The sequence below is a fragment of the Sylvia atricapilla genome, chromosome 8 (assembly GCF_009819655.1).
Source record: "Sylvia atricapilla isolate bSylAtr1 chromosome 8, bSylAtr1.pri, whole genome shotgun sequence".
NCBI classification, from domain to species: Eukaryota; Metazoa; Chordata; class Aves; order Passeriformes; family Sylviidae; genus Sylvia; species Sylvia atricapilla.
In genome coordinates, this window is record NC_089147.1 from 19,811,349 (window position 1) to 20,037,075 (window position 225,727).

Genomic DNA, 225,727 nt, shown 5'->3' on the forward strand with positions numbered 1-225,727 from the left:
GGTGTCAGCGCCGGGGTGCACCGCCAAGGGAAGCAGTGCCTCTCCGCCGTGCTTCGCGAGTATTTCCCGACTTGTTCTACAGCCTCCTGCAGCTCCTCCGCTGAAACCGTTGGGAGATGATCCTCTGCAAGCGTTCAGTTGGCTCCTGAACACCTCCCTGTGTCATAGTTCTGCTGTTTCCCGTGAGTGAGCAGGAGAATGCAACTGAACAAAGCACAGAGTGCAGCTGCTACGAGACCGCGCCCGACAGCGCCCGGAGGAGCGCACGCCGCTTCTCCCTTCTCCGCAGTCCTGCTCCCCAGTAACTCTTCTCCAGCGTGAACACAACTTATTCTTTGCTCAAGTTGGGCTGTAAGCCACGTGCTGCAGCCTTAGTTCGTCCAGCCCAGCGATCCTGGCAGACAGAGGCCACCATGGAGTTTAACTGCTCTGTAAAGCCACTTTCTTGGCCCGCTCTTTGCAGCAAAACCAATCACAGCTTTGTTGCTATTACAGCGCTTGGCAAAATGAACTCTTGGTGCTGCTCCCACCTTCTCAAGTGCTATGTTTATGCTCCAGTAGCAATGCAGTGTGCCTTAAAGGCAGAAATTTGCAGGGGTCACTACTTGTTTACGCCTCTGCCCATTGAACTTGGGACAGAGGACAGAAGGTCCTTGCAGTTACCTTACAGTTGTACAGCTCTAGGATCTTCAGTCAGGTCAGCCTGGGGGTCGGTTGTGGCAGGTCTTAGAGTTGTCAAGGCAACAGCAACCCCAAAATCTTGCACTCTGTACGGAAAGCACAAATCACTGGAGCCAAGAGAAAGGTGCAAGGTCAAAAAGTATTCATTCACTTTTCATCACAACTTCATCTACCACAGTGTGGCTGAGGAAGGTTCTCTGACAAAGGCTCAAGGGAACATCCAACACGACTGTTCCCTGGCCAGCCAAACATATATATGAGGCTGACCCCAATGCCGCCCTAAAAACTGGCCAGGTATTATCACGTATCATTAGCTGTCAGACTGTTGCCTCATCGAGATTCAGCATTTCTTACTTTGAAACTGCCATTACCTCCCAGCTCTGACACCGCCAGGGGACCTTCTTTCTCTGGGCTTTGCCTGGCAGCATGTAGGAAGTCTTTGGGTTTGGAAATTTAAGCTGTAATTGCATTAAGCAGCCACATTCCCTAGAGGTGAAGCAAGAAAGAGCATGCCCCAGTGGTCTAGCCAAAGGCTCAGAAGCTAAGATGTATTTCTCCAGCCTCTGCTGCAGCCATGGTACATGCAGTTTATCTTGACTTTCTCAGCTATAAAACAGACGGTCAAATACTCACCGAGCCCAGATTTCATATGCCACCTAGGCAATGAGTGAAGGTTTGCAGAACAAGCAAATTAGTTGCTAGTGTTTTCTCCTTCCCTTTTGTCCCACTCTAGCAGATGCTAACAGCCTGGTGGTATTTGCCAGACATTTTGAAATCCACGGGAGTTCCTCTGCCACTCCATCCATCTGCTCCCTGCTCTGGAAAGGGGATTTCAGGTGCTGGCTGAGCCACTGTACACCTTGCAGCTCAGTCCACATTTGTCAAGCCTGCCTGACCTGCCAAGAAAGGGTCTGGACCCCCTTCCATTACTTCTTGCCCCTTCCAGTGCCCACTATGTAGCTCAGTCTCCCACCCAGTCAGATCTGGTGAACTGGACACTGCTAAGGTGTTATTTATGGAAGCCTGTCACGGAGCTTGAAACCAAGCCAGGCAAGAGCCTTCTGCCTAACCCAAATGCATCTTAGTGCATTAATAAAGAGCAAACATTGCAATGTGCTTTGCATTTTTACTTACAATCCAGCACTGCATTGTCTGGAGAGAAAAACAATGTGGTATGGCCCCACACTGCCTGGGGAGGAGAGTTCACTCACACGCACTACAGCACTGCGTTAGTCAGCCCTCAGACAGCCCAGCACCACCCTGGCTGCACAGAAAATCCTGCTGATGTGACAGTGTGGCACCAACATCCCCAGCTTGGCAGCAGTGAGGAAACCTGGATTGCCTGAACTGCATGATCCAGCAGTGTTTGAAGTGAGTGGTGCACAGCTATGAACACATGTGGGCAAGTGTGAGCACCAAAAGATCCAGGTGTAGGGCCAGGACACAGGATAATCCTTTGGAACTTTATTTCCAAGATAATGCGCCAGTTCTTATGCACAATGTGGTATAATGAAGCCAAAGATCAGACAAGCAGTCTGTGCAAATCCCCCAGGTTCCTGCTATCTGCTCAGGAAAGCTGGATTTTTTTCTTCACTGCAAAGATGCAGCTTTTCATCAGTTTCTGTCTTGAGTATTTCTCCTTAGCCCACAGGGAGCATATGGAAGGGCTGCAAACTCACCAAATTCACTGACAATTATCCCCTCAGGCCTTTCCCAGGTACCTGGTCAGCTCATCTGCTTCCATCTGAGACATCTGAGCAGCCAGCCCCTTGCAAAGAACAGTGTCTCCATGTCACACCAACTGCTTGCCTATGGTGAGACTGTCAGAAATCCACGCTGCCAACCACCTGTACCTCTGCAATCTGCACCAACCTTGTACAGTCCATTACTCTTGCTCAGGCACAAACAGTTCATGGTTATCTTCAGAGCCCAGATATAAGACCCATGGGCACTCGTAACACAAAAATTTTCCAGCAGATTAAGTAGTCTGAGAGAGATTAAACTTCTTCCCCTCCTCTTGGAGGCTTTTGCTGTTTCTCAGAGGCTTAGTAAGGTCTCTAAAAAAAGGGCAGAAAGATGGAGTTTCTCAGAAGGTACAAGCAGTTATCATGGCTAGAAACTATGTGCAGCCACTCTCCCCAGAGCTAAGCATCCCAAAACCAGTACTGAATGTGTGCAGCACACAGTGTTTCTAAGCAGTTGCTCCTTTCCAGAGCAAGCTCTGATGGAGATTAGCCCAAAGCCAGCTGATCTCCAAAGGAAAACTGACCTGTTGCATCTGACACAACTCGAATCCAAGTCAGGACCTACAACTGAAACAACAGAGCTGCTGTTGCAGAAACAATTAAAAGTATTAAAACACTTCTCTGGAAACTACACTAACTATTAAAAACTGTACAAACTATACCAAGTACAATATTACAGCTGCAGAGCAGACTCCTAAATCTAAAATACCCAGCCAGCTGTTCAACTTAGCCTGTGTCTCCAGAACACTCCTGCTCTTCGAGTGACATCAAACTCCCACAGTGAACTTCACAGTGTAATGTTTTCATTGTCTCTTCTTGGCCAGGGCAAGCCATGCCTTTTTGGCAAGAGCAAGCCAGGCTCAGTTAGTCATATCTTTGTCACTTCTTGGCTAGACTACAGCTACGTGATACACCTGGGCATGAAGCCCACAGTGATTGTCAAATGCCAAACAGAAGAGCATGCTGCAGTGGGAGCCCTGGCTGCCACAAGTGCATCAAACCTACCTCTGCTCTCTAGGCCACCTTTTTGGCATGAAAGCCAAGCCAAATTCAAGCTTGAGTCCTGATCTTTAAGGCATTTAATGGCATGGACCCAGCAGCTAAAAGATCATTTAAGACACAGAGATGGAAACTGTGATCATCAACAACTGCACCACTCTCAGTGGTGCAATGAACCCATCCAACAAGAGGACCACGTTTGTCTGGGGCAGAGACAGGGTCTTCTCTAAGGACAAACTCTTCCCAGCTTAGATACCCAGGAAGGGTATCTAAGATGCTGAGTAATTCTCTTCTTTTGTATATCCCATCTCTCTGCCAAGACATGAATCAGGGTCACTCTTGGTTTAGTTTGTTTTTGCATTTTTTTTCTATTTTATTTTATCTAAAATACATCAGTCTCCTGAACCCACGTGAAGCTCTTGGTCTCCTCCCCAGCAGTGAAGTATCCTGCTGCCAAGACAAGATGCACTATAGTCAGAAGTCCTGGCACTAACCAAAAAGCTCTACATTTACACGACAAGCACTAGAGCGCTCCCTCCCAAAGACACCCTTCAGGGGTCAGTCCAGCAGTTGAACTGAGGATACCTTGATGACAGACTCCTTCTGCAGGTCCCTGGATGGTCTAATCCAACCGTCTTTACACTGTGCTCTACAGGGAACCAACTTATGACATAGTCCCCAAGGGAAATAGCTAAAAATACATTTGTTTCATTATTACTTGTAAGTGTAAGCACAAACTGTATTTACTGCAGGCTACTGAGGGTGAAAGGTTTGGAGGGAGGCAACTGAAAATACGGTCCCTTCATTGCTGCAGACCTTATGCAGTTTTCTGCTTCCCTGTGGCATGTGTTGATAGACAGACTGACCTGTGGAAAGTGCTAGTGGTGTTACACTGTGTCTGCTTCTCTTAATGGAGACAAACCTATGTTGAGATGGATTAAAATCTGAGCTAGAAACAGATGTGGTCCAGCTTGCTGTCATTTTTGGCAGGCAAAAGAGCAGTAAGGCAAACACAAGCCCCAGATTACTACCATTAAAAAAAAGGTAATTTCTCACAAGTGTGTCAATGTTGTGATTCCTTTTAAATTCTCTGTGTTTCTACTGAATTAACATGTCAGTGCATGTTTTTGAACAATAATCCATAATGCCTGAGTCTGCTTAACCTCTTTTAACATCCTGTGTTGCTTTGTGTGCATTTGTCTTCCCATGTATCTTTATGTCATGTTATGCATTTATTAGGCTCCATAGGTATGGTTGGTAAATCATTCAGGGTTGAAATCCACTACAATTCTCACAACATTATTTCCTAATCTTTAAAATATGTCAGTGGAAGAGCTTGAGGGTGACCTTTGACATCATAAATTGGAGAGCAGGTTGACATGGGAATGGCCTCAAGAAAAGCAGACCGTAGAATCACATCGAGCTCCAGAAGAGCCTAACAGGGATAATAAACCTCTCCCCTGGGCTCCGGAGCAGGACAGAGAGGCTAAGCCCGGGTTCTACAAACTTCTCCCTGTAAGCACTGGGAGAGGGGACCTGTTTAGTTGGAATAAAATGTGTGTGCTAAAACATTCAAGGCTTGCTGTAGCAGGTACAAGCATACGGGAGTGATCCCACCCTACGCTCCTGCACCGGGATTTTGCTGTGAACTTCAGTAGAAGCCAGGCTGGAATCTAAACTACGAGCAGCATTTGGGCTCCAAAAGACCTATCAGCGGGCTGGAGCGCGGTGTTTTTCGCACAGCCGGTGAGGCTACCGTGTCCCGGTAGGAGCGGCACGGTATTGCCAGAGAAGCGCTTCCCGGTACCGCCTAGAGCCGCAACAGCGCGTGCAGTAACTAGACTGTGATTAAGCATCCCCTGCAACTGCTGCTCTATCGTGCAGCGGAACGCTTCCAACTGCTTCCAGCTGACTACGGGCTTGGTTCCCCCAAAAAACCTTCGTCTGGCTGGTAGCTCGAACTGCAAAACCCGAAGAGGGTGGCCGCGCCAGTTCCTAGAGGAGCGGCTGCTCAGCACTGGCTCCAGGGTACCGGATGGCCAAGCACTGAACCAGGCAGGCAGTATGTGCAGCGCCAAGAGCAGTGTATCAGGGCACATGCACCGGAGTACCGTGTCCGTGCAGAGCTGGCGCCGCACGGAGCCCCGCGCCCGGGACGTGCCCCCGCAGCCGCCCCGCCGCTCACCCTGCACGGCGCGCGGGACGGGGCGGGGCCAGGCGGGGGGGTGGGACCTGCCGCCCGTTCCGGCCAATCTGAGAGCAGGGCTGCTGCCGTATGTAAATGAGCCGCGGGGCGATTGGGCGGCGCGGGCCGGGGCGGTGCTGGGGCGGGCGGCGCTGGACGGGGCGGGCGGCGGCGGGCGCGCAGCTGGAATGGGGCGGGCGGGAGCGGGGCGCCCGGTGCAGCTGGCGGGGGGCGCCGGCCGCCCGCCATAAAGTGAATGGCCAGGGTGAATGGGAGGCAGTCGGCCGGCGCCCTCCGCCTCCGCCCTCCCCGTGAGCCGCGGGCCGGTAGGGACGCGCAAAGTGGCAGGGGAGCCGGGAGGATTTACTTTCTGACAGCGGCAGAGCAGCCCGGGGCGTGGGGCGGCGGTCAGCTTCGCCCCTCTCGCAGGATTAAGTCCGCTCAGCCGAACCCGCATCTGGAACTACTGTAAGTGCCTTTCCTTCCCCCGCCTTCCGGGAGAGCTTCTCCCCTCCTTTCTCTCTGAGCCCCTTCATACTAGCCCAGGCGGTGGTAATCTTTTCAATGCTGGCACAGGGCAAGAGCATCCCGGACGGGGTGGCTCGGTGTGCTCTGCTCGGCAGCACGGGGTCAGCCCCAGCGCCGCGCGAGGCCGGCTTTCCGTCGCCTCCCGTGGGTCAAGGGGCAGCAACCAAGTGAGAGCAGGCGGATAGAGCCCTGCCATCCAGAAGGGGTCCCGGGGCTGTGCGCGGCCGAACTGTCCCCCACCGCTGCCGGGAGCGCTGCCCACCTGGCAGCGGGGCGCGGCGCTTCCACTGCTCTGCCCTTGTAGGGCCCAGCGACCCCCACTCGCCGCCGTGGGGGTGCCGCAGCCCCGACCGTCCCCTCGGGGCCGACGCGGGCCTCTTCCCCACAAGCGCTGCTGTAGTCTCTCGCCGTTGCTAAACTTAGTCATTTTCCACTCGGGGGAGCGAGGCAGGGGCTGTTTAAATTAGCCGGGGTTCGCTGTAAATAACGGCGTTGCGGGCTGCGGCTCAGCTGTCTGCAGGGTCCGGGGCAGAAAGGCACAGGGAGCAGAGGCGGGGAGATGTCGCCGGGGAAAAGGAAGGCAGCCCGACGGCTTTTGGACAGTTGGATAAATGATATTTATGTAAGGGCTGGCTCCTGTTTACAGCAGAGCCGACCTCCCTGTAGCGCCGGGGAGAAGCGAGCCGGCCCCCGCGGACGGAGCGAATCTGCCCCTGGACGCCGCTGGCTGCGGCGCGCCGGTGGATGGGGTTCCGGGGACCCGTCCGGGAGTAACAGACCTGGTCGGGCCGCGTGGAGGGAGCGCCGACCCCGCGGCAGCTCTGCCGGAGGCATCGAGCCTCCCCGGCGGTGCGCGGCTGCCCGGCGCTGGGAGGCTGTGCACAGAACCGCCTGTCGGGCCTCCGGGCGCTTTCAGGGGCTCTCCAGCCTCCCCGGCGCCGGAGGCACAGTGCAGAGCGGTGTCCCTTCGTCCCGCTGAGTGCCCGGGAAGCCCGGTCAACTCTTGCGGGCTCCCGACGGAGCCCGGTACTGTTCGCTGCCCCGTCTATTCCCGGCTCAACGAGTGCGGCTCCGGGGAAAGAGCCAGCCCCGCCAGTGCGGCACCCCCTTGTCCTTTCCCCCGACCTCCTCCTCGGAGCTGGAGTAAGGAACGGGTGCGTCCCGGCTGGCCGCGGCTCCGGCAGGGGAGGGCGGCCGAGGCGGGGGCCGATGCCGGCGCTTCGCCGCAGCTGCTGGAGCGGGCTCAGGGAGGGGGGCGGCGGGCCCGGTGCCGCCGAGCGGGGCACACCTGTCGGCCGTTCACCCGGCGCCCCCGCGGCTGGACAGCTGAGGGGACAAGCGGGGAGGGGGCTGGATTCCCACCCCCGGCACCGCCGGGGCCCTGCAGAGGCGCTGACGGGGGTTGCCGCAGCCCCAGCCCCCTCGGTCCGCACCTCCTCGCTGAGGTTAGGCAGCTCGGGGCAGCAGTCCCTTGGTCGGAGCTCCCGGGGCTCCGCACCCTTCCCCGCCCGGCCCGCCGGGTTGCTGGGTACACAGCTCGGCTCCGCACAGGCGGCCGCAGGACGCCGGTGGCCCACAGAGTCTGGAGATGAGACCCCGGCCGCCGCACCCGTCTGATGCTGCGAGCTGCCAATGCAGAAATCAAAACTAATCTCTCATGTCCTTCCCGTTCTTTCACCTGGGAGACAAGCAGCCTCCCGACTAATAGGCCCACGATGCGTCCACTTTCTAAGTGCTGCAAACAAAGAGAGGAACTTGGCGTTCCCTGGACAAACTTGTGGGTCTTCCGCACATGGCCCGGGCCTGGCAGACAGGATGCTAGGGATGAAATGGCTCTCTCCCATCTGCAATTTTGGGAGATGCTAAAAGCAACTGCTCAGGAAGGTGTCTATCAGAGGTTCACATCTGTTCCTGTCCCGTCTTCCAAAGACGGGGAAAGGACCACCTTTTTGGTGATGGGATCAATGTCTCCCTGGCTCCTAGCACCACGTCCAAGCCCCTCAGCCTGCCGGTAAGCTGAAAGGGGTGGGTGTTTCTGCAGGCTTTGATGGTGCCTTGCTGTGAGGGACAAAAGGCTGCCTGCTGACTCCTGAAGGACTATCTGATCATGATAGCTGCTTTTAGTTTTCACAAATGTTTGCTGAAGAAGAGCAGAGTTTGATTTTAGTATTTTAAAAATTATTTTTCATTAGCAAATTTTCACCCCATGCCCAGTACTCTTCATAAGGAACCTCACAGAGAAATCTTTCCCTGCCAGCCTGGAGAGGGGTCTGGGCAAGGGCGGTGGTTTTCCTGCTGTTACTGTAGTTCCTGGGTTTTTGCCTGACCTGCAGCCCAGATTCTGCCCATGCAAGCCCACCTATATTCCTGTCCAAGGCACTAGTTTAAAAACCAATATTAATCTTTGTCAGAGGAACTGTTGCAAGCCTCAATTAATATCTGTTACATTTCTATAAGGGCTTAATTCAGGCAATTAATAGATCAGCAAATTGTGACTGGATTGCAAAAGTATTGGTTAATGTTCCCTGTGGAGAGCTGGCGAAAAAAAAAAAAAATTAAAAAAAAAAAAAAAAAAGTATCTTCTCTCTGTCAAATGCTACCCAAAAACTTGAGATTGAGAGGTGAGGCTGACTTTGGAGACTGCCAAAAAGAAAAAGCCAGAAACCTGATCTAGGAGACCGCTCCAAAAGGAAGATGAGATGAGCAGGGGACATGAGGTCTGTCTCGTGACCTGGCACATGTGCCCTGGCCTTGGGGACAAGGGAGGTACCTGGGTTTGGGAACAAAGTCCCAGATGAGGAGAACTGCTGGTTTCAAGCTGTGTACCCTGCATCAGGCATGCAACGGGATGAGACTGTGGTGCCATGGAGGGAGGAGGGTCTGAAACGGGAGGCTGTGGCGTCTTTGAGCAGGCTCAGTTATTTATCTGACAGTTTAAAAATGGGAGATTGCTATTTACTTAGGGCCTGATGGCAGAGGGGGCAAAGCTCCCCATCTTGCTGTGGGCCAATGGGGCTGAGGGCATTAGGCTGTGCCAAGGCTGGGCATTTGCTGTTGGCTGGGGAACAGTCTCTACCAGCTGGTATCAAAGTTCGTGCTGAGGCTCGAAAAACCCTCTATTGTCAACACCCAGCTGAAATAGTCTGAGGTTTCGGACGGCTGGAGAAGGAATATTTCTGAGGCCAATCCGCCACACTTCCTTTCCTCCTCTTTGTGTGCTGCTCCCCCTCACCAGCACCCCTGCCCTCCTCCCGCCTCACCTCTGAATATTAATGCCTCTGGCAGATTGGATAATAATGTGACTGGGAATTGAATGAAGCTGGTTATTAGCTCTGGGCTTCCTTGGGGCATTTAAGGGAGTCCACAGGCTGATCCTGGAAGCTTGGCAGCACAAGGGACCAGGGCCAGACTCAGCAAAGAGGGGGGTCACTTCTGTGGGAAAGGATTTGCTTGAATCCTCGTCTCCCTCTGACCCCAGAGGAGGACAGGTATGGCAGCCTAGCCAGAGCAATTCCTGTGGGGTGGTCAGCAATAGATCTGTTGGATTTTGAAAAAAAAAAAAAAAGAAGGTTTTCTTCAGGAAAGACCTAGGAGATCTAGCTGGGTAGAAGCTAAGAGACATTTTTGTTATTAGGCTTTAAAAAGATGTGGGGAGTGAGCAAGGGAGGTCCCTCTCTTCCTTTCTCATCAGTGTTAGAGTATTACCAAGCAGATTCAAGAAGAGAGCCAATCCTCTACTCCTGAACAGGAAATTTCCCACTGATTTGCAGGGTGTGGGTTCAGCTTTGGAACACTCGTTTCTGAAGAGCTGAACCTTATGATCTCTCTCCTCAGGAGCCTACTAGCTTTTCTATACGTGGATCTCTGGATGCTTTAGCATGAAGGGAAATATCCCTGTTGAGCAGAGGAGAAATTGAGCTCTGGCAGAATTACCTGATCTGAGTCAGAAATACAGCTACTGTCCCTTGACCCTTAGTCTGATGCTCTTTGCTATCTCCTAAACCACAGCTCCACCAGTAAATAAACATTTACACCCTTTTGAATAAAAGAGGAGGCAAACAAGAGCTGGATTTGCAGAAACTGATAATAATTTTGTTCCTCTGATTTTTCAACTATTCAAAATGTTCTACAGCATTAATGGGGCTGTAGTTACTGGGGATCTTAGCAGATCCCCAGCTTGGGGAAGCTGGGTCCTGTGTGCACTAAAGTAACCCCTAAAAATCACCATCAGAGCTACTGTGATTGAGACACCTGTTTGTAAACCCCTATCAAACAAGTTCACAGTTCCAAATCTGAGAGCCTAAGAAATTCTTCTGTAATACATATGCCACTCTGAATCACACAGCACTGATCCTATAGGCTATTCTTTTCAAATAAATACATTAAATTGCTGTTTGGGGAGCTTCAATGGTGTGGCACAAGCTGGAAGGATCAGCACCTGCTGAGCTCTCTGCAAAAACTGAAAAAGTACAAAGATGGAATAAAACAAATGACTAGAGATTCACAGTTACTTCCACCTCTCTTTCTCTTTTCTCTCTTTCCATTCATTCTTCCCTTCAACCTTATTTAAAACAGAAGCAGCCTTCCCACCACCCATTGCCTTTTCTCCTCTTTGCAATGCTGCCATTTATATGAGTATAATTTTCTTTTAAAAAAGCCGATTATAAATGACCATTGTGAAACATTAGGGTTTAACGGTAAATCAACTTGACCTGTCTACATGTGGACATTTTTATTTACTCCTTTTTTTGAAAAGCAAATAAACATAGAATCCCTCCCACATAAAGCAGCTCCCCACTTAGATTTGAACACAGTTTAAAAGAAATCTCTTTTGGTTTAGCCATTTTTATTTCCTGTTTGTTTCTGAGCTTAGACTTGACAATGAAAACCACATGAAATTCCCTTTTTGTTCCATCAGTTTTATTTTTGGTGCCACAATATCCTAACTTCCAGTTCTGTGAGTTGGGTTTGGGTTTTATTTGCTCGCATTTATTTGAAGGCAGTTTTTTTAAAAAAGAAAATGCATGGAGGTTTTCTTCCAAAATAAGGAAGAGGATTTAGAGGACTGGATGTACTAGGATAATTTTAAAAAATCATTACGGTAAATTAACTGCATACGGTCAGCCTCCATATGGATCCATACCTAAGCAGAGAGAAATACCAAAGCCATGAAAAATATGGACTTTCTTGTCCCATTTAAAAGGGTTTCACAGCTTACTTTGTGTTTGGTAGGTTTTAATAACAGTGCCCCAGCGCCTAAGCTCAGATGTGCCCGAGGTGCAGAGCAGGGTGGGGAGCTGGAAAGCCGTTCCCTGGCCCTGGAGCTGCAGCAGAGGTTGCTCTCAGGGTGACAGGGGCTGGGCGGGCAGAGGCATTTTTGGCGGTACAGCCCCGTCCCCGGAGCAGGCTGGCCTGTCGACGGGACGTGGTGTGACCCAGGCAGCAGCGTTGTGAGATGGCTCACATCCTTCTGCCCCATCCCTTTTCTCTCCGAGCCGCTTTGATGGGATCGCCCGAGGGCCAGACTGGCTGAGTAATTAGAGCTCTGCAGCTTCCTCCCCTACCCACCCAAACTGCCTACCTCCCAGGGCTCCGCATGGGATGCGGCCCCGAGTAGATGGAAAAACTGAGAATTTGGCGGATTTGGCGGAGCGGGGTGGGGGTGGGGGGGGAGGTGGAGTAGGGGTGGAGGGAGGAAAAAAAATGAGGCAGGCTTTGTACACAGTCCTTAGGCTGCACACTCCCACATTTCAGGATTCCCCAAGTCAAACCTCTTGGTTTTGCTTTTGCAATGACTGTTGTGCCCTGGATTTAGGGACGCGAGACATTTTGCCAAGGACTCGAGTGGGGCCTCTGGGCGAGAGGCTCCGGGAGAGGAGCTGCTAGTCCTCTCTGCTTACCCACCCGCCCTTCCTCCTCCTCGTCCCCGATGCGCACAAGGCTCGCGGCCGGTGCACGACAGGAAACCCTGGCGGCCCGCGGGCCCGATCCTGCCGGCACCGGCCGCGTGCGAGGCACGGCGGGATCGGCCCCGGCAGTGTTTGCTAATTGCCTCCCTGGGCCCCTTCAAACAGCGTCTGGGTAAACAGGCTGACCTTCAGGGCATGTTGCAAGGTCCATAAAGATGCAGTGCGGAGAGGGAGCGAGCTCCAGCATCCCTCCCGGAGTCACCCCCCTCCTGCCCCAGCCCTGCCCAGGTGCAGTATCGCAAGGAATAGGAGAGGGATACTGTGAGCTGAGATCATCCACTTGTTTTATTCACGGCAGTCTCCATTCTCCAAGGATCTTCCTGCCAGAGAGCTTAAAAAAATTTAAATACAAATTACTTGGGGGTGGGGGAAAAATACAAATCATCAGGAAACTTTACAGCCAAGCACAGCAGACATCGGCTCCCTCCAGCACTTCGGGTTTGCACTGAGACAACACATCCCCCGGGGCAAGCCAGCAGTTTCTGGGCTCTTGTTTCCTTAACCAACAGAGCTGCTCGTTGGCCATGGTGGTTGGTGGGCCCATCACAGACTCCTGGCAGTTACCTCTTTTCTCTTTGTGGCTCTGCAACCCACTGAGCTCTGACAAGTTGCTTTAAAAAAATTATCTAGTACCAACCTTCCCCCCCCAAAAGCTTCTTTCTAGCTGCTGGTTTTGCTGAGTTCTGTCATAGAACAATTTTTTGTGATCAAGTTGAAGTTCTCCAGAAAGGATTTTACAGAAGTGGTGATGGATGGCAGACACTGGCAGCTCTAGTGCACAGAGGTCAGAAAGCCATAGCGGTGTGACATGCTGGTGGCAAGGCACCCATCCTAACCTTCAACCTCCTGCATTACCCACTTGATGAAGAACTTTCTTGAGCATGTTTACTAATTGCGAGAATCACTTACATCCTCGATAACGTCTGATTCATCCATTGCCCTCCATCTGCATACAAATCTCCTAACAGCAGCTGGAGTCACAGAGCTATCTGAGCCTCCCTAAAATGAGCCAACTTTACAGCCACAGAGATACAGAAATGACCCTGCCCAGCTTCTGCAAGCACAGCCCCCATCGGAATCAGGCTAGTTTCCTTTGACTGCCAGAATAATTAGTCAAATTTATACAATCACCCAACTAAATACAGCAACACATACCGATCTGCTGATGCCAGGCCCTGGTGGCCTTTGCTGCTGCATGAGCAGCGCGTGTTCGGCTGAGCTGCAGACAGGCTGCCTGCACCTCTCATTCTTGCCCGGGATCCCGACTTGCTACTGTCTCGTCTTGCTCCTGGCTCCACAAAAGCAGATCGTGATCCCTTGTACATTGTGGCTGTGCAGCTATTTCTCTCATGCAGATGCAGGCAGATCCCTTGGTAGTGGCACAAGTTGCTTTGGAGCCAGACTGACAGGGCTGCAGGAGTGGGCAAGGGCAGGTGGGGATGAACAGAGTTAGTATGTTCTGGCCAAGCCAGTGCTGGAACTTTACTTTAGCAGATCCTTTATTTCAGTTGCAAGATTTTCCCAGGCAGAATTTCTAACTGAAATCAGTCTTTTTTCTCCCTTCCCCAAAACAAAAGGATTAATTTCCCTGAAGACTTTTCTCCCATAACTGCAGACCATGCTCTCACTCCTAGCACCCCTGCATGGTGAATCCATACCATGCCAGCAACTTTGTGTGATTGAAAGTTGTTTAGGCAAAACTGAGTTTTTGCTGATTTATTTTGTTCCAGATGCCTAATAAACAAAGGAAGCCATAACAAAGCATAGCCTTATTAATATAACTGCACAGTCTGTCAGAATGAAAATCCCAGTCCTGGTTGATAAATCCAAGGTGCCAAACACCCCACTGAGGCATAGCATCCAAAGGACACTGGAAACACAGCTGAACACAGTTGAGACCTGACGCACAGTGCTTACAAGAATGCAAGAACTATGAATGTTTAGTTTAGGGAAAAAAACAACTTTGCAGAAAGTCTGGAAGTACTAAAATTAGCAATTTGTTTCCAAAATTTGTGTGCTACTTCAGAAACTGTCCAGGTATGCTAAGGGTAGCACTGAGGTCCAAAGATACTATTGCAAAGAACTTGCTTTAAGCCAAGCCCAAGCACATTACCCTGCCTCTGCAGAACCCAGTGCTTCAGCCTGGCAGGGTCTGCACCAGTCTGGGGGACTGCAGACACACCTGTTGTGGGAAACAGTGCACTGTGTATGGGGCATGGTGACATCAGGGCGCTTCCACAGCACAGGGACACAGTGCGGCCCATCAAATAAGCGAACAGGACACATTCCATTGTGGGCTTTTTTTGCTGTGGACATGGGTATGGAGCTGTCAATCCTTGGGACATTTTCATTGTGATAATCCTCCGGAATACAGGCAGTTTATTAACCCTCTGCTGCCCAGAGCAGAGGTTTCAGCCATCATCTTCCTCTGCAGCTGGAGGTTCATATCAAAATTAAGAAAACGAGTGGCCTGGTCCCATCTTGCAGGCTGCCTCCATCCCCCAGGAAATGCATTAGGCAGCATCCAGCATGGTTGGGCATTTTCCTAGCACCTCTTATCTCAGGATCTGAAAACACTTAAAAGAATTTTGCTTTGAATGAAAAGAATTCATTCATTCATCCACCAGCTCAGATATGCTCATTTACATGATTTCTAAGATTAAGAATACAATCCTTAAACAGTCAAATAGTTTTACCTACATCATAAGACAAGTCAGTGGCGGCACCTTACCTCCTCACCCTCTTCCCACCTCACATTTTTGGGAACTTCTCCTTAGAGCCATGCACAAAAGGAGAAATAACCTGCACCCCCTCGTCAGAGAGCTGCCAGCTCTCAGGTCGTTGCTGCCAGCTGTGGCCAGGAAGCCTGGCAGCAAGGGCCTGGGCTACTGCAGTTCCATGCATGGCTCTCAGTGCTCTGCAGCCCAATCCATGTGTGGGGCAGTGCCAGACAACTTGCTCTGACAACAAAGCCACTAAATGCCTCAGGACACTTTGGCAGTTCCTACTGATGAGAGGAATAAAACCCCTAATCCGTGTTCCAGGTTTCAAAGCAGTACACACCACTACGAAGCCACCCTCAGGAGCTCAGGGGTTAGTGCCCAGCTGTAGGGACTAAATCGAGAAATAAAGTTTATTATAACCTGTGACTCAGCCCTTGCTGGAGGTCGATGATCCACTTCTGAGTGTGCACCCGAAACCACTGCTCAGGCAGCCTGAGGCTGTGCACAGCCTGATGTTTTTGGAGGCAGGCAGCTCTCCTGTCCCATAATGGCCCTGCGCTCCGGGTCACCAGTTGGCTGCTGCTGTTTATCTTCCAGTGATTAATGGTTGCTCTTGGTTCCTGCTGCAATTCCATTAAGATTGGAGATTTAAAGCTACACGGAGATGTTTAGCAGTGGGTGACCTTGGTCTCCCCATAGTTATATTGCTACAGTCCAAGGAGACAAATATTAAGTCATTTTGCACCCCATCCTTCTTGCTTTCTAGCAGTGGGGAAAGAGCCCCTCACAGGCAGCACTTGTGTTGGCCAGCAAAGAGAATCTGACTCTTGGTTGCTGCATGGTTCACGTGCTGTGCTGATATGTCACTTGTAATTCCAGCCCACAGGCACTCTGATGGCACCATGGCCTGAACGAACACATGTGTCCAGAGAACAAAATGCTGTTCTGCGAGGGAACAGGCACACTCTCAATCACTTCCTCCTTGACAAGGAGCAGAGGCAGAGGCTGTTCCACCTTACCTCAGCCCCTCACGGGGACCAAAGTACAGAGGCAGATCATCTTCCTGAGAATCTGCATTTAAATAGAGTCCCAAATGTTTGTCTCTCCTAAAAGTAAGCCGGCACACAGGGAACATGAGCATGGGAGGAGTGAAGCAATCAGCAGCAGTTTGACTTTTGCGATTGATGGAGCAGGAAGAGTCAGCTCTGACCCTAAGAATCTAGTGTAACATCATACCTTCACCTCAGGGGATGCAAGAATGAAAGGACACTTCCCCCCAGATGATTGTGGAGCACCTTTCAGCCTGAGGGGTAACCCTGAACTCTGTGGTGATCAGCAATTCCAAGCAGAACATTCAGCTCCTCTAGCCCTGGCTGGAGGCAGGGAGCTCACAGATCCACAGGGATGTGCTGATGTGCTCAGGAGAGGCCAGTTTAGGGCTTCCCTCCTATCCTTGGGTCATCAGTGATCATTGTACTGCTGATATCTTGGAACCTGAAGCACTTCAGGTCCTTGTTGAAGTACCCCTGCATGACCATGGGATGTGAAATAACATCAAAAAATACAAGAGACAGCTTTTCACTTCCAGATCAACCTGTCAAAGCAGGTCCAGCAGGAAGCCTGCTCCCTAATGGCAGTGCAGAGAGTCGAGCAGCACACACTAGTCAGTCTCTAGGCGGCTCTCAGCGGGCAAGACCCACATCACAAAAGCCACCCCTATATTAGACCTTACTTTGCTTGAAGTCAGCCTTTATGTTTCCTTCCCACCCCTTCAAAAGAAAAAAGAAAAAAAAAAAAAAAAAAAAAAAAACCAAACAAAAAAAAACCACCGAAAAACAAAACCCGAGCAACAGCCTCTTTGCTCCCAGGTGATGGAGCGGTGTGTTGCTTAGAACCAGGAGATGGGTCACAAGGACCCTTGTTTCTCTTTTCAGGTAGACAAGGTTGCCCTCCTCACAAAGGAGTGTCCTGCTTCAACTGCCTAAATGGCCCCGGCTTGGCAGTCGGGAACTGACACAGAAATAGAAAGGGGGTGCATTTGAAAAGAGAAAAGGCCTAGAGCAAGGACTGCTCTTCCCCTGCCCTCCACCATGCCCATGGAGCAGGGACAGCCATTCCCTGTCTGGCTGGAGGGTCTTGCACAGGTGATCACAGCATGTTCACATGAGCACCAAGGAGAGGATGCATATGGGCAGTGACTGGAAGAAGAAATGTGTTTGTTTGAGGTTTGCGAACCTTTATCCCGAGGTCATAACATGCATCAATGGAAGGAGGTACAGGTGCTGGAGCAGACTGAGAGCCATGGCTAGTTTTACCAAACTGAAGCCTCTGAGCAAGCCTGGCTGTGTGTTGCTAGTACAGGAGCTCTCACTAAAGAAACTGTTCCCTTATGCTAAAATAAAGTGAGATGAAGAGTCAAATGAAGATGGTACATTTGATTTTATCTAAAAATATTTCTGAGGTGCCAATTTCACTGATTTCTTGAGACTGGGCAAACAACTTACTAGAAATGCCATGAAGGTTTAGCGTTGACTTTCTTAATGTCTCTTCCTACAGCAAGATCTAGTCAACGTGGACAAAAGCTCCTTTTTTTAAATCCAAAAGTGCTGTATAATCTAGAAGAATACCTTACAGCCTTTTGTGTCAGAACCATGAGGTTGCCTTTCGGTAAATACGTTGGTACAGACCTCACGTGCTGTCACCATTGCACACTTTTCCTGCTTTTATGATCATGCTGAGCAGATCTCCCTCTCCTCTTGCTTTTGTTTCTCCATGACCTGCTCAGAGCAAACTGAGAAGGCATTCCTTGATGCCACCACATATGGCACATGCAATAGGTTATGCAATTACATATATACATACGACATCTCCTCTGAAATCCTCCTGCTTTTAAATTCAGTTCACAAAGCAAACTTGTGCTCAGCCACAAGTCCCAGTTTAAACTTGAAGACTGGCCACACTTCATAACCAGTTTTAATCTAAGTGTCCACTGTATCTCTGAGGCAGGCCAGCATGCTAGGTTGTGTCCAGCAGCTTAGATGAACTTTGCAACCACTGCATAGCTTGGCATGGGGCATAGATTTTCAATACCAGGGCTAGGTTCTCCTGGGCCTTGTACCTTGTGTTGTCATTTACACCTATGGAACCTTGCCTATGTAGGATACTCTCCCCTGGTTTTACTATCTTCACTCTAGTTTGTACAGATGAAACCAATGCAAGATGTGGAAAAACGAGCAAACAGGACCCTGCACAGGAGGACACTGTCCTTGAATTACAGCAAGGCAAGGATCTGAATTCCTCCTTAAATCGTCCAGTAGAGAGTCAAGCTCTAGAAGAGAGGAAATTGTGCTTGACAGATGCAATCATATGCAAATGGCTGTAGAAGAGGGGAAATTATCATCTACAAACATTGGGCAGAAATTCCATCTGCTGCAGACTCAAGAAGGGCTCTTAATAAATTCTGAGACAGCAAAGTGACACACATCTTAATCAAGACTTAATCCATGGAATTAATTCACTGCGCGTTTCTGCATAATTCTGAGAGTAATGCTAAAAGCCACGGCAATATCAGCAGCAGATGGACTCCCCTACTCCATGCAAAGGTATTAAAGAAAACACAGCCCCTGTCACATCACTTCATATATGTACACACAGCAAAATGCAACAGGGCTGTGCCGGGCTGCTGCCAGGAGCTTAACACAGCCAGCAGACATCAAAGGTCAGGCTTGCCACAAAGTGGAAATGGAAACCAGCCTCATGGCAAAGCCAGAGTCCTGCCACTTCTCTCCCACAGGAGAAGAGAAGCCCAGAGCAAGGCAAAGGTCTGGGAAACCAGAACCAGGTCCTGGTTCATTAGGTGCTGCTTCCAGAGAGCACTGACTGAGGTCGGTGTTGAGACTGCCCCAGCAGTCTGGGGGAGGCAGTGAATGGAGGTCAAGTGAAGTGAAGAGCAAGGAAAACTGCAGGGGTTTTGTGAGTGAGATCTGCTGCAGAAGCCAGCCAGATAACCATTAGAAATGGCACATTTCCCTCTCATCACAGACTGGAAAGCACACTACAGGTATGGGGATCAGCCCTGACAAGGGCCCTGGCAGCAGCCTTGTGCAAATTGACTAAAGGAGGCTTTAGACAGCTCTGAAAATACATCCTTAGTCACTGTCATCCTCCTCCAAATGAGGTGCAACAGCTATGTGATTAATCTCTTGTTTACATGTCTAAAAACTAACACAGTCCAGGCTGTATTCAGCACGTTCCCTCCCTGACACGCATGGATTTGAGGGGCTGGGCAATCCTTCACCACCCAGGATCCAGCCTTCACAACTGATCTCCACCTAAAGTCTGAAAGTCTCGAACACCTGGTGCAAACTTCCCTAAACCCAGGGGTCCCAGATCCTGGCACAGTGTATCAGCTGTTGTTTCTTAGATGAAAAGGACCCCTAGCTGAGAAGGTGAGGTAGCAGCTGGGAGTGGTCTAAGTTTTAGAAACTGCTGTGGTCCATTCAGAGTGATCCAGCCTTCATAAACTGTACACTGGTGGCAGTGGAACATGCTGCCTTTTGCTGGGTTATGATCCAAAATTCAGATTAGGGGCTAAACCAAGGCCAGCTCACCTTTCCAAGGGGATGTAGCCAGGCTTGGAACATTTACTGCCTCATGCCTGCCTCTTCATGAGCATCCAGTGTGGTCCAAACAAAGTGGTGCTCTCAGCTGAGCTCCTTTAGGCAATACAGGTGGAGGGTGCGGGGTCCATAAGGAAGTGAATGATGAAATGTCCCAAAATGATCAAATTATTTGAGACAGAAAGGTGTGGAAAGAGGTGGCAGAAGAGTCACAGTGGTTCCTGCTGTCATGGAGACCAGCACTGACAGCTTCCCAGTTGGGATGCTTTCAGCCAGGGAAAATGGCTCACCAGCACAAGCCAGTCTCTTGAGGGGTCATGGGGAGCCTAAAGTCAGCATAATCTAAGGCTGGAAGCAAGCTCCTGCTACAGCCAGGACCACTCATTCCCAGGCACCTAAGCATGTGAAATGTGATTTCCATGTTAATTCATGTTCCAGAGGTCCTTGTGTACCCCAAAGGAGTTGACTTGCACTGCCTGGATCTCTGCTTGTAGCAGTGGCTGTGCAGGCAGATGTGCCTTCTTATCAGTGACAGGCACAGGAATGCTTTTCTTTTGGGATGTGTGAATGTAGTACTCTCTAAACAGCTTCACTTAGGCTTGGCCAGCTCATGGAGAAGCAAGGGAGAAAGAGGAGGGAAGCTGGGCAGGGAGGATGGGAGAGGTGGGATGACTGGGGAAAGGTGCTAACAGCCCTTGGCTGGCCCAGAACCACTTCCTCAGATCTCCATTACACAGCATGCTCCCGGCGTTGCTATTTCAGTCTGAATGTCACCTATAAATTGGAGGCTCTTTCTCTGAAGGCTGCAAATAGAAGTGTCACTAGATGATCTTTGATTTATAGGGAAGCTCAGCTGAAAGCCCAGTATGTCCATTTTCCAGCCAAGAAACTCAAAGGTGTCCAAGGATCACACAGGGATCCTTTCCTTTTCCTAGACCTTTCCTCAAGGCAAGTCCCTGCTGGAGGCGGTGAAGAGAGGTCACACACATATTGATCTCTCTGATCACCCTGTGACTACTGTTTTTCAGATTCCTCCTTCTCCACCACCCATCCCTGCCCCATGGATTTCAACCTGCTGGCAGACACGGAGGCTCGCAGCCCAGCCTTGTCTCTCTCAGACTCTGGAACTCCTCAACACGAGCACAGCTGCAAAGGGCAGGACCACAGTGGTGAGTGCAAGGTTCAAGACACAAGAAAAACCCTGGCCCATCCTTGTGGGTGAAGCTGGGTGGCCAGTGGCTTGCAGGAGCTGGCTGCAATGCTCCCAGAGGAAGTTTCCTGTTGTACTGAGAGCCAACAAAATGCCATAGCAGCATGGCTGTGCCAACAAGCAGGGGAAAGGCATAAGGGTCCATATTGCAATGAGAGGTTGGGAAGCTATTGGGAGGTTGGGAACATCATCTCAGTGGTGGGGTCATCTGGCCCTGGCTGCAGGAAGCCTCTGCTCACAAGGGTACAGCTTGTGGCAGGCCAGAGCCAGGCAAGTCAGGTCACAGCCCAATCAAGATTTTATTGTATTTGCCTAAATAGAATCCCCAGAGCAGGAGAGCTCTTCCCACAACATAGGAAGTATCCAAGGCACAGAAGGTTACACCTAATTTTAAACTGCTCTTTTATTTTTTCACCTCTGTTTAAATTGTTTGGATTTAAACTTTCCACTGTAAAGGTAAACCTTAGGCTGAACTTTCCAGGTTCAGGCATTAAGATGCAAGGGAAGCACTGTCTTGTTCCTGCTTTAACTGAAAAAGTCTCCTCACCCGTGCCTTGGTGCACTGCGCTGTTGCTCTCCCACAGAGGTGCCTCTGACCATTCCCAAAGGCTGAACCATTCCCAAGCCTGCTGAATTCTTTAGCAGGCTCTGAATAAACAACATTACCGTTCACGCCTGTTCAGAAATCAGCTACCAAATTCTATGGTTTCCTCTGGATTTTACATCTGTCCAGTTACCACTCCATCCCTTGTTATTCTGGATGTGTCAGGACAATGCAAAGCTACTTCTGTCAGTGCCAGCATGAGGGAGTGAGGGCCGGGGACAGCTCGTTGCTCTCCGTGTAAAGCCTCCAGGCTCACCCACATACAAAAGCTAATAAGGATAATGATGCAGATTAAAATTCCCCAGAGAAAGTATCATGAAGGGAGTTACACTGGGATAACTAGAGTCAGAGAATCCACCTGACAAATTCCCCACTGCACACGTACCTTAGTTGGGCACATCCCCAAGCTCAGTGGCTCCTCATCAGCTGCTTTGGATGCATGGCAGTGTCTCCATTCAAGTGGCCTTCCCTATTGAGCCTGCCCTGGCATGCTGTAGAAGTGCCAATTTAGGCCCTGACTTTTCTTTCCATTAGGCATGAGCAGCTAATTCCAGTTATGGCCACAGTCATTTCACTGACTGGGTGAATGTGTACAAGATATATTCCACAACCTATTTGAGGGTGACAATAAAAGTTGGATGCCTGGCTACATCACTCCCACTGTCTTAAGCAGTCTAGAAATAAAATGGTTCTGGGAAGTGACTGTTTGTCAGCATTACCTGTGTGCAGATGCTGGCACCTTGTGCCTTTGCACCAGAGGCTGATGGCCTCTGCATCATGCACCAACAGTGTCAGGCAGAATAGAGCAGACTACCAAGAGCTGCTTGGGGCAGGGGCAGGGCTGCACTTCTAGCACTTCTTGACTCCCCTCAAGAGAGCAGCCTCCCTACTTCTCCTTGGCTCTGCTTCATTCCTCCACACAAGAAATAGATCCTGAGGAAGTGAACACCAACCTTGCTTGTCTGGGCTCAGCACTCCGGGAACTCAAGTGTCCTCCAGTTGTATGGCATGGTTTGTGACACCCCCTTCTGTTAGGTTTGATCAGGCAGCACACCTCAGGGGACAGCAACGATGAGGAGTGAGGCAGGAAAAGAACTGCACTACATCTCCCCATATGGTGCTCCTCAGCACAGATTCAAAGCATCCACATTCTTTTTGTGGGCTCCTTTCTTTCCCTGTATTGCCATATTTGGGTCCCCACTGTGATCAGTCAAAACTCTGCACCTTTTACAGAGGACACTTATTCCCTGCTGACAGAAGAACCAGAAAAGAGATGACACACAGAAAGAAACACAGATAGCAGATATGGAAACAAAGAGGACACCAAGATGAACCGCAGAGATTTTTCAAGGCTCAAAGTTGGGATTCCTACTTCTCCTTAGACTTAAGATTTATGGAAAGTAGGTATACCAGAGGGTGTTGAGAAGACAAATACCAAACAAGAAATATTGTGATCTCCTTCACCTAGATGTAGCCCATAAACCAGTGATACCTTCACTCCATTTTCTTTACCTCTTGGTGTAGTTTCTTCCTGAGTGAAGAAAGGCAGTCCTGGGCAGGAGTTCCTGATTAGGGCATAGCCTCCTGCTTCACAGCAGCCCCTTTGGAAATGAATATTTGTCAGGGACTTTGGTGAGAATACATCCCCTGTATGCATCAGGCTCGTAATTAACCCAGGCTCAGCAGATGAACAAACAAACCAAATGTTGTCTGTTCATCAGTGTTGAGCCATTCCTAATAACTATCTCAGATGGGTGGCATCATTCCCCATTTAATCTCTTCTGGAGATGAATAGTGCAGGAATCTCCTGCATCCAATACTGGTTTAGAGCACTGAGCTAGAGAAATCAGATTAATCTCCTTGGCAAGAACCACTATAAAAATCCGCATTAAGAGCATGCTTCCAAGAGTTCTGCTGAATATGGGATCCAGAAACAAAGATGCTCATGAAAATGAGAAGAGTAGCACAAGACCACAACCAAGCTCTTTCATTCTACTTTTCAGTTCCTATGGCTTTGTTTCAAGAGTGTGCTGGGAAAGTTCTGGTACAGGTACAGCCTGGATAGAAACACAAACTGGTCCTGATGCTGAGAATAGGACATAGCACCTTCCTGCTCAGAAGAACCAACTTATACCCTACTGCTGTGAGCAATGGCCATCTCACTGTCCTTGCATTCACATTCCTGCTGGTGGATAGCATCAGACATGCTACAGAAGCAGAGGTGGCTGGTGGGGAGCAAATCACTGACCATACCCAGGGCTCCCTCCCTGGACATCGAGCACCTCTCCTGCCAATGCTCTCTGCAACTCCAGCATTGCTCCCTTTGAAGAAAGGCAAGTTTTCAGGAACAGCAGGAAAACATTTCTGAATTAACAGGCTGTCATAGGAACAAGGCAGTGGCACCAGGTTCCTGAGACAGGAGCATCTTCCAGGTCTGGGGCCCACTAAAGCACCTGCTGTTGGCACAGCACTGCCCTGCAGCAGTCTCTGTGGGGGCTCAGATGCTTTTAGGCCTCTTGCATGCCCCATAAAACCTAAATGGAAAAGACAGAGCCTATTATTTCAAAGCACATCCATCTGACTTGTGGAATCCCTTTTTTCACTGACTCAGCTGTATTCTAGGCTGCTGTCTCCTTGCCCCCCTACTCATTATGGGGCTGTACCAGACACCTTCATGTAGAGATTTTTCTGGACTTTGAAGCCTTTTAAACTAGCTTCCACTCAAAGAACTGCAACCAAACAGAAATTTCAATTTTAGCAGAGTGATGCCAGGATTTTTTAAAAGGTTCTTCTCTCAAGTGGAACAGTTTGGAGCAATTTGCAAAAATTTCTATTTAGTTTAGCTGACTATTTCCCATTGTAAAAGAACACCTCCTCTCCCTGCTGAAGACCCGATTTTCATTTGGAAATGCTTCACCTGGCTTCTAGGTCAGAGGAAGGAGCTGAACATCAGAAATTATTTATTTTCACTGGAATATGTTTTCTTCTATGGTGACTTTTCTTGATTCTCAGCAGAATTAAACACAAAATATAGCTTTTTTCCATCGTAAAAGAAAGTGTCACATTTGAGCAGTTGGGCACTCTGTGGAGGACAACTAAACAGAAGATATTTGTATTTGCATTCTGCCCCTGTTTGCATTTTGCCTGGTTGTATTTGCACAGCCCCCAAAAAGGGCTGTGGCACATGCAAACAGCTGGCTGCCCACCTCCACCCACAGCAACCAAAAGCTCAGCATGCAGACAAAGACTTGATGCCCAGAAGGAGGCTGAGCTGTACATTTCAGCGAGATACCACTCTGAACACTGGAGAGTTTTGAGGTGTTCATTTAATGGGCAGTGAAATGAAAAACACTGCCTCTAGGAGAGGGATCTGTGAATCAGGAGGAGAGCAGGGGCAGAAAGACAGGGAGATGCTGGAGTGGTTCATGGTAAGGTCTAAGAGAGGCCTTTCCCTATTTTTTAAAAATCAAAACGTGCACCTAAGTAAGAATGTAAAGGAGCGAGAAGGGGAGTGAAAATTTGTGCTCCTCAGGTATAATTAATTGAAGAGCCTCAGCGTGCTATCAGTTTGCAATTTGTCTTTTCCCATCACTTGTCCATAGAAACATGACTGGATCTTTCACTGTGTTGTATCAATTTCTGTTCAGTTTTTCTAAAAGACACCTTAGGCAGAGAGTTTTAAGCAAATTTGGGTAGGTTCTGCTGCTATGCCCCATGTGAACTGTGGTAAATTAAACCCAAATATTGGAACTTTGGAAAATCTAAATCCAGTCACTTGGAAGCTAACATCTGTTATGGCAGTTAAACAAAGACAAGCTGTGCTGCATGAAGGGGGAATTGGTTTTGGTGCTGTGTGGATGCCTGCTTGCAAGGACATGGGAGGGACCTGGGACCACTCCTGGTGGCTGCAGTGGAAAGGGTCCTCACTGTGAATGCACTGGTTGCCCCAAGGTTAGGCTCCCCAACTGCATCCAAGCCCTCAAGTGAACTCAGGGGATCTCTCTCATCTTTCTGTTTCTCACACAGACACGGAGAAGTCCCAGCAAAACCAGACGGACGACTCCAACCCTGAAGACGGCTCGCTCAAAAAGAAGCAGCGGAGGCAGAGGACACACTTCACCAGCCAGCAGCTCCAAGAGCTGGAAGCCACTTTCCAGAGAAACCGTTATCCAGACATGAGCACCAGGGAGGAGATTGCAGTCTGGACCAACTTGACAGAGGCACGAGTCCGGGTAGGACTGCAGCCCTTCCGCATTCCTGGGCCTGAGCTTGTGGGGAAGAAGCCTGCTGTGATACATGACCAAGCTATCCCCAAACCAAGGAAGGAATTAGGAGTACTAGAAAATTTCCTTTTCTTGGAAACATCTCACCAGGGTCTGCACTTGAGATTTGGCACATCCTGCCACACACATATTCCATGCTGGTGGTGCCTTCCCCATCCAGGGCCACCTTGCAATTATACAGGTAGATACAAAGCCCAGGCTGTGCCCCACAGAGCCCCACCAGCTGGCTGCCTTGACCCAGCAGACCCCTTCCTTGCAGTACCATCACTCCCCAGCCTTACTCTTGCTGGAGGGCTCTCTTTTGGGTTCCCAAACCAATGTGTAGTCACAGGCATGGTGTGGCAGGGCTCCAGCTGGAGTGAGAGCTTCTCTCTGCTACTAGAAATATGAGTTAGCAGCACCATGAATAGCCTTCCAGCAGCTTCCATGCTCTAGGAAGTTATATTGTTTGAATCCCTCTAACACTAACAGTTTTTCCTTTTAGAAGACAGACTTACAACACCCCACTCCAAGCCAATCCTGACATAAAGTCAAAAGAAGTTATTTCCTTTGTTCAGCAGCTTTCAAGCCACATCCCCCAAATCCTTTGCTCTCAAGTCACACAACCCCAATCTCTCCTCCTAGCTGTGGTCACTTGGAAATACAGCAAATATTTCCCACTCTTTTTCTTCTGTAAAGGGCACCTGTTTGTTGAGTGAGGTGGGTTATTCTGTGTGTTGGGAAATGGCAGTGTTTTGGGTTTTTGTTTGTTGGCCAAGGACCACCTGGTGATTCCTGATGGGAGATGACCCTGAAGCCCAGACATCTTGCTGCAGCTCTTTCCTGATGCTCAGCCTCCCATCTCCCTGGGAGCTTTGTCAACCCTTCAACAGCTCTTGTCTTGCTGGGCAAAGAAACCAGGGCAAGGCCCCTTGAAAGGTCAGCCAGAGCAATTCCCATGCCCTCCCTCTCTCTCTCTTGCAGGTCTGGTTCAAAAACCGCAGAGCTAAGTGGAGGAAACGAGAGAGGAACCAACAGGCCGAATTGTGCAAGAACAGCTTCGGAGCCCAGTTCAATGGACTGATGCAGCCTTATGATGACATGTATTCCAGCTATTCCTACAACAACTGGGCCACCAAGGGGCTTGCCAGCAGTCCGCTCTCGGCCAAGAGCTTTCCATTCTTCAACTCCATGAACGTCAGTCCCCTCTCCTCCCAGCCCATGTTCTCCCCACCCAGCTCCATCACCTCAATGACCATGCCTTCATCCATGGTCCCTACTGCAGTGACCGGAGTACCAGCCCCTAGCCTCAACAACCTGGGAAACATCAATAATCTGAACAGCCCGAGCCTCAACTCTGCTGTCTCATCCAGTGCCTGTCCTTACGCCTCAACAGCCAGCCCCTACATGTACAGGGACACGTGCAACTCCAGCCTGGCCAGCCTGCGGCTGAAGGCCAAGCAGCACGCCAACTTCACCTACCCAGCAGTGCAGACGGCAGCTTCCAACCTGAGCCCTTGCCAGTACGCCGTGGACAGGCCTGTATGAAGGGCTGCCCTCTGCCAACCAGGGACTTGACCTTAGCTTGACAAAAGGAGACCTTTAGCCCTACAACAGTGTACAACCTGCAGAGAATGAGAGTGAACATGAGAGCATAAGACGGAGACAGGGAGAGAGAGAGAGAAAAAAGAACGAGCAGGCAGACGAACCTTTATGAAGATTTGTCTATTGTATGGTGAATTTTGACTGTCTTTCCCCTTCAAAACCCCTTCCCTTCTTGCCCACCAAACCTTCTCCTCCATGGTAAAATAAACCAAAAGAATCCACTGGAAGCCCCATGGGAAAATAGGAGCCCCAACATGCAGGGTGCCTGACCCACAGGCAACACAACCAAGTATGTTTCAATCTGCCCCTCCAAGCCCCACAGGAGTGAGCCCCCCAAAATTCCTGGGACAGCACAGGCAGCCTCACACCACCCTTGCAGGAAATAGCCAGAGACAGGACAGCTTGAATGGGGTTGCCAGTTGGTGCTTGGCTGAACCATATTCTCTGCACATGTGCAAGATTTCAAGGAAAGATATCTTACCCATTTATTTATCATACAGCCAGTAAGGAAGCCTTGTCTCAGTCAATTAGCATCTCTTTATAATGCATATATACACATGGCCCTTCAGACTTGAAGCCTTTAGGAGCTGGGGGTTGTAAAAATATAAAATATGTGTGTATATATATCTATCTTATATATATACAAATACACATAGAGACATTAAAATACGCTTTCTTGTTTTGTATGTGAAATAACCTACAAAGTAGACCTTAAAACCAAAATCCCTGTAAAGGAAACACATCCACCAAGGCAGTGTCCTGGCTGTCATGCTTTACTGCTTCAGTCATTTTGGTCAGACACACTGCTGCCAGCATACATCCCAAACATCCCCATCTGCAACAATCAGCTCCTCCTTGCACATCTCCTTCCCTTCCCCAAATCCCATTTCCAGAAAAGATAATAAAAGTTGGTACAAACCCTTTAAGCTTCTGCTTGTGTGGTTATTGAAAGCACAAACCTGTATCTGAAGATTCTGGAATCAAGTGCCAGCAGCCCAGGTAAAGGTAAGCGTCCTTAGAAGAACCAGCATGAGGCAGTCTGAGTTGGAACACGGGCTGAAATTTGGAAGAGTAGTCCATGTTTCTCACATATCGAACACCTGGCTCCTCAGAACAAAAAAATCCCACACACACAGTAGGAAGAGGTAAACAAGCCCCCTCCCCGTTTCCTGTCTACATGCACCCAGTGCAGCAGGAAGCTTCTGGCAGCTCACGCTTCCCCACTTAGCTGGATGGGGCCAGTGCCTTTGGCTTCCCACAGCCCAGGGCAGGAGAATCCCTCCAGGGCACTCTGGCTCCAAGCAGTGGTCCCCTGGGGAGACATCAGATGCAGCAACCTGCCCTGCTCAGTTTCTGTTGGGAAAGCTGTAAAAGAGAGGTGGCCCTCTCAAGCTATACAGGCACTTGGAAAAGCTGCTCCTTCAGCCAATGCAAAGGGAGGCAGCAGATCCCCCCCACCCCGAGGGCCCAAGGAAGCTCCACACACAGCAGGGGGGCAGGACAGCTCTACCCAGTGCAGTCACCTTTCCCTTCATGGAGCACAAGTTCCAAGGGAAAACACAACTCCAATATTTTACTTTCCTCTTTAGATAGAAAAAGAACATCCCTAAAATATCTTCACAACAAACTGTCCTACCAGGAAGAATAGGACAGGCAAATCTGACATAACCCATGTTCTGCAATATTGCCAGCATGCAGAGAGAAAGCAAGTTCTTTGCTAAGAATGGATCCCCACTAGGACAACAGTAAGAGGTCTCTCACAAACCAAGCATGTGAACTGCTCAGTCTTTGCCAAAGCCTCTTTCACAGGGAGCAGTTGCTTCTGATGGTATTCAAGAGCAGATATTGAAAGCAGTCACAGGTGTCATCCCGCCCTCACTGTAATAAATTATCCTTTGCTCTGAGTAATCCAAAATCTGGGAGCCAAGATATCCCGCACTGAAACAGCTAACAGTGGAAGGGTTCAAAGATCAAGTGTAAACATATAAAACAGAAACACTGTGCATCCTAGACCATATGTTTCATTGCAACCTGGATCCTAGCTAGCTGCTGGGCACCTGTGCTGTTGAAGTAGATTCAATGGTTAATCTCCATTCTGTGCTGGAGCTGCCATCCAGCAGCCTTTCCACCAAATACACACCTCATCTTGGTGCTACTGTGCTTAACTCCCTTCACTGACATGACTCTTCTGTCTATGGGAAGAAACAAGGGCCTGGGTTTCTCTCTAATACCCCGTCCTCCACTGAGCCCAACTCATAGCAGAGTCCACCTTTTCTCCCTGGTAGGCCAAGACAGTTGCTGCCACAATCCTCTCCTACTGCTTTGATGATCTCTTTAATCTTTTTACACACTTGGTCTTTCCCCTCCTCCTTTTCAACATACGCTGTGCCTCCACCCTGTGCTTGGTGGTTCTCTATGCTGCTCTGGTGCTTGTGAAGGTCCTCTACAGCAGCAGTACAAGACTTGGCTGCTGACTGTTGCAGGATTCAGTGGATAAAAGATATGTCCAACTATGCTGAGCAGAAGGCCAGCTCCAGCACATGGTTCTCATTATGTCCTCTGGGAGCCAGTGGGGAAAAGTAACGACCTAGTTTAGGTCCTGATTTTTCAGCCTGAGTTTTTTCATGAAGTCATTTAAATTAACATTACTCCAGACCACTGATTCTTGAGCAGGACAGACTCAGTACCCACAGGAGGTAACTGGTACAGTGACCAGTGGCTCTGCAGCCTGGCTAGTTGGCTCAAGTTTTTCCTTCCCTGCTGTATGGAGAAGATGGGGGGGGTCTGTTTCTGTAGTCAGAAGTATTGCACCATGTAGGATCCAGACCAGATGGCAAACCACACACCAGCTCTGAGCTGAAAGCACTTTGTAGAATGGTACCTAACAAGTGACACAACCATAGGAAAAACCTTAAAATCTACAGAAAAAAGAGACGGCCAACAGCAAATAACTAACTGAGCAAGCTGGCAGCAGAGTGCTCTGGGAGATGTCTCCTGTCTGACAAATGCCACCTGCCTTCCTGGTGAAGCTAAACCAGTTCAGCCTCTCACATTCAGCTTCTTCCCCACGGGGCCAGGACTTGGACACCATGCTCTCTGGTTCAGCACAGACACAGCAGGTGTTCTACAGACCTTACCCAGGACTTCTCACAAGCCCTCAGCACCTCCACAGATGTATTTTGTTGATACTGCAACCCCAAGCATGTGATTTTAGCAGGATCACACTTATTCTGGAGACCTGTTAGGCAAATAACTTTGCTGCTGGATACACCCATCTGCAAATTTAGCAAGTGCACATTTTCCTCCATCATCCAGATCATTAATGGAAGTGCTGAGCAAAGCCAGATCCACAACAGATGTCCCTGAATTTCACTCAACAGACCCCTTCCTTTTCAACAGTGAACTGTGGATAACTCTCTGGGTGTAATTATCCATTGTGTTTTGTACCTACCCAAAACCCATCTAGGACATCCTTAAAAGCCATTTGAATGGCAGTCAAAGGTCCCTGTCACCATGCCCTTACTCTGTCAGAGAGGAAAATTGGATTATTTTGACGAGATTCTGTTCTTGATGTGCCCACAGCTCCTGCTCATCTTCACTGCTTACACATAGGGAGATTATTTGAGCCAGCATATTTTTTGTTTTGCTTTGGGGGGTTTCTGGGTTTGTTTTGTTTTTGGTTTTTTTGGTCAGTTGGGGGTTTTTTTTTGTGCTTTGTGGTTTTGTTTATTTGTTTTGGTTTGTTTGTTTGGGATATTTTGTTTTGTGGGGCTTTTGTTGTTGTTGTAGGTTTGTTGTTTTGAGGTTTTGGGTGGTTTGTTGTTGTTGTTCTTAGTTTACTGTTTGTTTTGTGGGTTTTTCTGTGCAGTTTTTTGGTTTGGTTTGTGGTTTTTTTCGGGCGGATTTAACTGTGAGCAGCTCCTGGCTTTTGACCCCAGCCGCCATTTTGAAGAGGGGGAAATTCTGCGAGAATTCTCATAGATAACGATTACTAATTCTAGGATTGCTTTGTGTGAGGTTCACCACACCGAGAGGGTCTGGGGGAAAAAAAAAAAAAAATCCCGTTTATCTAAATACTCTCTTCCTTGCACTTTTCGTATTCAAGGCTAGACTTTATCCCCCATCACCAGCGCGGCTTGTGCTCTGCACTCCCCCGCAGCAGTGTCCGAAGGCGAGCACAGAGCGCGCCGCCCGGGTGTCCTCTCGCCGTCGGTGCTTCCTCGGCCGAGAGCAGCACGGCACCGCGCCCGCCACACCGCGGAGGACGTTCCGGCTCCTCTTGCCTGCTGCGTGCTGCCAATACAGCCCCGAAGCGCAGGGTGGGTGCGCGCCTCCGAGCCGCTACCGTACATGTTAAAGCTGGGCTCAGCCAGGTCCACAGCCGCGACAGGCGGCTCTAATTCCCGTCCCAGGCGCCGTTCGGTGCCCGGCGCCGTCGGGGCTGCGGCTCCGGCCCGACCCGGCCGGCAGCGCCCTCAGCGCGGGCGGCGGCGCCACCTAGCGGGGGGCTGCGGGGGCTGCCGCGCTCCCTCCTGCGGGGCCGATACCGCCTCAGGGAAAAGCGTGCCCGCCACCGGGATGGCCTCCGGGAAAAGCCTCCCCTACACCGGGACGGCCTCAGGGAAAAGCCTCCCCATCACCGTGATGGCCTCAGGGAAAAGCCTCCCCATCACCGTGATGCCTCAGGGAAAAGCCTCCCCACCACCCATACCGCCTCAGGGAAAAGCCTCCCCGCCACCGGGATGGCCTCAGGGAAAAGCCTCCCCACCACCCATACCGCCTCAGGGAAAAGCCTCCCCGCCACCGGGATGGCCTCCGGGAAAAGCCTCCCCACCACTGGGATGGCTTCAGGGAAAAGCCTCCCCACCACCGATACAGCCTCAGGGGAAAAACGTCCCCATCACCGTGACACCCATACAGCCTCCGGGAAACCCATCCCTCCCAACTATCGTGACACCGATACAGCCACCGGGAAAAACTGCCCCCCTCACTCCTGCCCACTCCCCAGCCCGGCTTCACCGGCTCTCCCAACCTGGAGCTCCGTCTACTCTCGCCCTGGCTCCATCTCCGTGCCTGCGGCACGTCCTCTCCCCGGCCCGTGCCAGAGCTGCAGGGCTGCTCCCCTGCATCCGGCACTCTCTACACATCCCGTCATCCGCCCCTAAGACAAGTTGTTCCAGCTGTTCAAGGGTCCTCGAAAAACCTTCAGAGGGGACCACGGCCTCCCCCTGAGCAATGATTCCTCCACGGGAGGCAACCGATTGCTCTCTATGCCCTCGAAGTAAAACAATCCCAACACAACAAAATAGACAAATCCTCAAGATACATGCCCTCCAAAGCAGGCCTGCTCTCTATTTCAGCTCACCAGCACACCTAAGAAGGACTTTTCTTCACAGAGTACCAGGAAGAGACATTTCTAGGAAGCTTCAGGGAAATAGCACTGACCTGGAGCAAGTCCCAGAAAGCACCACCACTTTCCTTACATCCACAGGTAAGCACTCCAGACAACTTGCCAAACAACAACAGCAATGCAAAATCTTTGCTTAGCTAGGTCTGGGAAGTTTATTGCTTTCTCTTCTTTTGCCAGAGAGAGCAGCAGAGCAAAGCTGTGGATGCTGGGCTAGCTGATGGTGTGCATTCCCTGGAGTAGGCACAGGGTGGGGTGGGGGGTGTGGGGCGGGTGGGGGGGGATAAGACAAGGCCTCCTGACAGCATTTGGAAAGGCGGTATCCTCATTTTGTGTGGAGGGATGTGATTATTTGAAAAGTTGCAATGGCTCTTGAAGGCGGGGAGAGAAGGTTCTGCAAACCCTCCTTCTACTGGGTTGATTCTTGCCCCTTGAAAGATACTTCCCACTACAGCAGCCTGCATGGATGGATCTACAAAGAGCTCTTAGAGACCTGAAGCCTTCTGGAGATGCCTCCAGAGCCCTGCTCTGCACTGCTGAGTGGGGGCAGCACCTGCAGAGCAAGGGGGATTGGGCAGCTCACATCCTCACACAGAACATCACCTCTGAAGCACCAAGGCTACATCAGGCAGTTTAGGTAGAAAAAGAGCAACTGTGAACACACCGTTTCTTCAATGTTTTGTGTCTGGCCAGGTCCAGAGAGTTGTGGTGAATGGAGATAAATCCAGGTGGTGGATGACTGCTAGTTGTGCTCCCTGAGGCTCTGTTCTGGGGCCAGTCCTAAAATCTTTATTGATGATCTAGACATGGGGATTGAGTACACCCTCAGTAAATTTGCAGATGACACTAAGTTGGGTGGGAGTATTAATCTCCTCGAGGGTAGGAAGGCTCTACAGAGACACTTGGACAGATTCAATCAGTTGGCTATGACTGATTGATGTTCAATAACTGACTGCAGGATGTTCAATAAGATGAAGTGCTGGGTCCTGCACTTGTGTTGCACCAACTCCAGATTCAGCTATAGGCTCGGGGAGGAGTGGCTGGTCAGAACAAAAGGACTTGGGTTTAATATAAGCCAGCAATGTGCCCAGGTGGCCAAAAAGGCCAATGGCATCCTGGCCTGCAGCAAGAATACTATGGCCAACAGGACCAGGGAAGGGATCGTGTCCCCGCACTTGGCACTGGTGAGGCCACAACTCAAGTACTGCTTTCAGTTCTGGCCCCCTCACTTCAGAAAGGACATTGAGGTGTTGGAGCATGTCCAAAAAGACTCATGAAAGATCTAGAAAACTTGTCTTATGATCAATGGTTGAGGCAGCTGCATTTCTTTAGTCTTAAGAAGAGGAGTGTCAAGGAGGACCTCATCACTCTCTACAACTGCCTGAAGGGAAGTCACAGTGAAGTGAGATCTGGTCTCTTCTACTCTGCCTACAGAGAGGACAAGAGAAAATGGCCTAATGATGAGATGGGAGATTGAGATTAAATATGAGAAAAAATTTCTTCACTGTTAGGGTGGTCAGGCATTGAAATAGGTTCCCCAGGACTGTGGTGGAATCACCACCCCAGAGGCATTAAAGAGGCATCAGGATCTGGTGCTGGGTGATGTGGTTTAGTGGTTACAGGGGTAGTGCTTGGGTGGATGGTTAGACTTGATGTTCTTAAAGGTCTCTTCCAACCTATGATTCTGTGGCACAGATGCCCAACACAGCTGAGGAAGCATGCCTGGGACAGCTGTAGACAGACAGGAGAGCTGGCATTTGCTTCACCAGGACCACAACTGTTAGAAAAAGTGCCCCAAATAGCACCATGCAGGAGAGAGAGCACCCCATTACTACCGTATGTTCACCACACCCTCTCTAAAGAGACTACCTAAATCTGGAAGCCAGTTTATTCCTATTCCCCAACACTTCGACTGCCTTTCCCACAGCTGAGGAAGGTGCTGTACACCACTACCCAACCCACTGCCCAATCTGAAGCAGAAGCCCTTGTCAGGGAACTGGACAGGGCACAGGCTGCTGCCATCTCCCAGCATTGAACGTGCAGCCACAGCTCTGTGGGAACTTTCCAGTCCACTGCCTTGAAAGGCTAAATCTCATTCATCAGGCAGGAGCCAACACCCACCCAGAGGCTCAGACCCTCAGAGTCAGGCTCTGAGGCACATCTTGGTTTTATGAAGCACAGTGACATGCTCATTTCAGATGGTAAAACAACAGCTTGATCTTTTTATCATCTCTCTCTCACTTCTTGCTCTCTGGTGATGAGCAAAGGCATTCAGGCAGCACGACCAGCTGATGACTGCAGAAGGAGTAAGCACAGAGGGCAAGCCTGCTGGACAGGTTGCTAACCCTCAGGAAGACACAGTTATATTGAGATAGAGAAGGCAGCACTCTTCTCACAGTTCTGTACAAAGATCAAGAATGAAAAAGGCATCAAAGAAATCAATCAATCAGTCCATACATGACAGTATTTATTGGTTGTTTTAACACATCACCCAGTGGCAGATGCACCCACAGATGAGTTGACTCTGGGACCTTTTGGCCCCAGCCCAAGAGACTGGCCATGGGCTGGGATCATTGGCAATGCCTGACATACTCTGTAGGACAGAGCTGGACCCTGCTCAACTTCTAGGGTTTGAGGTTGTAGCTACTCAAGTTAAATAGATTTTTTAATATTGTACAAGAGGCACACCACAGGTAACAGCCATTAAAATTCATGCAATTCAGTTCCTTGCATCACAGAGGAGAAGAGAGAGCCCAGGCAGATTGCCTCTCTATATAACCTTAAAAACAGCAGAAATCTTCCATTTCAGGGCTGTTCCAACCAGTAATCTATTAGGGCTTCCCTGCAGAATAGCAGCAGGTTTGGGCTCTGTTCTTCCCCAAAACTGGAGATCATGGAGAGGGCAGTGCAATTTTGAGAGGAATGTCCCTACCTTTTTTCTAAGGAGAGTCTTGGTGTATGCAGGATTATGTGTATGCAGGATTATATCAGTCCCCAGGAAGGAAATGAGGCACAAGGCAAACCCAAGTGATGCAAAGAAAGAAAAGCAGAATCACAACCCCAAAGTTTCCAGCCCTCAGCCTCTTCCCCTTTCTCCTGTTACCAGCCTGCCACAACCTGCACCTCACTCTGGCATGCCACCCCACTGCAAGACAGACACACCAAAGGCCAATGAGCAAGTTATTCTGAAGGCTGTTACCCGCAGTGATCTCTTCCTAAACCCCATCACATCCATCCCATCAGGCACTCAGGCTCCAGACAGAAGCAGAAAATTTCCCCTCTCCCTCTCTCCCCACTTCCATCCCAATCTCTTCTTCCATCCCTTGGTTTTAATTCCACTTTGATTTCTGGGTGCTACTCAGGTAAGTTCTCAGGAAGAAGTTGGAGAAGAGGGCCAACAAAGTGGTATACAAGAACGATGAAAGGAGAAGCAGTGGCCAGGTAGTTTGGCAGACCTTATCATTGTTCCAGAAGAAGACAAAGATGTTAATTATGAAAAATCCTGTCATCTGCACCATCTGTGCAGTGGTGATTAGCATGGCGATGGAGCGGGGTACTTGGATGCCCATGGCTGTCACAGTGTAGTAGGAATACGTCAAACAATGGATAACGAGGTTCAAGGCTGCATTCCACCCCATGCCAACTGCCATATTCTTATAGCCATACCAGGCTATAATCATTGTGAAAAAGTGGTGGTACCAGTGGACAAAGATGAGCTTCTTTTTTCGGAGAACAATGAAAAAAGTGTCACCTGGGGTTGATGGAGAGGCATATCATTAGTCAAGTGAAATCACAGCAGTTGCACCAGTTGTCACATGAAACAGACCAAGCAAGCTTCAATGCTGAAGCCATTATGTAGTTTGATCTCATCAAAACCTAGGTTCCCATTGAATAATCTGTATTGGAAAAGACTGTTTAGGCACCCTACCATCTGGCATGTTCGTAGTGTAAGAACCTTTTGCCCCGGGCTTGCTTTCCCAGACCTACCTGCTCTGCATTTCCAACTGGCTCTTCTTTACTTCTTTTTATGAAAACTGTGTGGAAAGCCAGCCCTCCCTGCCTGTCTGCTGCCCCCTCGCCACAGTCATTCCAGTGCAGAATTGCCTAGTCCAGGTACTGACCTGGGGATCAAACTAGAACAGTAACATCTGGCTGCAACCCCATGGAGTGTATCATTTTAGTTGAACAATAGAGAGCAAGAAAATGAGTGACACATGCAAAGCTAAGCAACCCTTTTCTCCAAGCAACATTTGGACAGTGATCTGTAAAAGAAAATCTGCTTGTGAAAGCAAAGCAGTTACAAACATACAGGATAAGGAGAAATTTCAGACTCACCCAATTCGACAAATTTGCTCAGTACAAATAGATACATCCAAAGCTTGGAAACAGGATGGACGTAGAAAGATTTACTACACACTGATTGCTTAAATCCCTTGGTGAGGAGGAGGAAGGCCATCTGCTTCCAGATCCTACAGGCTGCAATGAAACTGCAAGAAAACCAGAGGAGAGCTGAACACTGTGCCCAGGGCATCAACATAGCCTCTGACAGCTCTGCACCCATTCAGTTGACTCCATCTTGATGCTTGGGGCAATCTCAGAGACATTTAAACAAACTTTTGCCTTCTTAGACTTCCTAACAAGTTTTAGCCAGGATTTTAAACCTATTCCGGCAAGACAAAGCAGCATTAAAGAGTGCTCCCTCATTACACTCCCTGCTTCCACTGCTTCAAGATGCACTTGAGCAAAAGCTGCCCCATCTGATGAGAAATAGAGGACAATTTTCCTGATGTCCCACCTTTTGACAAGGGCCCACAGGACAGGCCCAGGGAGCACTTATAACCTCCTGTGGCAGGTAACTCCTACAGCTTATGAAAAGAAATACCACTTTTTCTTCATTATCAATCTTATTCACATATCACATATATATCAATGTTATTCACACAAGCTTGTCTCTGAACAGACCATGAACAGCTATCCCCTGACCTCCCCTCCCCCACAACCTGTGATTTTACAGACCACTGCCATACCCTGCCCCAACAGACAACAACCAGTGTCCCTCTGACCTTGTCAAAGTCAACTGGAGTTTCAGGGGCAATAGTCTAGTTTTTTTCTCTGTCCCACCAAACAGACAAAAGAAGTTGTGGAGATGAGGGGAATTTTCTAAAATTGACATCTATTTGTTTAAATACAGAGCACAGCCCAAAACATTTTCATGGCCACTGCAGGAAACTTTTACCATAAGACTGGACAGTTTGAAAACACATTTTAGATTAATCTTTTGTATTTCTGTGAGTGTAGCAGAATTTTCCCCTCCTCCTACACAACAGGATTAGAGAAATGGAGGAGGGGGGGCATGTAGAGTAAGGGAAGAGAAAGAAATTTAAATTTTAAAGAGAAATACACCTCAAATCAAACTTGCAATTGGCAGGTACCCTTTGAATGAGGGAAGATGTCTGATTTTGCAGGCTTCATGTTCAAATCTACCCACTAATGATTTTCAAGCACTCTCCCTAGCAATCCTTTTGCAACTCATTTGCCTTGCTGGAGTATTTCTGGTGAGAAATAAATGACTTATATAAGCATGTCACTCCCCTAGGTGGAAAGGGCCTTAAAGAGGAAAAATTTAATTTATTTCCCTAGTGATGTAGTGGATAACTAGAACTTTCCATCAGTCCAGTTCTGAGGGAAAGTCTACAGCCGTCTGCAGATTTAGGAAAGGCTCTTACCTGAACAAAGTCAGGCTGAAGGACCATAGGGTCAGTGGTGCACGCAGGTTGAAGGGCCTCCGTTCCTTCATGAAATGCTTGATTCCAAAGACCAGGATGAAATAAATAGCAGCAAAAATAATAGACTTTTGCCTACAAGTAGAGAAGAGGGAACAGTCAGGAGAAGACCCAAACTGACCCCTTTTTAGCCAGACTTCTGTAGCCTCAGCAAAGTACTCTCACCAAGAAACAAAAGATCTCCCATTCTCGTGTTAAGGTTGGGTTTGGTCACAAGAAAGCCTGCCCTGACAGTGAGCGAACAAGAACCCCGGGGACTGGACAAAAGAAAGCAAACTGCTACATCATAGATATTTCCACAAGACTTTGATGGGATGAGACAGGTTCAGGCAGCCTTTGAGCAGAATCCAAAGCAAACACATCAATACATCTTATCCCTTTACACATGAGACTCTACAGGCAGAGGATTTCTGTACAGGGTGTCTACAAAGGCCAGTTTCATGTAATCTAGAGCCTCAAGTGCTTTGTGTTACATCCCACACGTTCCAAGGCAGCACGGCAGGGTTGAGTGCCCTGTTTGCCAGTGCAAGGGCTGCAGTGGCCACCTGTGGGTGCTCTTCGCCCCCTTGCCACGTCACCATCTCCCTACAAGCTGCAGCACCACCTGGGACCACTGTTTGCTCTGCCACATGTACGGCTGCATCCCATCCTCCACAGCCTCAGGTGCGCAACTAGAGACCCCCGAGCTTCTCCTCCTCGGAACTGAAGAACCTCACACCTGTTCTGCAAAAAGCAGCAGAACCCGATAGAGGTACAAGGGTCCGGAATGCATCAGGTCAGCAACCTCCTTTCCTCTCCCTCTCCTCTCACCAATTCTCCTCCATCCATTTCATGGCTCCCAGGTGATTGAAGTTCTTCTCGAAGTCATACTCCCCCAGCGGCTGCAACTCCGACGGGTCAATGTTCACTTCCATATTCAGCATGCCCGGGAGCGATCCGAAACAAGCCACTCGCGCACGCTTCACGGGTGGATATAGTCCCGGGAATTCGCTCCTCCCCAACCTCACCCCGCGGCAGGGGCGGGACCGGGAGCCGCCCGGTCCGACGGGGAATCGGAGGTCGTCTCACTGCTTTTGCTGGGTAGGGAGGGGGCGGCTCTGGTCACCCAGTGAGGCTGAGCCTGAGGTCCTCCCATTCCCCATCCAGCCCAGCTCGTCCCTCAGCAGATGGGCAAGGTGATTATAACACTGTCACCAGCAGCAGGCAGAAATTCCTTTACCCTGACTGCGGTTAGCTGTTGCTCCTTCACCATAGACTGAAGTATTTCGCCGCTGCTGGACACTAGATGGGTTCTGAGTAATCTCCCACTTCTGTTCCTGCAGCTGAAAATGGCTCCAACACAGTCAAAGTCCCCTGAATACAGCATATCTCATTGCTCCCTCTGGTCACTTCATTCATCTTGGTGTCTCTCCCAAGTGCCATGTCTTTACACATGTGCAACAGCTGCACCCCACAAAGCTCACAGACTTGGGAGGGGTTTGCCTCATGCAGGCATCACTGCACCTGCACACAAGTCATCTGCTTAACTGCTGCCTCCTCAAACAGGTGAAGATTTGCCTGGGTGAGGTATTTCATAGGACTGTAGAATGCTTTGGGTTGAAAGGAACTCTAAAGATTATCTAGTTCCAGCCCCTCTGTCATGGGGAGGGACATCTTTCACCACACCAAGCTACCCAAAGCCTTATCCAGCCAGGTCTTGAACTCTTCTAGGGATTGTGCATCCACAATTTTCTCTGTATTTGACAATGCAGTAATTTGAGAAAAATCAGGAAATAATTTTACATGCAGGAATTAAAATCCCTTGGTTATTTTTGCACCACCCCTGATTTACACACCTCATTTTGCAGAGCACTTGCATGGGTCTGTGGAAAGTTCACCTTACACATAGCAGCAGCAGTGGTTGTACCATATCCCACACAGGGAAAACACCCTGTACATAGCATGAGCTCCCACTGTGCCTTGCACAGCTCTCACCTTAGTGTTTCCAGCTCCAAGGAAGTCCTTCCCTTTCTCGAGGACTGCAGGTCAGGGATTGTGCAGTCTCCATTCCTGGGTCACTTGTCTTTCATCTTTCATTGCCTGCTTTGGGCAGTATATCACCAGGCATAATATTCAGGTACATGCTGAAGGAAATTTTCATCTGTTGTAAGGGCTTCTGCACACCACAAGGCCAGGTGGCAAGAGCAGAGAAGAGGCAGCACAGTAACACAAATTTTTGCACTTCTAATGGATACAAGTCAATGTTCAGTCTCATTACTCAGCAGCAAAGCCATGCTGGGAACCATACAAATTTATTCCTCACCATTCCCTTGACAATGGTTTCACTGTTGCTGACTCCTTTACCTGCATATTGTCTGTGGATTTGCTGTTCTTAGACTGAGTACAGTTAGCTGTTTGAGGCACTACAAGTACAAAACGCCTGCTTGTTTCACCTATGCTTTAGCAACTGTTAAACAAGGCCTCCTTTACATAAGACACCACACAAGAAGAGGAAAAACATTTTAACTTGTTGAGAGATGCAAGGATGAGTTGGATCAGCTGAGTAGAAAACATATTTCTTGTACCTAATCTTGTTAAGACATAATTTCTTGTACCTAATCTTGTTATAGGTTCAGTAAAATTTTCATTTTGAAATGGTTTCATACCACATGAACAAGAACAATGCTTCTCCTAGGACAGGTCTGTCCATCCATCTCTTAGGTGGTGGCATGTACAGTTACAGGAGGAGCTCTTGACTGCAACTCTGGTACCATATGAGCAGGCATCTGGCAGCCCCTCCCCAAGTGTCTCCTTGGCAGATGGGAACAAGAACAACACATGTAAAGAACAGAAGCAGATAGAAGGGATGAGGCTCTTGGCATCCTCTGAGACACATTTCTTGCTTAATAAGGCAGGCTTTGTCACAGACTGAAAGCTCACCTGCACGATCCAGATGCAGTTGTGACATTCTTGTTATCCTCTTTTCTCCCCACCATCAAATACCTCTCTGCACTCTTGGATCTGGGTGGATTAGCATGCAGAGAGCTGCCAAATCCAGTGTCTGGCCACTGGCACTGCTCAGAGACACTGTTAGACTCAGAATGCTTTAGAAGCTGACATGCAATATAGACATCAGAGTGACTTGTAAATAAACAGATGAGCTTATTTTCATACATCACAGTGAATTCCACAGAGCTCAGCTGCTGCAGATGAGGAAGTAGAGCCCCAGCAACACTTCACACAGAGCAGGAACATCAGGGCTTCAGTCCTGAATTAATGGGAGGGGAGCACTTCTCTGTCCTCAAACTGAGTGAGAAGGAGACAAAGACTCTATGGAACAGAAGCCTCCATGTCTTTATTTTGAGCCCAAAATGGCTAGGACCCCAAAGAGAAAGGACAATTTCGTGAAGACTATGAAATAACATTGTGCATCCTTATGGTGAGCTAAGTCCCATCAGACTGCTTCTACAGCATTCCAGAAATAATTCTTTGAGGTAGCCCTAAATAGATTAAATTCTCACTTAAAGCTTAAATTGCTATTTTCAACAAGAGTTTCAGTTTTCTGTTAAGATTCACACATGGAGAGAGACCTAGTTTCTGATATGGTGACTGAGCATCACCTACACTTTTATTGGCATCTGGTCAAGAGTACAAGAAAATTGATTTTTTCACAAATATCACATTCTGTATCCTATGTCTTAAAATAAATTTCCTGTAACAACACAGTGAACAACAAATAGACTGCTTTGGTGGTAGATAGCACATTTGCCTTCTGTTAAGACTTGAGAGCATGAAGATATTTGTGAAAGACTCCAGGCACCATTCAGAATAAGTAACAACATGCCAAATTCTGGTACCATCCAAAGTTCAGGAAGTGGTTTCTAGAAAGACAGAGTGCTTAATCTCTTTTCTAAGAATCCTACAAATTAACAAAACCAAAACTTTGGGAAACACAAAGGGCAGCAAGCATTTACAGCTGCCTAGCCTCACAGATCAACCACTTCCACAGCAAGTGACACGAAAAAGACTACACAGAGAAGTCTGTAGGACTTACAACATAGGGGGTACATGGCAGGAGTCAAGAGAGCAGCTGTCATAACTAGAACAGGGCAGAACATTATAACTGTGTGCGCCAGAGGCAATGTGGCCACCAAGGTCTTCAACTGCCTATTGGCTACTGGCTGACACTGTACTGCCACCAACTACCTGCCTGATCCACACAGGTGGGGACAGGGAAACAAGAAGGCAGAGTTCTTGATTTAAAAAAGAAAAAAAAAATAGTTCCAGGTATAATATGCCAGCTCAGATTGTCCCTAAATATGAGACCCCTGACAGTTTGCGGGGAAGAGTACAATACAGAGTCAGTCTCACTCAAGCTGTGCCTTGCTGGTCTGGGTTACACTGCTACCCCCACCAGTGCAGAGGACAGAGAGCTTTTTTTCCCAGGAAACAAGGCTGTTGCACATAACCACCTCCAAATCAGCTTGTTGTACTGCCTGTGATCATTACTTGTGATTTACACATCAGAAAGGTGAAAGCCATGGAGGGATCTCCTTGCACAAACACTGTAAGTTTTCATCAAAGCTTAGGATAATGACCTGATTCCATAATGACCCTCTTGACTGCAGAGAATATGACTTCATATATGGGCCCTCTCAGAACAACTTTTTCACCAGACTGACCACACTGTGAAAACAAAGAACAATCTTTGTGTTCTTGATCAAAATACCTTTTAACTCCTTTGACACCAAAAGAAGTGGCATGGCAGAGAAGGCATGATTTTCCACGTATCACAGTTTTAATTAGGTTTAATAGGTAAGAAGAAGTGGTAAGGATAAGGAAACAAACCTTCTCTCCTGACAGCATATTGCAACAAAGAGCTTGACAGAAAATGCTGGAGGAGTTACCCTGAGCTGTTAGGCTTACACTCAGTTAACACAAAACTTATGCCCACACAAGTGGTGAAACAGTGAAACAAATTGCCTGGAGAGATGGTAGATGTCCTGTCTCTCAAAACATTTAAGGCTGAATGGGGCTCTCAAGAAGCTGACTTAGTTAAAGATGTACCTACTAATTTCAGGGGGGCTGGGACTGAATGATGTTTGGCTCTCTTCCAAATCAAACCATTCTATGACAACCCCTAAATACAAAAGCTGATGTAAGACGAGATATTATTTACATTTTCTGGCACTTTATACGTGGGTAGCTCTGAAGAGCTTTTGTTTAGAAAAGGCAACAGCAAGTAATGCAACACAATAAATAGCATAACTATTTGAAAACCAAAGCCTCGAACACAAGAGCACACACATTTTTGCATAGATTGATGCTTTATAACAACCAGTCTGCAGAAGATTATTAATAGCTGGCTTGGGTAAAACCCAGGCAGTGGGCATCATTTGTTCCAAGGAGAGGGAAGAGTTGCAGTGCAAGTGTCAGAGGCAAAGAGGTTCAGTCAGGAGGACTCAGGGAGTGCTACAGGATGACTAAGGCCTGTGCAGATTTACCAATTTGCCTTCACTGCCTTGCTTTGTCAAGTTTAGCTATAACCCTTTCTCCCAGCCACCACAGCGCAGGTGCATTCCTTTGGAGATGTAAGTGAATACAGGGGTAAACACCAGCAATCAGAGCTGCAGAAAAAGCTATGGGAGACTCCATCCCAGTGCTGGGTAATGGTGAACTTGCCTGGACCTGAGGCTCGATGCCTCACAGGTCTACTAGCACAGGGCACCCTCTGGCACCAGCCACCACAGCCTGTGACACTAAGGTCTCCCCCAAGGGGCTCTCAGATCTTTGGCCATTAGAGGGGAGCAAACACTGCAGAAGTGCAGGGAGGCCTTGCCTCCTGAACAGACACCAAAAGCAAGAGCAGGCAGGAGGTTTGCTGTGCTTCTTCCTGACTCTCTGGAGGTGTTAGCTGTCCTCCCCTGGAGAAACATGTCCTCAGGCCTAGGGGAAGAGAAGATCCCCTGCTGTTTGCAAGCAGTCTGTCTTCCTTCTGCTTCCTCAGTCTCAGATGAACTTCATTGCCTTGCAAGAGTCACCCAAGCAGGCTGGTACAAATAGTTTGGGGTTTAACAACCACACAGTATCAGAGGAAACAATCCTTCCTTGCAGCTCGCTGCATGATGTTTGACTAGAGGCCATTAAGAGACACTGCTCAGCAGTAGCATCTCTTTTTTCATTATGGCTGTATCCCTGGCAGGATACAGCCATAATCAGCAGCCCTTGTATCTGTATCAGACCCTCACTGTAGAGGGTTTGAGCATGATACTTCTCAAGGATGTGTGTGATGATCAAGAAATTTAGGCATTTGAGAACAATTTTACATAGAGCAAGACCAAGTATTGTCCCTTCACGCATACATACATACTTTTAAAGATGCCTTATGGGGAACACACTGGATGTATCTACCTTCCCTCTGCCATGCAAGACAGTGTTTTCCAAGCATGAAAAAACCCAAAGTAGATGCACTGAATGGGAATATGTGACCTCTCAGAAGGGACCACTAGGAGTCCTTTCTAGTGGCCAACTTATTTCTTGCTCTCTGACCTAGTTGCTCTTATCACTTTGAAAGATCTTTGAATAAAAAATAACAAAGGGACTAGGGATTAAACATCGTAAGGGTTAAATAAAATGGTGGCAATATTAGGAGCTATTAACCCAAAGATGTCAAAATCTGCAATGACCCTTCACAAGAACACTATCAACTCTAAGCTAAGGGTTGCAAATCTGATGTAAAACATCCATGATGCAAATCACCTCTAAGGAGCTCTTTTGTCGATACCCTATAATTTGCAAACCCTTTTGTTCTCTAAAGCCTATAAGAGGCCCCACTGGTGTTTGGAAACATTGATTAAAACAAGTACATTGAGTGGGCAGCTGGGCTTTTGCCTCGAGTTGCTATGTCTTCACACTTTGTTCAGAAAACAATAGTTGGATACACATACAGAATCCAGAAAACCTGAGATTAACATAGAATCTGCTAATTTAATTTGTCAGTGTCTGTTTTCACAGTTGAAAATTTAGAGGCAGAGATCAGTTTAACTAACAAGTTCTTGAACCAACACATGTACAAAAATCCCATTGAGGGACTTCTGATTAAGATCAAGAGTGTCTTTTGAACAATCCAATCAGCTACACTTTTATCACAGAAATCTCAAAGCTCAGGCTGAGTTTAAGAACACCTATAGGCATTCATGCACATACCTATTTGTGTTTTTGAAAGTTTTCATTAGAGAGAGACTTTGTACAAACATTCAGTGTTTCTCAACCAGAGCTGGTCCTATGCCTTAAATAAGACTAAAACAAACTACAGCACAATAACATTATTGCATTGACAAAATTGCCAATGTGAGCTGTTGCCTACGCTGGTGATGGTGTGTAAGAGCTCTCCACCCTGCATTCTCAAAAATACAAAGCACCTTCTGCTTTGCAATTTTTACTAAGCAAAATTGCCCCAGCATCATTCACAGCCAGACTTTGCAAATGTTTATGTTGGTCTTCAAGCCTTTGTTCAGAATTTGGTTTTTTTTCAACCTATTTGTTACAAAACTTACTGTAATGCAACTTCCCTGGTCAGACCCAACCTCTTCTTACAGCATGGGTGCTCACTCCTTTTGCTACTGGGCAGTCCCGACAAAAGGTGGAGGGGATGTAATCCAAACACCCAACTGTGAAAGGTTTCTCTATGCTGCCCAGAAGGTCTGCAGTTGTTTCTTCAGCTCCTCCCCACTTTGTAACCCAAACTACAAGCAGGGTTTTAACATCAGCTTTTACCAGTTTTGTCTTTTATTCTTGCCAAGACACTCAGCTTCTTACTTGTTTAGTTTTAATGAAAATTAACCATTCAACCCTCCTTCCAAATAAGTTCAGCTTTTTAAAAGACTGTTCTTATAGCAGTCCATGTAGATAATTGGTGGATTCAGGGCATAGCCTTTAATATTACCCTGCCTAGAGCCCAAAGTCCAGCATTTCCACTGTATGAACTGATAGATGATCTTACCCAAAGATTTGCAGGAAGGGCACTGAAGTTCAACTCCATCCAAAGCATCTGTTGAACTCTGTTGGCACTATAACACAGGGTTTACCATTTGCAGAATGTATGTTGTTTCTTTTTCTTTTTTTTTTTTCCCAGCAAGATACACGGGCTGATCTGTGTTGCTTTCAAGAATGCTTTGGATATTATTTTTCTGTTTATTGACATACTTTTCTAAAAGCAAACATTAGTTATGTGAGGCTGCTCTTGCCCTTGTGAAGCATACCATTCTGTTTTCAATAACTCCTCCAACGTTCCTTGTTCTCTTGGATTTCTCAAAATCAACTTCCTTTGAGCTACAGATATATAGTTATGCATATCACTGTAACTACACTTATGTCTTCACAATCAAGCAGGATCCCTCTGGTTTTCCAGGACTGCCAGAATCGAAGAAAATTCAACCCTGCAAAATCTTTGCTAAAATAGCTGAGTTTTACATCAGCACGTGGTTTGATCTTGGAAGAACTTACCTTATAGGAACTCTTATAACTGAATTCAAAGGAGACAGGATTAGGTTAGTCAACAACATCACTACTGTAGCACTAGTACACTTAAATAAGTCAAAAGTTTTCCTTAAAAACATTGCTACACAGCCGTTCCTACTATGGACACCCCAGAGAGTAGATGAAAGAACCTGAAAAATAACAGGTCTCAGCTGCATCCCACCCAGAGTCTTTTATAGCAAGTAGGTAGAGTGATCCTGATGTGGGTAAATGAGCTCAGCTGGAGAAGGAGAAGCATCTTAGCAGCAGTCCCTGAAAAAGAGGGAAGAGGTTGAGAGAGAAGGGAGGAGCTTTCTGTACCTGAGACATCTGTCAGTAATTTGGAGTGATTGGCTGCCCTCAACTGTCCTGAAGGGTATAGTGCCCAGGTCCTGGCTGGTGTGTAGTCTCTCCTTGGTGTCTGCAAGGATTTGGGAAGCCCTTCCAAAAGCACAGCTTGGGAGGGACCATGGGCATTTCAGGTTTTTGAGGTCATGCCTTTCCTGAGTACCTGGGAGAAAGCTGCTTTCCACTGCATTGCCTTCAAGACTTGCTGTGCAGTTCCATTTGCCATGACACAGCCCTAAGGAGGCCCTGGTGGGGACAGAGGGACTAGCCTGCTCCAACAGTGCTCTTAGTGGCAAAAGGCCACTGCTGCGGACTGGGGACTTGCAGAGTTTGGCTCGTTACCTTCCCCTGTGGAAAATACTTGTAAGCTTGTAACTGTAAGCATCAGAGAAAAGCATTTCCCACACTCTCGAGAGCATCAGAGAGCTGCGTGGGGCCACAGGCAGAGATGAGCCTGGGGCTGAGCCATGCGCAGGTAACGGGAAGGGGTTCCTGTCACAGAAGCGCTCTTTGCTTAGTGTCATTAAAGGCTGGGTAAGTAAAAATCATCGTCTTAAGGCTTTCCTCTGCCAGATGGAGCGATTTCACACTCACCTGCAGAGGGAGACGGCTCCTCTTTATTAGCCGAATTCTGTTGACACAGTTTCGTGCTGCTACCTTGCTAGGCTGGAAAAACCAGATACGGAATTGATGCGGCTATTCGGCAGCCCACAGTCAGATTCTCGCATGGAGATGCTGCCAGGGTGTGCGGGGACCCTTCCAAAGCCAACACTGGTGCTGGAGCCGCAGTAGTTTATGAGCTGGTTGCAGAGTCCTTCAGGGGGGCAGCCTTAGAGGCAGTGCCAGGCCCAGCTGCGTGCTCCAGCAATGCTGCAGCTGCTAGCACTGGGCTAAGGAGAGGGGTCGTAACAGGAGCCATAAGAGCCTGTGGCTTCTCCCTTTCCTTCCCCTACTCCCCACAAGGAGCTGCTCCCAGCAAAGGAGCTGCCCCCAGCCCAGGGTTTGGGCAGAGCTGCACAGCCATGACTTGGAAAACATTCATTTGCAAACCCAGGGTGTTTCCAAGCCAGGACGGCTCCCAATCACAGGGCTGCCGTACCTCACGCAGAGAACTTTTGTGAGGAGCTGTGGGGCCGGGTGAACCTGAAAAGCTGGCTCAAGCGTGCCCCGAACACCTCCCTGCCGCACTCCTAGCCCTTGCAGGGAGATCCGCACACAGCAGTGAGACTGGGGGTGTTGTTGCATCCTACCGGTGTTGCTGGATCCTGCTCACGATCCCCCTGCCCTGCCAGGAGCAAGACAGAGGGGCAGAAGGCAGCTTTGCCCTGTGCACAGCTCAGCTGGAGTGGCAGCTCTTGGGTGAGGCTTCTTTAGTCTTCTGAAAAGTACTGACTCATGTCCTACTTTTCCTTGAGGGGAAAAGAAAAAGGCAAAAGAAAAGCTTGCTGCCTCATAAACCCCAGTTTTAATTTTTTAATTTCCCAAGTTGCACCACAGCCCTGCGTGCCTGCCTCAGTACCTATGACAGGGAGGGCATTTAGTAACTGCAGGCACCGTGCCCAGAGATCAGGCACCAAGCTGAAGGCAGAGCTGCATGAAGGATAAAGCTCACCGACATCCCTTCCCCCCATCATGGCTTTAAAGTGTGTGACAGGCTACTCATTATTCCTAATTTTACTTAATAACTAGTTTAACGCCTTGTTATACTTTTCTGCTGTATTCAATACTGAAAGAATAACAAGGAGAAAATTAAAGAGAGAAAGCTATGTGTTTATTAGGAAAAGATTTACAGAGGACAGAAATAAAGCTGGAAAAGCTAGAGGAGCTGTCATCTTTGATGAGTGTATTCAAATACTTCTATAAAATCACCTTATAACTTATAGAATGGCTCCTGACAGTTTCTAAGCCAGTACACGGCTTTTCCTAGGGAAGTCTCTTTACTTCATGGGTGCTTTTTGAATGTCCACTTCTTACTCACAGGGTCCTTGCCCAGGTTAGTGCTTTACTCCAGTAGAAAGAGTTGTCACCAAATTGTGGAATTATTTTTTAATTGACTACATATATCTTGACTCTCTGAATAGGCTTCCTAACTCTGCAATACCTTTGGGAATGAAAGCAGCCATGAGAAGTTCAAGAAGTTAAGAGCATATCTGATAGGAGACAACCTGCTAATGCTGCATGTGTTTCTTGCTTGAACTTTCTGAAATTGTGACTAGCAAGGAGGAAGCATAGGAAAATAGTGTCACATTTTCGTTAGCCCACACTGGCTCTTGGGTTGCAAATATTTCTGTCTGCTCTTTTGCTTGCAAACAAAGCAATGTGTAGGTCTCTATCCTCATCAGGCTGTGGTGCCTGTGTTGGTGCACCATGCAAACATGGTGTGTTTGTCCTCTCTGTCTTTTTTCTTCAAGTTCAAAACAATCCACTGTTGTCACCAAGCCATAAGCTTGCCAATATTCTCTTGCTATATTCAGCCTAATCTGAACATCCAAACTCTTGCGTAGGCAGCAGTAATGATCTCTTTCTTCCACCTCAGAGATGACAAAATGCCCCACCTCCACCCCCTTGTCCAAACTCATCTGCTAGGAGATGACAACAAGGTCACTATGGTGCAACTGGAAACAGACAGGAAAGCTGAAAATTTGTGGCAATATATTTTATACCTAAAAAAACCCTCAAATCTCATCAATCTCTTAATTTCAACATGTAGACAGAAAGCTGCTGGGCAGACAGTATTCCTGTTACTTATCTACAATATCCATTTTCCCCCTAATATGTCCTAGCACCTTGCTCTGATATTTTCCTGCCATTAGGGTTTATGAGGGTCCATCCTCAGCTCAGAGGGCATGAAGCCACAAAGTGCTGCTACAGAGCACAGTTGATGTGTCATCCAAAGTCACCTGCACCTTAGCTTATCTGCAAGCTGAGGGTTGCAGAGGGAAGACAGTGCTGCCTGGCCTCATAAGAGCCCCCAAGTCAGAGCCAGGCATTATCTCAACCTAGAGCAGCCCAGGAGCCCAGTCAAACTATTATTTCACAGGTTGCAGTAGAAACATATCTTTCGTCTGGGAAAAAACCCTCATGGAACAGCAAGCAAAAGCAAAGCCTAGAAACCACCAGCAAGGGCAGCTGTGGCAGTGCAGTTACTCTTCATCTCCTGCCAGCACTGCAGTGGCCCCAGTGGGAGCATGGAGTAGAGCCCTTGAACCTCAGTGTGGGGCACTGGCAGTAGGACCATCGGACAGCTCTGTGGGCAGGTTGTGCAACTGCACCCCACTTAAGTTTGCCTTAGAGTCCAGGGTGAGTAAAACTACATTGGATATCACTCCATACCATGGCCCAAGTGGGGCAACAGTAGTGCCTGTTCACACTGAAATGAGCAGAGCTTGCTGCTTCTATAAATGTGGTATATGGCTTATTGCCTATGACCAGCTCTCTGAGCTATTGACTGTTGATCCTGTGGTCCTGGCACTTGCATCTGTTGCAGGTTTTTCTTTCATCACAGATTTGGAGATGCTATGGGCATGGGTGTGTGCCACATGAAGGCAGAAGAGGAAAGGCACTGCATGAAAGTATGCAGAAAGGCCAAAAAACTGCTGGTGGAGGTATGTGGAGACCATAGAAGCAGTAATAAGAAGGAAAAAGGACTTTAACCTTGATTGAATAATTTCCTGTTACAAGAATCCCAGGTTCACATTAAACCAAGACCAGAGAACTGCTACACAGGAGAAAGAATATAAGTTTATTTTAAAAATAATAATTTAGCTCAAACACAAACAGGATTGTAGAGTGTTGACTGAAACAGGAAGAACAGTATTTATCCACAGAACTTAAAACAGACCAATTTTTCTCTCTTGCAGATGATACTTTCTGTGCCCTTGTCCACAGCTCTGCTTCAGGTTCTCATCTGCACATAAATGTATCCTGACTCCTGGGGCTCTTAATAACAAGGCAGAGGAGAAATAGTGCCTGCTGCACATGAAATGCTGTTCCTACCTCCAGAACCTCCATGATCCAAAAAGCCAGAAGAGCAACACCAGCATCTAAACCAATGTGCAATACAAAGGGAACAACTTGCACTCCTCCCTGGAAATCTACCTACCTATGCCCCATTCCCAGCATCCTGGCCAAGTGCTCCCACCCACGCCTGAATTCACCCCCCCACCCACAGGTGCTGTACACAGAGGTGTAGACACAGGCCTTTGCAATACTCCTCCCTCCCCACTCTCTTCTCATCCAGACCTGCGGATCTTCCACCTCTCTCCATGCCCACATGCCATACATTTCTTGGCACAGCAGCAGTTCATTTCACAGTGATGGGATATGCCCTGGAACACGCCACTACTGCAGTTTTTTCTCATCTGTGAAGTGGCCTTTCATGCAATTACCATTCTGATACACAGGGCTGGCCCCCTTCCTTCTGCACCACACCACAGATTTGTAGAGAACAAATCCAATACCAGCCAGACACAGCAAGAGAAGAGCCAGTATGTCCAGGCAGAAGTACTCATAGAGGGAGAGGTCATAGACAGCCGGGCGAAGGTAGGGTGCCCCATCGTGCCGAAGGATGTACTCCAGCCAATACACTGTCCTGTTGAGAGCGTGCATTGGTCTGTCCAGGTGCAGAGCTGAGATGTGCTGGGCTGCTTTTTTGTAGCTGCAAGGGAAGATGACAAGACATTTACCTTTTGACAGAAACTTCATACCTGAGAATTGGCCTGAGACATCTAGTGATGCTTTAAAGTCCCAAAAATACCTTGAGAGAGGGGCAAATTTCTTTGATTTTTCTTCTGAAAGGCACTCTGATGGCACTTGCCAGCCATGAAGGGACAAGCCAGAGTGTATTTTACTTTGTGTTTTGTTAACAACACTGAGAGTTTGGCTTGCAAGTACCTGTTCAGTGAGTTCATGTGTATGGTACTTTCTGAGGGAAGTTTGCACTCTAACACCTCACCCAGCATGAAGCTAAAATTACACACTTAATGAGTGGCCAAACCCTTGCAGGTACCAAATTGCAACACCTCTTAATAGGTAAGAAATACAAAATATTTTAAAAATCAAGCTCTCAGAGAGCATTTCAAAAACCAGCAGTTGCACATGTCCCATTAGAAAACAGGAGCCCTGTGCCACTTTTCTGTTCCTCCTTCAGTTCTAGCAAAAAGCAGAGTATATGAGTGACAGAAGGTCACTTTTTGACACACTCGTCCCTACACACTCTTTGCAGCAAGGAAGAGCTTGATGCTTCCAGATGCCTCACCTGGGGTCAGAGATGACTGTGATGACAGCCTGGTAAAGCTCCTCTTCTTTTACTCTGCTCCAGTCCATGAGGATACCCATGCCTTTTGCCTGCACTCTGGTCATGATGTCAAACTGGTCCCCATAGAAAGGAAATCCCACCACTGGCACACCATGATAAATTGCCTCAAATACACCATTCATCCCACAGTGGCTGACAAAAGCTTTCACGTTGGGGTGGCCTGCAGGTAAAGAAATAGTAGCAAGTCAGTGCCTTCCATGTTGCAATAGGACTACCCAGGGGTTCCTCGACACACAATGTTAATGTACATCCAGGGAAAAACAGGCAATGGTGAGCAGAGAGGATGCTACTCTTTGGGAATACATCTGGCTTTTGGCAGCCCAAAATTGCTGAGTAGAGCCCGGAGGAGAAGCGAGATAGGAGCCAAGCAGCTTCGAGCAGGTGTTAGGCGAGGATCATGTTTTGTACAGTTCAGACACATAAGAAACTACAGACTTGGATTCACACAGGTGCTGCTAACCTTATATGCCTTTGCTGTGGTTTGGGCTAAAATCCAGGGGTGTTGCTAGTGTCACACACATACACAGAACCCAGCCTTACCTAGCAGGTCATTCTGGGGCAGCCACCCCATCATCAGTGTATTCTCACCCAGGTTTCTTGGCTTCTGACCAAAATATCTGTGGGAGGAGACAGAGGAAGGAAAAAAAGGAGAAGAGAAACACACAGAGAACAATAATAAATTCAATCAGATCAAGAGACAGAAAGCAGATTCCATGATTTGAAATGAATCACCCCTCAACATTGTTTTTTGTCCAACTCAAGTGAAAATGAGTCCCACTCCCTTTTCACCTCCACACCACCCTTTGTGGGAGGCGAGCAAATGCACCAGCCATCTTCTCCACCAAATCCCTTGGAAGAGCTCGGATCCCAATGCCAAAGGAGACAACAACGACACCCGCCTCTGCTGCTTCCACCCAGAGACGCAGACCCTGTGGGCAAAACACACAAAGCTGCCTTGAAGTATTGTTGCAGAAAGGCCCTTCCCACTCTTGCCTCTGTCAGTAGAAAGCTGGCCACAGAGAAGATGAAGCCAAATCAACCCAGAGCAAGCTACATGGTTTTTACCACACAATGAACTCTAAAACCACTGTGATTTTTGCACCCAGCCAGGGAAAAATTACTTGAGCACTTGCTGGTCTTGGTAGTTAGCAGGGAGGTGTCCAAAACCTGCATTTCATAGCATTATCTCCTGCACTGGAGGTAACACAATTACTCTATGACAAGAAAGGTTCTGGAAACAAAGGGGCATCACAGAGGAACAACCAGAGCAGAGAAGGAATTTGGAGTAAAAAGAGGAAGGCTATTTTTCCATTACTACTAAGTCAGGAGGCCTGTCAGGGTCTCTAGATGTAGGCTGATACAAGACACAAAACATCACACAGTCAGGAACAACTTCCTGGAGAGTTCCTACAAACTCTCCAATGTCAGAGGCTTCTGGAGGTGGCAGAAAGTCTTGCCATCTTGACAGGAGAGTTTACCTATCCTTGATAGCTACTTGCAGACAGCAGATTTAGTTTTTGATCTCTGGACAGAAAGATAGCTACAGATCAAGTAAAACCCACAGTTTTTTGTTCTTCATTTAGAGGCTACCTGTAATGCCACATAAACAGGTCTGTATCTGAAGAGAGTCTGTACTTTTTTTAACCAAAGCCAGAAGGTAGTAGGGAGAAGAAATCAGCAACCACAGCTGCTGTGAAGAAAACAAGGACTATTTCCTCTTATGCCAGCCTGATTGAGTCTGTTTCTCATCATGAATTCTGTCCTGCTTCAAATTTCTCATGTATCCCAATAAGGAGCATTTTAGAGATGTTCAATAAAAGTCTATCTTTGAATATAGATACTTCCTAAAACAATCATGTAGGAGAATTTAAAAAAATCTGAATTAATTAATTTTTTTCGTTTTAAAAATCCCATTATTAAAAGACAAAATGAAAGTGATTAATTCAGACTATTAATTGTAGTCTAGAAGTTAGGGGATCTGAGTACAAAAGAATTACACATCTTAGTGTTACTCTCCGGGGATATTTCTCCTTTGTTGAATGCTTCAGAGACTCAAGTCTATCTTTTCAGAAATGCTTAGAATGCCCTAAAACAGTCCAAGAATCAAAAAGCATACAAGAGAGATATTTTGCTTTGTCCATTCTTTTGAGTTTCACATCCTTTGAGCAGTGCAATCACTGAAACTGCTACAGAAGAGAAAGTGCTGGTTTTCCTTTTTTAAATAGAAGTACAACGACTCCTAAACCAGATGACTATGTTATCCATTACAATTGGGCCATAACATTTAACTGTCAGAAACGCATTGAAGTTGCCAGGGAAGTATGGTTGACCACCAAATGTTCTCACTTTCTCTCAAATACATATCTATATTTAACCAAGTCCTAATTAGAAGCAATCAAAATCATAGTGTTTAAAATAGGAGGAAATAAACAACTAGGTTTCAAATGGGACATTCTTTCTTTAAGGTACACATAGATCTACAGAGGCCCTCTCTTCTGCTGGCATCCCATCATGTGGACACAGACATGCCTACCTGCTAGCATGACAGCCACCACCTACTGCAGGGCTCTGGGCTTATCTCCATCATTCTTTCCTTAGGTGCCCTGGGATCTGTTCTGGAAGCTGTGAAGCACATGAGTAATGCTCTAGCAAACAACTCCCTTCTTTATAAGGCAGGTGTGTACGTGGCCAGGTTGGACCAAGCCAGAGTTTTGCAAGAGCTCTGTGAGGCAGCCACCCTCTGACACAGCTTTCGGAGCACCCTACGTGCGTTTCATTACCTGCAGGCCATGCCACGTGGGCAAGGCTCATGTGCAGTCAGACACATCTGGAGAGCTTCTTCTTAAGGCCCCTGATCTCAGTTTTGAACTGAAAAAATTGGCATCCACAGCATCAGTTAAATTTGCCGTCAGAGATCTTGACAGGCCTCCAATAATTTGAAAGTTAAAATCTTATCTTCATTTCTGACCCTTAGTCAGGACACCAGGACATCTTGACTGCCCAAGTTTTATTATCCGGGTTTATTTCCCCTCAATGATTGTAAAAGTGGTAAGACAAGCTCTACTCTGTTCCAATACTGTCTTCAGCCAGAGGCTCTAGGAGCTTGTCCCCTCTGAATTTATTCCTGGGATTAGTGAAGCACAGGCTGGAGGAAGCCTCAAGAGGAGTTTTCAGGACTGAACCTTGAGAAAAAGAGGATTCTACCCTTCAGTTTTCTCCATTTTGGGATTCTGCACTGAATTTAATGAAGGAATAAGAATAGCTCTCCCCTGTGGTTTCTTAAGACTACAAGCTCAAGGGCAGAAATGCTCTGTGATAAATAGGGTGAAGGAGGAAATTCTGGATTAACATATCAGTGATGAAACAAGGAAGATTAATTGTTCTTCCGATTTCCACTTTAGCATAGGAACAAACAAACTATTCATTATCAAGTGCCAGGGGCAACAACTTCCATCTTAGGAATTCCACACACCATTTTACATGGACAGTGAGGTCAAATCCCACTTCAGAGTGGACCACTTAATTCTACATCCTCTCTGCAGCCCGACAGCCTTCAGTGTTCTGTGTCTCACCAATGCAGCCACAAGCACCAAAACACAGCAGCTTTCCAGACACGTGGGGCTTCAGAACTTTGACAAGGTTCTTCCAAAGAAGATCTGTACTAAGTAGCTTCCCCAGTTGATGTGCAATCATAGATCAAAGCTTGCTTGCACTTACCACTGGAAGGGGCTTTGCAGGCTCAGCGAGGATTCCCCCTGTGAAAATGACATGGGGGAGCGTTGGACGGGGAAAGTCCAACACCACATCATTACAGAGGAAGAAAAGACTAGTTCCATGAACAAGGTCCAACATGGATGTCTTGGGCTCCACCCTATGCTTCTCCATGAGACGTTCGAACTTGGGCAGGATGACAAGTTTTGTAGCCACACGAGTGATTATGTAGACTAGGAGATTCCAAGTCCTACCAAAAAAGCCCATTCTGTCTGTCATCAGGGAGTTGAATTCAGGGACATAGGCAATGGGAGAGGTGGCACCAATCTCTGCTGGGAACCAGAAACCAGTGGAAATCACAGCATATTTGACGTGTAGGATGTGGGCCAGGATAAATCCACACATCTCATTTGGGTCCACCAAAAGCAGGTCAAAGTGCTCCCACTGGAGTTTTTGCAGAAGGGTAGAATTTCCCAGTACTAGGTCACAGTTTTCCAGGTACTTCTCCAAAAATGAAAACACTTCCAGAGAGGTCATCTTCCCTTGAAAGACACGCTTGATCTTCTCCTGCACCCAGGCATCTGCACTCTCTGTGCTGAAGGTACCCCAGTACCTCTGCACACGGAAGCCAGGCAGGGAGGTTTCCACATCCCGACCTTCATGAAGGAGCAGCACAGGATCATGGCCCCGGTCAGTCAGTGCCTCTGCCACCCGCATGAAGACTCGCAAGTGGCTGTCAAAGACTATGGTGGGCATGATCAGCACCTTGGCACAGTGAGATGGCTCCACAGTGAATGCAGTCACTAGGAAAAGAAGAGCAGCAGGGCATGGTAGCACCTTCATCATCTTCATCACTGCAAGGAGACAAACATGCCATTAATGCAATATCTCTGCCATGCACTCAGCAACTAACAGTTGCGATTGTAGCTGCAAGCCAGGACTCATGAGCTGGGAAACCAGAGCAGTCTGGAGTTCTTCACCGGGAAACATCCATCCCCATCTACTCTGCCTTGACCTAAACAAAACCAAAGCAGAAACAAACCCACAAAAATACTGCAACAACCAGTCAGATATCAGGGGAGTTTTACAGAAAACCTCTTCTCTGTGCTCCTAAGGCTCAAAAACTAGCAGACTGACTGCAGAGAGTTACCGAGGGTGAGTGGCTGGAGAAGCTATGCTGGGTCACAGCACCAGCAGGGACACTTGCTGCTCAGTCCCTGTTTACCGCTACAGAACCAGCTCAGCTGGATTTTATTTTTATTTCTGTCCAGCCAGAACAGCTGGTTCTCTATAAGCCCTTGATGTCTGTGCAAGCTCGGAGGGAGGCCTGCAGAGCTTGGTGGAAATGCCAAGAGGTGTGCTGTGGCTTTGGCCCTCACATGGCTGGCAAGCATCCTGCTCAGCACAAACGGGGCAGGAGCAAGTCCACGTCACAGCAGGACCCACTGAGAGGAACCACAGTCCCAGAGAGAACAGGAACAGTCTGGACAGAGCTGCTCCAGTATGGATCAGTCATGGGAGGCTCTGTGGAAAGGGCTGGGAAGGGAAAGCAGATGCGAGGATACCCATCCACTAGAAGAAGGCAAACCCAGAAAGCAATCTCAGAGATAACATGCAACACCTGTGGCACACTGACGCCCCTTAGTCACACTCCTAAAACCGTCATCCCCTCTTCAGTTTAGTGAAACACCCAAGATTTCTGTTGTGTAAGGGATGTTGCTACATCACTGGAAGCGAACGCACCTCACCCACACCTAGCATTATTTTGGGAGAAGAATTATGTGATAATTATTTGGGAATAGTCAGAAGCAGAGTGGTTTTCTGAGAACCCAGTTCAGACATGCTAGGAAGCAGCAGTGGGAAGAGGAAGAAGTTACAATGGGAACAAGTAGAAGTGGATTTTGGGTGGCCCCCACACACTAAGCCCTGGTGGGGCTGCAGGGATGCAGTGGAGTAGAATTTGGTAAAAGATTTTCTAACAGCCCCTCCCCTAGTGCTTGATCAATTAAGAGGTGGGAAAGAAAGTAGGACAAGATTCTGCTAAATACAGTCTTCAGACTACCCTCAGCAGATCTCTCTCCAGCCAAACTAAGCACATAAAGGTGCAGACACGAGAGAGTAAAACTGCCCTATTCTTCCTCCATTGCTTTCTTGTCCCATGTGGGGGTAGGACATGAGAAAGAAGCACAGCAGCTGCTGGTTGGAACCCTCCCCTGTTTCAAAGGCAATTCCTACTAGTGCTTGGTCGCCCACCATTCCCACCCTGTGTCAACTGTGTGGCTGTGCCTGCGCGAGTGATAAGAAACACAAGAAAAGCTAACAGATACCAAGAGGGTAGTTGAACCCACAGAACAAGAGCTCCATAAGAATGTAGACAAAGGTGATGGGCAGGAGAGAAGAAAGCATAAGCTCTGCAAGGAAAGTAAGGATCTGCCCAGCATCCTACCTCCCTAATAACAGCAAACAGGCTGGCCTGTGACAATGTGTTGGTTACAATAGAGCTACAGCCCACAAAGCTGGTCTAGTACTCAGATTACTTGAGACGCCCAAAGAGAACTTAACACCAGGGAAGGTAAAGCATTTGGATATGACATTCACAGCAGATCCAGGAGCACATGCTGTTTTCAGGAAGCAAGGGAAGAATGACAGCCACATACTCCTGATCTCCTCTGGTATGACAGGGAGTTAAGGACAGAAACAGGCACAGGCTTGTCCTGGGGCACTTAGTGGGTCATACATGCACACAAGCATGCCAAGAAGAGTAGAAGAGGTTTTATATGCGGGGTAGGGTGTTTTCTCATTGGGCAACAAGTACAAGATGAAGAAATGGTCCAGGCAAAGGTATAGTTATTTAAAGAAAAAAATTATCACCCATCTTCAGCAAGGACTGTATTCTGCCATGGACCTATGTGCCAGACATTGCTGAGACCCTCAGCTCAGCCAGGACCCTCTGGGGACTACCAAAATCCAAATGACAAGCTGGCAATCTTAGCCCTCGAGTCAGGAACAGATGCTGACACAGTGAGACTTGAAAACTGCTCTTGGTGGTTTCATCTCTTCCAAAATCAGGAGCAATCCCTAAAGGTGCTGGCTCAGGAATCTCTTCTCCCTGCGCAAGTAGCAAGGGAGGCTGTAAATCTTGCTGAGAGGTGAGAGGATGCCAGGCTGCAGGAAGAGACCTTTTTTCCTACTTCAGCTCAATACCACCAGAGATAATCTCTGCTCTGTCCATGCCCAGAGAGGTACCCTGGTCATAGCTCCAGCCCTAGAGCTGTGCTGGATACACCAGACATATCCCTGATTTTTAGTGCTATTGGGATATAATGATGGCTAACTACCAGCAAAAAGGCCACACAGGGCTCTCTGTCCATTGTTCAGCAACTAGGCATTGTTGCACTCTCAGATTGATAGCAAAGGGCAAGGAAGTCCCAGACCTAGACAAGGGCTAAATGCTCCAGTTGAGGGAAGGCTCAAAATCTACCTGCTCACCTTGCTGGTTTATCTCTTACTAACACTACACAAAAAAAGCTGCTCCATGAGCTCTGCAGCAGGATCTTCCAGCCTGCGCAGCTGCTATGAGCAGTGCAGCACAGGCTCGGCCCCATTCTCTGGCTATGGGAGCTCAGCTACTGCAGGCAGGTAGTCTTCAACAGAAACCTTCAAACACCTGGGCATGGGAATGTGATTCTCTGGGAAGGTAAATTCACAACTTTTGACTTGTCAGAGGTGCAAAATCCAGTAAATGACAAAAAGTAAATGAGAGATCCCACACTAGGCCTGAGAGCAGAGTAGACAGAGTCATCTCCTTGTTTGTGGTAGGAAGTCCTAGTAGCTACATCACATAAATACTCCAAAAATAACCCTGCCACTGCAAGGGGAAGGCTTGTAAAGAGAGAACAGACCCTCCCCTGTTTTCATGATAAGTGCTCGGCAGAGCCATGCCAGCTGGCTGATTTACAGAGAGCAATGCCCCTAACACCACAATTAACACTGGCATTCAGAGTAAGGGTTCAAGGGAAGGGTGGGGAAAGCCCATGCCACAAACGTTTTAAGTTTCACTGCTGCAGCATTCAGGGCAGAGCAGGCACCTCAGTAACAGCAGGACCTGGGAAAGCGAGACAGTCATTGCAAGCAGCAGCATCCCCCCCTACCCTACACTCCTGTCCACCTTCCACTGCTAATTGCTTTCACAGCCACAGCAATGCATTGATGCTGAGAAGTGAGGCAGCAGAAAGGGGGCAGAGAGAGCACAGCCCTCTGAAAGGCCCCTGAGAAACCTCCTACTGGGCTGAAATTTGTCCCACGATTTTGCCCTGTTTAACATGTTTGACAGGGTGTGGCTTTGGTATTGATGAAAAATTACACCAATCAACTTAAGTGAAATAACTGAACAGCTACAGCTCTGATTTAACTCAGGTGCCTTTTATTGGGCTGAAGTACTAAAACCTCTGACAGCTAGCAGTCTAGGCAAAGAACCCACAAAGAATGGGTTATGAACAGGCTCAAATGAAAGGACTGCTATTTATATCTCTCCCTCACTTTTTTGAATTACTTAGTTCCTGTCCGGGACCTGGAAGCCCATATACGTGGTACTGAATTATTTCCCCTCCTGCATCCTAGTCTCTATGCAGCTCTTGCACACAGTAAGAAATGCTTTCACTGCAAACTTCTCAGGAGTTAATAAAGCAACAGAAGTAATTGAAAACCAAAAGCAAAAGATAACTTCACCTGGATGCTCTAAACTCTTCTTGGATCAAGATATTGAAGTTCACCTGTTCTGTCGGGTATGCTCCAGAAAAACCAGGACCATCTGCTACTATCACGCTGATGACAGCCAGCCTAGCTGCAGCTAATTTAGGGAAGCTAAGACTCTGTGAAAGCAGCCAGGTATGCAGCTCCAAGAGCAACTTTATCACTGCAGGAGGATGTTGCACTACAAGCAGGGGCTGCCCAGTAGAATCCCAGTAAAAACTTAGAGGATACAATACTGTACAAAGCAAGCAAAGCATAGGTTGAAACAGGGAAGTTAAACCATCAATCATATCCAGCTCAGTGCTTGGTGGGCTTCTGCACTCTGGTTTTGGTTTATCACACACTGACTTAATCAGAGCGACCTAGGTAAATTACACTAACACTAAAGCATTAACATTAGCACTATAATATACTAACATCGCAGTACACAAGTACTAGCATTAGTATTTTAGTATAGAAAACAAGGATAAAGTAAAAAAAACCCTTCAGATAAAAGCATCCCCTGGCAGTCTACAACCCTGAGGGGTTTTTTAAATATTATTTGCACAAATACTGAATAGAACACAGATGGTCTGCTCAAAATAACAAACCTTTCTAGCATTTTTCTTTCTACGTATTCATGGCAGCCTACTAGAAGCACACAAAGCACGCAGAATGAAAGAAATCAAGATCCCCAAAGGACCAAAGGGAAAAATCACATTAGGTCAGCATCAGAATTATTTATACTTTTCACCACATTGGTGCTACTGCTGCCACAAAACACCAGAAGTGCTCTGGTTTATCTGTTTTGGACAAAGATTGATGTAGTCCCCAAACAATTCATAACTTTCGGCACTTTGGATCATCTTCAGCATCCTTCCTGTCTCATTAGAGTTATATGGAGGAAGTTCTACAGGCAAGGTGGGAATCTGTGGTCTAGCAGGAGGTTGCCAGATGATAGATCACAGCCAGGGAACCATGGCACTAAAGGAAATACTGGTCCATAACAACTGAGAAAAGAAATAAAGATCTGGATCTCAGCTTGTCTCAGTATTTGAGACTACAGGTATATTCAAGACCTTGAGCTGGGGGGATGGTGTCAGACACAACACATCCGCTTCCCCACGTGGCCTCTCATCATACATTAAATCTATCTAGGTAGTAAGTGAGATTTCCCCCATTCAATCTCCACAGGCTTCAGGTCTTCTGACAGGAACAGAGATGCTTTGTGACACCAGCATGCTCTGCAATAACAAGTTCTTCCAGACAGCCTCTTCCTCTCGCTTACAACACGATTGTAAGACAAAAGCAGCTGATGTGAGACTGTGCCACTTGTGAGTGGTCTGAGGTCTGCAGTGTGGAAGCAAGTTAGAACATTATTTGTTATCCCTGGATGAAAGAGAACAGCTTGGGGCCATTTCCAAATAGTCATGTGAGCCATAGACCTCAAAGTGAGAGCGCATGACAGGGCAGAGTATTATATGGTCTTCAGAAGAAATTGTGTTTGTGTGACACTCAAGTTAAATAAGCTCTTCAGACTACAGAGAAAACTGGGAAGATACAAGTGCACCAAACCGTAGAGAAGCAGTCAAGAGGAATGGGCAAGAAAAGAATCTTCCTATTTATTGCCTTGTCATTTTGGCTTCTTTCTGCAGAGAAGCACCACGTTTAAAGAAAAGTTATTAAACACCCCAGAAGGTTGTGAAATCTTGTGTAGAAAGCTGTGGGGACTGATAAAGTCCTGACAGACAAGTCTGATCACATTTGACAGAGTTACAAGAGTAGAGAAGCTAGGGGTGAGTCTTATCTTCAATGAAACAATTGACGCCCTCATGTAAAAGAAATCCACAACCAAACCAAAGAGCTTCTTGGCTCTGAGCACGCCAGAGGAATGAGACTTGGCTGAGCTGCCGTAAACAGGGGTTGAAGAGGGTTGCACAGGAAGAAGAGGCAGAACAGGAGATGGAAGATACTCCTGAGATGTAATCTTCTAAAGGAAGATGAAGCAAGTTACACAAAAGCGCTCTGAACGCGTGTCCGTGTGCCAAGGCTCTGGTCCTGCGCATTGAAGCAGATGCTGAACTCGCGCCCGACAGCAGCCTCTCTGGAGCAAGCCAGGCTGCACACACGCTTCCGGGCCAGAGCCGGGACCAGGCTGACAGCTGGGAATTCAGATCGAGTCCCTGTCCCCGTCTCTCCGGCCGCGCAGTGCTCAGGTGCCACCAGTCCAGCCCTACGGCGCTCACCCGGAGCGCAGCTGGCAGCCCCCGCCCGCGGTCACCCTGAGCCCCCGCCCGCGCATCCCACCGACGCCGCCACGCCGCAGGGCGAAAGGACCCTCCTTGCACGGCAGCCGGGCAGAACACGGCGACCGGCAGCGGCACAGCACCGCCGCTGCGGAGCCGAGAAGCCTCGCCGGTGGGACGGGCCGAGAAGCACCGGCCGCGGCTGCTGCCGAGCCGGCTCCTCCCGGGCCGCCCGCCCCGCCCCTCCGCCACGGTGCCGGCACCCACCTGCAGCGAGTCCCGGCCGAGCGCGGCCCGAGTGAGAGGCGCGGCGGTGCGGGAAGTGGGAGGGAAGAGAGAGAGAGGAAGGGAGGGATGCGGCCGCCACCCGCCCGCCTTCCCCTTTCAAGCCGGCAGGCGCAGGTGGGGCCGGGCTGCGCAGCCCCGGCCCACGGGCCGCACCCCGGGCAGAGCCGAGCCGAGCCGTGCCCGGGGCTCTGGCGTGAAGGCGGGGCCCAGAGAGCGTGGGGTGGGCACAGAGAGCCGCGCCTGCTGCCCCGGCAGGTCCACAGGCAGCGGGGCAGCGTCCATCAGCTGCAGCTTGTGCCTGCGGCCCGGCCAGTGCGTCTGAGCGCAATCAGGGCATCTCTCCAGTGAGCGCTGCCCGGACACCCCCAGGGCCAGAACCCCCTTGAGAGGAGGGAAATAGGAACACACATAGTGTGTGATAGTCAGGACAGCAAAAGGGAAAAGATGGTGCACAAGGGAATGGGGATGTGAGGGACAGTGCTCCAGCATACACCAGAGGGGGACGTCTTGTTGGTCCAGTTCCAGCACCAACAACAGCTGTAACTGCACCACTGTTGCACAGGGAAAAAAGGCCTCTACACCAGGACAGCAGTAAAGCAGAGATGTAGGCTAAGTATGTCTAGCAACTGCAAAATGCTGTGAGAGGACCGGGTTTTCCCAGGAGTGTCAAGCGTGCCACAAGCATGCCAGTCTCACAAAGCATTTCCCACCCCAACACTTGTTGCACTTGCTCAGTCAGGAGCTGATCTCCAGCAAGGCTAATGATTCTTTGCATCCTGTGCCGATATTTTAGACATTACATCTCCTGCAGCATCACATTCAAGATGGAACACTATGGCAGTGTTGGCCACTGAGCAACAGAGTCCAATGCACACAAGAGGATCATCCCACCCTTTCCAGAGAACCATAGTGCAAGGGGTAAAATTGAGCTTTTCAGCACTCAAAGAGCTCGATGAGGCCCTACCTATCAGAGAGTTTCTTCTCCTTGCACAGATAGAGGAAGAAATCTAAGGGGACACACAAATCAGTTATTTTAAAGTTAATCTATAGAAGGTTTTTCAGTTATGCCTATTCTTTCTTCTTCCTCTATGCTGGTGCTTATATGGCTAACTGCCATATAGCTGATTTGGCAGCAGTATTTGAGGAGACCTAATGAGATATTCTGAAGGGAAGGGCAGCCTCAGTTTTTGATACAAGCTTCTAGCATCTTACCCAGATTTCTCAGTCACTCACCAGCCAGCTGCACAGGCCACCTTTCACTTCTGAAGGTCTGTTACACATCCACAATCATGTAAGATGACAAGAAGTAGTTGTAGACAGATATACAGACAGTGCTGTTACCCCCAAGCACTGGTACACTACCTTTTCCCACCCACTATTCCATATCTTTAACTACCAGATCCACTCAGACTACAAAGGCAGCAATCTTTATTTTCTGACACATGAAATTCTCACATTTTATAGGCTTTTTTAAAAACTTCAAAGCGTAAAAGTATTTTAAAGAGTTTCAAATATAAGTTCCTGATAAACAGAAAAAAAGGGCAAATTACAAGACGATGTTCAAATCTCCATGCAGAAAATACTCTTCCCACCTTCCTTTGGCCTCTAACCTTTACTTTCTTGTAATAACCATGGTCTTCTGGGCCCCTCTGCACTGTAGCCTTGAATCCAGGCCTCAGTGATTGTGCAAGCCAGGGGAGAAGTCCTGAAAACTGCTCACTGGAAAAAGTTGCCACTCATGTACATGGGGGTGGTTCATCAAGTCTCATCCAACCCTCAATTAGATGACACTGCTTTGCACACAAACACAGCTTCCTGTAACAAGGCTCTTCTCATTGGCACCCTTTGGGGAGGGAATGGAAACATGGAAATCAGGTCCTGCACTAACTCTCAGTGGCTGGCAGTTTCATCACATGGGGTAAACATATCTCACAGCCCACTACTCCATTTCCCAAACATGCACTACCACTATTTGACTCACATTGGCTTATGGGCCCAACCCTACTGCCCCTCAAACTAGTTAACTTAACCCACCTAACAGAGGGCAAAGTATTTGTGGGCATATTTTCTACCAGATGCAAGCTGCACCTAAGTAAGGAAGCAGTGACACAACTGAGTGCAAGCCCACCTCTCAGTACACCATGATACTGGCAGTTGCTCATGAAATCTCAGTTTGGGCTGCAAGTTTCTCAACTTCTTTGTGGCTCCCCATACTGAACATACACTTGTAGCTGGTACTTTGATTATAGCACCAGGGTTTGCCTCAGTGCTAGGGGGAAATGGGCATTTTACTTCTAAAAAGGGATTTAACAGGTGGAAAACAGCTCAAAGACAAGTGAAATGATTCAACTCCGAAAAGAAATTTAAGGCATTAATGATACATTCATCTTGACTCCTAACAAGCTGCAGCTCACACTGCTGGCAGTAAATGTAAGCTGGCACATTTTATGTTCAGACAGAACAAGGAGTAATGCCACACTGCAGCCAGAGCCTCTGAAATAAAAACACTGCTTATCCACCTCTGCCTTTTGCTAAGAAGCCTCTATCTCCCCAGTCTCCTTCTTCCATCCCACCAAGTGAAACTTCACAGCCCCCATGCAGTCAAGTTTCTGCACAACTTCACTCTCCAGCTACACTAATGGAAGTGTTATCAAGAATGCCACAGCAGTACTACAGACCCTGGTCTTTCTGACAACAGCCCCCACCTTGCAACTGCAATCAATACTGTTATTCAATTACTAAACCATATTTAGAGACTGCTTTTCCAAGTACTTTAGTTAGTGGCCTCCACAGGAGTGCAAGGAAGAGGAAAGTAGGTATTTATTGCAAGGTGAAACCACAAAAAACAGAAAAGAAACCCTGTGATGCTACAAGGGTAAACTTGAAATGTCAGGTGGGGCTGGGGATTACAGCCAGAGTGCTCAAATCAGCTGTTGTTCTTACAGTAACTAGTCAGAAGCAAGTGACAATACTTGCCTTTTTAAAGGTATGAGAGTTAAACTGGCTGAAAAATAAATGGGAGGTTAAAATACAGGGCAATGATTTCTCTTTCTTCTACTAGATGGGCAGGAAACAAAGTAAAAATCACTGCCAGCCTTTTAAAATAAGACTGTAGAAAATATGTCTTTGCGGTCACCCTAGTGGTGCCAACAACACCAGCTTAAGGATGGTTTCAAATTAGGAGACTAAAACAAAATTAGAAATAACACAGGGAAACATCCAACCATTCTCCCACATCTCTACACTGGAGCTGCCTGCCCCACAAGGGGCTAGGGGAGGTAGCATTCCAGGCAGGCTTGACATCCATAATGCCCATATGCCCATCCAAGATGTTCTGGTGAGCAGATGGTTTATGAACTCCAATATTCTCAGTCACTTTCGAACTTGACAGAATTGACTTGGGTTGATATGGTGCCCCCACGGTAGCTGCCTCGTTTTTTCTTTGTTTTCTCATGACGGAAAGATTTGCCTTTAGTGTATTTCAGGATGTTGTTAGCTTTCTCACCCCAGTCACCAGCTGCTCCTTTCTGTGAGGGATGGAGGGGGAGAAAAAGGAATTCGAGTCAGTACCGAAGAGAGTGAAGGCAATGCTTTACACTTCACACCAGTACACTCACACAGGAGCTGGTACCACTCTCCCATGCGCCTCCTGGTGGAAGAAGTTCCCACCAAAACCACTCCCCAGAAGCACACCGAGGCTGCTCTGCAGACATGTACTTGGAGACCAATTGTTACCACTCTGGCACCACCTAGCCCCCCTACCTTTGCTTCAAATGAGTTATCGGCCACACGGGCATCCACCTCAATCTCTTCTTGCCTTACGCGGCGGAATGGAGAGGAGGCCTGTTGAAACAGAAAATGAGATGCAGAAACCACATACAAACACCATGTTCCTTTAGTAACAACCTCCTTCCTTGCCCTGCAAATACAGAACCCTGTTCACATCACCTTAATCTTAGAGTGTTTCTCAGATTCATCATTCTTTCCCTGCTATAGATCAGGCAGCCTCAGGAGTGCTCCTGTGCAAGTATATCCAATCAGCTTTGGCCAGAATAATACGGTTCTCCAGACAAGGTTAAAGTGCTTAAGGAGACAGTAAAAATACAAAGAATCCTGTGGGCCCACCGACCCAGAACAAACCCCAAACCAGCCTACTTGTTCAGAAGGCAGAGATGCCTCTTCAGCCAGGAGCCACAGTCCACCCCCACTCACCCGTTTCACCTTGGGAACAGTGTGTGGTGTTTTGGCTTTGATCTTTGCTTTTTTACTGTGTGGCGTTTCCAGCTCCTGAACATCTTCTCTCTTATGTTTCTTGCCAATTGTGCCTGTTAGAACAGCAGCAGAACTTTAAAGACAGCATTGGGAAAAGCAATAGCTTCTGTTTCTCAGAGAGCAAACCCAATGTTGACATAGGTGTGACAACTGGTGCCTGCATCACCTCACCCAGAAAACAGACTGCTGTACCAGACACTAACAAATTCTGAGTCAGCAAGGACTTCCCCATCCTATCCTAATGGATAATATTTTATGCACTAGGGTAGCTCTATATGAATGATTTTGCATACTTGAGAGAGTTCTGTTGGTCGAAATTTGCCAGATTTTGGATTCATACCATATGCACTTGCACATATCACTAGTGCATCACTAGCTGTTCTCCTCCTGGAGGGTTAAAGATTGAGACTGTATACCAGGGCATTAACTGTGGTGTCCCACTCCACACAGACAAGGTCCTCCAGCAGTCTGCTTTGCTGTCACTAAATCCTGTTCATGCACAGATGGCAACTGGCAACAACTACAGAAACATACTTCACATTACCACAAATTTCACTGCCAGCAGCTATGCAATACAGACAGAAAGATCCCACCAAATTCAAAACTAGCCCTTCCCTCTTACTACTGCACCAATGGCACAATCTATCAACACAGAGAGATTAGAATGAGTATTGTTTCAGAAAGTCTGCCATCCATGCTTAGCTCAGTAACTGCCTGACAGACCCACTTCCCAGACTGTTGCTAATACCTCCGTTGACTTTTCCAGTCTCTTCTTCAGAGCTACTTTCACTGCTACTACTGCTGCCACCAGCTGCCTTAGACTTCATGTTGTTTGCAGCTACTGCAGATGCTTTTGCTTTCTCTGTGGAGGCAGTGGCTTTAGAACCATTCTGCATCCCCTTCACTGCCTTTTTGGGCTTCCCATCCTCTTCACTGGAACTGTCTGATGAGCTGCTGCTACTACTAGAAGCAGCTGCTTTCTTCCCCACAGTTATTTTTGCTGCCCCTGCAGATTTTGAGGCTGGTTTCCCTGCTGGCTTTTCTTCTTCACTGTCTGAGCTATCAGAGTCAGATGTGTCTGCTTTGGGAGCTGCAGTAGAAGTCTTGGACAGTGGCTTAGCCACTTTGCCAGCTGGTTTAGCTGGAGGGCCTTTCTTCTTCTTCTCATCCTCAGAACTGCTGGAGCTGCTATCTGAATCAGAACTACTCTGTGCTTTCTTTGTAGCAGCTGGTGACTTCTTTGCTGCAGGGGTTGCTGCTTTAGCTGTGGGCTTCACAGGAGCTGCTTTCTTGTCAGAACTATCAGAATCTAGAATGGAAAGAAAACGAGCAATCAAGACTAAGCCCCGTTCCTTTAACACAAGGAACATTCAGATTCAGTGTTGATACACAGTATACTTCATCATTTGCTTGAAACAACACTGCAATGGGTATTCCTGTCCAGCCGCACCCTCAGACCCTGCCTAGAAACAGAAAGGTCTGAACAAGAACAACATGCACATAGAAATTCTCCTTCTCTCCCACCCCAATACCTGAGCTGTCTGAGGAAGAACTGGAGTCTTTCTTTGCTTGTCCAGGCTTGACAACTACTTTTGCTGGTTTGGAAGTATTCTTTATCACAGGTTGTTTAGCAGGGGGCTTATTCCCTACTTTCTTTTTATCATCTTCAGAGCTAGAATCTAAAAAAACCAAAAAAATGTTCTTCAAGTTATTAGGCTTCACGTGCCAAGTTACTTTAGTGGTAACATGTAGGTAATTTATGGGTAAATAAAAAGCAAAATGGCTCAAGGCTACGCCACTAGGAACTGGCAAGCATCTGATGAACACTTGAACGGTCAGGGGACAGCATTCATTTTTCCATGCATCCTCTTTGTGGGGAGAAAGTGGAAACAAACAGCTTAAGTTCTTCACTAATGCATGCACAAGGAAATAAATATTTGGAGAATAATGTACAAGAGGTACTGAATAAAGAACTTTAGAGAAAGTACCAGTATCATCAAACTTGGGGAGAAGAAACATTGAAAAAAGAATCTATGTGGTAAGGATAAAAAAAAAACCATACAAAAAATTAAGAGATAAAATTGACAGAGTATACAAAGTGAGGCAGCAACAGCACAGTATCTCATTTTAGCTACTTCCTCTACCAGATGAAAGAGTAGCAGTTTGAAAATCGAGACTCTTAAGTACAAATACACCTTGGCATTGTGCAACATGAATCTGGAATCCTAAACCTGTTCTAATCCAGTATTTCTGAACACTTTAGTAATAGCAATCAAAAATGTGACAATTTTGAGAGAAACTAGGTAACAGACCCAGAAAACACAGAACTGCTGACACTCACTGGAGCGTCACAGAAGCTAGTGCTAGGGCTTGCTGTCTGCAGACAGACTGGCAGCTGCCACTCAGTCCCTGCCATGGCACCTGAGATGCTACAGGAGCATCTTGAACTCACAGGGAAATTGTAGCACATAGGGAACCTACATGGGAAATACCAAATCTCAAACCCTGGTCGACAGGAGAGACAAAGTACACTACTCCCATTTCTAGGGTCACTTTAGGAGAAGGCAGGCATCCTCTAAGTCTATTTTAAACTTCATATATAGTGATTACATTTTTATTTCAGAAACTTCTCCAAACATAATGGAATAACAAACCCCAAAAACCTCAGGACACAGATGCTCTAGAGGAGTTTAGCCATTCAACTTCTGTGAGAAACCAAATCCACAACTGCCTGCCCTCTCCATCCAGCCATATGGGGACTTCTCTGCACTTGCCTATGATTGTCTCATGGTCACACTCCACCCTGAATAGTGGATTGCTGGTCTTCAATTTCACATCTTGCTAGCCATGGAGACTCTGAAGCTTTTAAGCTCATACACTAAGGCTCTTAGATACACCACGGTGAGCAACCTGACCAGTAAAAACATTAACACAAAAGAATCAGAACTTGATTTCTTGAATTACCTGAGTCACTGTCAGAACTGGATTCAGCCTTCTTGCTAGTCACAACTTTCTTCTGGGGGGCAGGGACTGTTTTAGCTACTACTGCTTTGCCTGCAAAAGCAAGTTTAAAAGTAACAGGCCACATCCGCACCAAACCTTTGTCCCAAGATCCAAAACTTAGCAGATGTGAAAAAGCTCCATTCGCAGTACACCAGCCACTCAGCCAGTCCATGGAAGCCATGCAAGAACTTGGCTTATTCCCACTAAACTGGATCCCAATGACTTTTCAAATCAGCATGTGCAAATTCAAACTGACCACAGTTCAGATCCACAAGCTGTACACAGTGCTGTTTGGGATGCCTTCAAATTAACCAGAAGCTTCTAGAAGAGCAAACAGCAACACAGAGCAAAGACAAATGGCTTTTTCAAGGAAGTCAAGACTTTGCAAAAACCTTGCTGGCACAATGAAGTACTTTTCCTGCAGACTCTCCTCCTCACAACGTACCTGCTTCTGCCTTTGAGGGCACCTGCTCTGCCTCATCACTACTGTCTGAAGAGTCACTGCTCTCAGCCTTTTTTGCAGGAGCCTTAGCAAGGCCCTTCTTTGTCTGTGTTCCCTGAGGAGGTGGTACAGCATTGTACGGACCTGTGAAGAGAAACACAGCATTCAGATACCTGCATGATAATGTGAGCAGCACAAGATGTTTGTTGTAGTTAGAATAAAGCACTTCTGCCATTCACTTCCATTTATTCTCTTCCTGTAGCCACAATCCAATACTGTCTTATACTAGCTTATAATTTGAAAGATTATACCCACCCCACTGCTACCTCCTTGTTTCTACTAACTCTCCTCTTGGGGCTCAGCTGACCCAACCATCTCTGCAGAATTTTTCTCTGCCCTTTTAGAAGAACAGGAGCTTGTCAGCAAACTTTTTCAGAAAAAAAAAAAAAAAACCCCAGATATGTAAACTTTTCATTGTTTTCATTTATTGCCTTCTCAAATCTTCTGGTTAGAGTCAGACTGACCTTGGATGATTGTCCCTCTACTCAGACCTGCTCTTTACTGGAATCCTAAAGACATTATGTCACACTGAACAGAAGCCCATTTAGCCCATCATCTGGACTGCAACTGAACAGCCCTGGACACTTCACAAAAAAACCCTATGTAGTATTTTTTACATACCAGACTTTGGCTTTTGTTTTGCAGGTGGCTTTTCATCATCTGAGCTGTCGGATGAGTCCTCACTACTGGAACTTTTCTTGGCACGTTTGGTTTTTCCTGGACATGCTTGAGTGGCTGCAGGTTTTGGCAGAGGTGTTTTCTTAGGAACAGCCTTATAAAAAGAAATGTGCATTAAAAAAGGAAATTGCAGAAGTCTTGTGGAGACAACTGGATGTGGATCTTGTCTAATTCCACAAGTTACTTAAGAGCAAATTCTCAAGACAAAGGGAAAAAGATCAATAGAGATTCTCAAATGCAAATTTTAAGAAACATATGAGCATCATTATCTTTCTAGCTCCTCTGCTATTTTCTGCTCCATGAACCCCTAATGAAAAGCTCCTCTGGACAAAAGGGCAGAGAACTGATCGAAATTTAGCAGCTGCCACATGATTAAAAAGAACTATGATTATTTTTGTGTTGCAAGAAACATTTTTAAACACTTGCTAGTGAAAAACTCAAACTCACAGACAGCTAAACATGAAAGAGTCAGACCAAAGTGACTTTATGTAATGGAGACACAGTATGGTTATGACACAACAAGATGTCTTCCTGGAAAGGAAGGAGCAGCGAAAGCAGTAACGAGATATTAGGGAAAAAAGCAGTACATGGAGAGATGCTAGAACACATAATATCACTGTATGATAGGAAGGAGAAGCAGGTTAAGAGTCATGTCAAGCACAGCATCTGTGTAGTCTGTGCCTGCAAGATGGTAACACCCAATCTTACTAGACCTGTACACTGTTTATGAAGTTTTTCATCGTCTAATTTACCTTTTTTGGTGCAGCCTTTTCCTCATCAGAATCTTCACTGCTGCTGCTGCTACTGCTTGCTGCTTTTCCATTGACAACTTTGGTGGTTGCCTGGGCAGCTTTGCTTCCTTTTGAGAGATGTAAAAAGGGAGATTGCAAAACATGCTATGGTAGATGAGGGATAATCACATTGAGCAGTGAATATCTTAGAGAGAAAAGAACCACAGAAGCCTATAGAGCAGATCAAAGTAGTACTGCAAAACTGTTGCCTTATCCTACTGCAACCTTAGAGAAAGCTTTCTGGAAACTGTGTCTTCTAGCTCATGGGAAGTTCCAAAACTAAAGGCTCAGTAAAGATCTTCCCTTCTTTTTGAGGGGAAGACAATGGTAAAAGCAAAACATAAACAGTTATTCAAACAATGTGGTGCTCAGGACCAGATGTTTTATTTGCATTCTGTTCTACACTTCTATATCAGAACAGATTAGACTAGAGTGCAAATGGCAGTGAAAGCAGATTTTCAGACTGCTGTGTTAATACATACGTCTTTGCATGTAGGTACAGTCCCCAGCACTCCTCCCCTGCTTTTTTGATTTTGCACTTTACTCATGATACACCTTAACAGGTACCTGATTTAGGTGTTGCCGGTTTTGGTGGTTGCTTCTTTGGTGCTTCTTCATCCGAGCTGCTTGAGTCAGAACTAGAACTCTCTGCTTTCTTCTGAGGCTGGATTTTGGTTCCAGCTGGCTTCACCACAGGTTTTGCACCTTTCTAAAGAACAGCAGGAAAATCTGATTAATCCTCAAAGTCATGAAAAGAAGACAAGGCTATTGAGATGGACACGTACAGAGTGTAGAAACAGCTGTCTTTCACGGAGGCCACCATCTAGATTTGAAAACACCGCTCTGCTAAGTGGCCAGGGTTCTGAAAATCCTCGGATAACAGGATTTGCTCTAGAACACTTTGCTCTAGAAATCTCTCAGAAATGCATTGGAAGCCTCCTTTGCACATTAGTCTTCAATTCTGACTGCTCAAAATAGGGCAGCTCTGAGGCTGGCACTTTTCTCTTCCTTCTACAGATCACACTAGCTTGAAGACTGAAAATACTAACTGGGCAACTCTAGCTGCTCTCCTCTAGTGTACAATGTTATCACTCTTCTTCCCCTGACATCATTCTTCCTTGCCCCCACTTGAAGACCACAACTGCAGCAATAAAAAGGAAAGAGAATATTCTCTTTTTACATAAACACACATACATATAAAAAGATCAAACTTATAGCAATTTTAAGTAGATCTTTCTTTGGAAAGGAAGCAAGCCCTGGCAGTCTTAGGATAAAAGCAATGACCAGAACTTGGATACAAAACAAACCGGCTGCAGGATGAAAAACTAATTGTGGCCAATCCAAATGGCGGTACAGAAATGTGTTTTTGCATTGTATCTGCAGCAGCCTGGGCACTTCATAGTTCAGGGCAAGTGAGCCCAACTTCACATGCAATTCTGTTGAATTTGCTATTATTCATCACTGTTAAATGCACATTGAAGATGCTGGAAAGAAAAGCCAACCTTTGCTGGCTTCTCCTCCTCCTCCGAGTCTGAATCATCACTGGAGTCCTCACTGCTGCTCTCTGCCATCTTGGCTGCAGGAACAGCTTTTGCTTTGGGCACAGCTGATGCTTTAGCTGCAAATAACGGACAGCATACAGTGATGACAAGTTAATTCACAATTTTCATGTACCTATATCCTGCACTTGTGGGTATCAGGGCAAAAAATATATTATGGGCATTAAACCATGACTGAAGTTCATAACACTGAGTTTGTTTCTTGAGCAGTGGATGGCAGATTGCTCCAAAATGGGTAATCAAAAACATAAAACCAGTTCTAGGTTTATCTTTGTCACACATAAATTTAAGTGCAGACTTCTACCACCAAAAAGGACAGTCCACAAAGAAAGAGCAACCTCCAAACTGAGATAATATTAGCTGGGTCTGCACACCTTCCAGCTTAAAGAAACCTGCTGAACAAGTACAGACTGGTGTTTGCAAAGAGAGCCACTGCAATGCCATCTTAAGTGTGCAGACACCTAAACGTGTTTTAGCCAAATCTACTTCCTGGTTACTGATTGCTTTTCAATAATGTGGAGCAAAATAAATAGTTTTCTCTCATGTTATTTTTACAGCTGTCCTTACCAAATAAAATCAGATCAAAGTTCAAATTCAGCTTTAAGATGGCTTAAGTTGAAGACATACTTTCTTTCTGTGCCTCTCCCTCTCCTCATTTATTCCTTCCCTCCTACAAATCAACTACTGAACACACAAAATCTTGTGTACACAATCTGTGTACAGTGATTAACAAAGACACAAGAATTGTTGCAGATCAAAAGGAAAAATACAGCTCACCACATGTGAGTGAAGTCAGTGCAGGGATGTATTTTTCGATAGCATTAGTACATGAACTTGAAAGACAAAAGAGTAGCAACCTCACACAAGCAGCCGGTGAATATGGATGCCTGGCATTTCTCTGGAATGGCCAAAGCCTTCTATGGGACACAAACTCTGCTACGCATGAATTATAACAAGATAAAAAGATCACCCTTAACTAAAATGAACGCATCTTTCATGTTATGGGCAAAAGACCTGCTAAAACCAAGATCAGGCAATACAAACCGAATCTCTGACAGCTGCTAAAAGATCTCAAAAGATCTACTGAAGTTGAGCTCTAAATGCACGTGAGAAGCCAATGCCAAACGCAACCCCGGTCTGCACTAGGGCCGCCCACAAACCTACCTGGCTTTTTGGCCGGGGGTTTCTCATCCTCCTCGCTGGAGCTGTCGCTGCTGCTGGCGGAGGGCTTCCTCTTCGCCTGGGCGCCGTTCGGGACCAGCTTTCTCTTCTTGGCCGCTGGAGACCTGCGGGCAGAAAGGCTGAGCGGGGCCCTGCGGGGCGCGGGCCGGGCAGAGGGGCACCCGCATCCCGAGGGGACTTACTGCAGCCAGTAGGTGAAGATGTCCAGGAGGGAGGCCGCGTTGGGGTCTTGCTCCTTCTAAAGCGAGAGAGGTCGCGTCAGCCAGTATCACTCAATGGGTCGGTCAATGAGCCCGAGCGCCCGCTCCCCCCTCCCCGCCGCTCCCCGCTGCCCCCTCCCCGCTCCCCGCTCCCCGCCCCCCGCTCACCGCCGCCGCCTCCCTAGCGAAGGCGCGCGCGGCGTTCTGGCAGCCGCTCTCGCGCAGGAACGCGAGCACATGGGGGAACAGGTCGCTGGGCACGGGACGCCGCTCCGCCATGATGCTCACACCGACACGTGCCGCGCGCGCATGCGCCAACGCCTGCGTGCATACGTGCGTGCGTGCGTGCGTGCGTGCGTGCGTCCGGCGACCCGCCCCTACCGCTGTCGCGTTGTCCGCGCTGCGCTGCTTTGGGGCTCGGTGGCGGCGCGGACAGGCCACCGCAGGGGGACGCTCCTGTCCTGAGGGGATGGGGAAGGGCCCCCTCAGTGTTGGTGCCTGCGGCAAGGCAACTGCGCGCAGTGCCGAACGGCTGCCTGTGGTGCAAAGGCAGTAGAGGGGCTTTCCAGCCTCGGGCGTGCCCACTCGACTCTGGAAGCGGGAGGACTTAAATATAAGTCCACTTAAAGCCTCGCCAGCTTACTCCTTCTTGTTATCCGTTTGAAATCACTGAAAGGAGAGTGCCGGGGAGCAGGAGTGAGGAGCTGGGGGAATGGTGGAGAGCAGGAGTTAGGTTGCTCTCGGGAGGAGAACAAGCTGTGGGCAGCCTCAGTGCGGCAGAGCCCCGCACGGCTGGACGCGGCAGGCGCAGAGCTACGTGCTGCCAACAGGATTCACCGGTAGTCTCAGGAAAGATCAGCTGTGAAGTAGCTGAACCCGTACAAGAACGTGCTGAATACTCATACTAAATCCATGCAGGAACAAAGGGAGTTGGTAAAAGTAACATCATGATCCTAAAGCAGCAACCTATAAGAGAAAGACAGAAAAGGAATTTGAGACAAGTATCTACAATATAGGCTGGAAGGGCTTCAAGCCTGGAGGTAGAGTATGAAACAGGTATGGCTCAAGTAAGTGCTAAAGACCTGGACCTGACCTTAAATGGAGCTTCTGGACCTATGGAAAAGGGTGGATGTGGAAGCCCCAGATGAGGCTGAGCAGGACATGCTTAGCATGTTAGTGTACTCAGAACCCTGATAAAGCTGAGATTTCATTCACCTCTTGTATATTGCTGTGGCTTTAGTTACTTTTCCAGGGAAGTTTTTTTTCTTGTAAAACGGAAGGTTTGCTCTGTTGGATGTAGCTCTCTATTCCTGCCTTTGTGATGAATGGTGCTTTTCTTGATTTCCTTAAATAGAGTGTACTATGAAGCTTGCTGAGGGCTAGTGAAGAAGATTCCTGTACTTAAAGTCTAGATTTAGGGCTGCCAGGGTAAAAAAAACAAACAGTGGTAGGTAGGCAGTGTTTTGATTTTCCGATTTCCTCTTCCTAGCCCTCTGCACTTACCTCTTTCCAAATATTGCTGTTGTGTGCTGTGCGGGTGTTCTGTGCCCTGGTGCCTCATGAACACACACAGCTGGGTGGGCTCTGTTCTCAGCAAAGCATGGCTGTTGCTGTTGGTGTTTCTGGAGGGCTCCATGTTCACACTCACGGGGAAGTAGAAGTCAACTCTTTTGATATTTTGTTCTGTAAGATTCTGTCATTTTGTACAGTTGCTGTAGCCTGTGTAGCAGGAAAGGGATGTTCAGCTAAAGCTTGCTTAGATATGTTTACTTGGTTTTGACATGTCCTATCCCTTTTATGTATGGAATAACATGGGGCTGTGTTGCAGAAAGGAAACGGTTTTCAGGAACTAATATTTCTTAGTTTTTGTAGTTTCCCTCTACAGTAACCTGCAGCTTGCAAGCTTCATCTGCAAAGCTCAGCAAACTTTTGTGCTTTTGCCTTCATTGGAAAGGAGAAGATGCAGCTTTTGCTGATAAACTATTGTTACTTTAAGCCTTGCTGTGTGAAGTAACGGCTGTGAGGAACTAGGGAAATTACTGACTGTGTTTGCTTTGCTGGCTCACTTTGCTTCTCCTCTGGTTAATAAGTATCTCCCTCTCCTGCCTGGCCTTTGCTAGTTAGGTCTGTTCCCTGTGCTGTGTGGCAGCTTCTCTTCAAAGGTGTGTGGCTCTCTATGTGTGTTCCCCTGTGTTGTGCCTGCAGCTGTCCAGATGACCTGACAGGGAAGACTGCTTTGTCCTTGTGTTCCCCAAGGCAGTAGTGGGAGATCCCGGGATCTAAAGAGCAAGAAAATACAACTGATTTATGTTAGTGCTTCCTTTGTTCCTCTCACCTACTCCTCATAAGTCTTTTCAGTCCTCCCTTTGGCTGCCATATATCCCTTTTGTTAGGGCTGCAGGGAGAGCTGTGCATGGGATGTTTTTAATTACACAGTGACTAAATTGCCCCCAGCACTCGAGGGGAGGTGCCCCCAGTGCAGAGCAGAGTGGGACAGTCCCCTCCTTTGCCTGGCTGGTGGTGCTGTCCCTGATGTCCCTGATGCTGTTGCGCTCCTGGCTGCCAGGGCACTGCTGGCTCATGTTTGACTTGCCATGGACCAGGACTCACAGGTCTGTTTCTGCAGCACTGCTTTCTAGCCCCTCATTTCCCAGCTCATCTCAGAAGAAGAGGACACTTCCATGAGAGGCGTCTGGCCTTTCCACTCTTTTCATGACCAAGAAAAAGTGAAGAGAGATAGCATGGGTATTCAAACACTTAATTCTTTACTTGTTACTGCTTGTAAGCAAAAAAAGCATTGGCTCCAGAAAGAGCAATCTAGTCCTTTTCTTTGTACAGGGATAAGACAGACCCTTGAGAATAATGCTACAAATGCAGTTGTGTTCGTATGCTGCAGGGAACTGAAGTGAGGAAAGACTTCTACAGTCAATTTTGGGCCAAGATAGAATGAAATGCTCCCTCTATATTTTTTTTTTTAATTTCTTTAGGAGATTTGTAAGAGTTTTTTAGCCTTCCTGCAGTTCTAGAGTGTGAAGGGGCTTTTGCCTCAATTTGTCATCTGAGTTTTTAGTTGGAGGTTGCTGATACAACACACTAGCAGTTATTTTACTTAAGCCTTTTTGTGGAGGCACATTAATTTCACTTTAGAGACTTGGGAAGTTTAAATGTTAAAGAGGTTTCCTGTGGGCTTTGCATTGATTAAATAAAATGCAGAGTATCCTAAGTGACTTGGAGAAACTCTGTGGGTTCTGTGGATGCTGACTCTGCTAACCCTTTCTATGATACTTCAAGGCTTTAAAGAGAGAGAATTTAAAAATTCATTTCATAAAAGCATGTTGAAATTCTCATTTAACATCAGAGAGCTGATAACTGTTATTAACTTTTTATGCTGGAAGTTAGAAGATGCACAGCTTAACAAGGGAAATAATGTGGAACAGTCATGAAGTCATACATATAGTTATCCATCTGTTCTAATAGTTCTTAATATATACTTGCTGCTCCATAATAGTAAAATAATTGGCTTAGATACTCTAGTTTCCAACTAGTTAACTTTTGTCTTTCATGTAAGTCCCAAGCTGGTTCTGCATTTGCACACTTGTCCACTGCCCGTGTGTTCTTTATCCTAGTGTGTATTTTTGGGATGGTTCAGAGGGGAAAGTTACGGTTTCTTCTTTGCATGCCTGGAGTTACTCATAAGGCTCTATCATCAGGAAGTGCTTTTTGTCCTAGTACTTCCCTGTTGAGAGAACAAACGCTTTGGTTTTGGAAGACAGACAGTGGCACACATTTTCTAAGCTTAAAGTAGGTTTTGAGTAAAAAAAGATTTGGAGGTAAAATGTTTGAGCAGATTCTAAGATCAGAGTTGATTAGTGGAAATCAGTTGGTTCCTTTGTGCTTGTAACCACCTCTGTTCTAACATTAGCAGTGACATTAAACTGCATACAGAATGTCCACTGACTGCTTGGGAATGACTGCCTTGACTGGGAAGCCAGATTGTAAGGGATCTATCTGCTTTTGCTGTGCTGAAGTGCATCAATGAAAGATCTCAGCGGTACAAGTGTTTTTTCTAAGCTTGCAAAAGAATAGGCTGAATAATTTAGGCAGAATCTGTTACTTTGTCTTCAGTGGCAAAATTAGCAAATTGAGTCCCACTCTCTGAACAATAACAGTGTCCTGCTGCTGCTTATTGTCTCTACTCAAACATGAGCACAGTCTTAGAAAAACTGGTAAATCTCATTTGAAAGACAGCATCTTCTAGATGAAAACACAGAACATCAACCTACTTCATTCTGTAGGGAATAACTTGGCTTCCTCCTGGAGTTTTCCTTGCTCGTAGAAGACATGTCAAAACCTAAGGTAGGGATGAGTATAAAGCAGGTATCGCTTGTTCTTTTAACAACTGTTGCTCCAGGTTTCTCGAGTCCACTGTAACACTGTAACACAACTTTTCCGCGTTGTAGCGCTGTTTCCTCGGCCACCTGTGGCATGTATGGTTGGAGCCAGCGGGAAAAGGCAGTTTCCCTCCTCAGGGAAGAGTCCCGCCGAGTACCGGGAGGGCGACGCACGGCCGGGCGGGAGCAGCCCCGTGCCCGGCTCTGCAGGGGGCGCCGCGGGCGGGAGGCGGAGCCGGGAGGAGCCCGGTGCCGTGTCCTGTGCCGTGTCCTGTGCCGTGTCCTGTGCCGTGTCCGGTGCCGTGGGCGAGGGAGCGGCCGCGGGGGATGCACCACGTTGCTGCGCCGCCGACGTGAGGGAAGGGGAGCGGCCCCTTCCCCGCCAGCCCCGGACCATGGCGGCTCCCGGTAGGTGCCGCGGCTTTCGTCCCGGGACCCGCGGGGAAGCGGCGGGGCTTCTCCGCTCGGCCGTGCTGCGCGGCGGCGCCGCTGTGCTCCGGGGGCCGGGCGCTCCGCAGCTGCCCTCGCCGAGGCGGCGGCCAGCGGAGCGTGGCGGAGCCCTGCCCGCTCCCCCGCGGGGCGGTGCCGCTGCGCGGCTCTGCGCGCCCCTGGCGCTCCGCTGCTGGGGAAAGGGGGCTCCGCTCTCCGAGGTCAGGGAACCCTGGCGCTCTTCAGAGCAGCTCTATCAGGCTCCTTTGCTCGTAGCCGGGCTACAGCGCTTTCCAGGTCTTTACTTGTCTGGAGTTCAGGACAGCTGCTGGCAGAGCTTTCCTCTGTATTAAGTGCATTTCGGCTTGGCAGATCAGCGAACTCTGAGGGAGGGTGTTCTGTAATTTGCCCCTGCCCGCCTTTATCACTTGCATGTTTTTCTGTGATGTTTTATAGAGAAGTCAGTTTTTCCTAAATACGGCTTTATCCTTCAGCATCACTTCCTTTTGGTGGTATGACTTGGTGCCCCTTCTCACCGTGGCACAGGATCACAAGCTAAACTTGTTTGCTGTAATTGAAAATGTTTTGGCTAACTGTTTATAAAGGTAAGACTACCTAGAACAGAGCTGCAAACTCAAGGGGAGAATGGTTTAGCCTTTATTGTGTAAGTCTTGCTAATGCCCAGTTTGCAAGTTCCTCTCCTTGCAGCGAAGCATATGGGTTTTATCTAAAAAAGGAAAAAACGTGCCACTCTCAGGGTGTGAAGTAACATTTGAGTTTCATTGACGCATATCTCCTTGTGAGGTAAAAATAAGCTAAACGGAGACCTCAGGAGACTTGTGGGCAAAACTACTTTTCTCCTTGTAAACAGAAGGTGATTTCAGAGACCCTTAAAAATAGAACAACTTTAGATTAACATATCGTAATGCAAATCACTTGTTCCTCTCTGAAGTTTGGTTTGCAGAAATTTTATCTGGTTTGATTCTATTTCCTCTTGCTTGTTTGCAGCATTTTATTTAAAGTGAAGATTTTCTATTCCAGTTGAGGTAAGAAGTCTCACTAGGATGTTAATAATTATTGCATGTGATCACTATTACTGTGCTTTCCATGCATGCAGAGAATGCATTTATTTCATCAGACATCACTTAAATACACACACTTCACATACTGAAATGTGGAAGGTGCTGAGGAGTTCTCTTAATGGTCCACTAGCAATTTTTATCACCTCCTGGGAGTGCTCTCTCTTCAGAATTTGAATATTAAGACGCTTGAGTTGTGTTTCCTTTATACCACAGACAATTATCTTCCATGAAGAGTGAATTTCCATCCTTCAAGGATTGTTAGTTTGGACAGCAGTATTTCTGTATCCTCCATACTCATGAATTACAAAACACACTGGAACAGATTGCATAATGCCTTTCTTATGTAGTCAGAATTGGAGATGGATTTTTTTCCTAGCACATGAAAATAAATTGTTTGCCACTGCTTATGACCCTCTGAGTTGGAGTGAATAATTTAGTCTCAGTTTTTTACATGATCTGTGGACAATGAGAAATCATGATCTACTTATGAGAGGCACGTGAAAGATGACACAGAAAAGTTGTGTGTTACTACAAGCCCTGAATATTCTTTATGGGGCCCACAAGTACAATGGAAAACTTTATGATCTGTAAATTGAAAAATGGTCAAACCTTTTGGCTTATGGAATGAAATAATAGATAACAACACTTGATAATGTAAGGTGTAGTGTTACCCTGAGCTGATATGCCAGCTTCCCAGAGTATTGTTTAGTTATTTCAGTGGTGATCACAACCTTATGATATGGCATGAACGACTACTGCATGTTTGGGCTGAACCTGAGGATCATCACCTTACTGCTTGCAGATATAGTTTGGAGGTGAGCCTGATTTGCTTGCCTCTCAAAGACAGACTGTGAAGATATGACATGGTCTTGTATGCTTCTATTATCTTGCCATGAGGGTATGTGATTTTTACTGAATTGTTTCATCCTCTTCCATTCTGTGTGCAGTTTGTAAGCTAGGGAAAGCTTTGTGTCATGTTTGTGCTGTTCAGTTTGTGGGGCTTGCCTTCAATTATAGGTCTTGGGCATTTCTATGGTTCTGGTTTGTAATCTTATCAGTCTGTGATCGTTGCTATATACTGAAGTGTGCAGCTAAACACTGAAGGGGCAGTTACAGCTGGAAAGCAATCCAAAAGTTGTGGTTTATCATTGCAAACTGCAACAGAACTGCACCTTCGTGATCTATGAAATAAATGAACATGCTCTGCAGTATTGTTAATAGTGCTGACATTTTGTAAACAGAGGCAAAAGTATTTTTAATACTCTAAGCTTAGGACTCCATTAACAAAAAAATTTAAAATTTAAACTAGATCTCACACTTGAGAGTGTGAAAAGATAGACTTGTACCAGCCAACCATTTTTCTTCATCCTTGCTATTGTATATTGTGTTCATACATTTCTTCCTTTAATTGAAAACTTTTCCAAAAGCAGCATGTCAAAAGCGTTATTAAACCATCCATCTAAGGGCAGGATTTATGAAAATAAAATGTTTGGTGTTTAGCAAAGGATTTCCCTATATGTCTACAATTGGCAAAGTATACATTATGTTTTGAACTGTGCTCTGTAAGTTTTTCTGATGTTTGAAGAATTGTGAAAAGCTTCCCTGGTATGTTCTGTATTCTTATGACACCGTTCCCTGATAACTGGACAGTAGTTAGTGCTGCAAAGGCAGCTATTTGGTTAGACAAATAGCATGATCCAGGAAAGAGAGTCCTGTGTCATGCTTTTAAAGGAGAATGTTGCAATTGAAATTATTTCTAGATTTTTTTTTTTTTAAACAGTCCCAATGCTGACTTAAGCTTATTTAGCTCTGCAAGACCCACTTCCAGTATTTTTGCTTATGAACATCAAGCATTACTTTGGCTCTACAAGTGGAGTCAGCAATTTTTTCTCAGTTCTCGTTTTAGGAGCATTGTTCCTCAGTTTATTGTGCATGTATAAAAGGCTGTAGGAACTCAGGTAAGAAGGCCTGAGGAGAGGTGGTGCAGCTCTGTTAAGGGGAATTATGCTCCTGTAGAATAGTGCTAGCTAGGAAATCAATACCTTTCCTAAACACCAGAGGAGGTTTCTTCCTGCTGGATGCAAAGGTCGGAGTGCTCTGGCAGGGAATTTGCAGTGAGTCTGTCAAGTTTGCACCCTTTATCTGCATAATGGAAAAGGGAGGGATTCTTGGATACTTTGTGCCCCTGCAGTGGCACGTTTGAAAGTCAATGGCTCTTCCACTCTGTCTCCAAGCACAGCTGCTTACTTTCATTGAAAGCCTGGAGGAGGGCAGGCTCACAAGTAGAGTGTGGAAGCTATGTGCTTCCTAGAAGTGAATGAGAAGATGAGTTGTTCCATTTTACAGAATGTTTAAGTGTCCAACAGGCCACTACTAATTTTTCCAGAGACCAGAGGTGGGGCAGCTGCCACAGAGTGTCAGAGTAGGGCTTTAAGAGCTTTGGGCACAGCTCAGAGAGTCATTGTGTAGTCTCCCCATCTGTTGTAAGTCAGGGTCAGCTGGCCATGGTGCAATGCGTGGGCCCCATTCTCAGTAGACAGTTGTGCTGAACTTTCCCACTGTACTGCATGTAAATCAGCCCAGGGCAGTGGAAGCAGAAGTCTGTGGTACATCTCGCTTTCTAGAACAAAACTTGAGTTCTGCTTGCTTTTCATGGTTTTGCTCATGTAATTCTGTTGTCTTTGCCAGATGATGTTCAGCCACCATCAGTGATATTTTGTCAATGGTGGTGTGCTCACTGGTGTTAAAGCCATCTTTTTTCACGGCAGTTCTGCACTCTTAGCTTAAAGGTCCCAAGATTTTGAGTCCTGAGGACTCTGCTTTATGATTTTGCTGGATCCTCTTCTTTGGGAATGCTGTCTCATACGAGCCTCCATCTGTGGTTCAGGAGCTGTATCCACTCACAAACATGCAGCTATCCTAGTGAACATATCAGCACTGCACTTTCCATGTTCTCAGTAGCTGGGATATCATCCTTTCACTGCTAGAGACTTCCTTATTTATGCAGGTAATCGTAACATTATTGGTCAAGCACTGAGCACATCTCCATTCTTATCAATTGTATCACTTCTGCTGAACTGTAGGAGAAGGGAATACAAGTGACCTTGCCCCTGATAAGTAGCAGCTGTGTTAATTACCCAATATAGCTTCACCCCGTGAGTCACAGCTATATCCAGTAAAGATAAGTGTGATAAAAGGAAGTGGGTTAGCTGCTGAGGGGAGTCATGAAGGAAGAGAAGCCTTGAGGAAGAGGGAATGAGAGAATCATGAATAAAGATCCTGGGGAGAGAGAATCACTGCTGTGGGGTCAGTCTGGGTCTGCAGTTGGAACTTGCAGTCACAGTCTAGCCAGGTAAAAGCCTGCATTCAGAGTCTACGAACTAATGTATGCAGTCAGAGTTTAGCAGGAAATAACCAGCAGTCAGAGGCTGCAAGGGAAACCTACAGCAGGAGCTTGCTGCAGCCAGAGTCAGTGAATCGTTGGAGTCAGGATGGCTGAGCTGTAAAGAGGAATAAACCAGGACCCTTTTCATGCTGTGATCAACAAGAAGTCTGTGTCTCCGGTCATTTCTGCCCCTTTAACATGAGGACTGCTGCAACACTGAATTACAGTTCAAAGCTGTATTTAATTTAGGGCTGGGGTCTCTCAGCCTAGAGGTTGTTTCAACCTTAATTTCTTAATGAAGGTTCTGAGGAAGGTGATAGAATAAAGTCTTTGGAGGCTGTGAAATTTTGGTTGACTTTTTCTAAGGTGACTGCAAAACTGTAATCTTCAATTCTGGCAAATTCACTCTGCAGATCCTCTTTTTGGCTGCCAAATTTTAGGCATTGCTTTAATGGGAAAAATTTACCTTTGCTTGCTTCATGATGGAGATGGGTCGAAAATGTTGACATTTCTAAAGAGTCAAACTGGAATTAGATGACAATTTGTTAACAAGATTTTAAATGCTCAGCTCTGAAATTTACTAGGGACCTGAGCTGTAAACCTCAATTTTGAATAAGCTTCTTCACAAGTAAATGGAAAAATTAAATTTAGACTTAAAAGTTTCCTTGAGATTGGTGGGAGAGCACTGCATCGTGTCACACGGGTTCAATTTGCATCTACTTTTAGCAAGCTGTTAACATTTTTAAGTGCTTTTGTGCCAGAGCACTGACATGCATGAGTCTGTAGGTAGAAGTTGTCTCTAGAGAATTACGGAAGAAATAAACTTTGGTGAGCATATTTTGGGCTGTCTTATGGCTGGCACTATTGCATTAGTTCTTTCCCTCTGAGGAGAGTGTCATTCCAAAAGTTGTTGGGAAAACTTTTTATGACAGTTTTGAGGAAGGACTCCTAACATGGCCTTGCAAAATGTCTGAAGCCTGAATGACAGAGTGGCTGTGGTGCAAGTGCTGGGGCTCACGTTCCCTTAGTTGCATGCATACTTTGTAGGCAGTTTGCTTTCTGCTAATGAGAGCAAATACCTAACACCACGGGGGCCATAGTGACTTCCTGTAAGCGTTGTGTGACCTCATTTAAATAAAGGACTTTGTTATTTTAGGTGCGCTGTTCGATGTATGCAGTTGTGTTGCAGAGACCCTATAATTGCCTGAAATTATTTTAACTTTTCATGTGAGAGTGAACACCCCATTTCAAGCTAGTTTGTTTTGAAGGTCTGGTTTTTGTGGCTTTTTTTTTTCCCCATGTCAAAATGCTTTAAATCTGTAAATCTCTGTGTGTAGTTTATTTATCTTGAAACTATGAAGGAAATGCTCTTCTTTATAGGAAGAGCATTTTAATTTTTTCATTTTTAAGAATGAAAAAACTACTTAAATTTAGTGGAGTAGCTGTAGGTAGGAGTTCATTCACCCTTAGAACTGCTTTGTGGCTGTGAACACCTCATTTTGGATTGAACTACTGTTCTTTCGAAATGCTTTGTAGTTTCTGACAGGAATTAGAGACAGTGCTGTGGGAGTTTTTGTTGCAAAGCTGTGGGCTAGTTCACAGTTTGAATTTAATCCTTTTTCCTGTGATCATCTTGCACCTGTACAGGAGCCCCTGGAGAATATGACGTGCTGATTGTGTATGCAAGTGACGCTGCTGAATGGTGTCAGTACCTCCAGAACCTCTTCCTCTTTACTTGGCATGTGCGAAGGCATCGGATTCTGAGCTACCAGCTGGAAGACGACTCTGCCATCTCCCATCAGGAGCTGGACCTGTTCAGCAGAAGTCGGAGTATCATCCTTTTGCTTTCTGCTGAGCTAGTGCAGAGTTTTTACGTTCCTCACATCCTGCAGACCCTTCAGGAAGCTTTATGGCCCCCGTCCAAAGTAGTCAAGCTGTTCTGTGGTGTTACGGACTGTGACGACTATGTGACCTTCTTCAAGGACTGGTCTCAGTGGCAAGAACTCACAAATGACGATGAGCCTGATGCTTACCTTGCAGCTGTTGAGAAGGCCATTTCAGAAGGTAAGACCATAGCTAGGAGCTGGGCTTTCTGGTTGGAGGAGGGAGGTGCATGGTATTGTTTATTCTTATTTTAACCCTGGTAATGTGGTTTACTTAATGAGCAAACGAAAGCAAATTGTCCAACCCCTGTAAACTAGAAAGTTATGCAAGCAAATTTTTCTGTGCCTGGTCAGTTGTTTGCTAATTCAGGGGAAACTACGAGCAACTCACAGAGAGCTTCTGAATTTGAGGTTGTCTTGGGTGCCTGCTTTTGAAGCAAATTGAAAATGAAAACTTTCTGTATTTAAAATTCTGCCTGTAAATATTGTACTCTGCAGTTTATTGAACCCAATCAATGGAAAAATTGTCATTTATTTAGTTTAAGGAAAAGAATTTTCTTTTCCTTCAGGCTTGTTTCTGTCATATCAGAACCAAAATCAAGTCTCTTGTGTATTCTCTAGCACTGGGCCTAAAATAAAAGATGTAACCATACTGGCAACAGATCACTTTGTTACTTATGCTGAAAAAGCAGAGATTAATTAAAGAATTGCACTGATGGCCTTAAAAATAGCCCAACCAGTCTGAAAGTGATCATCTTGTAACTAGTGCAGAGAACTTACTAGCAGAGAAGTATTAAGAGCTGGATACTGCACAAGCCCAGTGTACTGAGTTTTAATTGATTCCAAACTTTCCTAAACTCTAAAAGAGTGTGTAGAATTCCTTTCTCATGGTTTCTGTTGAAATGAAGGTAGAGAGCTCTGCGCAGTTGTGCTGGTCTGGGGATTTTTATGACATTGCCACAGGTAGGGTTATAGTATCCTTTGTCAGCCTCAGCAGGGCTGAAATCCTGCAGTTGCATCTTGGCTTAAGATTTAGCTCTATTCCATGGCATGAATGAGGCAGTGTGTCTAGTGTTGTGTACATAAATATGCTTTATGCCAGGATAACAACTGCAGTAATTATGATGACAAATTTATCACAGTAAAAATAAATTTTGAAAGTCATGATCTTGGCCAAAACGGTTCCCCTGAAAAACGATTATTTAGGGATTATGCTGAAGATGTCATTCTCAGATAACCAGGTCACAGCAGATACTTCTTAGTACGTTTTGAAAATCTTCATAAACTGAAAATTTGCATCTCCATTTCACATACCTCTAAAACATTTCATTTTCCCAATGCTAGATAGAGCTAAACCAAACCTCAAGCTCAAGTAGTCTGGTTCCTTTGCTTTCAGTCTGGAAGAAGACAGAAAACAGTGGCTGAACTTTCATGCTCTGAAAAATAGAACTGAGCAGAGATTAAATTAACCTTTCTGACGCTTTCTGTCAAAAGCAAAATTGAGGTACTGTTTTCCTCCAAACTTGGGTCTAGAACACAGAACCAATGTTTTGTTGATTTTAAATATGCAGTTCAAAACCAGGGAGATTTATTAGTGTTAGTGGTGTTCCTAAACATACCCAAGGACTGTCAAAGCTATTTCAGGCTGGACTAGGAGTAAGTTCTAGTATAGTTGAAGAGTGTGTGAGAATACAAAGGGATGCTGATTCTGAAGTCTTTCCCCAGAGGCAGTTCTTGCCAGTCCTGCTGCCAAGCTTGCTGCATTCTGAGCAGCAATTTAGTGGGCTGCCTGGCTCTTTAGCTGGCTGGCTGCCAGACATCTATTGCAGAACTTCTTAGGGTAAGGCTCTAGATTTGACTTCTGACAGTTGGATGTAAAGTTCTTCTCCATCTGGGCTGCAATTTAGCATGTGCTGAAATAAACTGTGCTTTGGCTTTATGTAGGTAGTGTTTTGAAAGGGAGTTTGTGCTTTAGATTTTTGTTGCTGTCTCTACATAACAAAAAAAAATCTTGCTTATTTTCTGTTTTCTCACTTTAATACATTGATACATTGATCTCAATGTATCTAGTGTATCTAGACAAAACTTGACTGAGAGAAAAAATGAGGTAAAACTAAACTTATTTGCTATGAAGTCTGCTGTAACATGTTCTGGATAGTTTGGTAAACAAAGATTTAGAAGTCAGGACTTCTGTTACTGTTATGGCAGTCATAGCTGATGTGGTTGTCACCTGCATGTCATGTCAGGTTTTTGGTTTGTGCACATCAGAACAGTTGCAAAGGTGAGCCATCTGCTGTCATTCTTGTTCTTTTAAAGGAAGAACCTATTTAATATGGGCTGCTTTCATGGCCGAAGTATTTGGATGAACGTATCAGATCCTACTTCTGTGTGGGGAAAAAATGACTCTGTGACCTCTTCTATTGTATGATTCTACACATTTTGTGAATGGCCTCAAATGCAAATGTTCTGATGTTTCCCCTGAAGACAGATCCAGGTGTACATAGTTCCTTTTTTGGGTGAAACTGTGAAAACTTTCTTCTTGACTGGTTAAAAAAAAATCTGCTGTATGGTTTGGTTGCAGCATGAGTAACTTAAAATGTTTGTGAACAGCAGACCTCTCCCACAGAGAAACACAGCTTCTGCTCTGGTCTTAGTTGAGTTTGAAATTTTCCTGATTAAGGCAGCCCTTAATTCTTACAGCACTTAGCAGAGAAAGTTCATGACCGTAATTGAAATCGTTTGGGTCTGGGTGTCTTCCTCTGTGAGGTACCTCTCTTCACATGCACTCACCTGTACTTCTAACAGCAGTGTCAAAAATAGGCCTGATGCTAAAATGATTCAGCTTCCTAACTGCTGAATCCTGAGCTAGTGGGGCATGGTACAGGGGTAAAGGATATAGTTAGGGCAAATTCTTCTCTACAGGCTGCACACTGACCCTGTGAGGCAGTGCAGTTGCCTCTAGCACAGCTGTTGGCTGTGGTTTGTTCAGGGCATCATGGGAACATGACACCCCCAGACATCACATGCTGAAACCTATTTTAATTTTTATTAGTTTAGCATGAATTCAGAAATGAGGAAACATTCATTTAGCCTTGTTGGCAACTCTGTGCTGATGCTGACTTGCTGTCTCGTAGATGTGGTGTTTTTACTTCTAAAGTTTCTCAATTCTGGCAAACTACAGAGCACATGAAGATTTGTGTTTGCAGGTACTCCTGTTATCTGTGGGGAACTTTTTGAAACTATGCAATAATTGTGCTAAGGGGATGGAAGTCAGAGAATTATTACATCTGGACAAGATCTTCAAGATGAAGTCCAACTACTTACCTAACAGGGTTAAGTCTATCACTAAACCATGTCCTTCAATACAACATCTACAATTTTTTTTTTTTAACAGTTCTGGGAATGGTGATCCCACCACTTGCCTAGGCAGATTGTTCTGATGCTTGACCACCCTTTCAGTGAAGAAATTTTTTATAGTATCCAGTCTAAGCCTCCCTTGAAGCAACTTGAAGCTCTGTCATCTTGTCCTATTGCATGTTGCCTGGAAGAAGAGTGTCTGTAGCCTCCTCTCTGGTAGTTGTAGAAAGCAGTAAATTCCTCCCAAGTCTCCTTTTCTCTAGATTAAACAATATTGCTCAGGATGTCTCTGTACACACCAGCTCAGGTCCAGCAGGGTATAGTCGCTAGCCAGGGTACAGTGACCAGACTGCTGCTTAACCCCTCTTGCCTGGCTTGTGATAGCTCTTGTGTGTGCACTGAGCGGCTGGGAGTCAGAGCCACACAGGTCAGTGGCCTTCCTCTTCCTTATGTGTTCTCAAAGCTCACTTTGAGTTTCAGTTGCTCCAGTTTATTTGTCCCTACCTACATTGTTAAGAAACATTTCGAATTTCCCACTTTGAAAGCTGATGTTTCCAAAGCATTTACTAATTAATCAGTGGGTTTGAGCTTTCTGTATCTAAGCCATCTCTTTTGGGTAAAAGTACGGGGAAGTCCACATATGCCTGAGATTGCTGAGGTGATAACTGAGTATGACAGCAGCTGTGAACTGTGCTGCTGAAGGACAAGTGCAGCCTCGGCTTAGCAGAGCTCTTGTGCACTGGAACAGACAAGAATGAGCCATGAGTACCAACAAGCTTTTTGTGACATAAGAGAGTCAGAAGTCAGTGTAAAGAATCATACTGGGAAGGTACAGAGCCTTTGACAGCTAGAAGGAATATGAGAACTTTTTTGGGGCTTTGTAGATCAGGAAGAGTGAATGTTACTCCACTTACTGAGGGGCTCATTGAGAGATGCCAGAGACCAAGGCAGTAAGCATTTTTGAGAGAGAAATGGCATAAGAAGAACCACATAAGCTGTATAATTCTCCCTCCTGTTCATGTCAAGGAATTGAATTAAATTCCTGGCTTTCTTCTGTTGCACTGATAAGACTTGAGAGCATATCATTCAGGCTGGGAGGGACCTCTTGAGATCATCTAAACTTTCAGCTCAAGCACAGTTAGATAAAGCAGGTTGCCCAAGACCATTCCCAGTTGGCTTTTGAATGTCTCTGCAGGTGAAGATTCTGCAGGACTTCACAGCCTCTCTGAGCACCTATTCCAGTGTTTGACCACCCTCAAGAGTAACAAAATGTTTTCTTGTATTCTGATGGAACTTGATCCATTTTAGTTTGTGCACATTGCCTCTTTTCCTGTCAGTGGGCACTATGGAAAGGTCTGGCTCCCTCTTTTTTATTTCTTCCTATCTAACTCTCTAGGCTGAAGAGTTCCAGCTCTTGCAGCATCTCCTCTTATGAAAGATGCTGTGGTTCCTTAATAATCTTTATGGTCCTGTGCTGGATTCATGCTGTAAAGATAAAGCAACCTTGGAATAAGCTACTCAGAATTAAAGGTCATGTTGGATAGATGTTCTCAACTGTTTCTCAACCCAGACAGGTGAAGTTGTAGTACATGTGAGATTCTCGTCAGTTTATGCTTCAGCAATTATTTGATTGCTTACTTTTACCGTTTAGGGCTAGAGACCAAAATTCACAATGTATTTTCAAGTTTGCCAGGAACTGCCATGTGGTGTTTACTTCTGGGTCTCAGTGCTCTGTGGAGGGATAGGTTCTGAGTAGTTCTACCTCAGCTAATTACATCCAGCATTGACTTCTGCTAGCTTATTGAAGTGGCCTTGAAGACATGAGGTGGTAGCATGCTCTCTCCCCCCTCTTTGAAGGGGTATAATTAAGTGAATTTTTAAAACTCTATTTTTTCTCTGTTCTATTGTGTTTAAACTTAAGATGTGGTTCTTTCACCCTGCTCATTGAAGAGGAACGGGTGAGCCATTAGTCAACCATCTGGGTGCAAATGAGAGCCCACTTAGTTATGTGGGATCTTGGCAGCCTGGCTGGCTCTCACTGCCTGTCAAGGAGAGGAAACTCTGACGCTCTTGCACAGGAGTTCAGGTTGAGAGAACATGCAGGTAGCATGCCTCTCCATGCATGGGTATACATGACTGATGCTGGAAAGTCAGAGACTTTAGAGACCTGGTCAAAGCAATTGGAGAAACCTTAACTAAGCCCCCAAGTGATAATGAAAGTTCTCTGAGAGAAATGCATGGATGTTCTTATCCATCTGTAGTATATGAAATCAAGCAGTTAAAATAATCTTCCCAGCTGCAGGATTGATTATTGTTTGTCATCAAGGTGTTTCATAAAGTCCCAGTTTATTTACATAAAAGGCAATACTTCATGGATTTTCTTTCATGGCAGTATAAAATTCAAGCAGTGCTAGCATAGGTGTATACTAGCTTTCTAAAGAGAGACAATGAAGTGATAGCCCAGAAATAGTAAAGGACAGAAACTGTTGTGGTTAAGAAGCTTCAGACTCTAATAGTTTTTATGCACCTTGTAAGTATTAATCATATTTCTCTGTGGCTTGTGGTTCTGACAGTCTCCTCACAGGTTGCTTTATGGTGATGTCTAAGACTAACTCTAGGTATCTGCTAATAAGAACTGCAAGGCTTTAAGACACTTGCTTACAGTAAGAGGCTAGTGGCCATCACTGATCACATTTAAGTCTGGAGCAGCTGAAGAAATTTCTGGAAAATCTTGGTAGAAGTATGTGCTCAAAGACAAAGATGTTTTACAGAGCAGCTCTGAAGGGATGTATGGAAAAGAATTTAGGTTATTTCAGAGACCCTTCTTGTGTATTTGGTCAGGTGTTTTGCTTCCAGGATTCCATTTTGTAAGATTTTCATGGCTGTTTTTCAAGTTACTTGAGAATAACAGTGTATTTTGAGTTTCCCAGGGCAAAGTTTCACCAGTGGCACAGGCTGACCTTAGTGCTGAAAAAGAGTGTCTGCCTCATCTTCCACCTTTCATCTATGTGGATGATTGGATGTAGCATTGGACTGCAAGGGTATTCCAAGAGAAATTATTTGAAGCAGAGGGAAGGTGTGACTGCCCTTGGAGTAGTACTGTGGTCTTAGATCGACTGAAACCATTTGAAGAACCACACAATTCAGTCAAATGGTGACTGGTGGGGTGTTTACAAACAGCTGCCCAGGTCTCTGAGATGGAGTTCCAGGTTTGTAGGCTTTTATGGGGACTGTCTTTTTTGTCATGCAAGCATTATGTATTGCACTTAAATTGACGCAAGGAGCTACTGAAGAGGAGATAATGAATTAGCAAATTAGATGTTCATGCTTCTTACCTCTGGCTTCTCAGGAAGACTTGAATCAGTGATGTGAATCAGTATGATGTGATTCTTGGCACCCTTGAAAGTCATAGGAGGCATGCATATGCCTTGTCAGTATGTGTTTCTCTTTGTGCCAGAAGTAGTGGAAGTGAACTATTCCAACCTCTCTTGCTTGAGATTTTGGTCATGTACACAATATCTGTTGTCTGGGTGGCCAGAACCCTGCTTCTTCCTCAACGTCTTCCCCATCTCTGTCCTGTTCCTGTGCACCCCCAGCTAGTTCTTTAGGTTTATACACTTGATCCAGTCACAAATTGACCACTAGACCTGCAAAAGCCTTAGCAAAACCTAACATAGTAAAATACACTTTGTTTCCTTGGTGAAGGATGAGAAATCGTTTATTGTAATTTCAAACTTTGTATGACACATGAAACATGACTATACTCTTTGTAGAATTTAAAATCTCTTTGTAGGTGCTGTGCTTGTAGATGAGCTGCTTGGTATGAGGGGTTTGGAGAGAAGGGGGAGGTGTCCCATACTTTTTTTTTGTTCAGTATGGACAATTTTACAAAGTCTTAAATTTTCCCGTGTTTTGTTCTTCTTGCTTGCTGTTTTTCTGCACACTTCTCTCCACTCAGTTGAAACGGGAAGTGTTGCTGCAGTATCAGCCAGTTCTGAGGGCTTATCACAAGATGTTTCACTGATGTGTGTTTATCTCATTGGTAAAGCAAGGGCTCTGATGTTAGCATGATGAAAGATAACTTTCCCTGCTTTCCCTGACTACTTGTCAGTACTTTGCTTCTTGCAAATGTGGTTGGAGTTTGCTCTGGGAGACTAAATGTCCTTACTAGCACTTGTGAAAGGATACCGGGCAGTTGCAAGCTTCAAGTAAAAGCAGGAGCTGTCTTTGAGGGTCTCCTCTCTTGCTCTAAGCATAATGAGGTGAAAGTCTGAGGCCTTGTGAGAGCTAATTGTCTCAACTAGTTGATGGACAGAATGGGAGGTGTTTCCAGATGTCAGCGAGGGGCTGGTCTACACAGAGAACTTAGAGACAGGCTGTTGCCTAGTTGTGCCATTAGCAGTAATATCTGGGTGACAGAATGCTCTGGACAGACTGTTGACTTCTTCCAAGCATTCACATGTCCTGTGGTGTAAGGGCTGACTTGTGAGAAACCACAGCCGTCGGCTCCATGCCGATAGCCCGCCAGCTTTGCCAGGAGGAAATGGATGATAGGGCGAGCTCTGTGTGCTCTACAGCAGCAGGTCAAAATAACTGGCTGCTTCATACGAGTTTCTAAAGCTGCTAAATGGCCCTTGAAGCACACTTCCATGCCTGTGTTTTCCCTGGGCTTTTCCCTGGGGTGACTGTCTGCAGGACAGCTGTGCAGGGAGCCCAGCAGGGCAGGCAAGAAGGGTGTGAGGCTGCTCTCTGCAGCTCAGCTGCTGATGCATCCTGGAGGGGGGCATGTTCTTCAAGGGGAAATGTGGTGGGGTTTCTTGGACCGCATCTCCTCCCCTTGCTGCTGTTCTCACAAGTATTTCACAGACTGTCAAGTGGGGCCTGAGGTAGCCTCTGTTTAAAACGGAACAGAAAGGGAGAGCCTCTTATAACCACGAGTGTTGGCCTACAGCACATGCTCATGGAGAAGCTTAATTCAGGTATTCACTTAACTTTAATGAGTCTGTTGATCTCTTCAGTAGTGTCCTCTGTAGGCTGGCCATTACTGCGATGTTATAACTGCTGAGTCTGTATATGCAAATGGGTTGTCATTACCTCAGGTGTCTTAGTGAGTGGGAAACTTGCTCTAACAAAGCATTAGAGCATGGATATTATCAAATGTAATGGGACAGTTTCCTCTTCCAGGGCTTGCATGTTCATGAGTCAGTCACTAGCATATGACGGGAACTTGCGAGATGAATCATAGATCACCCCACTGCTTATGTGGGAATTTGGTACTTCGCAATTTCAGTATTTTCTGAATGAAAAAACAGATTAATACTTCATACCTGAAACTGAGTGCCTGTTCCTTCAGCTCTTAATCCAATTACTGATTAACATTGCGTGCTTCTTCCTGTATTGCCTAACAGCTCTGTGTTCACATGACCTCCAGGCAGTCAACTCTGTTATGAGAATGCAGAAGTGCAATGCCAGAACCTCTTAAAAGCTCTAGTTATTCTTTATTTGCTAAATTGTTTCTAGTATCAAATAACACCGCTAAAGCAGAGAGACTAGGGGGCTTGTTCTCTCCTTGCTCCCCCTCTTATCCTTCCTTGATGTGTATGTTGTAGCTGAGATCCACAGCTTTGGTTTGATTTTATTTTTTTTTTCTGAAAAGGACCCCATGTTGGCCAAATGAGGTAAAAATTACCACATTAATGGTTCTGTATTGGGTTGGGGATGAAGCCCTGAGGATCAGGATGCTGGCAAGTGTCCATTTGTGTGTATGTTGCAGGAACAGCAATGTGTTGCTGTGTTTTGATCATCACTGGCTCTCTCATCTGCTGTGAGCTTAGTCTTTCTGATTTAGTCATATTGGAAGTAACCAACAGAGATTAGAGAGACACTGTTCTAGTAACAGTTGCCTCTTCTCCTCAAAAGACTTGGCATCTTGTTCTGCATATGCCAAACACCTGAATTGACAGCTATCATATAAGGGAAAGGGTGTGGGATCAGAGTTTTTCCTCCTCTTTGCAGTAGGGCAGCCTGTCACTCCCAGGTGGGAGTAGTCCATGTTTCTCTAAGAGAGGAGTACGCAAAATGTCTGATTCTTGCAGATGATGACTTTGAACAGGATTGATTTAAATACTGAGTTAAGGAATATAATGCCTCAGTTAATTTTCTCTAATACTTGGTACCAGTCTGAAAATTCTAAAGACCACCTTCAGTACAGCCTTCAGCCTAGTGTCAAAGCAGTTGTTAAGTCAAATCTGCAGATTTGGTCCATTATTAAAATCCGCTTACTAAATTACATGTACTGTTGTAAGTTTGTTTAAGAAATTTGATGTTAGTGCTCATGCCTTACTTAAACTTCAGAGCTGCAAATTTTTGGCTCTATTCTTTCTAGAGCAAACATTAAAGCAACAATCTACTTGTACTCATGTGGGTTGGCTTATTTGCCATGTGGAGAGATTGACATAGTTAAGTGTGTGTGCACTACAATTTGTGGGGGGAAAAAAATCAGCTGAATGATTTGCTAAAGTTGCGTGATTTAAAACTTTCATATAATTCCTAAAATCCCATTTAAATGTATCAAAAATGCCTTTTAATGAATTGTGTGACAAAGCACTTCAGATATCCTAAGTTTAAGTCTTTGGTGGTAATAAGAATAATAGTAATTAATAATAATGAAGAAGTCTACATTAAAATTCCTGACTGACTTCTAGCTTCTATTTGAAATTAGGAAGACAAACTCCTAATGGTGGCCCTCTTATAGTTCTTTTGGCTCTCTTGGTTTGTGGAAAATTGACGTACTTGGAGATTGTGGGATTCTGAGTGAAATCTGAATTCTTGGTAGCTTCACTATATGGATGCCATAGGTTTGACCACACAGTTCATCACTTAGGTCTTTCTCATCATGACTGAGCATTTTAAATAGAATATTTCTTAAATGTTTGACTGCTCCACAGGATTGTAAAGTTTGGGAAATTCTGACCAGAGGAGATAGTTTTAAGAAGTCATGATAGTCTTCTGACAAAATGGAGTCAGTGACTTTCACCTTGTGTTCTGGGAAATAGTGGGGGGGCGGGAATGGTGTGAACCATGTGAATCAAGAAGTAGAAACTAGCTAAAAAAGTGTTCTGTACTAAGTAGCTACATAATTGTCTTTTGTTTCCTTTCTCTAGTTGAGAAAAGTATTTCCTGGCAGGGATAGGTAATCTGTTTTCATTCTGGATAGTTTTTTTTTAGCCAGTGGTATCAATTCAGTTTGTTTGCACTTCTATCAATATCCACACTGGTTTTGGGAAATGAGTGAGAGCATTGTTTTGTACACACATACTGTAGGCTTACATGTGTTTATTCTGCTCTGGATTCTGTTTAGGTAAAGTGCTGTTACTTTTCAATGCAAGGGTTCTGGTACTTGTCAATTGCACTCTTGTATAGATACTGGAGCTTATGGTTTTTGCTCAACAAGCAGAACCCCTTCATGGTTGGTTTTTTTTTTTTTTTTTTTAATGCAGTAATGAACTTGGGAGTTGGGGTAAGCAGCACTGAGGAAACTAAAGATACTGCTGAAATGACAGAAACTTTGATTTTCATGTTTTGCTTTAGGAAAGTAAGAATAAAGGCTGCTGCCCATTCTACAGTGTATCAGTGCTTGAGTTAAATGAGTTCAAATAACTATCATTCTTATATTACACATTCACATGCTAAGTTTCCTGTCTAACATGAGGGGACTATCCAGCTCAGCAAAGAGTGTCACTGTTGCTTCTTCCATAAGCGTATTCAGTGCTGCTCTACTGCTTTTATATCTTTGTGAATTTCCCCCTTAAATCCTCTTAAGGAGAAAAAAAGAGGAAACTCTGTAGTTTCCCTTTCTTCAACTAGGTCCCCTTTTCCGAGCAGTACTTTGAGAGGAATAGCAAGTTCCACCCCACCACCTTCACAGCTGTTTTTCAGATGGATGGATGTGTGTGATAAGCATTTTCAGCAAAGCAGAGTGATGCAACGGGACTCTGTGCACTTTATTTTAGACTCAGGCTGTGATTCTGTGACTGATACAGAAACAGAAGACGAGAAGAATCCAGTTGACTCCCACAGACTTGCCATGAGTGAAGAACATGAATCATCCAAGAGCACTGGGGACCATCCAGTGGTGCAGCCCAAACGCATACAATGTGGGGTACTGTATGTCCACTCCTTGGGCTATGTTCTTACTGTGAACTGGTGCAACCAATTATGCTGCTTTGCTTACTACCAATTTTGTCAGCATTACAGGCCTGGAAATGAGTCCTGAATCCTTCCTCTGTCACCTTCCTGTTCAGCCTCATGTCCTCCATGTCTCTTGTTTCATGGCCTTGGCTCCCTAAGCCCAGGAGTAGCTTGGTAACATGCAGTGCTTAGTGCTCTCTAGGCTGTGATGTCACTTAATGACTGTCTCATTAGCATAGCTGCTTGGGTTGGGTGCTGTAAGGCAGCTTCACACTCTTCCCTTCCTCTGTTCTGGTGGCAAGTGGAGTAAGATGACTGTAATGAACTGATTTAATTCCACAGTCAGTATCCAGTCTAATATGACAATACTGGTACATGCCTTGCAAGTGACCCTGAAAGGCTTGGATCATGGCTTCTTGTCTGAAAACCAGCACTTTTTAGTATAGCATTGCCTCAGATGGAGTGAGTCTACGTTTCTTCCTTTTGTTTCTGTTTAGAATGTGGCTGTGCTGCTTAAGGGAAGAGATGGATAGAGTTAAAAGTTAATAATTTTATAAATCTAGCCCTTACCAGTTCATAAGTCTATCTAATAAACCTCAAGTTCTATCAGTATAATGCTTGTATCTATACTGGTGCAAGCTGTAGCAGAAGCCACCTGCCCAGTTAGTCTATGAATGGAAGATGCTCCTGAAAACAATTCAACTGTGAAACGATAGATGGTAATTGGTTAGCTGCAATGAGAACAAAATCCCTAGAAAATGGATGTAGCCAATAAGTGTTTTTGTTTTGAACCTGTGTGTTGTAATGTCTTTTGTCTTAGGTGCAGACAACAGTTTATATTATCCTGAAATGTAAACTAGATGGTGAGATGAAAACTGAAGTTGAATTTTCTCCGGAGAATGCATCCTCTGTACGTGTGCTGGCTAAGATGGAGAATGAGTACACAATCTCTGTGAAGGCTCCAAGTAAGATGGACTGTGATATTTTTCCCCCTCAACTTCTCCTTCCCTATTGACTCCTTTCTATCTCAACCTGCCTGTCCTGAGAAGTGCCAGGAGAATACAGGTAAAGATTGCAATGCAGAAAAACTTGAGTCCAAAAAATCTTGAACTTGCATTCTTACCTGTGGTACTTTTGATGAAGAACTGAGAGAGACTGCTGTTTGTGGGCTCTATTTTCCCCTCAGTAGCAGGAGGGTTGCAGGGTGGAATCACCTTGCTGGGAGTTCTGAGAGCAGATTGCAGCTTGTAGAGCATTTTGAACTTAGCTCTGTGTTATGACCACCACCATATTAACATTGGCAGGGCACCAAGAGACAAGGTAAGTGCCAGTAAATAATTACATTACTATAATGGCATGTGTTTAATGTGTAGTGATCTCTCTGATCAGAGCTGAAACTATTCTGGCTTGCCTTTTAATTTGGATATGTTCTGTCACTCTAAATATTTACATTGACAAAACTGAAGGTTGTCTAAACTTTAGGTTTAGTGAACTTTAAAGGTACAATTTCAGAGTCTTAAAGATTGATATCATTTTCCCAGCATTATTTTATTTAATCTACTTTGGTCTGTCCCCTTGAAGAGTCATTGTGCCTCTGTTCTCTTTGAGAACAGAGACTAATAGTCATTATACAGCTACCATAAAGCCAGTGAAGTGGGTTGATTTAAAGAAGGTGACCTCACGAACATAGAAAGGCTTAATTTAATCTGTCTAAAGTCAAGACTTATGATATAAACACTGACCTGGAAACTAACTTATACTTTGAATTATAAACATGACCTTCACATTGATGGAGTGTACAATGTAAGCTCTGAAGTGTCTAACAGTAAGAGAAATATTTTTTAATTCCTTTGTGTTATTAACTGTTTCATGATTTCCTGAGTTGTCAACAAGGAAAGACTAATTTTAGTGGGATTCCAAATACCTGTGTTTGAAAGAGAAAGTTGAGACTTATAAATGCACACTAGATGAAATATCAAGAAGCTCCAAGGTGCAGGTAGAAGATAATCCTGTTCATGGGTAAAGTTGCAAAGCCGGAATTCCTTTTAATTGATTTTATTTGGAGAATAGTGAGGCTGACAGACATTGCAGAATTTCTAGTGACTTTTCTGATTTCTCTCCCCTTCTTCCCCAGCTCTTTGTATTTATGGTATGGCTTTATAGACAGCTCCAGAGAAGCCAGGGGTGGAGATATGTGAGGCTTTCTAGTTCAAGGTGGAGTACTTTTAATATTAGTGGTCCAGTCTACCGTTAGCAGAGGACCTAGCTGGTTATGTGCATTGACATAGCTATAAAGAAGGTAGTTCCAAAGTACTTTCCTAGCTATTGTCCCAAGATCATTACTCTTTTCAAGACTTTTTGTGAATTCAATATAGCAGAAACTGTTTTGGTATCCAAACTCCTGTCCTCACAGTATGCCATGCAAACTCATGCCCACTGTTTGTGCTAATGGTGATTTTTGCTCTTTCTTTTCAAAGATTTAACCTCTGGGACAGTGCCCCTGCAGATATATTCAGGGGACTTCATGGTGGGAGAAACAAGTGTCACTTACCATACTGACATGGAGGAAATCAGCAATCTGTTGGCTAATGCAGCCAACCCTGTACAGTTCATGTGCCAGGTAAGGACTTTAGCAAACAGCTGCTTTGGAAACCAGCTCTTCCAGAGGCTAGACAAGTAGGCATGAGCAAAAGTGCTTGCCATGAAGTAGCTCTTCTGAAATGAAGAAATGCAAGGTTATTTAGGGACTTTCACCTAACTGTAATATCTCATTTTATTAGAAGCATGGGTGTTTTTTCTGTCCCTGGAGTACATAGCTGGCTAGCATGAGTCAGGTTATCAAACTAAAAAAAAAGTCAATCAACACCCACATTTAACCTTGATGACTTCAAAAGATTGGAATGATAGAACTTGATACAACAGAAAGTACCATAAAGAAAAATATTGTTTTGGAATTTGTACCTAGGTGTTATTAAGAAAAAAAGATGTAAACAGTAGCAAAGATTCATATTAGCTGGAGGAAGCAGAATAGCATAAAATGATCTGTTGATTCTTAACACTTACTTTGTTAATACAGCCTCTCAGTTTTTCCTATTCTGTTTTGCCCATTTGGGGTACCCGAACCCTATTAGGAGGGGTAAAGCTTGAACAAGGAAGTTTTCTGCTATGTTACCCTGTTGCCTGCCTGCATGTTGCTGATCTGCCATGCAGTGGTAGTCTTGTTAGTCACCAATATACCTGGGGCAGGGAGACTGTTTCCCTTGCTTTTTAGTTCCAGTCGTGAAGCAGTTGGTAATGGTGGATGCCTCTGCTTAGGGAATATGCCTGCTTCCCTATGGTAAAGAACCAGTTCAAAAGCCAAACCCAGAGTGTGTACCAGAACAATTCAAAATGGACTGTGCATCCCTAAAGCAGGAGTGACATTCCAGTGGAACAGTTTCAGAAGTAAATGTACTCCTGCCAAGAAAGTAGGAAGCAAGTTTTCTGTGCTTCCAGTTGCATGAGTGACTTTCTCATTGCGCTCTGTCTTGTGGAGCATATGGTTCTCATCTATTGAGCATGATGATACTGTTTCTGCACCAGGAAGCTAAGTTCTTTGTTTGACCTGAACATTTCTACCTCCTCTGTGTATGCCTACTGTTTTCTCATTTTGTTAAATAATAAAAACACCATAAAAATCTCACCTTAACTGAATCTCCAGACTCTAGCAAACAAAAGTGTTTTCCATTTATCTGTAGGCTTTTAAAATTGTGCCATACAGCATAGAAGCCCTGGACAAATTGTTGACTGAGTCACTCAAGAAGAATATTCCTGCCAGTGGTCTACACCTGTTTGGAATCAACCAGCTGGAAGAAGAAGATATGACAGCAAGTAAGTTTAAAGACTCTTGGTTCATTTTTAGATTATCTGTGTATCTGTTTTATCTTGAAGTACCTTAACACTGCAGTGCATGGTACCTCCACAGGCTGTCTCTAAAACCTTGGATCTCAGCCACGAAGCTAAATTTCTGATAATGTCTGTAGAAAGGGAATTGCCATTTGAGTCACGTGACCCTTTTTTTCAATTACATGTATCATTCTCACTTCCCTGCACTGTGGCAGGTGCTGCTATGTAGATAGCTTCAAACCAGAGTGAAAAGATGATGCTCCCCAAATGTCTCCCAGGTTTTCTGCTTTGTTCTTCTCTGTCTCATGTGCCATTTCTTCACAGCCTAGTCCTTTTACCCAAACCCTATAACTCTAAGATACACAGTGGGCTCTGAGCAGTTGGATTGGTATGCTGTCTTTTTGTAATAATGGTCTAAGAAGTCCTTGCAAGTCTGTGATCCTACATACATTTAAGCTATTACAGTGCCATATTACCCATTCAATGTTATAGAACTTAAGCCTGAAGATGCATGAGATAATTTGTGGAGTTATCTCGAGTTTAAAACCGTATATATACTTTCAGGGATTTCATAACTGCTTTGGTCTATGTGTTTGCTGTGTCTGTTTCTCACCTACTGGCTTTGCTGCTATATAGAAAAACTTAGGTTCTAATTGGCTCCTGTTTTCACAGATCAGAGGGATGAGGAGTTGCCAACACTGCTTCACTTCTCTGCAAGATATGGGCTGAAGAACCTTACTGCCTTGCTGCTTACATGCCCTGGAGCACTGCAGGCCTACAGTGTAGCCAACAAGTATGGCCACTATCCAAACACCATAGCAGAAAAGCATGGCTTTAAGGATCTCCGCCAATTCATTGATGAATATGTGGTAAGAGGAGGCTGAGCAGTCTTTCTGCCTCATCCCACAGCAGCTGCAGGCTCTGGCACTGAGCTTGGCACTTAGTGTTACTTCAACAGGAGTGAGGGGGCAATAAAGCATGTTATGGTAGGTGTAGAACACAGACATCCAGCCACACTGGAAGCTTTCAGGCTGGAGGGTTAGATGTGTCTCTGGAGCCAGGGAAGTTCCTGGGGCTTTTGCACAGAGCAGGTAAGATGGAAGCAGAGACTGCCCTACTGGCTTCCATTCCTCCCTCCATCTAATGAAGTTTCTGCAGGGATGTGGTTGGTGCCTGGTGTACTCTTCTAATTCTCATCCTGGGAAAAGAGCCCCTTCATCCAGGTTACTTTTTGGGAGTAATATGGGAACAGGATATGTTTGAGAAGATACAGTCTGAGGTGTTCTCCTGTTAGTTGTAGTATGGTCAGGATTGCTTACTAGCCCGTTCACAGCTGATCTGTGTAGTCTGCCTGTTCCACTTGATACCATTTCTCTCTGCTTTGGTATAGCTGTCTATTCTGTATTTGTTCTATCAGGGATCCCAATTGACAGTTCATTTCTCTTCAAGCTATCCCCAGAAAACAGGACCCTGTTTTCGAGCTGCACCCGACTCTAGCTGCACCAAGCAATTCTGTGCAGTACTTGGGTATGCATGGAGTTTCTCCTTTTGTTTCAGTTTGAGCTGTTTCTAGCCAGGAGCTACTTGACTCAAGTCACATGAATTCTATTTGCCTTTGCTTTAGGTTGAAAAGTTGTGTTTAATTGTCCTTAGCATTGTCTGAGTGCTGGGTGATAGATCTGCCAGCTTTAGTGTGGTTCTGCCAACCAATCACTGTAGTGTTTAAGCCCTATTTAGGAGGCATGGGTAATTCTTGGACTCAGGCCTTGCTTCTTGACATTATACATTAGAGCTGAATAAAAGTCATTCCATATTCTGAGATCAGGAGGGCTGCAGAAACTGTAAATTGTGTGATCAAAATCTTTGCATCGAGGTAAGTGAGAGATGTGCTAGTAGTCCTTCCAACCTCTTATTGCAGTACTGTGTTCCTCCCATAGTCTCCACCAGCACAGTGACAGAGCTGTCTTAAGAATGGGTCCTCCTTACTGACTGTCAAGCTGTCAGTGCAGTACAAAGCACACAAATCATCTGCAGCAATGTGACCACTGCAAGGTAGTGACCACTATCACTAGCAGTATGGATGCCCGAAAATCCCAGGAGACTCCTTTACTCACCTAGTTTTCTCTCTGGCAAAGGTTCTTCTGGAGCTCTGCAAAGCATTGCATGAACTATTGGCCTGACCCATTTTGACTGTGGAGGGAAGTGTGTGCAGACAGCTTTGACACACATGCCCTGTGGATTGAGGGCCCAGGAGTTGGCATTTGTGGATGGAAGGATATCTTGTAGTATTGCAACTGTTAAGATGGCTATGCTTGTGACATAGTTGGAATTTGGGAAGGAGGATGGGATGAAGCTTTACATTTTGCTTCCTTCTGTGTGATTGGTGAAGCTCTACCTTCCCCCCTGCTAAATGCATAAGAAAGAATTCTGCTGTCCTCGGAAGCTGCCTGTATTACATGAACTGCTGCCTGCTGTGAGGTTTCCTGTTAATATCACAGAAAAGGGTCTCTGTACTCCCACTCTGTGTGTTACATGTGGCTGCTAATGCCAAGAAACTGAAACTGAGTCTACATCAAAGCTAAAACTTTGCTATTTTGCAGGTGCTCTGCATGTGATAAGCTTTCCCCTTATGGTTAGCTATGTGTGCCCCAAAATAGCCTTTGACTAGCATTTGTATTTTTAGAATGAGCTGTGCTTATGTTCTGGGGTTTACAGACATAGGGTAGGACAGGAAAATGATGGGGTGAGAGGCTGTAATGGCTACTCAGAATGTGTCAGCAGCCCTTGTTTCACCTTTCACCTATTAATACAACATGGATCTCAAAAGTTTGTCCCAGATAGTTGGAGTGAGAATTTAGGTCATTTGTGAAGCCTTAATCATTGGAAATAAGCTGTCTTCAGAGGTTCTTTTCCATCATTGATAATAAAGTGAGATATCTTTTGCTTGTTTTTATTCTCTAGATTCCTTATTTAAAAGATACTTCAATTATTTTTTTCTCTTGCCTTCTTTTCTCTCCAGGAAACTGCAGATATGCTAAAAAGTCACATTAAGGAAGAGCTAATGCAAGGCGAGGAGGATGAGTCTGTTTATGAGTCCATGGCTCATCTGTCCACTGATCTGTTAATGAAATGTTCCTTGAATCCAGGCTCCGATGAAGAGCTTTATGAATCTATGGCTGGATTTGTCCCGGGTGCCCCAGAAGATCTTTGTATGTATATTCATAGAATTACAGAATCATGGGAAGATTTGGGTTAGACGGTACCTCTAAAGCTCACCTAGTTCAAGCCCTCTGCAATGGGCAGAGACATCTTTAGATCAGATTGCTCAGACCCCTGTCTCTCTTACAAACAGGAGCCCCTCAGTTACAACTTTTCTGTTCTCACCACAAGGAAACTATGCTGCAGTTCTAACATTAGCTGACTGATAAAATTGCTCTATACCTTTTTTAATTGCTAGTGTACAAGATCAAGAGCTGTTTCTTTGCTGTTTTGAGGACTTCCTAAACCCTGAGCAAATAAATTAACATATTAACATAAATTAACAGAAGAGACTAAATCTTCTACCTTGTCATACTTTTTCCTTCTGAGTACTGGTTACCTGGGAGCATTTTGACACTGACAGAAATGAATACTATGTAAGATGTGATTTTACTAACAACTGCAAAACTGAAAAACAAGAGCTGAGATTCCTGCTCAATGACTTGAAAGAAAGCAAGTATCTAGAAATACATGTACTGAAAAGATTTTAAGTGAAAAATCATTATTCTAATCTGCTAAAAATAAAGAGCTAATTCTGATAAACATGCATATGTTTAACTTTTTCATTATCGCATTAATATTCAGTGAGGCAAACTGAAGATACCAAATAAAGTACCTATGTTAAGCAATTATAAATTTGCTGTTCTTACTCACTTGTTTGGTCTGACTTCATCCTACTGATTGATTTTATGATTCCCATAATGAGCAGAGAATTTAGCTTCCTATATTTTAAGTACCCCCTTATGATACTTAAGGACTTCTAGTGTTTCTGCAGTTTTATGTGTGCTGCCTCAAGGGAAAAGCTTTTTTTTTTTTTTTAAACACTTGTGTTTTGAAACACTGGTGCTTATGGGCTATATTGGTCCTGGGTTTTTCTTATCTTTTAGATTAACTAGTACTATAAAACACAATTTTGTTGATTATGGAGTCCAGAAAACTCTGTTGGTTCTTTCCTTGAAATCATAACCTCTTTTCTGCTAAGTGTTGTTGGCCTCTGCAGGGATAGTTTTGCTACCAAAGCCAGGATTATTCTGCCTTCAGGAGGAGATGAGCAGTAAATCAGGTTGGATTTATAAGGAACAAAGCTGCTTTTGTTCGCAGTAATGAGTTTCTAGATGCTTGGTAGGTCTGCCTGTAATCAGTCCACCTCTGAATGGGGATGATTGACTAAACCTGTGAAGGGTTAAAAAACAAGTTCAACACTATGAAGCCAAACTTCCCTTCTTCCTGGCCTGAAATGCCCAGATCTCCCAGAAACTATGCACGGAATTTTCTTGCAAATTGAGCTCCCTGTAATTTAGCACTTTTGAACTGGTCTCTGAAAAGCCTCTCTTTCCTGCTTCTTCTGGAGTTCTAGTGTGTTGCTTCTGGACATAAAGCTCTGCTGCCTTCCATTCAAGAGTCTTTTATGGAAATTCTCTGTTTTCCTTACCTGGTCTGTTAGTCTTTTCCTGAAGAATATGAACAGCTTATCTGAACAGTGCCAAAAATCTACCTGTATTGTAACAGATAAGTTTAAATTGGCACAGTTCTCAGCAATTTGATTCTCTCAAAGTGAAAGTGTTTCAGTATCATTTAGAATACCAGCGAACAGGCAAACCCTCACTGAAATTAATGAAAGTGCTGGCTGGTTTAGAGCTGCCATCACAAATAAAGGATTTAAACTTTTGTACTGACTTGAAGGTTTGTGAGGATGGCTCACTAGGAAATCATAATTAACTTCTCTTGAAATACTTTTTCTAGGAGTTAGTCTTATGTGAGTAGATATGGCAGTGGTGTAGAGGATAATATCAGGACTATTTTACATGTAGCCATACTGTGATAGCGTGCCCCTTGATTGTAATCAGGATGTGCTTCCACCAGTTTTTCAGAGGAAAGGAAGGTTAAATATCATAGGGTCAATTTTTCTGGTAGGAGCTTGTTTGAGAATAAGGTAACAGAGGACTGGAGCCATTGTAATGAGTTAAAAGTATTTAATATTCTCACATGTAACCCAAACTATCTAGTTTACATAGCAGTAGATCTATGACATAGAAATAGATTTGCCTCAAAAATTCACTTATATCTATGAGCTTCAGCAATTATTTGATATCACTCTTGTTTTTAATATCATTAGGAATATGGTTACCTAACATTTTATTTTTGTTTTAAGATTAGCTTTAGCATTACAACGAGGTTGACCTTTTTCTTTAAAATCAGAATTCTTTACATTGAAACACTGAATTAATAAATTATCTTATTGTTTGCTGTCAGTCCTTTCTCATTACTGAATTATCATCTGACCTTCTAAACACTTTCCAGATCCAAGTAATTACCTCAGCCAACTGTTTTGACTTTATTCCAATAAATAAAACAAACACTATCTTATGTGTCATAGGAAAATTGCCTTTAATGTCTTGTTTTTCAAAGTCACACTGTTTTTTCTCAGAAGCACTGTACAGAGGCCAAAACTTTGACCTGGCTAACATACACCAAATAGCCAACATTCAAGAATAGCCAAAACTCAGTGCCTGCTTGAAGCCTTGTCAGAACTTCTCAACAGCATTGTTAGTCACCCTCAAGTGTAAGCATCAGGCAGCTGGAAAAAAATTGTACTGAGTGCACTGAACACAGCCAACTTAGAAGCCTTTTTTGAGGAAAATGTCTGGTCATTTGCCCAGCTTCTTTGATTGTCACCGTAAAGTAAATGTCCTGTTTATTATATCATATTACATTGTTCCATGTATTGAAGGATATAATTAACAGATTCATCTTTCTGCCTTTTTTTTTTCTTTCAGATGTAGAGATGCTTCAATCCAAACCAGACACTCCAGTTGCTGGAGATGAAGTCTCTAGAACTACGAAAGACTCAATGCTTCGCAAGTTTTTAGAAGGTGAGACCTATTTTGAGGGAAGGATGGCAGTAGCACAGTTAAAGCAATTAAATAGAACCTGAGATTTCTTCATGAACTCTTAAGGATAGAAGATAGCCCACACCGTTGGCTTTTTTCAGACAAAGGACTAATTCTCTGTAGTACTTCATAGACCATCACACATAGCTTTTGGTAACCATTGGTCTGTTTGATTTGTTCACTATTAAAGTATGTTAACTAATTGAAATTAATTAAACTAACTCTTCCCCAAATCTTAGAGTCAGGAGATTTTTCACTATTTCTTCAAAACAAGATGGTACAGGCATAGTGGCAAACAATTATATGCTACTAGATGTTAATGACTTGATGAAGTCCAGTCATGAAGGTTTTGGTACATTCAAGGCACTGCAAAACTGGATGGTTTTGGCTGTGAAATGGTAAGCTTGGTAAGAATGTGGTACATAATGCATCTGGAGGGAACCAGTGTTCAGTGAAGGGTGCTATTCTTGCAAACTTTGCTCTGTTGTAGGTGGTAGCATGGATATGCCAGATCCCGAGGAAGGAGGTCATGAGCAGTATGATGATGATGTGTACTACTCGGTGGAACAAGACCCTTTTCCACAGGAAATGGCTAACAGACCTCCAGTTCCTGTTCCAAGACCAGAATCTAGCTCTCCACAGCCAGACAATGAGCTGTACATCTCCAAAAGTGAGTTGGTTACCAGTGGAAGTGGAGACCAGTAAACCGTAGAATGGCATTGACATGGGCTCCAGTTGCCAAATAAACACCAGGATTCCTGGATTATTTGACTCAAGAGTTAGTTTACCTTTGGGATCCAATTCCATATCTGTTTTTTCATCTTTTCCCTACTGTGAGAGTAGGGGGATGTTATATCCCAACATCTTGGCCTAAGCCTGCTCTTCGTGAAAGCAGTAACATGACAGATTACTCCAAAATGGTATAAACTCATCTAACTAAATATGAAAGATCCTGATATTATAAGGACACAATTAAGCTAATAAATTGAGACACTGCTGTTCTGTAATGGCATCGCTGATTTGATACAACTGCATTTGTATAGGACATGATTTTATACCTCAATACCTCCCTCTGAGGTGGGGTTTTATCGAAATTGAAGAAGATTGTTCCTCTTAGTTCATTAGGCAGCTTTGGAAACCTTGGTCATATATCATGAACATTCTAACAAGAACTACAATGACATGTGAGAAAGTAATTTCAGTGACTCCTTTCTGCTGTAACAGAACTATAGAGAAATCATGTCCAGATTTCTCTTAGAGGTGGCTGAGCTAAATTCTTTGAGGCCATTAGAAAGGGAATTCTGCTGTACAAATCTTTGTCTTCTTCTGTGGACTTAGAAGGGTAACAGAAGCTGTAATGCAATGCAGAATTGTGTATGCTTGCCATATTCATCCTTACTATTTCTTTCTTCATGAGATGCATTTCAGTATCTAAAGAATGTTTCTTTCACAGTTTTTGCACAGAAGGCTCAAAGACCTGAGAATCTTTATGTTCCTAGAGGCAGGGTTAAGAAAGGTAAGGCAGAAGTTCACCCTGAAAATCCTTTCAGTAATCCAAAAGCAGATCTGTTACAGTAGCTTCATTTGTGTGAAATATGACAGAATAGACTGTTTTGCAAAGCTCTGGGGATAACAGTCCTCTATAAATGACCAAATCTTTTTGACCTTTTGTGACACTGGAAAATGTTATAACTGCAGAGTGTGAGGGGAGCACATTTCATATCTTAGGAACTCTTTTTTTTATGTTACAAATGAGTTGAAAAATGCCAGCATTAGTAGAATGAGTTTTCAGTTTCTGGGCTTAAACTACACAGGTTACCTAGATATAGTCTAGCCTTGTGACTGCTAAGGTAAAAGCTCTGTTCTCTGTATTGCTGAGGAAGCAGGGCACTTTAAAGAATGTGTTTTGTGTTCTTTACTTAAATTATGTTTTTTAAGAGCAGAGCTTATCCCTTGGATAGATTTGTGTACAAAGCTGCCTCTCAGCTGGGCTTTTATACCTGACTAATAGTAGGATGGCCTAAGAAGAAAATACTTCTTAGGAAACACTCAGTCTGTAATACTTTTCTTTTTTCCTTTTTTCTTTTTTTCTTTTTTTTTTTTTTTTTTTTAATGTCTGCTGGATCAAGGGTACTTGATCTCTTTGTATTCAGTAAGGAAGGTAGATGCCACAAGTGTAACAATATTTTTGCTGGTGTTCTCTCTTCAGAGGCAATAGTCAGGCCTGTAAGGGACCTATCTCAATCAAGTGTATATGATCCATTTGCTGGAATGAAAACCCCAGGTCAGCGGCAGCTGATTACATTACAGGAGCAAGTGAAAATGGGCATCCTCACAGTGGATGAAGCTGTACTTCATTTTAAGGAGTGGCAACTGAACCAGAAAAAGAGATCAGAATCATTCCGGTTCCAGCAGGTACAGACTTACACTACTGTTTAAGAAATACAGCTGCGTCTCTAGGTATATATCACAAGCTTCTCAGCATGGGTACATTTTTTTGCCTGGTTGGAGCAGGAAGACTGCTAACATAGTCCCCCAGCTAGAAGAGTTCTCTCCTGCCATGGATGAGCTGTTCCCAGTAAGAATTTTTACAGATCTGCTTGTCTTGCAGTAATATTGTTAGGTTTTGAATAGCTGTATACAATGAATTGGATAAAATCCAGTTGGCTAAATCACCTTTCTCGAGGTCACCTTGCACCTACCGGATGGCAGGGGACTTCTGTGATGAATTAACTTGTTGGTTCTCATCCATTTCAGATCAGTGAAGACTCTGTGTCTCAGATGGTGTTTTGGCTGTAAAGTCCTAGTTGGCAGATGATCTGATTTCTCCAATTGTTTGTTAATGTCTATAGGACTGTTCCTTGCAGCTGGGCAAGGTCTAGCAGTGGTCATTAGTTAAACCAGAGTGTTTGGGTGACTTAACAGAAAGAGGGAGTTATTTTGTTGGCAGCAGTGATGTAATGACTGGTGGAACTATCAGTTATAGTTTAAAATTTTCATTCTCAAGTTAGAGTGAGGATCCCTCTTTAAAACCACTGCCTGCTTCTTTTGGTGCTTTTTGTTCATGCTGTGGCAGTCTGGTCTCCAGTGGGTGACATTGTTTTGGAAGTTGTTAGAACAAAGGCAAGGCTTTTCTCCTCCTGATTCTCACTTGGAAAGATCCTCTCTACCCAGAAACAGTCAGAGGAGTCCCTCCTTCTACCAGAGAAGAACACAGTGCTACTTAAGTAAAATGATGTAGAAGAGATGAAGTGGCATGCTTTATGCCCCATGCCATGAGCAGCTTTCAAAATCTCTGCTCCGAATTTTGCTTCATGGTACAGCAGTTGCTTCATCTGCTTTTCTACCTATTCAGGTTTCCTCTTCTCAGATCTGTACGTATTTCCCTGCTGAAAAAGTTTTTTCTGCCTCCCTACCTTTTTGTACTGTAATATGCTGCCACACAATGGTGAAGAGTCTTTGCTCCCAGTTACATTTCTTCATTGGAGATATCCTGAATTCAGAGTTGTACCTCACACTCTGGGATGCATGGAAGCCCTTTCTGTCTGAATTATCTGTTCATTAGTACAGAAAGGACCATGCAGTTACTTGATTGTGGATCCTGTTTCTGTGCCAGTCACAGTGCAAACAGAAAATACAGGGAGTTCTAAACTCAAATCTGTTGCTTGCCTGCCACTGCATGTGAGTATGGGAACTTGACCTTAACATACCTAATGAACATCAGAAAAAACTTGGCTTTTGAAAGGCACGCATGGGTTTCTGAAAGGAAAAAATTAAAACCTGTTGACATGATTTGGACTTCAGCCAAATCTAGCAAGCTTTGTTACAACTTAACTGCAAAGTTAGCTAAAATATAATACCGGTTTTATCAGAAAGCTGTTCATCTTCCTTCATCCAAAGCCCTGAAAAGAATATCTTGTGATGTTTTTAGGAAAATCTGAAACGTCTACGAGACAGCATAACAAGGAGGCAAATGGAGAAGCAAAAAACCCACAAAAGTGCAGGTAACAATCTTTGTTTCTGGTATTCTCTGGTAATGAAGCAGCTAACTATATTAACAAGCTTTTTTGGGCACATATGTGTCTGTGTGTATTGTGGTTCTGTGATATTTTAATATGCACATCCATGTGCTAGTTGGCAAAAAACTTAAGGAAGTTGCTTTGCTTCTCACTTTCACAGCCAAGAAAAGGATGCCTGCATCTGTGGAGTGCATCTTGATTCATTCATGTACAGTTATGATTGTGCTTATGCAATTTCGTTTAACTCTGTCCTTTAGTGCAAAGCTGTCTCTTGGAGGCTGTAATTGCACAGACCTTTCTGAGCTGTTCATTTTCCCTTCCAGAATTGGAAATTACAGTACCCATTCGACGTTCTCATAATACTTTAGCGAAACCAGAATGTGGAATATATGAATACACCCCAAGGAAAAATGTTTTTCCACTAAAAAAGGAGTTAAAACGAGGAGACTGGAAAACAGAAAGCACATCCAGCACAGCAAGTAAGCAAGCTCTGAGTGTTAGCATCCCTACAGGAAAACGGGATGGAACACACTTCCAAAGCCTGACCCTGGAGTCAACCCAGGGGACAGGACTTCTGTTCCTGAATCCCAGTACTGACAATGCTACCCCAAACCTTGCATGCCTCAGGCCAGTGTTCTCAAAACTGTAAAAGCAAGTTCAGGTGTGCATCAAGTGGTTTGGGCATCTTTCGTCTGCATCTCTGCAGAAGGAGAACCTGAAAGCTGAGCAAAAGACTCCCTTAAGCCTTCTCAGGGAAGACATACCACCTGTCTTCAGTTCTTAAAAGTAAATGGCAGGTGTTGTCTTCTTGGAAAGGATGCTCCCATGTTGTGACTGCCATCAGGCTGTGTGCTCTTCAGGCCTGAAGGGCAGTTATATTTCAGGCTGGAAACCAGTCTCTACATGTTGTTTCTTCAGTTGTTTAACATAAAGGACAGCATTTTTCATTGGTAACTGTGGGACCTCTTGAGTGACTTGGGCAGTCTGCACATTTTTATTATCTTTGCTTTTCATTATGTTTAGTTTGTGCAAATTAAATCCCTGCATTCTTGCTCTTACTTCAGACTGAACAATTCTTGCAGAAATCATTAAGGATCAGTTTGGTCCTTTGAAAGGAAACCTGACTTCCTGTGAGGTTGCTGCCTTTGTGACTGTTGGCAAGATGCAGCTGGCATACATCCAGAATAGTTGCCAGAGGCAGCTGGCTGAGCCAGTAACTTGGATCCAAGCACATGTGAGAGTGGTGTTAACAAGTCTGCAGAGCTCAGCTGTGTGCAGCTTGAGGCCCTTTCTCATGGTGTGATTGTAAGATGGACCCTACCACAGTATTTAGCACTCTTAAGTGCTGCTGTTTGTACCAGCTGATGAGACTTACTAAAGCTAGCAGGAAGGGGCTGCATCTCAGGAGAAAACCTCTCTAGCCACCATTTCAGTGTAAAAGTTTCTGGATATTAGTGTCCCAGTATTTCACAGCCCTATAGAATGTTACCTATTTACGACTGAAACCAGCCAGAGCAGTGTAGGACATGTTTGTGAATTGCTGTCACCTTTGGAGTTGGCATGACTGATTGCAAAAATACTCCCTACTCTTGAGTCTGTGACAGTTAAATGGGTTTGCATAGATGGGTGCTGAAGGTTGTTTGTACAAACTTTGCTTTAGGTTGGAAATAGACTAGGAAACATTCCTGTGATGAGTGAGGATTGTTGTAAGAGGGGGTAGTAAACCGTTACTTATTTGGAACAATAATTTCTTGAGCAGTCACTGCAGGAATGAATGTGACAGTGCTCAGAGCCATCCGGCTTCATGCATTTGGTTAAAGATAGAGGGACTGATGACTTAAATGCATATAAGTGTTGGGAGTGTAACCCTTGTGAAAATATTTGCCTGACTTGCCAGATGATATTGGCATTGGATCTTTTCAGTTAGGTTATGATTGTGAGTATTTAACCAGAAGACTGGATAAAGAAAGATAAGGCAGAAAACGTCTAGAAAGAAAGCATAATAATGGCTTGGTCCTGTCGTTTGTGTTGTATGAAGTGCTGTTGTTTGGATCCTGAACATATGAAAAAAACCCAGTGAAAACAAATGAATTTAAACAAACATTAACAATGTGCGCAAGAATTAAGCATGTTAGAAATAGCCCTGGAGTAAGGGATTTGCAGTTAAATCACCAGGGTTTATGAACCAATTTTTCTCTTGCTTGCTCCAGGTAGTGCAAGTAACCGCTCCAGCACTCGGAGTATATTGAGTGTCAGCAGTGGGATGGAAGGTGATAGTGAGGTAAGCTCTCACCTCTGCTATGTACTACTCTGCTGTCCTTGAGTACATGCCTTTGTTCTCATAAAAAAAAAAAAAAAGAGCTCAGAGGTGGCATTGCATTTAGAAAAATGCCAAAACGTAGCAACTTCTTTTGTAAAGATCCGAAGAACCAGATTCTGCTGTTCTGTAAACACTTCTCTTCATTTTGTAGGACAGTGAAGTTCCAGAAACAGCAAGGAGCCGCAGCCCAGTTCCTCACCAAGTAGAGAGGCTTCCTTTCCCAGAAAGGCCACCTAGAGTGCCTCCTCGAGGTGCAAGCAGGTAAAACTAAAATGCAGCTCAAAATGTGTGCTTTCAGTGAATCCACATGGAAGCCTTGGACAGAAAGCAAGGCAGAAAGTGACTATGTTTTTGAACAAAGTCTACCAGACTGCTGCTATCAGCCAACACACACTGTTAGGAATTTTAAGGTCATTGTTTCTTGTCTGTATATGGAGGAATCTGTTTTCTAGTTGTAACATGGCTGTTGCAGTGCTGTCCCTATGGACAGCAAGGGGTAGCCCTAGTGAAGCACACAATGCTTGCCATAGTAAGGCTGAGCCAGGTATAGAGTTGCATCCTGCTCTTGGCAGAGATTTAGCATCTGACCCTCCTGAGAATACTCTCTTGGAACGTACACAGTGTATGCAGGGGGAAGTTCCTTTTGGCATTCTCTTGGACTTGTTTCTTTTTACAAAGTTCAGATCTCTCCAAAGCATATATTTTTATGCAAAGAAAGAACTGCACTGGTTTTATAAAAGGTGTGGAGGAGTTTTGCCTTGATTTGATCATAAACTGTAATAACCTGTAAACATTCCTTTAGTCCAACCAGTGCAAGTTTATGAAGTCTGTTCCCCAAAAAGTTTTCTCAGTTCAGATAATAATAAAATTCTCCAACTGTTAAAGCAGTAATTGCCACTGTGTGGGTGCAGCAAGGTCTGTGCTGTCGGCTTGGCTTTGGTAAGGATATAGCTGGAATTTATCTGCAGTTAGTTTGAAAAAAAGTTTTGAATCTTTTGATCTCTTCCTATTGCATCTTCATATCAGGAGAAAGCTACCATACTATCAAAGTTTTACTCCAACCAACTAGCATCTCTTTCCAGTAACAGTAGAATTACTGCAGCTGAAGAACAGAAGAAGTAGCTTGGACAAGAACAGTGGCAGCTTGTCATCTGCTCTGTTGCTGAATCAGCCTGTTTTTCTGCTTGTATGATTATAGATTGTACAGTGTGCTTACATATGATGTTACTGCATGCAATGTGTTGTTCCAGAGCTCTATTTTCTACTACTTCTACATGCATTTTCATTCTCTTTTTACAGGCCTGTAAGCTGTGAAGGCTTTTATCCTCCACCTGTGCCTCCAAGAGGTCGCTGAATCTCTCAACATCTGTGGAATATGAGATTTCTTTTCTGTTTATAAATGTTTGTACAGATATTTTTGTCCTGTCTTAAATTATTTATAAGTGGGACCCAAATTATTTCATCTCCTTCATCCTCCCTGAAGCTCTGGTGACTTTTCCCATGATTTGCACTGGGACTTCTGGCATTCTGTAACTTTGTTGTTGTTGGAAGAATTTTGATGCTTTGAGGCTTCGAGAAAAGGTATCATCATTGGGAAGAACATTGATGTGTGTCTTGGGAGCCCTGCACCAACATGAAGATGCCATTTGATCAAGAAAGCACAAGTGTCCTTTTAGGAACTAAATCCTGATAAGCGTTGTTGCCAAACGTCCCAATACAGTCTTGACTGGAAAACATGCTAAAAAAGTAAAGAAAATAAGATGTTTGGATAGGGCTCATTACAGCAGGAGCAGGTGAATGTACTGCTGTTTGGCAAAACATTTTGGATACAATTATATTGATCTTTCAGAAGGTGTGGCATCTCCCTTTAGCAATCATTAAACCATGGGGGGTGATGAGAAATTGTCTGCAAGAATGTGTTTTGCATACAGCCTTGAAAATGCCTTTCCTTTTCCTGTTCCCTCCCTGAAGAGGACAGACAAGGTGTTGTGTGTGCTGTATTCACCATGAAAATTCCCAAGACAGGGACCTTCTGTATCACCAACCAACTGTATTCAAACCTTTTTCAGCCAGGGTGCAGGTATTGTGTTACAAAATCATAACTGAGCTCTCAAATTAGAAAAGAATTGATGGCAGTGCTGTGTTCTGTCTTTTACATGTGGTCATTATAGAGCAATATGAAGGCATTTCACTTCATACTCTGGAACAGTAGTGAGTCTTCAATTATGAGCGCACACTCCTCACAAATACCAGCTGTATTTTAGCTGGCTACAGTGGAAACAGACAGCCTGGGGACTGGACTCAGCTTGTTCTACTGTTCCTTTCTACCAATGTGAATCTGCAGCAGCTGTGTCCAGCCTTTTTTCTGCCTGAGGGCATAAAAACTTAAGGAGGCTTCCTGGTTTGGCACTCTTCCAGACCTTGAAATCTTCTGCGCATATCCCAACCCCTGGGGGACAAGTTTAAGGCTCTGGTTGTCCATGAGTGACACAGATAGGAATTCTACAAGATAATATTTGGGGTAGAGAATTAAACATCATTGCATATTTGGTTTTCAGGGATGGAAGGGGGGAATGCCTTGAAAAACAGACAGATACATCTGTATTAGGTGATCCCTCAAGTATAGGTAGGACATGTAGAGCTTCTGTCTGATCATGTCAGCTCCCCTTCATCTGTAGGAGAGCATGTGAGGGACAGAGCTGTGGTTCCTTTCTCTTGCAGGGTGGCAAACCCAATGTGGGAAGCTGCAGAAGTGACAGCAACCGTGACTTGACCAGCACTGAATGAAGGTGGAGAAGCCCCTGCTGTTTTCAGGGATATTGGCATATACTAAATACCATCTGTGCATTAGACTGATAGGATTTGGGTGACTCCAAATGCAGTTCATAATGCCTCTCCTTTTCATGACAGAGGGATGCAAGTGTTGTACTGCATACACAGCACAACAGATACAGAGGTGTCCTGGTGTTGGTGTTGTGTGTTTTTTTTTGTTTTTTTTTTTTTTTTTAAGGAACCTCAGTGCTGTCTCCAGTAACTGCCACTATAGACTCTCGGTGACAGTTTGCTTTTTCTCACTGGAGCCAGGGGAATGGTGAGGTGAGGGCTGCTTTCCTGTGCTCTGGTTGGAATGAAACAAGGTTTCCAGCACTATCAGCTCAAATTGGATGGAGGGAAGGAGGTTTTGATCCTGAAGCGAGGAAAATAGTAGCAAGGATAAATGAAGAAATAGGGATAAAAGAAATAAGCCAAAAGAAGAAATTCAGTAGCTTGATTGTCTTTAGCTGTCCCATGCTTTGGTTTGCACACAGCTCCCTGGTTTTGCTCAAAAATTCCCTATCTTCTTGGTGCTGACTGCAGCTGTGCCCTGCACCTTGGAACTGTGATGTGGTAAGAGGAATTTGTCTGCTTTCACATCTGCCAAGTACAACATAAATTAGAATTATAGGATATGGGTGAAACTGTAATAAGGCCGGAAAGGAAGAGCAAATTATATGTGTATCATGAAGATCTTCTTTCAGCACTGTTGGACTGGCGCAGCCCAAGGATCCCTCTTCCCAAGCTAATTTTTAATTCTGCATCCCCTCCATGTTACAGCCAAATGTCCTCCATGGGAGGGATTTATTTGAGCATTTGCCTTTGCAGGACCCTAATACCATAGTTGTGAACTGGATATTTACGCTTGTGCTGTGGAGAGATGGTTACATTTGAATTGCTGAAAAGTAGCTCGTAATTAGTGTTTCAGTCCCTCTCCCATTTGAAGCTTAGATACTTCATAACTCTGACCTGACTTATCACATAAAGCCAAATGCTGATGGAGTTCTGGTTTGGAGGAGAGGTGAGCTGGGAAAAGAGGAGCTGAGCCATACTATAAATGCATTCTGTTCAGGCCCCTTCTGCACTGCTTAAGAGAGAGAAATTGAAGATGCAGCTGTAGTTTCAGGCATTCCTGTCTCACTGTTTCTGGATTAGTGAGGGATCTCAGTAACCAACAATCACTGCAAGACTCTTACCCTATTGAGGAAAAAGTGAACAGCACTAAAATGGCTTTATTGTTAGATACAGGTAAACAATGGGATGCAGGCATGCCTTTCAAGCGTCTTACAGGCCAACAGCGATGCACCTGCTTAGCCACCAAATTGTGTGTTCTACATAGGTTGGATTCACCTAGTTGCTTCCAGCCTCTTACATTGCAATGTATGGAGACCCTATATCTGTATTTTGTTGTGCTGAGCATGTGGTGTGTGTTGCTTCCACCCAGGATGAGAAATGCACTGAAACTGAAGATCAGAAGAGACCAGAGAAGAAAACAGCGTGCATGCAGATTGCTGGTGACTTAGAAGTGTCCTTGGGAGGGAAAGTGTAAAGGGAAATATGAACACTGTTTCTGATGCATAGTAGAGTTCAAGGACTGAACAGATAATAAAATCACTTGAAACAACTTAAGCGGACTGGCCGATTATAGGGGCATCAACCAATCCACCAAACTCAGGTGCCAGCTGGCAGGCCTGGTGAAGAGTGTTTGTACAGCATGCCCCTGCTGCAGCAGATGGCTCTGGTTGGCCCTGTTGCTGACTGAGAGACTTAAGTATTGAATAAACTGAAGATGCTGAAGCCTCCTCTCTCTGTCTCCCAAGGGTAAGCTACTCTATTTTGGACTGAGATGCAGTGACTAGAAAGAAACATATGGTGTTATCAAAACTGTCTAGTTTTTTTTAGTCTGTATGTAATACAAGCATGGCTTTTGCATGGGTTTTGGCAAGTATCTCTACAGGGACCTTGCTTCTACTGAAACAGTGCATGCACTGTCTCCTGCATCCCTGGAAAAGGCTTCATATAAATATACCTTGTGAAATGTGTTCAGGGAAGGTAGCCTGAATGTGTAAAAGCACAAGAGGAAGAACTTTCAGCATAGGGAGATCCGTTTTCTGTGTAATTTTTACAAAGCATGGATGACACATAACAGCATGGAGTTCCTGCCTTTTGCTCATGTCATTTTTTGTCTGCTTACTTGTTGGTGGTCTTTATTCGAGAAGATGGTATGGCTCCTACCCCTTTTTTAAAGAATATATGATAACTTTTGAAATGTTTTACTGTATTTCTTTAATTTAAAACTTGTCTGATGAAATAATGTTCAGTACCATAAGCTTTTTGGATTGGAGGCTTTGTTTGGTTAGCTTTTTCTTACTGTGGACTTGTAGTTTGAGGTAGGTCCAAGTTGAGACGCAGGTTTGTGGAAACCGTCTTAGAAACCTTAAAAACTGACAGCACCCTTACCCTGAACAAGGTCCAGGGGCTGCTGTGTCACCTCAGTGCCTGCCCTGGGTCCCTGCGGCTCCGTGTGCTCCCGCGGCTTGTGCGAGAGGCGCAGAGAACGGGCCTGTGTATTTCACAGAACCGACGAGCTTGGAAAAGACCTCGGCGTCCAACCTCTGCCTGCCCACCACCCTATCACCTCGACCATGTCCAGTCTTTCCTTATCCAGCTCCAGGGCCAGTGACTCCCACCTCCCTTGGCAGCCCCTTCCAATGTTCCGTGAAGAAATTCCGCCTAGTGTCCAAGCTTGAAGCCATCTCCTCCTGTCCCGTCACTGATTCCCGGGGAGCAGAGACTGACCCCCGCAGCCGCACAGTGATGGGTCTCCCCGGAGCCGCCTCCTCTCCGGGCTCAACAACCGCATCTCCCTCACCTGTTGCCCCCAGGACAGAGGGTCCTTGTACACAGCCCTGCGTCCCGCTGTTCCCTAATACCTTTAGATTATCTTACTGATCAAAATGAAATACCAATTGCAATGCCCTCTTGTGAGAGCGGCGCTCCCGTGCGCTCCTGCTGGCGGCAGCGCGTCCAAGGCCCGCGGGGCGCGGACACTCCGGGTCCCGCCCGCGCTGTGCGCCCGCCCGCGGGCCGCTCCCGGCGCCGCCCGCCCCGCGGGGCTCCCGTAGCGCTCCCGTAGCGCCCCCGCGGTTCCGGCGGGCGGGAGGGTGACGTGGCGGGCGGGGCGGAAGTGGCGTCGGCGGCGGGCGCGGGCCGGTGCCGCGGCGGGGCCTGCTGGGGACGCCGAGGCCCGAGATGGCGGCGCCCGGGCTGCTGCTGCTGCTCCTGCCGCTCCTGCCGCTGCGCGCCCGCGCCGACGAGCACGAGCACACGGTGAGGCGGCGCTCGGCTTCCCCGGGAGCGGCGCTCGGGCTGCGGCCCCCGTGCCGCCGCGGCGCCGGGAGCGCGGCTCGGTGGGCGGGAGGGACGGGGAGCCGCGGGCCGCGGCCTCGGCGGGGAGCGGGCGGCTGCCGGCCCGCGGGGCTCCCTCCGCGCCCGCTCCGCCGGTCGGGCCGGTGTCGGGCCCCGCGCTCTGCCTCGGCGCTCGGGGCGCTCGGGGCGGGGCCGCCGGGTCCTCTGATCCGGTTTGCACATCCTTGTGCGGCCGGGCGGGGTGTCCCACCTTTTCCTGGAGCAGATAAACGCCCCGGCAGGTACGCGTGCTTTGTTTGGAGAGCGCTGTTTGCTCTGCCCTCCTCTCCGGGAGGATGTTTGCTCTCGCTTCAGAGCGCAGGTCGGAGCCGGAGCGCGGTTCTGACAGCTCCCCTCGGGAAGAGGCAGGGATGGCGTGGGAATGGGCCGGGGAGCGAGAGCAGGACCGGGACACTGCCCGGCGCCCGAAGAAAAATGCGTGTATAAAATACTGCTGATTTGGGCGCTCACGCCTTGGCGTGAGAGTAGTTTTTCTGAAGTGCTCGCAATATTGCCCGAAAAGAATGTCTAGGAAAACAATACCTGTGCTTCTGATTTTACATGGGAGTGTTGTTTTCCGTGGCTTTCAGTGTGAGAAAGTGGAAGTTTGTGTGATAAGCTGCGATGTAATTTTGGAATGAGACTTTGCTGAAAACTTTCTCTGTTTCTTGCAAGTGGCGAGGATTAGAATGTGGCTGTGATTGAACACTGGGTCTGTCTGCCTGTCAGGACTTTTTATCCTCTTGAGCAGCCTGGCTGGTAAACACTCGCTGAGTTTCTTAACATAGTTTTCTCAAGGTGAGGTGTGGTAAAGCTTACCAAGTGTTCTTAATAGAACAGATAAATAGAATTGATAGTTTTTGTACAAGTGGTAGGTCATTAGTTGCCTCATTCCGTGCATTTTTGAGGACTTTAAAACTGATTAGGATTGTGTTTATTTTTTGAAAGGAAAATGGATTTATTGGTGCTGCAGTTAACGACAGAAAAGTTAATCTAATATTCAGAACTTTCAAGAAACAGATATTCTTTGAACTAGTTTAGTTCCCAGTTCTGTTGCTGAACCTGTGCTTTAGAGTGAGGCTTCTGCTGAGGTCAGATGGTTTTCAGCATAGCCCTGTGTTTATTTTAAGGGCTGGTTGACTTCAGGGATTATTCATTATTAAATTAATATTGGTAATTTTCTAGGGAAAAAATAAAGCTGTCACTGAATTTATTTGGGTTTGAGCTCTCCCTTCAAAAGTGACCTCTATGTTTTTTAGGTCTTCTGAATGATAATTTAAACAGTTACCCATGGAAATAACAAATTCCTTTTGAAGGCTTCTCATTTTTTTCATCTAAGCTGCTCAACTCTGAGAGATTATAAGTCTATTTCGGTTTAGTATTCTTGTTCACATAGTGTCCCGTTTATTAACTGGGTATGTTATGTGATAGGTTAGGAATAGTTGGTGTAGAAAGACAGTTACCTTTTTTTGGAAAGCTGCCTCCTTGCTTGGGTATTTTGATATTTTAATCTTGTGTGGGAGATTGGAGTGGAAGCATTACCAGCATGAATGAAATGTGACCAGGGTTTTGTAGTAGCTTACTGATTTTAAGGTTCAGAACCTGAAGGAACTATTGTTTACATACTGCATTTTAATGAATTTCAGTTTTAAATGTGATTGCAGTTGCAAGACTAATTTTCTTATAATCAGAGTGCTTTACTATATTTTGAAGGCTCTGCTCACTTTCGGAAAAGGGGAAGGGAGATTTAGGATTTGGTAATCTCAAACTAAATTTTTGCTGACTTTAAAACTCAGGACCTGTTGGTAGGAACACACATCCTTATTCTTCCATTTCCTCAGTGTGTAGCTCCCTGGGAAGGTGTGCTGGTGCATCCTGACACAGCTGTACAGGGTGTTATCAGTGCTCAGCATGTTGGACATACAGAAGTGCTGTTTTAAGCTTTTAATGCTGCTATAACATGGGAATTGTATGCAGTGTGTGCTATAATGCATATTATATGTGTCTTTTATTTTGTAATTGTGGACTTCTAAGCAAATACTATAAAAGTAATTGTGAGAGGACTCTACACGAAGCTAGGTCTATGCTATTGTTTCTGGAGATATTAGGTATAGATAGTATCATTGAATCAACAGCTATATCCTTTATCTTAAATTTGAATTAGTCTCTAAAAATCACATCTGCCTTTCTTTGGAGGAAAAGTAGTGTAAATACAATTAGAAGGTTAAGACATGGGTATTTAAAATGAATAGCAAGTGAAGAGAAAATTTTGACACATCATTTAAAATCTCCGTTGTCTAAAGACAGTACAGCAGCATAACTTCAGACTACAACAGAACAGTTTATCAGGAGCTAACTGAAAACTTGTCTGGTGATTCTTTAACTTATTTTCATCCTTCAGAGCATGTCATGTACTTGCTCATTGCCTGTATTATAATAATTGCAACATTTTTTGACAGTTGTCCTTTTATTTGTGGAAGTGATAGTATCAATGGGGCACTGGTGGCCTTATCACAGTGTATAGTGACCCTGCAGAAACAGGGCAGGGGGGCTCCTGCCTGGCCTTCGCTTTCACATCTTCTGTTGCTAGACTTGTTGGAATTGATGATGAAATAGGCAAACCATAAAACATTCTGAAATATCCTGTGGTTTTTTTGCAGAAGAATGGTCTAGAGAGTAGGTAGCATTTTAATTTTGATGTTACTTCGGTTTAATTGTCTGTGGTCTGCAAAAATAGAAATACATGAAAAACATCGAAAAATAAGCAAAGGCCATCCTATATTGTGTAGCAAAATTCCTAATTTAATGTAGTTGAGAAGAGCATTTTTGCTTGACTTATACCCCAGTGAAGTACATTAAAACTCTGAGCATGTAAGGCTTATTTAAAATCAGTATATAAAATTAGGAACTTTGTATAGCATCTGAAAATTGTCAGTTAGAGAAACACTGTGGAAAACATTTCAGTTCATGTAAAATACTTATTTGCATGTGAAGTTGTGCGCAGATGAGCAGCCTGATTCCTTTTTGAAGTTGTGTTTCCTTTTTGAAGAGGTGAAATAAATGTCATGGAAGCAGGACGTGGTGTGCCTGAGCAATCTCGTGCATCTAGGAAGTGTAACAGTAAAAGTACTGCATGTACAGTAGTTCAGTCTGTGCCACCAGTGCGGTTCTAGACATCTTGGTGAGGCCTAAAATTCAGAGAGAAATAAAGAGGTGTTACTAGAAATAGCCTGCTTTGTCCAAAGGAGAGCATGAGACTGAAATCCACAGTGTAATAAGGTGTGGATGTGAGCTGCAAACACTGAGTATTATCACAGTGCTCAATGGATAGAATATCTGTAAGATACTGAGGAGTACAGGCCTGGGATATTACTCGCCAGGTGAGTCTTGCTTGTTGCCTCCTGTGTTTCTTGTCCTGCTTCTACGTCTTTGCTTTGCCAGTAACAAATAATGTTGGTCCTTTTTTCCCCCTGAAAGATGTGCATTGTGGAGAGTGTCATTCCAGACTTCCATTAAAAAAAAGGAGTAAAATTGCATATTATCTGAAGGAAACAGTCTTGGTTTGAATTTATTTTGCTGAATCATCACATGAGATTTGGCAGTTGTAATCTTCTTTTTGTCTCTTATCCTTTTTTTGTACAGTGTTTTCTGGGTGTAAGGAAGAATATCAGCAACCTGACAGTCTCTTCCTTTTCTGCAACCTTTCATATACTGACTTAATCTAGCCTTAATTGTTTTATAGAATAAATAGTCTATTTTTAGGATTAGCATGCTGATTTCTACAGTTGTGCAGAGAGAACATAGTTGCTTTTTACACCATTAGTGCCTTGTTGGGTTACAGAAAAGAAAGATGCATGTGCTGTACTGAAAATAGTGTCAGTATTGCTATACTTGAATAGTTTCTAAACTGTGTAGATGTATGGAAATTGCGTTTGTATTAAGCCTCAAAGTGGTGCACACCCCCAGTTTTTCACTAGCTGTTTTACACAGAGGAAATCCACTCCTGGCCAGGTCAGACTGCACAAGCTTCCTGCCACTTTAGTGTTCTGCAGGGAACTAGAGTGTACCCATCAATACCAGCAACAAGGAAGAACTGTAGATGGTTTGGATGTGATTTTAGCTTGCACAAGCACATGCCTGTAGCTCAGTGCTCTGAACAGGCAACATGACCATATTGTGCTGCTTTGGAGCAGATGTCCTCAGCTGTGATGAGAGTTGCAGATGATACGTAGTTGCACTTGAGATACAGCTACGCCTGGTGGAGGAGGTTGGTCCTCCACCACTTGGTTGGCAATTACAGAAAAAAGTTTCTGAAGGTTTGTCTCCCTTAGCTTAACAGCTATATGGTAGGTAACTTGTGTCGATGCTTAGATTTTTCAGGCTGCATCTATGAATTTATCATTATATATTCCATATAGTTACAGAAACTACTGAGCTGATACTAAGCTTAGTGCAGAAAAATATGCAAAGCTTAAAGACTCTTTTTTCATAAATTACAGTAAATGAAACAGAAATAACATTGTTTTGTAGCCTTCTCTCACATGTAGAAATTCTGAACTATGTGAGTTGTGGCACTGTGACCAAGTTGTTAAATGCTTGTGTCTGTGAGTATAATTAGGATATCTGAGGTACGTGCCCGTATATTATCCCTTCATGTGAACCAAAGCCAGAAGAGCTTGCTGACATACACCAGAGTACAGATTGCAGCATCTTATTTGTTGACCTTCTTTGCCTTATCACTTAGTATGTTCATCTTGCCTTACGTTATGTTCTCTCTCTCATAGTATGACTTTTTTGCTGAAAGGTGTGTTATATGTAAACCTCAAAACCTAACAGTCCTCATAAGGATGTGACAGTACAGTCTCCTACAAGATACTTTGTCTTTGTAGTGCTTTGTCTTGCCTAAATAAGTTTTCCTTTGTGTTGGCACTGTTGTTTGTAATATCAAAACATCACTGTAGATGTTTTGGTATTATGAAGGCACTAATGAAACAGAAAAAAAACCCAAAAACAAACCAGACAGAAAATCCACCATCAAACTGCCACACTTGAACTCTTAGATATAGCCCTGGGTTCTTTCCACCAAATCACCACTGGGCTAAGAATGTGAGGATGAGGTATGTCACACGTGTCAGAGAAATATATTTAAATGTGAAAGCTCATGGTTATAATTGACAATGAGCAAAACCCAGCAAATGTAGAGAGAAGAAGATACCCTTCAGTTTCTGCTAGACACCAACCCCACATTTGAGCTGGAGGTGCTTAAGTAGTTTTGCTTACTACAATGCTCTTAATTTGAGGAGGCCACTGGGAGCACCTGATGGACGGCAGATGGCTGTGCCTAAGGACTGCCCTGGGCTGGCTGACGTGTTTGTTTATGTAGCAGGTCTGAAAAGATTTCTCTCGTGCTATTCTGAGGTGGTTGTGAGAGAGGAGGAAGTAATAAATGCAGACTGAATTCTTGGCATCTGTTTGATGTGGCCCCTTTTCTCCCTAGAGCAGGCTGATGGCGTCTTGGAATCATTGCGGAAAAAACTTGTAAGCCCTGAAGAAGGACTATGCCCCATGCAGATAAGAGACAAGCAAAGACCAGATTTGTTATTGGAGTTGTTGTAGTTACATTGGTAGATCAGAAACATAGGATATTATGTTCTTAGTCTGTTGGTTTCTGCCTCGCCTGTCACTTCTGGTATAGTTCCAAAAAAGTGGAGATCCCAGCTTGGTATGAAGCATGTCAGAAACAAGCAGCTAAGAAAAGCAGTGGTCAGTTCTTTCTTTATTCAGGCAAAGATGAACTCACAGACCTAAGGATGTTGTCATATTCTATTACTGAATGTTGAACAGAGACAGGTCAGCTCACATGTAAGCTGTTTGGTGCAAGTGGTGCTAAAGTGGGCTCTCGACAAATTAAGACCATTTTAAGAAAGCGCAGGAAATATGTTCTGCAGCTGTTAGAGGAGGAAGCAAAAGACGTGGTAGAAATAACAGGCTTGGAGGAGACAGACCAGCTTGTCCCGTGCTCCCTTGGCAAGAGCTGGAGGCAGATTTGAAGTGCAGATTTCACTGTCTGCTTCTGCTGCTGAGGGGGTTAGAACTGTGATTTTGCATTTTTTCTGTTGTCTTTACCAACTTTCTTAGGACAACTGTGCTGCACTGGTATAACCTTTCTGGTTGCTAACAGAAAGGAAGAATGTCTGCTTTCTCTCGCTTTCTCTTGTTTACTTTTTATTTGATGCTTCTTTGACATTCTTTACCTGTCAGAAATGCCTTGAAGTGTGTGCTCTGCAAAGGGGCAGGTTTGTGAAACTGATGAGTGTTTGGTCTCTACTGCAGCTTAGAATGAAATTAGTAAGATATTTTAAGTTTCTTGTTGGAAATCAGTCACATAAGAGGCTGGAAAGACCTTTGTACATATTTGTAAACAAAAAAGATAAGTCTTTAATTGAGATGGTGTGTTAGTTTAAAGGGATGAAATTATTTTCCAAAGCATGTTTGTTTAAATCCTTGAGTTTAACTTTAAAACACTTCATCTGAATAATTTTTTTCATTCTGCATGTACCTAATTATTTCTGCATTAACCTCTTGGTATGACTGTGGTTGTTCAGAATAAATGGAGTTGAACCTCTGTTCATTTGTTAAAAAGGGAGATACAGAACTTTGGTCTTTCAGCTGTGTACTATATAATAGTTATGTCTAATTAACGTTTTACTTTCTTTTCTTCTCCAAGGTGTTCTGTGTCTGTGTTTTGGTCTTATAATAGTACTTTATACCTCTGCACCTAAAAAAATTCAGGACCTATGTAGTGATTTACTTACATGTGTATGTAGTTTGTATAAGTAGTGATTATTTCTGCCTTGGAAGTTATATCACTGTGACTGTCCCTCTGATTCTGTTGAAATTACATGTGAAGAAGTTGTGTTGCATGACAGATTTTGTGTAGTAATTAGCAAATCTGATACCTCATCCAGATGCATACAGATATAATGCAAATTATTATTTCAGATAATTTAATTTTCCTGAATTCATCCAGTATTTGAATACTGATAGATTAATGACTTTAAGTACTTTTTGTTGTTGTTCAAAGGTAATAAGGGCTTGAAAAAATTACTGGATCCTAGACAAGGAATATTTTTTCTAACAGTAGCTATGGAAAGGGAAAAGTGAATGTTCCTAAAGAGAATTTCATGGCAGCCCTCAGACTTCTTGTTGTTCTGTATTTTCACTGTGAGAATGTTGGAAATGCATCAGTTCTTCTGTCTGACTTTGGCTCTTGGCTACTGTAGATATGCAACAGTTTAATTTTAGTGCTTCCTGTGAGGCATTGTGCTCTCCTGGGAATTCTGAATGCAATTTATACCCTTGCTAAAAAGAAAGGGAGCTGCATTTTAGGAAAATACAGAATATCTGTCAGTGTGGGTAGATTGCCTGACTGCTTTCCTGATATCTTGATTAACAAGACGTTAATTTGGTGTTTCCTGTCTTTCAGCTGAGATTAGCAGAGTTTTGCTTTTAACCGATCTGCGTTTTAAGAAAATTAGTAAAAGCTTATTTATTTGAAGACTTCTGCTTTTTTCCATTTCTGCTCACTGCATCTTCTACATTTCTCTTAAATCCCCCTCATCTGATACTTCACTGATAGACTCTAAAAAAAACTGTAGGATCAACTTAGCTTTTTTTTTTTCTATGGAAGCAGGCTGAAATTTTATCCTAGAATCCCTGTCATGCAAAAGACAAAAATGCTCATCTGTCTTTAAATGTGACTGTTGCCTGTCATTAAGCAATCCTGCCCTGCTAGTTAATATGAATGAGAGCTTCTTGAACATTTTTATTCTGCTGGGCTTCTCATCTAACTCAATAACTTTATCTTTCAGTACCAAGATAAAGAGGAAGTTGTTCTGTGGATGAATACTGTAGGACCCTACCACAATCGCCAAGAAACATACAAATACTTCTCTCTCCCTTTCTGTGTGGGATCAAAAAAAAGCATCAGCCATTACCATGAAACCCTAGGGGAAGCACTTCAAGGAGTTGAATTGGAATTTAGTGGTCTTGACATCAAATTTAAAGGTAAGTGATTCAAAGTGCATTTAAAAAATTCACAAACTCTTCAAACTTGATCTTTTAGTGAGAAGAACTGAAATTTTCTTCCTGCCAGCAACTGAGTGTGTTTTATATTGTTGATTGGCACACCCTGCAAAGTTACTGCCACTGGCTTTTGAGTTTACAATGAAGTTCCCATCTAGGTGCTCTTGAAGGAATATGCTTGCAGCAGATACTGCTTCTGAAGTAACTGATAAAATTTTACAAAGTAAAACTAATTTTCTGCATGTGAATGTTTAGTTATTTACTGGAATTAATACTCTGGAATTACCAGTTCTGAAGATGCAATATTTTCCTGTGATGATGAATACTCGCACTCGCTCCAATTGCAAAGGAGTAGCAGAGGCTCAACATCTCAAAGTTCCACCTCAGCATGAAGTTGATAATTGTATCCTTCTGATTACTGTCTAGTTTAAAATAACTTTGAAAAATACCTTTATAGTACTATCTCTAATTCATATGCAGTCAGGATGCAGCAGGTCTGGGTTTTTTTCCCCTGTTGTTTCCTGTCCTTGCCATGTTGCCACACTATTCCAGAGAAGACATTTAACTTCTTTTGCAAATATATTTCTTGGTATTAAGGTTTGAGTCTTCTATTGCATAATTTCTCTGTGTGTGTCTATTCAGATATCTGTAGCTAGTAGTTGCAGAACTTCAAATAATAACAGATTCTTTTTGCCTCTTGAGTATTATTAATTTAATTCAATTTATGTTTCTGTGGGGTTTTTTTGGTTTGTTTGTTTGTGTGGGGGTTTTTTTTGGTGTTTTTTTTTGGTTTTGGTTTTGGTTTTTGTCCCAGAACACTGCACTTCATTGCAGTGTTAACTTTAACTGGTTGGAGAACTTAAGCATATTATCTATTGTCTGAGCGTTTATAGTCAGATGGGATTTAGTTTCTGTAAGCTGTAAAAGTTTTATCCAAAACTGCAAAATAAAGACCTAATGATGTTTTTGCTAGCAGTAGGATACGTTGAATAAAAGATTTTTAGAAAGTTTGCTAATACCTTAAATTCTTTATAGTTTTTGAATTTGGGTAGAGGATAGCAATGCCCCACTAAAGGAGTTTGGAATTGAATCTTTCCTTTTAAGAAAGAAACAGTACCTGTACAAACACTGGTAAACAGTTCCTACTACTGGATTGTTACACTTGTAGAAGAAAATTTTGCTCAATATTGGAGAAACAGTTTTCTTGTCAATCCTCATAGAATGTCCTCAGAAACACAAAATGGAAAGAACAGTGAAGGCAACTGGCAGCAATTCAACACAATGGTGAAGATTAATAAATTTTTTTTTTATCAGAGTATGGTAAATGTTTGTACAGCCAGTTTGATGTGTAATTTTTACTTCCTTTAAGTACTCCAACTTTACAGAGAGATTCTTTTATTCTTGTGACAATTGCACTCCCTAGGTGCAGCACCAAATTGAAAAGACTAGAAGGTTTGTGAGTTGATGTTTACTGCTCTGATATAGCCAATGCACAGAATTTAAAAAAAATTAATTCTTGCTATTAACACCTTGGAACTTAGTAGATTGATAATCCATATTGGACCTGCAGTGAATTGAGCTCCCAGCCAAAGTGGCTGCAGGTCAGATGTTCTCAATAAATCAGATACAGGTACATGATAGCTGGTTGCCTGCTAAGTATGTGTACATGATGTGTGAAGCTGTACATGTGCATTTCTAGTTTTTTCTCTTGCAGTCTGTGTCCTCTGGATAAAAGATTAAGACAATAATCTCCTTGCTGTTAACTGTTATACAGCAGCTTCTGTCTGCATCAGGAGCTGTTTTAGTATTTCTAGCAAAGGTCCATGAAATGAAATCTGAATTCATGGAGTCAATTCATGGGAGTCAACTCTATTTTACTATCCTTAATCTGCTGTTAAAAGTATTAAAATACTATTTTCCCACATTTCAGAATAACAAGTATGAATTGATTATAACAGTAATTATTAGTATTTAGTATGCAGTTATGTAAAATTTTTATAATTCTTTGATACACAGGTTTTAAAAGTAAAGAAATAGAGCAGAGGATTGCAATACTTAAGTTCATTTTCTAGATGCTTAGAAGCACTCATAAACCCAGTACAATTTATATCAAATTTATGTGTTGTAAAATTTGGATTTCTTAGACCAGCCTTTAAAGTTTAGCATTTATATAAAGAATTCTTTTCACTTTGGTTGTTGAAATGTGATGGTAGCTCAGTTTTTTAGTGACATTTTAATGGTAGACCTTTTTCTTTGCCAAAGTGCTGTTCACTTTTTTTTTTCCTTTTTGTAATTATAACTAGATTGTATCCATGAAATTGAATTTTTTTTTTTTTTTTTTGTAATGGATAAGTTTTATTTCAGTATGATTGATATAGGCTTCAACTCTGCATCAGTGTTCCAGAAGTTGCTGCAGTTAAATTGAAACAGGGCTATTGGTTTTTGTGGTGGTTTGGTTTTTTGGTTGGTTTTTGTTTTCCTTTTTCCTTTGTTGACAGATAAAGGCTTGGTTGGTACCAGTAGATTCATGTGTTCTTAAGTAAAAGATACAGCTTGAAAGAGTGTTGAGTATCTAAAATCTGCAGCTGAAATAATGAAGATAATAAGTAATCAACTTGCACAGATTTTCTTCATGAATATATGAATCATATCTAAGTTCTGAGTTAACAGGCGTCTGTGCTTTTCTTTATGTGCATTTGGCACTATGGCAAGATTAACAGTTGCAGGCATTTCTTTCTCTTTAAGAGTATTGTGTAAGTTTACAAAATTAAATTAGTTTTGAACTTCATACTTTTAGGTTTTTATCCTCTAAAGTGGGTAAAAGGGAAATAGAATTGTTCTAATAAATTAGTTTCTGCAATAAAAAATAATTCTCTTCTCAACATTGTTTGACTGGACAGCAGTAGCAGTAGGAAGCTGCATATTGTTCATCATATTCAAAAAATTGTTTTGGCTACAGCTGGTATTAGCTGAAATACTAAACTGTGTAAGTAAAACTGGTAGTTGAATCAGTAGGCATTGCCTGTATTTTTTGAACTAGATTAAAAAATTACAATTCTGCAGAAATATGTTCTTCTGAGAGTGAAGGTTTCTTTCCACGTGAACTCTCCTAGTGGTGACTGGTGGGGTAAATCTACAGTGTATCCAGATCTCCAAAAGAAGTAGTGTTTCTTGTATTAAGTGTGGCATATGAAAAGATACATGCAATCTTACAAGAATAGCTGCATTTTCCCTCTGTTACAATATGGGCAATGTTGTTCTTATATCACAGGTCTCAAATCTATATAGATAGCTGTGTGAAGGAAGAAATGAATTATTAACATGCACTCATATTGTAATATAACTTATAAGTTTTCAGTTGACTTAATTATCTTGTCAAGCTAAATCTAGGATAATAATGCTTTTTAATTGATATGTCAAGTTCTTTACTCAAGTATTTGAGTGACACCCTCTCTTACACCTGAGACCTATTAAATTATTAAATGTGTTGAACATTGGTATCATAGCGACTTCAGTTTGAAAATGTTTTTTTATATTATCATACAGTGCCATTAGAGAAGATGGATTGAAGGAGGAAAAGGATGTTTTAACAAAACTGTGTTTTGTACTTCTTCAGAATTGTTACTGAATGACCATAATTTCTAGTGGAGAATCCTTCACCTAAACTTTCTTCTGCAGCACTTCTAGAAGGATGACGTTTAGTGTTGTCAGATATAATGAGGTTTTATATGGTTCACATGTTTGAATAAAACTGCATTGATCTGATTATTCATAGGAAACTTGAAATCTGGCTAAGCACACTTGCTTTTCTAATGAGCCAAGCTTTTAAAAAATTTCCTAAATGTGCTACTGACATTACTGAAACTTTATTTCATAGCAAATACTACCTCTTTGGCATCTCTGGTACAGAGGCACCACAAAACCTGCCTTTAACTTCCTCTTCTCTTGCATACGCATCCAGCCATAACTTTGATAATAATTCTCTAACGTATGCAAAACCTTAGATCTGGTAAAGTAGACATTAGGTTCCCCAGCAACCAAATGGTGTTCTAAGCTTCTTTCATTTAATCATTTAACACTGGATTTAAGCTTGACCACCTAACCCTGTCCTGTAACTAAACAACAGCTTCAGCTGTCAGTGGCTCGAGAAAGGAGCACTTGTCTTCCTTCACTTGTTTTAAAGGGAGGTGAGAGGAAGTGTGCTGTGCAGTGTGGCTGACATCGTATTCCATGTGTGATGTCATGCCTGTGTTTGGCAAGAATTGAATGAGATTGTTTCTAATGATTCTGCTGGGGTTTTCTGTGTGTGCCCTGGAGCGACTTGTAACGCAGTTAATCCAGATTTGATTCTGCTATCTCTGTGATGTCTTCTGGTATTCTGAATGCTGGGAATAAGGTCTGTAAAAACGGGTGAGGACAGGGTTTTTTGTGGCGTGCTGCTATCTGCAGCATTGTGTCAGTGCAGTCGTTTCACTCCAAATGATATTCCAATGTCTTTCTTTTTTAACAGCAACAAAGCTCATTGTTTATATACTAAAGCATTATATCCAGAATAGCTCATTTCAGTTGGTAAAACAAACAAGGAAGTGGCAAATTCCACAGTCTGAAAGCCCATGGAGTAATTTAGAGTAGATTACAGTCTAACCTACCTGTGCTAGTACCACTGTGAACCAGAGAGTCATCTAAGGCCAGCCTGGGCCCCAGAATACTTCTCCAAAACAGGCTTCTTGCATCAATCCTGGGAAATGCTTTCTTTAACAGCCTCTCTCAGTTTCTCTTCTACCTGCATTTTAATTCATGGCTTATTTTCATTTGATCTGTGTATTGAACAATCCTTTGAGTCAAAAAGTGAAGTATTAGAAAGGTGTTATCCTTTATTTGAACATAGTATGACAGTGAAGTGACAAATATTTCGGAAAGAATCCCTGCTTAGCAACAAATCCAGAAAATAATGGTTCTGGGGGTTTTGGATTGGCTTTTTTTTCCCTTTTAGTTAATGTCAAGACAATTTAAAAATCTGTTAAAATGAAAAAGTGCCAAGCAGAGGCATTTTGCGGGTGAGGGAAAACATCCAAAAATATAGGATCCAGCTCAGTAGAATCAAAAGTACAAACTTGAATTTGTAGGTCTGTTTCAGCTGTGGTGCCAACTTTAATGGCTTCCTTCTCTTGAATGTACCAGTATGGGTCTTGAGAGTGTTGTCCATGCACTAAAAGTCTTCTTGGTACATTTGTTGAGTTGAATGGTTTTGTTACTCTGGTGTTTTTTCTCCAGAAAACAAGTTTTGTTGACCAGATGTACTTGGCATATTTTGATTTTTGTTGTTATCAGAGAAGTTATGGTTTGTGTTAGAAATATTCTGCCTGTCTGTGCTTTTTCTGTACAGATCATTTGATTTTTCATTTTTAAGCTTTATACTGTAGTTTGTGTATTGAAGGAAGTAAGCTAAATTTTGATAAAAATTAGAGCTGTACTTAGGGCATAAATTAATTTTATCTACTAAAATTGGTCCTCAATTCCAGTGATGAAAAAAAGAGGAGAAGCTGGAATTCTTTACTCCTACTGTGTTTCACTATTTGTAGCATGAAAACAATTACTAAGATGTAGATGAGGGAGCTTGTCTCTGTTGCTACCTGAAGTCTTGTAAATATGAAGTCTCATCTCTTCACTTGGAAAGGAGACGTTAGGGAAGGAAACTGGGATGCAAAAGAATGGCTGCTAACAATATAACTTAGGGGTTGTAGATGTGGAAGAATAGCTTTCTGGCTGAAAAAGGTGGATTTATTTTATTTCCAAATGCAGCCTCTTGTGCATTCCTTGCATTATTCCTATTTTCGTCTTCTCTCCTTTTTTTACGTGTCTTGACTCTGCTTTGTTTCTTTCTTAGTGGTAGTTTCTTCAAAATTGCTGAGAGCTTTAAAATGTTTTTTTTTACAAACATTATTCCTAGTCAGTGAAGGTGATTATACTAAAACAGAGAGGTAATGTTGTAAACAGTTTTAGTTATTTCTTAATAATTTCATGCCTCTTGTTAAAGTTAGAGAGATCTCATTATCTGTTCAGATGAATCTGCCATCAGCTTTTGTACCTTAATTTAGTGTGGATGAAGCAGCAAAAGGACACTGTGAAACCTTCCCTTGTCCAGTATGTGGGAAGACTCTGCATTCATTTCTGAACACAGTTATGTGTTTGCTTTAATGGTTCTTTTTAAAGTGTCCTTTTTTGTTATCTACTTGAGGATAGCCAAGAGAGCTTGAAGACTTCAGCACTGTCAATTCCTCCATTTGCTTGGTTTGCCTTCACTTTGAGCCATGTCATTAATAAACCTTTAACTGAGCTTTAATTTTTTGCAGATGATGTAATGCAGACTACTTACTGTGAAGTTGACTTGGACAAGGGAAGAAGAGATGCATTTGTGTATGCTATCAAAAATCACTATTGGTACCAGATGTATATTGATGACTTGCCAATATGGGGTGAGTGATATTATGCATTAATGACTGGATTTCGCCTACTCAAGTCCTATACTGATGGGTTCCATGGAATCATTTAATGACTAAACCTCATTACAAGAATATGAAACTTACATGCAAGTCAAATTCACAAGAATGTGAAATGAAGTAGTAGAGGATGTAGTTTTAAGCTGCACCAGGGGAGGGTTAGGTTGAACATTAGGAAGCATTTCTTCACAGAAAGAGTGATTAGACTTTGGAATGGGCTGCCCAGGGAGATGTTGGAGTCACCATCCCTGGAGGTGTCTAAGGAAAGACTGGATGTGGCACTCAGTCTAGTTGACATGGTCTAGGTTGGACTTAATGATCTCAGTGGTCTTTTCCAGCCTAATCACAATTCTGTGTGAGATAAGTTGAAGGTTTACTGCACTGAAAGAGCTGTAGGATGGCTGTACTAGCAAAATACAAAACAGTGAAAAGTTGGTTTGTTTCTCAAGCCCTGATTTAATAACAGTAATCTCTTAGTTTAAATTTGTTCAGATGTTCAGGTGCGTGGTAATTAGATAGGTTACACATAAGGTCCATGTAATTATGATCATGAATAGCAAGTTCCATGAAATTATTTGAGAGCTGAAATTTTAGTTTGCTACTTTTCTTTACTTCTCTTGCAAAAACTGTTTCATTTACTTTTATGTGGTAATTTTATGGCTGGTAACAGTGTTGCTTTGTAATCTGTGTTTATGTGGAGTTCTATTTTGATTTATTCTTTCACAGTTCTCAAATTTTCTCTTGTTGAGTATTATTAATCTGGGCTTAGAAGTGCTTGTGTCTTGAGTGAAAATGTATCTTCGTTACCATTATCTCCTAAGGTCTCTATGTTTTGTTGTTCCCTCATAACCTGTGATCACACACCTAGTAAAGAGTGCTCTGCAGATTGCACATCACACTGATACAAATCAACCAAACTCTCCAAGGCCTAATCTCCCTGTTGTAGATATAAACTGAAAGGAAATTAAAAACAGCCATAGAATGTTTTGGTAAGGTAAGGTCTTTGTTGCCTGTGTTCCATGAAAGAGGTAAACCTGCCCAAACTAAACAAAATCCCACAGCTCCTGTAAAAATACAGGTCATGCAAGAAAAGTTTGATAGCTGGTATGAATAATGCTATCCATCATTTATTCATTTTGACAAAGGGTGCTTTTCTTTTTAGCTCTTTCTTATTTCAATTAGTTTTAGAAAATACCTGTCTGATGAACATGGTAGAAATATTAATACTTTATTATTTATCTGGTAGCCAGGAAGATCTGGGGTTTTTTTTGCTTTCTTTTAATGTGTCTGTTTTTAAGAGATACCATTATAATGCCTGAAGAGAAGTACTTAAGTATTGATTTTATTCTTTTCGGGTGGTTGCTTATTGTGTGTAATGGCTCTGTAGCCAGGCTTGGAGTAGACCTGAATTACTCTGTGTGGCCTTTACTGTACTGCTTGTGCAATTGCTGGTAGGCTTTTTTAAAGGCATGAATGACAGTTGTTACTACAGTATTTTTTATGGCTTTGGCCTTTCAGCAAAAGACCAGTGAATTGTTTTTCTAGACTTGTGGCAGGTATGTAGGCTTTGAATTGCCCAAGGATAACGGATGCTAAGCTGACTTTTGGAATCCTATGTGGCTTAACAAGTCTTGGAGGCTTTCTTTTTTAGGATTTATTTTTCTGGTTGTGTTTCATCATCAAAAATGCCGAAGAACTAACATGCCTACTAAATCTTCTATACACTGACAGATTTTATGCTCTCAGCTAAAAAAAAATCTGTTTTCCTATGATTCCAGTGTTTTTAATGTTTCCCAATAGTATGCTTTTTATGCACAAGAAGTCAGCTAGAAACCATGTAGAATATAGGTATCATCTTTCTAAGATATTAAGATGCTGCTTTTGATAGTTTGGAACCAGAATCTCAAGCTACATAATAGCGGACTACAGGATCATAAGTACTGGTAATGTTATGTAAGGATATAATCTGACATCAGGTGTAAAAGCAAGCAGTGCTGACAGTTTAGGTCTGTGTCTCCTGTGGGTTAGGTCAAAGTAGCAGGACCACAGATTGGTCAATATTACCCTGACTTTTATGAAAAGAAATTAATGAGTTCCTGGTGGGGGGCTGAGAAAGGAGTGGAAGCACCTGAACCAATCAGAAGTGTTTATTTGCAAGTCTGAATGAGTATTTTGCACCTTTGTGTTCTCAGTACAGTGGAGAAAAGTGGGAATATAGCTTATCTGCAATAATTTTGGTTTCCCTGAGTCTCTGTTCAACAACAGAAATGTTTCAGGCTCTTAAGTGCTGCTTAAAACTTAAAGCACTGTGACTTGGTGCCAACTGAACGGTTTTATTTCAAGTATTTCTGTTAGGGATATGGCATGAATGATCCTGTACACATGCCTCTGCCAGCTTGCTGATGCCTTTGAGTGTGTCATGTAGACTTGTGTAGAACCACCTAATGTGGCAGGTAGAGAAAGCAAGTCTCTTTTGCTTGATTGTGGGTGCATAGATGTAACTATTTCTAAATAGTTACTAAATTTCAGTAATGATAATGAAGAAAACCATTAGGGCTATTTCAGGTACGTGGGTGTAAGAACTGAAGTAGTTATGATGGTCTCTGAAATACTCTGAATGCTGAGAAGGGGTTTTTTGTTTCATGAAAGTAATGTCCAGAACTGGTTACCCTCAGGTTGCACTAAAAATGGCTTGTGCTGAATGAGTTTTTTTGTTACTCTGTGTTGGGGGTTAGTGTGACCCTGCACCCCCTGCCCTGCCAGGACATCCTGCCGTCCCAGCTACCAGCCCGGGACTTCCCACTGTTCCCAGCTTGGTGCTCTGAGGATCCTACAGAGGCACCGAGATCAAACTGCCCTGGGTTTTTGTGAAGCAAAGTCCTCGAGGTTCTTGGTACTGTTTTTGTTATCAATCCTGTAGTTGTTCTATTTTGTTTGCTTTGTTATACATACTAGTAAAGAATTGCTATTTCTATTTCCAAAATCGTTTGCCTAAAAGCTTTTAACTGCAAATTTATAATTGAAAAAAAAGGGTGGTGGTGGTGGTTTACATTCTCCATTCCAAGGGAAGCTCCAGCTTTCCCTGGCAGATACCTGTCTTCCCAAACCAAGACACTGTGGAAGGCTATCATGTTGATCCACTTCATTTGGACTACCTACCTTGAGAACCTTATCAGCCAGCATGTATTGTATATACTGTGTGACCCAATAACCTATTTCTTTTCATTGTTGCTTCACATCTTATAGCTGAATTAAACCAAAATTTTGTTCCCTAAATTGTAGATGGCTGGAATCCTTTTTTAGTGCTACCAAGAGAAAGTTCTTTCTGAAGAGTGTAAAAGAAAAGGATTCAGATGGTGCTAATGTTTGCTGAGAATTCTAGGCAACTTCTCTTTAATTCTCTTTTTAAAGCTGACCATTTACTTCTCTGGGCTCGTCCAGATGCATTAATGGCACTCCTCCTGTTTCCTGGCAAACAATTCAATCTACTTTAGTTAAGTTCATCCTTTATGTTTATGGTTTTCCACCTTGCTAAGGCTTACTGATGCCAGACATATGCACAAACATTAGTTTTTAAAATTCTCCCTAGAAGTTCTCGAAATGTCCTGTAAGGAGTACTCTATTTTCTGTAAAGACTAGGCATAAATTAACCTTTCTTAAGTGCTGATAGCTGAAGGTAATGACATCAAACTGCTGTTTGAGGGTTCTGGAAGGTTTACACTATATTCTAACCTGAAAAGGCAACCAGATCTTTTTAAGTGTATTCAGAAAAAAAATATTCCATTTTATATTTTTTCCTGAATTGCTGTCCCACAGTGGAGAGAGACTAGGCTTGATTGTTTCAGGACATTCCCTGAGTTTGTGAAGCACTATGTTAGTTCATTCCTTCAGTGAATGATTTGATCAGAATATTCTTGAAGTAGTTGAGAGGTCTATTTTCTCATGGTTCTGGATACTACCATGGAAGCAGATGCCAGGGCAGGTGCCAGACTGTATGGTGAAGGCTCAGACTAGAACATGTTTTGTGTAGATGGCAATTGTGACAGATGAGCATGAGTAAAAACCGGAAAAATACCACCTTGAAAATTAAAAAAACACAGGTGATGCACAAAGGCCCTTCCTTAATATCCCTGGTGCTTTGTTACAGCCTTTTCCATATCCTTCACCTACTTGTTCTCGTGTTCTCCTCACCCTTGTGTATCTTGAGTGCTGTTTTTTTGGTGACTTTCCATCTTGTATATCTTGTATGTGATCTTTGATCTTGACATCAAAGGTGACACAGCCTGGGAATTCGTTGACTGTTGAACTTCTTCTGTTTTTACCCAGCATAGCACAATCTCTGGAATTCTTCTGCAGTAGATGAGACATTTTGCACTGACTTACTGAAAATTAAGAACTTAATCATAGAATGGTTTGGATGATATGAGTTGGAAGGGAACATAAAGATCATCTTGTTCCACAGCCCCTGCCCTGAGCAGGGAGACCTTCTATTATATCAAGTTGCACAGAGCTCCATCCAGCCTGGCCTTGAACACTTTCAGGGATGGTACAGCCACAACTTCTCTTGGACAACCTGTTCCAGTGTCTTTACCATCCTCACAGTAAAGGATTTCTTCCTAATATAAAGCCACATTTTTTGCAACCATTGGAAACTTGTGTGCAAACAAAAGCAAAAAGCATGTGTTGGGAAGTCAACTAATGAGGATTACAGAGAGAAAGTAAAATTTTTAAGAGAAAGAAAAATGGTTAAATGGATAGATGGAATATGGGAAATTCTAGAAGTCTTGGCTAAGATCTGTCAGGGAAAATTAATGTCTGTTTAGCTAGTTATTTATCTTAAAAGAATTGCAAATAAAAGTAGAGGCACTGTTGTTGAATCTTCTGCAGTGTTTGTTGCTTCATGCCTTTTCTTTTGATACCATTACAAAATGCTTCTTTCAGAGACCCATGGATTGAAAGTGGAGTCCAGATATTAGAGCTGAAAAAAAAAAGCATAAGGTCTTCTGTGTTCTCTTTGTTTATGGTTTTTTTTTTTAAAGCTGGCAAAACTTTTGTAATGCATATTTTAAAAAAATAAATGCAAAATACCTGAAAAACACACCTGTAATAGATGCCTACACTTATTTCCTGTGCAGGGATTGTTGGAGAAGCAGATGAAAATGGAGAAGATTATTACCTTTGGACTTACAAAAAACTTGAAATTGGTTTCAATGGAAATAGAATTGTAGATGTCAATCTGACCAGTGAAGGAAAGGTGAAATTGGTACCAAACACAAAAATCCAAATGTCATATTCTGTAAGTAATTTGGTGATGCACCCGTAATAAGCAATTCTGTGTGGTGAAATAGCTCAAAAATAGGTACTTTTATACTACCGTATGTACTGATATGCTGGGCTATGTTAGAGGAAGATGTGTCTTCACTCCTCCAATTATTTTGTTTTATTGCTGAAAAACCTTGATAGATTTAATAATAACAAATGTAAAATTATGATTTTGAAGTACTCAAACAAACTGGAGCTTCTATAATATGCAGAAAATTGTTTTAGTGGGAAAGGAAGATACCCTGAAAGGATGGAGACTAGAAGTATAGAGGACCTGCAAGTAGGTACACATCATCTTCATGTTTGGACTTCTGATGTTTTTGTCATTGGTGTGAACTGGATTCTGAGCTAGGATAAGAAGCCACTGTAAGCCTTTCTGCTTTGCTAGCAGTTAATATCAAAATTTACTTTGTTTTGCAATTCCAGTAGAAATTTCTTATTTATATAGCATGATTAATAAGGTTTTAAGTTTCTTTTTCTGAAGCTCTCTGCTGTAATATTGAGTTGCAATGATAAAGATAATGAATAAACAATGCTTGCTGGTTGAGACAAATTAATTTTTTCAGTTTCCCTCTTTATTTAGTTGATGTTACTTAAATCAAGTGGTGGTTCCCTTTTCATGTTCAACACATTTGTGTAGTGAAACCATTGCTTTTCTTCCATGCGTTAGCAGTGGATGTCAGCATAGGATTTTATTTCAGAGGATATTCTTGCCACAATTACATTTCTCTTGTGCTGAATAAGTTGTATAGTGCAGATAACAGGGTTTTGTATGTGCTTTTTAGAATTACATTTACACTAATTTCCCTATTTTTACTGCAAAATTGATAGTAGAATTTTCAGAATTTGCTATTTCAAATTCTACCAGCATTATGAAGTCCATTTGCTTTAAATCTTAAGTTGACAGCATTGAGTAGCAGCCAGTAATGAAAATAGCTAAGATATTCCCTTAAAATACTTTCTAGCGTACAAAGCTCAGGGCTTCTCTATCAAATTCTCTTGGCACCACTGGGCTATTGCTGGGCTGGCCTGTGTGTGGTGTTTAATTCCCACATTGTCACTGATGGATTTGTTGTAAGCTGTGCTTCATAGTGACCAGTGCTCTAATGAGAAAGGTATCTGCTTAAAACAATTTTTGAAAGCTATTAATATTTTGAGCTACTAATTCTGAATAAGGTTGTAATTTTAAAAAATTAATACCAAACCTCAAGGTGAATAGTGCTGGTATCTTGGGGTTTTAATATGTCTCAGGACTGTGGTGAGTGATTGGGGTGTTCAATCTACATTTAATATGCTTTGTTCTGTACTCAGTAAGGAAACAGCTTTTGGAAAGGACAGTTCCTTCTCATATTTTAAAATAGATATGTACAAGGGGGCTGCATCTGTTTCAATATGACAAAAAATCCTGATAATTTTTAGCATGCTTTTGAAAAAGATTTTTGAGTAGGCTTGTATTTAGTTTGTAAAATCGTTTTAATTTTAACTTTTAAATGCAGTCTTGCATAAATTCTCAAAAATTCTTTGTGCTACCATATTAGCACCATATAGTTCATTAATGGAATTACATTTTCCAATTCCAAACCAGTCATCTCTGCAACTGGTGGAGAACTGACAGCAGTAATATGCTGTTACCCTTTGGTAGTCTGTCCATAAACACATATTTTCCAGTTAGTTTCAGAGTAATTTATTGGCAATTGAAGTGTCTATATTCATAGTAATTATGTGTGTGTGTGTATATACATACATACATATATATTTATATATATATATAATATAGATTCTATAATGATGGAAAAGGTTTGTTGTGTTTGACAACTACAAATTTGTATCTTTGGTTAGCCTCACAGAAATAGTGAGAACTGAGGCAGTGCAAGACTGATTCTTCCTTGTTCTTGAAAAAAAACATGAACAAGATTAGATCCATTAGGTGAGGTGGCTGGTGTTCATTCTATGCCTGACCTGTAGATGCCAGTCTTTAAGGACATCATTCCATTATTTTTTGCCGAACCCCATTAATATTGAAAATATCTAAAGTGGATGATTTTTAATATGTGTTCTGGTTTCTGCATGTGAGTATAGCTAAAAATATTGTAAGGAGTTTTTCAAATATAAACATTTTTCTCTTCAGGTGAAATGGAAGAAATCAGATGTGAAGTTTGAAGACCGATTTGACAAGTATCTTGACCCATCCTTCTTTCAGCACAGAGTATGTATTGTTCTAAGACAGCCTTACAATATGTCCCTTTTAAATGGTTGCATTAGTTCAGATGTCATGCAATTTTTGGATTATGTATTTGAGTTTTCAGATTTTCCAGGTGTTCTGGGACAATAAAACAGGGAGGTCTGACTGTTGTTTAAGTGGTGGTGTTGTTGCTAAAACAGGATGGCTGTTTTTTTAGTGAGCTTCAATAAATATGCAGGCAAGCCTCAAGCTTGCAGAAAATACAGGGTTGTTCAAGATAATACATTCAGATGACCAGAAGCAATGAAACTTCAGGGGCACGACTGCAACTGTGTAAGCTGAGTAAGTGCAGTTGACCATAAGCAGACTTCTTTCTGAAGTAAATGCAGAGTAAAAAACGCTAGCCTAAACCAGTTGGCTCTATCAGTTCTGCTTAAATCTGTGCTTGTAATCTCCTTAAAGGTAGCGTACTGAGCTGTGCTACTTTCTGAAAGCAGAGACTTTGCATTCTGTTTAGAGCTCAGTGAAGACCAGAAGGATATGCTTTTGAGGGCAAAAATAATGCTGCTGCACATCTTGATCCTGTACAAAGCAATAATTCCTTTGGCTTTCCTACTTAAACCTTTTCTCTAGCAAGGCATCAGTGCATTGTGTTGCCTTTGGCTTATCAAGGGAGTGTGCACAGCCAGCTGTTCAAACTTGGCTGCTGCTTAACAAAGTTGTGGTAACTTTGTCCTGAGCAAGGCTGGCTGTTAAAAGGGTTTATATGTGGTGTTTCACAGTTTTACTGTCACTTTCTAAAAATGTAGTGTTAGTTGTGATAGGGTTTATTATTACTTAGCTAGTGCTGACAAGCTGTCCTTATAGGCAGCAATTTATCTTTCTTGGAACAATTTGAAACACGTTTACAGTTCTACACCTTATGTGTATGTTTTCTTTCTGTAGATTCACTGGTTTTCAATTTTCAATTCTTTTATGATGGTGATCTTTCTGGTTGGCCTGGTGTCTATGATATTAATGAGAACTTTGCGAAAAGATTATGCAAGATATAGCAAGGAAGAAGAAATGGATGATATGGTAAGATCTGCATTCATTTAAAAACTTTTTTTAAGCCTTATTGTTTCCTTGTTTTACATTCATTGTGTTAGCAGCTCTGAATGGCTTTCCTCAATTGGACAGAAAATGCCTTTTGTGTGTCTTTAAAGTGTTACTGGTTTTCTTTATAACATGCTTCTAGGTTGCAATCCAAAAATCTCTCTGTAGTCACCATGTTAATGTTCATATCCAACCTTAGGATAAACTAGGTCCATTCTGACTTTGTAGTAGAAGCCTGATGTGCTCCTAAGCACCTCAGAGGCTTTAGGGGCAGGGAGGTATTCAGACAGATTTTATTGTGTCTTACATTCAGGGAGTAATTTGTTGTTGTCTTCCATAGGCATCTGAAAAGTAAACTTTTATCTTAGATTTGATGCATTCAGAAGAGAAGACACACTTCACTTGAAGTTGCTTTATTAAATCAGACCTTTTGTTTTTATGTAGCTTGTGTGTTTGTCTTTAATTGTCATGACTAGACTTAAAATTTGTTGTTGTTGTTCCCAGGACAGAGATCTGGGTGATGAGTATGGGTGGAAGCAGGTCCATGGAGATGTGTTTAGACCATCCAGTCATCCTCTAATATTTTCATCGCTTATTGGTTCTGGCTGTCAAATTTTTGCTGTGTCTCTTATAGTCATTATTGTTGCAATGATAGAAGATTTATACACAGAGTAAGTATAATTGTGCCATGTCTTCCATATATAAATGTTTAAGTGAGCAAAATAATTACAAAAATTATTGTTCTAACTGGCCTGAAAAGAAGTGTTTGAGAGTCTTTAGTTGTAATCTGTAGTTCAGATGTAGTATTAATAAGTTCTCTTCTAATGTGTAATGAAACTTTGTCCTACTGTTATGTCAGTTGGTCTCCTTTGATTTTCTCTTTTAGTGCTTGCCTTTTGAATGATTTATTATGAAACTAGTTTGTTGTTCTGCAGAATCACTAGTACATAATATGGGAGATACATGTATTCAAAGGGACATATTTCACTCCTAGTTTCATCCAGAGTAACAAGATATTAGTATATTTCTGACCCTGTTTTCCCACATGTCCTGTGAAAACTGAAATCAGAGGGTGCTCTGTTGTGAATAGTCCTGTTTTCTGCTGACAAGTCAGTATTAAGTCATTCTTATCACAAGTCTGCCTGGGAATGAAAATGTAATTCCTGAAGTTCTTTTGAACACGTAGTGCTCAGCCTGTGTTGATGTAAAATCCCCAGAAATAAGCAGTCTGTGGTCCTGACTGGAAAGAATCTGTTTGAAAAAATAAATAATGCTCGAGTTTGAATTTAACACGCTAGTTGTAGTTGACCTGTTTTCTTCTTTTAACTCTTAATTTGATTGAGATTTTTGGGTTACTGGATGGACTTTATCTGTTTCTGTAGTGTTGTATTTTGGGTATTGGAGGGAATTACTGGCTTGTGTTTTGGGGTTTTTTTGGTTTTTTTACAAGTGATTTGTTTTAAGCAGTGACTAAACTTCCATCTGTGAATATCACCTGTGACTTGATTTTAACAAGTTGTAATACTTCTAATGTGCCACTAGAGAGAACTGTTGCTTTTCAGTTTAGTGGCCTTTTAACGGTGTGTTTTAAAAGCCACTCTGTAGTACAGGAATCTTGGCATATTTTCATTTTTCATGAGGTGTTATTCCCCTCCTTGTGCCTCATGGTTGTATTTTTAGACAGGCATACATACACACTTTTAATTGTGTAGCATGTCAGCCTTTCAGAGGACAAAATTAAACCATTATACAAAATTAAACAATTATACATGAGAATGTATATGCCCTGTAGGGAAGCTGTAAGTTAGTCATGTCAGTTACAAAATGTATCAGAACAGTATTTTTTGAAAAGATATATGCACTTAGTCTTTTATTGCAGTAGGCCTTTCTATCACTTTCTAAATGAATTTTATTCTGAGTGTGTAGTGGAACAGTTACGACTATTGTCTTGCAGACAATTCTTATTTTTAGGAAGATAGCACCGTCTGGTGTTTTTACTGGTAGCCTGAATTTGCACAGTGGCAGTGCCATTTCAAACTCTCCCTGCCCTTGGGGGTTTTGCATGTGTTTTTAAATTGTCTTAAGTTGCAAGAAATTTTTAAAAAACAAATGTTGGCAAGACAGTCCTTGAGAGTGTGTGACCAGCAGGTGTATTTGCTTTGGTCATGCAGTCATGGAAGCTTAAGTGCTAAAAATTGCTTCTTTGAGTACAGCAGGCATCCAGAAATGGTTCCTCAAAACCCAAAATGGCTGTAACTAGAATCTCTCAGAGCAGCTAATTTCAAGAAAGTACAGTAAGTCAGCTGAAAACCCACTGCTATTTGCTGTCGAAGAATAGCAGAGGGATGTGGAGAAACAACTCTATTAATTAATGACATTTATATCTTCCTATTCTTAGATATGATCTTTTAAAATGTATTTGGAAATGGCTTCTTTGATTTAAAATTATTAGCTTTGCTTGTAAAATTTCATAAAAATTATGCCAAAATTAGTAGTCCAATATTTAATGGGGTGACATTTAAAAATTACTAAGCTCTTCTGATTGCACTACTTAATGCTGATTTGTGACTTCATTATAGTATTTATAGTTTCCAAATCTAATTTTCTGCCAGATGAACACTTTCAATCTTCAAAGTTAATTTCTGGAGGATGGCAGAAACATTATTCGCAATCTTGTATTTTTGTTAATACTAGCCTTTTGACATTTTATCTGCAGTTGAATCTTGCACTTAATGTATGTAATATAAATAGTTATTTACACATAAAGTACACACATCCAAATGTCAGAGTATAAATATATCAGAGGTGAGATTCTGTAGTCTAGTTAAAACAAGTGCATGTTAGAAAAGAATGTAGTATGTCAAAAGTCTGTTTCCCATATTGAGTTAGACTTGACCAAAGTCTTGTATGCAAACAGTTCTCATTCTTATACAGATTTTACTGTGTAAGCACTTCTAAATATTTTTTTACATAGAAATATTAAATAACTGCTTCTTCTAAAAATACAGAGGGTATTTTGCTCTAATCATGTTTGGTTTTGTATTTCATTTACCGAAAACATCTATTCTTGTAGGAGAGGATCAATGCTTAGTACAGCTATATTTGTTTATGCTGCAACATCGCCAGTGAATGGATATTTTGGAGGAAGCCTTTATGCTAGACAAGGAGGTAAATTGTTTTCATATTTCAGCATTTTCATTGCTTTGTTAAATGGAGAAGTTACTATTTTCTGATTTGCACCAATGTAGAGGAGTTCTCATGGAGTTAGATGGAATCCATTTGATTCTTAATAAAAATACTTTGAGTGTATTTAACTTTCATATTACCTACTCAGTCAGTACTGGCTATGCTTTCTAAAAAGGTAAATGAAGTCTTAGGTTAGGTTAACTTAAAAGAGCTAAAGAACTGCTTATGGTTGTGACTTCCGAATTGCTTGTTATACTCTTGTATATAATTTTTGGCTCATGACATCCACAGAGTATAATAGCCTTTCCCTTTTGCACAACATGTTAAACAGCTCATGTCATCTTCTCCAGATGACTCCTACATGGTCCTCTTCTGTATGTACTAGGGGGCTTATGTTAGGCTAACACAAAAAGGATGAGTATGGATTACTTACACAACCATTAATTGCCAATGGGGAAAACTGTTTGTATCATCTTTTAAAGAAAGTTGTTCTACTTTCCAGTATATGCTCTACTTCATACAAGCAAATCAAAATGAGCATCAGTTGAGAGCAGAAGCCAAATAAAATTGACAGAAGATTTGAACAGGCTGTCTTCAAACGCTCTCCAATATTCCTCTGAGTTATGACTAGTTAGATTCTTGCAGTGCACTAGCTTCATCCATTCCCTGTGCTGCAATAAAAGAATAGTCAATATCTGTTATCTTCTAGAGTGCTTAGAAAAAGTAGTTCTGGTAAGTTCGCAAAAGAAAATTTGTATCTTTTTAGCATGATATACCTGTTAGTGTTCAATCTCAAGTGTACTTTGAGTTTGGAGGTTAGAAGTTTTTTTCATGTGGCTTGTATATAAACCTAGCAATATTTCTTCCACCTTTTTGTGGGAAAAGTAGTTAAACATGTAAACTTTGGAGTGCTTGCTAATAAATTAAAAAAAAAAAAAATGCCAGTCTTATCTTACAAGTCCCATTGAAATGTCCTTTCTTACAGGAAGGCGATGGATAAAGCAGATGTTCATCGGAGCCTTCCTTATTCCAGCAATGGTGTGTGGAACTGCCTTCTTCATCAACTTCATTGCCATCTATTACCATGCTTCAAGAGCTATACCCTTTGCAACCATGGTGAGTGGTTTTGTTGGAGAATTTAAATTCCACCGTATGCACAGAAAAATTATATTTTTTAATCGAAATACATTTGTGAGTCATAGCTTTAGCTAATTAGAAATTTATCATGGGAGGGGATTAAGGTGCTCCAAGTATAATTAATTTTAATCACAATAGCAACAGCTGCTGGATGCCAAAAACAGTCATCTCTGCTTAAAGGGGCACTTCTGCTTTGTATTCAGCTTAGTGTTTTAACAATGTTGAAAGCTAGCAACTTGAATTTCCTTCTGGATGGCCAGTGCAAACTGTTTATAATATAAAATGAAATGCGAAGAGATTCCAAATGAAAGATACTTCTAGTCATTGCAGTCAAACAGAAAAATAAAAATAAATGATCAGCAATATGAGATAAGACATTCTGAGCAGATCTGTCTTTACAGAAATTACTTACTCTTTTCAGTTTGTTTACTGTTATTTACTGTCCAGTTATGGTCTTGTGTCTGTACATTTACCCTATCACTTGAAAAACTGTGCTTGTTGTAGTACTTTTTCATTTAGTCATGATGACTTTCTCTATTTCCTTTGTCAAGATTTTGTTTGTTTTGGCCTCTTTCAAGCAACCTCAAATAATCCTGTGGATAAAATGTAGGAAATAATCACTTGCCACTTGGGCAGAATTTCTGTTTGAGTTCATCGTGATTAGTGTTTTAAAGCAGGGTTTTTTTTAAATATGCACCATAAAATTGCTTTTTCTAATTTTGCGCAGTAGCACTGTTAACTTAAAAGAATATCTTAATACAGGAAGTCTTGTTTTCTTTTCAGTAATATCTGTAGCAAATCTTGGTAACAGTTTTTATAGATTTTTTCTTTGCCTATTAGTTTTCCTGATATGTTAGGTTTTTGAAATAATTCAGAGACATTCAGGTAGGCTTGGATTTCTTCTTAGTTTAAATCTACCACAAAATGAAGCTTAGTATCAGAAGTTTCTGTCTTATATATTGTATTATTTAGGTTTGTGATGGGAATTCAGTATGTGACTGAAAATACTTCTGACATTAATATGTTGTAAATGAATGAATGTGATAAAGATTATAAATGGAAACAAGGAGCAAGACAATTCTCAGTTTCAGGCAAAGACTTCCAGTAATTTTTTACTGATGGAGGAGTCACTCTGTGTACATTGCTGGTTCTAGTCACCTTCTTATTAATAGTATTTTAAAAGCATGCCTAAATACCAGCTTTTTACATTGAATTCATTTTCCTAAAACCACTAAGTGTAATATAAAGCTAAACTTGTTTATAAACTCCTCAGTTCTTTTTTCTGGTTTTCTTCTTTGAGAAATCAGATTAAAATTCTATCTTGGAATATGTTTATGATGGCTGGTCAGTGTCCCAAAGCAATATTGTGTTGTTTTTCCTTTCCTATGCTAGCAGCCATATACAGTACTGTCATGGAAGTTTATAGCACTGATCTTTGATATGTGCAAAGAGACTGTTTTACTGCTAAGCAAGCAGTTATGGTGTCCCATTTCTCACTCATATTCTCATTTGGAGGCCAGGAATGCTGAGGGAAGGCGATTCCACGTGCGCTGAAGTTTGTCTTGTGAATTTGTTCAACTGATTTGTGTTTTAAGACCATGGGCACGTGCATGGAAAAGCAAATGGATATATAAATCTTCAGGGTTCACTTTCATCAGGATGTTAGGACTCTCTATACACAGTGATTTTAATGTTTGCAAGGTTTTATGAAAGCGTTTGAATCATTGTGACTGTGGCAATAAAACTCAAGTGGAGTTAGCAGGCAAGCAGGTTATGAATCGGAAACCTCATCAGAATGAGCAACGCTCTAATGACTTCGAATCAACAAGCTGGTTCGTAGAAGGAAATGGAAATTGTTTGCAATTACCATGTTATGCTTCAGGTTGAAGTCCCCAGGAAGCCCTCTGGCTTTATGGATGAGATCCCTTTGTGTCTTTCCACCTCCATTTTCAATGTAAAGAAGCTTCCAGAATTGTTTAATGCAAATTTGTTGCTTCCTCAGGGAAATAAAATCTCTGCCACCTAAATGTATTAGAACACAAACACTTCCTTTACCCTGACGTGTCTTGAAACCACCCTCCTTGATTTAAATTGCTGGCAAGTATTGCCCCCTCATCTTGAGTGCTGTAAATCTGGAAAAAACAGAAACTGAACTGCTGAAAAAAGTTCCTTAGCTAAAAGGTTGCTAAGAGACTATTCTTAAATATGTCATCCTGTACTTAGCCAGTTTTGCATTTTCACTTACCAGTGAAGTATCTAAGTAGTCTCTGTGACTTCCCTCCAGAGGGATTTTCCTGTGGAATTTAGGCAAGGGCAGCTGATAGAATCAAATCCTGGGCATCCAAACTAGCATCTAGTTGGCTGCATCTTTCACCTACCTGATATCTGCTTTTCTACACTTTGTCTTGAAGTCCTCAAATTGATTGGGCTCTTCAGGTCTTTGATGCATCTCATTGTAGTCTTTTTTGAACTTCAAACCTTCATTCACCTTGTATAACTCATTGCTGGTGTCAGGGATCTCCTTGAAGATGTGGCAGGGCCTGGGAAGATGCAAAGCTTGTCTGTAAAGTCAGTCTTCACTCTTGGGGCTCTGCCCTTAGCTCTTTCAAGCTGTCTTACCTGTGGAATGACAAACCTGCAGTGAAATAAGCCATGAGCATGAACAAAGGTTTAATCTCTTCCTTGGGGTAGCTTTCAGCTGCCCTTCCTTACAGAATGATATCGAGAATGTGACAGATTTTTTTCAAATATGAGACCTTTTTAAAACTTAATGCATTAAAGCTTTTAACTCCTGGAGCACATAAAGGAGATACAAAATCTCTGCTTTTTTTCTCTCATCCCTTCACCTTTATAGGAATACAATGGATACTGTTCAATTATTCATGCCTTTGGAGTCCAAATCTGATTTTTTTGGTGTAATTTGTTTATTATGTCCTCTTACTGGTGAACATTGAGTCCTGAAGTTGTTATACCTCTTGACTTACTTTATGTTTATTAGTCTTTCTGGTGTATTTAACAATCATCTTTATATTTTTTGTGTTTGAATTATATGTAAACAGTGGAGCATAGAACATTTAAGAAGAATTTTAAATAATGGTATATGGAATGACTTCTGTACAATGTTTGAGGAGTATGGTACTGGTTCTGTGCAGAAATACTGACTAATGCACAATATCTACAGAGTACATTATGATTGAATTTTAAGGGACCATTTTAATTCTGGCATTTCATAAGTTGTGTCTGCTTACAGTTGTTCTGTGAGTGATGCATAATTTAAAGATTTCCATTAAGGCTACTATGACTAATGTAATATTCTGACTGCAAAATCTATGCAGCTTCTATTACCTGTTTTAAAATTTATCATTTTTGTTTTGTTTGAACAGTAGGTTCCTTTGTGGCTAGGGTTTCCAGTGTGCATTTTTCATGATTTAATTAAATAAGGTTAAGCACAATGTATTTCTCTTGGGACTGAGACCCTATTGTTAGTATCTTTTGCACCTTGTTTTGAAAAGAAAAAAGTGTTTCCTTCAACAGATAACTTAATCCAAGCTGCAGCTTTCCCTGACAGCTTTGAGCTAATACAAGCATTGACTGCCACTGAAAAAAGAGGACCCCGTAGTGCCAACGATTTTCATGCCTTGAGCCTGATAAAAAAATACACCTGGCTAAAAATAGGAAAAAAAATCCTGTTACATACATTCAGCAGGATGCTCCCTCAAATTGCTTGAAAGTGATTGTGCAACCCTTGGTCAAACCTTTTCGTTTTGCTAAAAATAGACGCAGCTTAATTCTTCTACCTACTTTTTCAACAGTTCAAATTATTACCCAAAGCAACACTCTGGATTGGCAACTTAGTTGTAATAAAGCTAATAACACTTTATTCTGAAGCCTTCTATTCTATTCTTTTTCTTGTAATGTTTGGACAATGCGCAGAAAACTGTTGCATTATACAAATTTAGTAACCTCTTTATGGGAGGGAGTCTCATGACTAAGAGTGCATTTTGGTAGCTGACAGGGAAGATCAAGCTGCTGCTTTGACAGTTAATTTTTATTGCTTTTCCTCCCTGTGCATTAAGCAGACATGGCACCATAGCCTGCCAGTAGCTGTTTAATATTAGATATGCTCATAAAATTTTTAATTATCACCTTTGAAAGAAGTTTAATCTACAGTTGTCAGAAAATATGAAACACATGGCACTAGGAAATAAATTATATCCCTCTTGACAATGTTTCCTTTCAAATATGGAAAACTGAATTCTGCACATTCAGTCAAGGGCAGTAGAATATTCCTTCCCCATGAAAAAAAAAACCAAAAGGGAATTAGAAAGAAAGAAGGCTTGGTGAGGTTGACAAGCTCTTCTATGGCAACTAAAACCCGCAAACTAAATCGGCTGCTAGTGTATAAATTAAGATATTTTGTACAACAAAATTGCAACAGTCAAAATAAAAGAAGTATTTTTAATGTGCTGGCTTGGTACAAAAACTGATGTAATTTGGTTTGGGTAACATGGATTATAGAGAACCTCTGCTTGTTTGCTTGATGAAAAAACAGGTTTGAAGATGTAATGTATGTCTCTGCATAATTTGTGTTTTATGAAGTAGCAATTAAAATGGTTCTCTGAATTTCTCGTGGCTGATGTTACAGCAATAGCTCTTAAAACATTCGTAAAGACATAACTTTCTTATCTTTCTTGTCACACAACTACTGTTATTGGGATCGGATTTTTTGGCATGTTGTCAGTGACCTTGGCAGGAGAGTAGAGCAGGTATGTCTCTTGGTCTTGTCTTCATTTCTCCTTTCCAGTTGTCCTGATGAAGTGGAGGCCATTAAGTGCCTGAACTGCTTTTCCCGTTGTATTCTTACTCTTGAAAACCTTTTAGGCAGAAATCTTGTAACTTCGTGTTTAAGACACTTGTTACCCCATTACCCTGTGTTTGCCTCAGTTAGGATTTAGACTCTCTAGGTTTGGATATTGCCCAGCCTGCAGACACTGTCCCTGCCATCTGCAGCTACAGGCACTACCTGGTTAGTTTGAGAGGAGGGGCACTGATTTTACCTCAGACCTGTAATTAAGAGGAACATGCCTGAAAAACACCAGCTATCTCCAGTCATCTCTCACATCCAGAGAATGCTTGTTATTGCCAAGAGTAAAGAAAGTTGTTTTACCAGTCATCAATCTGAGCAGGTAGACTACCTGTGAGTCAGACAATGAGTGGAAAGCAAAAAAGAAGATGCTGTTGAGTTCAACATGGTGTGTACAACCAGTACTGGTTTTGTTGGTCATCTTACTAAGACCAGAAGGTTGCTGTCACTAGAGTGGTCTTACCTCAGTAGGAAGAACATGCACATCTTTTTCATTTTGGACAGCTTATCAGAGCCAGGTGGGAGTAGGAGGCATTCCTGAGCCTGTGCTATGGTTCATCCTTGTTTGCTCAGTTGTGTCTCTTTTGTACTCCAGAATTAGCTCAGGTAATTTTTAGACTTCTGAAATGGCTCCAGGATAAAAGGAAAAAAAGGTACTTCACTTTCAGGTGTCCTCAGAACACTGCATAGCATTAGGACAGGTGGCTTTTCACTGTTTAACAAAATGTTGACTTTGTCTAATGCTGCTGCTAGGTATCACTGAAGATGCTGGCTGTTCTGTTTGAAATCAGTTAATTTTTCAGCCAAATGGATAACAGAATGTAAGATGTTACACCATTATCAGTCATACTTTGATCTGATAATGGAACCACAAGCACTCAGATTTTTTGATGGATGCCAATTATAGGTGTACTGGGCATAGCTTGACTGTACTTACTGAAGTCATTGTGCAAGGAACCTTGGTCTGTCTCAGCTTGTTTTATGCAGATGAACTATTTAGATTTCAAAGCTACTGCTGAGTCAGTTTCTTGGATAACACAACAGCCAAGCCCTGCTGGATCAAGTTGAGCCCTTTCCTTTCCCACCTGATTTGAAGCCATTCAGCTGTGCTGAGGGTGTCACTAGAATGAAATGCTACTGACAGCCTTTTTTCATCCAGCGTTTGCCAGCTAATCAGTAATTAGGCCTGGATATTGCTTGCTAGGTTCCTTGTCCAAGGTTGTAATCTTTCTGTGTGGATTCTGTAAAATAGACACATTTTGCAAGATGGACAAACACAAGATGCTAAGTGTTGTTCCAGGTGAACTTAGAGCCCAGGGCTGTTCCTGGGCAGTTCCTTTACGCAGTAAAACAGTGAAATAGTGGATTCTCTTTCTACCACTGTCCCCAGTCAGGTGAAATTTTTAAAATCAAGAAATTAAGCTACAGTCTTCTTAAAACCTACACTGTAAAAGATAGTTGTGGCTGCATGAGTAGCACAGATGTCCTTTCACACTGCCTGGATCTGAGCTTTCTGCTTACCTGCCAGAATAACACCACAGAGCTTGATGGACCACCTGACACATCCAGAGCCTTGCTGAAGGAAGCAGAGCACACTCTTCTTGAAAATGAAAGTGGTTTCAGTATGTTCAGCTCAGAAATATTTTGGATCCTATCCAAGCTTTAATTCTTGATCATCTCTTCTACTCACTGCACCTCATACAAGATGGAACTTTTTGATGAGGATTTTAATAAATGTGGCACTCAAGATGATGTTCTTTGATTTTTCTGATACTTTTTGACATTTTTTTCTGAAATTTTTCATCTGCTCATTTCTTTGGACTGAGCAGTTTTCAAGGGCAGAACCTGTATCCATTGAGTGAGTTGTATGCTTCTCCTGAAATTTATTCTTAGGCAACCTCAGTATCCTACATTATACATCCTAACATTATGCTTGCTTACCTGTGTTTTTTGAGTAACAGAAGAAGATAAATCGGTGATACTAAATTAATTGTATAGAAACTGCTTTAGTGTTATTATATTATTTATACTTCAAGTATAAGTACAACTTAGTGACTCCTTATTTACCAGTGATGCTTCATAATTTAGTGGCTCATGAAGTAATTCTTTAATAACCTCTCCTCAAAGATATACAGAGCAGTCTGGAAAGTGCTTCTGCTTGTTGACCCACCAGTTTGGTGTACCCCTCCTGTGAAGCATGAAGGCTTGTTCCATCCAACCCCAGGCAATGTTTTCCCTTCACATCTGACCTAAGCTAGCCAATAATAGAATAACCCACTGACTTTAGTCAAATGTTGCCTTAAATTTGTGTGATTCACCTAAGTTTGTATTGAACTAATGTCATTCTTTCTTTTCAGCTGCTTGCTGTAGATTTCTTAGATACAACATACATGAGCAGCTTTTATTTATCCTCAGAGTAACTGCTTCTTAAGCAGGTCAATGTTTTGCTCTCTGCTGTTTTGCATTAATCTGCTGCCATGGACTTCATATTCTGTTGGAGTGAAGACAAATGTAGCTCCTTTGCTCAGGAGGCATCAGGGTGTACACAGAGCCTCAGGCAACAAAGCCATTAAAAGGCAGTGTTTTCATATGTTTGCATAGAAAAGGGCACAGGGTCAGTATTCAGTACTGTGGTGATTGCATTATGGGCAACTGTTCTGTCTTTAGTTGTCAATATCAAAAAGTTACCAAATTGTCTAATGCTTTTTTTTTTTTTTTTTTTTTTTTTTTGGTGCTAAAGATTTATGAGTAGAGAATGTCTTGCTTAACACTTGAAATTTTCCTCTTTTTGGGAGATAAATTATGTTGCCTTTAAGGAGTGGAAAAAATGGAGCTACCAAAGTATAGTGACGTAAAAAAGGTTCATGGTGATTTTTTAGAGAGGCTGTTCCATTGGAAAGAGCTGGAGCATTGGCTTGACCTTTCCTGTATTGTGCATAAACTTGATTTCTATATGTAAGTAGTGTCACTGTGCTTCCAAATTATGTATCTTTGCATACCAGTGGTCACTGGTTTCTTCGTCAGTCTATGTTCTTAATTGCCTGGTTGGTGCATAGTGGAAAAAACTGAACCCAAAATTGAATCAAAATTGGTAGCATTCTTACATGGTTTTGTGATTCTTTTTGGGTTGGTTGGTTGGTTGGCTTGGGTTTTTCCTTTTTTATTGGATTAAAAAATTTGCACCCAGCAATTGTAATTTTGTGTGCAGCTACTTAACTGCTTGGTGTTAATTCCCAGAGACAGTACTCTCTGCAAAACTGTAAAAGACGCTGACAATACTTTCTGTTGTGAAGTACCATGAAGACTTCCTTTTATTTCTTCTGGAATGTGTTGAGTTATAATGATTAGGTGGAAACAGTAAAGCAATCTGTAATGGTTCTGTTCTCTCAACTGATGGATGAAAATATACTTAATAATGTTTATTAGAAAGTTTCTCAGGGAAAAAATGCTTCTACTTGATAATATACATGTTGACTAATGCTTCGTAAGTAGGAGTATGATTCTACAGCAGTAACTACTAAAGGACTAATACTGGTTTGTTATCTTCTATTGTTGTCTTAGACCTGTTCTTTTAATTGCAACTGTAATTTTTTGCTTGCAGGTGGCAGTGTGCTGTATTTGTTTCTTTGTCATCCTTCCACTGAACCTTGTTGGGACTATTCTTGGCCGAAATCTGTCAGGACAGCCTAATTTTCCATGTCGTGTCAATGCAGTGCCTCGTCCTATACCAGAGAAGAAATGGTAAAGACGAGCGTAAATGTTAACTAGAAATATTCACTTCAATACATTTAAAATGGCTTTTCTGGTGTTCAGCTTTAATGGAATGACTCCTTTTAATTTAAATTGAGTTGTGCCTAGAAGAACCGCTCAACTGACATTTTCTTAATGTGATTTTTCTTTTGAATTAAAACACCATGGTTAATAGTTGCAGCAGATTTTACACTCCTGGATCACTGATTCACATTTTGCCTGAAATGCTCTTTAGTCTCTGTGTAAAGGGGGTGGTACCAGCTCAGTTCTTGTATAGATATATTGACACTAAAACCTCTCCTCTTCAGTTAATGCCTTTTACAGGTTTAGGATTGAGTGTGCCTTGAAGGCAGAACTGTTCTGATTAATAGTCTCCTTACACAAGCTGAGATGTATTTGCAGGGTTATGGTGGCGAGAAGCTTGCAATGCTGTTCCCAATTCTGTACTTGTGTTGATGGCACAGAGCCTAAAATATTACAGGTATATGGTTTGAACTGTGAAGAAGCCTTTATAATTTTTGAAGGGAATGTAAAGTGTTGCCTAGTCTCAAAAAGTATACTTAGGTTTTTGGAAAATTATAAATGCATTCACTTTTTCCTATTAATTTAATTCTAAGGTGAAAGCAGCAAGCTATGGAAATTAAAATATCCTCAGAGGATTTTTTTAATAGACTTTTCTTGCTTTCCCTGTTCAGAGGAATGGAACAGACAAAGTGAAAGGGGCACTGAAACATGTAAGCCTGTAATGTCCAAGAAGTACAGTACACTTAGTCTCTTGTTAGTGGTGGGTTGTGCATCTCAGATGTCAGAATTTAGTTTATATTGTGGCCTGTATCTTGGGAATCTGGTGGATTTTTCTGCATCAGCATGACAGTTAAAGATACTTTTCTTGACGATGATGAAGTAACACACCATCACCTTAGACAAGTCTTCCCTATAAATAGTAAAAGAAGCTGCAAATTAAATCACTGGTTACTAGCTGGATTCAGCATCATTGCAAGTACTACAGAGAGGTCACCTTTTAGTGAGAGTGTCTTCTGCAGGTAGCTGGGTATTCCTTTTTAGCTGTATGTTCATGGCTCGGTATAGCATTAAAAATGAAAACTGGTTCTTATTTATGTGGCCATTATCCTGTGAAATTTTCCGTGCACTTTTTGCTGTATTTGTAGCCGTCAACAGCTGTGTCTTCACTGCCTTCCTTCAGTGCTAGTGGATGTCATGGAGTTTGATTGCTTAGGCCCTGTTTGTCAAGAAAGATTCTTTCTCTGTCCTTAAAGGCTGGTTAGAAGGCTAACCTGATGCCTCTAGGTGACAGGCATGAGCCTCATGCTTTGTTTCAGTTTTCCCCAAGAGTAACTTCTTGTTTTATCCATACACGTGACATTTTTGTGAGTCATTCTAATCTGCTGGTATGAGACAGAAATGTTCTTGTTAGCATGCCTTTTAAACAGTGTTCTGTGCTATATTAATTATCTGGTCCTAATACGTTTACAAATGAAAAATTTCAGTTGTCCCTAAATGAATCTTGATATCTTTCAGGTTCATGGAACCAGCTGTTATTGTTTGCCTAGGCGGAATCCTCCCTTTTGGATCAATTTTTATTGAAATGTGAGTACATCAGCTGTTTCCCAGTTTGATTAAAAATTACAATTTAAGTTACATTACAATATCATCTGCATATTTTGTTTACTCTCTTCAGGTATTTCATTTTTACTTCATTCTGGGCTTACAAGATCTACTATGTTTATGGCTTTATGATGCTGGTTCTGGTTATCCTCTGCATTGTGACAGTTTGTGTGACCATCGTTTGTACGTATTTCCTGCTAAACGCAGAGGATTACAGGTGGTAAGTGTTGCATTATTTTCGTAGTTAACCAAGTTGTGAGACTTTTGTAGAAAAGCAGTGTTTCTTGACTCTAGATGGCTCTTTTCCAAGTGCGTTGAGCATTTTCTTGGGAAGCTTTTTGGCTAGTTGTATGATGCACATGCTTGTTTACTTTTAGGCAATGGACAAGCTTTCTTTCTGCGGCATCAACTGCGATTTATGTTTACATGTACTCCTTTTACTACTACTTTTTCAAGACAAAGTAAGTGACAGTTTTCTTGCTTGAATATCAGATTACTGTATTGCCAAATAAATTTTATTGATAAAAAACCGGGAAACACTTAGCATAAATTTCTGTCTTTCTTTTCAGGATGTATGGCTTGTTTCAAACATCATTTTACTTTGGTTATATGGCAGTATTTAGCACAGCTTTGGGAATAATGTGTGGTAAGTTCCAGATATTTTGATGGTTTTCTAACAAATTTTCTTCAAACTTATATTTCTGATTTCAGTTCTTGGTTTTGTTGTGGAATGTGTATGTCTGCAAGATCTGCTCAAAAAGTCTTTAACAAGAATCAAAAGAGCTTCCTGCTTATGCTTGGTTCCTACCTTATATAGGAGATTCCTGTGGATTGTGTCTTCTGATAGGCAGATAATTTTATGTACTGTGAGCATTTCACCCTCTGTGCAAGCTTGAAGGACTCAGTATTTGGCAAGAAATATGCTGCAAAATAAAATCCAGATAACGTTGAGACCGTGCTAGCATTTTGCTTTGAATTTTTTACTGTCACCCAAGACAAGGAGCTAGGTGCACCCATTGAGGCATCAATGATAGCACAATACTGATGACAGTACCATGTGTATCTTGTGGTATGTATATATGAGGGTGAGCAGGACAGAGGACTGAGAGCTTGAGGATAACATTTGAGAAATAAGTATTGCAATATTCACAGGTGAGGAGAGTGCAGGGTGCTCGTGTGTGCAGCTAGATTTTGTTGCTTTTTAAGATACTATTTTGACAGATGTTTAGAGAAAAACATAGTTCATGACAGGGAGGTCTTCCAATAAAGCCAAACACTTGTTCACATGTTAACTTTATCATTTCCTTTATGACCTTCAGAAAGTGCTTCTTGATTCTTTTGCACTTTTCTACAATGTTGGGTATTTTTGTGAGTGATCTTAATTTAGTACTTCTTAGCAGTGAATGAATAGTACTATAGCTAGTGGGAAGATTTCCTAGAGTTATATATGAGACACAAGATATCTTACAGGAACTTATTTCTGGAAAGTATACATTCTTGAGATCTCAAGAGGGTGGGTAATATCACAGTGCTTTCTAAAAAGGAGAGGGAATTCATCTCTTAACAGCAGAGTACCTATTCCCCTTTTCTCTCATACAGTGTAATTTTGCCTCATCAGGTTCTTGGCACATTACAAGACTTCCCTGCTGTTTTGGTAGTCTTGCAGCCATTTTTTTTCTTTTTTTTTTGTTTTTTTGTTTTTTTTTTGTTTTTTCATTATACTTTTCAGCTCTAATGTTTTCTTTCTAAAGTGCTCAGGCCAGTATTGATTAAAATGTCTGTGATGCAGAAGCCAAGCTTGCCCACCAGTTTCTGTAATTAAAATGTGTTTTTTAAAACACAAAAAAGGAAGATTGTCAAGTGCTTTCTTCTCATGGTAGGACACTATTTGCTGGAATATTAGAGTAAAATCCAAATTTCTCAAAACCAGAAAATACTTCAGCACACTAAACTTTATTTCTGCAGCTCTATTGAGATTTCCTTTTTTTCTTCTTAAATGTGTTGGAAGAGAAGCTGTGAGATTCCTTTTTACTGAGAAGTGCCATTTTCAGCATGTGGAGTGGAGAAAAAAAAATCCCCTGTCAAAAAGCATTTGTGTAAGGAACTTGCTGCCATTGAGGTCTAACAAAGACGTTTGTGTTAAAGAATTGTGCAGTGTGTGTGCTCCTGACTGTAGGTCTGTGAAAAGTGTGTGGAGCTGTTCTTTGGAGGCTCACATGGGTGGGTGTGTTGGGTATCACAGTTGGATGTGAGATGAACTAGTTAGGGCCCAAAGCAGCCACAGGGAAACTCTCTGTAGGCATGGATCATCCAGCTCTGGGTTTAATGCCCTTGACAATGCCTAGTGAACTCAATCCCACTTGCAGTGGGATGCTTTGATCCACAAACTTTGCTGCTCTCTACAGAGCATCTCAGTTCTGGGACTGGACAGTAGGGAGCCCGTGAGAATTTCCAAACCTTTTGAGCTCCTCATGTTTCTCTCTTAGTTGCAGTAATGGTTGAGACTCATTTCCCAATTTAGTGGAAGGCTTAGGAGCTACATAACTTAGAAAGGCCTCTTGCAATAATACCACACTTCAGCATTCAGATAAGTACTTTAAGTATACTTAAGGAGCTTTTAAAAAAATTTGGTGCTTACAAAGTCACAACTGTAGTAATTGTTAATTGGTTTGAAGTAATAGATGGGAATTAATCTCTTTTTGTTTTGTGATTGTTTTTCCTCAGTATTTGGATTTTTCTCTTTATTTAAAAGCTTGTTCTTCTGAAATATGCTTGCAGTCTATTTCTGCTAAACCTATATAGGTCATAACCAGGTTATAAATATCATCTGGTAAGGTGTTTAATAAATAAATAAAATATTTCACTTTTCTATGTTTTTTTTAATTCAAATGAGCCAGCTGCCCTGCATTTGAATCAAGAGGACATTCTTTTAGTCCTCATTGCCCAGGTTTTCTGCCTCCCTGCCCCATGTTTTATTCAATGCCTGTGAAGTAGCCTTAAGGCTTAACCCCTGCCTTGGGTATTGGCCATTAGTGGCCTTCATGGATAAGGCACCTCTTGATTCAGAATAGGTTATGATTTGTTTATGGGATGAGAGCTTGTGGTCTCATGTGACTGCTACTCTCTACTCCTCCCCCTCACTTCCACCTTATGCATTCTCTAAATCCCAAGTGAAACACAGTTAATGCTTTGTTCTCTCAAATCTTTGTGATACCTGGCATCACATCACCAGAGGAACTCTTAAAGAACAAGTTCTGGAATGTATCTCATATTAGCAATGGAAATGGGCATTGGATCTGTTGGTAGTGTTGGCTTTAACAGAAAAAGCTTGGTGAATCTTAAAGCAGGAGTCCAGTGCCATTACTTTGTTCATTTATTTCATAAGACAGAAGATAAATTTCTTGACAAGCTGCAGAAAAATATGCATGTGCTTCTGTATGACTCCAGGCTCACATCACCCCTTCACAGCCCGCACTTGGGTCTGTCTGAGTGCTGCACTAGTCTCTCCTTGAACGGCCAGGCCTTCCTTCTGCTGCATCCTCAGCTTACTTGCAAGCAGCAACCTGATCTTGTGTGTGCTGTCCTTGTTTTAATTGAACTCTACTTTGCCCAAGTTAGTAATGCAAATTCTTTGTTTGCTGGCCAGTGGAATGGTTGCCATGATATTTATACAACTTGGAATGCTGTGCTGTACAGAAGCTGAATCCACAAGCTCCTCACTGCTCCACAAATGTTGGAATGATTTATTATTATTTAGTTTGGTTTGCCCTGTGCTGATTTCTTGATTGGGTATGAATGTTGGGCTTTTGAGGGTCTAAAACGCAAAACTTCATGACAGCTTAATGGCTGACTTCATTAATTATCCCATCAGTCTCCAGGATTTAAATTCAGGATGTGAATAATTCCATAGTCAGAAACGCCAGCTGCAGGTCTGTACAGCCTTAATATGTAAAGGCAAACCAACCACTTCATATTTTTATTGGAAAGTTTGGCATAAAAATTTTGGCATTGATTAGACTTCTGTATTTAACATGTCTTCTGTGGTTCTGGTGCATCCTAGCTCACTGCAGTGCTTTGTTCTAGGCTTTTCTTCATTGCTCAAAGGAAGGAAAAATATCTTTTCTCTTAAGAGTGTTCTTTACCAAGCATCCAAGCATTTAATGTTAGGAATTCTCTGTAGTGATTTACAGATCCTGACTTCTCTATTCCTCCCATATTGTATGACTGTGTTGGCAGTCAGACAGCAGTTGTCTTTAATTCTTGCCTGATTTTGAATTTCACTTCAAACATGACAATTAGCCAAATTGACTTACTCTCATTTTGCTTGGAAGAGATAAAGACATTCCCTGCTGATGTTGTAAGACCACAGTATTTTTACTGAGCCTGGCAAACCTGAGGTTCTGGGTTTTGACCAGGTAGGTTGCTGAATCTTTCTGAGAAGAGGCCTTATTCCAGTGTGTTTCTTTAATTTTTCTTGATGTCCTTAATAGTGCAGTATTTTGGGTTTAGCATAAACTGTTGCCCCTATCAAACTCAGTGACCTGTTCTTTTATTACTGCTGTGATGATGCATATTTTCTTCATGACTCTTACTAATTTGAAAACCACAGGTTGCAATTTCTTTAACTACTAACTGCTACTTGTTAACGTCTTTGTACAGACCTCCTTGGAGTGTAAGACTCCTGGGATGGAGATCTATTATTATTTGTGCTTTGTGGGAGGGAAGAAGCCATCTGCCAATAAAACACTCATCCAGAAGGCATGTAACTTATAATAAAAACCCGCCCTCCCATCCATCTTCCCTGCAGAGTGGGTGATTGTATGTTTTTTACCCTCTGCTCAGAAAAAATGGACTTGGTTATTGGCAGCAGTAGGGGGGCTGCTATATTTATCAAGGCCAAGTGAGCATGGCCTCTTGGTAAGATGGCTTAATGGATTTAGATTTCTAGACAGGGGAAGTTCTGTCGGCCATTCAGGGGGAACATGGATAATTAGAATTTGAGAACAAGTATTGCAGGTAGGGAAGTTTCTGTGTGCAGAGTATGTGCTTTATGTGATTTTCTCTGTTAAAGTGTATGTACTTTGTACAGTTGGCTTGTTTCGATGATCAGCTCTCTAATGTCTTCAATGTCTTTGGTTTATTTTGCAGGAGCTATTGGTTACATGGGAACAAGTGCCTTTGTTCGTAAAATCTACACTAATGTGAAAATTGACTAAGGAAATAAGAAAATTGAACTATGGATCAGCTCCTGTTTTCCTGGGGATGAACTTGCACAGCAAAAAGCGCGAGAAGAGATTTGGGTTTTAACACTGGGCACTCTCTGGGTCTCCATTTTGTGGATGGCTTAAAGTAACATCTATTTCATTGATCCTAGGTTCTTACTGACTGCTTTCTCCAACTGTTCACAGCAAATGCTTGGATTATATGCAGTAGGCATTACTACAGTACGTGGCTAATCTTTCCCCCCCAAAAAAAAACAACATCAAAAAACAAAAAACCTAGCTCATTAAAGATGAATAGACTAGCTCTCTTCAGTGAAGAGGACAAACAGTTTGTTTAAAGCATTTGTTCCATTCAATAAAAAGAGGGAAACTTGGCTGCTAAAACTACTTGATTAGTAGTCTTCCTGGTACTCAACATTTCTAAATTATGTAAAAATGCTGTTCCAGAAAGATTACTCTTCTGATTTTTACTGCCATTGCCAGGAAAGGAGGTATGTTTTCTATTTTCAACTCCAGGTGCTTTTTGGTTTATTTGCAATATCAACTACCCTACACTCATTTGTTTAAAAAATAATTTAACCATATATAAAACTCCCATATGCATGTAATATATCAGCTATTGTTCTAGTTGGACCAACTTCCCTTTATTTATCTTTAAAGTAATATCCAGCTACATCTTAAATCCATCCAAAGAAAATACAGTCTGAAGACGGGATGTGTTCTCTGCAATGCAATTTACTGTACAGTTAGAAAGCAAAATGTTAAATGAAGAGGATTGTTTGTTTTTTAATAAACACTCTGAGGTCTAGATTAAAACAAAACAAACATTTTAACTGAATGTCTAAAGTGATTCTCCTTTTTTCCAAGTTAGTCTTGCATATTTTTTGGGGGGTTTGGGTTGAATGAAGATTTTCCTTTAGACATCATACAAGGGGTAATAAGTGTATATAACATTAAATAATGTAACTTAGGTGTAGATCCCAAATGTATTTGGATGTACAGATTTACTACAGAGTCCTTTTTCTGATGATTCGGTGTAAAAATGTGTGAATTTGGGTGGCTTTTTACATCTTGCCTGCCATTGCATGAAAAGTTGGGGTTTCTTCACAATGTGTGTATGTCATGCTTTTCTGTTCTATTTCTCAAGCTCTTACAGAAATTAAATTTGTAATTTAGAACATTTTAATTTTTGTTAATTCTATCTGAACACTTGTGTAACATCAAAAGCACAGTTGCTTTAGAGTGTTCAGAAAACTAAAATAAACTTTTCAGACAAAAATGTTTTGATTGTGAAAATAGATGAGTTTGCAGTTGAGAATGTTTGAAAAGGCAATACTGCTGAGCACCAGTTTCTGTACACAATATTAGTGTGGTTTTCATCTATCAAACCCCCCTGCTTTGAATTCAGAATTTGCTTACAACTGTATTGTACACTACAACTCCCAAGTGAATGACCAACCCAAAAAGATTCTTCTTGGCTGTGGAGAAGTGTTTTGTGATCCAGCCAGTGTAGTGGGAAAAGTGGGGGTAAGTGTGGACTGAAAAAAAAATAAATGAGCAAATAAAGGTTAAGTCTTTCTAAGATGACTGTTAATTATGCACTGTATTTAGCTAGAAATAACCTGAATGTGTTTGTGACAGGTTTGAGAGCCACTGGGCTTGATTTTTTCATGGGCTTTTTTTAAACATCTGCCATGTAGGGATGTTTTCATCAGTGTGGCTGTCTGAAATAGAGCACCTGCCATGGAGAAGGAAACTTCCTGAATTTAAAAAGTGAGACAAATATTTCTATGGATTAGCACTGTGCTGTTTCTATATTAAAAGCACTGATAATGCAGTAGCTGCAATGAGAAACACCCATGTTTAGCTTGGGTGAACTGTACAGGTAGGTTAATAGTGGGAAGCAGTTCATCCTGCTGCATATGGCTTCTGAAAAGTATTAGAGCTTTCAGCTCTGATTTCCCTGGCCAATTTTAACCAATCTTCCAGAAAATAATTAAGTTTTGCTTCAAGTCAATCATTGGTGCCTGTAGGTGAACATTCCACTGCTAAACAGATTTTTTTTTTTTTTTTTTAGTTTTAGTTTTAGTTTTTAGTTTTGAAGTACAGGCCAATTTTAAGATGAGCTTATGAAATGGAACAGTAGTTAGTTGACCTTTGTTCCAAAACATGGAGACTTAAAGCAAAGAATGGATTTTGTACTAGTACTTGCTAGTGCACACAGCTCTGGGAAGCCCTCTTCATCCATGTCCTTCTAAATCTGAAGTGAGAAGCCATTATCTCCACACAAGAAATACATTTAAGTACTCTGCCAAGATAAAAGTTTATTTTAAAGGGAATGTATTGATAATGGGTCTGCTTCTCTGTTTAGAGCACTGCTAATGATTAGTCTATCAGAAACTTCACTAAACTGTTTGTGAATTTCATTTAATCGCTTTTTAATGCCACAGGATGGTGGGCTGCCTACTTGCCTTTTCTGTCCTCTGGCATTACTGTCTTTTGCATATCCAGACAGGATCGTGTATCTTCTATAATGACATTGGAAAGATACATACTGCACAGGCATTGCTTTTATTTCTGCAAGCAAGTTCCTCCGGAGAAGTAGTGTGTTTAAATAATTGACATTTTTATACAGCCACCCTAGCACGTAAGTTGGGAGTTTGCTTTGTTTTCCCCCTTTTGGTTTCTGAAGGAGTGCAAAATGTAACCAGTTTTCAACAGCTTGTCTGTGGTTGCTGTTTGGGGCAAGGCTGTTTGCTCCCCTGACCCCTCCTTGCCCTCCTCCCCAAAAATGTGGGTATAGCTTGAACCATCTTGCTTAATAGAAATTGGAAGCTCTCTGCTTAGATGATGTAGTCCTTCCTCTTTTATGGAAGAAATAAAGATCTTACAGACAATACTCCTCTTATCATGGTGGTTTCTTAAGAGTTTCTGGTTCTTGAATTCAGGCTTTTTGATAACTCTTCAGTTGGCTGCTCAGTGCTTTTCTTCCCACTTCTTGGTACAGGGGCCAGGGATTTGGGTAAATAGTTGCATAAGCAATTGCCAGTCTTTGCCAAATGTTTTAGGTAAATAGAATTGTAAATATTTTCAGTTGAGGCAGAGTGCAACATAGAAAGTGCCTCTTGTAATTAATATATAAAAATATATGGTGAATGCTGGATTGGAGGGAATGGGGACTGCAAATAATCATTACATTATGCTCTTTTTGATGTCTGAATGTTTCGAAGCCACAGTGTCTATTAATTCCTCTCCAGAATTATACTCCAAAGTGTATAAAGGGCACACAGATTTATTTTTTTGTAGGATGGTCTTAGGTGTATTTCTTTAACAAGTTTCAGTTTAAAAAACAAACACAAAACACTAACACTTTTTACACTTCTGGTATGAAAGCAGTAAAAATAATAGCATGTTCTTATCACTATCATTTCAGCAGAGCTAACACAAATGAAAAAGTTACATTTTGCTCTAACTTCAACATTACCAGCATCTAACCAAATAGGCTCAATGAAGGATATATACACAGCTTCACTGAAGACAGCAAAATTCTGTAATTGTGAGGGCTTCAGGAATTTCTCCACTGGAATGTGTGCAGAAAGTATCAGCTCAGAAAAAGACAAGTCTCCTCTTCTGTCTGTGGACAAGTAAACTGAATAGTTTGAGCTGGAGTTTAGGGTTCCTGTTATCTTGAATTTTTGACTCTGCAGCTTATGGTTAATATCAAGTCTGTTGGAACTGTAGATTGATGAAGAATTCCAGTTTTGGATCGCTTTGGATCTTTTCCAGGTTAATGCACTATGGCAGGGCAGCCCTGCAATAGCTGTTAGCCCTGCTGCCATCTGAAATCAGTGTCTCATACCAGGGTTAGCCCTGAAATCATGAAAGACCCTGCCGTTGTTGGATTTCTGTGGAATAAAGCCACACTTGAAAGTGTTGGAGCACTGTGTTTATGCTTGCATTCTTCAGGAGCATCATATCTCATTAAAGAAAAAAAAAAAAGTTTTGGCCATTTGTTTTCCAAAGCCTTTCAAGGGAACATTTTCATTCTCAAAACTTGCTAAGGAGACATCTGCATGTGCATTCTGCAAGTAGTGTGCTTTTATCCAGGAGTGCATATTCAGTTCAGGAAAGGGGTTCTTCCTTACTTTCAGTATTTACTTTCATCAGTGGTTCTGAAATTTTTCTTCCAATTTTGGGGGTTTGGCTTGTGCCAGGAAACTGTTGAGATGATGGGAGGACCCATGAATCTGGAAGACTTTTTGTAGTTGTTGGAGAAAATCACTTTAAAGGGTAGAAATTCATTTGGGAAAAGGATAAGAAAATGGCTTTTTATCTGCTGGATTAACCTATTTGAAAGGCAGACCTTGAAACAGATAGGCTGTTAACAATATCATTGCCCCCAGCCCTGTACTACTTACAGCGTTTTTATTTTCATCAGTGCATTTGCCACAGTGCAAGGCTTTTGCGAAAAACCAAGAACTCATCTGCCATGTACAAGGGGACGATATTGCCTGGTACCAGCCTTTTTGGTTTATCAGTGTATGGATTTTCTCACCAGCTCTTAATAATACAATACAGAACAATTTGTCAAGTATCTCTGCAGGTTCTACCGTGCTGAAGCTTGTTTTGTTATGGAAAACAAACCTATTTGAACTTTCCTTAGGTTCTGGATACATCTCCTTCAGGACCATGGGCTTGGAGCATTCCAAAACACCTTCACAAGCTTGTGCTTATTCTTCAGCTGGCATTGGGTGACTGCAGCATTCCAGAAAACAAGTGCACTTGTACAATTGGGAGCTTATGTACAATTAACAGAATACCTAATTTTACAGAATTGTTATTTTCAGGTTCTATTAATACTGTGAGGCATGCTTACCCATATGATGCTGCGGCTACCTAGATAGATTCCAGTTCACCAAAGCCTAGACCTAAGCCCTATAAACTGGAAATGCTGGATCTGTCTCCAGCAGTTCTGTGTGACAAGCTGCCCGACCTAGAAAAACATGCTACAGTTAGACACCACACAGTGAGTATTTTTTTTTTCTGAACCCTGTGTGTCACAAGCTTTTATTTGGTTTCTGAAATGTTTTGAGAGCTAAAGTAACTTTTTCTGAGAAGCTTCCAAACAGGGCTGAGAACATCCTGTGAAACTGAATTCAAGGAACCTTTGTGGCTGCTTGTTCTCATTTTCCAAAGGTTTCTGTCAGGAATTTCAGACTTAAAGCACTAAGCAAGGCACAGTGGTTTTCTGCCTACTAGGCATATGATTCCCCTTTAGATTTCATTTTATGCTGTTTTTTTCATTCCAAACCACTTGTCTTATCACTTCGTTGGGCTGAGAAAAGTGGGTTATGTAATTAACTTAGTGTGAGGCTTCTCTTGCTCTGCTACACAAGAGTACAAGAATGGGGTGGAAATACTCTCCTTATTTTCTTAATGTCTGATCAGACAGTACGTGAATAGTGAACATTACCTACTGTTTGCTTTAAAAAGATGTGACAGTTTTACAGAGTCAGACACCCATTTACCTGCAAGAACTGGAGACCTGTATAATAAAATGTTGAAGAAAGACCATTAGATTGCCTAAGTTCTGCATTTGGATTCTGCAGAATGATTTTTAGTAATTTTAATTGGCAAGATAAAAGGTGATTTTTGTTGAGAATTTTTTTCTGTTTATCTTGCTACCAGAAAGTTATCAAATACCCACCTTTGTCTGAAGCTAAAATGACTATAATTTTTAATTAGGTGTAAAGCAAAATAAAAAATGAAAATGGAAATCACTGTTCCTGGTTTTAGTGATGGAAAGAGTGACTTGTAAGATGAACTTATTTTAAGGTGTTGCTTACTTAAGAAGAGGAAATACCTGTGTGTTCTCTCTGTGGTTTGGATGAAGATGTTACTATAGTTGAGTCTCTGTACAGAAATCCTGTGCAGAAGGTGTAACTGGGAAATTTCTCTATGGCAATTTTAGATGGAGCAACATCTCTTCTTTTCTGAGAGATTCATTAAATTCTACCCACAGCCTTAACTCAGGTAGCATATGTTCCAGCCTCTGTAAAGGATGCCTGCCTATGAACAGGGAATGCAACTATCACATCTTCATCTCGTAACAGAGGATTGGAGATATGTTTATACTTTCCCAGATTTATTCCTTTGCATAAAGAGAAGGGGGAAAAAAAGAAGACGACAGAACTTTTCCTGTGGCAAAAAATACTTTGGAAAAACCAATGGATTCAGCTAGTCAAATTTTGAACAGCAAGATGCTTTTCCAAAGATGTTCCCATGCCCTTCTCCTTAACCTTGCAGCAGAGATCACCAAAACCACCAGCTTTGCTCAATGCTTTCCAAGCATAACTGACTCCTGTATGAACCCTGAAAATAGAATTTAAGTGAAGTAATGAAACATCAGTTTGACATGCCTCAATTTGGGAAACAGTGGTCAAGCCAAAATTCATGCTTCCAGTTAAGACAGATTTCTCTCCCTGCCTCCCACAGCTTGTCCCTATACAACTCAAAATTACCCCAGAAGTATCTTGGTTTTTCTCAACATGTTCAAGGATTGTATTAATGATAGCAAAAATTGTGGCTTTTATGTGGGGTGACTTCAAATCCTTCCTGCTGCTACTTCGGTGAACAAAAAGGAATTTTCCAACCATGGCTTACTTCTAGTTTCTCTAAGTGTCACTACCTATTATGACAAGGCTGTTGTTAATTATACATTGAGTTGTTAATGCACAATTGAATGTGCCTGTGACTACAGTGAGCTCTCTACTGTGGATTTCAGAACCCCTGGAACACATTAAAGCACATACGTGTCAGCACCTTAAAAGATTGCTTTTCGGTAGCAAATCATTTAACCTTATGGGAGGTACTTTCTGGGTGGTAATGCAATAAACTTGATAAAAAATTACCCACTCTCAATTTACTGCCCAAGAAACTAAAACGGGTGATGAAAGGAAGAGAGAGCAGGAGTTGATACTTATTTTATCACCTGGATTTGTCTGACTGCTCAAGGAAGAAGGGACATCCCAAGACTGGTCAACTCTATGAGTGATAAGGGAGTTGGGAACAATAGACTGCTAGATACAAACGAGTCAGAGAAAAAAGGAGATGGGGAAGTGAAGAGCTTTTGTCAGGGTAGGAAAGGGTAGTAAATGGGCCTCTGCTAGAGGGAGTGAAACAAAGGGAAGGTGATGGTTCTGCAGAGGGGCCCGTGGTGCCTGTAAGCAGGGATGCAGCTCTTTGGGCTGCACCTACAACAGGAGTTCTTTCCTACCATAAAAAGAAGCAATGAAAGAAGTTTAAGGAGAAGTGAGAGGCACTAGAAATGCAGAGGGAAGAAGAAAGAGAATGCTCTGGGTTCAGAGAGTTATGGTCCTTCTCTCCAGGACTCTATCTACCCTTGTATTGGTCATGCAAATACCTTGGTGTGTTTGGTTTTTTGTGAACTTGGTGGCAGCTGTGGAATCAGCAGTGGGACAGGCTCCAAGGAAGTGGTGCCTCAGTCACTTTTTTAGAAGAATTGGTGGACCCCAAGTGCTGGCAAGAGGGAAGAGAAGCAAGTCTTGTGGAAGACCTAACAAACTTTGTGTGTTTTGGCCTCAGGGCACATTGTGTGCTGGGATATTCCGTGAGCACTGAGTAGCTCACACATAGCTTTGCTCATGGATGCTATTCAGAAAAGGCTGTGGACATTCTTGCTCAGCGAGACTTGACAGTGGATTTTGTCTGTGTGTGTTGGGCAGGAGAGGGTTCTGCAAAGGAAAAGTTGCCTTTGACAGCAGTGGATATGGATTGTTTTCTTTCCAGATAATTAACTGTTGGTGTCACGAGTTGCTCTCCTAATGTGAGACTTCACTGACTTTTTAACAGCTCAGATGAAAAAGATCCTTTCATGGGGCTCTGTGTGTTCCCTAGTTGCACTGATGTGGCCCTGCTAATCAAGATGACATGAGCTTATCTCCTAAACATCAGGTAGCAGTCATTGTTCTGGGTACACTGCTTTGGCTGCCACTTGCAAAGTGCCATGATTGTTACTGAGAACTATTTCTGGAAGGTTTGAGCAGTTCTCATATTACAGACTGCCAGAGTTCCCTGTAGTAGGACAACATTATTTTTTTGTATGTGGATAATAGTGATAGACTCCTCTGAACTGCCTCACAGACTCTAATTGCACAATTAAGGATCCATACTTTAATTTGCTCTCTTCCTCCTTCAGAGCTGTAGGATGTCCTCTTCTACATCCATCCATGTCTGTAATAGAGGTTCTCTGTGCAGAAGAGGCCGGGCTCCCCAGGGTAAACTGTCACGCTGGAAAAAGTTAACAAGCAGTTTCCGTGTGGTCAAAAGACTGTTCTTAGTGGGTGACAGCCCAGCTTTCCACAGGGGTGACAAGGATTCAAGATGCTGATCAGGGAAGCTGTTGACCACCCTTACAAAAGTTCAAGTTTTTGTTTTCCAGCTTCCCATACCCTCAGAAAATTATATTGCCAGGACCTTTTGAAAGAGAGAAGAGAGCAGCTAGTGCTCATCCCATAAAAACTGGAGTTATGAAACAGAGGGATGATGATCTTTTAATTTTAAAATAACCATTAGACTGCTCTTCCATCTGACAAAGTCAAAGAAAGTAGCAACCTCATACAGAAAAAGTAAAAGTAGTTAGTGTGTAAATAGGCAGTATAAAATTCAGGAAAAGGATGAAGTTACCTTACTAAGTTTAGTCTTGATGGGTATTTGTCTACACTCTCCTTCAAAATCCTACAACGATGGACACTCCCTGGTTCTCCACGGCAGTCTGCTCTAGGACTTCCCTGTTTTACTGCTAGAAACCTTGCCTGAAACCTAGGTCTTCCTTGGTTCATTGAACACTAGCTGTAAGAAACTCCAGTGTGTTTAATTAGCAGAGCTGTTCACTGTTGTCTTCATGTCAGAGTTTGATGCAGCCTTTTTGGCTTCTGTGAAGGTTTGAAGACAATTCTGAATATTAAATGAGAGGCAGGGGCAACAGTCAGGAACAGTTTGCAATAGACTGAGCTGCTGCTGAGGAGATGCCTGAATCATATTGTGCCCTTTTGTGCTGAGTTATTCATGGCTGGAGGCTGCAAAAAAGGGACAAATTTATGGATGGCAAATGATTATCTGTCTGAGTGAAGGAAGGGCTTGGAGCCCATGCTGTATTGGGAAATGCTGCTTGATGATCCTCCTGTGGGAAGTGGGAAGTACACAGCTGAAGGAGCAGTTTTGGCACAGGGTGTTCACCCCAAGAACACCCCACTGAGCTTATACCTTTGTCAGCTCTCCTCTGCTCACCAGGATGGCTGCTGTACCCTCTCTGCCTAACGCTGCGTCTGCTGAGCAGTGTGAGCACAGATGACCAACCTGGAAATATTGCTCCAGGCTCTGCCTAGCATCTTGTCAGACCAGAGGCTGTGCTAGGCAGTGTTGAATTCGTATGGAAGCACCTGGCTGGCCTTTGTGGGATTATTTGTAAAGACGATTCAGCACCCAGTGAGATAGCTGGGCTTCGGGCATTTGTCCTGTCCTTGTCTCTATGCAAACAGCAGAGTCATTGTGCCTGTGATCTACCTCCATCACAAGCCAGCAGCCCTAAAAATACGATTTCCAGTGTGTTACCTCGTGCTCTGCTGTTAGAGATGTCCAATGTATCGTACGGGCTCAGACAGCCACTAGATACCAAGGTGTAGATTTGGATACAATAGAGCATCTTGCAAGTGATCCATCTCCCTGAGTTCCCAGGCTTTGCTGTATATGGATCATCCTAAAGCCCAAATTTCCAGTAAAACAGCCTAGTTGCCCCTAAAAACTACTGTGAAAAGCAGGTGAGAGGGATAAAGGCATATCTTGATGTTTAGTCTCATCTTTCTTAATTTCTCCCATTCTTTAGTTTGGAGTGAATTTTTTTCTCCCTCCTTCCTTCTCCATCCACGGTCTAACAACTCTACTTACACACGGGTTTTAAAGCTGCGATGTGAAACGTTGATTCTCCCGGCGGCGGATCAGCTAATTCTCTTTGGCTGCCCACGAAGTACCGACTGACGGACAATAATACCGAATAGCAGTCGTGGTAACTAAGGGTAATATTAATAACTTGCCCAGTTTTATGTGTTTTATTATCGCTGTCGGGGCTCTCGCTCCCGGGCGCGGCGGGCGGGGCGGGGCCGAGGCGCGGCCGCGGCCGTGATTGGCTGGCGGCGCGGTGAGTGGCAGCGGCGGCGCCCCCCGCGGCCCCGGTCCGCCGCCGCCGCGCAGTGCCCGCAGCCGGGGCAGCCGCGCCGCCCGTCCGCCGCGCCGCCGCCATGGGCCGCGGGGCCGCCCCGCTCCGCCGCCTGCTGCTCTCCCTGCTGCTGCTGCCTGCCGCGGGGACGGGCGCGCCCGCAGCCTCCTTAGCGCTGGGGGAACCGGAGACGGCCGAGGAGCCGATGGAGTACCGCGACCCTTGCAAAGCCGGTAGGGAAGCGGGCTGGCTGCAACTCCGGGAGAAGTTTGGAAGCGCGGCGGCGGCGGCGGCGGACAGGTGTCCCTGCGAGGCGCTCCTCGGCACCCCGGGTCCGCCCCGCCGAGCCGTGCTCAGGCTCACCTGGCGGCGGCGGGAGCCCCCCGGCCCGGCCGGGAGCGTCCCCGGCATCCCGCTGCCTTCCCGAGCACGGCGGCACCGGGCGAGCTGCCCCCGGCGGGTGCGGGCGGCTTCTGGGTGCCTCCAGCCCGCTGCCCGCGTTGCCTGGGGGCTGTAGCCCCGGGTGGGAGGCTGTGCCTGGCGTTTTTTGGTAAATCGCCCCTCACTCCCGCACCGCTCCCTCCCCTCCCCTCCCCTTCCCATCCCACCTGTGCCGCTCCCTCCCGCGCCAGATTCCCCTCTGCGAAGCCAGGGAAATGCCCGCCCGTGCTTTGCCTGCTGGGGTTCTCCCCGCCGGCCCCAAGCATTTTCTGGGCGTTTTCATAGCCTTTTGGCAGCTGTTGGAACTTGCCCCGAGCTCCGTCCGGCCCGAAGTTGCGGTCCGTGCCCCGGAGCGGCGGGGGCGCGGCGGCGCTTGGCGGCTCCCCGGCGGGAGGGAAGCGGCGCGACCCGCCTGCCCCAGGCCGGCCTCCCGGGACAGCCCGGTGCTGCACAGCCGTGTGCGGGGCACCGCAGCCTCTCCGGAACCCGCCATCCCTTCCTCGGAGCTCTTCGTTCCCGGGTCACACTGCACTCCGCTGGTTCTCAGCTCGTTGCTTTTTATCTGTTTGAGTTCGAAAAGAGCTGCTGTCATCCCTAATGTTGCATTCCCTTAATTTAAAGAGAGTATAGACCCAGATTTTCTCTTTGGAAAATTAGGAGGTAGTCTTGATGTGAGTGTAACTCGTTTCGGTTCCAGCTATTGGAGAATGCTGTAGTCTTGGGAATTGCTTCTCTGCTGAGAAATTGGCAACTGATACCTTGTTAGTTGTGTTACATTTACAGATAATTTTTCTATGAAGTCTCGTTTTCTTAATACTCTAGGAGTTGAAAAAAGAAAGGTGTTTCTTCATTTGTGGTGTTCTTGGTTTCTTGAGTTGGGGCTTTGCCCCCTGAATGTGCTCCTTGCTGTTACTCAGTGTCCCTCGGTGATAGCTTCTCTTGTTATCTGCTCTCTCCTGCCTGCTGTTTCAGTACTTGCAGCCGTATCTGCTCACAGAGACGAGCTCTATCAATGTAATGTCTTTCAGAGCTTCTCTGCCTGGTACAGCAAGTTTAGCTGGCTTTGTATGTAGGCTGAGTGTGGTGGGTTTCCTTCCAAAATTCAGCTCAGTCCTCTCCAGAGAGTATTTTTTGCACAAAACATTCGCTTGATCAGCAAGTCATCTGTCATTTGATATATAGTTTGGTGTATGTGGAGGTTAATTCTTTGTAATGAATACGGGATCCAGCCCAAACATGCTTTATGGTATTTGTGTCTGCTTCTAAATGGTAATGAATTGATTTCTCTTTCTAGTGAAACTAGTTGTTAGTGGCACAGATATGGTTTAGACTTGGAGAGCTACAGGTACAGTGCTCAGCCTTCCCATCTGAAAATGTATCATCCTTGCTTTCTCCTCAGAATTATACCATCGTCTCTGTTCCCTCGCTTGTCCTTGTGACTGCTGGGTGCTGCTGTCAGATCAAGTACATGAAGGATGAGGAATTCTCTTCTAAGGACCACACAGAGAACACTGACTTTATTTGACTTCACTACATCTAACAGGGAACCTGTGGCAGAAAAGGAAAAAAAATTATTTTCCCAGCCTTTCTTTTGCCTGCCTTCATTGCAGGACCTTTTATTTTTTTCTCCTGTAGTTTCCTCATTTCCCAAGTTTTCTCCCTCTCACTTTTGCACGCATACAGAAAAGACCCTGGACTGCCAAGGACAGCCTCCCTTCATTTACATCAGCACCTCTTCTTGTGGTGGACAGAAAAACTTTGTGTGTGTTATTCCTGCTAATTCAATTCAGGCAGGATCAATCACAGAAGTTATCTTTATTTTCTGACTTCTCAGTGTTTGCTTTTTATGCTTTTCCAGTGTCTTCTTTCCAATAGAATGGAAGGAGTGAAGAAGACCTGTGGAGGTCACACAGGTGATTTCTTTTCCTCCCAGGAGCAGGCTGGTGTTTCTGGCAGTGCTGGCACACAGCTGTCTGTGGTGGGGGCTGCCAGGCAGCCTAGCCCAGCACTGCTCTGGCTTCCTGACCTGAGGCTCCAGTACTGCAGTTCGAGTTTGCCCTTCTCACTGGTCTGTGCATCTGTGGAGGACAGTAAAGTGCCTTCTGCTTTGCTGCAGCCTTCTGCACTGGTGAGCACCATTACCAGCTTTCTCAAGTCCCAGTCTTATTTTCTGCAGAAGAAAGAGACTCTGGTCATTTCAGTGTGTCCTAACTGGCTGTATTTCCAGGCTCTCTGATCCAGTTTCTCTTCATGTGGCTGTGTCCCCCTAAAGTGCAGTGCACTTAGAGAACAGGAGACTCCTTACATGCTGTGTAAGTGTACTGAGTAGTTCCAATTTTTAAAGTTAGCCCCTAGACAAACCAAACAAGGCTTGTGCCACAAGGACCTGTGTTAGACCCTGCCTTGCATTCACAGCTTTCTTCCTCTTCCATCAGCACCTAGTGGAGCTAGGCAAGTGTTCCCTGCTGCAAACACCATCTCAAAGGGTTAGCTGAGCTAAGATTAATAAGTGATCCATTTTGATTGGTGGAAGAAGGTGAGGACACCGTTAATAGAGTTGCCTCTCCAAGAAGACCTGTCTGGGCTGTGGTCTAATGCCTGTATGGAAAGTCTATCACACTCTGTTCCTGATGAACTATAGCAGTGACAAGTCTTCTTAACTTCCTTAGGCCCAGGTTCCTCCACTCGTGGGACAGTGTCGGGATCTGTCAAGAAGCATGACTGGAGAGGGCAGTGGCTGCAGACCTGCTGTGAAATGCTCAGGTGTCTGGTATGTTTTGCAAGGGGAAACAGGTGGTCTGTGGAAACAGAGCTGGCACTATGAGACTTGTGGTGATGCTTCCATTGCTGCCAGAGGCACAGGCTCCTGTGCACAGTCCTGTGGCTGCAGATTGTATCCAGGCTCTTAGCCCATTATGAAGAGAAGCTGCTGCTGCTCCTCTTACATGATTTCCAAAGCTGTTTAAACTATGGTGCTTTACTTATTTCTTTTTATTATCTTCTTTTTTTTTTTTTTTCTTGTTTCCTGTGGGCTAATGGCTGTGGCCCAGAAGCTGTGATGGATTTCAACCTGGCTAGTTACACCGTGAAAGCTTGGCAGTTCCTCACCCCTGCAGCTCATGCCCTGAGGTTGACTGCAGGCTGTTGATGGTTGTTCTGCTAGACTGGGAATGGAAAGCCTGGCACATGCTCCTCTCTGTTGCATTAGTGCAGGATGTAATAATCTCTTGCAGCAAGGCAGGAGGGACAGCACAGGGCAGTAACCTTCTAAAGCACTGCAACCACTGAGCTACTGCTATCAACACATGCCCTGTTACCAGGGCTCAGATGATGGGCCATAACTCCACTGCTGCTCAAGCCCTTAACTCCACCCATCCAGGAATTTCTTTACCTATGTGGCTGCTTTCCTGCCTTTTTGTAAGGCAGAAACAAACAAGGAGCTTCCTGAATGGCTGATCAAGGGGCAGCTGAGGCAGCACTGTGCTGTCACCTTGAGTTGCCAGGAAGGTGGCAGTGCTGGCTCTGTGGGGTGGATTTTGCTGAGTGTTGTAGCAAGTCACTGGAGCTTTTCGAAGGGAATAGTACAAAGGTTCCTGCCCAGAGCTGCTCTGTAATAGATGGGAAAATGTCATAAGCCTCACATGTGCTTTGGATGGATCTGCTGCTCAGAGGATCCAGTTAAGGACACCCAGGCCGGTGTACAGGTCTGAGTGAGGATGTATGACAGGCAGCAGGAGGAACCATGGATGCCTTCTAAACAAAACAACCATATACTTCTGAGGCTCCTCAGACAAACTGGAACCAAAGGAATTAAACAGACTGTAATTTGTTCTGGTAGTTATTTGGGTGCAAGCTTCTACAAACTTTGAGGTGAAGAGCAGAATCCCTGAGGCTCAAAGTGACCTCTGGGAATAATACGATCCAACTTACGTTAACAAGAGGAGGTGTAAATAGGAGGGAGAGCTGGGCACTGAATAACTTATCCTTTGGATGTGTACAGGTTTGATGATCGCTTCCTTCCAGCTCAAACCTGCCATGAGGCTGTTTTCCACTTGCCAGGTGGGGAGAAAAAGCTGTAGTTTGGTTTCACCATCTTGATTCCTGGGTACTTCGGTTCCTAAGGTGGTTTTTCCTGCCTTTTGTGAGCTGGAGGTGCAGTGCAATAGCTCATCTTCCAGGGAGGGGTCCAGGACTCCATCCTGTTTCTCTCTGCTCTGAGCAGTTCATCCTGGTGTGACATGTCCTGACTACAGGCTGACCAAGTCCAGACATGGGCCAACAAATTCTGGATCCCAGGCCAAATGCAGTGTTACCCTGTGCAGGAGTTGGGCAGAGCTGCCTGCCCAGCCACCTGCTCCTGAGGCACAGCCCAAAGGAGACTTGGGCTCCTGCTGCCTCTGTGTGTCTCAGGTGTCCTTCAGGAGAGTTTGAGTTGCTGAGGAGAGCTGGACCAAGGAGGAGTTGCCAATAGGTACGAGCGAGCCTTGCAGTCAAGCTCAGCCTCTTTCTGTGAGACTTTGATCTCTCCATGGTTTTTGCTCTGGGCTGTTGCTTGGGCAGGCAGAGCCTGGCCTGGGGAGGCTGCAAAACAGAGTAGGGCTCTGGCAGGGATACAGCACCTAGAAGGTGGATTAGTCCCCATGGATTTTGTGGAGTTCTCAGGATATGAGCTCAAAAGGGGAAGAACCGGAGTCAAGAGGTGTGAAGGGGCATCAACTGACTAGCAATTTCATATCTCGTTTTTTATCATTAGACAAGTTATTAGAGCAGCAGTTTGGCAATGATAGATCACCTTTTCCTGCAAGCCAAGGCTCCTTCAAGTGTGGATACTGCTTGTCCATCACAGGATACTGCTGTGCATCCTTGTTCCTGCTCCATCTGCTGATTTGATCCACTTACTTCTAAATGTCCCGTGTATTTAGACTTCTCACACACAATGCTGTCCTGAGAGCTGTAAATTGTGCTTCATTGTTCTGTTCCTCACAGCTCTTCCTCTGTAAAGGCGCAGTGCCTTTTGTTCTGGAGACTGCACATTTCATTTGGGCTGTGGTGCAAACATCTGAAGTCAGGTGCAGACATTTCTGTGGGCAGCTGAGGAATTTGCTTTTAGGAACTGAAAGCCTCGAGGGGGTAATCAAATGAGAAAGGGAAGACAGCATCTATAAAGTCTGGGTCATTTGGATGTTGCTTGGGTTTTGAGTGGGATGCAGATGCTGTTTTCCCAGTTGGAAGCATGGATCCATGGTGTTAGCAGGGCAACCAGAAAGCTCTTTCCAGACTGTGCTATAGATCCAGCCCGCTCACTTCTTGACAAGAGCTTTCCTGCAATCTTGCAAGTGATCCTATTTAGTTTGGCAATGGTGGGAGCACTGGCAGAGTGTGTGCCAAACATCTGCCCTTTGCTTGGGAATCACAGAATCCTGTGAAAAAAATCTCATTTCCATCTTACAGATTTTCTTTACAGCTTTAAAGCCTCTGGGCTTGTATGGAAAGTGGCAGTGCAGCTGAAGTGAAGGAACAGTCCTCTGGTGTGGAGTTTGAGATGCAGAAGAGTGGGAGCCATGGCTTAGCCAGGAGTGGTGTGGTCACTGTGGTGGTGGCAGTGCTGGCAGCTGAGTCCTGGTCTCCTGACTTTAGAAGGTATATGGCCTTCCAGAAAAGGAAACTTCCTTCCTTTGCCACCAGTGTTTATAGGAGTGCTTTGAGAAAAGAGTCTGAGACATGACCCAGTCTGTGGAATCTTCAGTGCTGAGCTGATGGAAACTTTTATGGAGGAAGAAGAGAGCTCTCATTGGCAATCATTCCCTTTGCATTTTTTCCCCGGTACATTGCAGGAAGGGTTAAATATTCAAGGAGGAAATTGACTCTTTTTGGGTGGTCTGGGAAAGAATGAGAGAGCAGACTGTTAAGTCTTTAATTTACCTGCTTTGGGGAGATGACAGCAGTTACAGAACGGAAAACAGGTGGGTGAAAACTACTAGAGTCACTCTTCAGTGATGCAGCTGTTTGCCATTGGGGGGGTGTTTTGCAGCGAGGTATAGAGCTGTAGCAGAAGTTTCCTCCTCAAAGGGAAGGTTTAAGGTGACTTTGATTATAATCCTAGCTGAGCACAAGCTAATGGCTCTGGCTTAAAGAAATAATAACCACCAACCCTTTTATTGCACCTGAGATTCCTCAGTAGGGAAGTCAATGGCCTGGGGAATTGGAAAGCAAAACCTTATGATCGCTGCAACTTGAGATCTGGGTCTGAAGTCCTTCCAGTGTTTATCTGTCTTCTTGGGATCTGACTGAATCATACCTGATCTTTGACACTTCTTGGGGTGTGTTGGATCTGCTTGGCCTGTAGGAGATGTAACCCTGTGTGCTATACCCACACCTTGAGATTTAGCAATGGGCAGGACAGAAGATGGGCAAATTTAGGGCGGAGGACTTTTTTTCCCCCCCTTAAAATGCCTGGTGGGGTGGGGAAGAGGTGCTTGCAGTTGTCATGGATACTTCTCCAGGGCTTTTGTTGAACTTCCTAGTCTGGGCGCAGTTCCCAGGTGTCTGCCCTCGACCATAGCCTACACAGGTGGGATCAAACTGCTTGTCCTTCAGCTGTTTTGTAGCATAAGATTAGTAGGTCACAGAGTCTTAGAAAAAGGCATTTAGAAATGATGCCTGAAGTCTTCCAGGATTTAAAAGTCCACAAAGCTGAGGATTTTGGTTGGAGACACTTTGCATTTGTGTAATTACATTATACCTTTGCAGTTTTGCTTGGAGATTTTATTCTCTTCCTGCTCTAACATGTAGTGCACCTTGCTAATGCTTAACAAAAGAAGTTGCTGCATTTACTGGTAACCCACTTCTTTCTTGCTGCTCAAGCTGTGCCTGTGGGTGTCTCCCAGGGGAGCTGCCTCTGGCCCAGTCTGGGGAACAGCTCTGTGGCTGCAGGTTCCCACCGCAACCTGCTTAGGCTCATTAGCACACATTAGTCCTTGGGAAATTGACAGCGCCATGTGCCTGATACACTGATACATTCTAACCTGCTTTCCCTGATGCTTTAATTTCCCTTTTTTCCCCCTGGCCTTTTCCTGCCGGGACCTTTGTGTTCTCTGCCTGCTTCCCTCTGTGTTTCCTACAGATTTATTTCAGACGTTCCCCTGTCTCCCTTTTGCTGAAGCGCTCTTCAAAACCTGCCTGGAGAATTGCTCAGATCCTTCTCTGCTTCCTGCCTCAGGTGTTGTGTGATGCCTTTTCCCCCAGGCTTCTCCTGACATCTCCTCTCCCGTCCTGGCAGTAACTCCCAGAGGTCAGTAGGTTCTTCTCTCCTTGCTCCGAGAGCAGCCGTGCTGTGAACCCACCTGCTGTGCTGTGCTGCACTTGCTCCGGCAGCTCTGTGCAACAGGCTGCTCGCTGTGAGAAATGGGCTGCTCCGCCCAGCTCCCCTTCCCTTCGAGAAACAGCGGGGGAATGTAGGGCTGGCTTCTGTGACTCGCAGAGCAGAGCTGTCTGTGCTGAGGAGCTGACGATGGTCTGGGGGGACACTGACCTGACAGGGCAGTCTGTGTGCTGGTTTGGATATGGGCAGGCTCGGCAGAAAGGAGGGACCTCTGATACTGAATGACTCTGTTGTCCTGGATCACAAGTATTGCAGGTATTAAGCTGCAACAAAACCACTTTCAACTAGTGCTGAAATGTGATTTCAGTACTCAGAAGAAATAGATGACTAAGCAGAAAGTGGCTGTTGTTTTGATTCAGCTACTAGCACTTCTGGGTTTGTTTGGTTTTTGTATTTTTTTTTTCTCCTTTGTTGCAGCTGAGCTTCAAGAAATGCTGATCTCCAAGTGTACTTTAATGTTCCCATTCTAACATTTCCTGAACAGGAAGGCTCCCTGTCAATAGAAACTGCTTAAACGTGCAGGGAAGCCTGCACATTTAAGTTAAAGAACTTTCCATGACTGACTGCCCCTTCTTGGCCAGTTTGTGTCAGCCTAGCTTGCAATGGAGAGAAATCTCTAACTGCATGTTGAGAAGGAAGTGCCCAGGAAATCCCAGCAACTGGTAAATCCTGGTTTCTCAAGCCTCTGGTTTGAGTGGTACAAATAGTCAGAGACCCACTGCTGCTACTGGCCCATGAATCAGCTCAACTTTAGACCTGAATGGAAATTCACATCCTCTCGAGTAATTTTGTGTTCATGTAAATGTCAGCACTCAAGTAAAAATCATCTATTTAATTTTTCTATCCACAAACCCCAATGCTATTCACAGAGAAAACCATACCACAATATTATGAGACAGAAATTGAAGTCTGCTGAGTGCTTTATCTCTTCCTGAGAGTTGCTGTTATTATGTCCCTCTGCCTGCTTATTAGAGGAGACTGATTGATACAGTACTGGGTGCTGAGAATTGCCTTTCTCCACTTTTTGTGTCATCGTGGGTGGAACCAGTCTCACTCTCCTCCATCAGTGTGACTCTGAACTTAGCATTGCCTGCAAACAGCATTGCCTAATCAGCAGCACTTCCATTTGCTCAGAACTTTGGCGAAATTGGCTGGCTTGTTTGGCATTTTGCATGCTGAGTTTTAAGGTGGGACCTACTGAGGGTTGTTAATTTCAAAGAGCAGACTTGGAAAGGGACAGATATAGTTACAAACTGTGCCCTTCTTGCCACTCACAGTGGTTGTGCCTGGCAGAAGGGCTTGTCCCAGCTCCAGGAGCAGACATCTGTGTGAAGGACTGTCCACACTGCTCTGTGTGTTGGCAGGATGTGTGTGATGAAGTTATTGGTTCAGTAAGGCATCGGTTTTGCTTTGAAATTCCTCAGATATAAAAATCCTTAAACTCACTAGACTTGCAAGGTCAAAACTCACAGAAATGCCAGTGTTAGGTCTGCCTTGGAGCTTGTGGTGTAGTTCCTGGGGCATGAAGGCAGATAATGTGACATGGATCAGCTTTTTACTGATTTGAACAGCTATCCTGTAAAACAAATCTAACCCAAGACTGCATTAAATACGAGTAACAAAGGGGATTTCTGGCTGCATTATCCATACCTCTGTTGCAGACATTTTGTAGTAAGCAAGGGAGCTGCTGCAGGAGAAGCTTGTACAGCTGCATGGCAGAGATGTTTGAGCTGTGTTGGAGTCAAGATGACCCAGACTGAAAAACATCTATTGGTAAATAATTCTTGCAGGCAGTGGGGGAACCCAGTCTGGTGACCTACAAGTTCAGTGGCCTTGAAAAAAGATGGAACTCTTGCACCTGCATTTCCCTCACTGAGTACATTGGACCTAAGAAGATCTATTCCTTGGGTCACTTGTTGTCAGTAGGTCAAACAAGATGTGGGCTGGGGAGTGATAAAGCAGCAAGGGTCTGTGCTTTATTTGTGAGGCCTGCCAGTGGGGCTCCAGAATGCATCTGGCTTCAGATGTGTTTGATATTCCAGAGGTCTATTTCAGCCTTCTGTTCTCACCAGATCTTGTACCCTGCCATTGTCCAGATGCTTCTTTGTTGGTTTGTTTTGGGTTTTCTTTGTTTTGGTTTTCCTGTTCATTTCCAATAAAGGTAAGGAACAGAACTTTTTATAAAAAGTGAGTTTCAAGAAGTTTTGGCCATGGGGCCAAGAGCTGTCTATGTGATTTGCACAGTGTGATTTCTGGTGCAGTCTGTTTTTCATGGTTCTATTGCAGTTACATCAGGGACCCACAGACCATTTTGTTTTGATTGTGCTGGTACTGCTGACCCAAGCAGGCAGAGATGCTCTGGCTCTTGGGGCCGACCCTTTGAAGGGGCAGGAGTGGCCTGTCAGGCTGGTTTTGCCCTAGATAAGGAGTGTGTCTTTTCTGTGCTGTTGATGTTGAAAGAGTGTTTTGCTTAACGCTGGTTTTTGCTTGGTGACACTGAGCTGCAGCTGGCGCCTGTACCAAGCTGCTGATGTGCTGTGCTGTTGACTGCTGTCTGGATTTAATCTCTAACCTTTGATTGTTCTTGAAAGCATGTTCTAGGGATTTCATTCCCACCCACACTGCTCCTGTGACCCCTTCCATTTCCTGGGTGTCTAAGTACAGAACAGAAAAGATTCATTAACCTGGTAAGTAACCTCTTTTTATGAGGGAAGTGATTTTCTGTCACGCTCTGTTAGATCCTATTGATTTCTGTTTTTCCCCTCGTTGGCCTCTTTTGCCATATATTCTCCTCTTTGTCATGCTTCAGTAGGAAGGTGATACGTGATATGCTGCTTTGGGGTGGTTTTTTTTGCTGTTTCCTGGGCAAAGAGCTGGGATCTCCTAAGGCCATCGCTCAAGTGCCCACGTCTCTGCCTTTTCTTGGAAAGCTTTGTCGTCAAGGCAAGCTGCTGGTTGGTAATAGGATGTTGACATGAGGAGTAAAACCTCCTGGCTGCCCTCTTTTGTTTTGATGTTGAAAAGAGCACCTTTTTCTCTCTTTGCCTATTGTACAATCCCTCATCTCTTGGCAGAGGTGTGACGCATTTGCCATGGGGTTTGCAAGCATGCATGAAATGGAGACTTCAAACCCAAACCATCACGTGTGCCTGCACTTTCTGTCCTCCTGGGTTGTGGCAGTGGCTGTATCCCAGTGCTTTTGTGGTGAAATAGAAGGAGCTGCCAGGTTTGGGCTTGTCCTAGAGGCTTGCTGTTTCAGGGATTGGTTGTGGCAAGTGTGGAGGAAGAGGCACCTCCTTGGATCTGAGTGGGAGGGCTTGGGGGTGTCCCCAGTTTCAGAAGAGTGTCATTCAGCTCAAAATTCCACACAGGAAATGGGGAAAGCATTTGCTTCCCAGCCAGTTCCCCTCCTACTCTGCGCATTAGTGTATTTCTCCCTCTGGACAGCCATCTCTGTGCTATTGCAGGTATTGCAAAGATAAAATATTACAAATATTACAATGCTAAATACATGCAGTCTCAGCGAGACACCTTGGTTTTGAGAAGGCTGCTGTTATTTTCTGATGTACTTGATTTTTAAACAGAGCCTTTCTATGGTTCAAGGCAGATATTTCAGTAGCTGGAGAAATGGTTTTCTTTTCAAAAGTACAGTTTCATCTTTTGTGTTAATTCCTCAAGTTCTGTGGTTCTTGCTAAATTCCTCTTCTTTATGTATAAGCATTCTATGCTAGTCCTTTGTTGAACTGTTGCAATTGAAGCATCAGAGGCTTAAAATCTAAGGGAGTGTTGTTGTTTTGCTTAGAGTTTTGCATTGTTACAGGACAGTGCATTCTGCAGCCATGGCTGGTCTTTGCTCTGCCGAGTTGGTCCTGGTGCTGCTCACGTTCAGCTGATCACAGTGAGCAGCTTTGCCCAAACAGAGGAACAGAGCTCTGTGTGGCAAGGATTGCCATTTAGATTGTCCTATAGAAAGGTGCATGAAGAATAAATCCTGTTTATTTACAAATCTTGGGCTGTGCTTTCCCTAAAACAGGCAATGAAACCCGAGGGGTCGGTGAAGGGCTGTGAGTTCTGTTGGCAGGCCGAGTGGGATGATCTGTAGTGGTGCAGAGTGGAGAGCTGTGCTCCCAGCTCTCAGCTAAACAGGGCCTGATTCTGGTGCCAGGCTCTTGGAAGCCTTGCTTTCATGGTCCAATACATTGTGTAGGGAAAGAGGAAAAAGGTAATTGGAAGTTTTTATTGGGAAAGGGTCTATAATTCGGTACGTTGAATACACTAGAAATCTGCTGAAGACCTTACTGGATCATAGTCTTTGCTGTTAGTTGTAAGCAGTTGTGAAGAAAAAAACCCCAACAAACTAAAATGTCTTAAAATGCCTTTCATCAAACATTTAATGTTGTTTTCCTCTTATTACTTTCAAGGCTTTGAACTTTGAGTCTGTGAGTCAGTGGTGGTTGTTTTGGGGGGTTTTTTGTCTTTTTTTTTTTTTTTTTTTTTTTTTAAAGTTTCTACATGTCCTTCATTAACCCCAAAGGCTCCTAGCATGCCTTGAAAGGGGCACTGTAATCTGTACACGTTAATGCAAGTTGGAGTAGAGAGGTTGGAGGTTCTCATGGCAAAAGAGGGGAGGCTGGTAATGCTGCTGTCAGCAGAGGTGGCACCATCAAAGGAACAACTGGGTGTGGGCCTGGCTAGGGAGGCTTGGGACTTTTTAAAACACACTTTGGAGTGGTGTGTTCTAGCTGGTGAATGCAGGACTAGAGCTTGGTGACCTCTTCCTTTGGGACTGTTTTCAGAATGCAAAAGTGTCCTTTCAGTTGATGTGAAGGCTCAAAGGATTGTGTTCAGGGACATGCAGGTCTTCCTTCCTGTGTGAGGAAGGGACATCTGCTGTGCTCTGTGGCTTCTGCTTCCTCAAGGGCTGGTCTAAGGATGCCATTGCCTTCCAAAGAGGGAGGCTCTGGAATGAGCCATGTCCTGAGTGGACTGGAAGTGAGGGACAGGGTTGTGCCTCTTTTCTCCTCCTCTTGCTGGCATGGAGGCAGAAAAGGTGACAGATACACCAGAAGTTCTGTGCATCCTGGGGCTCTTGTTACTCATTGTCAAAACCTGCAGCAAGCTCTGTTACGTTGTCACAAGCCAAGGTCCTGGCCTTGTCTCCATCCCCCTGCCTTGCCCTGAATTTTGCTAACATGCATGAATACAGAGTCCTGAAATTCAGGTTCATGGTTCCAAAGTTCATGGTCTTGAGAATAAACAAAAAACTATTGTGGTTGCTGAGAGCTGCATACCCCATTAACCCAGAATCATGAATATTTATCGTGATGGATTACAAAAGAACATAGAGACTATATTGTATTTCGTATAACTTTATTTCCATGGCATCTTTTCTTGGTAGGTCACTTTAATGTAAGCTTTGCTTATTTAGTTGCACACTTTAAGCTGATTAACTTTTTACTAATAAAATGTGTGTTGCCTCCCTTTGTCCCAGCTACCATTTGTTTGTACCTACACTCTTGTGACAAAGAGTCCCAGAGAAATGCTTTAAGCTCTGGATAAATCCCACTGCTGGAGGCTTTGGCCCAGCTGAATGTGTCTGAGCTGATTTCAGCCTTGCATTTTCCCTTTCCCTCTCTTGCTGCCTGAAAGTTGCACCCTCAAAGCAAGATCTTTGCCTTGAACACCTTTCCACTCTTGAAACCATTTGTGGTGCTCTGGGGCTAGCAGAAATTATTCAGCCTATATGTGCTCTCTGAGCTGGACTAGAATAAAACTGTAAGTGGTAGGAACTGGGAATTTCCAACCATGAAGACTAGTCTGTGGCTCTGCATCTTCAGTAGTTTCCCAGCTGCTAACCACTGTATTCTTTCCTGCTTACAAAATTTGCCCTGTCATTCAGTGTCCAACAACTGCATGTTTTTCTGTGACTTCTCTCTACGAGAAATATCATCCCAGAGAGATGATTGCATCCTGCTGTTTTGTTAAAGACTCTCTATAAAAATTATCCTTTTTCACCAAGACAATTCAGACCAGAATTTTAAAGTTAGTTGGGAGCCAAAAAGGCATGGATAAGCACTTGGAAAATACTTTCTAAAAGCCTTTTATTAATCTGTTCTTTAATATTTGGAGCTTTGCTAAAGCTAAAATGATCCCTTAGAAATGTACTGTTAATACTTAAGAATGACTGATCTGCCTCAAAACAAAGTCTGTAACCCATTTTTTTTGGGCAGCAGTAAACAGCAAAGGTGATGTAGAAAAGCAGTGTAACACAGAATGGAAAGTCCAGAAAGTCTCCCTTACTGCTGTAGACTCCACAATCCCCCATCCAGAGGTGGCTCATTGTCTTTAATGGTATTGGATACCTTTGTCTTCCATCTGCTTTCTTTTTGAACCTGTGTAAGCTTTTATCACCCATTGCTTGCTGGAATAAGTGCCAGAGCTTAACTGCAGCACCCCTGTGCTCTTTTCTTACCTGTAAAGGAGTCAGAGCATCTGGTGTCTCAGGGGTTTACTTAGTGTTGCCCACCTCTTTCCATTTTTGCTTCCTTTTACACCAGAGCTTCCCACATGTTGGCTCTTGTCTTGGGGAGATTCACAGGAGCCCAGCTGTTTTTAATAGCAGGAAACGCTGATCCTTTGCTGTTGAAGGAAAATTCCTTTCTTTAAGAAGTCCGAGATTGCACTGGCTGTGGAAAAGGAGGGGGAACACTGAGGGCAGTAGCAGGCAGCCATGCTCCACACCTTGTGGGAGCTACTTAGTGCTTCTCTGCAGCACACTGCAGCAGATCATATGAGCTTATAACTGGCTTTCAGCTGGTTTGGGATTCTACTTAGGAGCTAGGGGTGACCCAGAAAGAGTGGTTTTAAAGAGCAATGGATAGGGGCACTTCCTAGCTTGTGAAAGTTCCCAACCTGTCCTCATTCGCTTGGCACCTGAAAAACATAAAGTGGCAATGCAAATCCTTTGGGTAGCTCATACTCAGTATTCCCTGCTGATGGCAGAAGCATGTGTATTTAGTACAGTGCATTGGTTTCCCTCTTCAGGGGAATATTTGGAGGTTTATTTATTGTTTCAGATCTGTGAAGTTCCTTGGGTTTTCTTTTCCAAACTTTCCCAATGGCTGCTTGTTCTCTGTATGGGACTAGTGGAGTAGGTGAGGTTTCACATGAGTCACAATAGATCTTCAGCATCAGGTGTGTGGGTGTAAAAGGGTGTATTAGCAACAAGCCCAGAGAAATACACTGATGTGTTCCCCATTTCCCTTGCTTGAGTAAAGGTTTGCTCCCCACATGCTGCAGGTCTGTGCAAAATCTGGAGGGGAATAAGAGAGCACAGCTTGAAAACTTCCATGTTAGGCCATGCTGCTTTATGGTGGTATTTAATCCTGTGCAAACTGTGTACCGTGAGGGGAACACTGGCATTTGATGGGTGTTGATGTGGCTGCAGAGGGATGACTGACAATGGGGGACAGATCTGCTGCTGCTAGGTTGTTACAATAGCTGAATAGGTGGGAAAGTCTTCTGATGGGGGCAGCCCTTCTGCAGAGTGCCTGAGTTTTGCTTTCCCCTTATCCAGAGCTGGCCCTGAGAGGGTGAGCCAGAGGCAAATCTCCCTCCTCATCCTTTGTGCTGATGGTGGGAGGGAAAGGGATTTGCTGGTGCTTCCTCAGGCTCTCCTGCTGAGCTAATCCCCTGTCCATGGCATCTTGTGGAGGAGCAGGAGGGATTGAAAACCATCAGCCACTGGAGCAAACACCTGAGCACCACCTCTTTCTAACACAGGACAAGTGTTCTGCAGTAAAAAAAAAAAAAAAAAAAAACAAAAAACAAAAAACTTTCTGTTTTGGTGCCTTCCTTTTTTTTTTTTTTTTTTCCCAGCAGGGCTGGTGACTCTGCCTGCTGCTGATGCTCAGAGTTGCTCATGATAAAGCCTGGCTTAAAGCTGTGGGACAGGAATTAGATTTTGTTTTGCAGGTTTTTGTGTTGGAATTTTCCCTGACTAGTCTGCCTGTGACTGGGAAGTGTTTTTAGAGCCTGAGCCAAAAAAGGGCTTCGTTGTCTCAGAGCAAGGCTAGCACAGAGACTGTATTGGCACTGGTAAATCCTGGCAGCTGCCTCACAGCAGCTCTGGTCCCTCTCGCCTTTGCTCCCTGCTTTTCTCAAACTGCAATCTCCCACTCCAAAGACAGACACACTCCTGACACAAGACTTAGCTATCCAGAGGGCACAAACAGCTTGTCAGAGGAAGAACTTGTCTGTGTAATGATATTTTATTAAAGCTGAGATATGTGAAAATTGAGGTTTGCTTTTATACCTCCAACCCTACCCTGCTTATGTGTTGTGATAGCTGCTAATCATGTGTTTGCATGACACTGCTTCGGGAATAGATCCAGTGGTATGGTGAAGGGCACTGATTTGGACAGACATCCTTTCTCTTCTCTTGCAGAGCCAGGGAGGTGAGCACAGAGCAAGGATGAAAAAAGATCCTTGCTAGTCTTGTGCTTTACTGGGTGTTTGGCATAGGAGCATATGGATCACTTGCAAAAGTGCCAAGTACTTGCTGTCACAAAGTGGGGAGCAGAACTTTGACAAAGACTAGGCTAATGCACAGGGTGCAGCTGGGGTGTTCCAGAGGGGGATAGCTGGCAGAAACGCTTATGATTTATATTTATATGTTTATATAGTTGAATATTTACAATGTAAGCTTATGAATGTTTGTGAAGGCCTGGGATGAGTATCTCTGACTGATGCTTTGTTTCAGGACAAAGCTGGAAAGTGAGGGCTGGGCATACTGAGGCAGAAGTCCACCCACTGCCTAAGGGTCCAACAACTCCTCTCTGACCCAGCCATGTCCACTGATGCTGCAGTCATGGCCACTTTATTCAAATTTAAAGCTGGGCTGCTGTTGAGGAAGGTGGTCTTCCCTCTCATCCTCGTTCTCCCAGTACCAGTGAGCTGTAGGAACTGAGCACAAAGAGGGACTGATCTGGTTTTTACTCAGAACCAAGAGGTTTTTTACTTTCCAGTCCTCTGAATGCTTGTGGTAGCACAGGCAAGCCCATAGGAACAAGTGATTGGAAAGGAAGATGGCACGTAAAGAGATAAACCCAGCTGCCTCTGGGAGTGTGAATGAACAGTTCTACAAGCTGCATACCATCTACAGCTGATGGTATTTCTGTTGTGTATGTGCTTATCTCATCCTGCTTGCTTGCCTGGAGAGTCATGGCTGTAGTTAAACTTTCTGAGAGACCCTAGTGTTTCCATGAAGTTGTAGGAGATTTTATGTATTGACAACCAAATATGTCTGGAAAGCACTGTTACCAGTGTGTTAGCAGTTAATGGCTGTGTGAAAGGTAGACAATATTTGTATATGCAGGAAGCATAAGCCTTGTTGATGTCATCTGCTGGATGCCTGAGGGAGCAGAGCTCAGCTCTGGCCTTCTCTAGGATGTGAAGGGTTAATGATGCCTGCTTCAGATTGCTGAACACTACATTTCTGTGCTGGCTCTTCACATCTGCTGTAGTGTGATACAGTGCTAAATGCCTTGAAAGGCCTTTAAATGGCAAACAGCTTTCACCTGAGATCCTCCTGATTCCACAGCCTTTGATTCCTGTGATCTACAAGCAATCTAGAAGCTATTATATTTTGTAGGAGTTCCACCATCTTGCCTTTGGAGATTGTGGTGTGTTGATTTTAATTCTATTCCCAATCTCCAGTGTGCTGATTTCTGTTGATGAGAAGACTTGTATGTTCTGCAGTGATACCCCCAAGAGCAAAGAAGACTGTGATGGAGAGTCTGGATATGTTCCGAGTGCTTTCTGACCCCAGTCTTCCATTACTGTGGGCTCACATGTGCTCCAGGCTTCCTGCAAAGTTTAGGGCATGAAATAACTCCTGTAATTTGGACCCATGGGAAGAGGCTGAACTGGAGAGGACCCTGCACTAATGGTGGAGGAAGCAGGGGTGGCTGCTGTTAGTATGCTGAATTGCACAGCATTTTCATTCATTCCAGCTGTTTAATGGGATTACATGAGGAGTGGCTTCTGCCTGCAGACATTTAGTGCCTATGGAAATCTGCAGCTGTCTGAGTCGGTTATGTGCAAATCCCATGTCTCCCTTTTATGCATAGGAATTTCTGAATGACAGAAACCATGTGAATCAATTGCATGAGTAATTTTTCATGTGCTTCACCCAATATGAGATTTGAGGGATATTTTCTGTTAACCATGTCTGTGTCCCCCAATAACTTCCCCAAAGAGGGAGGAGATGCTGCAAGGTGGCCACTAGATGTAGGAGTCGGATCCAGCTTTGGTGAGCGTGGATCCCCTCACCTTGAGCAGTTGGAGACAGCCCCCTGTGCAAGGCAATGTGGAGCTGGATGTTCTCATATTCCACTTGGTCTGACTGCCCTTTCTCCCTGGTTAAGTGGCAAGGAGTAGACACTCTCCATCCTCAAGAAAGGGAGGGGAGCTCCTCCACCTTGGTGCTGGTCAGCAGTGGATGGTCTGTCTAAAAGTGGAATGCTGACTGAGGTGGAGATCTGGGACATCCAGCTCTATCCTGGATTCTGTAACCATAAAATAATCACTTCCCCAGGACAGGCTGAGAAGCATATCTTTGGATGGGTCTTTGAGGCACCTGTTTGGTGCCTGCTCCAGCAAGCTGTGTCTGAAGAGACAATGCAGATTTTACTGTGCAAGGTCAGTTCCAGTAAGCATGGGCACCTGCACTGCACCACCCTGGGGTGCGGGTACAATGTGCCGTTGTTGACAAGGAAAATAGTGACATCCGTTTACTTTCCCCTTTGAATTTTTAAATCCTTCTAATAGCTTCCTGTCCATTTCCAAATAGAGATATTTATTGTATGCTTCCCAGACTGGACCTACCTCTTGGAGACCAGTAACCCTGTGAGTCCTTACTGACAGTCCTCCCTTGTACACACCTACAGACCATCAGTTTGGATGTGGTCTAGCTGTAATATGGCAACTGACCTCTTGGCAGGCTGGGATAGAGAAGAAAGCAAATGTGTGTACTTCAGAAGTGAAATGGTAGCTTCTGGTGTCACAGCAACATGTGGAAACATGAAATTATAGTTTATATGGAGCCACAGGGCTTCATTTACGCTTTTCCAAGGATATATTTCCAAGTAATTCCAAGTTATAGCCTGGTGCCCAATGGAAATGTCTGGACAAGGACTGAGCAAAAACTGTGGCTGTTCTGTGAGTAAGTAACCTTTTCTGGAACAAGGAGCAGGAAGTGGTTACCTTGATAGAGGTTAATGAAACACTGGAACAGATTTCCCAGAGAGGTGGCAGCTGCCCCATGCCTGAAAGCACTCAAGGTCAGGTTGGATGAGGCTCTGAGCAACCAGATGTAGTTGAAAGTGTCCCTGTTCATTGCAAGTGGTTAGAACTAGACCTTTAAAGGTTCTTTCCCACCCAAACCCTTCTTTGATTCTATGATTTGCACATGTTGAGGTGTTCATAACAGGTCTCTTCCAAGGCCTAGCTGCCCTGATCTGTGTTGCTGCAGTGGCATGATCCCAGGAGGAGGCAGTGTTTGGACTGGTCAGCAGCATCTGACTGTGGAAGGGGCTGGGGAAGCCCAGGCAGACCTGGGAACAAAGGAGCTGTTGCTCCAAGACGAAACTTTTCTCTGTGGAAGTCAGACAATCTTCCCATTTATTTGCAAGTGGCATTTGGTCACAGCTCTTTGGCAACATATGGAAACTGTTTAAATTAGCCATATGAGCCATGCGTGAAACAGATGCATGTTCTTGAGCAGGCTTTTATCATTGATGTTTGAGCGAGTGAAGGGTGCAGCTGGCTTGCCTGGGAAGTGAGAACATGTCCTCACCCAGATGTAGTTAAGTGCTTGAAGTGAAACAGAACTAGCATGTTAAGGAATGTATCAATAAGGACCAACTTCTCATGGGTACCTACTGCATAAATAATGTGAATGAAGGTAATGACCACCTTTCACTGCTTTCGTGGCTGCACACAGCTGGTGCAGGATCAGTTGTGCCAAAAGAAGACAAGGTGCATAACTTCCTTGCTAGCATCTTTCACTTGTGTGCTGGTCTATCAACAACCTAGTTTAAAACTCTGAGGTCTGATCAGAGCACAATTCTAAATATTTCTGAGAAATCTTAGTAAACAGAGTGTAATGAGATCTTGTTGAAGAAAATAGAAAACTGTGGCTGCTGTGACTTTTGGATGTGAGAGCAATCTTGAGAGCAATTTTGTACGATGAGAAATTGCACCCAAAATTGATGCTCCTGTAACTGGAGCTACAGCAGCCTCTGAAGCCATGTGGAGTTCTGTACAGTGGGGGATGCTCACTGTGATGTGTATGGCTGTGACAATTAAAATGCCCTTGGCTATTGAGAGCTTTGACTTTATGCATGCCAACTGTGATGGACTGGACCAAGGCAGGAGTCACTGAGAAATCGGTGATTGTTGCTGTAGCTGTGTTTGGGCTACTGAGTTTAGCTGATGTGGAACAGTAACACCGAAACACAAGAGCAGAGCATTTATGGCAGTGATACTCAGAGCAGAGGGAGGAAGCAATGAACATTTTGGGACATCAGAAAGTAGCATCTGAAGGAAAGTCACAGTAGGAGGCAGACCTCTCCTGTGAGGGCAGCCCTGTGATTCTTTGTGCTACACAGGGATGTCTGCACAGTGCAGCATTTAGAAGGGCGTCTGCCAGATTTGTGGCACTTGCCATTGCAAAGGAGACTGGAAGAGTGCCTGCCAGAGCAGGCTGGCTCCGTCCTCTGCTCTGTATCTACAGGTGCAATTCCAAAGAGGCATTTGAACAGGCTGCTGGTGAGCCTTTTGAGCCACAGAATGGGACACAAAAGATCCTGTTTACACTGTATAAATGAAGAGGCAATCACCTTTCTTTTTAGGTTTCTCGTTGGAGTTTAAAGCAAACAGGGAGTGACCAGAGGGGCATGTGGTATTTTAAGGGTTCTAGAACCAAGTGTCCCTCTGAACTGAGAGTCCTTTCAGCAGCCTGTGCTCTGGGCTGTGTTATGCTGGTCTACCAGCACAGTACCCATCTGGGGCACTACTGTCTCCTTCCTGCAGGATTGTCCCCTTCTGGGGAAGCCACCTCTTTGAATCTCATGATGCTAGAGGGCAGGTTTCACTGACCAAGGTGAATTACTTGGTAAACACCTATTTCTGGGCAGGTTGGTGGTACAGGGAGTTTTCCTGAGGTGCGTAGTGTGGTGTGAGTGCCCCTTCTCAAACACTGGTGGGCTGAGCCCTTCCCCAGGCTTGTGGACACCAGCAGCCACCTGACAAGCATGAACAGCCTTTGTGTGGAGGGGATTCCCGTGGCTGTAGTATCAAAGGCTTCAAATGTAAAACCAATGCATTTTCAAAATAAGCAGGTGAACCAAGCAGCTGTCTGTGATGGCAAATACTGATACTTTGACTGATAGGAACATCTCTTGTGATGTGTTTTGACCTCTCATTTGTTTTTATTCATATGCTTCTTCAGACTGTTTTTGCTGGTGCTGAGACTCTCTGGAAAGCATCCTTGTCTCAGTGTTACTCTAGCAATGTTTTGTGTATTACAGGGGGCAGAACACTTCATTTTGCAAAGTTATTTTTAACCCCTAAATATTTGTGGTGAGGCCAGTCGAGGATGGTGACTGGACAACAAGGCTGTGTTCCCTGCCAGGATGAGTGATTTCCACTCCTCCTGCTGAGAGTGCCACTGTAATTTTTCTTGTGTAGCATCTCCTTCCAGGGGAGTGTTTGTAAAGTTTGATATTTATAGAGGAGAGTGAAGAAAGGAGATAAAGCCTGCTGGTCTCTTTTTGTTTTGTCTTTGGCAGTTCATTTAGAGAGTTTTTCATTTGTTTGTTTTATCAGAGGGGATATAAACTTTTTTTTTTAATATTTTGCCCCTTATTAACACAACATATATGCTATGTTTAAGACTTCATCGCAGCTCAGCATGTGCCTGGGGCAGTGCTGATGCCAACTAGGGACAGTTCTCTCCCAAACGGGAGTTGCCTAGTGCTTTGCTGTGTTGTGCTCACCCATTTCCTCTGCTATCACCTCTTGCTTTTCATTGGTGCTGTGACACTGCAGTTTGTGAGCCCTCCAGTCCTGTGGGTTGCTGAGACCTTAATTCCCTGGAGGGAGCTGTGGTCCTTTCTGGTTTGCAGAGCAGGAATGTGGCATTTGCCTAGTTGATGAGATCTCACGCAAGGGTGACTTTTTCTTGTCTGTTTTGCTGGGACACCTGTGCCTGTCTTAAGGCACAAACTCCACTGTAATCTGGGGTGCCTTTGGTCACATCCCATGCCCCCACCATGCTGTCAGTGCTGCAGTCACTCTGGCTTCTAATCTCATTCTGATCTCTTCATTGTGGTGTTTTTGGCAACTCAAATTCCCCACCCAGGCCTGAGAATTTAACATCAGCACATTTGCATGACTGATCGGATTTGTCTCGCTTCTGTGACGACATTGTTTCTATGGAAAATTAATGGATTCTCACGTTGTATTTTTAATGGCTGAAACCACCTCCCTGCCCACCCTCCCATCCCCGAGCTTTCAGAGGGAAAGTCTGTAAACAGCTCAAATTAGCTATCCTCCATAAATAGCTCCCATTTCTTTCCTGCCTGCTGTCCGTTTCTTTTTTCTCTTCTAATGGTGCTGCAACACTCCTCTCCTGGTGCTGGTGGATAAAGAACAATGAGTAAAATGAGCCTATGTTTGCTTTCCTTGTCTGGCCCTTGAATAGATGTGATCTATCATGAACTGCCTCCTTTCATCCAGGACCATGTGGTTTTAAATTGTCAGCCTGCCTTAAAGTTTGCTCCAATCAGGCCTGCTTTGCCACCTTCCTTTTTTGAGGATGCAGCTCAGTTCATGACTCTGCCTCTGTTCATTTTTGCCATGAGCCAATTTCCTCAGAGAGTGGGCAGGTGGCAGGGAGTTTTCTGCCTCTTTGGGGTCACCCATTGCCCTGTTGCAGTGCTTGGGGTGAGAACAGTGAGGTTTTGACACCTGTGTGTGACTGGCCACCCGAAGGAAAAACATCCCTGCCCAGATGATGCAATCTGAAATTAAACGTGCTCACTGGGGGGACAGCGTTTAGCCACTGAACCATTCCAAATGAAATTAGAAGAGTTTTAGCCTCACATTTTCTTCTGTCATCTCTAAGGTTATGTTTCTCATCTTTATTTTGAAGATTAAATCCAGGGCAAGTCCCATGGTATGGGAATTATCTGAGGAAAAGGTCTGACCTGGATGTCTCCTCCCAGAAGACTGGAACTGGTGGCCATAAGGTTCATTAAGTCTTGTGGGACAGCTGCTAAGGGACATGCAATATTTTAGGTCAAGGTCTCCTAACTCATGGTACCAAAACCAGTAGTGATGAACAAGAGCCTGAATTCCTGAGACAGAAACTGCTGGCAGCCAGTCTCTGATGCTGGGGTAAGAAGGTGATCCCTAACTACTCTTATCCTTAAATGGTTGACTGGTGACAGTCAGGGCCTGGGGTCCCTACAAGGCAAAGGAGAAGGTCCCATGAAAAGGGCTTGTTCCATTGCTGCACAGATGGGCTGCACTTGGTTTTCCTTGTACTGGGGTGTGCTTGCTGCTAAAGGTCCTGCTTTCAGTTCCACAAGCCCAAGGTGGGATTGCTGAGAGTAGGTCAAGTTATTAGGGATCTCAGCTGAGCTTTTTTTCCTTCCTTCTGGTTTTAGGTCCAGGTACCTGCAGAACCAAACCAGTCTGGTACCTCAGCTAGGAGGTTGTGTTAACCAGCAGAATAGGGTTTCCATTAGTGCTTTGGTAATTGAGATGCACTGCTACAATGGTAGGCAGGAAATTACAGGGACCTGATGTGTTAGTTACTCAGGACAAAAACACTGTCAGTTTTTGAGGCAAAAATGATGAAGATATGGAAATTAAGTGTTTGCTTTGAATTTTTGTGGTGTGGGGGAAAAGGGGGCAAGAGAGAATCTTCCGTACTGGTGGAGGCTGCGCTGAAGCAATGGGCTGTGCAAAGTCTTACTTTTCTGCATGCTATTGTTGCTTGGGGCTTTGGATTATATTAGCATGGAAAAAATGCCTCCAAGGGAAGGGGCACAAATCACAGCTTGGCCAATAGGGAGGGAAAGAGGACTATAAAACAGAAAATCAATTTAATACTCAGTGGGTGTTTGCAGTGTGCTCACCCTTCCTTCAAATTGCCAAAGGAAAGATTAATTAAAGTTATATTGAGCAGCAAAAATGATGAAGGGGGTGAGATGGGGCTTGTGTAGTTCAGCTTTCTCCATAATTAATTGACAAAAGCATTCTTGGATTTCATTACCCAGAACCTTGCCATCTCCTGCTCTTAAAGGGCAGCTGAAGTAACACTGGATTTCCAAGACAGCAAAGCTGCCTTGCAGGTTGAGCTAACAAGGGTCACTTCATAGGCACTTGGAGAAAGGGCTTCCTCTGTCAAATAGTGCCACTGTGCTGTTTATGGGTCTTATAATTTAGGATCAGACCACAAAATACTTTTATCTGGACATGGTTTTCTTTCCTGGTTCCCACTTCTAGTAAGGCTGAGAGCTGTATGCACTGTGGGGTGCAGGCATTGGCAGGGGATGGAGATAACTGGTTCTTGGGTCTCTTGTCTCTGCTGCCTTCATTTAACCAAAATAACTTTGAGCAGGGTACGACAAGAGCTTTTGGAGAATCATGGCCATGGTGGAATGGACAGAATCCAGGAAGGATACCTGTGTCCATCAGGCAGCAGGAGGGGCCCAGAGTTGCTGCTCAGGAAAGCCAAGTGAATTGCTGTGTTTGGTTTACGCTTGAAAGGGAGTGAGGTCTCCAAGTGATTTTACCTTCTTTTGGAGTGGCTTTGAGGACGTTTGTCTGTCTGTGTTGGGGGGCAGAGCTCAAACTGCATGTGTTTGTGAGTCCGTGACAGCTTCTCCCTGAAGTATGTTTCCTGCCTACACAAAAAATGTGGCCAAGAGACACTCTGCAGACTATGTGCAGCTTTCAGGGAGAAAAATTCAGAGATGCACAGCCAGATCCCTATCTCATGTCAGCATTGCCATGGAACTTGCATCGTCACCTAGAGCAGAAAACAAAGTGTTATGAAGCTCCCACAGCTTACTTTACTTCCTATGGAAACATAAAGGGTTAAGCCAGTTGCTTGAGTTTTGCCCCCTGCATTACAGGGGAGCAGCTTCCCTAAACCTGTGAGATGCTCTGAAGTACTGGGCAGCAGACACCCATCTCTCCTATGGAAGTGCAGGTGTTTAACCATTTCAGGGCCCATAGAGGGAGCTGCTTTGCTGCCTGTGGCATGGATTTCCAGCTGGCTGGCATGGCTTTCCAGCCCTCTGTGTTCACATATGCCCTCCTGAACTGCTCATTTTACTGGGAATGGGTTCGTGGATTATTAGGTTGGTGTGACCACCATGTTGAAATGGAAAAGATGAAGTGAGGAAGTAACCAGCATCAGGAGAGCTGTGAATTTTAAAATGAAAACACCTTTCTCCTAACTTGATTCTGGCAAGCTCTATTGCTCGGTTCGTGGTTAAAATAACATGATGTTAGTCCAGGGACAGCAAACTGGGCATCGTGTAGGCTCACATGTATGTTTGCAGTTTTGAACAAACTCAAATCCAAAGTATTTCTTTGTTCCTGCATTGTCACCTTCCAGGATAGAAAATCCATGGAATACGAATCAGGATTTCTGGCCTAATTCGGTCTCCTGCAGATCACTTCCCAAGAGAGGGTGCTTTGGGAGCACTACACATGATAATTTAGGCAGTTTAGGTTTCTACAGAAGTCTGAATAGGGATTTGGACTCTGATTTCTAGAAGATTTTGATGTTTTTGAAGTATTTGTTGCAGTTTAGAAGCAGACCATGTTCATAGACATTCCTACACAAACTGAGAGCAATTTCTGAAACAAAATGTGCTCCCTGGACAGGAGAACTTCCCACTGAAGATAGAGTCACAAAGTCTCTATTGCCAGGAAACTCCACTGATGCCAGACACCAGCTCTGACTCCAAACACCCTTGCTGAGTGGAGCCAGTTACCACCAGAGCCTCCACAGCAGCTTATCCCTAAAGCTGGCCAGTGGGAAACTTCTGGTCATTCCTACTGAGTAGAAACAAACTGATCTGGATGAAAACACAATAGCTGAATGAGGCACTTTTGATGCTTTTTGTTTGCTAATTGCTTGTTTCCCATCTTCCTTTGTCTGGAGTGTTTGATGCTCATCATCTGGCCCTATTTTCAAGTTGCTGGTCTGGGATTTTTTCTCTCTCTTCTTTCACTGGTTTCTACCGTATTTTGAGGCTTTGCTTTTCCTTCTGACACAGCTGTTACTTTGCCCTGAGGAATGTATTGAGTTTTTTCTCTAAGGTATAAATCTTATCCTCCTTCAGAACATTGTACTGCTGGTTCCTGTGCCAGCAGGAGGTTCAGCAACAGACCTGTCTTCCTGCGAGGGAAGAAATATGGAGGTGCCGGGACCGGGCTTTGATCTGTTGATTTATTTCCTTATTGTTAGACTGCAAAGTGTTAGCCCTAACGAGAGTGTGGCCAGCCCTGAAAATTAAATCTTCCACCACTCAGACCTGTCAGGTTGGGAAGCATTCTGCAAATGCTCAGAAATAGCTTGGCATGTTTTTGCCAGTGCGTGAGGAGCCGTATTGCTGTTTGCCAGGAGGGGGGATGTGTTACCCTGTCTGCATATGCCCAGCACCCCTTGCCAGTGCTCCTGTTGCTCAGGTGGGAGGGTCACTGTTTTTCTCTTGTACTGTTTGGATGTGGTACAGTCAGCTCTAGAACAAAAACGAACTATTTGGTGCCCTAGGACCTTTCCATAAGGATGGAAAGCAGCATGATGGACATGATGGACATGGACAGCAGCATGTGGGTGGGGATAGAAATTGTGCCTTAGAAGGCACATGTGATTGATCTGATGGATGGGTTCAGAGCACATCCTAAAATTGCACTATGAGGCACAGAGGGTGTGCCTCATCCCTTGGGTGACACAGTTTAGTCTCCATCAGGCAGGCTGTGTTAGTTGCCTGCCTGTGATGCCCACAGAATTGGAGACGTCAAGGTTAATTGTGCAAGCATTTTTCCTTGTATATTATGTACTGGCACAAGTCAAGAGGTACCTCTGCTTTGGAACACAGCTATTAGCTACACACAGGGGCTGGGGATGCTAGTGAAAACTGAGTTTGAGTTGGGAGTATTGATGAAAGAAATCTGAGGCACCTACTTGGGTTCTCATTGCCCTTTGTTTAACCTGCCCATTCCTGTATTGCCCTGTGGGACACCTGCTCAAACAGCAGCAAAACTGTGTTAGAACTCTGCTAGAAGGACTAAAAGGGAATCTGTCAGTGTGAGCTGTGCCAGCTAGCTGCAAATGCAGAGAAGATCCTTGAGCTGGGGATACAGCTTAGTGTGACCCATAGAAAGAGGGTCCCTTTGACTCCAATTGGAAGACATTGTCTTCAATCTAGGTTCAGATCCTATTCTGCCCTTAAAACCTGCCATTTTAAAATAAAAACTTCAGGTGGTGAGTCTGTATTTGAGGTGGAGTGGGATGGAGGGTGCTTTCCTGGCAGGCAGGGTATACACGTTTCCTAAGTCTCTCTGTCTGTCAACCTCTGTCGCAGCTGGTTCTGAGAAGTGCTAGAGGGAAAATTACAGTGGTCTTCCACAGCATGCAGAGGATGAGTGCTTTGCTGGTCCCTGTCATCAGGGTAAACCTATGGCCTGTGCTGATGCTGGAATAGGGGCTTCCTGGCAAGAGTTTGTGGCAGGCAAATGGATGAAAGGTTTGCTTCAGCTTGGTGGCTCAAGAGCAGTTCAAGCACAGACAGTGAGTGATGTTTTTCAAGTGTGGAGTTATATTTTTCTTCTGGCAGCTCAAGTAGCTCATGTTCTTATACAAGCTTGTAGCTGACTGTGGTGAGGGTGAAGGATACCCATCCCCAGGAATTTGTCTTGAAGTGTTACAGATAAGTCCAGTTTTAACAAATTGCAACAATACATTTTGGATTGGGATGTATTTTTAGGAACAATATTATTTAGTTTTCTGTCTGAATGCCATAAGCTTCTTTTGGTGATTTATTCTTTTCCTTACATGTCTTTGAAGGAGAGAAAAAATCCAGAAAGTAAAAAATTCTTCTTAAAAAACTGGATGAAGCACACTCTTCATGGAAAATGAAAGTTTTAAACAGTTGTGAACACTTCTGAATTGAATTTTCATGAGAGACAGCAAGATTATTTTTCTCTCATGAAATAAGACTGTGTTACTCAGAACAAGGGAAAGGAGAAAATGCAAGTGGGGAATAGGAGAAGGGTGGTGTTAGGGGGGAAAAGGCAAGTTGGAGGTGATTCACAGGGAAGAGTGGTGACGTTTTTAGAAAGAAGACGCTTTGTGCTGTCACGTTGCTGAGGACTCTCCAAAATGTTACTGTGGAAAGTGAGGACTGTGAAGACATTGATGGTTTTGAGCTCTGCTTGGGGGAGAAGCACCTGGAAAAACTGTTGAGCCTGTTCTCTGCCAGAAGGAAGTGTTCTCCTTCTGAGTGCCACCTGCCATATTTTTCTGGTGTCATGGCACCTCTGTGCTCAGCACACAATTCAGATGTCAGCATGTGGACTGTTTTCCTGTGGGAGAAATGTGCTGAGAATGCAGACAGCTTGCCAGGCTGCTTTTTTCATTTTGGTACTGAATTTGTTTGTAAAACACAGTCATCCTTCCCCTATGCCCAGCAGACAAATGCTGTCTGGTTGCATAAGCTGGGGGTGGTGAGGTTCAGCATTCAGGTGGTTGGTGCAGGTTACCAGTCCAGCAGAGAAGCAAAGTCTCTCATATTGGCTCCATCAAGCTCAATAAGAGCTGCTCTGTTCTTACTATCCCAGAGTGATTAATGCATTTTCTCAAAGAAAAGCTGGCATGCTGTTGCACTGTGTGTTAAGAGTTTGCACCTGGTTGTGCACTACAGAGCTCTGCCAAGAGAAACTCTGGTTTCCAGGCTCGTTAGCTGTTTGGAGATTTACAATTTTTGTTTGTTTCTTTTCTTTCTTTTTTTTTTTTTTTTTTTTTTTTTTTTTTTTTTTTTTTTTGGAAATCCTCCCACATCAAATTAAAAAGGAGAACTTAGTAAAAGAAACCAGAAGGGATGGTTTGAGATGCTTCATTTGCCAGCAGTCTCTGAACTTGTGACCCTTTAAAATAAAGTACTTGGGCTTTCCTGTGGGACAGCTCCCTCTGGGTGGAGGCAGGCTTTCAGGCTTGCATGTCTTTAGGAAGGGGCCTTTGACAGCACAGGAGAAGTTGCAGTGTAGCATTCTCAGCTGGGACTTCCAGCAAGGAAAATTGTTCAGCTGGTTGGGGACTGTGATAAATCATGGTTCCCCTGGAGCACGCTGGGACTGCAGAGAGCTGGAAATAAATGCTAGGGAAATTCTGCTTTTGTAGTGGGCTATCTTTCAGGATGATGTATGGCTTTGTAACAGAAAGAGATCTCTTTGCTAGAACTGGGAAAAACTGCTGCCTTCCATTGGGAAGAATAACATAACCATCCCGTTGGTGTAAATCCACGCTGCAGGCTTGCCCTGAAAGCTGTGCTTTGGCATGGGCTGCCTTAGCCTGAGAAACAGACTGTGTGGTGGAAAAGAGCCACTGAGAGCCCAGGGTGGTAACAATTAGCTGGGACAGGAGGTTTGACAAGAGGGTAGGGAATGCTGGTGGCAGGTGGCCAGTGCAGTAATGACTTACCAAGGCTGGCTGGGGAGGTGACTGGATGGCATGGGTTGCCATTTGCATCTCTGCCTCTTGACTGTGACATTGTTCTGGGCAAGTAATTTCTGTGGATGGATAAAACTGTAGTCACAGGAACCTATGTCACGGCTTTCTTTCACTTTCAGCCCAATTAACTTGGGGTGTTTGGTGGCACTGGTACCCTTGTTACCTGGTGGGGATCTGCCAGTGGTTTGTGTTCTTCTCTGTTCTGAATGATGGCTTGGATTGCCCAGAAGTTGGGGAGAACCTGAGTTCTGTGTTTGTGTAGCAAATGGAGGGTCTGCCCTAATTATTAATGATGTTGATCTGTATATAGATTTTCTGCATTAACTTCTTCTGAAACTGGGTTTTGGTAGCAGTTTTAAGGAGACCCAGTTGAAAAGCTGGAGCCAGCCTCTTTTGAGGCTGCCATGGTCGGGTAGACAGGAGAGACAGCTTTGTCCCAGGGAAAGGAAGAAGCAGTAGTCACCCTCTGCTCATGGCAGGGCTTTGCTACTTGTAGCAGGTGGTAGCATGCAAAGATTTCTTGCCATAGCCACATCCCGGACTGAGGAGGGAGGGGAATACAGGTGACCTCACCCCGGTAAGTAGCAGCTGTGTTAATTACCCAATATAGCTTCACCCCGTGAGTCACAGCTATATCCAGTAAAGATAAGTGTGATAAAAGGAAGTGGGTTAGCTGCTGAGGGGAATCATGAAGGAGGAGGAACCTTGAGGAAGAGGGAATGAGAGAATCATGAAGAAGAAAGATCCTGGGGGAGAGAGAGTCACTGCTGTGGGGTCAGTCTGGGTCTGCATTTGGAATCTGCAGTCACAGTCTAGCTAGGTAAAAGCCTGCATTCAGAGTCTGCAAATTAATGTATGCATTAGCAGGAAATAACCAGCAGTCAGAGGCTGCAAGGGAAACCTACAGCAGGAGCTTGCTGCAGCCAGAGTCAGTGAATCGTTGGAGTCAGGATGGCTGAGCTGTAAAGAGGAATAAACCAGGACCCTTTTCATGCTGTGATCAACAAGAAGTCTGTGTCTTGGCTCATTTCTGCCCCTTTAACAAGGGGACTGCTGCAACACCAGACCAGTGACATTGGCAAATGCTATTGTACTGACTGAGGTGCTGAGATGCAGAACAGAGGAATCAAGTGCTGCATCAGAACCAGCACAATGTTGTGCCAGAGAAAATTCTGAGTTAGCCTTTCTTAATTCAATTGCTACAGATCTGATTGCAAGTTTCTGATATTCAGACAAAGATCCATATTCCATTTGGTCTTGGCGGTGAAAGTGAGATGATTGGTAAAGCACACTGATTTCTCAGGCCTAACGTGCTTTGATCAGCTATGTTCCCAATCCCAGAGTAGCAATGGGATGTTTTTTCCCCTCAAGTAATGTAAACGTTGACTTGACAAGTAAAAAGAAATTTCATCAAATCTGGTCATTGTTGCAGACAGTGCCTTAGCATTGTTTCTTGTCTGTCTGACTGAGTTCTCTTCAACTCTATAATTAATTAATTTGCTCTGTTTTTTCTTATTTTTTTCAGCCTATACAGGCTTTTGTATGAGTTTTAAGAGCTCTGTTTGTAATCTGTTTATCTCTGAAAGATGTGCTAGGTTTGGTCAACTGCCTCATTGTCTGTGTTTATTTTGTTCAAATTCTCAAAATGGTACCTATACACTGTGCAGCATCAACTCAGCCGGGATACTCCAAGGGTATAATTTTTTCCACTCAAATGATTTCTAGTCTGTTTCTCTGAGCTGTGAATGTCAAGCGATCCATTTGTTTACCTTGTTTTGCAAACTTCTGAGTGAAATACAAAGATTTTTACAAAACTGAAAACTCTGCAAACTTAAATCTAGGAAACTGATCCACAAGGGAACAAATAAGTGGTGTTTCTCTAGCAAAGTGGAAATGGGAGGCTGGCTCTCAGGTTGGACTGGGACCAAAGCAGTGTGTCTGGATGTGTGAGGTCCTGAAGCCTGTAGCCTTTAGATACACACTGCTGAGCTTGAGTGTTTCACTGCTGTCCTCTAGTCTTACACTCATCGTTCACCTGGGAGTGGTGCAGTACAACATCTCGGTAAGGATCTGAGCTGTGAGTTATCTAGTTCCTTCACAGGTAATAGGACAATGCTAGTGGTTGCCTCATGCAGGCTTTAATGAGGAGTGAACACCACTTCATTGAGAGTCACACCTATATGAATAAATGGCACAAGGAATCCCAGCTAATCATCTCATTTTGGTGGATCTGTGCTGTGACTTAATGTAAGTGCTGTCACTTGGCCTCCACTGATGTCAACTCCTTGTGCTTTTAGAACTGCAGAAGCCTTTGACCTTTTTCTGGTCCATGAAATTATTGCTTTTTAGGTGTGATACAAGCCAGATAGGAACTGTACCTTCCTTCCAAAATAAAAACTAAACTAACTGCACTTTGTTTCTCTCCAGCTGCCTTTTGGGGAGATATCGCTTTAGATGAAGATGATCTGAAGTTGTTTCAAATAGACAGAACTGTTGACTTAACAAAGCACTCAGATGGCAACGCAAGACACACTTCAGGTAAGGGCAGCCCTGGGATGGTGATGCCTTCTTTCACTTGGTTTTATCCTTAGGGAAGGGGAGCTTCCATTTCACTCGTGATATTGTTCCCACAGCAGGGCAGTGCGTGCAGAGCTTAGTTATGCCACTGAGGGTGGGATCCAACTTTGAACTTTGTTAAATGAAAAACAAGTCACAATTTGAAGTAGCTAAATCCTATCTTGTCTGGGGAAAATTTTCAGATTTGTAGCACTGATCTCTTTCTTTGAGGAAATACCTTTTTGCTAATTTGGAAGGAAATGTGTTTGAAGTTGGTGCTGAGTACCACTCAGTTTGTCAGGAGTTCTGACTCTTACTGTGCTCCTTTTTCTTTCACTGTATAATCTAATGGAATAACAGATTTTTTCCAGCTGTCTACCTAGTAAAACCCACTGCAGTCGTGCATGTAGACTGCCCTAGAAGTGATATTCTAATCAAAATAGGTTAACAATTGTGTTGATTTTCTGTCAAGCATGTGCTCATTTTGTCCCCCTATGCAACTCTTGGTCTCGCGCCAGACCAAAGGTGTCTCTTGACTCAGGAGCTCTGACTGGACTCCAGCTCTAACAGTCTCTGAAACACTCTGCAGCTGCTTCAGAGGGCTCCCCACAGTGTTTTTCCCTCTAGTTCACTTTATGCTGCAAGAGAGAAATTGCTGGAAGTCTGAGCTCTGAGAGGTACCTGAGGGACAGAACAAACTGCTCTTTTTCTTTGCTGTTCCTCCTCTAGGTTAACAAGTAGGGTGAAAGGGTGGATAGAGGCAAGAATCACTGAAATTGTATATTCACCTGGCCCCTGTGCCACTCAGCTCATATATCATTTGAAAGCACTGGTGGCTGGTTCTTTTTCCTTATAACTTCCTAGCTTTGGCTTCAGAGCATCTAAGTACCATGTAGATCTGGTTCTGGGGGTAAGTGCTCCAGCTTTCTATTGGGATGAGTGTGAAAAATGGCACATCCAACACAGGCATACTGAACTGTCAAAGTAACTGAAATTTTGGGTAGAGAAGGGCTGTCCAGTTCTTCAGATTATGGATAGCTCCCTGGAAATGCCATTGTCCTGCATTGCCATGTCACTTAGCCCATTCATATCGGGCTTTTGGCTGTCACACATTCTTTAGGTGGTAGGTTATTAGGAACAGAAGATATATCAGAAAATGAGGACTAAGTGGGACAGGCAGCATTAATCTCTTTCACATCCCTTTGTTGACTCCTGAAGTTAGATGAAGACACTACTGGGAAAGCAAAGTCAGATGATGTTTGAATGTATCAGTTTTCTCTGGTAATTTTTTAGTGGTCATGTCTAACATATTTCTTTCACTTGGTACTGGTGCCAGGCCCATGCCATCTGGAAAATGAACTGGATTTTATAACTCACATCTGTATCATCTATTGCTGGCACTGGTCTCTCACAGCCATGGCTCATGTGGTGTGGTTGGCCCAGTCTCTTGCTTGCAGTTTTACTGGTGCATCACATGATGCTCTGCCTTGGGTGAACAGAGATGTCACCTCACTTACTTTCCCTTGTCCTTATCTCTAGCAGGTTTCCTTTGTACCCCTGGAGTGCAGCTGACAAATGGGCAGCCCCTGTGACTGTGATGATTTCTGCAGAGCACACATAGAGGGAACTCTATGGTCACCTGCCCTGTCAGGGGCTCTCTGCAGGGACAGGAAGGGTTGATTATTTTTCTTGTGAGGTTTGTTTGACACTCATGTGAATTGTAAGAGGGTGGCCTACTTCAGCATGGTGGGGATTGGGCTCCATTCTTCCCTGGGAGAAAATCCTACTCCCTGCTTTATTTCCAGTGGGAAGAATGCAACCTCTGTACAGAAACAGCCTAAGACCCTGTATGAATGGAACCCCTTGAATTATAACATTTCAGAGTTTCCTAAAGCTGTTAATCGGATTAGTTGTATAGTGGAGGAAGTACTTAATACGTATATACAGACACACAGGCTCTTCATATCTGGGAGCTGCAGTTCTGAACATGTTATTAGGCCAGGCATTCTTCTTGCCTGGTGTTGTTCCCTTGTTCCCAGAAAAGGCTGTTCAGCTGGGAGGAGAAGAGAAAATTGTGCCATTTGACACTGCTGGGCTGGTTTTAGGTGTGCACCCTAATAGCTTGTGTGGAGCATCTGCAGCTGTCAGGCTCTGCAGGAAGACTGAGGCTCCCATGTACTTAGGAGTCATGGAACACATGGTCCTCTGGATCCAATGACATTGTACTGCTTGAGGGAAAGCTTTGCCTTGGCTGGTAAAGACAGAGACTGTCAGATGTTTCAAGTTTTCCCCTTCTTCACCCTCTCCCAGTCATTGTCTAGAAAATAGCTAGGTACTTCTCTGGGTCCTTGAGAGAGAGGGGCAGGGAATCAGGGAACTGTTTGGATTTTTGCCAAGGATCTCTGTCCTGAGCTTAATTTTATAGCATGAGTGTGCTTCAGGCTTGTTTTCTCCATTAATTTCCTGCTTGCAGAAATGCCATGGTCATTTTTTAGAAACTAAAAATTTGTGATCCTGCTCCAGAGTGGAATGCCTTGAAGTTCAGTGTTTCCAAGCATTTTCTCAGCAAATATTTGACTTAGTGTTTTATTCCTAAAATCAGAAAGCAATGGACCAAATAGCATTGTCTCCTTGGTAAAGTAACAGAGCAGGGCCGTGGTTCCTTCCCTCTGAGGAATGCTGGCTCAGAGCTCTCTGGCAGTCCCCTCAAAAAATACTCATGTGGATTTTAGGGGTGGCTGTCTCCCTGGTACCTTACCTCAGTGCTCCAGCAATGATGTTACTCTTTGGCTTTGTCTGGATTTCTCTGTCCAGTATACCCAGATTCTTTTGTGTGAGTGGTCACATTGGGAACTGACATTACACGGGGAATTGTATCACTTGTGTTATGTACTTAAAACCTTCTGGAGTGAGTGCAGTGTATGACCTGGTAATCCTTATTCATGTGAAGTCTCATCTGCTCCAAAGGAGCTTCCTTCCTAAAAATTTATCAGGAAGAGTACAGATCAAGCATCTGAAAACTGCAGTAGGTTTTCAATAGCATCTTGTGTGCAAACATCCTTCTCTGGTGCATTTATGCAAGTGGAGTTTTCTTCAGGCACTGTTGAGGGAAAGGCAGGTATGATGGTGGTCTGTGGCTGAGTGGAGCCCTTTTAGTCAAAGTAGTTGTTAGATGTCTGCATGCTGATCTCTGTTGACTTGGTTAAAGCTCTGAGCTGTGTGAGTTAGTAGAGGGTGTTTGCATGCAGTGCAGATTAACTGTGAGTGAATGCCAGGAGACGTGCTCTTCCAAGAGGGCTCAGAGCTACCGACTAGTTAATTTCTTGTCAAGACCTTTTCATGATTTCCGTAAAGGTTTTTTTCCAAAGTGCTGTCCTCTAACCCAATTTTAGATTGTGATTGTTACATGACTTCTGGGCTTGTTTCCACAGGTCTCTCAACCTCAGCTATGTTTTACCTGAAACCTTGTTTTATTCTAATCAATGATCTGGCAAAAGACCTTTTTAAAGTTGAACTTTTGACCTTTCTTTGAGTTGAGATAAGATTTTTCTAATTTTTTAAACCAGGATTTTTATTTTCCCTCATTGGCTGTTCTCCTTTGAACCTAAGTCCTAAACTCAGAGACTTGCTTGTGATCTTTTTGTTTATTGCTGTATACTATAAGAGATTTTGCAGACCAAACTATGTTCTCCACATCACCTGCTCATCCTGCCATCACCATCTGTAATACCATATAAAATCTGCCAAACAAAGAATTTCTCCTCTTCCTTAAAAATGTTTTGCAGCTAGAAGAAGGGACAAACAATGAGGCATATTGTTAAAATGCAGGTCTTAGCTGCCTCCCTATCTCTTTTTCTGTGTCACAAATTTAGATGTTACGTTTACTATGAAAATCAGGTGCTCTAATGCAGTGGTGTTCAAATGGATACCCTTAGGATTTGGACCTGTGGAGAGACAGTAAAGGTTTAGAACATAATGAAATAAATATGTTACCTGGAGGTCTGCCAGTGAGTGTTATCTCAGCAAGCCCATGCATCACCAACTCCTAATCACTTTGATGAAAGATTTTTCAAAAAGCTTGCTGTTTTGAAAAGTTTCTCCTTTTTTTTTAAAGCTCTAGTGAAAATGTTTGCTTTTACCATATAACTTAGTTAGAAGAAATTTGACTGAAAGCTTTGAGGATTCATCTGCTGCAATGGGACAAAACAGAATTCAGAGGCAGGCTGGGAAATTGCACAGTGTCACCTCTCTTTTGGACCCAAATGAGTCCATTGGTGCAAGATGATTATCTGCTGAAGCATTAGCCACAGAGGAAGAAGACCTTATTTCTTGCCGTGCCTCTTAGAGGTATGTACCTGTTTAATACTAACTGGCTAGATTTAAGTTTTTATGGGCATTTTTGAGATTATGAGAACTTTTCTGATACATTACGCCTTTACCTGATTTTTGTATCGTAGAGACAGTTTCTAGTCCTGAAAGGCACCTGCGTGAGTAAGAAGGGCACGTTTGTCTCTTCAGAGTTTGGCAGCAGCAGACCAGAAGCCAAGGGAGTCTGGCTGCCCTCAATGATGCCATGCTGTGCTGGGCTTGCTGCTAAGGAGCTGACTCTATATCCCACTGTTGCCAAGAATGCTTTTCAAGAACAGTCAAAACAAGTTTTCTTTACCTCTCACCCAGAGAGGTTTTTAGGTTCATGGTTTGAAGACCTTGATGGGCCTTTCACACTGCCTCAAATGACTGGGAGAAGAAATTCAAAGAGCACCTTTTCTAGCTAAGGTAATTCTTCAGTTAACAGTGCAGCTGGGAGAGAGATATTTGCACCTAGCCACTCTACTGACATCAGGGGAGACAGAGGCCACTGTCAGTGACTGGAGGCTCTGACAGCAAATTCATGCAACTAGTTCTCCAGCAAATGAGGCAGCCAGGAGTTCTGCATTGAACCTTGTCTTAAGAGCAGGGACCTGGTTCATTGGCAGCAGTTCTGCTATTCTTGAATGTGCTGTGAAAATACGTCTGCACATCACCACACTTGCACAAGGACCTATTTGCAACAGGATGCTTTGCTTTTTCTTGTTTCAAGATGCTGGTGGTCACTGTCTCTGGTTGTATTTTTGAGGAAAGGCACTGATTCCCAGGTAAGCTGGGTTTACTTGCTGGACAGGTTGCTGGAGGGCAGCTCTCCTGCTAAGAGTTGTGCTGCTTGACTTCAGGATGGAGGGCAAGATTTCTCCAGCAGAATACCTAAGGTACTGGGGGCAGTCCCAAGCAGGGTTTCTGCTGTTTCACTTTGTGAGAGCTTCCTCAGTGTGGGGGCCGTGGCCAGTAGTAGTGCTGCTCATTACATCAGAGTCTTCTTGATGCTATTCTTGTGTTTCTACTGAAATTTAACTTAGTGCAAAATATACTTCTAGAGCACTGCAAAATCCAGGGATTTAGACCGTGACTAACTGAGATTCCAGGCAAGATCTGATTTGTGGATTTGAAAGCAAGACTGTTAAATTCAGCTGACTTGACACATGCTTGCCAAACTCAGCTGGTTTTCCCTTGTAACTCATATTTGGTGCTCTACTATAATGTTACTTTGTTCAGGGTAGAAGGAATGGACTTCAGCATTGCCGGATTTCACAGAACAGAGTCACAGCATTTCGGGCTGCTTGGAGCCCAACCTCTAATTTGTTTAGGCTTAGAGCAAGTCTGTGAGTTGTGCTAACTTAACCTGAGCTGTATTGGTCATAATCGGCCAGGAGCGATGCAAGTAACAATCTATGTGCTGTAACATAACCCACATCTGTGAACTCTGCAGGGCTCTGCTCTTTCCCTGGGAAATCTTTTGTGAAGGTTGCTTCCTCCTGTGTGAGTAGAGGAGCATCTTTGTTCCAACAGACCTGTCTGAGGGCTCTGTCCAGCTGTCTATATACCTCCTTTCAGTTTTCCACAACACATGACATGCACTCTGGGGATGTCTCTTTGCAATCCAGGCACATTCTTAACAGGAAGAGGAGCCTCAAGAGTGTAAAGGTAGGTCTTAGAGCCTGGCCTGATGCTGAGGTTTGGTTAGCCGTGCCAAATGATTTTCCTATGACTAGCCCAAATGTTTACCTCTGTGAGTCGATTCAGTCAGGGGTTTTACCAGAGCAGACAACCATGAAATTAATTTCCCACAGTTCTGTAGTTTTCTAAGGCAAAGCAGGAGCTCCTCTTTGGGAGAACTGAGTAAGTCCTCTAGGGCTGAGAGTGATCTTGTCAGCACTGCTTTTCTGAGTTATCCCCTGTCCCAAATCTACACTTCTCTGCAATAAGCCAGTGATCTTCTCTTTGCAGAAAAGCAGATACTCTGCTGTTGTTCTCTGAGCCCAGAGTCTTACATTCCTATTGCAACCTTCTCAGGCTTGCCTGATTTTCTCCAGCATAAAGATAACTGTCTAGAGATCCCATACCCCTAGCTGATGAATGCTCTAATTCCCCCTGCAGCTAAGACTCTTCCACTAGAAAATACCTATCTTTAGGTTTGATATTTTCATACCAAATGCTTTTCTTTATGGGTTTCTGAGTGCCAGCTTGAAGTCTTATTGAGAGGGATTTTTCTCATCTTACGGATGCACTTTTTCTAGTCTCAGGACTAGAATCTGCCAGTCTGGTGCTTGATGGTAGGAGAGAAGTGATCAAGTCAAGATGCTGAAGAAAAGAGCATGTATCTGTGCAAAGAGAACAGATCTGTCGGGTTGGAGAAGAAACCCTGAGTCAGAACAGCATGGCTGTCAGGAGTGGAGAAGTTGGATTGTTGGCCACATCCGCCTGTTCTCAAGAGATGTCCAGTGCAGTGAGTGCTGCTGGTGATCTGCCTGAGTAGCAGCAAGAGGTGCTAGAGTCTTTACTCCACCTGTCCCACCAACAGATATGCAGGCTCTGATTTTCTTTCTAGGGTCTTTTCAGTATGACATGTTGCTTTGAAACCAGGTAGGACTAGTGGGCTTGCAGTATTCCTTTCCACACTTGGCTGTGGTGTTCAAGATTTGTGGCAAACAGAGAAATGAAATCTATCTCCTTTTTCTCCTTTGTTTGTGATAAAGGTTCTGCATGGCAGGGTAAAGACAGTCCCAAGCAATAGGTGCTGAGTGCACCTGGATGGGCAGAGCACAACCTGAATGACACAGCCCTGTTACTTGCTCCACATTTCCTGTGGACTAAGATATTCTTTTTCCTCTTGTCTAAGTTCCCAGTGGCAGCTGGTCACATGCACCACAAAGTTTGTTTTGTAAAAGCACTGTTCCCTGAAATCAAGTTTTCTGGACAGTGGCCTTCCACCTGTCAAAATAAGTGGTTTGATTTCTGCTGTGCAATGTTCAGCCTTACACAGTTTTTTGGGGTTTTTTTTCAGTGATTTTATGAGCTCTGCAATATTGCTCAAATGAATCCACCCAAGCAATAAAGCTTTTTCCATTGTAACAAAAATCCCCAGCTATTTCAAACTCTGCCACTTACTTATTTCTAGTGGAAACTTTAGTTGTACTTATCTTGTGAGTCACAATTCATATGCTTCTTTCAGAAATCATCCAGGAAGGCAAGTAACTCAGTATCATTCTTGTCGAATGCTGCACTTCAAAAATTAAATAGCATGGATTTTGTTAATGAGCAATTAACATTATTTAAGTGCCTGAAAACATCTGCAGAAACTATCTGTTGATGCCATGGTTGAAGCTGCTTCCAAACAGCTTGTTTCTATATTTCTTCCTATTCAGCTTGGTGCCACCACCAGCTTTGGGCATAGCTGCTGAAGGGCTCCTGCACAGATGATGCTGAATTCCTGCTGCTCCCCACTTAACTTTGCCAGGTTTTGGCTCCCACCCCCACTGCTTTCCCCCTCCCCAAAGATCTCTTGGGCACATCTAAAGCACCTACAAGTTGGTACTGGTTGGCACTATTAACCCTTTCAGGAGCTGGGGTAATCACCATGTAGGAGCATTTACAACATCTGATTTCTGTTTGCAACTGTCGTGCTCTTGATCGCTCTTAATTAAATTTTCTTTTGCTCTCGTCTACAGCTGGTGTATCACATTTGGAGGCTGTTCCTTTTACTGATGCCAGAAGAGTCTGAATGGTCTTTTGTGTTTAAGTGGAGGTTATTAAATAGCTTTATATTAATTAACTGTGATGAAGGGAACACATGGGCAAATGTACTTGAGGAGATCAGTTTATCCATATGGAAATTACATTGAAAGTGAAATCCATTACCCTAATTGTAAAATTCGACAGTGCTTAGCCAATAACTGTGGAATTGACTAAATCATGCATTTGTGCTTCAGAGCTGGGCAAATGCCTAATTTCCTTGCATATTTGCTCAAATGAAAAATTGTCTTTGCCTCAATTGCATAAGCAGCCTTGTCATTTCTGAGAGCGTTTTAGGCAAATGAGTTTGAAGGCAGAAACAGTCCATGAAAGAGTAGGGTCTAATAAGCTCTGAGAGCAGTCATTGCAGGATGGTCACTCTGAAAGACTCACTGGGTTGGCTTGACCCTCAGGCTCTCTACTTTCAAGCAGGAGTGTTGCTGTGTCCACAAAATAAAAGTCGCTTACACTGGTCAGAAAAATGTCTGGAAGGTCCAAAGAACAGTCAGTTGCCAAAATGGCTTGTTGGACAATAGCAAACAACAAATAAATTAGAAGTTGTAAACTGCTGGTGGTTGATTCTGAACAGAAAAGGGTTACATTTGTGGAATAAATGTGCTCACTTTGAGCCACTTGTTCAGGCTTAATTTGGAGACAAGGCTGATGCTTGTAGCTGCAGTGGATAAAACCCCTTTGCTGTGGCTCCCCTTTTCAAATGGTGAGGACAAAGTATTTATTCAGCTGTCAAGTGGGAAAAGAAAGCAAATTAGTTTTAGGCTGGAACACTGGACTGTTTGCTGTAGTAGTTCTGAGGCCAGATGGTGACTTGGACAGCCCCGGGGAATGGGTAACAAGTTTCTCCAGGGCAAAGATCAGGAGCAAAAGGAAATATTCAGATTATCTTGCAGTTCCACTTCCTAGAGAGGAAAAGGGAGTGTGAGATGCATCAGGCTGTGTTAGGGAGGGGATTAGCCACTCCTTTTCTTCAGTTGTTGCTGAATCCTGGAGTCTGTTCATGCTAGAGTGAGTTTGTGACCTGTCTACCCCTGCAAACTGCAGCTGTCTCTGGGAAGGACAGGGCAGCTCCACCAGTACCTATTGGGGCAGCTTGCTCAGGGAGGAAAGTGTCTCTGCCCTTAGTCCTCAGCTCCCCCATGGCTCTTTTAATGACAGCAAATGATCTGACACTTTCACCAAGGAGTCATGGAACACCTTGGGGAGGGAGATGGTCTAATGTTACCTAACAGTGGCTACATTTGGCTTGTGGTCCGAAAGTGTTTAAAGTCCTACTTGTCTGGCCTCCGTGCTGGCTCCTGGCTGAATTTCCATGGTTTGGCAGTTGGTTTCAGGTGCTCTTTAAATGAGCTGTGGTGGAGTTGGTAGGTAACCAAGCAGATGAGGTGTCTCAGCTATATCTACTTAGGCTGCTCAACTGCTTATAAACATGGTTCTGGCTCCCAGGGCATAAGAAGGTATCAAAAATTCTCCAAGAAGCTCCAGGACTGTGAGTGTCTGAATGTCTAGGCAGAAAGTGAAGTGGAAGAAAGGTCTCTACTGGCACAAAACAGTCTCCATGGAAGGAGTTTTAATTCCATTCAAACATAACTTAGCTTCCCATGTAAGTGTTTTCATTTTGAGTTAATTTTTGTATAAATTATAAACAGTATAAACAAGGTAGGGGGAAAACAGGAGGATTAGGAAGGCTGAAGGGGAGGAGGGGCCTGGCTGGTTTGTGGAGAGCCCCAGGCTCTCCCTGGAAGCCACAGCTGGAGCAGGGCAGCACAGGCAATAGTGCATGGCCCCGTCTGGAGTGGCCTGGGGTGCACGGAGGCTGAAAAAATTAGACTCTGCAGGTCAGAAGGAAAGGAATGTCAACCAAGGGGGCTGTGAGGTTGGTACTGTCTGCTAGGACAGCAATGGGTGAACCCAAGCCAGATCTTACAGTTTCCTTATTGCCTGCACGTTCACTTGTTTCTCTTTCTTTCCAAAAAAGAGACAGGGAGGGAAGGTGATTTTTGTGAATTGAGAGGAATGTAATAGTGAGGCAGACCCGTGTTAGGAATAGATCCTGATCCATCAGATTGACAAGAAATCTAGTGCAAGGGAATGGGGATAGCTGGTACTATGCATTACTCGATTTATGCATTACCCAATTTATATTCTGGGAGGGGAGATGTCTTACACCATGTGTAGGGACCTGGCTAAACAACAGAGACATGCACATGGCCAGAATACTCATGTACTCACTTTAGCTTTTCATTTTCACTTGCCTCAGCAAAAGCACTATAATTGCAGGGCTTTCTTACTGGAAGAAACCAGTGAGACCCAGGTTGTAGGTAACTTTTTCTTTCTTTTATGTCTCATTTATCCATCTTTTTACCCTAGGGAACAGAAGTGATTGTTACAGCCCACAAGACCTTTCAGTCTTCTCAGTCCTTCCTGTTATCCAGGGAATTTTGATCTCCTTAAGCATTAACTCTCAGCTGGAGGGTTGGTGGAGAGATTGGGTCAGATTGTCCCCTTTCTTGCAATGCCTTCTTTAAAAACAAGATACATCACAGTATAAAAGTGATGTTGGCACTGCCAGAAGAGCAGGGAGTATCCAGGGAAAATACAGGGTGTTTGGGAATGCTGCTGCCTGCACTTCTGCTCTGCCTGCCTTCCATTCCAAGTACAGCTGGCCAGCAGAAGACCTTGGTCCATTGAGTGCTTTGTAGCTCATGTCTGTGGCAGCCCTGGGTTTGCTCAGCTGTGCTCACCTTCCTCCTCTCATGAACTGTGTGGCAAATGTCCTCCTTCCCTGCACAAGCATTCACAGCTGATGTGGAGATGACACATCTGCCTGTCAAGCCTCTGGACCTTGGGACTCTCCTGAGTTATTGCAGCTAGTCAGCTTACTCTGAATATGAAAAACAGATTCCTGCAGGGAATTTGGGGTTCAGAATTCTTCCTTTCTTTAATTTATTTTTCTTTAAGTAAATTGAGGGAACTTTAGCTATTCCACTGACAGGAAATGCTGAAGGATATATCTCAAATCATTTGCTCAGATCTCCAGGGTACAGGGGTTTATGAAAGGTTTTTGCTATAGACTCTCCACCAGCTCTGGGAAACATCTGTTCTGCATTCTGAATGCATTTTCCCAGCAGAAATTGTTTTAATAAAATCATCACTTTTTCTGTGCTTAGAAAACCTAGTGAAATAAAGTTTTTTCCTATCCTAAACAGTTATTGACCACTGGTTAATGAAGTTAAAACTGCATCTAACATTGTTTGATTTATCCTGTTTTTCCAAGAGCTTCTCTGATGGTCATAATATGATACAGCTCACCAGAACTGAAACTCTGAAGAATGACTATTGTTTAATGTTAACTGCACTATTTGGTTTTGTTGGTGCTTCATTCAGTCTCTGTTTGAAATCCAGTCTCTAAGCTGTGGCATGAGAATAGCCTATATATTGAGGGAGACTATGAAAGCAGGGTGTTCTAAGGCACAGGTAGGGGAGGTGAAATTGTTAATAATTTTTCAAAAGTGATTTTTTTATCATTGTGTTGTGACCCAGCTCTGAAATGGCCTTTTCTCTGCAGTAAGATGTATTAGAAGAAGTCTTGCTGCGGTTTGATTCACCTGAGAGCAAATAATTATGTGCACAGCCAAGTTACTCTCTGCTAAATCAGAAAAATTGGAAAATCTGTCAAAGTCCTCAGTGCTCAATGTGGACTCCTTTGTCCTCAGCAGAGATGGTGAGCATATGGGTGGTAGCTACCTTCAAGGTTCACCTATGGAATCCTTTCTCTGTGTGGACAGCAATGAGGAAAGGGAAAGGAAAACTCTATGAACATGAAGAGACTCTTCGTTGGTCTGGAGAGGGAAAATTATCCTGGCTTGGACCTGTTCTGAAAGTGGTTTGGATTTTAATGGGAAGTTTTTTAGCTTGGAAAAAAGGGAGGCGTTGCAAGCTTCATACCATCCAATTTCCCATGTAAGAATATTCTGTGTTCTCAGACTGCAATTTTTCAGACATCTACAATTCCTATTGTCACTAGTTGGGTTTTAGACTAACATTACATATAGAAAGGCATCATTTGAAAATGAAGTTTGACTTGAGATAGACTGATGTTTCTCTTTTGCCTGTATCTGGGTAACTCATCTTGCCTCAGAGTAGAGTTTTCAGATGAAAGCTCAAAGACGGATGGTGCTAAAATATTTTGGAAGCCAGCTGCCCCTCAAGAAGCTTTGAGGTCTTAAATGGATCCAGTAGGAGGGTGGAAGGTATTTCTGGGCCAACTACTTGCATTCTGATTCACCAGCAGGCTGCTTCACTGCTTTGCCTGGCTTTTGTCTACTTTTGTCAGACAAGAACCCCTTCATGATCTGTAAACAAGTGGAAGAAGCACAGAAGCTTTAGTTAGCAAGAGATCTGATTGTCCCCTTTTTGGTGATTCAGACTATCTGGGCTTAAGCAAAAAAACCTAACCAGAACATGCACAACAATAAATACCTTCAATCCTAAATTGCATCTTGTAGAAGACACATTTTCAGGCCTAATATATTACCACTTCTCCAAGTCCCAGCCTCTCTTATTTGAAGTAAGGGTATTAAATAGAGTCTGCTTCCTGCTCCTCCTTCAGGTTGCACATCTTTTGCCTGTGCTTAGTGGTGCAAGGGAATTGCAAACAGTATAGTTTTTGTGGCATGCTTTGTGCACTCTCTCTCTCTCTCTTAATATCTTGTCCTTTATTTTGGTTTCAGCTGAACAACTTGGACTTCATTTAACAAAATTGGATTTTCATTTTGCTCTCCTGGGAGAGTGAGAGAAACTGCTTTCTTTCCAGCCTACTTGCTTTCTGCTTCGCTGGACCCTTACGTACCACCTCAGGCTGCTTCTAGCTCTCGAAAACAATTTATACACCTGTTCTTCAGCCATGCTTGCAGACATGGTGGATTTATCTCAGATTTGTGGTGCTTTCAAGCTACTGGACATTTCCTTCAGTTAGCCAAGGTCCCTTGGCAGTGCTGCTCTGAGAAGCAGAAAAACAAGCTGTTGTACAGTGCAGTATAGGTAGAAGATGAAATATTCCCCAGCCCAGGTAGAGAATCTCTTTTGTGTCTCTGCCAGATCATGGACAGAAACTAAGTTACCTAGTTAGGGGCTCCAGCAGTGATCTGCTGGAGTTGCAGCTGTTAAGTAGGACAAATTATTAGGAAGAATTGAATTACAAAAATGCTGAGGTTAAGAGGGTTTAGGAGATCTAGTACAGCTCTCTGCATGGAGACATGACCTAACAAATTCTGTATCTTCAGCTGGCTGTGGGAGAAGCGGACAAAACTCAGGCTGAAGAAAGATGTGTGCTGGTCTAGTACAGCAGTGCAAGGAAAATACTGAGGATGAAAGTGATCTTGAGGGGCTTGTCAACTGCTAGATATCCATTAAAGTCAATGTCATGTCTTTGTGGGATACCAAGCCTGCTTTTATTGGCTTTCCCCAGAGCACGATGTCAAACTGAAAATCTCCTTTCTCTTCAGTGTTTCCAGTGATAATGGGCTTCAGTACATATGTGGGCATGCTCTGAAGCAGTGGAATGGGTTCTGCTTTTGGATGTGACAGAGTAGTCTGACAGAGAGATACAACTTCAGGAAATGTGTTGAGGGGACAACAGGACCTACACATTACCTGCAACCTATGTGCAGCTGCTTCCAGATACAATGTGCATTTCTTGGCTTCCTTTTTTATTGTTAATGGCATATCGGTTCTTCTGGGATCCTACATTAGCCCTCTCTTGGAAAAAGGAAGAGGACTAAATGTCTGTCAAAGTCACTTTAATTTTTGGGCTATCTTTAGCATCATGATGATAGGAAATGCGTAAAAACTCAAGTTAATCTGAAAAGGATCTTCTAAAATTGTCATGTTTGATTCCAAACATCCTTATGGAACACAAACCTGTGGGTGCTTCCTGTCTGTATGAGTGAGATTAGAGTTTGAAAATATCTGTTATATGTGCATCCCCATATCTGGCCTTTGTGTAGTGCTCTCCCTTTTCATGGGCTACAATAAGACAAAATATGCAAAGATGTTGTAGATTTCATTAGTCACACTAGTTTATTCAAACCTCTTCTTTGCATAAGAAACCAAGGCCTGCACTGATCTCTGGGAAAGAATGTGCTCAGCGCCTGGAAAAGCCGTGTGCTCGAATGGCACCGCGGCACTGCAGAGGTCAGCAGCTCGGGCACAGGAGAGGGGCCCGGCTCTAGGGTTTGGTGCCATCATTTGCAATTCAATCCCATGCAGCTCCCTCTTAGGAGAACAATTCACTAAATACAGAGTTGTTCTTTTTCCCTAATTCACCATATAATTCACCTCCTAAGTTCAATTAAGAAGCAATCTGTTTGTGGCTGGAAGCAAGCTGCATTTATTTAGAAATACAAAATTATCCTTTGCTTCAGCAAAGATTGCATGCCTTAATAATTCTGGTGATGAATGGCCAGTTGTGGTTTCCTTTAAATGGAATGAGATATTGTGTGAAGAATAGCATACTTTCCAGGGGTGGGGGTGGGAGAAGTCCTGGGGATGTAAAACTGAGAAGAGGAACTTTTGTTGAGCTTGGGCTTAAGGAAGTGACGAGGACTGGGTATGAAAGAAAACAAAGGGAAATCTTAGGATGGGACATTGAAGCTGGAAAAGAGTGATAGAGTTCAGAGCAATCCATCTTGTTGAATCAGGCTTGTTCCTGTTCACACATCTAGTGGCTTTTGTCCAGCCTAGCTCTGTTAAACTATGGCACTTCCTCTGGGAGACAAACCCCTGATTTACTGTGTCTCTTGGGCCAGGATGCTCTAACATATAGCCAGCTGAGAATCTGGGTATTTTGTTTTCTTCTGAATTGTTTTGTAAATATCTTTCATCATAATTTTGCTGATACTCATATCAGTTAGAGTAGTATAATGTTGGAGATTTGTTACCATCCTCGCAGTCCTTCTCCAGGGTGTCAGAGATATACCTTTTCCCCTGTCCTTGCCCCATTGGATGGGCTGGAGAAGGATTTGCTAGAAGCCAGCTCCAGAGCAAAGGAGAGTTTTCCAGCTGGCAAAGCAAGACTGCTTCAGTGACTGGAAGTTGTCCAGCTGTCTTGAAAGTGAGACATCCCTCTTGGTCATACACAGTGCTGTATGACCAGCAGTGTATTCTTTTCTGAACGTGGTGGTTTGCCATGCTCTTCATGCTTTATCTTGCCACCAGGACTACAGAAACTTGCTCTTGCAATACCTCTACAGAGATCAGCTCATTCAGCCCCTGCTCTCATTAAATCTCCATGAAATTAGTCTTCCCTAGAAGAGACTTTCTGCCTATTCAGCATATGGAGAGACTTGGGCATGGTGGTATGGTAATGAGTTGCAAGGTGTCACTGTAGGCTAGGAACAATTCCAGGAAAAGTGCCTAGCTTTATCAAGGGTTTAGTCCCTGCTTCCTGAACATGGAAAGCAGACAGTTTCTGTGGCCAGCAGACCCCCAACTAGCATCACTGATAGCTACTGTCCTTTCCACGTCAGAGCTCTGCCAGCCAGCACACCGGAGATGAGTCTCTGCTCTTTTTTCCTTTACAGGAGGCCTGGGAGAAGAGGTGTCAAGTGAAAATGCCACTTCAACTGACCATAGTGACAAAGCAGTTAAAAAGGGTAATGTGGTACCCCACCCAGACCTTTGGGTATCTTTTATTTATTTTTTTTACCCCCGTAAAATATTTTTTTGTACTATTTTGTACATGTGTGTGCCTCTGTGCCTGGGAGATCAGTGCTGCCCAAGCATCTTTTGCTGTTGGTGAATTCTCTGGAAGGGTGGGTTTGCCATGTATAATGTGGTGGGTTCACCCCAGCCAGAAGCCAAGCACGCAGTCACTGTTCTCCTCCTCCAACAGGAGGGGTGAGAAAGTGGGAAATGCAAGAGTGAGAAAACCCACTCTTGGTTGAGATAAACACAGCTTAATAAGTGAATGAAAGGGGGAAAAAATAAGCAGAGTAATCTAAAGGCAACTGCTTACCCCCATCCACAAGCAGCCCCTGCTGGAAGAATGTGTCAGGCTTCTCCATGGAGGAGAATTTTACAAATTGCAGTGGTTAAAAGCAGAAAACTATAGCAGGAGTTAGGAGCAATCAAGAGCTGTTGCAGGATTGGTGAGGAGGATTTGCCCAAGAGTGTGTGTTGCTGGCAAGGAGTGGAAGCGTTGGTGGCACAGAAGTGTGGGCCCAGAGTCCCCGTGCAGAGCTGCTGCTGCACCAGGCACAGGAGAGCACAGGGCAGACATCTCCTCACTTGGGTTTGCCATCAGGAGCTGTCCATATGCAAATCCACAGAGATTTTGGGCAGGCCCAGGAGCAGTTTGTGACTAGAAGACAAGACTACTTCTGTCTTGAGACCCTGTCTCTTCTGCTAGCTGTGGCCCTTTTAATGCCAGTGCCTGTGCTGGTGCCAGCAGTACCAGGTGTGTGCAAAAGAGTGGTTCTTCCTTTGTTGGGAGAGCCCCCAGCCTCAGAGCATCTGCCTTCCAGGATCCAGCAGCTGGCTTGGGGATGGGGCAGCTTCTGAAATGCTAGAAAGGTGCTTAGGAGTAAGAGGAACAAAAGGCAAATTCCCGTTTTTGTCCTGTGGCTCAGAGCAAGGTCTTCAGCAAGCAGGGCTTGACCTGGTGAAACAGGAGGGAGGGTTTGAAGTTCATTCTTTTCATACCCCTACAGTGCCTGAATTTCCTTCCCATTGTATTGATCCCCTCAGCCTTGACAGCAGTGGTTTGCTTACTGGTGCTTCAGCTGGAGGGATGAATAGGGGAAGAGGGTCTCAGCAGCCCCCCTGGTCACTAGAGGAAGGTCTTAGCAGGACCTGTACTTTTTAATAACTCAGCAGCCCGTGTCCCTGACTTGGAAAACAAAGCTGTGGCTGGTCTTGCTGATTTACATACAAATTGCCATCCTCTTGGGCTTCACAGCAGTCCACTGGTGAGCCACCATCAGCAGTGCTGCTCCTCAAGGTGACAAGGATGTTCACCTTGGTGTGACCCTTTAGGCCAGCATTCTTTGAAGGCATAGCAACCCCTGAACTCTGTTATTCCTTTGCCCTAGTCCAGCTGGTGTGTTGGCTGTGCAACACAGGGAGCTTATCTAACAAGTGGTGCCTGCAAACAGAGGTTTGTAAAGCCCAGTGGCTGCTTTGAGGGTTTGAGTTGCTCACGGCACTCAATTAGAGGATGAGCAACCAGGAAGCTTTGAGTAATGGATATTTTGAGTAAAGATGTCAGACTCAGACCACATTAAAAATGCAACTCATGCAGGCATAACCAGTATCTGAGCAGAGCTGCAGCAGCACAGATGCAGGGCAAGGTCCAGGGTCTGCCTAGAAGCCTGTATGGATCCTCTTGCAGATTTTAACACCAGCGCTCAACACCACACAGCCAGGGCTCCTCTACCCTTTGTAACAAGAAATGAGATGTGTTCTCCTTTCCCTTTTGTATTTTTGCTCCTTTCCATTAACATGAAGAGATTCAGCACTGATGGAGATTTGTGCTTCTGTTTTCCATCCGGAGCATCCCTCCTCCAACAGAGACTTTCCGATCTTTATAGATTTCCAAACCACCCGAGACCTGGTATGTGAAACCAAAGTAATGCTTTTCAGCCTTTGAGTACAGATTTCAGAGTTAGGAGTCTGTCACCTTCTTCCAAGACCAACTCAAATGAGTAGTTGTTGCTGTGAAGCTATTCCTAATAGAACAAACCATCTCTGCAGATGAGTGGATAGGAAGGGCAAATTGAGAATATACAGTGACATCTAGGCTTGTTTGATTCCCATCTCCTGCTCCCCTTACTTAAGTACTGTGTCCCCATCTGTGAGTTTGCTGTTGCAGACAGTGAGTGGCTAGAGACAGGGAAGGATGTGCTTTTACATCCTAATGGGAGAACAGCTCTGGCAATAGTGCATATGAAGGCTCAAAAATAAGAAGGGTCAGTTTTCTATAGATTAGCAGTGTCAAAGTACCAAAAAAAAAAAAAAAAAAAAAAATCACTGGCAAATCTGGCTATGACTTCTGGTTTGGTTTAACACCTTGCTTTTTCTTTTTATCTTTTTCTGAAGCTCCAGGGTATTACCTGAGGGCTGCACGTGGAACTAAAGAGGATTTAAACAGTGTTGCCACTCTGTCTTGCAGACGGCAGGCAGAACACAACGTTTGTAAGGAGCCCAAAGAGGAAGGAAAATAAAGATGAGTCTGGGATGGATGCACTCTCCTCTCCCAGAGTGCGCAGGGCAACCACATCCAGGGCTGAGAGGATCTGGCCAGGGGGGGTCATCCCCTATGTGATTGGAGGAAATTTCACTGGTCAGTAGTGACAGCACTGCTTTCTGTTTGCCATGGGGTTTGTGTCTCAAACTGTGTGGGAAACCTCTGGAGCAGAGTTCTTCCACAAATGACTCAGGTCCTTGGGAATCTGTCTCCTGAGGTCGGGTGGGCATGTCATTGCACAAGGATTTGCGCACTGTGGAAACCTGAAGCTGAGGTTCTTCTCTTAGAGTCCAAGAAATATTTGAGTGACTGGGTCACAGCACCTGTGAGCTTTGCTCACTCCCTGTTTTTCCAGAAGAGAATCCTCTCTGCTGTTGGAAGAGCAGGAGCAGAAGTATTCTGGGTTCCCCACAGTAGCTCTGCTTTAATTTTGAGGATCATCTGTAGCACTTATGAGATTCCTGGGTCTTGAAAGATGCTCATGGTCATTGCTTCATGTCATGAGAGCAAATTTGGCAAATCACTCAGTAGCTGGTGCTCAGATCAGAACACCTGGCACCTCTGCCAGAATGGCCTGTGCCTAGAGAGGAGACATGTTTTATATTCACAAATGTTGATGTACTCAATCTGTAAAGTTTATTCTGCTACATGTTTAATTAGAGCAGTAAATTCATCAGGCACAAGGAGAGAAAAGATGATACAGGAAGGTAATGGTATAGCTGGAAGTGGGCCCCAGAGTCCAAGAGGTGTCCCCAGACCTAAGATTGGCTATTTGAGCGGTTGATCGTTCCCGTATCCAGATGAAGTCCATCAGAGATTTTCCTGAAAGTCAGGCCTTCACTGTTTGCTCCTCTTGATTTCTTTTCCAGGAACCCAAAGAGCTATCTTTAAGCAAGCAATGAGGCACTGGGAGAAACACACTTGTGTGACCTTTGTGGAGAGAACTGATGAAGAGAGCTTCATTGTGTTCACATACAGAACGTGTGGGTAAGTGATGCACACA

The 225,727-nt window shown here is 43.8% G+C and overlaps 6 protein-coding genes across 9 annotated transcripts; 3 read left to right on the forward strand and 3 right to left on the reverse strand.

Moving 5' to 3' along the window:
* Window positions 1–5,895: 5,895 nt before the first annotated feature.
* PITX3 (paired like homeodomain 3) lies at window positions 5,896–28,056 on the forward strand. The gene is made up of 4 exons (XM_066323951.1): window positions 5,896–6,078; window positions 20,478–20,618; window positions 25,290–25,495; window positions 26,510–28,056. The coding sequence occupies exons 2-4, from the start codon at window positions 20,510–20,512 to the stop codon at window positions 27,071–27,073; spliced, it is 879 nt and encodes a 292-aa protein (XP_066180048.1). The 5' UTR covers window positions 5,896–6,078; window positions 20,478–20,509; the 3' UTR covers window positions 27,074–28,056.
* Window positions 28,057–35,537: 7,481 nt separating this feature from the next.
* LOC136364539 (very long chain fatty acid elongase 6-like) lies at window positions 35,538–39,283 on the reverse strand. Its single transcript, XM_066324502.1, has 4 exons — window positions 39,131–39,283; window positions 38,264–38,395; window positions 36,873–37,024; window positions 35,538–36,288 (listed from the first exon to the last, which is right to left on the reverse strand). Exons 1-4 carry the CDS (start codon window positions 39,241–39,243, stop codon window positions 35,867–35,869), a joined length of 819 nt encoding a protein of 272 aa, XP_066180599.1. The 5' UTR covers window positions 39,244–39,283; the 3' UTR covers window positions 35,538–35,866.
* A 12,033-nt stretch (window positions 39,284–51,316) lies between these two features.
* On the reverse strand, window positions 51,317–63,587 carry LOC136364540 (2-hydroxyacylsphingosine 1-beta-galactosyltransferase-like). Its single transcript, XM_066324503.1, has 6 exons — window positions 63,437–63,587; window positions 56,199–57,046; window positions 53,271–53,410; window positions 53,022–53,098; window positions 52,422–52,641; window positions 51,317–51,821 (listed from the first exon to the last, which is right to left on the reverse strand). Exons 2-6 carry the CDS (start codon window positions 57,042–57,044, stop codon window positions 51,506–51,508), a joined length of 1,599 nt encoding a protein of 532 aa, XP_066180600.1. The 5' UTR covers window positions 57,045–57,046; window positions 63,437–63,587; the 3' UTR covers window positions 51,317–51,505.
* A 1,281-nt stretch (window positions 63,588–64,868) lies between these two features.
* Window positions 64,869–75,933, reverse strand: NOLC1 (nucleolar and coiled-body phosphoprotein 1). 3 transcript variants are annotated; one of them, XM_066323962.1, is made up of 14 exons: window positions 75,813–75,933; window positions 75,627–75,682; window positions 75,427–75,548; window positions 74,206–74,321; window positions 73,271–73,412; window positions 72,665–72,771; window positions 71,856–72,006; window positions 71,178–71,318; window positions 70,694–70,783; window positions 69,262–69,408; window positions 68,478–69,038; window positions 67,670–67,782; window positions 67,220–67,300; window positions 64,869–66,984 (listed from the first exon to the last, which is right to left on the reverse strand). In XM_066323962.1, exons 1-14 carry the CDS (start codon window positions 75,921–75,923, stop codon window positions 66,826–66,828), a joined length of 2,097 nt encoding a protein of 698 aa, XP_066180059.1. In that variant the 5' UTR covers window positions 75,924–75,933; the 3' UTR covers window positions 64,869–66,825. The 3 variants fall into 3 exon arrangements, with proteins under 3 accessions (XP_066180059.1, XP_066180056.1, XP_066180058.1); XM_066323959.1 differs by having other exon boundaries at window positions 67,613–67,782; XM_066323961.1 differs by having other exon boundaries at window positions 68,457–69,038.
* A 4,179-nt stretch (window positions 75,934–80,112) lies between these two features.
* PIK3AP1 (phosphoinositide-3-kinase adaptor protein 1) lies at window positions 80,113–116,869 on the forward strand. The gene is made up of 17 exons (XM_066323963.1): window positions 80,113–80,443; window positions 86,579–86,995; window positions 98,184–98,332; window positions 99,182–99,326; window positions 100,839–100,981; window positions 102,099–102,231; window positions 102,919–103,115; window positions 105,266–105,455; window positions 108,282–108,377; window positions 108,886–109,065; window positions 109,849–109,911; window positions 110,605–110,810; window positions 112,327–112,399; window positions 112,738–112,893; window positions 114,625–114,695; window positions 114,886–114,995; window positions 116,034–116,869. The coding sequence occupies exons 1-17, from the start codon at window positions 80,134–80,136 to the stop codon at window positions 116,086–116,088; spliced, it is 2,694 nt and encodes an 897-aa protein (XP_066180060.1). The 5' UTR covers window positions 80,113–80,133; the 3' UTR covers window positions 116,089–116,869.
* Window positions 116,870–120,785: 3,916 nt separating this feature from the next.
* Window positions 120,786–166,824, forward strand: TM9SF3 (transmembrane 9 superfamily member 3). 2 transcript variants are annotated; one of them, XM_066323965.1, is made up of 15 exons: window positions 120,786–120,878; window positions 128,828–129,023; window positions 135,395–135,517; window positions 140,677–140,837; window positions 142,992–143,069; window positions 143,991–144,122; window positions 144,645–144,811; window positions 147,214–147,308; window positions 148,312–148,442; window positions 156,929–157,068; window positions 158,617–158,685; window positions 158,777–158,923; window positions 159,081–159,164; window positions 159,273–159,349; window positions 163,852–166,824. In XM_066323965.1, exons 1-15 carry the CDS (start codon window positions 120,801–120,803, stop codon window positions 163,917–163,919), a joined length of 1,746 nt encoding a protein of 581 aa, XP_066180062.1. In that variant the 5' UTR covers window positions 120,786–120,800; the 3' UTR covers window positions 163,920–166,824. The 2 variants fall into 2 exon arrangements, with proteins under 2 accessions (XP_066180062.1, XP_066180061.1); XM_066323964.1 differs by lacking the exon at window positions 120,786–120,878 and adding an exon at window positions 121,142–121,198.
* Window positions 166,825–225,727: the final 58,903 nt, after the last annotated feature.

Bases quoted from the DNA above. Each gene is read 5' to 3' on its own strand.
- PITX3 (XM_066323951.1), top strand. From the start codon at position 20,510: ATGGATTTCAACCTGCTGGCAGACACGGAGGCTCGCAGCCCAGCCTTG. The intron at 20,619-25,289 runs GTGAGTGCAAGG...TTTCTCACACAG, and splicing joins CAAAGGGCAGGACCACAGTG to ACACGGAGAAGTCCCAGCAA. The intron at 25,496-26,509 runs GTAGGACTGCAG...TCTCTCTTGCAG, and splicing joins TGACAGAGGCACGAGTCCGG to GTCTGGTTCAAAAACCGCAG.
- LOC136364539 (XM_066324502.1), bottom strand. From the start codon at position 39,243: ATGCTGAATATGGAAGTGAACATTGACCCGTCGGAGTTGCAGCCGCTG. The intron at 37,025-38,263 runs GTAAGAGCCTTT...GTTTTCTTGCAG, and splicing joins TTCAGCCTGACTTTGTTCAG to TTTCATTGCAGCCTGTAGGA. The intron at 36,289-36,872 runs GTGAGTCTGAAA...CATCAACCCCAG, and splicing joins GAGCAAATTTGTCGAATTGG to GTGACACTTTTTTCATTGTT.
- LOC136364540 (XM_066324503.1), bottom strand. From the start codon at position 57,044: ATGAAGATGATGAAGGTGCTACCATGCCCTGCTGCTCTTCTTTTCCTA. The intron at 53,099-53,270 runs GTGAAAAGGGAG...CTCCTCCCACAG, and splicing joins CCACAAAGGGTGGTGTGGAG to ATATTTTGGTCAGAAGCCAA. The intron at 51,822-52,421 runs GTGAGGCATCTG...CTTCCCTTGCAG, and splicing joins ACAGTCATCTCTGACCCCAG to CTACAAAAAAGCAGCCCAGC.
- NOLC1 (XM_066323959.1), bottom strand. From the start codon at position 75,923: ATGGCGGAGCGGCGTCCCGTGCCCAGCGACCTGTTCCCCCATGTGCTC. The intron at 74,322-75,426 runs GTAGGTTTGTGG...CGTTATTTGCAG, and splicing joins ACCCCCGGCCAAAAAGCCAG to CTAAAGCATCAGCTGTGCCC. The intron at 67,301-67,612 runs GTAGGCTGGTTT...CTGTTTCAACAG, and splicing joins CATCTCTGCCTTCTGAACAA to GCCTCCTCTCCATTCCGCCG.
- PIK3AP1 (XM_066323963.1), top strand. From the start codon at position 80,134: ATGGTTGGAGCCAGCGGGAAAAGGCAGTTTCCCTCCTCAGGGAAGAGT. The intron at 99,327-100,838 runs GTAAGATGGACT...TTCTTTTCAAAG, and splicing joins AATCTCTGTGAAGGCTCCAA to ATTTAACCTCTGGGACAGTG. The intron at 100,982-102,098 runs GTAAGGACTTTA...ATTTATCTGTAG, and splicing joins CTGTACAGTTCATGTGCCAG to GCTTTTAAAATTGTGCCATA.
- TM9SF3 (XM_066323965.1), top strand. From the start codon at position 120,801: ATGGCGGCGCCCGGGCTGCTGCTGCTGCTCCTGCCGCTCCTGCCGCTG. The intron at 158,686-158,776 runs GTGAGTACATCA...TACTCTCTTCAG, and splicing joins GGATCAATTTTTATTGAAAT to GTATTTCATTTTTACTTCAT. The intron at 159,165-159,272 runs GTAAGTGACAGT...CTTTCTTTTCAG, and splicing joins TACTACTTTTTCAAGACAAA to GATGTATGGCTTGTTTCAAA.